General features: G+C 42.1%; 3 protein-coding genes across 4 annotated transcripts; 1 reads left to right on the plus strand and 2 right to left on the minus strand.

Moving 5' to 3' along the window:
• Positions 1-26430: 26430 nt before the first annotated feature.
• Positions 26431-136009, plus strand: TRAK1 (trafficking kinesin protein 1). 2 transcript variants are annotated; one of them, XM_068405354.1, is made up of 17 exons: positions 26431-26534; positions 49073-49365; positions 64865-65059; positions 93890-93966; positions 100413-100529; positions 105082-105182; positions 105972-106080; positions 107708-107786; positions 108217-108347; positions 108892-108966; positions 110091-110228; positions 111895-111971; positions 114027-114263; positions 115229-115554; positions 119406-119735; positions 128065-128167; positions 133034-136009. In XM_068405354.1, the coding sequence occupies exons 1-17, from the start codon at positions 26449-26451 to the stop codon at positions 133830-133832; spliced, it is 3273 nt and encodes a 1090-aa protein (XP_068261455.1). In that variant the 5' UTR covers positions 26431-26448; the 3' UTR covers positions 133833-136009. The 2 variants fall into 2 exon arrangements, with proteins under 2 accessions (XP_068261455.1, XP_068261456.1); XM_068405355.1 differs by having other exon boundaries at positions 119406-119621.
• Positions 136010-141380: 5371 nt separating this feature from the next.
• On the minus strand, positions 141381-147991 carry CCK (cholecystokinin). Its single transcript, XM_068405485.1, has 3 exons — positions 147938-147991; positions 146224-146481; positions 141381-141600 (listed from the first exon to the last, which is right to left on the minus strand). The coding sequence occupies exons 2-3, from the start codon at positions 146477-146479 to the stop codon at positions 141464-141466; spliced, it is 393 nt and encodes a 130-aa protein (XP_068261586.1). The 5' UTR covers positions 146480-146481; positions 147938-147991; the 3' UTR covers positions 141381-141463.
• Positions 147992-267947: 119956 nt separating this feature from the next.
• Positions 267948-276225, minus strand: EIF1B (eukaryotic translation initiation factor 1B). The gene is made up of 4 exons (XM_068405224.1): positions 275875-276225; positions 273456-273619; positions 272638-272739; positions 267948-272055 (listed from the first exon to the last, which is right to left on the minus strand). Exons 1-4 carry the CDS (start codon positions 275903-275905, stop codon positions 272011-272013), a joined length of 342 nt encoding a protein of 113 aa, XP_068261325.1. The 5' UTR covers positions 275906-276225; the 3' UTR covers positions 267948-272010.
• Between the last annotated feature and the right edge of the window lie 12133 nt (positions 276226-288358).

Consider the following 288358-nt stretch of genomic DNA (forward strand, 5'->3'; position numbering starts at 1 on the left):
CTCACTGCTGTTTTGGGCTGATGTTACACACTATAACAAGTGCCCAGCTACTGCGGAAGGCTCGATCCCTTGTTTGCAACCGCACAGTCTTGTTCCTTCTCTTGTGCAACTGCTGTCACTCATCTGACTCCATTGTTTGGTGTTTGAGGAATTAATCAGAAAACTGTTCTTTTTTAAAGCCTTCTGACTTAGCTGGCTCACTGGCTAACCCTGGGGTCACACAAGACCAGGCACAAAGGAAGCAATGGGAGGACTCAGCTGAGAGAGAGAAGTGGAAGGGACCAACCTTTTTTACTGATACCTAGGTGTTAGACTTCCTAGCAGTAACATGAATTTCCTATTTTAGGGAGGAGTTAGAGGAGACTACCGAGATGATTTGAGAGAGCAGAGTCACCAAAGGGATGGTCCTATTCCTCCCAGATGTATGGTTTCAACTTTCCTTTGTGCTCACTCCTGACACTTTTATGATCTTAGGGTGAATCGATTCAGTCCACTAATCTGGCAGAAAACTGACAAGGAAAAAAATATAATTAGTTCTCTGTCAGGTTAGTAAACTGAGTCACTCACTGAAGAATCCTAAGCACCAGAGCCAGCCCCTGGGAAACCCAGGAGTGCCTGGCTCCTCCACAGGAGAACTGGGGAGAGCAGCCTGCTCCTTTTGGCAGCAGCAAGCGGCGGGTCCCTCTGCGCCCCCAAACCGGCCCGGGTCGCTTCGCGTGGCCGCTACCGACCCAGCTACACCTTCCCCAAGCCGGGGAGCCGCCCGCTCACGTCCTGTGGGAGGCGGCCGTGTCGGGGCGGCGGGGGCCCGGCAGCCCTCAGCCCGGCTGCTCTGCAGAGAGGGCCCCGCGCAGCCTCAGCGCCGAAGGCCGGGGGGCGTTTGGCCCCGGGCAGCCCGGCACTGCTGCCCGCGGCAGCCTTCGCGCTGGTCCGCGCAGCGACAACGCCTCCCGCTGCGGAGAGCTCCGCTCCGCTCGCTCCGCCCGGCCCCGGCGCAGGGCAGCCCGTCCCGCCGGCCCGGGCCGCGGCAGGGGCCGGTTGCCGGGCGACGCGCGGCCCCGCCCCCGCGCAGGGCTGGGCTATGAGGTAATAGTCGCCGGGGGGCGGGAGCGCAGCGGCTGCCGAGCCGGTGGCCGCCGGCGGCACTCCCCTTCCTGCCGCCCCTCCGGCGGCGGGCGGTGCCGCAGCCCCCTTGGGTGTCCGCGCCGCCCCCGCCGCCCGAGGAGGCCGCGCGGCCCGGCCCGGGTAAAGGCGGGCGGAGGAGCCCACCGGCGGCTGCGGAGAGCGACCGGCAGCTGCTCCACGTGTGCCGCCGCCCGGCCGGCGGGAGGGGTTTGCAGCGGTCCCCGGTCGCCGTTTGAGAGCGCGGAGCTGAAGCGGCGGCGGCCCGCGCGGAGAGACCGGGGAGGAGGAGGGCACATGAGGCGCTGGCAGGAGGAGGGAGGAGCAGCAGCAGCAGCCGCCAGCCGGCCACAGCAGCCCCCGCGCTCTGCCCGCGCCGCCCGCCGCGGCCCCTCAGCGGCGCGGGCCGAGGGCGAGCCGTGAGGGGAGAAGCAGCCCGGAGGTGGCCGCAGCCGGCGGCGAGGCTCCCCCGGCCCGCGGGGGCGCCGCCGCCCGCGCCCCGCGGCCCTTGGCGGCGGGCGCGCCCGGGGGGCCCGGAGCGGGGTGAGTGCGCGGGGCGGGCAGAGGCGGCCGTGCGGCGGGTACCGGCGTGGCCGCGGAGGGGAGCGGGGGAGCGGCGTGGCTGCCTTTGCCCTCCCGCTCGCCGCTTGTCCTCAGGTGAGCGGGAGGCGCGGGTCTGGCGGCCGTGCCGTTCCGCGGGCGCGGCCTGCTTCGTTCGCCGGGGAGCGAAACGGGGGGGCGAGCAAGGTGCAGCGGCGGCTGCTCCTTCTCGGGCCCCCGCAGCCCTGAGGCGGCGGGGCGACCTTCACGGCCGGCTTGCTCGGGGGCGGGCGGAGCGCCGTGGGTTTGGTGCCCGTGCTCTTCTGTCCCTTCCGCGCCCTTAAAGGAAAGAGGCAACTGGGTGTAATTGTTTACCGAAGGTCAAGAACCGCTCGCTTGCAAAATTTGGCCTGTGAATTATTGACAGGTAAACTGCTGCTGTTGGTTGGAAGGACCCCCGCTTGTCGAGAGAGCTCTCATGGCCCCTGAGGAGGGACATCACGTATTAACTTGGCTTCTTCAACGTCAGGGATTAGGGATGGCTTTTGGAGGTGTTACCTCTGTTTCAAATGACTAAAATATTCCATTATCGTTTTTCTGCTAGCTTGAAATCCTAGTGTCTGCTTTGGTTTGCAGCTGACGATTTTGAACTTAATGTTTAGATGAGCTTATTTTCAGGTAAAATTGGGGAAGAGTAGGAAAAGTCAAAAAAAGGGAACATCTGTTAAAGGGTGGGAGCCCAGGCTCTTTTCCTCCCGTGCTCAGACTTGGGGAGAAGTCTCCCATGTGGACCCTCTTGTCTTGCCATCTGTAACCTTATTTGAACCTTTCAGTCCACCGAGATTAAATCGTGGGTGTAATGGTTTTTGCAATCAGGAAAGCAACAGCAAAAAATACTGAGCTAAAACCAAACCAAGCAACAGCTACGATGACCAGTTTGCCATGTGTGCGTGTGTTACTGCTGTGTGTTACACAGTTTCATGTGCTGTTAAGTCACGCCCCGGTTTCTGACTGTACTGGAGCTGAACTGTGTGTAAATGTGGCTGTTCCTAGTAGGGCTGGTCTGGAGTTCCCATAAGAAGCCTGGAGGAAGGGACGTTGTCCCCCAACCCGGGAACCATATTCACAAAGCCGTGCCTTCTCAGAGGCACTGTAACCTGTTTGGATTGAGCCAGAGCAAGTGATTATGACAACAGATAAGAAAATCATTTTGGAAGTACATAAGAAAATTATATTATGCCATGATTATAGCTATTATTTCTCTGTTTTTTGATGAGCATCCTTATAAGGGAGGAAAAACAGAAGGGTAAAAATCCTAATGGAAGGCAAGAGTTTTCAGCTTTTAATGTGAGCTAGCAAGTTAAGTGAAGACCACGCAGCTGTATGTGTGGATAGAACTTAAATTTCTGTGGAAGTGAAACAAAAGTTTGTCAGTTGCATGAATGAACTCCCACTTGCTAGTGGAGTTAACTGCATGGTGGATGACAGTAAGAGTCTCTCTGGATCTAGTGCAGCAAAAAAACCCAACCAAACAAAAATCTTGTAGTTCATAACTGAGCTTGGTGCCTGTTCTAGAGCAGTGGGTAGCACACCAGTATGCTAAAGAAGCACTAATGTGATTAGGCACATATATAAATGTCTGTGTTGTTCTGTGTTTGATGTATCTATGCATAACATCTCAGTGAAACCTGAAGTTGTTGCTGCAGCCTCTGAGCATCTGACTAGTTTAATCCAGAGTCCTGACTAATGAAGCAGTACCAGCATGTGATCTGCAAGTTTTGCCATGTATATTAATGGATGTTAACTTGGCACTCTGTCGGTTTGTGAAATGCGGGTGAGAGCTGGTGGTGGGAGTAGGTGAACTTGAATATATCAGAGAGCAAGATCAGGTGGAAACGATTTGCTTGGAACTGTTTGGAACTCCTGTTGTTCCTCTGGTGCTGCTCACACCTGAGCTCCTTGCTGCTTCACACATTCTGCCTCCTGTAACAGATTACCAGCTACTTTTGTAGAAGTAATTTGATCCTAACCTTTCCATGTCCTCTGAGCATTTTCTTTTGAGTTTTGAAATATTCTAGCCAGTCTCCTTTGGGATAGAAGAATGAGATTAGTTTTGTAGAAATTAGTGCAAGTTAAATATTTCTCTTTTAAATGTGCACTTGGTCGATACTATTGTTTCTTACTGTTGTCACTGTATAAATATGAAGTTAGTACTAGGAAAAATGCTGAAACTTCCCACTCTATCTGTAATGATAGAGAGTAAGCTGAATGCAAGATGTTTTTTGGTTTTTTTTCTAATAGCTCAGTAGAAAGAATTCTCAGAATGAGTGCTGTTGAGGCAGCATCTGCAATATTGAAAGGCAAGATGTTAAAAACAAACTGTTTATAAGAGGTGCATGAATTACTGTTCTTAATTTCTTACGTTATTTAAAATTCCCCTTGGGACATGGGAGATAATAAGCGGGAAGGCAGCGTATGAGTTACGTTTGTTTGAAATCTTGTTTCTTTTGAAAGTCCTTAAAATAATTTTCCTTCATTTCCAGAATTGGTGATTTAGTGCTCCTGCGAGTAGGATCAGAAGTAGTGTTTGTGGGACGTCGTTTGTTTTGTGTTGTCTGGATGTTGTACATTGTGAATGGTACCCAAGTCAAGGTTCGTGGAGTGTTTCTTGCTAGTTTGCAAAAAATAATGTGTTCTTTGTTTCAAATTTTGAAACAGATACCTCTCCTCCTGCCCCAATAACGACTGTTCTGTTTGCAAAAATGGGTGCCTCCTCTACTAAGTCTCCAGTATTAGGCCAGGTACTTCTTCATCGGTGTCACTTTTTGAATAACCCCATTTTAACTCTCACAAAACTGTCGCTTGATTTCACGTGCTGCTTATTTCACAATACTTCCGTATTAATGCAAGAACAGGCAGGCCAGTATGATGTGAGAAGTCCCAATAACTAGAATATGGAATTAGGAGCTGTGTTTTAGCCTGTCGGTCAGAGAACTCTTGTTGATCGGTAGGCTGTTACAACTGGTTCTGTATTCCTTCTGAACTACCCATGTCTCCAGATGTACATGGCAGTTCTGCCTCTGTAGGAAGCTTAGTGATGCCACCAAGATCAAGATTAAAGAGTGAATACACTTATATGGCATGTAAAATGACCAAAGGCATACTGGCATCTTCCTGTGTGATGGTCATATTGTTCCTTGTTTTGGCTGTGAATGAGACTGTCACCGTGTTGCATAAGGGCTATTAAAAGGAATAGATTCCGGTAGTGACCTCACACCACATGGCTTCCAGAGTTATCATAAAAATGTAGTAATGTCACTGAATGACAACTATTGCATCTCAGTTGTAGGCAGGTCACTTAGTGTATGCAGCTTTGTAATGCTGGAACTGTAAAACTGGTCTGTGATCTACAGTGCCCGTGCTGTGAAGGTGTGTTTCTAAGTCACTTTTGTATCATTAAAACTCCACGAGCGATGCCATTGCCTCCTTGGAATGCTGCACTTGTGTGGCGGGCTGAGTTTTGTGGATTCAGTTGTGGGATCGGTGCTACTGGGAGAGAGAAAAATCTTGAGAATTAACTTCCTGTTAAAGTAGTTTAAAGCTTTCCAAGATACCGGCTGGTGTCTGAGTCAAAGCCTTCCTGCTTACTCTGTGGTTTGACTGAGATAGCTGTGTGAGTTTACAGGCGCTCTTATTTTACTCTGTAGTGAATAACGTGATGTCTCCTAAATAAATTTCAGGAGTTCGCTGCTAATATTCTTTGTCTAAAACTGTCCTTTATTTGAACTTTGATTCATCAATATTTGCCTTTTTATTGGAGCCTATTGATCACAGTGCATAAAGTCATGCTATATAGTCATCCTGCTTATGGTTGTCCAGCTAAGAGGCTTATTGATAGCACAAACAGATTAGCCTAGAGATAATTCTTAGATTCAATTATGGTGGCAGATTTGCTTTGGTTAAGTCAGTTAGTGATTGTGCTGGAGGAGATTCTTTGCCTTACCGTCTCTCTGGACAGGATTGTCTAACCTTGGAGTCCCTTAGGTGCTGTAAACCCAAATGACGCTGCTACCCTTTAACTGTCATATTGCCTTGTGTGTGGTTTTTTTTTATTATTTTTAAGTATTCTGACGGGTTAATATATAGTAGAGCCCCGTTGGTTTTGTTTGAATTTATAGCAGAACTTCCGAACGCTGTAGCAGTCAGAGAAATAGAAGGAAGGAAATGTGAGAAGAGCTTGGTTTAAAAGCTCTTGCAAAGTTTCATTATTGGCTTGTTTTGACATAAGACCATGTTGCTGCCCAGCAGAGCAAATTTTTCCTGGGCTGTGGATTCCCTCTTCTATCCTCTCCCATATTATGGTGCTGGGCATCAACTCTGACTTAGCTGAGGACTGTTTTTAAGGTTAATTTTCAATCAGATTGTCCATCCTCTGAGCAGCTGTTAGCAGTGAGGCAAAGGAAGCAGTAGGGGTAAGTGGCTGAGGCTTTGGTGTCGGCAGGGAAAGTCTGCAGTGAGCATAAGCTGATTTTGAAACTGCTGCACTCTAAGCTCTGGTATAACCAGCACCAGTTGCATGTTGGTAGATGAGACGCTAATGCTGAGGCTGACAGTAACCTGCTACATATTTGTGTGCTTATGGAATAGTCTTGACTCCCAGCACTTGTATGAACAGAAGAGAGAAATACTGAGTAGTTGATGCTCTTAGGCTATACGCGTTTTCCTTTACGATACAGAATGAGAATATATTTAAGAATAAATTTGAATATTTTTATTTTGCTAACTTTCAGTTCGGTCTGCATTTCTGAGCGTTCTTAACTGAGCAAGATGCCCACAAATTATAGTCTCTAATGTAAATAATGCAATCCTCAAAACTTAATCTGTAAACCAGTATGACTTTAGATTTGTAAAGTAGTATGAACTAACCTCACAAAAAAAAAGACTGTCTTCCTTCTGCCTTCACTTACTTGTTCTTAGCAGGCTTCTTTTGGAAGGGCTTTGCCTCTTTAAAACTTATGCAAAATCAGCAGAGCTATTTGTTTCTTAGGTTTTGTAACATCAGCAGGTAAATGTTATTCTTCGTAGACCATAAGTAACAACTAGATGATGTAGTTTGATTATTAAAACTATGTGTTTATAATTGCTCTGGGGAAAAATTATCGAGGTGTTTTTCATTAAGCGTTGCTTTCCTAGTGAAATAGCCATGTGAAAATTGCTCATGGGTGGTAGTTGTTGTGTTTTGTTTGTTTTTTTTAAAAAAAAACCTTTTCTTATATGATATATTCTAAAGGGTTTGGAAACTAGAAGTGAGAGTATTAAGATAGTCACTTTTTTCCCCTACTGGTTTTAATTTGTGAATCTCTTGTAACTTTGCAGGAGGTCTGCAAATACCTTTAAGTCTTAAGTGTAGTAAAGCATGTAAAAGTTATTTCCTCATTTTCTTTTTGCAGACTATTTAGGGAAATCAGTGGACACCAGGATGAAAGTGACTGGTATAGAGAGAAAGTGCAAAGAAGAGAGATACAAAGTGATTAAGAGATTGTATTTCTGGCATTTTGCAGGCAATGTGTTGTAAAAGAACAAAGTCAACTGTATGGTCTTGTGTGAAGATAGGAGCTCTGTGGAAAGGGTGCCTCTTTGTGTTTGGTGGATCACAGCATGGTTGAGGTTGGAAGAGGTTTCTGGAGGTCATCTGGTCCAACCACCCTGCTCAAGCAGGGCCACCTACAGCCAATTGCCCAGGAGTGTGGCCAGACATCTGAATATCTCCAAGGACGGAGACTCCACCACCTCCCTGGGCAACCTGTGCCGGTGCTCAGTCACCCTCACAGTGAAGAACTGTTTCCTGATGTTCAGGGGAAACTTGCTGTGTTTCAGTTTGTGCCCTTTGCCCCTGGCCCTGTCACTGGGCACCACTGGAAAGAGCTTGGCTCTGTCCTCTGCGCCCTCCCTTCGGGTATTTATATGCATTGATAAGGTTCCCCCTGAGCCTCCCCTTCTCCAGGCTGAACAGTCCCAGCTATTTCAGCCTTTCCTTGTAGGAGGGATGCTCGGGTTTCCCTTCATTGTCTTAGTGGCCTTCACTGGACTCTCTCCAGTATGTCCATGTATCTCCTACGCTGGGGAGCCCAGAAGTGGACACAGTACACCAGATGTGGCCTCACCAGTGCTGGGCAGAGGGGAAGGATCGCCTTTCTCATCTAGTTTCCCACCTACCTTACAGCTGTTAAAGGAAAAATGTAAGAAAACCACCCCTCTGCCCTGCTATGCAATAATTCCAGCGCTCCAAACAAAACATGGAAAAACTGCTTATCATTTGTTTTCGGTAAAGTTTAAAATAACGCTGAGTTGACTTGTCCCATCTTCTAATGGAAACCGAAGGTTAGGAAAATGTTCATACAGTGGAAACATTTATAGCCTAGAGGGAAAGAATGAAAACTGTGGATACATTGAAATAGTTACATGCAGCCCTGAGGCAATTAGTTGATTACTGTAAATTGGAACCAATCAGTGCACTTCTGTGTTGTATGTTCACATAATTTATTCTCCTGTTTAAAGGCAAGTGCCGGTAATGTCGTATTGGACTTTAATTTCACGCAGTTCAGAACTCTGCATGAATTATGATCTGGCAGCAGCCATAATTTGATGTCCCAGAGAATGCTGGGCTGCATTTTTCTCTGAAGAGAGGGGTATTTTTTAAAAATTACATTGATGTCTGTTGCTTGTGGGAAATGGAGACTTTTACACTTATGGTCCTCTTCAGTGTTTGCGTAAGTGGAGCTTGTGTTAATAACAGTATTACCTGTCCCAGAAAGCCCAGTTTGACCATCAGATACTGCACACTTGCATGCTTTGCAAGGGGGCACCGTCCATTCCTCTGCAGTAAGCAGAAACCTTGCAGTTCAAATCAATGCAGATCTGTTGCCCCAGTGGTACCTGTAAAATGAACAGAACTGGAAGACACTGGAGCAATGTCAAGTTCCTTGGACTGTCCTTTGAACTTGTCTTGAATGGAATTTCTTTCTCTGCAGCTGTGACTGATGATAGTAGCTGTATTTCTGAGGAGATATGCACTGATGATGTAAGGTGATGAGGAGGAAATCAATCTTTCTGGTATTATGGTTTCTTATTATAGATCTTCTGCTGTAGTCACAAATTGCACTGCCTTCAGAAAGGAATGGTAGGCTTCTGTTTTGTTGTGGTAATACTACAGTAACGATAACTTCCAGGAACTTACGGAGGGGGTGGAGATGAGTGTTTACCAAAACCATTACCTTAGAGGCTTTGGTCCTATAATGGATTCTGCAAACCTGTGTGTGTGAAGGTCATAGCAAGATCAGCCTTTTATGGCTGTATTTCCTGGGGGTTATGTGATCTTGTCAGGTAAGCATGTTAAGTATGGTTTGACCCAGGGACTTGTGGCTGACCTGAGTACCATGAATTTCCAATATAAAGCAGTGTGGACTGAAAGTGCTGCTTCTGATTGTCTGAAATGCTTATAACCTTTGATTACTCTTGTATTGGTTGCCTAGAATTTTACTGCAATATGGCTTTCTCAAAAATCTTATTTTGTGAAGCATCTGATGCCGTTAGAATGAAGAGACTGAGAAAGGTTAGGTACCACACTTACCTGGCAGGGTACAGTCTTGTCCCGAAGTCCCAAGTGGTTTCTACTGTTGTGCTATTGGATGTATGTTATGCTGTCATTTTTCTGTAGAGAACATTGAGTTCTCCATGACGGTCACTTCTACTACTTTTATCTATTAAATGAAATTTAACATTTAGGAACTGTTGTACCTCAGGCAACTGCAGCTTTCTTAATACTTTACCCTTTTACATTGCAAAAGCTACAAAACATCCCATGTAAACTGATGAACTGAGTTTGTTTAAGCACTCCCGAGTCACAAAAATCAGCCTTCTCTCACTTTGCAAAGGATGAAGGGGGTCAGCAAGACCAAAATATTTGACTGAGGTAGTTCAGGAATTTGTGCCAGTACCAGAATTAAATCCAATTCTTGTCAATTTCTGTTATAAGCTTTTCAGTCTCTTGGGATCAGTGGATTGGCCCACTCTTTGTGGTATTAGCTGTTTAGGATGTGACAGGGTAGAGTATCTGAACCAGGCAGCCTCCTCGGTGGACATGGGTGCTACACCTGCACTTCTTTATTTACAGTGCTAAGGTTGCTGGTGTACATTACTAATCCTCCTACAACAGAAAAAACTCCAGGTGGGCCAGAAGGCTTTTCTCTGGAGGGTGTATGATATGCTCAAGTAATTTCAGTGCATTTTACATAAGTTTTAAATACATCTCTGGCAGACAGGTTGTTCAGGATAAGATGGTGCTGCGCTTTGGGTATGGCTGCTGAATATATCTCCTAAAACAGAGTGCATTTCTTAAATTCAGTATTCATGACTTTATTATGATCTTATTTCATTCGTTGAGGGATATTTTGTATCTTATTCCTGTTCCCAAATTGTTGTTGATGATACCTGATAGCATGAAACGTATCTTAATGATATGACCTTAAACGATATGCACAGAGAAGTTCTGGATGTGAACGCTGTCATTGGCAGTGTTCAAGGTCAGGTTGGACAGGGCTTTGAGCAACCTGATCTAGTGAAAGGTGTCCCTGCCCATGTGAGGGGGTTGGACTAGTTGATCTTTAAAGGTCCCTTCCAGCCCAAACCCTTTTATGGTTCTATGAAATGTGGCCTTAAATTTTTTTTTTGATCCAAAAGTAGCATGAATGCCGTATGTTGATCTATATGAATGTTTACAGTAAGCTTTAAGAACTGGAATAAATTTCACATATTGACTAATGTAAAACTGATGATTCCTTAAAAAAAAAAAAAATCACATTTAGACAGAAGTTGCAATTCAGGTGGACAAAACTATACTTTTAAATGGTCCTTGTTTTTCGTCATAATTTGTTTTTTCCTTTAAAAAAATCTTGGGATTAAAGCTGACTTTTCTTGCTTTCTACCAACTGGCTAAATGGATTATTCCTTCAATTTGTAGATCTAGCACAGCTGCTATTCCAGCAGGTATGAATTCAACAAGAATAAAAATGTCTCTTGGCTCTTCAGTTGCAAGTGAGTTTCTCAACTTCGGTTTCATGTGACTGTTAAATTGACCTGGGTAAATCGAAACTGAAACCTCATCTCTCTGTATCTCCAGAAGAGGCCATTGCTGTTAAGCCTTGGGTTAATGCTTGTGTAGGTTCTGTAAATTCTGGCTCTGGGCGCTCTCCTAGTGGGTTCCCTCAGTCCTGTGGTGTGATGGATAAGCACACACAGCAGTTAGTGGAAATATTGATGGTTTGAGTCCCACTAGCGATTGCTATTCTCCTGCCAGTGAAGCTTGGAAGATAGCATTGGAACACCAATATTTGAAAATCCTCAAAGCTGCAGATAAAAGTCGGGAAGTGGCTGCCTAAAAGCAGGTGACAAGTAAAGCCAACACAGTGCCTCGGTTTAGTGGTTTGACTCTTATGAAGAAAATGTGATTTCCTGACAAGCAACTGAAGCTGCAGAAGAGGGCAATCTTCCTTCCCCATCCTCACCCTTCCCTCATGCACTGCTGCTTCCGTGGGCATGCAGTGGCCCAGCTCAGAGAGCTGATCTAGCTGAAAACTGCTTTATGCCACCCTCTGTGTTCTCTCCTGTCCTGCCTCCCCCATCCCCTTGGCTTTGCCTTTCCACCAGGTTGTATTCCTGATCACATTGACCTGAAGTGGTACAAGCAGCAATGTCTCTATGGGGAAAAAGGAGTGACGGGAATATATGGCTTCAGGGTAAGTGTGTGGTAGGATGCGGGTGTGCTTTCAGGACAGCCTAGTATTGGCTAGAGATGACTGGGAACGCGTGTGCCTGAAGGCTGTGCTTTTGCAGCCCGATTACCCTGGTCTCATGGTTTGCCATCTCTGGTGGGAGTAGTCCTGCCTTGTCACCAGCTATGTGTTGTACTGCTTTGTCCACAGATCTTTCATGCTGACTGTTACTCTGTGGGAAAATAAAGCAGGGAGACAAATTGGAAAAACGTGTTTTGAAAAATTAATTTTATTTCTTTGGTTTTAGTTTTTTGCCAGTTTGTGTTTCTCGGGGAGTTAGATGAATGCTGGAGATGGCGTAAAGGCAAGGCAGGAGTGTGCAGGCAAGGCCAGCTAGTGTTTAGTTTGCTTTAGGTGTATAACACCACACCTTGTATTTAACGTGTGTGTATTAAGTTATATAGTTCTCTTTAAAAATGAGAGTTTATGTTACCAAAATTGTATCATTCACTAGTTGTGTGGGAGGTTTTTTTTGGTTTTGTTAATAAAAGAAAGCAGCAAACATCATTTTAGTAATCTTGGTTAGCAGAATTGCATGGGGAAGATCAAACACCCTGTCCCATTTCTGTTATCTGAGATGGTAAATTAGCCTTCTTGATGAGGGAAGTAGCGCTGAGAGGAAATTCCTAACTGCACCTAGCAGCAAGCCTATTGTTTTGATCCTATGACCAGCGGGGATGACTTGAAGATAAAGATGTGATATAATATTGTAGCGGGAGAAATGAGTAAGAGGAAATAGGAGGGGCTGCATAGTCAGGAAAATGATCAGCTTATAACATGACTTGTTGCAGCAGATGTAATGCTGTGTTCTCTTCTTTGTTCCTCAGACCTTTCTCTGGAAAAGATAAGATAAACAAGCAGTTGTTACAATGAGGGCAATAAAAGTTTTTTTTTTTTAATTGGTTTAGTGAACTCTTAGACTGAACAGCTGTACAATAGTTATTTCAAATTCCAGAAATCAGGAGGGTGTGAAATTACAGGGCTTCAGCCTGCTCTGGCTCTGATGTGAATCCTACAACAGGTAATTCATTTATCTTCTGAATGGGAATTGGTGGTTCCTCATTGCCCTGATTTCCAACTGGAAACTTGTTTGTTTTGTGATAGAAAACTTATAATGCAACTGTGTGGCAACTTGGAACTGACTATACGTGAAGCTAAAGAACAGACTTTGGGAGGGACTGTTTTGGACACTGCATTGTTGAATGGTATTGTCAGTTACCGCTGGAGAACTGAAAGGATTTTGAACACTTGGGATCTCAAAATATTAAGGCATTGGATGTTCTTAAAGGGCACTAAAGACATCTGCAAGCATCTCTTATGAATTCTGACATTCTGGCTAATCGTCTCTACTTGTTCTCCCTGTTTTTTTGTTTTTTTGTTTTTTTTTAAAAAAACCATACTGTTTCTCTGGCTTTGTTTTGTATGTCAGGTATTACAGATTTTCCTTCATCTCCTCAGTTAAGAGCTCAAAGAGAGAAATTTGCAATCTCCTTTTCTTTACAGCGAGTCAGTTAATGGTTTGTAAAGTTCTTGGTAGTGACTAGTTACACAGAGGCATTTGAAAGGGAGAAATTAACAAACAAGGTTAAATGGAACTGATAAAATGCAAGTGAAGGTCTTATTTAAGACTGAGCTCTTAAAAAAACAAAACAAAACAAAAAAAACACAAAAAAAAACCCAAACTCAAAACTGAAATAATTATTTTATAAATTTCTTTTCTAAATTCCTTTTCACAAAAGATACCGAGAAGTTGTTGTCTAGGAAGACATATGCAGTATGCTAGATTTTATGATAAACCCAGAGATGGCTGTGGTGGCCAAAAGGAGTTATGCTACCTAACTGTATTCCGTGTCTAACAAAACCTAAATAAGGTGACTGTTAAAGTGATCTGAAAAAAAAAAAGGCATTTCTGAACAAATGGAGTCACATACCTCTTGGAGAACAGATTTTAATAGGAACTCGAAACTGATATTTACAGATGTAAATGCCTGCCAATTATGAGAAGCAGAATATGGCCCTGTAACTCGGGAATGGTTCCTTGAGTAAAGTCCAAATTGGGAGGTTGTGGATTACTGATTTTAAATGGTTGGTTTGTTTGGTTTTTGTCTTGAGGCTTATCTTTGGTTTTTTTGGGGTTTTTTTGGAAATAATTGCAGGAGCCAACAAAATGAGTCTAGCTTCAACATAATTTACTGTTTACACTCTAGAACAGCAAAGCCAGACGTGAATCACAATGGTTAAACAGGTTGTTACTTTTTGTGTGAAGATCAACTTTAGTGAGGTGAAAAGGGTGGAGAAAGAGAAAGGAATATAGTGACAGGGTGAGTGAGTGTGTTTTGGGGGAGGGGGAGTAGAATTCGGAAGGATCCCGTACATTACAAGACATGATGTTTGGTCCAAAATGGCTGGTATTTTGTCATGGGAGCCCCTGTTGGCCTCTGGGCTTCTCTGCTTTTTGGTTTAAAAAAAAACAAAAAACCAAAAAAACTAATTACTACTGTTGGCTACAGTAGTGCACCTGGCTGAATATAGTTGGCCCTTGTAATACTTACGCACCGATGCTTCCACTTTTTCATTGTGCCCTGGGGTATACTTTGTGGTAAAGTACATGTGCAGCTTAGACGAGAAGAAGGCATGAAAAGGAGCAAATGTATTTCTTCGCAACAGTGACACTACCTGTGGACCAGTTCTCATTTGCACCTAGAAGGGTGGGTTTGCAGATGGGGGAGTTTGCTTGGGAGATGGTGTAAACAGGAGGGCAAAGTTAAATGAGTCTGTTAACCTGTCTCAGCTCCGTGCTGGTAAATGGAACTGAGCATAGTGATGCTGTCTTGGGTATTTTGTCCAAGCTTTGCCTCTTGTCTACAGAGCATGCCCAGCTCGGAAATCAGTCCGAAGTTGCAGTAGTATGGGTGTGCTATCCGCTTCTGTTAACTCTTGCTTTGGTATTTATTCGACGGGGATATCAAGTCGTACAAGATTCGGACATAGTGAAATAGCTGATTATTCCATGGTGTGTGCTTCTAGAGTTTGTTGCTCTTTGAGCTAAGCTTAGCCAAGTGACTCTCTCTGGAGCGTATCGCCTCTTTATATGAAGTGCTCAGCTGGTGTGAATCAAACTGTAACTCTGAATATTAAGGCTGTGCAAGGTAGGAGACTGTCTCACTAACCAAGTTTAATTCTGGTTCGGAAGGCCTCTAGGCTACTCTATAGCTGCATATATCTGTGATCTGATGTTATTTATGAGCTTTGTCATCAGTTTATAATGTCAAAACAGCTTCCCCATCTACCCCCAATCTTCTGCAGACTGTGTTGCAGCAGTACTGTCACAGACATGTTTCCGCAAAGATGGGAATCGGGCCAAGCAGGAATTCTTACAGGTTGTGGTAACTGTGTCTATCAATGACTGAGCTTTGCAGTTATACAATGTTTGCATTGTGTCTGTCTTTGTTGTCTGACGTACTCATTTGTCTTGCACCCCAGGCTGTCCTTTCCTGAATGGTAAAATACAAGTTCTGTCAGGACAGCTGCTTAATAAGGCACATGTTGAAATAGCCAGGAAGGGAAAAGTGTTTTCTGGATAAATTACAAATCACTGAGAGGAAGGACATAGCGTGCAGATGGGCTAGAAAGCACGCAGGTTAAGATTCCTGGCCTTTTCCCTATCAGTAGCTTGATCTTGTAAGTAGAGTAAGGCTGAGCAACTTGTAAATTGTACGCAGATATTGTTGTATTGAATGAAATAGTGCAACTGCAGTGTAGGTGGCTAGGGTCTGTCTCTTTGAAGTGTGGAAGTACTGACCCACTTAGAAGGACTCCTTGTCCCTACCTGCTTTCTGTTACATGGGACTTGGAGCTACAGCACGTGGCACCGCAGAGAAGGGGAAAAGGAGTTTGGGCCTGTAGCAAGTGAGGAAACAAAATCTGGAGTCAACAGTAGTTATGTGCCCTCTCCAAGCCAGCAGTTGTGAGCTGACTTACGCAGGAGAACTTTGTTAGTTCTGCAAATTGTTTGTGCCTCTGAGGCATTATGCTTGCTGTGTGAGCAGCGGTCCCTTCTGCCAAGCTGAAGGGCATCATGTGTCTTATTTGTAGTTACTGTATCTGTTACACAAGCAACAGCACAGCAACAGAAGACTTCTTTAATGTGTCTGATGTCAAATGTATTTTTAAAAAGCAGTGTAATTCATTGTTGGTGCCAGCCCAGATCTTTGCCACAGTCAACACTTGTGTCACAGCTGTTGCTGCCATTGCATAGTTAGCTCCCCAGCTGTAGTTTTAAGGTGGGTGTGAAGTGGGTTTGCCTTATTTGCACTGTCAGAAATCTACAGAATAACCACATACAACACAGCTGCATACAGAAGGCTGTACAATTTTTGGTATTGTTAAGAACTGATGATCAAACTGATGTTGTTTGAGGCTGTGTCTTCCTGTAGATGCTCTTCTGCTGCAGGTTTTTGCTTCTCCTTTGACGTAGTTCTTGCTAATGTTTAGATTTTGGTTGAAAAGATGGGACAGTTTGCCTAGTTTCTTAAAATACACTTTTTTCATAGTGAAGTCAGAAATAAGAGCATGTGTATAGTTTAATAGCCTAATTGTGAGACTTTAGGAAAAAATGCTACCTAAAATCTATCTTGACCTTACAGCTCTGAGAGAAGTTATGGATCAGATAGAGGGCAAGCAGAGGTAACTAACTGATGCATGACTGTAAGTATGTTTGTCACAGCCAAATTGATTACTGTAACTGGGCTGACCTTGTGTATTAGCCTTTCTCAGACTTCACTGCTTCTGTATAAAACTAAAAAGTAACTTGCTCTGTATTTTCTCTTCTTTTTCCCTTTGTTGTTCAGTGATGTGGTGCAAATTAAGAAAGATTATCTGCTAAATGGCTTTTACTTTAAAGGGGCCAACATTGTTGGAGAGTGTGGGAATTCATAAAGTGTTGTCTTTATCTGCTTTTGGGTTTTTGTCCCCTCTCTCTCCCTCATGGCTAATGAGAATGAAAACATTCTTTGATGAGGATGTTAGTGTCACATATTGGTGTTTTATAGTAGACTGATTAAATGGGTTGTTCTTGGAATATGGAGCTGGGTATTCAGTGTGTTGTTACTGTGGATACAGTGATTTGCTCAAGTAGCCACCCTTTCATGCTTTGCCAGTGACTACACTTGGCTGTGGAACGCTTGCCTCTCCTGTCCGTGCTAGAGACGGGCAGTTACCGGGTCAGGCCGAGCCCTCCGTGGGTGCACCTGCACACACTGTGGTAAATAATAAACTCAACTCGGGCCTGTTGGCTGCGGGAAGCTACCTGTGTGTTTGTGTAGATGGAGGAGTAAGGAGGACGGAGGGTGGACTGAAGTGCAATGAAAATCTGGGGCACCTCACCCCCACCCAAACACTGCTTTCTTTGTTCCCCCCTTCACAGAGTCCGTCATCCCGCTTTGCTAGCCACATCCTTCGGGAATGGGGAATCGCAGACGCTTCTCTACAACAGCAGTGTGACAAGTACCTGTTAGTGCCCGATGCTGATTCTGTCCGAGCTAAAACATAGTTCTATTTCCTCAGTTCCTTGCTCTTCTGCTGCTTTTCTTTTTTCTTTTTGAAATAAAGGTTTTCTCCTCTATAAAGCAGCTTTTGAACATGTTTAAAATAAAGCAGGTAGAAACATTTATTTGTAAGTAAACTACATGGACAGGAATAGAAGATAGTCCATGAGTTTAGCAGGGGAAAAAAACCCCAACGGATCTGTAATACAGTTAAACGCAGTTAAAGCATTTTATGTTTCTAACCCTGGATCACTGAGACTTGCAGTTATTTTCTTGAGTAGCTTTATTTTACAGAATAGGGAGTGCTCTGCTGAACTGGAATTTAATGAAGGGAGCGTGGGGAAATCCTATGGAAACAGTGACTGATGAACTACTTGAAATATAAGCATTTCGACTTGCTTTCTGCATTGGTTCTTTTGTGAAATGCAAATCGAGTTGAGAGTGAATGGATGTGCCCAACGTTTGAGTGTGTCTGCGCTTTGCCTGGGTTGGGGGCCAGAGTCAGGAGCGGTCACGGGAGCCTGTGCTGAGATCATTAGGCTGGGGACACCAGCTGTGCTATTATTAGGGGTTTTAAAGTCTGTGGCAGATGTTCTTGGGCTCTCTTCCAGCCCCTACATATGGTGCAGTGGAGTACATGGAAAAAGAAATGTCTGACACATTGTTTTTCCATGCAACAAACAGATTAATTTTTTTTTTCCCCGTGGAGCTGGGAGGATATTTTATGTTAACTTGCATGTATCAAAAACCATTTTGAAATATTTGAAACAGAAGAGTGAAAAAAGTGATCATGTTAGAATAAATACAAGTGCTTTGTCTGGAAAGTAGCAGGGCTAGCCAGGACTCCAGTCCGTAGGTGCACATGTTCTGCCATTCCTGTATTTTCTGTTTTCTTTGACACTGCTGTTTAGACAGGGCCCTTCCTGGATTACTTTTTGTGCGTGTATATAATGTAAAGCTGTTCCTGGAAAGATTTTGAATGTATGTGATAAGACTTAAGATGAAATGTAATACACACAGAGCAAAGAGGTATTAATAATGTGGTGATTAAAATCTGCGAACAGAACTACTGCTTGTTCTGTTACGGTGATACAACATATAGCGTGGAGAAAAGCATGGTTTTTTACTTCTTTTTGTCATAGTAGGAAAAGAGTATGTATGTCTTGTTTTGAATGTGTAATTTGTGTCCCCTCTGGAAGTCAGTTGAACAGTTTAAATATCCTTGAAATATAAATCACAAGCTGCTTAGTATTCTGTGGACTTCTGATGTGCTCGGTGTTGTACAAAATGCAACCAGGAAGGTGCAAGAGTGATTAAATGGCAAACCAAAGATCCATGAGGAAGTGAAGAATGGGAACTGTTTATAATAGGTAACAAGAATGTCTCAGGATTTCTTGTGTTACGGGTTTTTAACCATGTAAGCATGTTGTTGCTAAGCAGAACAACGAATGTTTAAACAATTCCCCATGCATCATTTTTTCCTTTCTGTCATTAAAGCATGTGGGGTTTTTTGAGCTAAACCAGCTGGGACGCTGCATGAGTTGCCCTGTGTTAAGCACAAAGGGAAGAAAATGCAACACTTGGTAAGTTTTTATTTTTATATGTCCATCTCTCAGCTTCTTAACTGCAATGAGATAGCTCTCTGGTACAGAGCTTGTTAGTGTGATTGAAGAGAACACTACCCAAAATAAATAATCTAACATGTAATTCCTGTGAGGGCTCTCATGCTTTTCCCATGCACTTTCTCTGTGCACATTCCTTTCTGGATGTTACAGGTACAGACCATACGATTGATCAGAAACTGAATGCTCATTCTCTGCATTGTTTTATCTGACACTGAAAAAACAATGTTCGTGACCTAAGGGGTTTTTTTTCTTTTGAAGTCAGTGAACTGGGATTTTAGTCAAGTGCTAAGATCCACTTGTAGGTGCATATTTCGGGCAAGAGATACATCTCTAGATCTAGTCTGAATGTGATTCCCTCTTTTGATCTCCCCATCCCCAAACTGTTAACTTTTTTACTTTCTAGTAATGGTGTTGATTTAAACCATTGGAGACCCAGATAGTTCTTCAGGCTGTTCCCACAACGCAGTGTAAAAGAACTAAGTGCCTCCATTTTCTGCAGTGTGGAGAGCCATGGGATGTTACAGCAGCAGTCTTTGGTGGCTTATGTAGATGAGTGCTGTTTTACAGCTTATACCCAGTCACTTGAGAGTACTGCTGTATGGCTGTACTCAAAGCAAGCTGGTCTGTGCCCTGAAACCTGGGTGTCGATTACGCAGGTTGATAGCAGAGAGGAATCAATTGCTACCTGAATAAGATTGTGGCAGTCCACAGAGTCACATAGCTCCTGTGAGAAGAACAGTTCCTCCTCTGTTACTGACATTACAGCGCAGCACTCGGTGAAAATTTAAGAGGATTAGTCATGGCACATTGCATTAAGCCTGACTGCATAATCAGAGGGATTTTTTCCTGAAGATTATTTTGTTGGTGAAACTGAGGAAATCGGGATCTTGATGAGGTCCAGGGGCTTGCTCTGAAGGCTTGGAGCAAGCGAAGTCCTAATGTGCTAACACAACTGGTTAGAACATGTTTTTCACAGGTAAGAGATGAACTGTTGTGTCTGCACAATGGGAGGAGACTGTGGTAAATGTCCTTGTGGTATTATACTTTCCTTATTATACTACTAGAATCCAGTGTTTATATATCTTCTTACAGTATCAGCAACTTTTTGACTGGAAAATAATTGCTTGGATTAAAGGGGTTGAGTCTTGCACTGAGAGTATTAAGCCCTGGTCATCTCCCTTCCCCCCCAGTTCTGAACTTTAGCAACCTGTCCAATTTTCTGTACATGAGGTGGGAGGAGAGGAGAAGAGGATTTGTTATAAACATGTTTCAGAAATGTATTTTCCCCTCACGAGGCTGTGCTAGAGGAAGCAGTTGTGCTTGTTAAATCTTAACTTCCAGGATTCTCTGCAGTTCCCGTGATGCCACCAGTGATGCTGGTTCACATAGGTCTTTTGGCAGAACACTCTTCCATGCAATGGGTTCAAGCTACACAGCTGCCAGTTACGTTTTAATTTCTCTGTAACTCTAGAATGCTTCAGACATGCAGATTCTCATGTGGGTGTGTATCTTTGTGGGTAGATGGATCAACCCTTGACAGATGAAAATCTCATCCTCTCACTGAACGTATGTTCTAAATCTCTCCTGTGTGAATGTACAGGAGCCTACTAGCCAATTTCACCCCCTCTTCAGCCTTAATCAATATATTGTAAATAGTGTGGGAACTGCCATGTTAGGGGCAGGTGTGTATTTGTTTTGTGAAGGTTCATTTTGCTTATTGACAAGTTGATATATTAATGCCCACTCCTGCTCCTTGCGTATATTAAGGATGGGCTGTGATTTTATGTGTTTTTTTTTAAATATCCCTGCCTTTCCCCCAAGCTTTACACTTCTTTTGGTTGATATCTTACAGTACTGAGCATGTTATTGCTTTGAGTCAGCAATAAAAAGAGAACTAACTTGTGTTGTGAGTGAAGCTCTGAAGAAGCAGATCTCCCACTCTCTCTCCCTCCTCCTAGTTTAAAATTAGATCTTCAGGTCCAACAGGAAGGGACTCACATTTCTTGCTCGTTTTCCAACTGTCAAGCAGAGCATGTGGTCAGGCTGAACAAAGCAGCAGCATTCCTGGATCCTTTTAATGATGTATTCAGAACGCCAGCGCCTCCTGATTTAATGAGTACAGTGAATGTATTCACAACTAACAACAGCATGCTCATTATACAGCAGTAAGTTAACTGTCCTATTCTCTTCTGGCAATCCAGTTCATAATTAAGTGGTGCCATATCTGAATACAACACTGGGCTGTCAGACGGAGAGGTTAGATGTTCTGTGGGTATGTGTGGTTAGATCGAATTGTTGGAGTATAAGTAATTTAGTTTAGCTTGCCTCACTGATAGGGCTACTTTTCTTGGTGGGGGCTTTGTGTTTACAAGTCACAACCAACTAAACAGTTTCAACTTAAGCAGTTGGCCAAAACGTTAATTTAAATTGTCTTTTAGTTCCTGGCTTTCAGTTTTATATTCTACTGTATTGTACTGTTACTGTTGTGTAAATCCAAAGTAGCACAGCTGTACTAACTGGAATTTAAATTTAGACTAGGCTGTAACTGAGGGCAGAACTGGACCTTTGGTTGACTTGACTGCTACGTAAACTCAGCCTTACAGTCCTGATGGTTAGGGGGTGACATTTGAAAAAACGAATAAATCGGTGTGGTGTTTTGGATTAGCAGGTGCAAGCTGAGCAAAGGGTTGTGCTGCCCAGAGGCATACAGGAGCTTGTTGGATTTGTCTTCAGTGATGTTAAAATACGAGTAGCAACTGAGTGCTCCTGTAAGTTATCTGTCCCCAAAAGCACACGTATCTCAACTTTTTGTGGAATTATGGGTGAAAGCATAAATATCAAATATTTATCCTTACTTTTAATCTAGTATCTATTCTGAAATGTTTTGGGTTTAATAGTTAGAAGCAGTATGTAGTAACAGATTTGGAAGCAGAGGGAGTTTGGGCCTGAGGGAGGGATAGCACATGTACTCTTTCTGCTTTTCTACTGACACTGTTTTGGGGGCTTCTAGCATAATCAGGATGACACCGAGCCAATTCTTATTTAAAACCAGCTGACAATCTATTCAGTTTGTGCTGTTTGTCTTTAAACTGATTTCAGAAAAAAGCCATGCAGTCCTTAGTACCTGTTTGCCATGTGGAACAGCAGGCTCGCGCCTGGGTGGAGGCAGAGGTACGGACAGCCCGATGCAGTCTTCTGCAGCTGCTGCCCCGTCCCGCAGGCTGGCTGTACCTGGCGCTGGTCTCTGTTCCTCAGCCAGCCCCTGCAGGTCCCTGGCATGGGTGCCTGTGTAAGTCTACCAAACATATGCTGAATTCTCTAATAAATAATCATTAAAGTTTCTTTCTTTCCTCTTTTCCTTAAGAGCCATTTTCATTCAGACACACTGAGTAAGCATCATTGCTTGTCTTCTACATCTGTCCTTCCACATTAATACTGAATGGTAATGTTCCTTTTAAATGTAAACTTAATGCATTGCTCATGCTGGTGTATGTTGTAAAACCTGAGCATGAGTTGGAAGAAAGCTTGCACACTTCAGAGTAAGAAAGAACTTGTTCTTTCCATCTTTAAATATGAAGAATGAGCCATAGTGGTTGATTCAAACTGGTAAGCACTTATTTACTTGAGGCATCATGTGGAGAGATACTTGCAGCTACTACTGTCTTGTGTAGTAAGCGCACTGTGTGTAAAGAAGGAGGACAGGTGGGGAGGAGGCTTCAGGGTTTCTTTGTTTGGTTTGGTTTGCTCCCAGTAAAACCTTCCCTGCTGGTGTCCGGAACAGGTGAATTCAGCTGCACGACCTTTTTGTGTAGCTTGTCAGTGCAGGTGAGACGGGTACTGTCATAGGGGTACCACACACAGCTGAGGCATGGGGTGATGTTTTGTTACCTGTTGCTTTCTACTTCTGGCCTGAGAGCTTTTTCTGTCTATATTCTGCAGACTGGTAAAAGGCATGAGTGTTTTTCCTCCGTGTGTGTGTTTGGGGGGTGGTTGCTGGTTTGTGGTGTAGGATTGTCAGGGCAGAAAAGGACTATCTGGGGAACAAGCTGCTTTTGTTTTATTCTTATTTCTGAGGTTGAATTGCTTTTAACTTTTTTTAATACTAGACCACAAATGTGCATTAGACAAGGAGGAAAGTGGAAACAGTTCCTGTGTTAGAATGCTCAATCCTATTTTTGCAAGTTCTTAAATCTTTCTAAATTAATTCTGAACTTTGTCTGTATTGTGGGTTATAGCTTCCTTATAGTAGACACATAACTTATTTTATGCTTTTAATATTAAGAGAGTCTACTACTCTCCCCCTTTGCTGAGAGAATAATCTGCTGTTTACTGACTGTGCCTGGGTATCTGAAAAGCTGAGACACATTCCAAATGTTCTAGTTCTGAATAATAATTTATCCTGCCTACATACAGTGTTTTCAGAGAAGTGGCAGGGGAAGGATTTTGGATTGAAGGCATATTTGCTTGGGTGGGTGTGAAAGGGCGGTGTAGGGGATATTCTTCACTGGAAAAATGATCCACACTTTTCTCTGTAAACTTTCTTGGCCTGTCACTTCAGTTTGGATCATTACACCCACTGTGCATAATAGCAGTTCTACAAAGGACAAATTTTTGTTAGCTTGCATTAATAAAACAACCCTAGTTATTAGCACAGACAGCTGTTCCCTTCCTCTAAGTTCTCTTTAGATTATTTTTAAAAAGACAGGACCTTTTCGTTCCTGACCACCAAGGTGAGATGGTAGTGAAAGTTATGTTACAAACTTACCAAATAAAATAGTTGAGTAACGTTGAGTTGGAATACATTGCAGGTAAAGGAAATCAATACGTTTTATGCTTTGCATGTACGCTTAGTTCTGAGGGGGGGTTTTGTTTGGTTGATTGTTTTTTTTTCCCATAGCAAATGAACTATCAAAGAATAGGTGTGCCAGACTGTAAACCTGAGTTACTTCACGTACCTCTGCAGTACCCCTGCGGAGCAGGCAGTGTTGAGGCTACGCCGTGTAAGTAGATGGATGATGGAGGTTGTGCAGTACTGGATTGTTCCTGCTGGGGTGGCATAAAGTTTTATGGTAGGCAGGAGACATCTAGTTAATGCCTTGAGGCTTTGGAGATCTTCTAGTATTGGAAAGGTGACTCTTCCTAAAAAAAATCTGTATGTAAACAGCACCAAGTAACTGTTTGCTTATAAAGGTCCTGTGTTGATATTTTTCAAAATCTGGGGTAACGCTCAGGTGTCCAAATCTGTCGTTTGCTGTTTTTCCTTTCATTGTTATCTTTTTGTCTTCCCGTCCGTCAGGAGCTGAGCTGATTGCACTTCTGTGAGAATTGAATCTCACGGCAAGTACTGCAAGTATCTTAAGTAAAACGTGCTTTGGGATTTATAAATGCCTCTTCTTTTTTGTTTAAAAAAAAAAAAAAGGAGGGGGGCATGATCATTCAGTAACATCTTACCCAGGTGCTGCTCAACAGAGTATCTTGATGGAAACTACTTTTCCCCACGTTAAAGTCAGATGAATGGTTGATGATTCCTTTATTTAACAACAAATCAATTATTTAAATGGGAATGGAGGAGAATGCCTTGAAAGTGTGAGTTCTATTGATCTGGTGATTCGCATCCACAGTTGCATACAAAGCAATGACTTGTGTTTCAGAATAAACTTTGCCAAATAATAAACCTAAGGAGATCTGTACAAGGTTTAGTAGCCAGTCAGCTGTAGAGTTAAATCCTAATTTATCTCACTGAATATTTAACAGTGATATAGTCTGGCAAAGGATAAATAAGCTTACTGTCAGTTCGTTGTTGATTATAGTGCCAGCAAATCTTCCTGCTGCTAAAGATGCATGGGCAAGACAGATGGAAGATGGCAATTACATGGACTCGTTGGAGATCTAAAAGAAAAATGTTGGTTGAAAAATTCTCAATTCTCAGAAAAAGTAAATTTTGTAACTGCAAAAATGAATGAAAACAAAGATGGATTTTCACAAGATACTCTGTCTGCTGTGATTTCAGGGAAACATCTGTGGAAGTCCCAACTTGTACACAAAGCATAGGAACAGGAAATCTTTCTTCTTAGTTCTGCATGTTGGTGAAAAAGGAACATTTTTCTCTGAAATTTCAGCCTTTAAAGGAGTAAATGCTGTATTTGCATATTGCTGGGAATGTTGGTTCTGGATTGTCTTTTAACAGATACTGATTGCTGAAGGCCTGCTGCTGTACTTCTTACCTCATCAAATCCACCGTTTACCGTATGGTGAATTTCAGTCTTCGGTAATCACAGCCTGATAGTCATAACAGTTCTTGCACTTGAGTATGTTAAAACTATGAGTCAGGACTGCTGTGAAGCAGGAGAACAGTGGTGTGAAAAAGCACTGGGAATATCTGCAGCTACACTGATAAAGGAAATGACAGGTTTTGTAGCTTAAAGGCTGGACATCATCCAGGCATACAGTTATGCTCACTCAGTCTTGAAGTGAAGAATGATGAGGTGATTGAATGCAAATCAATCTGAAAACATGCGTGAGTATAAAGGATTCATATAGGAAGAAGACAGTCCAAAATGAGGAATCTTCTTTTGATCAGAGTTGGGTTGTCAGCACCCAAAAGCTTCATGCAAGAGGAAGCCCTGTAAATAACCATCGATGTAGGTGTGAGCCTTTTGAATAATTACAGTTGAACTTTTTACAAATCTAGATAGACACGAGTAGGAAGGTAACTTCTAATAAGCAAGATCAGATGAGAAATGCTTAAAATTTCATTATCCTTTATTTTGACTGAAGGAACATCTGGTTTTGGAGAGGTTTTGCAGGGAGGGAGTTGCATTTCATATCTACCAAGATCAAAAAGTTTATCGTTGGTGCAGACTTACCCTTGGAAGACAATGTTTATGCATCCTTTGTTTTGACACTGAGAGTTGAATCGGTCCAGAAAGAGAATTGCTGCTGGGAGAAGGTGGCTACAATTGCAAACTTGTCCCAAATGTGAGGAGATAGGAGGCTGTGTGAGAAGGGCTGCTGTGATCTGTCTTGGAGGAGAAATTAAGAAGGGAAATTGCTCAACAGTTTTCTTGAGGAATGATAAATTATTTCCAAATTCTTAAAACTCAAAGCTTGCTGAGGTGAGAGCTCATGCACTATATAAAAATGCAGGTTTGAGGAGGGCAAAGTTTGTGACTGGCTTTGCTTTGGAGGATAGTTTCAGCAAAATGGGATTTAATTTGTGGAAGTACTTGTGTGATTGCAGGTGAGCTCATAGCTCTGTTCTCATCAGTGTTTCAAGACTCGCAGCAGAAAGGCTTAGTCTTTTGAAATGTATGCAGTTTTAAAGTGCTGCGCTAATTTTATTCTATAGATGAATCTTACTATTTTTGTGAAGACTCTGGAAACAATTTGTAGCGTTTTCATGATGGTATACGCTTCCCTGTTTATACTTTCTATGTGATGTTTAAGAGGAAGAGATGTGCTAACATCTTTTCTGTCCAGAAGGGGATGTTTGCATACAGTTGTCTATACTGCTCTGTGCTCAGACTGAAGATTTTGGATATGGTTAAGAATGTAGATATTGTAAAATACACTTGAAAGTTTTAAAGCAGCAGACTGAAGAGAGGAGTAGTCTAACCCTTTTTGACTCAGTTTGGTAGTTTGTGTAACTGCTCTGCCAAGAGAGGGCGAGGAAACTTGTGCGTGAGCCAAAGTTACAATTGCATTCAAATGACCTTACGGCATCAGGAACTGTTCGTGTGGGGAAACGCAAATAGAAGCGACACTTAAAGCGAGCCTGCTAGCCAAATGGTGAAATTCCGGAGGGGGAAAGGAGGCTCAAGAAAGGAAGAATGTTATGCAGATGATCACGAGCAAAAAGAGTTGAAAACCAGGTACAGCAGTGGCCGCTATGGAGCGGTAATCCCCTGACACTGTTTGTGTCTCTTAGAGCTTAGCTTTGAATGTAGCATGTATGTAGTGGGCGTGCGGAGGCATTGCTAGCCGTGTTTTAAATTAGCTCAGACAAAGGAAGGGAACATGGCAAATGCTGCTTTAGTACTTTTCAGATTCCCTTGCTCTGCAGTTTAGTTGAATGCTGTTTTTCAGCTGTTGCGCTCCCTAATGCTGCCTGGCCCCTTTCGCAGATAACGCTGAGCTGAGCTGCCGTGGCGTTGTCCGGTGCAGATTTCGTTCTGGTGGGGCAGGGGGAAAGGCTCATGCTTGGATGTGCAGAAGTCGGGCATGACAGTGTGCTGTGCTCGAATGGATCGAGGATCACTGTTCTCTGTGGCTGCTTTCTCCCTCACTACCTCAAGTCCTAGTCAAATGCCGTGTTATTTAAAATGCTGCCACCATAAGTTGTTTTTTTTGAGATAGCTAATATTTATAAGGTTACAGATGGAACTGCTTTGGGCATCAGGTATCTTAAGTCGTGATATTATTATTAAACAAGTGCTTTGGTGGGAGCAAGGCCAACTGGTGCAAGCTGAATTACTTGCACAGTTCTGCAGAGAACAGTTTGGCTGCAAAGAAATTGCAGTTACTTGGGATACTCATGTTGTCCTATATTCATAGGACAATTAATTTGTCATTGATTTTTCTATTGGCAATCCTGGAGCATCAGAGGCAGGAAATGTGTTAATATTTATATGCCATGTGTATTAATCTTTATATATGCTGATCGATACTTGGGTAACTTTAAGCCTACTTGCTGAAGTGTGCTATTAGTGATGCCTGTCTCACTGGTATCCTGGACTTCATTCTGTTGTTAAAATGGAAATTCCTACAATATAAGGAGCTTAGATGTGAGTGTTTCCTTTGGAACACAAGATAACTTGTGCTGGGGATGTCATCATTTTATTAAGATTATTTTCTGGATATGGTTTGAGTTTGCTTTTCTTATCTCTATTTAAATTTGAAACCAGAACTTTAAAACAGGAAAAAGCAAAATGGTTAAAAATTAATGCATGAATTGTGGATGGTATGAACTATTTTCTTCATAGAACTTTTTTTTAAGAATGATTTTTAAAAATCTTGATGGCTTTGAAATATTACAGTTACGTGCTTGTGTTCTGGTGGCTGGAAGGTGAGAAAGCTGTTTAGATCTACCCCCCAACATTGTTACTGAGAATTTGTTTGCTTACCAATGAATTTTAATGTAATAGTCTTCACTGCTATAATCAAATGAGGAACAACTCTTTATAATTTACTGATTCTTTTTACTACTCCATAACTTGGCTGTGTCTGAACTCTGTTAGAAGAATGAGTACATCTAGTGAATTTGTAAAAAAAAATTTGCAACTGTTTCTAATCAAGTTGAAACAAGAAATCAAGTTTAACTTTATTTTTCACATGCTCTTTGTTACAAAAGCCATTTCATCTCTGAGCCAAAGTAGTTTAAAGGGCCTTTCCATGGCTGGGAGCTTTTTAGCTTTGGAACAATGCCCATAGCTGTCCCTTGCTCTGTGATTGACTGACTTGAAGGAAGCTGACATTTCTTAATCAGAAGCTTTACATTTTAAAACTTTATAAAAATGCGTTGGACTGCCCCTACCTGCAATACCTGATATCCTTAACACTCAAATGTCAGTGATACAGCTGGTTTTAGACTATTGTAGGAAAGCAAAGGGAAGGAAATGAGACATTTTTGTAGAGTTGTTAGCATCTGTAACGTGACTTTGCAAATTATGGGAGTGTAACCGTAGTTGGAAAGAGATGGGGTTCATATCAGACAGAAAGAATACCCTTCTTGTTAGCTCTCTTTACTTTCCTCCTCCTCTGTCCCCACTAGTTCAGGTAGGATTACAATGTGACCAAAGGGCACTTAAGTTCTAGTAGGAGCCCTTGTCCACAGGGATTAGACTAAAAAAATCTAAAGTGTTCTTGAGTGAAATATATCTGATGGATTTTTCTTGTTCAGTTTCATATGGCCCACTTTTTCCTCTTGTAAATTCCTGTTTCACCACCTGGTAAAGAACATAAAGGTAGAGTGAATTCAAAGAGTTTGTATTCTCCTTGTTAGTTTAACTTACCCACACTTCTTGTTTCTTTCCATTGAGTCTGCTTCCAGTGAGGCGCTTATATTCATCACAGAGTGGTTCAGAATTTGTCCCCACTTTCTTTATTTGTCTCCAAAATATGGAGGAACACCTGCTTTGCACAGGTGTTGAGCAATTTTCAGTTCTTGTGGAGAAAGCCTTTTTGAAGGAACATGTTAAAATCAGAAATATTTTCAAGACTTTTATTTCTTCTTTACTCCTTCTAAGTGAAGGGAGCTTAGCTAAAAGCAAAGGGTAGGTCTGTACTAAAACTTGCAGTCTTTGCAGACTAGCCAGAAAACAGAATAACTTAATCTTAATTAAGACTTTAAACAGAACTGAAAATATTGGGACTAATTTATAATACATTTACTAGCCTTCCTAACTAGGATTTTGGTTGGAATTACTCTGAGACAACTCGTTTCAGATATGAAATTAAAGACTGAGTGGATATGTGACTTTTTAGAGCAGTACAGCTTGCCTTCACATCATTACTAGTCATCGTGGGCTGTACAGGAATTACTGGGAAAACCTGAGGATGAGAAGCAATAGGAGTGTATTTCACCTTGTGGTTTCCATGTTAGATTTTTAAATATTGAAACTATTTCCTCATCAACTGTGATGCTGTTCCCTTTGATCCCACCTCATTCTGAAATCCTTTTTCTCTAGAAGGGATGAAACGTGCTTCCTGTTGTCATTTGAGTTCATGCATGTAAGGTTTCATCAGGGAGCTGGAACTGAAGTTGAAAATCATAGCCGACAAAGGAACTTTCAATACAGGAGATGCAGAAAGAATAGCTGCCTAGTTAGGCTCTAAAAATCATGTGAACTTTAAGCCACTCAAGAGCTTAATTTAGTGGAAGACTGGCTGGAGAGGCTTTATATAGATAGCTCAGATATCATGTGGAAACTCTAATTTAGACGTGTGTTGATATAAGAGACTTTGCTTATTTTTATTTCTTCCTGGCCAGGTTGGTTTTTTGCTTGCCTCCCCTAACCCCACTCTGTTCTCGGGAAACGCAGTACCCTGGCAACTGTTACTGCACAACTACACCTGACTGTACCAGGGAGAGCGAAGGAAAATCAGCCTTCTGATACTTGTTCTGGTTTAGCCAGTTTTCAGTGGAGTCTTCAGTAAACTTATTTGGTATTGCTCCTGATAACTTTGACTGGGAGGGTGGAACAAGTAGTGGCTCTGGTCAGGATTTTCTTCAGCTTCATGAGAAGAGTTGGTGACTTTTGAACCTGGCTTTTCCTCTTCTTCCCTTAAGTGAAGTTTTTGAAGTGGTGAGAGAGACAATGAATGTGGTAGGGAAAATTTGTGTCTCTAAGTTGAGAGGAAGGCAGGTAAGTTAATTCAGACGCCTCACCCTTTCATTGCCCGCTTTCCAATGTAAAAGAAAACAAACTTCAGTTTAAGTGTTTGTCTTGAAATGGCTGAGGTTTTAGATCAGGGAAATTCTTCGATTTTCTCTGCCTCTTAAAGAAAGATGCAAGTTCACTGGGCTTTCTCATCTTTTTCCCTTTTTTTTTTTTTAAGTTATGCCTCAGTACTAGTTTACTTGCATGTTTCCCAATGCTGTAACTTCAAGTTGTAGCTATTACATCAACAGCACAGTAATTTTTAACTTGGTTCAGAAAACTTCTTGTTTCTGGTGTGGTCATTAACATAACATCAGGAGGGAGGTCATAGTGTAACTGAGGTGACTTGCCCTCTGACGAAAGTGTCATGGGAAAAACAAATGGACAAATGGATTCCCTGTATGTTTACAGTAGCCATGGAAAGTTCTGCTTTGCTAAGATCTACATTAAGCTTAGGAAAAACCCACACTATAAATCTACTTTAAAAAAATTGATGCTTTCAAGCATCACTTCAACTCTGCACAGGAATTTTTTTAGTGTAAAATCGTACTGTTGGTCTGGAAGCAGCTGGGGAGTTTAACTGTACAAGGGAAAAATGCTTGTGAAGCATGTGTTGAACGCCTGGAGTAGGTGGTGTTGATACCAGTCTGAGACTTGTTAAAATTACAGCCCTTAATGCAATCACAGTTTATGACATGTAACTGTGCTTATGGATCTATAACTTCATAACCAGAGGTTCAGTTTGGGAGGTATGATTATGAAAGCTACTGTTGTCTTCCACGCGAAGAATTAAAATACCTCAACATCCTTGCAAAAGCAGAGGTGGAGTAAATAGCACACCTTCCTGTTTAAAAACCTTTTATGTTGGTGAATGTTTCAGTACTTAAATTCTCTGTGAACAAAGCTGACTTCTATGAACCATATAGAATAAGGCTGAGAATACGAGTCAGACCAAGGCTCTTTGTCGTGTGTTCCAGAGTTTTTGCTGTCGTGACCCAAGAACTCTGTTGTTCCATCCAGTCTGAGTAGGTCACGGTATCGTCCTCTAGTAGCAGCGAGTGGTGATTGCAGAAGTTCGTGGTCTATACAGGGAGGACAGTTTTGTGTATGAAGTTTCGAAGTCTTGCTAACTTTTTCTGTGTCTTTCTGAGAGATGGCAACTTCCTTTTTAGTTAAAAAAAATCTCAAATATAGATGCTGTGGGTCAAGAAGGTTTTTTTAAGAAGTCTTGAAAAGTTTGGATGGCACTTAAGCATAGTTATACAGTGCAGAACACCGTTTTATGCAACGTCTGAAGATGACCTACTTGTCATGTCTCTGTTACATTTGCATTTACCATAATTTAAAAGTAATTAGAATCTATTGATTAGCATAAAACTACCTTTTTGAAGGGGGAAGGAGGAAAGTATTTATATTTTGTCTTTATTGAACAATATTGCATTGCTACTGACAAGAAACTGCCATGTCAAGTTTTTGAGTGAACATCTATGCAAAGGACAGCCTCAATCTCTGACTCATTTGTATCAGAAGTAGGTTTTGTTACAGCTACCTCCCAAGATGCAAACCACGTGTTTTTATGTACAATTTTTTGAACATCAATCCCTTATTCCATTAAATTCTAGCTGTTGAAGTAGAGAACTTGGTTCTAGAGATAGAAAGGAACAAGCAAGTAGGTATTTTTGGTGTTAAAACATTTCATGAAGTGCTATCAAAATTGTTCTCCCTTCTCAAGGCTTGATGGAAACATGCCTTGTGTACCTTTTTGAGACTCTGACTGACCTTTAATTCTGTAGCTCCAAACTTTGGGTAGTGGAGGGTCTCACGTGCATTTTTCCTGTAGTGATCATAGCATGCAGGGAAGCAACAGAACCCACAACACAGGTATCCGTACAGAAGTGACCTGAGCAAGCCTTTTAATCCCTCTGTTTTATTACTGGTTTATAGTGAGAAAAATAACTTTGAGTGTTGAGAGCGTTGCACTTGCCTAGAAAATGTCACATACGTTATCACATGTTGCTTATAAATTCCTCCAGAGAAACAATCGTGGAAGATTGCTGAATTGCAAACTAATATATATTTAAGTGTACTTCAGATTATTAATGTGTTTGTAGCATATTCAGATTTTACAGTCAGCGTTACTTATAATGCAAAAAAGAATTTCAGTACAATTTTTTGAGATTGCCTGTAAAGTATCTATCACGTGGAGAAAAAGAAATGTTCTGTCTGTGATGGGCATGGACGGGCATGCAGTAAAGGCCTCCCTGACTTGACAAACCGCTCTTTAGTCTGCCTCTTCAGTCTCTCATGTCATCAGACCGAGCTGTGGGGCTGTTACTAGGTCTGCAGAAATGTTTTCCGCTGATAATGTACATGTCTTGTAGTTGAGAAGCTATTTTTAGCAGTCTGGTTAGACTCTTAGAGTCACTGGGGGACAGAGTCCTGGCAGCTGTAAAAGGGAGCTGCCAATGGTTTGCAATGGGAAGGGGGGAAAAAAGTACCTTTCATTCCCATCCGTTTTGTCTATTTTTGACTATGTTGTTATTTCCTGGTAACTTGCAGAGAAAAGGCACATTTCTTAGGTTTGTTTGCTTGCATTCAGCTGGAATAACCTCTGTGTTACCGAGGGAAATGGGTAGAATTGTATGGGGGAAACTTCCTTTTTCCTTGTGATGATGTTCAAAGGCTGCCTGGCTCTGAGCATCTTGACACCTTTTAAGTAGAGTGAATCTGAGAAGTGCTGCTCTTCACTGTGTTAGCGGAAGGGCTCTCACCTGAGGCAGTTTGGAATATAGAATCACAGAATGGTTTGTGTTGGAAGGGACCTTAAAGATCATCTAGTTCCAACCCCCTACCACGGGCAGGGACACCTTCCACTAGACCAGGTTGCTCCAAGCCCCATCCAACCTGGCCTTGAACACTGCCAGGGAGGGGGCAGCCACAGCTTCTCTGGGCAACCTGGGCCAGTGTCTCACCACCCTCATAGGAAAGAATTTCTTCATGGTATGTGATCTAAATCTACCCTCTTTCTGTTTAAAGCTGTTCCCCATCGTCCTGTCACTCCATGCCCTTGTAAAACGTCCCTCTCCTGCTTTCCTGTAGGCCCTTCAGGTACTGGAAGGCTGCTGTAGTGGGATATAGGATGATTTGTACACCGCATTTGCTTATATGCAAGACTTTTTTCCTGATTGTACAGTAACCAGGGAAGGGCGATGCAGACAACAATGCCACTGGAAAAGGAAATTGTTATAAATTGTGGAACCTTTAATTTGACCATGATACTCAGCTACAGGCAGCTTTTTAATATTTAAAATTTGCTATTTAAAAAAAACTCGTGAGCTTCGTTTTGATCTATTTTATTCACAGAACGATTACACAAAAAGACAACTGAGGTAGAAAAATTGCACAAAGCACAAGAGGGCCCACCAGTTCAGAAGTTTATGGGCTGCATTATGAACTCAAGGCAGGAAAGCTGCTGTTTTTTCCTGGTGACAGAATAGCTAGTGAGACTCTCCTAAATACACTGCTATACTTTTCCCCTTCCTCCTTTCCAACTTTTTCTTATTTTTAATGTGGTGTTTGTTTTAGTGCTAAAGTCAAAAGTAATTCACAGTGTTTCAGTCTCCATGTGCATGGCTGAGTGAATGTGTTTTTCTTCACTTTCATGTTTATCTTTGCAAATGAAATCTGCAGGTAGAGAATTTAAAATGGAATTCAAAGCTGTTTGATACTTCTCTAAATGACATACCTGGGAACGCTGCCACATAGCAGAAACATTTCAGTGATGTGCATTTCATTGCTGTGGGGACACCAAAGATAAGGTAGGCTGTGTCAGTTGCTCCAGTGTTTCATAAAATAATATTCTATGCAATCGAAGGTTTGTGGCCATGCTGAAGTGAAAGATTAGCCATCTCTGAAAGATTAGCCATCTCTGAAAGATTAGCCATCTCTCTTTTTGCTGTTTATTGTTAGGTTTTATGTGTTCCAACTACTATCTCTTCATACCAGGGTAGTGTCATCTACCTGATATGGAAAAAACTTTCTTTTTTTTCTTTTCTCTCAGTTGAAAATAACTTCCAAAATGATTGTCTTTCCTCTGGCCAGTCAGAATGGGTTCATGCTGAATGTCATCTATCTTCGTTTTGACTGGTGGCCATTGGTCCTGCTGAGACTGTTGTATGTGGCTGACTTTTGTGCTCCATGTGCAGTCTTGTGGACTTTGGGCTTAATCTGGTGCAGCGTTGCCTGTGTAGGATGTTTATAGGAAAATTTTGCATATAACACTTCAGTTTTGTCAGGTCAGGCGTTTTCTGCCCACTGTCATATGTGTCGTGTAGAACATGTAATGTATTCTGGGTAGTTTGCAAACTTACTAAGCTGAAGTTCAGTTTTATTTTTACAGCTGTTTGTAGTTCATCTGAAGAACATAGACCACAGGGGTTAAAACCTCGTGGCTGCCGTGGCACCCCTTGTCTTGCAGCAAGGGGAACTGAAAAGGAATGCAGACTGTACCATGGTAGCTAACCATTTAGTGTTTGGCTTTAAAACTGATGGCAGATCTCTGTCACTGAGCCTTGTGGCTGTCCTGGGGTACGTAAGAACGATGTGGCCAGTGTCCTCCCTAGTTGCCTTTTACTTTGCACTGTGACTGAGTGGGCAGCACTGTGCAGCTGTAAGTCTGCGTGTATGTTTGGAGCAAGGATGGAGCATGCTCAAATTCCCTTCCTGTCTTCATCTGTAGGAATACACTCTACTACTGTGCACTAGTGTGCATCTACATTACTTTAACCAGAAGTGTAAAAAAAAAAAAATTAAAAAATTCCAAGAACGGAGCAGGACAGATGCATATATCTTCAGTGACATAACTCTGATGCATGACTGCAAAAACAAACTTCTTATAAGAATAAACTTGTGCAAGGGGAAAGAGGAAAAAAAATTGTCTGAACTTGGAAACCCGCTGCTGCAGCTACACACCATGCCAGTAAATCATATATGCACTCTAGTAGCAAGAAAATATTCTTCTTTGTGCTAGCTATATGTTTGGGTTTTGTGTGGCTTCTTAATTGCACTCTAGATTGGTATCTCTACATAAAGGTCTGAAAAAAATGGAAAGATTGAGGAAGAGTGGAAACCTATGGAATTACATTGTTATGCAGAAGTTAGAAGGTGAAAACTTGCAAAAATCGCCCCAAGATGTAGTGCCAGTTGTTAAGTGATCTGTTGTCTGCTGCTGAACATGTTTACCTTGCCTTTTTCTGACCTCACTGTAGGTTTAGCATGGATTATCTGAAATCAGTGGGAGCTGTAAAACGCCCTTCAGTTCCATATCAGCATGGCTGTATGAGCAGTCGTTGGGCGGTAGGGTTCTGCGGGAGACCGTGTAGGTGTGTGCTGTATTGTTTCCGTGCAGTTTCATGATATGTGCTGGGAAAACAGGTCTCTTACCTGGCCCTTGTGGCATACTGTGCAGCTGATCTTAGCCTAGAAAGTCATGGATCCAAGTCAAGTTGCCGACCTTTTCCTCCTGCTTATTAATAAACCTTTGTGTTTCTACTGCAGTCAGTGTAAGTAGAGTGAGACGGAGGAGGAGAGTGTTTCAGCACTGGCTCATCCTGCTGAGAAAGCGGCAGCGTGCCTTACTCGGGTTGCACAGAGGTCATCTGGGCTGCGAGCAGGGGCTGTGCAGGCAGCTGGTGGGGGTTTTGGTGGCTGTGGAGTCCTTACTGAACAGCAGCTTTGGAGCAAGGGCAGGAGCGGTGAAACTGCAGACCTACGATGAAAACCTGTGGATCTGTTAAAAGAAAGAGAGCTCTAGGAAGGTTCTGGTGCAGCTTGCCACTACCAAGACATTCACCCCAGCAGGGCTGTGCTAGACTTGCTGCTGCTTAAAAGCTGACTGCCTTTGTAAACCAAAGGACAGCGGCTTATTTTGGCCTTGGCATGTCAGTTGCTGGTGCTGATGATGATGATGGAAGTTTACAAGGGAATTATTACAAGGGAATTATTGCTAGGCCTGAGTCACAGGAAACTTACTGTGCTTCCTGTTTTGGCCATGGAGGTTCCAGCCTAATGATGAATATCAGTAGGGTATTTTGATTTTGAATTTTTATTTAATAATAGAAATGAGATCTGTGCATACTGTTTTTTCTTCCTTTTCTGTTTCCATGGTGAGGAACGAGTGTGTGAAAACTGGGCATCGATGCTGTGGGCCATGGGACCTTACAGAGACATAAGAATGCATGGAAGAAGAATGGAATATTGTAAAGCAACAACTTCAGAGTGATGGCAGAATATTTTACTGAGGAGAACAGAAAATGGTTCTTAATAGAAATTGGGGGTCGTGTCTTTGCTGAACCCTGCAGTTAATACAGATGAATAAGCAGCATGTTTCTGAAAACTGAGTCTGGATCTAGAACAGCAAGGGAAGTGAGGGTGGTCTGGTGTAGCCACGTCCCTACTCTGCAGTAGGAGTAACTGCAATGTTTAATCCCCTGCATCCTGGTAGGGGAAACACTGTAGTTTTCTCTGTGGGATACAGTCTTGTCTTTTGCTTGAACTGTTGCATGAACTGTTTGGGCTGCTATGTTCTTCTGACCAAAAAGATGACCAAGAATTTGTTAAAGCCAAAACTGTTATTTGTACATGGCAAGTGATGGCCTAGAGATCTCTGCTGCTATTGAACGTGCTTTTTAATGTTCCAGCATTTGTTGCTGAAAATTCTGTTGGACCCCAAACCCTCAAGCAGATACACTGTAATATGTCACCTTTCTTGTGCTTAAAGCATGACTAGATTTAAATGAAAAGCTTTTCTACATGAACCGTAGGAGTTAAATAGGTTGACTTCATTTCAGGGAAGTCGGTGCCTATGTAGAATATAGAAGTATTTTTCTAAAAATTCTCTCTTTTAATGATGTGATGTGCAGCCCCTTCCAAGCAAGTTCATTTTTCCCTGTCTGCCACACTAAGTTGTAAGCAAATGGCCCCCAGCTGCTCTTTAATAGCAAGGAGAGTTTCATATTCTCTCTTGACAGTAAAAGAGATGTTGATAAAGCTTTGAGGTCTGATGCTAGAACATATTGGACAGAGAACCTGAAATTAATGAAGGCTAAATAATGAAATTGAGGGTGTGCAGTCTCAAAGCACTTTTTAATGTTGTTGGCTTCGGCTGTCAAATCTTGGTTTCTTTTTACCTGTCCCAGCTCAGATAAGAGTTTGTGTGTCAAATGAGCAATCTACGTGGGGATTTTACAGAGTAGGTAGAGAGGTCTGTTCCTTTCAGGAAATCCTGTGTTTATATTCAGGATTGAACTTGTAGGCCCTGCTTTCCGTTGTGCTTGTTGATCTAAAAATCTGAATCTTCCACAACTCCCTTGACAGAAGCTTGCTGCTTCACGCACAAGCAAAAAATGTGAGCCTTTAAACCAGCCAGACAATGACTTTGGCTTTAGTGATACTTTCCTGTGGCGTCAGGGTTTATCATCTTCTTCAAATCTAACTGAGTACTGAAAGTCCAGAAGATGTTCCAGTCTTAAATCTGAGTAAATACTATCGTTATTTTAAGGCAGCTGAATATTGGGAATGATAACTTTGTTTGTGATGGAGTATGTGCATGAGTCGAGGAAAATGAATCCTAACTGTGGTTCTGAGGCTGATAGGACCGTTGCTCTGCCAAATTTAGGTCATGAAAAAGCTGTTTGAAGGAAGAAATTTCTCAGCATGATAATATGCTTGTATTGGGAGATGCTTTTTTTTAAACTGGGGGCCCGGAACATTAGTGACTTTATTTTGTTCAGTTGAATGAAGAAGTGCTTCCAATGCTGTTTTCCAGCCTTGTAAACCTACACGTTGTTCTGTGTGCTCTCACCTTTACCGTGCCTCTGTAACACTCTACCAAACTTGTCCGGTTCCTCGTATTGCCTGAGCAGGGGTTGCTTTTGATACTGTAGTGAAAAACTTCACTTTCAGAGAAAGTTTTCAGAGCAATTTCAGCCTACCAGTTAAGTTGTAGAGTACACACAGGAAAAAATCCTTGACATACAGGAATAAGGTTCGTCAAAGAACCGTTTCCCCTCCCTGAAAGCTGGCTTGGTGGCTTGCCTGGGGCTGTTGGTACACTCAGAATGCTTTCTGTCGGGGTGCTAAGGTATGAATGCGTCATAAGGCGTGCTGATAAGTGGGGAACTGAAGTGACTGACTGGTAAGAGGTCGGCTTGCCCGGTCCTCTTACAGTAGTTTGAGGTCTCCATCAACAGGGATTTACAATAGAGCAGGAGCTGGCAGGGGGCAGTTCGGTCAAGGGCTTTCTTACTGCCTGTGCCACCAATCTGGTGAGTGAAGTTCAATGTCCAGTGGTATCTGTTGTGCGTTTTGGAGAACATGTACGTGCATACAGGACTTTATTCGAGGACAACTTGAAGAAGCACAATCTTTAAGGGTTCTTGCAATTATTTTCCAAAATCAATTTCCAAGTTGTTTGGAACCATTTGATCTATCTGTATTGAGGAACTTCAGATTTTTATCTTTGTGGCCCTTCAGGGAAGGCCACAATGATGGATTTCAACTTCATTGTGTAATTAAGTAAGACAGTTTAGTCTGCCAATGAAGCAAAAACACAGCATGTATTATATTTAATTTGCATTTTTATCCCTTAACTTGTGCTCCTGTGTAGTTCTCCCTTTTTTGTTTTCTTTTGTTTAAAGACTGTATCACAGTGTTGCTCTTGCCATGTTCATGTTCATGCCCCTGGAATTTTCTAAAAACTCTGTTCCAAAATCTTTGCTAGTGTGACTTTGACTTTAATGGCACTAAGCCACAGATAATTGGCTCAGTTTCCTAAAATTCCACAGCCTGTTGTTAAGATAAACATTTCTAGGTTCCCAAGAACACAGACACATGTATATGGTAATATACTGTGTATACAGAGCAACCTCTAAATGGCAAATTCTTATTTTCCTATTTTATTCTTCATGTTTACACGCAAACTTCATAAGCAGAAAAACGACATGGCAGAATAATTGTGCCAGTTTTTAAACTACATTGTAGCAACTTGAGAAGGACTCAGGTTTCTCTCTTGTTGTAGTCATTAACTTCTATGGAAGCCGAAGGGAAGCAGTCCTGCGTTGGAATGGTATGTGTTGAGGTGCAGCCTGGTTAGGCAGCAGCTCGTGTCTCAGTTAGTGGGAAGTCCATGTGACCAAGGCTTTGGTATAAGGCCCAGAACTGCTGGTGGTTTAGGAATTTGTAGTCTTGTTGTGTCACTCCTCAACCCTGGCACCTAAAGTGACTTGCAGGGCCTGGGTACCCACAAGTGTTGGATGCCTGGCTTTCTCTTTGTGAAAAGGGCTATGATCTGCATTCCCCCGAGCCCAGAGCTTTAGAGAGGGGCAATAATTACAGAGTTTGTGACAGAGCTGGGTTCAGTTCACTCACGTCCTCTCAAACATAACAGTGTATGGTTGACAGCATTTTCCCCATACATAACTACTGAAAGATGACAGAAGAAAATGGATGTGAGGCCCAGGGGTACTAACAGCCAGTTAAGAAATTGTGGGATAGGTTCTGAGGAACTCTGTGCACCTCTAGGGTTGTAAGACAACCTCAGAGCCTGCGGGGGGTTCTCACTGGGTCGCGCCGGTTGCTGGAGCACGCGGGGAGGCTTGCTGCCAGGGGGCGAGGGCCAACGGTGCAAGTGAGCCAAAGCAGATCTTGGCATCGTACTCAGAGCAGGAGTTGGTGGTCTGACTGTCCCTGGAGGTAAGCTTCCTAACAGCCATCTTTAGAACTGCTTCTAGCAGCAATAGGAAACTTTAAGTTGTTTCTGCAAAAAAATGGGATGTTCTTACTCAACAGATTGGGTTTTGATTTGTTTGGGTTTTTTTCCCCTTTTTCATTATTGTCTTTTTATGTGATTATTCGACTTAGTCCAAAGCAGTAAACTCAGTCTGAAAGTAAGTGGATCAGGACACAGCAGGTATGGTGTGGGGGGGTTTTGGAGGTTTTGGGGGTGTGGTTGTTTTTGGTTGTGGTTTTTTTTTTTTCAGGGCAGTTTGCAAGGAATTTTGTTCCTTTTTTCTAGCAGCTGGTTCCTCACCCCTGCTCTCACTGTTGCTGTGCAATATGAAACAGTAAAGAAAAGGAGCATTCTTAGTTCTGTTATGTGATATTTTGTGTAAATGTTTTCAGAAGGGCAGCTATTAAAATTTGAAATAATGACACTTATTCAGTCCTGTAAAACAGCATTTTAAAAAATTTAAATTATACCAACTCTATGTAGACTCTTCAAAGTCATTGTGGAGGGTGAGAAATTAAAAAAAATCCTCCTGTAATAGGAGAAAAACAATAGTAATGCAAAACAAGATTAAAATCCACCCCTTGGTTTTAAATCATGATAAATATCTGGTTTGAGTCAGTCTGTTCTTTGTTTAGGGTTACTTGACTAAAACTCTTGACCCTAATTTGTTGGCAGTTACATTAATTGTATCTTTGTTTAAACAGAAGTGGTGGGGGGGGGAACCACCATTCTAGCATGGTCTTCGAGCTGTTTTCACTGCTTTCCCTTGCTCTTTAGTGTTGTCCCAAGGAAGCAAGGTATGGCTTGGCTGGCTGCTCAGGGTTTTGGCTTGGAGTAGTAACGCATTTTAATTTGAATATCTTTGCCTACTGCATGCTGTCTTAGGCCCAGACACTGTTCAGGAGGGTCATTGGGGTTTTTTTGTTTTGTTTTCCACTTTGCTTGTAGCTAGTTCAGGTGTATCTGGTGCATTTGTGCTTCTCTGTTCTGCCTGTGGTCAAGTGCTCTCGCTGGTCCTTCTTGTGGATAGGAAACGAGCTTGGGAGCAGACACAGCGGTGTTACCTCCTCTCCTGCATTTCAGAGACCTTGTGGTCATCCCACAGCTTTTCCCAACTAGTGAAAAAGCCGTACCGAATACGTACTTAGCTTTTGAAAGTCTTTGAGGCTTATGGAGAAGTGAGGAGTTTCATGCTCTTGTGGTGTACAAACAAGCAACACTCAGGTTTCTGTTATCCCAGTTCCCATCCATACTATCTGAGGACCTGGTTTGCTGCTGGTGTAATGGTTTCGCCCATACATGAACTGTTTGACAAATCTTTGATACCTTCTCTTTTTGTTAGTGGTACGAGGAGAAAACTGGTAGGCAGCGTATGTGTTAACGTACTGAAGCTGACCTTCGTGTAGTTTAGCTTGTGTGTTGACTGTGTATGAGGCAGAAGTTCATACGTGCTAAATACAACCGCAGCCTAATCCCAAATGATTTGGTGGCTTGTTTGTTTGTTTTTTGTTGTGGTTTTTTTTTAAGTCATTAGATCCTTGTGTTCTCTTCAGCAAGTGTTGGACCATGCCCCTTGGACCCATCTTGTATTGATCTACCTCAGTGAGCACCTTGCATGCGCATGGGCTTGAACAGAAAGTACATATTTGAGGTGTTTACAGTTTGCGTTGCTGTACCTGTGAGCTTTGTGTTGTTACCTGGGGAATTCCTTCTTTGGCTGCACATGCAGTTCTCATACACTCTGTACCAGTGGTGGTGGTCAAACAGCTTTCCTTTTCTGAGGCAGTTACACAGCGTGTCTAGCTAAGATCTCCCACCCAGTAGCGTGATGCATTGCAGGAAGGGAGTGCACTAATTTTTAACTGTTTTCAGTTTTATTTGTTCACCGGGGAAGGGGGGCAAGTTTGGCCTACATTAAATGAGAGGGAGCTGTAAAAAGCTCCCAGTGTAACGTGAGCCTTGCACAAGGAAGAACTATTTATAGAACCCTGTAATATTTGCTCAAGGAACTTCAGAGCAGCGAGGGGCAGTGTTATGTTACGTAAAGCCGGCTGAGAGCACACTTGTGCACTCACAGCTGCGAAGGTCAAACCCAGGGCTTGTCCTACAGTGTGCTTCCACTGTCCCGTGGCCTGAGGGGGGAAGAGGCTGATGAGCTCCTGTTGAAGGCCAAATCCTAATGGTGAGAAACTTTGGTTTGTGGAGAACAGTGGGGTGTGGGGTTTTTTTTTTCTTTTCTTCATGGGGCTTTTTATTTGTGATGTTTTGACTTGCATTAATGTTTGAGAAAATGTGACTCTGTCTTGATTGATGACTTAATGGTCAAATAAGGCCGAACAAGGTCACAGCAGCGGCTTTGGGGACCTTGAGATTAAGGTTTTGTGCTTTACGTGTTGATACTGTTCTTTAAGCATCTTTTTGGTTATTGCTGCTGCTATTCTGGCTTTTCTTCTCCAAGCAGTGACTTTTATTCTAAATGACATTGCCATGCCGCTGGCAGTTAGCCAGGTATTGTTCTGGTTTTGGATGCCTTCATCTGCTCAATACTTGTTGGTTATGAGGCTTTATAAAAAGTGTTTCTAGAAAGCCTTCAAATCTTTAGCTTGAAAACATTCTTCAATGGTTTCATAGGTGGAAGAGCCCCGTTTTTGGGAGGCATATACCTGAGAAGACCCTTCATAGCACATGACATAACCAATGGGTGTTGATACTTCTCTGAAGGGATTACATTTGGCTAGGTCAGAGTTCCTAACCCCTCTATGAAAAAAAAATAAAAGCATGGAATAGAGTTTAAACGTAATATAAGGCTTGAGTACGAGGGTCTGTGTGATGCTGGGGTCGCAGATGGCTTTGGTGTGACTGCCCGGGTCACTGGACACACAGACCCTGTTAAGAGAGCGAGGCAGTGTTTCCTCCAGGGTAATCCAGAAAAGATGTTTTATTAAAAGGTTCTTAAATGGCTTTAAAACTTTGGATAAGGATGTAGTCTAGAGTTGTCCAAGATTCTCGTCCTTTTAATTTGCTGTAAAAATAATGGATCTCTTCTAACATAAGAAATGCAGTTCTTGTTTTTGTGTAAAGTGTTTGAAGGTAAATAAACTGACTTGTCACGTTCTGTCATTTGTCTATGACACTTTGACTGTTTATGTCCCTCTGGTTAGAGGTTTAACTAAGCAGTCACCATTCTGCATATTTAAAAGTTAGCTCCTGAGTGGAAAATAAAACCCCATGGTTTATAAGAGTATATAATACAGGACAAGATTAAAACAACTCAGTAAATTATTTGGGATCAAATTCAGTCTTTATATGTAATCACTAGTTAATTTTTGCATATATATATATATATGTGTGTGTGTGTGTAAAAGCCAGACTTGCTGCAAATAGTTGTTTCTTTATGGTCTGACAAAGTGTGTTTAAATGGATGTAGGCACTTTGGCTTTTGAGCCCACCCACTCAGTGAAGAAATTGTTTTTAAACTTAAAAAAATGCAACTTTTGTAGATGCAAGATGTGAATTAGTAAAGAAATTAGCAAATTGAATGCTTGAAGCAAGTCTTAAGTTGGTTTGGTCAGTTCAGTGGTTATTTTCCAAAACACAGACTGAAGACTGTATTCTGAATTACTGAGGACAGGCCAGCATGTTAATCTATTTTACAGATTAGACAGACATATAAACTTGCTTCGATTTGCTCCAGTGTCTACATGGGGCATTTTGCATCTGAAGAAAGTTTTTTCATGTAAATAGAAGCTTGAGGGTTCTTTTTAAAGAACTTAGTACAACTTGGAAGACTTAGTAAAATAGAGGTGTTTAGTGGATTTACAAAGTGATGTACAAAACAGGGAAGAATATTGCTGGTGGGACTCTTGCAAGGACATTAAAGGGAGGAATTTGCACACCCTGAAACCCTCTGAAGTTTTTAACCATCAGTTAGTAGCTAGTAAATGAGAATTAGTAAATGAGAATACAGGATCAGAGCTCTGTAGCTCTAGGCAGATGCTAAGAGTGGAAAGCTCTGTCAGTGGCTTGGTACCCTGGGGTTCTGTCCAAATTAGCTAATACCTGGGTCAGTAGGGATGGATGGGTAGGTCAAAGTTGTTGGCACTGAAGCTTCTTAAGTCTTCGTTACTGGTTTGGTTGGGTTACTTTAGATTAGATTTAGCTTGGCACCTTGGGCTGAATGTCCCACTTCCCTGTGCAGTTTGAAGCTTTCTGAAGGAGAAAAATGTCGTGGGTACATGCAAGAGGACCTTGCAGTGATGTAGTCCACGGGGTTATTTGAAGTCTCACGTCCCTGTTTGACTGCAGGTTGTGTTTGAAGTGCATCTTGGAGCAGAGTTTTCAGGTTCTCTCACTCAAAAAGGAATTGATTGTTAATGTGCACCAAAGTTGTTCTGAAAAACCGGCTAGCTCACAAAGTGGTTTTGCTTCAGAGCTGTGCTACTGCTGTAAACCAGACAGTTAAATTAAGTATGAGAGGATGCATGGCAAAAGGATGACCTGGAAGAAAGGCGAAGATTTTCGTTGGGAGCACTAGAAAGGTATTTTTCCCCTCTTTCAAGGAAGCGTTTCTTTAAATTTGCAGATGTTTGCAGTGGTCAAGCTGCTATTTTTGACTAATGAATAAAAGTACTGTTTGAAGCACAAAATCTGAGCCAGATAGATAACTAAAAATTGTTCAAAGCTTAATAATCACCGTAGGGTGCAGTGTGTGGCTCTTCCATAGCACGTTATTTGTGGGAGTTCCAGAGGTTTTGTGACCACAGTAAACTGCTGCAATGCAAGATGGTGATGAGAACGGCGTTACAAGGTTACGAATGATGCATTTGTGGGCAGTGATGGGCTCTGGGTAGGCACATGGCTGAACAGCTCCATGTCTTTCACTGCTTTTGAGGGAGGGAGGAGGACTACTTTCACTCATTTGTGTCTTTAGATTCAGAGTTAAGTTGTGTTTAATCGTGAATGCAGAAAAAGTTATCTCAAACGGCTGTGAAACAGCAAGTGGCTTATTTTATTTGCATTTGTATGAAATATGTGGTGTATGAAACTTAACCCCCTCCCCCCAAAACACACTGCAAAGAATGAACTTTTTTTTTTTAATGGCCAGAACCCAGAAATGGCTGACTGATGTGGACTCTTTTTTTTTATTTATTTCAAAACCCTCAAATCTTGGCTGTTGTCTGATGTAAACGTGTCTGTTAAGTTTGAAATGCTTTGCCTGGGTACTTAGAGCTGGATAACTTTGGTTTTTTTAAAGTGGAGTGCGGTGCTGGCTAACCACAACTCAGTTTTGACTTGGCTTTTGTAATCTGGGCTGCCACAGGTACACTCCAGTCAGTACCCAGTGTACTTCTTGATTGAGTCTTAGTCATAGTCCAAGCTATTGTGTAGATGTACTACTAAATGACAGTGGTGTTTGGTGTACATAGAATTTAAGCTCTTCATATAGTAATCATGCAAACACTGTATTTTAAGCATTTAGTGGATTAGACCAAAATCTGGGTATTGTACGGAGGAGCCGTGCAGGAGCAAGTCTTTGTGCTTGTGTCGTTGATCTTACGAAGTGCAAGTTTTGAATGAGTGCCTTTAACAAACAGCTTGCAAATAAGTTTTCTTTGGTTCTTTTTTTCCCCCAGAGTAAAATGACCTGGTTAAAAACATTTAGACAGTAAGGGAATTGTGCTTTTTCTGCGAACAGTTTTACACTGGAAAATTAAGTTCAACCATTCCAGTTTAAATATTTCTTTAGACCCAAGTCTGTTTGTTGGCCCCAAACTGTCATTGTATTTAGATCGGTAGAAATGGTGCAATACAGCCCCTGAGGCAAAAGCTAAGTTATGTCATATTAGGTAGAAGAGTTATTGAAGTGCTGTGTGCAGGCTGCTGTTACATACACAGTAGAAAGAACGAAATGCATTGGATTTTCATCAAGAAAAGTCATAATCTGACTTATAAATTGTGTACTCATTTGGATGTCAGAAGGAGTAAACATGAAACACTGCAGCAGTAGTTTGTATCATCTTGTTATCAATACCGTATATGCAGGTGAGTGACTAAAGAGTAATACTGTTTCGTATTTCATGGATGTAGTAGCTACAATGTCTGTTTCTCTTCATGGATATAGTAGCTACAATGTCTGTTTCTCTTCATGGCTGTTTTGGCAATCTGGTAAACACTGCCTAGCTGTAGTTTGTTTCCCTTTTCTGCAACAGGAAGATTTAGATGACAGTTTAAAGGAAAAGCGTGTGCCCTTGGATTAGGTGGAAATATTTGCCTTGCAAGAGAGGCCGTGCAAACAGTGCCCCTATGGATTTGATAGGTAGGGTTGGAACAACATTTTTCCACTGTGTTTATTGAAAGCGAGGATATTAAATAAGTCTGAAAAGGAGCACGATGCACATTTATACCCGCTTCGTTCCCTTTGTGATACCAGATTTAAACACCAAGGCAAATCCTCTTCCTTAATCCAGAACTTGACTTTCTTATGTAGATTTTACATGGGTTTCTGCAGCAGACCAGGCAGTCTGACTTGTGGGGTTTTGGGGAGGGATGATTTTTGTTGCTTGTTTGCTTTTTTCAAGCTCTGTTTGTTTATGGTTTCCATAAGTGCCAACAGTAAAACAACTCGTGTGGAGGGAGAGCAGGGATGGATTTCTGTTTCTGAATGTGTCTCTCTCTCTATTTACTTATTACAGTGTAGGAGGCAGAAGTGTTAGAGTGCAGCTTACGAAGGGCAGAACTGCTTCCGTGGTACCCCACTGGGGTGAATGTTAAGCCGGGTGAAGGGGGAGAGGTGAAACTCATTCAACAGAAACCGCTGATGCAACTTGCAATGTTACGTCCTGGCCAACAGTATGTTTGGTGAGGAGTGTGTGGGAGATGAAGTGGTGACTGAGTAAAGGTGATCAGGTGTGTCAGACGCTGAACGTCACTGTGTCCACAAAAGTTACCGGAGATTCACAAAACTCGCTTGAGGACTTTTACACACGAATCACACCTTGGTTATCAGCGTTACTTGGTGTGGTAGCGTTGTTACGTTGCCGGCTTCCTGTAGTTGCTAAGGGGAGGTGTGGAGAGGAGGGCAGAGAGAGCTGGAGAGTCCTGGTAGTGCTTTCAGTTACTTACTCCCAGACATGCCCTTGTTCATAACAGACTTATCTAACAGTTTCCCAAAACAAATGTGACTCACAGATGTGTGGTAGCAACTATGACAAAATGGAGCGCTTTTAGTCCGTCAGTCTGTGCATTTCCAGTATATTTTCTTGTTTATAGCTTAAGCTGTTTCTGTCTTCAGTGCAGAGGGGAAAACAAAGATTTGCGTTTTGATTCCAACTTCATTTGAACAAGTAATTTCTAATATCAGTAATCTCCCTCTTCTTATTCCTGAAGAGCCACTTGAAAGGGGACCATCTTAAAAATAATCAGCACAAGTGACCCCATTGTTCTTTTCAGTATGTACCGTGATAGCGCAGGAATAATGGATGCTCTACAGGGGAACCGTAAGATTTCTGTTAGAGCGCTCGAGTGAAGCAGTAGAGTGCTGTTTGTATGAGACTGTGCTATCATAAACTTATCATTTGAGTTAATTACAAAATACAGGTTTTGAGCCTCTCAGTATGACAACTGTTTCCAGGTTAAGTGATACCAAGCAGAAACAGAAATGTAGGGGATTGAGGAGAACTTGAGGGTGTATGAGGGTGTTTTTTTTCCCAGAGTTAATATTACCCATCCATTTTCCAGTTGTGGTGTTTTGATTTCAGTGTAAACAAGTCCTTGTTGAGACCCTCGGGGAGGGGTGGGCTGAGAATTTTGCTTTGTTCTTATGCCTGTAGTGAAAGGGAAAAATAGGTTGAGAAAAGATGATGCTTGTACAGTGTTATAACTTTGTTGCAAAGTTTCTCTGAAGTTTACTCCCAGAAGGTCTAGAAGGTGTAATCTGTATCTTGACAGTTTAGAGACAGAGGCTTGAGTCTTGCAATGAGTTTCTAGAAATACTGTCATGCTTCGGTGAAGCAATACTGTTAGTTACTAGAAATGCCAGAAAATAAGATGCCAAAATACTGAGTATAACTTTAACAGCAAAATAAGATTATCTGGACATGTTCCTAAAGATTAAAGAGAACCTTTTCATAGGATTCTCCAGAAAACTTTTATTTCTGGTTCTCAAGGAAGTACTGAACATAGCATTTTCTGTTGCTGCACTTGCATATTGAGTTGCATCCACACCTGCTTGCACAGCAGTGCATTTGTGTCTTCTTGCTGGCTGTCTTTCTGACTTTCCCCTGTAGTCTGGGTGTTCTCATGTGGCCTGTTCCTCAGCTGCTGCTTCTGCCTTGTAACTCTGTATAAAGTGTTTTTTTTCCTGCCTTACAAGTCCTTTCCCAAGTCTGGTTTTCTGCAATCCTGTGACTGCATTTTCCTTTCCTAGCAGGAATGAGCATTCGCATCTTTTATCACACTGCTGATAACCAAAAGCAGTACCATAAACCAATTATTGCAGTGCCTTTAGCCCCTTATCCAGAAGGTTCGGTGAGGTGTTTGGATAGGAGGTGCTGCTCTTCATTCCTTCTCTGGCCAATTTAATCTTGCTGGGGGCACTGGTATCTGTCTTTGAGGGACTTTGTTCCCTGTTTGCTGCTCCCCAGTGCTTCACCCTCAGTAAGTGGACACCCCCTTAACCCTGTGCACCTTGATTTCTGTTTGCTCTGCACTCTGTAAAGTGAGCAAAGATACCGGCTGGCAGTCTGGCAGTGCAGGTGGCCCAGTGGAGAGGACAAGCGTAGCAGCGTTATAGTGTAAGCTCCTAATCATTGCTGTGTTGTTTGGCATCAGTCAATTTCAAATGATGATGGTACCATCATCACTAAATCAAGCAGCGCTGTGCAGCCTGGCTGCACGGTGTCGCTCATGCAGCAAGCTGGGTTACGGAGGGCTTTCCCTTGGCTGATGTGAGAGAAAGGTCGTTGGTGAATGAGCCAAGGTGCTTACCCCAAGTTGGGTTAGGCAAAAATCTGGATGTTTAATCAGCTGTTAGTAAATAACACTGTACAAGGAACAGCACTTTCCTGCTTGACATGAGTGTGCAAAGGGCAAAGATAGGCAGCAGCTCCGTGAGGCTGTTTGGTGTTTTAGTATTTGCTGGATTTGTCAGGTTAAACTAACGTTTAAGGGAAAGAAAATGATCTGTTCTGATTTATGCTGTTTGGAACGGCTTGAACTGAACATGTGTTTCTTTTGTGTTTTGCAGACTTCCTGAAGCCGACTGTAGCGAAGAGAGAGAGTTCTGTTGCTGCCAGCCAGACCCAGTCTCCGGTGCTGGTCCCCCTGATGGCAGTTTGTACAGCCCTGTGACACCTGCCAAGCTGGACGCCACAGCTTTGCACGGCTGCGCTTTGGCCGCCACCGTGCCTCCTTCGGAGCTGTTGAGTCCTGCAGTCCCAGCCTGTGACACGGGCGTTCATGAAGAGCACTATGTGAGTGAAGCAGTGGAAGATGAAGTGCCAGACTGCAGAGAGTACAGAGATGCCTGCACCATTACTGGTAAGCAGTCGAGTCTTTTATCTCGGAAAGGAGATGGAAATGTGTAGTTAAGCTTCTGTTCTTAAGCTCTTGGTGAGATATCTGATGCGTGGACAATGCTGCTGCTGTTCTGTGTGTGTTTTTCTTGTTTAAGAACTGATTTCACAAGCATGTGGATTTTCAATGAAAGCACTTTTTAAGGTTAAGGCCCTTGCAGATAGGCTTGACCAAACTAGGATGCTATACTTACGTGCTTGGGAAGTTGAACCATTTGAAGTTTGTTTGCAAAATAAAGTAAAAGTCAGGAATGAGGGGAAGGAAATATAATGCAGCTTTAAAATTATGGAATGGTTGTCCTAATGTTCAAGAAAGTTTAGATTTTTATGTTGATACGAAAATTCCTTTGTGGGAGAAGGGGATGGGAGAAACAGTATGTAACATCATGTTTTGACTGTACTTCTTTTTGCTTTTCAAAACCATTCCATTTTTGTCACGTTAGTTCTGGAACTGTAGAAGTTAATTTATAAGGAACAGCTGCTTCTGCATGCTTGTATGAGAGGTTAAATGCCTTTTTATCATGGAGTTCATACAAATAAATGGAATATGTGTTTAAGTGTGGTATTTTAAATAGAATTAGATTTTTAGTGATGTGGTCAGCTGATAATTTTTTGGGGTTTGAGTAATTACTGTAACTTAGTTTAGTCATGGATATGGCCATGAAATGACAGGCAGTTTCCGTTCCCAATGCATGGTGTGTTGGCTGAGCTGTGAGGCTGCTTTTAGTTTAAAGTGACCTTGTGAGTTCCAGGGCGTTTTGGGAATGTTTGAGGAGTCAGCTGCGTTTTTGGGAGGGACAAATGAGAGGGCTGAGAAAAGTAGAAATAAGACTGGAGCCCTTCTAATTGACTGCCAGGTACCTTTATCCTGAATTACTTTGAGCCATTTCTAGGTTTGTCTGTAGGTCAGAGAATCAGTTAATGGTGACCATCAACAGATACTTTTGTAGTATGCCTTAACTTAGCTCAGCCCAACTGTTGTGTAGTTGCTAAGGGCTGATATTCTGAAAAAAGAAAATAGAAAGAAGGGGATAGATGCTGTAAAGGTCCATCCCTAGTCCCTTGAGAAGACAAGCATCAGGATTAACACTGATGTCAAGTATGCTTCTACATAAAATGAATGTTTTGTTAACAGAAACTAACTCTCCATCCCTCCTCCCTTGTATTCATGGGTTTAGAGCTCGTTTATAAAAGGGTCACCTTTTTGACTGACCTCTAGGCATTTGCTTGGTAGGTAGACTAGAAACTCTACACACTGCATAGGTGCATTCCTGCTAGCATAACTGTTTTCCAGGCCCCTTGTAGAAGGACCTTTCTTGTGCTTTGTTCTGTTGGCTGTGTCCTGTCTCCCCTTCCCTCCCTCCCCTGTTAACAGAAAGACGTTAACTTCGTTGTCTGGGCTTGTTGTCAGAAATGGAAAAACAAACTTCTTTCATGAATCAGATGCCTTCTTGATTATGGTTCCTTGGAAGGCAGGACAAACTCTGTCTTTTTTAATTTTTAAAAGTAGTTTTTGTTAAAGGGAGGTCAGTGCATGTCTTCCTGACTCACACTCTTTCAAGCCTGATGTAGCTTCTGAATCTCTTTCTTCTTGCGTAGTTGTCAGCCAAGCGTGGTTTACTGATTGATCTTATAATGCTTTTTTTATTAATTAGCTGTTCTGCAGCAGCAAATTTGTACTGTTTGTGACCTGGAGACAACATGGTAAGACTTGCAGCAGAAATAGTGGTGGTTTTGTTGGTAGGCTGGGTTTGGTTTTCTTTTTTTTTTCTTTTTGAACGGATTTTTCTGAGTTTCAGCTCTTTGCTGTGCTTTTTAAAGCTGTCAAAGGGCATAAACGGGGAGTTAGGAACTGGTCTCGTACTTCCTCTGTAAAATCTCTGCTTTGTCAGTAGTACATGCTGTTACGCAGCGTATACTCTTGAAACAAGCAGAAAGAGAAGTACTTGCAGAGGAATAAGGACTATCAGAGGCTTTAACATGAAGACTTTGTGTAGACCTGACTGACAGGTTAGCACTATTTACACTTTTGAACTATTTAGTGAGAAAGAAATTGCTCATATCAGGTCTGCGTATACCATAATTTTTCTTCTGATGACAAGCCTTGACTCCTCCTAGAGCAGGCATGTTCCAATTCAGCAGTCAGGGTGGTCTGTTTTCTTTTAGTCTAAGACTAACACCTGGAGCCTACTGTAAAAGTCATCTGCAAAAATTCTTGCAAATAAAGGCTTGAGCAGTTAAGAAAAATCTGGGAAACTGAGTCACAGTGCGGTGTGGTGATGCTTCCTGAAACATAACCAGCTAATGGCAACGTAATTGAAGTTGACTCTGGTACAACTGAAGCCTAAGAATGAATTACATGCCGTGCACATTTTGCTGTTTAACTTTCAAGAATGCCATTGGTGCTCAAAGAATTTTAACTGCTTGCTGCTGCTTTTTTTTTTTCTTTTCCCTGTTGTGTTTGCTGGCAGTAGAGGGGCACTCGGGCACTCGCTGTCGGCAGCACAGTCTTTCCTGCCTGGGACCTGGGAGCAGGTGTAACGTAGCTGGGGGTGCGTTACACGTTCTGATTGTGCTGAGCATGTTCTCTTGGATACAGGGTTGGCTTAAACGTTTCCTGTCCCCAAACCACCCCAGAACTGTGCTTGAGCAGATTTCTGTGGGAGTGCAACCGGAGGTATTTTGGGCAGCTAGTCTGGATAGAATCTCTCCCCTGCTTTTGTGGCAGAGGGGTGAGGAGGATTCCTTTTTAGCTAGGTCACACCTCTGATCTCTTCTACTGTGCGGCCTAAAAGCAGTTATGTTGGCATAACCGAGGGAACGAGCGCTGCAGGGGTGGGCCTGGGTGACAAAAACCAGTGAGATGAAAAGTTTCCTTCAGCCTGTGTTACCTCTGAGTGGGGGACAGCACCCTAAGAGACTTCTTTCCCACTGAATTCGATAGTAAAACGATCGAAAACTGATAGTTGCTCTAACTGCAGTGTTATGCCTGTGCAAGTAGATGCTGCTGAATCTGTGCTAATTTGAGCATAGAAGGGCAAATGAAATAGGACAATTGATCCATTTTAAAAAAAATCTTGTTTGTGAATGTTTTAAGAGTTGTTATTAAAAAAATGTTACTGGTGGAGTATGTATTTTCTGAACACTAATAATATTAAACCTGAAAATGGGTTCAGCAGCTGCAGTAGTAATTTTTTTTTTTTGTAATTATTACTTCATTTTGGTTTTTGTTAGCAAGATTTCAGAGAAAAGTTCAACGTAGGCTGACTTGCAGAGTTTTTACTGCTATCATTTGTGGAGCTCCTACAGGTAAATGGGCAGAAGGAGACTCGGGTCCCGAGGCTGGTGGACAGTGGGGCAGCACTGTATGACGTGGAAGTGGCAGGCTGCTACTACGTGTGTGAGGCACCTACCTTGTCCCAGGTGTTTTTTCCTTTGAACTTTTCTTTTTCTTGCTGGTGCCTTTCATCTGAGACCGTGAAGACAGGAATATGGACGTAGCACCATCTAGTGTCCCTTTTGCCAGAAAGGGAACCGAAGTGCTTTTGGAGATGTCTGTGTCTTTCCTGTAATTGCAGCGCAGACCTGGCTACTTCCAGTCAGGTGGTGATGGAAACATTAACTGGGGTTGAGGGCTTCTTTCTCTGTCTAACACCTGCTGTCCCATTTTTTGTAAAGCAGGAAGGGCTGTAATCTTGACATGATAAAGCAGAGTATCACTAAGTTGCTCAATAGTCCAATTTTGTGAATGATAAAAGCCTCTTGCTCTGATTGCCTTTTCCCTTGTCCGTCAGCTGCTGTCAGACAAATGGAGAAGTGGAAATGGAGACTACAGTGGGGATGGAAGTCTGAAATACCACCAGAGAATAGGTTTACTGTTGTGACGGATATCTGGCTGCCAAAATTTGGGTTTTTTTCCTTTGTTTCTCTTAAAATATGCGTAACAGTATTGTTAGCCATTTTGAGTAAGTTAGCTTTCAGTCTGCTTTCTCATGTCTGAGGACTTGCTATTTGCTGTGATTTTGGCATGATATACTTCGTAATTCAAGAGCTAGCTGCTTAGTATGCCATGGAGGTTTCCTTCATCCTTCTCTGAAAAAGGAGAGAATGAATGGACTATGATTTAAATTGCCTAGCGCCTTCATTAGTTTGCATGATTCATTTGTTCATTGTACTAATTACTCTTTCTGAATGTATGTAAGAGCGTTCCCTGGCTGTCATGTTCTGGGCAACTCCCCAAGGGTTCTTGGGAAATTCTTTGTGGTGATAACCTGTTCCGTGTCTTGTTTTGTTCGTAATTAACACAAGTTGTTGGTTTGTTTTTTTTTTTTAATATAAATGGAGTTACATCACTGGATGGGTCAAACCATGAAATCCCTTTTTCTCTCAGCTGGGAAATATCTCTCAGAAGAGCTGGTATTGTTTGACCTTGGAGGTAGTGTAACTTCTCCCTTACTGCACTGACTACAATGATGGGTAGTCATAACAGCCAGAGAAATGGACCTTTTTCGTGCTCTCAAGCCTCATGCAATCTCCTGGCAACAAAGGCATTTGGGTGCAGAAAGTTTTCTCTGAATTTTTGTACTGCCTCTATCCTTATTCAGGCTTTAATCATGTTCTCATATGAAACAGAGCTTCTGTTCTCTTGCATCAAATGTTACCACTCTTCATGGCAACATCAGCCAGTTTTTATGACTGACTGATCCTACAGATAACCAGCGTAATTCTGACCACTTTTTCTGTCGTTGCTTCATTTTAAAGGGTGTGCCTAGGGCCTCGTAGAATTTCTATTCCAGTTCGCCCACCCAAAGGTTCATGGTTTTGTTTGAAAGGCTGAGTTTCTGTTCTTTCTGTTCTAAGTCTGACAAAGCATGACTGCCCCAAGATAACTCCTTAAGGATTTTGGTAATAGAGGTTGTTACTAAATGCTTTACTCCTGTTATGCGGGAGATGGGAAAACACCAAATCTGTGACTGTCCTGTTTGGGTGCGTGAGACACCGCCAGACCGTGCATGCTTGGTGTGCTGAGGATATTGAACAGACTGCTCTGGTTGTGTTTGGAGCCTGTTACAGGCTGAGTGGTTGCCCTCTAAGCATTGAATGGTTACGAAAGTATTGATAATTATTAACAGCTTTGAATTGCTCCGCTCTGAGTTCTGTTGTGGTTACCTTTCTCTTTTAGTGGTTTTTCCCTGCGCAGCATAAACTTGCTCTAGCACTTCCTCCTTTTTCAGGTCCTGTTTTGGGGTACTTCTTCCATGTTTTTCTCAGTTTTGTTGATATGAGAGAAGAGGTGTAAGATATTGCTTGGTGGAGCTGGAACTCAAATGAAGAATATAAGAAATGCTCTCCTGGGTCAGACCAACTGGCTCAGGACTGTGTTTCTGACTCTGGCAACCGCAGAGGTTGGGCATGGAGGGCACGAGTGCACCACTCTTAGTAGTTTACTCTCAGCATAAGTACACCCATCGTGCAGAACTGTTGTACTGGAGATACAGAGAGTATGTCCCTGCCTCATTCTTTTAGTGTCTACTTAACGTTGGACCCTGTCTGTGACTTTGTGTAAAACCTTTCTGAACCTGCTGATTGTGTTACCATGCGACTCCATGGTTTTTACTGGGTGTGTGCAGGGGTACTTAAACCAGTCTCTCACTGGTTTCTGCCAGTATTTGTTTTTCTAGTTATGCAGCCTTGGTGAATATCAGATCTTCATTCCCCTTGTGATTTCATCTTCATGATTTTGAAAAACCTCCGTCAGTTCACACCCTGGCCTTCTCCTCTCCCAGCTTTCTTAGTCTCTCCTTTAAAACTTTTAGAACGTGGGCTCTTAGCTCAGTCTGACACTGCTATTGCTCTCATCAGTCTAATCCTGTAAGCTTCATCTCGTTATGGTCTCTTCTGGCTCTTCTGCCACTTCCTGTAAGCAGCTATTGCTAAATACTGGGCACTCTTTCTTTCTCTAAAGCATGCCAGAAACGCTAGTCCTATAACATGAGGTAGCTCCCTCAGCATGACGAACTGTTCTGTGAGTCTGACTTTAGTTTTGTCTGGCATACTCGAACAAAATGATCTTATTCTCTGCGCCTGCTGCATCATTGCCTCTGAATTTTCTGGCTGGCTTTTGGAGGATTCTCAGGCAACTTCACACAGCTTCTCCTTCCCTCCTTCCCCCTCTGCTTCCCTTCAGTTGTTTTCCAGCTCTTACCCTTTGCCAATAACTTAGTGTTTTTCCTGATTCCTCTCCTGTGACAGGTTGTTATGCTACCTCTTACTCCATATCCCAGGCATACTTTTTTTTTCTTTCAAGGATTATCTTTTTGTGGTTTGGTGGTTTTTTATTTGTTACTGGGGGTTTTTTTTATGTTCCCCCCCCCAGCAGAATTCTGCTACTGCTATGCTCCTTATCCAGCCCTCTTGCTTACTTCTAACATACTAGGAAGAGGAGTATATGGTTTTTAGTGTAAACCTGTCAAATCTAGAGTCACTGTGAAAGCAACTGCAGGAATTACTGAAGTCCAGTGTGACATTTTCAAACTTTGTTCCTAGATTTCCCTTGTTTTGGGAAACACTTGTCAGTCTTAAATGTCTGCTTTATTTGGGGTAGGGAAAAGCGAGAGCAGTAAGTATTCATTGGTGCTCTGTGTTTATTCTTTGGAGAAAGAACTCCTGAAGGCAAGTGCCTGGTGGATTTTTTGGGGATTTTTTTTGGTTTGTGTTTTTTTGTTTTCCTGTTGAAATGCACTTGAGTAGTACTGGAAGACTAAAAAGCTATGTTTGATTATTGGTGTATTTAAATATGTGGAAATACTTTTATTCCTTAATTTACCTCCGTAACATGCTACCTGAGTGCAGCTTTACCTTTCTCCCTCAATGTATGTGTATGTGTCCATGTTGAAAGGACAAATTTTTCTTTTAAAGTCAACATCTGTAAAGAGCAAGCTGCATAAGAGTTACTTTTCATGTTTTGCTTGTGATGCTAAAGCTTCATTGACAGCCATTGTTCAGGGGCTGGCACACTTTGTAGCTGGGCTGGACAACAAGCAGAAGCAGGACAATTGCTTTTCAGAGTTTTCTGTACTCAGTGATCTGTCAGTGGGTTTTTGAGACACTCTCAGTCTGTCTTGGCAGCTGGAAGATCCTGATGGTTAATCAATGTGTTTATTCTTACTGCTGCTGAACAGAGCGTTGCCAGCATGCCTTGGATACATGAATAGCTTTTGTACTTGCTCTAAAAGAATAGCCATGCTGGTGGAGTTGCCTTTTATTTTCTGTTTAATGGCAAAATAAAACCATGATATGGCTGCATTTGTCTACAGGGAGAAACATTTCCATACCGAGTGGACATTTATGACATAATGTACAGTAGGGACCTAATCATTTAATGGCCACTTATCATCACTAAGATCTGTCTCACCTTTTTATACTCAGCAGGAATGTGTGTGTAGGATGAAACCAAAGCAGGAAGACTTTAACCTAATAAACAATGACATTCCTCACATTGGAACTACAGTTTCCAGCAGTTTCCAGCCGTTTTATCTTTGTTAGCTTTGACATTCCCAGCTTTGTCCCAGTCTTTATTTGGTGTGTTTGGCTAAGCCAAGCTTTCTTCAAGCTTACTTCTTCAATATGCTTTCAATTGCCACGTTAAAGTAGAATTTCCTACCAAGAAAGGTAACATGCTGGAAACATTAGTGCTTTATGTACCCAAAAATGCAGATATGGGCTGAACCCAGTGGCCTGTGTGGGAAGACAATTCTGTTGCTTGTCCACTCCACAGACAAACTTGGCCAGTGCCTGGTGTGGCAGCACTGAAGGAACAGCATTTTTTTCTTCCACTTCAACTGGCAGCCTGGTCAATGGAATGATTTTTCCTGCAGAGCATTATTCGTTAATTCTCGTTTGTAGCAAAGGAAGAATTGTGATTATGTTTGTGCAGCTTCCCTACCCTGCACAAATCCTTTAAAACTTCTGGGGAGAAAGGACTTCTTTCCCAGTGATGAAGCTGGATTTGTTTAGGGGAAAGAGGGTGGGAGAGGAGAAGAAAACCAAACCCTTGAAGTCTTTCTCCTTTCTGCTTCTGTCCTTGCTCTTATAAGTGCATGTTTGTATGAATTAAAATATGAAGTGACAGACAACTGAAGTGACACATGGTATTATATAAAGATGATGAGAATCCCTGTTTGGGTGCTTCATTCTCCACGGTCTGGACTTCTCATCCAGAATTCCTTTTCCATAATTGACTGTGCCCACCTGGCTACCATAAATACCGCCTGCCTTTCCCATGGTGCCCCACCTACACAAGGTGGGAAGTCCAGTTGAGATCTATGTGTGCAAGAGAGAAAGTGCTGTGGGTGGTACTGTTACAGGCCAGCTGAAGCCTTGCTGTGGCAGCCCAGAATGTCCGAGGTTGGCGTGGAGTCTTTTCTTTTCCCATGGAAGACTGGATTGTGTGCAGTATTTTCCATGTTTAGAGGCAGAAGAACCTCTGCTTAAATAGGTTTGGTTAAAGGTGTAGCAGGACTTGCAATTCCGAAATCCTGTCATGCCAGTGAAGTTACAGAAGCTGCCATGGCTGTTTGGGGAGTCTGAGTTTTAAAGGTATGAGACAGCTTTCCTGTTGGAGAGGTTTTCTTCCAGCGGTTTGGCTTTGCAGCCAGTGATGAGACTTGTGATGTGTAGGATCCTAAGGCCATCTTTCCCTTTGGGCAAGTCAGTGAGTTGAGAGGACTGACAAGCAGCCAGGAAATATCTGCTGGAAAAGCATGTAGAGAAAGACCATCTTTCTTGCTTCCATCCCTGGAATATGATTAGGCTTTAGTTTTGTGCTCTGCTGAGGAAGAAGAATGTAGTCATGGCCTCTTGGTTGGTTTTTGAGCTAGATTAGGGGCCTTTCTCGGAAGGAGTCTCCAGAATTTTCTTGGCCCAATGGAATGGGATGACTTTTCACGTTATGGAGTTGCGTATTTCTTCACCCTTTTAAAAAAAGGGGGGGGATACTGAATACACTGAGAATTTTAAACAGGTAACGTCCTACTTAAATAGTAGAAAATGTAATGCTGTCTTGTGTGAAGGTACACGTACTGTAGATTTTTATGTCATTTTACATGCAGGGATACAAAAGTTGCCAAGTGCTTACTGATCCTTGGCTTCTGAGAAGGGACACAGACTTCCAGTTTGGGTTCTCTGTGTGTATATGCATTACATGAAGCAAAAGCAGCAGTCAAGATTCACTAGTGTTTAGCATGAGATAGCCTCAAGGTGATGAACTTTAATTTCGTGCATTACATGTGGCTGGACTTTAGCCTCCATGCAGTAGCCCTGTTCTGCGAGAACATTCCTTTTACTTAACTAGTAGGAGCCAGCGCTGGAATTGACCATTTTCAGGTATTTTGTGCTTTTTAAAAAAACAGTTTGCTTTTTATTGACCAGCCATTTTCAAAGAATTTTTAAGTTTCTCTGTTTTAAATTTTAGTGAGCTAAGTATCAAGGGGAAGTGTAATGTGTGTGTGGGGAAGTGGGACAGGACGGGAAGCCAGGGAGAGGAATAGGTGGCTCCATACTAGACTGAAGGTCATCTTGCTTTCTCCAGAGGGTTTCCTTGTTTTCTCTCATCTTGTTTTTCTTCCTGTGCTCTTATCTACTTCCCTTTCCCCAACTGCCTCAAAAGGTTGCTACAAGTTATGAAGTTTTAAATCTGTTGTGAGAAATGAAAGAATTTGCCTGCAAGTGATTACTGAGACTTTTGGCCTTTTTCTTCTTTTTTGCTGGGCCTTTTCTAAATTTTTTTAAGAAGGAGAGGGTATTTAGACTGCCTCTTCCTGGCTGTGCCTGACTACCAGCTGCTGGGTGGTGATACAGTGGAGTCCCCTGGAAGATGTTCAGGGTGGGTGGGTGACACAACCTGATGACCGAAGTTTGTGTTCTGAAAGTTGCCAAGCAGCCCAGCGCTTCCCCAAGGTCACACGTAGAGTGTTGCTGTTCTGCTGGACACACCACTTCTGTGCAGCAGTTGTTTCCCTTTGCTCAGAGGAGGCACTTCAGGGTAGCACAGCTGCTTTGAGCTGTTTGCAAGGTGTTGGCCTCCATCAGGACCACAGCTCTGGAGCATGGTTCTCTGGGAATGATACAGCCTCTGGGTAGTTTTCTTACGGTCTCCTTTCTCTTGACTTGTGTGTTCTGGCCTGTCCCTTCTTGAGCACAGCCCTGGCCCTAGCACGGGTCATGGCAGGGTTGGGTTTATGAGAATTTGGTTTGCTCCAGTTACAGCGATAGGCTGTAAATGAGAAGCTGGCTGACAAAGTGTCGTTTGTGGTTTAGGGGTTCGGGTAATGAGGTACTACTTAACAGCAGGTGGCAGTATCCACTGCCAGCAGGTTCTGTAGAGACCTGGAAGTCCTTTCAACCTTGAAAGGCGAGCCTCTGCTTGAAAACAAACCAATAAAACCATAAAGTTTGAGGATGGTTCGGACCAGAATTCAGATAGACCGAAACTAAGTATTTTATGTTCCATGCAATGACTGTACTGATCAGCTGTGTTGTATTGTGTTTCTAAAAACTCCTGTAGATACCAGGCTTTGAGAGTTGTAGAGTTTTTCTCTGTGTATGTATTTTGTGTATGTTTTGGGGCTTTTTTTTTGTTTGTCATGCCCCCCTCCCTGTCCCTTTTCCCTTCTCTTCATTTTAGGTTCTTTTCTCTGAATTTATCACTGCTTTTATGTGAAGTTGATGCTGAAATAGGTGCTCGTTGTTTATCAGTCAAGCTAGGTTTCATTTCTACAGTAATGTATGACTGTTCAGTCATGGCTGTAAACAGGTGAAACCCAAAAGCCTGGTGGGGAATGGAGTTTGACAGGTGAGCAGCTTTAGGTGACCATGTTGTTTGGAATGAGATCTTCACATCTGTCTATGTGTGGTTCATGTTGAACTTAGCCTGGGTTGAAGTTGGCTCAACTGAGGTTGAATTGCTTGGTCATGAGGTGCTGGCGTAGTTCCTCCTGTCCAAATAACACTGACAGCTAAATATATGTTCAACGCTGTGTGGGAAGTGACGCAGTGTATTGCATGGCTACGTGAGTGCAGGGTGAAAATGGCAGTGGGTGACAGCACCCTGCACAATGTCTCATGATCTGGGTGATGTTATGTGCCCAGAGGAGGAGTGGCAGTCCGTGTGGTGCTGTGCCCCTTCGACACAGTCAGCTCCCGTTGTTTTAGACCTCTCACTCTGTTTGATCAGCTCCTTGCTCACTTGTCAGCAGGAGGGGTGTAAGTGTACATCCCGAAATAACCAAGTGTATGTAGTCTCATCCTCGCTTGGTTGACCTAAAAATTATGCCTCTTTCTTACCCAGATAATTTACAAACGAACAAGCCACCCTCATTTCAATCTCCACAAAGAAAAATTAACTTACTGTGCTTTTTAAATGGATAGAAGTGTTGGCTAGAAGAGAGGGAACAGATTAAATGGATGGAATAGTCAAAGGTATTCCAGATCAGCAAGTCTAATAAAATATCTCTAAGGAAATGTCGACAAGCTGAAACAACCAGTAAACCTTTAGCGTCTGTCTGAAGTTGGGGAGGAGGTGGTAGAGAGGTTTGAGATGCTCAGGGGGGAATACACCAGTCAGTCAAATGCCAATGTATGAAAAGATATGGAACAAGCTAACAAGTAATCCATTAATAATTACCCAAGAAGTACTGAAGTAGGAAGAAAAAATGCAGAAGAGAGCTCAATGGGAGTGTTCTGCCCAGTTTTGTATCTTGCTTATTGAAAGAGTGGATTAGAAAATGAAACAACAAAATCATCAGAGGAAAAATCTCTGACAGAATTTGGCTTATTCTCATTTAGAACACATACGGAGGAATAATGTCAAAAACTCCTGTAAAGCAGACTGAGGAACTTCATCCTCTGAGGAACAGGGCATGGAAGAATATATTTTGCACCAAAAAGAAGTGAGGGCGTTTGTACGTGTGCCACATTTAAGCTACGAAGATAGCAAAGCACTGGAATGCATTGCTTGCAAAAATAGGGTGGAAAAGAATTAACAAATTTCCTTTGTTTATATATAACTATTTCTAAAAAGTGCTGAAAGCTGCAGACTTCTACAGTACACAAGAGCCTTAGAAAATCTTTCTTAACTCTTCTTTCAAAAGCAGAACCTGGAATGACCCACACTTTAGTAAGAATCATGAGTTCATAATTCATTTAGCTATTTAAGTTTTTATAATTTGCTTGTAGAAGTTCGTTTTCCAAGGATGTCCAGAAAACTACAGGTTTAAAATTGCTTAGACAAAACCCAAAATCTGTAACAGAGCAACTTATGAGGACGTAGTTCAACTGTATTTTGTTGTATCATTTTTATTAATGATCAGTTAACTGTCTTAGGCTTATGGTGTTATATTTAACTCAGTAAAATGAAGGTACCATTTAGGGCAAGAGGAGGTGCAACAGTTTTATGCCTGCTGGACTTCAGTTAACTTAATCATAAAACATAAATGATGTCTCAGTTGTTCTGAGAACTTATTTAACTTTAATCAGTTTAATCAGAAATATTAATAAAAACTATCTGGAAGCACAATCGGGGTCCTCTGTAAAACGTAACTGGTGCTCCAGGGTGGGGGATGGCATTAGTCGGCGCACCTTCTCGTGACACGTGCCTGCACCTCCGACAAGGGAGGGGAGGAAGAGCGAAGGGGAAGACTGTGTAATTGTAGCGCTGAGAATATTGCTCTGATTTAAACGGTGAACTAATGTTTAGTCATACACAAGTGTAATTGCAGTGTCCTGTTTTTCTAAATAGGCAATTACATCCGAGCCTGCCTCTGTTTCCTGCTGGTATACAGGTCTTAAAATCACAGTGAAGTTAATGATAATAGCATCAAAATAAGTTGTCTTTCCCGTTACTCGTTAATATCTTTTCCAGTTGCTAGGCCTTTTCAATTGCTCAGAAACACTCAAGATTTGTTATATGACAGAGCAGAAAAATTGTCTTGGTTGACTTGTGTTCCACTATAATTCTTACTTATTTACAGTCTGTCCTTCAGGTTCTGGTAGATTTCTTTTCCACAATAAAACTGTATGGGTTTCTTTTGTGTATGTATACGTGTGGGTTTGGTTTTTTGGTGTTTGTTTTTTTTTCTATGTGTATGTGTGGGGTTTGGTTTTTTGGTGTTTTTTTTTATCCTAAATTTTATTGGTGACTTCTTTGCATTCCATTTTCTGCTATTTTTTATGACAGAGCAAACCATTTTACTTTTCTGCGCAGAATTGTTTGCCTGAAACTTTCTCTTTTCATCGATGAAGTCAGTCCATCTCTTTTGAATTACTAATTAAAAGCGGAAAGACACTAAAGGTTTGAATTTTGCAAACATTTTTATTTCCTTGTTCCCAAGAAGACCACCTCAGTCAGGCTGTGTAGACTCTTACATTCTTCACAAGAGGTGAACTAACATTTCAGCCAAAAAAAACCCCCTCAAAACCAACCCAAACAAAAACCTGAACTCCATATTCTTGACAGTGAGAGCAATTAGGTAATCCAAAGAAATGTATCTGTGTGTCTCTGTATATGCAGATATAGATAAAAGAATCTTTATGTGTATGCATGTACACACACACGTATGTTTGAATGTGTAGTTGACATCAACAGGTTTTTTAGAAGATCAGCTGGCTTTTCTGAACTCGGATCGTTGCAGGCACTAAGGTGGATGTTGTCGACAATTAAGAAGGTAGCCAGGGAAGAAGAAGGGTTTGTAGTTACAGGTTAGCTCTCAGTTTTGGAAACATGGGAAACAGGTCTTGTTTCTCTGTGTAAGTTAGTCCTCTGAGAGGGCTGCAAGGACCTATTAAAATGATGCATGCAGGCTGACTCTCACATCGCTCCATAAAAATAGCATTGCTACACATGTGGGAACCTAATCCTACCAATTTTTGCACATCCACATGGTGCAGTGAGGTGTGGAGCACACTTACGTGTGTACAACAGTTAGCAGAACAGCCTGGACGAAAGCAGAGTAGGACACCTCCTGGTAGACAATAGCAGACTCCTTGAACCACAAGGTACGATGCGACTTTCCCAAGTGGATTTTAATTTTAATCAATAGGATACTGTAAAGGATATAGGCAGGAGATTAACAGTGTGAGTTCATCTTTGTATCCTCTTCCCTGTTGTCTGATAGAGTAGTAACGTTCTTGCTGTCTGTAGTGCTCGGGATGATGCTTATGACAATGCAATTTCTGGATTAGAAAGATAAAAAAAAGAGGTGATTGCTGGTCTATAGGAGAGTATGTGTTACTTCCCCATTTCCCCCCTCCCTCCCCTCCCCTGACAGAGGTTAGTTCACCAGCTTGCAGTGGCATAGAAATGGGAATGCAGATTGATGCACTACATATTTATGGAAAACATACCAGGGGTTGCTCTGTTTGTTAATAATTTAGCAAGATATTGTAGTTAATTGTATATGGTAAGTAAAATCTATGTATTTAAAATGATCATGCCTGGTTTGGGCATTCACACGTGCACATACACAAAAAATTTAATATAGGTTGGAAGGTACCTCTGGAGGTCATCTGTTATGACTTCTACTCAAAGCAGGTCTTTTAAAGTGAGTGCTCGTGGCCTTATTTAGTCAAGTTGTCAATCTTTCAAAAAATGGGAGATTTTCCAGCCTCTTTACCCCTGTTCCCATGCTTGATCATCCTTATGGTGAAAAAGTTTTTATGTTGAATTGAAACTTTGTGTGCTAAAACTTCCCAGCTCCCTCTTCTCCTAAATTTAAATCTCCAGTTTTAATTGCAACATTTTTGCAGTTGTTGATGGCTGTCGGTATCACTTTTTAAAACTGTGTGCTGACTTGAGGTATTTGTGAAGGAGGGACTGACACCACAGAATGCAGGTCGAGGTAGTGTCAAAAGATTCCCTGAAAGTTCTTGCAGCCAACTCCACCAGTGCATCTTAGGTGAGAACTGTGACACTGTTTGCTGTTGCAATCCTGGATTTCTTTTTCCTGAGAAAAATCTGCCAGCAGCAAAGGCAGAAAATATAGTGGTACTGAACCGTGGTCAAAGACCAAGTTCAGGAGATATGTGAAGCTTGCAAGCTAAAAAAATCCGTCAAGTAGAACATCAAAAGTGTGAATTCCTGCATGCATTAACCCAGGTTGTAACTCCCCGTCCTGGTCAATGCTCACTTGCTCTCTATTCCCCTCCACCTTCAGTAGATGACTCCCTGCTTCTAGAGGTTGAGCTTTCTGTTCCGAAGAGCATGCCCTTCTGTTTTCTGCTAGTAATTACGCTACTTGGGGATCATTTGTGCTAGTCATGTCTTCTAAACTGATCTAAACCGTATCTAGCTGTTTTCTACACGCAGAAGAATCTTGCTGATGCCAAAAGAAGCTGACATCTTTGCTAGCTTGTATGTGTAGTGCTCAGTTTAAAGTAACTAACGTAGATTGTCCTCTTTTTCTTACCAGATGTGTGCAATAGTACCAATCTTCCTGAAGTTGAAATCATCAGCCTACTGGAAGAGCAGCTGCCTCATTATAAGCTAAGAGCAGATACAATCTATGGTTATGACCATGACGACTGGCTTCATACACCTCTCATTTCCCCTGATGCAAATATTGACCTAACAACTGAGCAAATAGAAGAGACCCTGAAATACTTCCGTAAGTCAAAAATTCAGAAATTATAATAATTTAACATATTACAATAAATTATATAAATATATAATTATATTAATATATATTTTATAATCATATAAAATATATTATGATAATATTTTAATGTAAGAAATAAATAAAATAGTGCCTTTTTTTTTTTTAACCTTCTCTGAAGTATCTGCAATTCTATTATAACTGTGGAAAGCAAGAGAACTGTTTGATTTATTGCTTTGGTCTTCAAGTTTGTGGTAGATAGAAAACAAAGGAAACAATTAATCAAAAACAGCAGTTGCATTTGTACTCTGTGCATGCATCTCTCTCCACATTATCAAATATTGGTGAAACTGAAATACTTCTTTTTGCTTGTGATCCCTCTGGTAAGAGACTGAAATTTCTGTACATATACAATGTAGAAAGCTTAGACCTGTTTCCATATTTGCTTTTTTTGAACACGTTCTCCGACACATTGCCCTGTTGTCTGATGGCACTGAGTGCCAGCATCACAACGTGACATCAAATCATTTTTCTGCAGCTTCGCTTCTAGGAGAGACTTGTGAAAACTGAGCATTTGGTTGAGGTTGTTTGTCCCTTCTTTCTTTTGTTCATGTTCATACTGTTGGACAAAAGGGTCCCTTTTGTGCCTGGAGGGAAATTGTGTAGTGTTCTGAGCTTCTTGGTTTTTCATTCTTTTTTTTGAGCCAGTAGATGCTTTTATCATGGTGAATGGATTCACGCCTCTCTGGGTTCTGCCCCTGGGGGTGTTGACTTGGCAGTGCAAGTAGAGAAGACTTCTGTGATTCATCCTGTAGTTATTACTTCATTGAGTAATGTATGATTAAATGATTTTTTTCCCCTTCCATGGTTTCACATAAAGGTGCAGTTTTGTTGCACTTCTGCTTGTGTTGCATGTTAAAATAGTCTGCAGAGTATCAAGCTAATAGGTTATTTGCTAAAGCTATAGTAGTTAGACTTACATAGTAGTGGATTTACATAGATTGTAGTAGTAGATAGATTTAGGTAGACTTACTGAGGCACTGTGGAGCTCAGATGAGTTACAGGGCTCAACACAAACCTGTGCAAATATGGCTTCATTGCACTTTGAAGCACCTGGAGAATTCCCTTGGTAAGGAGTGAGTTTGGTAAAGAAAAGCACTAAGAATATGAAGAACTGAGTTCCTGACTATAATGCTTCAACAGAAGGCATTAAGTATTTTAGTAAATAGCTTACATATGCTCTCCACCTCCCCCCAGTCAGACAAAAACAGTGGGAAGGAGGAAAGGCGAGCTGAAGCTGATCTATGGAATCAGTTGTACAACTCCTTGTTGTGTATCGGTCCATTAGTGGTATTACAATGGTGGCAGAACTTGGCTTAAAGAAGTGTTTTGAAATGTCAGGTTTCCAAAGCCTTTAGTAACCACATTAGTCCTGTCTCATGAATAAGATTGTCTGTGCGGGTGGACTGTTGCAATAACCATGGGAAAGATGTTTCACTAGTGGGGCAGGGAAGGCAAAAGACGCCCATGGAAGCACGCTAACTGCCAGCTGAGGCGCTGGCGGGGCCTGTCACTTGCAGTGGTGCATGACTGTTGGGGATGGACACAAATGAAGCTACGTACAGCAGAGCTGCCTGTAACTGTGAGTACTTAAACAATTTTATCCAGCTTTTAGCTTACAAGCATGACTGCAACTTTACCATGTTGCTGTGATTAAGGTTTCATCCAATCAAATGGCTTGAATAAAAACATTTCATGAGTGTGATCCCTGCCCCAACGTATGTTTTCTGCGTTCATTGGGAAATAACTGCTTAAAGAAGAGGAACTGAGCAAGGAGAACTTCCATGAAGAAAAGTTTATTCCGTACTGCTTATATACAGAGACTTGTGTATAGACAGTAGTTCAAGAAGTTTAAGCAAATTAGGATTGAGCCTTAGACTGATATTCTGGAAGCCGAGATCTCTGACTTTACCCTCATTCAGTTACAGTGAACAAGTCATATACTGCCTCTATACGCGAGAGTGCAAGACCATAAAACTTTCGCATGTTTGGAAATTATGGCATTGATTGTAAACATTGGTTTATGGAAAAATTAACTATGGATATGAAAATGTTATTTTAAGTTGGCAGAACAGTCCCGTGAATTGTACCATCATCACTTTGGAGAGTGTTTTCCAGGGTGTTGCTGCTTGCACAATGATTCATTTTCAGTGCTGCAATTCAGGCACTCCTCCTGTACCTGTTCAGTTTGTTTTAAAAACCTTGACGAGGGGCTCAGCAAATACTGTGACTTGTCAGTTGGAAAGTTTTAGTATAATCTTACAAATTTCTGCTGTTTTCAAAACAGTATCCTTGTGGTCTAAGAATTCTAGGGATGTGGTTAAATTTAATAAATAAAAAAAAAAAGAAATTTCATAATCTGTCAAAGCTTTCCTTAACCGAAGGAAGAATTCATTGATTTTGCTGCAACAGAAAAGGTTTTGCTGCAAAATAAATACTTTTATCAGAATTAAAATGCATGACACGCACAGATCGTTGCTTTACCTTCTTCAAGCTTCTTGGAGACGTGCAAAGATAATTCAAATTAATATTAGAACTTTTAGGTGTGGAATTAAGTCTCTTGATTGCTTGTGGTTCCTGGGATGTTGCAGTGTCGATCAGCTTCAAAGCCAGGGTGTAACAGGGAGGAAGGGACTTGTGGCTTTATTCAGGAAATGTTCGCAGACCGAGAAATACTGGACAATGGGGGATGTTTGTGCATGTTTTAATGTATGTAAATATTGTGCATTATTAATATATGTAAGTATGTCTTTTGTAAGGCTTCCTGACGTTTAGGGAGAGAGCTTATCAGGAAGAGCAAGGTTTTATAACCTCTCACCACACCAGTTAAGGTGTAACTGCTTGGGTTGGCAATAGCCTGAGTGGTAACACAATAGTGACAGTCTCGCACTGTAAGTCATTGTTCTGATGATGTTCAGGTACCAACTGTGAACAGCTGGAATCAGGGAAGGGGAACACATTTGTTTTTCCACCAGTTATAATGGCATTCCCACCCCCCCCAAGAGCAGTGGAGGTTGATTTTTGTGGGGGGGGTGGTAATTGAGAGCAGCTTTTTTCCTTCCTTCAGCTGTAGGTTTTGAACAAATTCATGGCCAGTCACCATACTCAGTGACTCTTTAACCTCTGTTTTGATTGTGGCCCATATCTCCAGCTCTGTCCTGACTCATTTTATAAGTTTTGAACAAGATAGATGTCTGAACCTTTGAACCTCAGTAGTGGTTTACTTAAAAATATTTCAAGGCCCACAGAAGTAGGAAAGTAGGGTGTTCTAAATATATACACATTAAAAAAAGCATGTGTAGATACGCATATGTAATGAATATATATAGTATATGTGTATCAATGTACAATTGGATTTGTAGTTATCCTTTTGAAAGAATTTTAAAATACAGTGACCAAATTTTAAACCTCTACTCAAAATAATTCCTCAAATGCATTTTTGGTTAAGTCTTATGAAGTGCCCTGAAGTTGATTAAAAAGTGTGGCTATCTTAAGCCTAGTAATTAAACTGATTCTGAAAATAAATGCCTTTTAAACTGTACTATCGTCTTCATTTGTTTCCACTTTAGAGTGGCAACATGAAAGGGAGAAAGCTGATTTGTCAAAAAGGTTGTGTAAAAAGCTCTAATTGATTTGCAACCCCAAACCGAAATTTTAAGCTGCACTCTGAAAACAGTGCTCTGATTCCCCATGGACTGTCTCTCTCCGAGAACTGTACTTCCAAAGAATTTATTTGCTGTTTAAAATGACATTTGTGTATGAATTATAGTACACGATTGCTGTATTAGGCACATAAACCTCCATGTTCACACATACCCATTGCGCATTTTTAATTGTTCTCGTTGTCCATCTAGTATTCTCCTTTTCTATAAACCAGGCTTCTTAACAGGGAACTTGTCACACTGCATACCTGTTTGCCTGTGATTTTTAGTGTCTGAATAATACATTTAATAGGAGAGGCTCTGTGGTGGTTTGGATAGATTCAGGTGTCTCCAAAGACCATTATCTGTGAAAGAATCTAAATCACTTGCAGTGACAGTATTCTTTAGTTTGAGTTCATCGGTGTTTGCGTTTGCTCCCAGGAGAGAATCCATGAGCAGTATCACTTCCAGGAGTGATTCAGCACGTGAGGTAACAGGCAGCTGCATTGCTGTCCTTCAAAGTAGGAGCACTGAAATGATGGAGTTTTCTGAAGGGCTGATGGGTGTCCCAAGTCGTGTATTGTCAAGCTTTTAAAGTATACGGATGCATTTTCATTCAGTTAAAAAGTAGATTAGTAGCTATTAGTGCTCACACGTGCTTGTTTTACTGTGACTGACCAGGTGCTGTTTCAAGGGACAGGGAGGGCTGGGTTTCCCTTTTACCATAGGAAGCATATCACAAGGGAACACTTGAATTTAGGAAAATATTCAGTCATTTTTGAGTGAAAAGATAAATTCTCTTCTCTGGATTGCCAAATGAAGAGAGTGTAAATGCTTTTAACAGGGCCACTGTCTTAATGGACATCTCCGTTTTGGTTCCTGATTTTTTTTGTTAATTGCTTCTTTGGGGCGCCTTGGGTTTGTGTATCCATCTTTAATAGAGCATAGTGACATATTAGACCCTACTGTAAAGGGTGCATGGAGTACAACTGTAAAGGGTGCATGGAGTACAACTGTTATCAAAAGTAACGTGATAGTCACAAAATGCCATTTGTTCTTGTATTCTATTATTTCTCCTTAAAATATGAAAAGAAGCATTGAACATGTACTAGAAGTTAAGCACAAGTGTGGCTGGAGGAAGAGAGAGCTTCAATGTGAAGACAGAGTAGGGAAGCCACTGTGGTCTGGGAAGGTTTTCGGTAAAATGAGGTATCTTCTGCAGCCTGTGTATAGTGAGGAACTGTAAATGGAACTCGTTTGCTTACTGAGTTCCCGACTAGCAAGACTTGTCACATAAAAGTCTGTACAGGGCAAGTATTTATGCTGTGCTCATTTCTTGGGTGCCAGGGTGCTGTATGCCAGTGATGTGCACTTTAATACTGACTCTCGTCTGGTTCTCCAGTCTACTGAACTCGTTCTGCTTAATTTTCCAGCTGTCTCTAGTGGTTACAACTGAGTCAAGGAGTGACCTATTAAAATCAAAAAGCAATGAGACTGTTGAGGGGGGTGGATGTGTGTGTGCATATGGTGAGTTCAGTAACTACTGAAAACCTAGGTTCTCTGTTGAGCATATCTCTGTTCTCTGCCAGTAAACCAAATTTACAAACTAGTTTTTCTTCGTATTCAGATGTTATATTTTTGCTCACTAGTACTGTTCTCGTAGGCTTATTTAAATGTTGTGTAAGTTGTAATACAAGATAAATCAAGGATAATAATGCTACAGATTTATAAAATGAGCTAAAATAACTTCTGCAGTGCCACCTTCAGATTTCTCAAATTCATTGTGATACTTGGATGATATTTTAATCTTTACAATTGCAAAATGTTGATTTCTGAAAAAAACTTTCATTGTTGCTTTCTTGGTATGTTGCAGTAACAAGGACTGTTCTTCTGTCCTTATTATGAGAATCCTGGGTACCCCTGTATGCTTTTCGCTGTGGAAGGCAAACTTTTATTTAAGTAAAAATGCCTCTCAAACACTGCAACCTTATCATGCTGAGGCTAGGAATGTTCTGCCGTTTCCAGCAAGGTTTTATACTGCCTAAATTCCTTTTAATAGCGTGGAAGATGTATGTGGCAAGATCCTGTAACAGGAGCGGTGGTCTTGCCTAGTGTAAATTGAGTCGATTTCTCCGTAGTGGAGAAGAAAACTATGTAACCAAGGGAATTTTTGGATCCTTTGTCTTAAATCTCCCTCCACAACCTACATCAAAACTTTTTAGGCAAAATACTGATTGCAGTTGGCTTTTTCATTCCTACGGGACTCCTTTTATACAACTCCCTGGTTTTGGTTGGAATTCAGGTGAGCTGACAACAAGAGTTACGCTTGGAATTTTAAAATCTTGCTTTTGACTTTTGATAGTATTCTGTCCAGCTTCGCAAGGCTTGCACCCCGAGTGTTGTCATTGGGACTCTTCTGCGTGAAGATGGGAGGTTTGAAATCTGAGCACTTAAGCAAGAAGGGCATTTGATTTCTGAACGACTTATGAAAACTGTCCTTGCAGTTTTTGCACTACATGCTGAGGTTGATGCTGGTTTATGGCCTGCTGGTGGAAATGCGGTGAGCTTCCCTCTGTATTGATCCATACAGGGAAGAGTCAGCAGTGACCCTTAGCTCTGCTGCTGTGGCTTGTTAGAGCACAGTTTTCTGCCTTCCTGTGGCTTTTTGGTTTTGAGATCTTCAGTCCCATCCCCAACCACAAAGGCTGGCAGTCACAGAATCTGCTGGGCAGCATCACTCAAAAGAACGGTCGCAAGGCTACTTAGCCTTCCTTTTGAATTAATTTTTGAAGATATTGGTAGAAAGATGAATATTTAAATATCCAAGCATTTTAATTTATTAGCAGCTTTTTGGGGAGACTTAAGCTATAGCTCAGGATAGGTGATGCAGAGAATTAATTCTTAAAATTTAGTTGGCAATTAGGAAATGTAGTCTTCGCACTTGGGTGAAGATAACTTTTGGGAGGAACTGAAGAGCGTATTAGGGCTGCAGCTATTCTTTTAAATTTCAAAACTCCAAAGCATATCTTTGTCATTATTTTCTTCATATGCTTCAGACTGAAGACTGAGCCAGTCCCTAGCAAATGAACAAAATAAAACTGATCAGGCCCTAAAGCGTAATCAAATAAATCAGATGTCATCTCGCCAGCCTCATTAAACTCTTGAGGCAGAGTGCCTTTTAAGCCAGTCTAAAATGTGCTGCGTGAGTGTATGATACAGCAAAGTGACATTCCATCTCCCTGCCTCCAGATTAGGGAATGTGGAGCACCCTTTAGGCTGGTGGCTGGGGAGAGGTGTATGTAAGAGCCAGGCCTAGAGCACAGCTCTCGGAGCGCAGCTACCAGAGGCAGTGAACAGACGCGGCACTTTGCGCGAGAGTCTGGTTTCTGCCTTGGGAGCTTCTGGGGACAGGGACCAGGATCATCTGGGAACCCTCTGAGAAACTTGAGGGTGTCTGCTGCTGCCAGGTAAGGGCAAGGGAAGGGGAGCCACAGGGATGTGGGCCTGAGGAAGCTCTAGTGGCTTCTGAGCAGCTGTCAGCTGCCCTTGATCCAAGCGTGCTTGGAGCCTTCATTGCAGCTGCTGCTGATTAGGGATGTTTGAGCATGTTTTTAGCTGGTGCTTGGGAGACCCCTGAGTAACAGCCAGGTCTGGAGCACAGCTCCCAGAGACAGCCAACAGATGCAGCAGTTTGTGTGGAAGGGTGCAAAGAAGAGGTCCTCATCTGAGTTCAGAACAGCCTAAACCTTCAGGTATGGTGGTGATGTGCCACAGGGTGCATTCATCAGGTTTTGGAGCACCTGTCCTTGCCAGGGCAGAGGCTTCAACCCAGACAGAGCTTCAGATGGTGGTCACAGCCCTGCAAGTCCCAGGCTGCCGGGAGTGCGTAGGGTCCTCTCCCTGAGGTAGGGAGAGGTGGCCTTCTTTTGTGCAGGAGGTCTGCTGCTGTTGAAGAGCTGTCGCCAAGTGGAGAAGTTGAGAGAAGTCAGCAGGCTGCACAGCATCAGGGAGGATGAGAGACACAGACAGGATCTGTGAGGAGTCGCTGAGACACCAGAGGATTGCGCTCCCATTCAGAGGGACCTTGACAGGCTGGAGAAATGAGTCAAGAAGAGCCTTGGGCACCTGAGCCGAGGGAAGTGCAAAGTCCTGCATCTGGGGAGGAACAACCCCATGCACCAGTACGTGCTGGGGTCTGACTGGCTGGAAGGCAGCCTTGCAGAAAAGGACCTGGGAGGCCCTGGTGGACACCAAGTTGAATGTGAGCCAGCAATGTGCCCCTGCTGCAAGAAAGGCTAATGGTGTCCTGGGCTGTATTAGGAGGAGTGTTGCCAGCAGGTCAAGGGAGGTGATCCTTCCTCTCTACTCAGCACTGATATGGCCACACCTGGAGTGCTGGGTCCAGTTCTGGGATCCCTGATTCTATATTCCTTCAGTGTGATGCGACTTGCATTCCTTTCCTCTCCCAGGAAGCTGCAGTCATGACTGTCAGTGGCTTTTTTCTTTCCTTGTTAGAAGAGCACGTCATAACCATGCTACTGTAATTTTTTGTGTCTCCGGTCAAGCATGATGTTAAGTTCAGCTTCATTTTACAAATGTTTTTGTTGTCTCCAGGAAAAATACAACCACAAAAGAACAGAGATTGTAGTTTACATTATTTCCAGGTGGTGAACAGTTTACAAAATCTAACTCTTTAAAGCTTTATTCTTCTTTCCTTTATGCTGGATAGGGGTGTATACTCTTAAATGTCCATCCTTGCTGTCATGGTCTCATTTACAGTGTCTAAGTATGGCCGGTGATACCTTGATTAAACCATGCAGCTGGTTTTGCAGGTGGATTGCTGAAGACCACAGCGGTTTTGATTGTATACAAATGCAAATCTAGTACTCTCCAGTAATAATTTGGGAGAAGGGAGAAATAATCCTTTCATGTGGAGAATAGTTTTTTGTCCTTAAGTAATTTAATTTCATCTGTCTGCCCCTGTCTCACGTTAAAGCATTTTGTTTCAGTGGGAGAACAGTTAGGCTCTTCTCTGCATCACAGGAGTCTTTTGTCTGTGCCAGGTGAGGTCAGTGTGCCCTTGTGGTGTTCAGGAGGGACCAGCTCTTTCCCATCTGTGGGAAGTACCGGTACCATTTTGAAGCTCTGCATAGTAATCCCATTTTGATGAAGGAGAGTCAATCACCTGTTTTTCTAAATACCAATTCTGAAAGCTGCTGATACAACGCTTTCACTGCTCTGGTTCCGCTCTTTTCAGGTTAAGCAAGCCACAGTGACTTCGTGCTGAACAAAATACTGCACTGGAAGAGACCTCTGTCCTAAGTTGCAGAGTTGTTTACTCTTACTGAATGTGCAGTCACGGGATGACTCCTGTTCAGTGTTCTTTTAGAAGGTGAAACACCAGTAACTCTTCACTTCAGTAAATGAGATCCCAATTTAGAAATAACAGTATGCCAGCCTGTCCTTGAAAATCAGTTGGGCTTCTAAATATGCTTGCTTTCCTTTTTAATGCTCTTTAATAACTTTATTTTTTTAAAGTCAGTTAAAAAATGTCAGTTTGCAAAGTAAGTATTGTGCCACCACCTGACTAGTAACAATATGCATTGTGTAGTGGTGGACTGTACAGCTGCTCCTCTAATAACAAGGACTCCAGACAATGTTAATGGGTTGGCAATTTTACTCTGAGTGGTGGCGACTGCGTTGGTGACTGTAGAAAATAATGAAAGGATATAGTGTTTAATTATCTGAACACGTCCTGATGTGATGCTGTAGTCAAGAGAAGAAATGTGACCCTGAGTTAACCAAATGGGAGGTAATACACGGTTGCAGCTGCTATGGAAATACTCCGTGCAGCTCCAGTGTTCACTCTCAAAGGATCCTCCTGGAGTTGGAAAAGGTTTGGAGAAGAAAGCTGAGAATGACTAAGCATGGGAACACAGGATTTATAGTGACATACTTTATAATGACGTTCTTTGCATACTTTATTTGCCAGCAGAGGTGACTTGCTGCTGGTTTGCACTCTAGCAACATGGTTCACTGCATTCTTGAGTGTCCTGCTGCAACTTTCTTGGAGAGGCCATGTTTATAAATGGGGTAGTTGAAGTTATCTTTATCAAAAATTCCCTTCAAACAAGGAAAAGGGTTTGTGTGATTTTATAACCTGGTTAATTTTGGCAGGCTAGTTTAGTGTTGACCTATGGCGTGGATTTATTGCAGCAAAAGGGAAGGAGGAGAGGGCTTGTGAGCTTTTCAAGCCATTTTTTCTGCCTAATAAAACCCGTTTGTAACTTCAAACTTAAGGAGCGCCCAGTCTAGCTGATCAGAGTTGGCTACTCTGTAGAGTTCTTTATTAGTCTGTGTATTTTGCTCTGTGGCGAACAAATAAAAGTTTTTTTGTTTGTTTTAAAACTAAACATAGAAAAATAGAACAAAATCCAGCAGCTGGAAGGGAATGCCAAATGACTGTGATTAATTGTATTTAGCTTTGGAATAGGAAAAAGTAAGTTCCTTATAGTCACAGACCTATTACCTGAAATATTTCTTAATCTCAAGTTTGATAGGAACTTTTAGGCAAGTAACACAGGAACAGCCCAGTCAAATACAGTGTTATAGTGTGGAGATCTGAATACACAGAGGTTTAGTGTTTGTAGGAGCAGCCCACCAGAAACACGTACTGTTCTGGTAAGTTGTACGTAAGTGGAGTCCGGTATACAGCTGTAGGAGGAAAAGTAGAGCTGCAGAGGTTGAAAGAGGGCTCTGCAAGTATGCAGCTGCTTTGTTGGCCCAGGCAGACTTGCCCGTCCAACTTGACACCCCTTCCAGCCCTCGCTTCATAAAGCTACAATTGCTCATGTAATGAAGGGATGCTTGAGTGTGGATACCTCGATATATAGTATTCTGTCTGTCCAGTTTCAGTCTTCATGCTGGGGAGGTCATACACTTATCCCATCTTCCCAGGTCTTCTGAGGAGTTCTGAAATCACTTGACCACACAATGATTTTCTCCACAGAAAGTTAATGCCTTTCTGGATTACACCAATGTGTTTACAATCAGCTCTGTAGAAAAATATCAATAAAACAAACAAAACCCCCCAAACTCCTGCCTTGAACTGTTTTTATCCTGTCTCATTGCAGTGGGGTGAGAGGGTAGTGGTGTGCAGGGGGGAGGACAGTGAGAAGAAAATTCTAGCATGTTGAAGTCTTCCTTTGTTTTAAATGTCGGGAAATACAAAGGAGAGAGTTCCTGCAGCGGTTTCAGCTGGTAGGCCATGTTCATTCTTTATATTTTAAATGCTTGTTTAATAGCATTAGCAGACCGAAATTACCTTTTGGACAAAGATAATACAAGTGGAACAAATAGCTTATATGCAGAGCAATTGAGTTAGTGTTGCCATAGGAACCTTTATATTTCTCTGACAGTATTTTAACAGTGTAGCCTTAATTGCATTTAATAGCATGGGCAGTTTTTGCCTTGTGAGTATGCGTAACTGAAATTCTGCAAGACTGAGCTAGGACTGGAGTGCCTTGTCACATTCCTGTTTAGAGATGGCACAGGGTGAGGGCAGAATGATCACATTTGGCAAAAATGCTCGCAGTATTAAAATTACAATTTTTTTTTTTTTGGAAGATAATTGTATGACCCTTGCACGTCCGAAGGCTTTTAGTGGCTTTTATATAAAATCCTTTGTGATTTACAAAGCTGAAGTTCATGTACACATTGTATTGCTTTCACATAAATATTAAGCATGTGTGGAATTCCTTGCAAGAAGATGTACATGGGCTCAAGAATAGACAGAATAAGTCCTTCAAGACTTGCTAAAAGTAGAAACTGCCTCTGTCTCAGCCTGTCTCTGAAGCAGGAAAAAACTGGAGGTTGTGAGGGCAGTTGAGGGGAGTATTGGCTAGTTGTCCCTTACCTGCTTGTGGCTGTTCTTGCAGATGGAGTCTTTGGCTAGACAGACACCCCCTTGGTCAGACCCAGTATAGCCTCCTACCTTGTGTTATTAACATATATTGCGACTTTATACCGGTGTTTCTACTGGTGTTTGCAAAGAAATAGTTTCCTAAACAAGGGGGAGAAGGGAGTGAGGAGTACGTGGCGGTTATGAACAAAATGGGTGTCAGTCCCTTTGGTAACTGCACCTGCACAGGTTCAGACATGCTTTTTGAATTGCTGTGCTTGATGATGATGATGATGATTTAATGCCATCTGTTCCTCAGACGGGTTATCTCCTGACAGCTTAAACACGGTTTTATTCGGTGCTGCAAAAGTAAAGTCTTTTCTTTCATTTCCAGAACAGTGAACATGAATATTAAGCTATTCTGTGTGAAGACCTTAGGCATTTTTAGGAATAATGAAAGTTTGTCCTAACCCCTTGGTTTTGGCTGCAAAACTTAATTTAAAAAAAAAAAAAGTGTCAGTGGTTCATGGAGAAGGCAAACAGCAGAAGTAGATTAGCTTTATTGCAAGGGGAAATGTACGGCTGTCCTGATTTTTCTGATTCTTTCATTTTTTGTTTGCCACTTACAGGATGCATAAAGGATTCTGTTCTATCAGGCCAGAATAATGTAACAAAGCCGTAATGTAGTTTCATTTTTCCATGGGGAAGGCAAGCTTTTATCAAACCCTGTGCAGGAGAGTAGTAATGGACTAGATTTTCATTATTAATGTGCTGCATGTACCCGGTGCGTTGCGATGGCATGATGCTGCTGTTCTGGGAGCAGTCAGCAGAGAGTTGTACCATCTTTCTGAGCAAGGATTTTCATTTCCAGTATGGAGGGGTACTTCCAGTCTGCAAAGCCAGGAACAGCCAAGTGCATTTTCTTCATCTCTGCATCGGTTTTGGAGCCAGCTCATCTCCATGGCAACATGTTAGACTGGAAGAGATGTGGCGGCTAGGGAGGAGAGGAGCGAGCTGGAACCAGCCAGGCAGTGGTGTGTGTCCCCCGCGTCAGCCTTGTGATAGGATGCTTCCGTTAACGCCCACCCGAGGCTCCTGTGCAGAGCTGCTTTATTAGAGCAGCTGCCAGGGCATCTGCTTCTCCCTTCTGCATCCTTTTTTCTATTTTTTTTCTAATTTTATATTTTTTCCCCAAATACACCCTCCACACCCCCCTTTTATTGTAATTGCAGCCTCACTGAAGATGTGCAGCTCGTTTTCAGCCTTCTGTGAGCTTCCTTGCGGTGCGGTGTTTTGCGAGGGCAGGGAGGCATGGCTGCACTTCACTTGACCTTAGCAGCGAAGTGAAATCTCGTCGATGTTGCTGAAGGATACTGACTATGCAGAAATTTATTGAAGCAGATTATTATGAACTGGACTGGTATTATGAAGAATGCACAGATGGTAAATATTTCTTTCTAGTCTCTTGTTGCAGGATTTAGAGCTTATAAGACTGGAGCATCGTTATTCAATGGTTTTAAAAATGAAGTACCTTGAAAAAGGCAGCACCCTGGTGTGGCGGAGGTGCCTGCATGCCCGTTGCATCTCAACATCTCTTGTGAGCACGCTACAGGAGACTCTCCTGGATAGCTTTTTCTTTTTCAAAGGGAGTGGCAGAGGAGCATATGCACTGTGTGAGCAATCTTTGGGCAGGAGGAGAAATATTTGAAACGCTAACTGTATATGTAATAATTCAGCTGAATTTAAATACACTTACTGTAAGATTCTGTATTGGTTTGAATTTTAAGTATTTGTGTTTTTTCTGCGTTACCAATGTGCTGTAATATGTATATTTTTTAATGTGTTAATAGGCAGTACATGTTTTCTCTCTGGTTACTTGTCTGTGAAAGACACTTAAAACTGTAGCTTCTTAGAAGTAAGCAGGTTCACTTTTTGAATTGGAAAGATTACAAACCGGCGAGCACTAGCTTCTGGGCCTCTTGCGATTTTTCTAATGTTTGCTTGGGTGATTATTTCTTTATCAGAGCACTGAATGTTTTCATCAGACTTCTGACAGAAGGCACACGAGGAAGGATAAGCAATGGCTAAAACTGTACTCTCAGCAGAGTGGAAAAATCAAGATTGGCCCTCAGTGGTAACCTCCAAAACAAAATGCAGCCTCTGGTAAAGCAGTAGTTGTATATGTATTTTATTCTGGTTGGAGAGCTTATCTTAAATGAGTCAACTCCAAGATCACAGTGAAGCAAAGAACAGAGAGGAGTAAGGAGTGTAGGCCCAGGGGATGTTGTATGTATGTAGTACACAAAGATATTTCATAGTGTTTTGATAACAATAGCAGAGGGATCATGGAGAGTACAGATATGTGTGAACAAAATGTGAATGGGTTCTTATGGTCTCTTGAGTGGCATGTGCCTCCATTGGTGCCATAGATTTTGGAATGAAGTGCAATGTTAGAAGCTTGTTAAACTTGAACTTCTCTTACGTTTAATTGATTATTCCTGTCCAGGTGTTCAAGAGGAAAGGTGCATATTTATTTGAAAGATCTGACCACTTTAAGTTGGACTGAATCCATTATGTAATCTTTATCTTCTAGGTTTAACCCTGGTAAATACTGTAGCATCTGATTAATCCGTCTGATGTAACAGGCTGAGTTGCCCTGGTTTTAGAAGCTTAAAAAATAGAACGGTTGTACTGCAATTAAAGGCTGTAGCTGATTTTTTTTTTTTCCCCAGGTTAAATAGATAGCCTTCTCTTTATTGTTATTTTTTATGGTCCTTTCTCTGGTCAAAGTGTCATTATGCAGAAGCATGCCATGCCCGAGTGTCTGACCTAAGAGCTCGTCTGCTCCTCAGTTTTGTCTTAAGGTGTGTACTGCACTGGAGAAGCTACGGGAGTTCCACCGTCATGGAACAAGCAACAAGTGTTGGGCAAGCATTTAAATACTGTGTGGGATCAGGGCCTTGGGAGCACTGCAGTGGTTGGTCTGATTCTGGGCTTACAAGTTTTCTTGTGAGTGCTGAGCCCCGGCCTAGCATGCTGCTTCCATGAGCTGAGATCTACAGAGAGTCAGCTCGAGTCTGTGCTGGCTGCCTGAAGTGTTTGGGGAGTTCTCCCCTGAGACAAAGCAGGATTTAAAGTCGGGAAAGCAGAGTTTAAAGTTTAATAGGGAAAATTTCTCCTGTAGGTAAGGCACAATGTTTTTAAAATTTCTTTATTTATTTAAAATATTACTTTTTACATGAGGGAAGGATAGTGCTGTCAGTCTCGTCTTGGCCTCTCAGGTAAAGGGTAGTCTCATAGGGTTTAGTGGAACTTTATGGGGTTTAGCTTTCTGTTGCTTCTCCCAGTTGAAGTGTGCAGGAAAGAGGGATGGATTTGAGGGGTGCGGTGGGAGTCATAGTCATAGTCTTTGGCCTTTGATACTGGCATATTAATTTGGGTTTAAAATAGTATTGACATTTCCTGTTGATGGGGAAAGGTATTCTGATTGTAGTGGGAGACAAAAGGCATCTTCAAAATACAGTAGAAAATTGAGCTCTTTCAAAAAAGCAGATGGTGTGTTATAAGAGATGTCTGTCTCTTGATTGATGTTTGATTTTTCTACCATGTATTTGTCAATACCAGAGTCATTTGCCTGAGCTGCTTTTTGTATTCAGTAGAGTGATAGGCAGTCGCAGCTCAGCTGAGCTGTTTTCAATATCCATTTTAAGACAAGATGAAGCGTAGTTACAGAGCTTATTTCTCTGCTATGCGTGGACTCTCTGGGACTCAGATGTGTGTGTGCATTCAGTTGTGAATCCTGCCCAGTTCACCCTTTTTGGTAAATCCAACATTGGCGGAGAGTTGGTGGTACATTGAAGCTAATAGAAAACCTCACAAGATTTTATCCCGGAGAATGATTTTTCTGATTGAATCATTCATACATTCTTTGTCAAAGCTGCTGGGACTCAAGATTTCCATTTAAAAGGTGTGGCTTTGTTTGGTCTACTTTTTAATGATTACTTTTGCAGTGTATGGTTTCTTGTTCTTCAAGGGAAAAAGCACTCCAAAATAACACCAGGATATAAGGTTTTAATGCTGTTATTTAACTTAATAGGTAAAGAAGCAACTCTCACTTTTACCTCAGATTTAATGAACTTTCTGTATGGACCGACATTGAAATGACGTCTTCAACTTGCATTTGGTGGTGACAATTTTAATACCTTGCAAAAGCGAATGAACAAATGCTCAAAACTTAAAATGTACAAATCTTTACAAAGACTTTCTAGGGTTGAAATAATGAGTTAATCCCTTTACATCAAGTCCTTCACAGAGTTTATCTTTGGTAGGAGTGGATTGAATTAGACAATAAAATGTCACACTCTGTTTATCTGAAGATTGAATCACTGGTGTTAACTAACATTACAATAAATTGAAATGTCTATAAATAAGAACTATTACACTGTGCTTTGTAGATACATTTTCAAGTATAATACTTTGTAATATGAGTGACACTTATCACTTTATTTGATATTAATGAAATATATTGTGTAGGTGGAATGGGGAGGGGGAAAGAACTGGGTGTGTACTTGAGTAGGAAAGTAGTTATTTTCATAGCAGATTTTGAGATTGACAGAACCAATGATAAAAGAGGTAAAGATAAAACTTTTGCAGACTTTTTTTGCAGAAAGATAACAGTATAAAAGTCTAGGTTCATCTGTTTGTTGGTTTTTTGTTTGTTTTTGTTTTTTTAGAGAAAAACAAATAGATTCTTAAAAAAACACAAACAATGCACCTTGGGTGAAAAAACTAATGCAAAAAACCCCACAAACTCCCAAGCAGCTACATAAACAGATAAGTATCATCGAATCATAGAATGGTTTGGCTTGGAAGGGACCTTAAAGATCATTTAGTTCCAACCCCCTGCCATGGGCAGGGACACCTTCCACTGGCTCAGGTTGCTCACGTAGCTACCCCCAGAAATCTTTATGAATAGCCTTCTCTCCCTGACTCTTTTTTTAGGCCAGTATTTTTCATCCTCTCAATGAACAATGCTTTCTAGAGAAATCCAGGTTGGCTTTGGCTCAAATTACTTTTCTTGTGGTTTCGTCCATTACTCGTTTATTTCTAGCTGAACAACTCCGTGTTAATGCCTGAAAGTTCATTGCCTACGATTCCAGATGACTTTGTGTATGTGCAATTGACTCTTTTGTCCTCCTGTTGTTGGCCATGAGTTTCAGCAATTTCTTGTGGAAAAAAGAACATATTTTCTTTTTTTTCCTCCACCAGTCACACTGCCTCACACGTGTCGAAGCTTCTAACCTCTCTTGTGTTTGCCTGACCAGCTCTATCTCACTCTATTGGTCGTTCCAGCACCCCTTCTCCTGCTTTCGCTCATCTCTGTAACTTTCAACTCCTACCTCTATTTTCCTCCTGCTCACATTGAAATGTTCTCATCTCGTGTTCTGGTTGCAGTTGGGAGCTCCTCTCCTCTGTTCTATTTTCCACTCCACTGAAATGATTATCAGCAAGCTCCCTAACTTTCTTTTTAGCTGAACAATGATTAACAACGTTAATGCCTGTTCTCTTTGATTTCTCAGCCACTTTAAGCATGATTACTTATCTTTGCCTTGCTTATTTTAGCGTGCCTTTGCAGATGTGAGACTGTGTCCTCGTTCTCTTTCTTTTTTTTCCTTTTTTTCGATCACTCCTTTAAGGTAGCATTAGAAGAACATTTCACATTCCCTGCTGCAGCTCTTTGAGAGTTCTTGGTTCTCCATGTTCGTTTTCTGTGCACCTTAGTTACAGGTAACCTCACAAACATACATCTGCCAGTTCTGTGCGTGGCTCACTCAACCTTTTTACTTAAAATATGCTTCCCTTGACACCTTCTCCCTTACAGCAGGAGCTTGGCTGGTGGTTGGGCATTTATGATGGGTCATCATCTCTCTCATACATTAGCCCCTTTTGTCTCCATCCCTGTGGACAGAGTAACCCTGGTGTTACTCTGGATGTTGAGTGGATGCTGACTGTGGGCATGCCATCTAAATCTCTGAGAGTCTTACGAATGCCTGTGGCATGCAGTCTCTGAAACAGCCCTTACTCTGTAGGTATGGAGCTAAAATTCTCATTCAGGTTGTTCTTGTTTTGCTCCTATGTCCTTTCTCTCTATACTTGATAAGTATGGTTGAACCTTGCTTATATTTATGTAACCATTGATACCATTTTCCTAGTTTTCTACTTTTTGCCATGTCACTTCTTTTTCATTATTCCTCCACTGACTCTCTATTCTTTATCCAGTCAGACCTAAGCTACTTCTACTTGTATGTTGCCTTTATGTGTCTTATTTTTCAGTATAGAGGTATTTTTCCTCTTTATTCTGCTCAGCTGCTACATTTCCAGGTAAGTGTTTTCCCACTTCGTCCCATTTCATTCCCTTTCTGCAAAAGTAACGTGCTGTCCTTTTGGTTGAGTGATAGAAGATAATTTGGGTGGGATTTTGAAAGAGTGGGAAATGTGCAAAACCTGTAAACATTTGATCTAATTTTCAAAAATAATTCTCAAAAATAATTTTCAAAATAATTCAAAAATCTAATTCTGTTTGACTGTACATCTTAATGGACAGCACATGTTCGATGACCAATTTATCCCCCCTCCCTGAAAAGCCCACCTCAAAACACCCACATTTCTTCATCAACGTATTTTAAATCTGGGTGCTGCTGTTTCAGCTGCTGTTTTTAGGACTTGTTTGCTTACAGAGAATCTCTTTGTTCTAAATGCAGCATTGTTATTATTAGTTAACTGAGGTAAAAATCAATGTGGTTAATTGTGCAGGAGTCTAGATATTTTTATTGATATGGGAAGGTTAAAATAGTTTGAATGCATTGGAGTTCCTTGGAAATAATGAGTCAGGGTAGGAGGGTTGGTTTGTATTGTGTCCAGCCTCACCCTTCTTCAACCTAGCCACCGGTTTGTGTTTCCTGCTGGATTGCAAAGTTGCTGAAGGCAGTCTGTGCCTTAGCGCAGGCATCGCACGGGGAACGTGCATCTGCGTGCTTCAAGCATTGCACGTCACTTAAAGCTTCCTGAAAGGAGTTAAATGTCTTTAGCCGCTAATTCGGGGTGGTGGTTGTAGCAAACACGCCAAATTTACTTTGCAGTGGCAACCCATAAAAAGGGATGTTCATTCTGGTATATTCTTTAAGTCCCTGAGTATGTGTTTACGGGAAATATTAAAAACCTCTTTTGAATCTTTCCTGATTAGAATGTGTATTTTCAGAACCATAGACAATTTAGCTTTTTTTTTTTTTCCTCCATAGCTGCGTGTTGTTTGGTATCTGTTGGAAACCTGGCTCTTAATCTTGAGCAAGTAAATATTGCTGTACTGCTAAAAGGCCTCAATGCAGAACAGCACTAAAAATGAGCTGATAGTGTGAGGGTGTGGTACACATTCCTTCTCCACCCATTATGAATTTGCATCAGCATTTATCTCATGCTGGTATCGAAATAGGCATTGCAACACTTACCTTTCTCTCAGCTTTAGAATGTCAGAGTCCTTCTGTGTGGCATGAGTTGACATGAGTCACAGGTCAGAAGTCAGCTTGTGGGAATAGTCACTTACTCTCCTTCTATTGTCGTGTATATTGGGCAGCAACATGCATGTTTCCAGCGTGTCACCCACTGCCCTGCTCTCCTTTATGAGCTGGTTGGTTAGCTACAGTCTAACGCTTGTCAGCAATATTAAAACCATAGTACGTCAGCAGGGTTGGTCAGGGTGGACTTTTCTGTCCCTAAGCTTTAAAAGAGGTTTCTTGCATTCTTTTAAAATGACTTCTTGTTCTGGTTACTTTCTGAATTTCCATTCTCTAACTATTACTGAAATGTGGTAAACTGAGACTGGATGGCAAGTAGGTACTTAAAACTCTTACTGTCTGATTTTTAATTTTTTTAAAGAGTTTTGATTCATTGTTACAGGGGAGGAATGAAGACACGGAGAAGCTCTAAGGAATCAGAAACTAGAAGTAATCCCCTTTACATTATTATTAAACTTACTTCTTTAATGTCATGATATGGGGAGAAAGGGACAATCCTGGTTTTTCCCCTGAGTTCTTGACGCAGTTGCTGCTGATGAATATTGCAGTAAATTTTGGCAGTCAGTGGTCAAGATGGTAAGTTTGAGTAGTAAGATCTTTGTTTATTCAGAAAGGAGTGTTCCTTTCCCCAGCAAGCACTTATGTGGATTTCATATCCTTTGGCTGTTCTTTATATAAACATTGTTGCATTGTTTGTATATAAATATCAAGAGTTTAAAACTTAAAACAGAATAATTCATCATGATCATATAGAATTAGTTCCTTCCCCTCTCGCACTACCTCATACTTTCACACCACTAGAGAGATGGCAATAGAGAAATTGTTCCCACATGACCCGAACTGTTACGTTCTTCTGGCTGGTGGTGTTGGTCTGTCTCCCTCCCTAGCAGTTATTGTCCCCTCAAAGGGTGTTGAGCTGCCTTTGCCTTTCAGTGCCCCGACTTTCCCTGGAACTGCTCTGCCTTGTGAGGCACATAGGAATGCTTTGTGCAACCAGCAAAGGGCACCCATTTGCCATGGAAAGTAAGGGAGGCAGCTTGGCAAACATTAGGTATCTATAGCTACAAAAAGTTAAATAAGAACGTTAACCTGCCCTGTGTGTGTAGTGAAGTTTAGCAAACACAACCTGTTGGAAACCAAGAGGTCTGAGCACAAGTTTTGTTTATTGTTGAACAGAGAAGAGATCCATATGCCCTTGAAAATGCCCTGGGGTGCCATACGTGGACCTGAGGTGTGTTGTTTCCCACAGCAGACAGAAGAGTACAGGTGACTGCAGAACACGCGGCATTTGACAGCTGATGTGATATGTCAGTTAATGCTTCATACAAGCGTAATCTTTTTTGTAAAAGCCATAACAACCCCAAGCAAACACCCACTCTCTTCCCCCAGCCCAGTTCTTCACGCAGTGGTTTCGGTGAGCGGTGGATGCTGCGCTCGGACCACACTGTACAACAGCCGCGACTTCCGAGAGCTCCCGGCTGGGTGGGATGAGCGTGCGTGTGTGCAGGCTTCGGCTGCTCGCTGCTCCCCTGAAATCTGTCCTTGCAGCATTAGGCAACCTGAGAGGTGCCTTAGCTCCGTGGAGGTGCACACCCTCCAGGTGTGACGGTCGGAGGCTGGGTCGGACTTCCGTGTTGCTGGGACACTTGAGGGAAGCTACCACTTCACTTGGAGGAGCGGGGCAGAGGAGGGAGAACCTTGTTGATGTGAGGAGGGCCGGGGAGGGGGCTTTCAGCCCGCTTGCTGTGTCTGAAACGTGCTAGTGGAGCTGGTGAGCGAAAACTGGCTACCCTCAGAGCTGGTATGAGGAACAACATAAATCTTGTAGTAATTATTAGACAGATGGTCTCTTCCCTCCTCCGCCCCATCTGTACAACACAGAGCTGTTGTGCTAAGGACAAACACTCAGCCGCCGAGGAGCTGGCAGAGCATGTGAGTGAGGAAAGATGGTGTCCTGCTTTGTGGAGACCTTGCCTTGCTCTCCCCAAAAATACAGCCTCTGCGGGAAGGACTTCCCATCTCCTGTGAGACTAAGGCATCGTATCGTCTCTCTCTGGGATAACTTCAGCAATGTCAGTAAACGAAGAGGAAAGCTTTGAATATGACTATGAAAAGGAAAATAAGAGAGAATGCAGGTGTAACAGGCAGAGCCTTGATATCCTGGAAGAAGGTACTTCTCAGTTTTTGGTTTTAAATGTCTATGGTATAGCACAGGGCAACATATAAGTGATTTGAGTGATGTGTGTGGATTTAAATTGCTAAATTTTACAATTTTTTTAATGTGTAGCCAGTATATTCAGGTGAAATATGAAGAAAATACTCTTATGAATAGGATTAATCTTAATTTATCTACGCTTCTTTAAAGAAAAAATACATGATCAACAGATGTAGGCTCTGCACTATGTTTTTCTATAATGAAACTGGATTTGGGAAACTAACTTTCTTTGCAAATGTAGTGCATTTTTATATGTACAGCTTGTATGTATGTTATGAGACGGTGTCTGTTAGGTTATCATTCCCCACAGGTGCTTCTAAAAATGAGCAAAAGAACAGGTTTTGTGCTTATCCATGAACTTGAGCACATAGATAGAAATAATCCGAGTTGTGAGGTTTGTGACTTAACCTTTCAACAACACAAATGACCCCAAAATCTTGTCATACTTTTTGGAAATAATGGGCATCTGCAGTGTTGCAGGCAACTGGCCTGTTAGCGTGGGAATGTGGATCTATGTACGTTGAAAATCCTCCTCTGCACCCGCTGTACAGGGAGTGTACCCAGTCAGGGGCTGCTGCCAGCCAGCCTGGCAATTTTTTTCGGGGCTTCAGGTACCAAAAGCCAAATGCACCATTTCTGTTATTTCATGCGCTGTAAATTTAACTCTGAAATAGTGGTTCTGTGGTAGAGAACTGGCACTTCCAAACGTGCTATCATAAAGCTGGTGTAAGGATGCTTTGAAAGATAGCACAGAGAATGTGACCTGCTGTGAATTTACACCCGCATTCACCACATGGGAAATAGTTCCTGTGTTCAAAGCCTCAGCGGGTGTAACGTGCTCTTTGAATCCCCTTGCATAGGACTTTCCTGTAAAGAATTTTTCAGAGTCAAATATTCCCCCTGGATTTCATTCATACTCAGGCAATAAACTATCCATCTCTCCTGTTGTGGGTCTCTGAAGGAAGCTGAGATAACTTGTGTGTCTGTGCAAAATAGAAAGGTGCTTGAGCGAATACTGGTGAAAGGAAACTTTAAAACTGGGATTGGGGGGGAGGAAACTTACCGAGAGAGCCCAGCCGGCATTGTTTTATGTTTGATTTTTTAGGTTTGTTGTTTTTTTTTTGGTTTTGTTTTTTTTTTTTAGTTATTAAATGGTTGCTGAAACACACATCATGCTGTTCTTATTCTTCCTGCTGACTTTACCTTTCATGCAGATCTAAGTACAGTCTGAAGCTGTTCTTTTTGACTTCAAGAGTAAAAAAAAATGCTGAGTTCCCTCTGGGATAAATTTAGCCCTGTCTTACTGCAGTACCTTCCCCTCAAAAGCTCACTTGAAATGCCTTTTAAGATGCCTTCTCTCCTCCACCTACACATTCAGGTCACCTACACACTCAATGTAGTTGTGATACAGATGTACAAAAATGATATATGGTATTTCTATGTAGGTGTGTAGACATGCTTATAAACAATAGTATTTCTCTTGGGGATGAGTCAATCCATTCTATGAGTAAAGCAGGTGGAAACACCAGCATTTTCACGCTGAACAAAAGAAACATTTTAGCCATATCTGGCTATAAATTTGGTATCAGAAATGGAAAGTCTTGAGAGTATGATTCACTTTAACCACTTAGAGTTATTGAAAAGAAGGGGGTAAAAATTGTGTGATTAAGGCTCCTTAACTGTGTTTGGCCTATTCCATGAGCAGAATGTGTACTTGCTAGTTGTCCGTTATTTCCATGGTCATTTTGATCTAGTGAGGTTTTTCCCTGTCCCGACGTTTAGATCCTGTGACCGCCCTCAGTCCTGTTTCTAGAGCATCTGTCACAGAACTAGCGTTACACTTGGCAGCGTTACAGAATTGGGTCTCTTCATGAGTATGGGAAGCACCTTCATAAAGGTCTAGGCAGAGCAGTCCTAGAGAAAATGAAACATACCTGGTTTGTCTTACAAAGACATTGACTAGAATGGAGGCTGTACAGGGCTCTGGGATCTTTAAATACTAAAGCAAAGAAAACGGAGACGAGTAATTCTTGAAAGCTTTGGCCCAGCCAGTCCCTCCCAGAGTCAGAATACGAAAAGATCCCATATTTAAGAGAGGGAGACAGCTGACAATGCATGACTTTTAATACAGGCTTGTAACTTCATTTTAGGACTTTTGAAAGATTTACAGTCCAGATCCTGGTTTAAGCCCTACACTCATTTATTAGTTGCAAGGGCTGCAGTCCAGACATTTCTTGACAAGAAATGGATGGAGGAGATTGTCAAGACAGTAATTCAGTGGCTGGTAATTGAAAACCCTGCAAGGGAAGTTTTACTTTTACTAGAAGAGCTATGCTGAGCTGTATCAGTAAATGCTGTATGCACGATGATGATGGTGAATCGTGGGGTCCAAACATGGAGACAATAACAGGTAAAGCCTTTAGTTCTCTCCAGGTGTCTTTCCTTATCTCCTTAGTTTTGCTTTGTGGTTGTGTTTTCCAAGTTACCACATTTGATCTGTGTGTATTATGCTAATAGAAGGAATAAGCGTATGACTTTCTTGTTGAAATTTCCTTTAACTTGATTCTTCATTCACCACAAGAAAAGTCATTGCAGTTCATGCCCTGCTTAGAGAAAGTGCTTTGAAATGGCTGCCAACCCCAGTGTTTGGGCATTAGCCTTCAGAGAAGAAATAACAGCAGAGTTTTTTCCCAAACCTGAGATTAAGTAATAGCATAGGGTTTTATGTGAGCCTTTAATATTGGATTTACTAAGCTATCTGAATACTGTATGAGAGAAATGGCAGTAAACAAACACCCTTCAAACCATAGCTTAAACGGCAAGATAAAACCTCTTCTTCTAGAAGAATCAGTAGCTGCACCTTAATATTAAATGATTAATTCACAAACTGCACCACTGAACTCGCAGGAAGCTAGGCTGTAACAGTTTAAAAGAGGGGAAAAAAAAAATCTATTGGTGTTGATGCCTTTCAGAAATTAAACCAACGTGAGCTGAGGAGTCCGAGCCTGCCAGGGTCTCTGATTGCTGATGTTTGCCCGGTGGTATCGGGCAGTAAGGAGTGTGGCTGGTCACTGTTACTGCATCTGTGCTGTACATCTCAATGCACAACATTTAGGATACAAAGAACCCGAGGTTGTATCTTTGGTGTTTGGAGAGGGCTCTGAGCAGAGGGGAGGGAGACAGAAGCTATTAGTAAGGCAAGGCTGCTCATGACTGATTGAGAACATAGTAGGCCTTGCCATAGTTGAAGGCTTTGGTCAGGGAACTGTTAGGAAAAAAAAAAGCAATAAGCTTGTCCCCTGCTACCACCTTGCCAAGAAGAAGCATCAGTGTTAATATCACCGGAGATCTGTGCTCCCTGAACGGTGTTCCCTTGTCCTGATGTCATTTCTGAGGAAATAAGTTTTGGTAGTGAGGAAATGCCCATGCACTAGGGCCTTCCCTGTTAGACTCTATAATTGTGCAGGTCAGTATTATCTGCCCAGGGAGTGAAATTTTCCTGTAACGTCTTGCCCCCTTCTGTTTCCCAGAAGTTGGAAACAGATGGGAAGAGGAGCAGTGGGAGCTGGGATTTCCTCTTCAGCCATGGCTGCTTTCTTTTAGTTCTTTACTTTCTCCCTGGTTGATTGGTCTCAAAAATGAGGAGGGGGTATGCCTCAAGAAGGGATGCAGGGAGCGGGGGCTGAGGACACCTGAGGCTGCTGGCTCCTGTGATATTTTTTTCTTTTTTCTTTTTTTCCCCCCACCTGAACCCCCTGTTAGCGGCTCATTGCAGCAGCTCCCAATAGTGGTAGTTCTTGCTCTGCTTCCCTTCCATGGCTGTTTCCTGTTCCTGGAAACATATTTTTCCCCTAAGCAGCATGCTAGATGGCTCTGTGACTTCCAGGGAGCAATCCAGGAAGGTACGTACTTTCCTCCCTTCTCCCTGAGCATCTTCAGCTTGGGAATAAGTGCTTTAGTCAGTGCAGAGCTCAGAGCCTGAAAGAAGCTTCCAGTCAGATGCTGCATTAAATAGATGACGAGAAATAAATGCAGAGTACATCCTTTCAGCTGTATTCACATTGGGAAACACACGAATGTGGGTACCCATAAATTTGCAAGTTTTAAGAGACTGTGAAGATAGTGCTTGGGTGCTTGAAGGCAGAGGAAATGCTTGATCTGTGTAGCATTTGTCCATTTGTGTGTTTGACTCTAAAAAGACCGGAATACTTTGAGCTGCAAATATGTCCTCAGTAGCAGTTATTTAATGCTGTCATGGAAATAATGCGAGAGATGCTTTCTCTGTTCTTTGTTTCCTGTTTTGGATCTGTGACGTTCATTTCAAAGCAGTTACCAAAATGCATTTTCTGACTCTGTTTCTGACATTCTATGATTCCTTCACTTGCTGAAGACACATATATATGTATATATTATTCTTTCTTTATTAACAGCCTTCCTCATAAACTGAGAGGTGCAAAGTGTATTTTGATTTTGATGTTTGCATGCATGCATTTAGACACTGCACTTCCAACCCCTTCAAACAAAAATACTACTGATTTGCAAGTGAGCAAAAAGAGGTCAGTAAATTGGCACAGTGGGTTTTGTATTTCAGAGCGTTGTCCTTCCTTTACTCTTGTTTTATCTTTACTGTTACCAGGCTCTCATATTCATCAGAAACTCCAGCAAGCTAGAAGCAGAATCCATTAGAGTTGTGGAGTTTGTGGGTTTTGGTTTGCTTTGGTTTTTGTTGGTTCTTCCCTCTTCCCCAATTCACTGATCAGAGCTCAAAATGATTATTCAAGGTAGTGTCTTTTTCACTTGGTAGTCTCTTTGGACACCAAGGAATTCAAAATCACTGCACTAGCAATCGGCCAAATGTTATCTTGCAGTCTGTGGAGGGTGACTAATTACATACTTGGTCGCTGTTTCGAGTTTTTTAAATGCTGCTTCTGAATTGCTTTCTCTCCCCTCTCTTTTCACCTTCTCTTCCCCACAAACCTTGGTTTCTGAGGGATGGAGAACAACACCTCTTTGCAAGTTTGCCCTCCTTCCAAAAGGAAAACCTCCTTTTAGTTAGTAGCTCTGTGCTTCTGCTGTGTTGCGTGTTGAGTGCCAGTAGGAGATGGTTGGCTGGAGGAGTCGCTTTGTTATGTGCAGTCTGTTGAGGTTTGTTCCACTTGGACATTGAAGAGCATGCATAAGATACCACTTCTGCTGTGAAACCCTTCTACGTTGGCAGAACAGTACATGAAGACCTCTGTTTTAACAGTGACCAAACGAAGTTTGATGGAAGTTTTGAGATATAAAAGCTATTGATGACCAGGTCGTTACTTCTTTGCTAATAATAAGTCTGTTGTGATAAGGCTGTGGTGTTACCCTGCCGCGTTAGAGATGAAATGGCAAGTTCTAAAGGAGCAGCCGAGCGAGCAGCCACACAAATCAAGCTTTATCACTCCTCCTTCCAGCTGAGTGACTTTATTGTGTCTGTGGGAGCACCGTCCTTGTATCAGCTTGGATGTTAGGAAGGTTATACATTCACCTGAATTAGGATGGTTTGAGGTCGCCATAGTCATAATCAGTGGTGATTAGTAGTTCTAGGTACAGAGTTAAGACAAGCTTGCTGGTGACAATCTCAAACATTATTTTATAGTAGCAAGGGAATGTTGTAACCAAGGGAACTATTTAGTGTACAGTTGTTTTGGAAAACAAACTGCTGGTGTCAGGGTTTTCTGATAGACATTTTATTGCATGTGTTATGAACTTACTATGTTTAAAAAAATTTGGTTTATGGTGATGTTAATTTTTTTATGGTGAATAGTCTTCTGGACATGACATCATCTGTCTTTATGTGAAGTTTTTATTAAGTCTTTTATTTAGTCCCTCTGTTTACTGTAGCTGATGTTCTCTGCAAGTTACTTCAACTTTTTTCTGTGGAATCCTGATTAGTCTGCTTTTGACTAACATCGCTTGTATTTTACAGACGCACTGTGTTTTTCCTTGTGCAGTGGTATAGTTATTCTTTATATTGCTGTGTAATTTTTGTCACATTACTACTTTGAAGAGTAAACTCTTTACTGTTACCGCTTTCAGACAATTATTTGGATAAGTGTAAGTATCGTATGAATACTTTTGAATGACATTCTTTGGAGTTCGCTGGCACTACCGATGTCACTGAATATTGTAAATGTTTTTAGGATTTGCTCCTCAAAAATAGGATTTGAAAAACAGGAAAATAAACAGAAACAAATTGTACTTCTTGCTGTAGTTTAAGCAACTTTCTGATGTTTATGTGGAACCCTCCAACATTTCAACAGATACCTAAGTACTGTTGTGCTTGGTATATTAATGTGCCTTAGTGGTGATCCGCTGTACATCTATGTATATGTAGACTGTATCCTTATAGATTGGGTAGTGTTGTTTCCTTAGGTGAAAGCTGTCAACGTTACTGTACTCAATACACTTTTTAAAATTTAAATCTTATTAGGCCATATCTGTCTCTCCCACCCGCCTTAATGCTGGAGCGGCATTAGCCAGTCTGTCAGACTGAGCTTTAACTGACATTGTCACGGGTAAATCCCCTGAAGACCAACTTGTGCTAGAGCAGCCTGATAATCAATAGTCCATGTGGTCAGCTCAACTTCATTAACAACGGCTTTCTTCCAGAATTACACAGTTTGAGGAATAGGTGTAGCTGAAAATAAAAAGAATATAACAGTAGAGCAGAGAGTGCAGTTATTTCCTCTGATTATTGGTGGATTTTTAGAAAACTTGCAGACTTCTAGATAAGTCAGTGTAGCTCCTTAAAGGATCACCTATAGGGGCAGACTAAACTTCCGCGTACTTTCTTCAGTCTAACAAAACTCCTGGTTCCACCTTAGTGATTAATCATCTCATCCAGTCTGAGTAAATATTTTTATGAGTGATACTGTGGCCACCGTGGTGTAGTCTGGGTATTATAAGAATAGTTTATTATTTTACATGTATTTCGTATTTACCTTGCTGTCTCATACCATAGAACCCAGCTCTTATCAAGTTAATATGACATAGTAACTTTATGTTGAACAGTGTTACTAACAGTATTGGAGTTGCTTATTCATGGAGTAATTCTGCTACATGTAATACAATGACTAGGTGACATGATACAATCCTAATTACGTATCTAAGAATGTCTATTTTCACTTCTTGATTTTTTTTTTTTAATAAAACTCAAACTCTTCAGAGAAGAAAGTTTTAACATTTTAATGGTTTGTTCTGCCACTGACAAAAGCAAACACTCATTGCAAAGGAGAAACACTTGTATTCTCAGTTTAACTTGAAGCTTTTTTTTTAATATTTTTTAACTTTTGATAAAATTACCCGAAAGTTTACATAAGTAGTTTTAAGATGAAAACTTATGCAAACCTAAACTCTTTAAAGGATATTTCCCCCCTAATACTATTGACAATATGATTAATGTTCTATTTTATTTCCTTACAGTTTTATGTGCTGAAAGAGTGGGCCAGATGACTAAAACATACAATGACATAGACGCTGTTACACGTCTTCTTGAAGAGGCAAGTATTCCATCTCTTTAAGGAACCATACAAAGTATCAGAAAGTAGTACAGGAATTATATGGTACCACTACTACAGACTGTTGGTAGACTGTCCTCAAATGAGGAGGAATAAGTGCTTTGAGTGTATGTACACTTTATCTCATTGGTAAGGTAAATATTCTTTCTAACTAAAGGTCACTTGTCTACCTCAGTCATGTGGATTCACTACTTGTGCTTATTTTTCAGTTGAGGCCATTCCACTGCATTTAACTTGCTCTTGGCCAAATATTTGCCATAACGAATGGGGAGGGGGGATAATCTGAAAACGACACATGTTTTTACAGTACATGTAAAGCTAACAGTATCATTATTGATGGATTTACTATCTTTTAAAATTAAAAAAAAAAAGTTCACAAATAGTCTTGTATTCATAATTATTATCTCAGATAATGTCTTTCCAGGGAAGTGCATAGACACAAAATTAGAAAATACCTAATACTCCATTTGTCTCCAAGCCTTTTCTTCTTTGCCTTTTGTTTGGTTGGTATGGGTCTTGTTTTTTTTTTTAATACCATTATTATGTAAATTGTAATTACTGTAATCCTTGGCACGCAAGAAATGGCAAAAAACAATTGTCAAGCTACAATGCTATGTTCAATAAATATCATGATGAAATGTTTGACTGAAATTAGCTGCTTTTCTGCAGTGAGCTTGAGCAACGATTTTCCAAATGTTTATGAAGAATTCTTTAGGTGAAAACTGTTACAATTGAATTTGTTCATGGCTGAGTGTAATTTAATCCTTCATATTTATTTGCTTGCTTATTGCCATAGCAATGTCAAAAATGGGGGCTGTATAACCGAGATACATTCGGTGATCTGCAAGGAAACAAGCATGGGAATGCTCCCATCTCCCACCTATGCTTGATACATCTGATCTCGGTACAAAGTCCTGCATTTTGTGCTTTGAGCTGAACTCTTCACACAACTTCCTATGAAATATCAGTTAAAACTGATGCTTTACCTAAAATACTTGTCCTGGAATAACCCATTAACTTGTAGTGACAGCCTGTTACCTGTCCTGTTCCCTTTGCCTTGTTTGGCTGAGGTTTACTTGCATTTGTTTCCGTGGCTCCTTCTAGTAACGACGCAGCATTCTGCCAAGCTGTTTCCTCCCCTGAGTCCATGGAGCCAAATGTCTGTAGATCCAGAAATCACGCTCACGGGAGCAGTGCTAGAAGGACTTGCTGAGGCAGTGTTTTAAAGCTTCTGGTGTACTCCCCTGTCTGGATGATAGCAAAGGAAAAATGGGGGAACATGAAATAGGTGATCCTCTAGTAAAACAAATACTTTCAGTGAGCTTTTTTGTTTTCTTTGGCCATCATGTCTGATTGAATCACTCTATTCCTAGGCAAACGTGCACTTAGAGCTCCTTTCTCTGTCCTCTAAATGATGGTTATCACAAGAGATTATATCTGTTTGCAGAAGTTAAGGTGTAACTCCTTCTGCTATCTTCACACACACAAGCGAAAAACCACCCCAAAAGTTACCCCTTGTCTGTCCTCCTTGTTGGCGAGCTTCAAATGACTGTATTACAAAGTCGGCAGGGTGAAAGGTGCAGCATTTTGGAGCAGGAGAAAGGAAAGAGAAGATCTCAAAACAACATGCATGCAGATATTTTGAAAATCTGTGCCTCTTGCCCTGAAACTAAGCGAAGTGAGTGACACCAGGCCTGCCTGGGTATGTGGTGAGAATAGGAGCAGATTCCTCTGTGAACCTGCTTTCTCATCCCTTTCCAATAATGGTGTAAAAGTGTCTGGCTTCAGTATTTTCTTACATACTGCTGTAATAAATCAGTTCTTTATCACTGTGAGTAAGAGGCCTGAACCCAAACTGAGATTTAGAGCTGAATTGCTAAAAATTGTGTAGGAAGTCTAGGGAGGTTAATTAAAGAGCCTGGAAATACACTTACATGCCTCAGCTTTGAGGTTAGAAACCTTGCTGCTGGGTAACTCTTCCCCTGTAGAGTCAAAGCTGCAGCAATATTTTTTTCCACTTTGTGTTTATGAAGTGAGCCAATTACTGAACAATAAGCTGGCTCAATACATAAGCTAAACATTTTTTGGATAACTTTGTGGGACCTATTGTTCTGAAAGATTGTACATAAGATTATAGAAAGATGTTATGGCTAGATAATGCAGTAGCTTTCAATGCAAATATAAGCCTGACCTTCAGAAGCCATTTGGAAAATGCTATTTGTAGATACGGCAGTGATCAATAACCTGTCTTTTTATCCACTAATTATGTAACTTGCTTTTTTCCACTACGAAAGCCTCTTCATTCAAATTCATTGACTTCAAATCCATGTGATCAGTATCTGTAGGTTTTGTCATTAATGTATAAGCTTGTAGTCATAAAATCTGGATGGCCGTCAGGGGCGGTAAATAAACCCCAAACAGTATTTTCAGTGACAGGGAGAAAACTCTTCCTCAGATGGTGTTGAACTAAAGGTAAGTGGGGAGTTAACCTTAGTGCCATTTTCCCACTATTTTAAAGACCTAGTAACTGAATACGAAAATAAGAAATAGAAATGCTTAATGAACAGCACAAAGTTTTACGCAGTTTATCATCCTCTCCAAGGCGGATTACAACCACATGTCTCAACTTTGCAGAAGCTGAGACACATATAGGTACCTGTCATCAACAGGATAACCTTCTAGTTTTTACTGGTACGTATGGTGAACTATCTAGATGGGTTATTTCCAATTCTGTGCACATAGAGGAGGGGGAAGTAGAGGCCAAGCATGGCGTAAGAGTAACCACTTAATACAGATTTGGGCATCTGCAAAGAAGGAGAGGGTTAGGATTTGGTTTTATACGAAAGCACTGATGGATGTACATATATGAAGAAGACAGGAGCTGAACCTTCATGTGATGGCATTAGCTTCTGCTCCTGCACAGCTTACTGCCTTTTATTTCAAGGTGGAGCAAGTGGAAACTGAAGAATGCTTTGAAAGAACAATGGTCTCCACCTGGCGGAAGAAGATCAAAATGGATGTGGGAATCCAGACAGAGCTCCCACGGAAGGAGGCGATGGTGCAGGTCGCAGGCTGCAGGGAATGCTACACCGTCTCTGTGGGGACAGGGGGCTGTGTGCGCTGTGAGCAGGTAGATGATCTGCTCGGCCGAACGGCACAGCTGCAAAGCCAGGTTGAAAGGCTTCAAGCCGAAGTGGAAAGGCTTCAAGCTGAAGTAGAAAGGCTTAGGAGCATTCGGGAGGCTGAAATGGAGATAGACCAGTGGAGCCAGGCTCTGCCTTCCCTGCAACACAAATGGGAGCACCTGCCGGAGAGCTCCCAGGGTCGAGGGACAACTGTACTCTGCCCCTCTCAGGTGGAAAACAATAACCTAGAGGAGAGGAGTGAGTGGAGGCAAGTCTATGGCCGAGGCAAAAGGCGAGTGCCCTCCTTGCCCACCTCGCCTCCACAGGTGCCTCTGAGAAATAAATATGAAACCCTAGTGGAATACCGCCGGTCCAATGGGGATGTGGTGGAGAGGCAACCTATATCAGAGGTCCCACCACAGTCAGAAAAACCTGACGGGCGTATAGCTACCTCCTCCACAAGGAACAAGAGTTTTAGTGGTTGGAGACTCCTTCCTAAAGGGAACTGAGGGCCCAATATGCAGAGCTGACCCCCATCACAGGGAGGTCTGCAGTCTGCCTGGAGCCCGAATCAGGGATATCACCAGGAAACTCCCCAACCTGGTGAAGGCCACAGACTACTACCCGCTGCTGATCTTCCAGACAGGTGGGGAGAAGCTGCATCCCGTAGTCTGAGGGGGATGAAGAAAGACTACAAGGCCCTAGGACGGTTGGTGAAAGAGTCTGGGGCACAAGTTGTTTTCTCCTCCCTCCTTCCATTTTCGGGTGATGACGTGGGATGGAATAGTAGGATTCTCTCCATAAATGCCTGGCTACGAGACTGGTGCTACAGGCAGGGCTTTGGGTTCTTTGATAATGGCTGGTTTTATAAGGCACCAGGCGTGACCGTAATACATGGGAAAGGTTTATGTCGTAGGGGCAAGAGGGTTCTGGGACAGGAATTAGCAGGGCTCATTCGGAGAGCTTTAAACTAGATTCGAAGGGGGATGGGGTAGTAGCTGGGCTTGCACCACTGGGGCAACGCTCTAGTGTTGAGGTAGCCCAGGAGGCCCCCCATCCCCCTGGGGTGAAATCGGTGTGCTCAGCTCGCTCCCTGAAATGCCTGTACACCGATGCACGCAGCATGGGGAATAAACAGGAGGAGTTGGAAATCCGTGTTCGGTCGGGGGGCTGTGATCTAGTGGCAATTACAGAGACTTGGTGGGACGCCTCGCATGACTGGAATGTGGTCATGGATGGCTATGTCCTGTTCAGGAAAGACAGGCCACTAAGGAGAGGTGGTGGAGTTGCTCTTTATGTGAGTGAGCAGCTAGAATGTATTGAGTTCTGTCCAGGGGCGGATCAGGAGCGAGTTGAGAGTTTGTGGGTGCGAATTAAGGGGCAGGCTGGCAGGGGTGATACTGTTGTGGGTGTCTATTACAGGCCACCGGATCAGGATGAGGAGGGTGATGAGGCCTTTACAGGCAGCTGAGAGCAGTCTCTCAATTACAGGGCCTGGTTGTTGTGGGGGATTTCAACTACCCTGATATTTGCTGGGAGGCCTACTCAGCCAGCCATCCTCAGTCCAGGAGGTTCCTCCAGTGCATTGATGATAACTTTCTGATGCAAATGGTGGATGAGCCAACTAGGAGAGGAGCGCTGCTGGATCTTGTTCTTGCTAACAAGGAGGGTCTGGTTGAAACGGTGAAGGTTGAGGGCAGCCTTGGTTGTAGTGACCATGAGATGGTAGAGTTCAGGATCTCGTGTGGCAGGAACAGAATAGCTAGCAGAATCACAACCCTGGACTTCAGGAGGGCCAACTTTGGCCTTTTCAAGCAATTGCTAGGGGAAATCCCATGGGACAGGGTACTAGAAGGTAAGGGGGCCCAAGATAGTTGGTTAGCATTCAAGGACTGCTTCTTCTGAGCTGAAGATCAGAGCATCCCAGCATGTAGGAAGTCAAGGAAGGGTACCAGGAGACCTGCATGGTTAAACAGGGAACTGCTGGGCAAACTCAGGTGGAAGAAGAGGGTGTACAGATCGTGGAAGGAGGGGCTGGCCACTTGGGAGGAATATAAGTCAACAGGATGTAGGGAGGCAACTAGGAAAGCTAAGGCCTCCTTGGAATTAAACCTTGCAAGAGAGGTCAAGGACAACAGAAAGGGCTTCTTCAAATACATTGCAGGTAAAGCCAACACTAGAGGCAATGTAGGCCCACTGATGAATGAGGTGGGGGCCCTGGAGACAGAGGATAAAAAGAAGGTGGAGTTACTGAATGCTGCCTTTGCCTCTGTCTATACTGCTGGAGGCTGTCCTGAGGAGCCCCGGACCCCTGAGGCCCCAGAAGAAGTCAGGATAGAGGAGGAATCTGTCTTGGTAGATGAGGGCTGGGTCAGGGACCAATTAAGCAATCTGGACGTCCATAAATCCATGGGCCCTGATGGGATGCACCCGCGGGTGCTGAGGGAGCTGGTGGAAGTCATTGCTAGGCCACTCTCCATCATCTTTGCTAAGTCGTGGGCAACGGGAGACTGAGGGGTGACCTCAGTAATGTTTATAAATATGTAAAGGGCAAGTGTCAAGAGGATGGAGCCAGGCTCTTCTCAGTGACATCCCTTGACAGGACAAGGGGCAATGGGTGCAAGCTGGAACACAGGAGGTTCCGCATAAATATGAGGAAAAACTTCTTTACGGGGAGGGTGACCGAACACTGGCACAGGCTGCCCAGAGAGGGTGTGGAGTCTCCTTCTCTGGAGACATTCAAAACCCGCCTGGACGCGTTCCTGTGTGATATGGTCTAGGTGATCCTGCTCCGGCAGGGAGTTGGACTAGATGATCTTTCGAGGTCCCTTCCAATCCCTGACATTCTGTGATTCTGTGAAATGCCCAAGTTCTTTCATATCTTTACTGTGCTTCTGAATTCTTTAAAATGCAACCTCTGAAGCTCTTTGGTTGCATTCTGCAAATGGTGTAACAAGGTGATGGAATAGTTTCCCTCAGTAGTTTCTCAAACACAGATGTAATAGAGAACTGGATCTGGTTTCACGTACGTTGTTTTACTGTAGACCTTGAAGCTGTGCTTTTATGTGTGTAGTTCAATAACTCTGTATGGATCAATCTTTTCGGAATAATGTGGGTGTAACATAAGCAGGAATAGAAAAAGAAAACTAGCAAAGAACCAACCAACCAAACCTTAACAGAAGGAAAAGGTCTTTTTATTGTTGAAGTACTTGTTCCTTCCCTTTTATGCCAATTTTAGCCTCTCTCTGATCCTTTGGTGAATAAAAAATTTGAAATTACCTTTCTTTTCTTAATGCTTCACAGAAAGAACGGGACTTAGAATTAGCTGCTCGGATTGGCCAGTCGCTGTTAAAGAAGAATAAATCACTGACAGAGAGAAATGAGTTCTTGGAGGAGCAAGTAGAACACATCAGGGAAGAGGTAAGATTTTTATGCCTGAGTGTTGTTATCTGCAGTGATGGGGAGAACTTTCCTTCTAGCTTCACTTTGTCCATACTTAATTTTCTTGGGCATCCTGTCCATAGCAGATCAGTCTGTGCTGCAGCAGTTTGGTCAGCCATTTTTATAGCCTGTACGCGTTTAGAATATGGCCAAAAAAGTAATTTGACCTGTTGGCTCAAATCAGGTGATTTGAGGGGAAAAAAAAAAATCCGCTCAAGCCATTGAATTTTGCTCTGCCTCAGATTTCATTTTCCTCTGAAACCAGCTACTCTTTTAATTTTGAGTCACTATTCCCACTGTTTTCTTCTGCCTGTTTTGTCCTTGTTCCCCTGCTTTATGCATAATTCCCCTCTGTTTTCATTATCTCACTCATCGCTCTTTCCCTTCTCCTACCTGCCTTTGTGTGCAGCTCTTTTTTTCTTCTTGTTTCTCCCCTGAATCTTTCTCAGTCCTCACTTGTTTCTTTCTCGCCGACTGATGTTTAATTGCTTTTTCCCAAATGCTTTTCTATTCATACCTGAGTTGAATTTTGACTCCTAGGACATAACATTTGAATGCTGGGAGTGCTTCCCTTTTCTTCTCAAACTGAATATAATATATCACATACAAGGTAAATCACTTCCAGTATTTATGGAGGTTTCAGGAGTGCATGCTCACTGACATCATGTGCGTTCTGCCTTTTCCAAGCTGGGCCAACTTCATAGACTTGTGTTAAGCTTCCCTTGTTCAGGTGCATCAGGATAGATTTTAATGATTGGTAATTTTTATTCAACGTGCTCTGTGTGTATGAACTTGTCAATGTTAGGAAGCATTGGGTTATGTTGGGAAGCAAGTGGTTATAGGCTGAGGCTTGCTACCTTCTATCTAGATTACTAAGATCTTACAGCTACTTGTGATTTTGCTGTATCTCTTTCCGGGGAACTGTGATAGAAGCTGTTGAAGCATGGGTCGGTAGCCTGCTGCAGTACCTACATTTGGCTGAGTTTGACTGCAGTGATCATGTTTTAGACATTTGATTAGCACGTTTAGAATATGTGATGGTGCATGCGTTTTCTGAATTGTTGTGCTCTATAAAACATTGTTGCATTGTTTCAAGTAACACCTTCTGTCTCCCACATACCATTGCATTTTTAATCAAGTATTTATACAGTTGCTATTTCTTACTGTATTGCTCTGAATTGGGAGTTGGATGCTATAGGTACTGGCACATTCTTGATGGATGTATCTTGGGTGGAACTGTACAGGATGTTTTAAAAGATCTCTTTATCTGTACTGCAAGTGTCACTAAACTGCTGACTTACTAACTGAGCTGGAGGCAAATGTTGTTTCTCGTATTCTGGGACAGTGACCTTGGTTTGTGAATCCAGTCCATATGTAGCTTTGAGCAAGAGGGAGAGAAATCTCACAGTTGTAGGGCGAGCAGGAGAACAATGAACCACAGTGGATTAAAAACTTTTAAAAAGGCTGTTAATAAAACTGCTCAGGGGTGTGGGGTGGTGAATTATATCTGAGATGGACTGATGAATAAAGCATGGATGGAGGGATCCCAGTTATGCGATAAATGGTGGTGGAGCGCACACATAGAAATAATAGCCTTTGGTGTGGCCTGCCCTTTTTGGCAAGGAAAATGTCATTCTGCTATGTCCCAGGGGAGCGCTCTTGTTTGCTGCCCAAGTCCCATCATGTGACAGACCAATTTATTTGTGCTTGGTCGATATGGCATTTACTAGGCACGTGCACACTGACTAGGCAGGGCAGCAGATTCAGACCATACATCCAGAATGAAAGATTTGGTTGAGGAAGGTGGGGGACAGGGATGGGCTGCCTCTGCCAGGTCTGTTTTCATTTAGAGGGACTCAGGAGAGGCATTAGGAAAAGGGCCACCAGAAATAGCCGTCTTACCAGGTGGCTTGATATGTTGGGCCATATGTTCCTTCAGAAATGGATGCTTTTGAGGCAGAGCTCATCAGGCTTTAAGGTCATGACACTTTTGTATGTTGAAAATCTTTAGTAGGTTTCAGATCTTCCATTAGTGCTGAATTTTGAATATTGGAATAGAATGGTAACTAAGACAACTGTCTCTAAGGGCAAGGGCTAAGAGAAGATAATTGAACTGGTACTTTTAAAATTCTGTAAAAACTGCCTAAAAATGGTTTGTCTGGGGGATCTGTGCTTTCTGTAATACATAGACAAGTATTTTCTGATGTGCAGTATAATGTTAAGGTTTTCTTGGTATATGTGTCACGATGTGAATGATTTAGCTTTAGGTCTCTCTGATCTACCAGACTTGTCCTGACAAAACTTTCTGACCGTCCCATTAAGTAGCTCGTTTTTCCTGTGTCCTTGTAACACGCCACATTCGTAGGTACATGAGAAAGTAATATAAGCAATGTAAGCTATCACAATGTGAGCTGCGTTTGAAATGGAGGAGGTCATTAGGTTTTAGCTTCTCCTAATCTTTCTAAATTTCCCAGTTTACGCTGCTTTTTCCTCTTCAGATTTTGTCATGTGTTTCTGAAGCTAAAAAGGCAGCGCTTCAAACGTAGTGTCAGTCCTCAAATAACACCACCTCAAACCTGAAGTAACATCTGAGTAATACATCCCTCTAGTCCTGTGGTTCTAGTTCCAGGTCACATATCAGAATTTGCATTTTGGTGATAACTGGTTTTAAAGTCTTTTCCAGATTTGATTCTGTTCTGTGTAAAGTGAGAGGAAAGGAAAAGCTGAATTATAATCTGGAATGGTGTCTTAAAAAAGAGAACACTGGTTTTGGTCTTTTAGAGGAGAAGGCATTGTTGGAAAGATAGAAATGCTCTTTAGCTTGGTACATGCAGGAATGTTATTTACAAACAGTGTAACTGGGTGTCTTTATTTTAAGTGAATAATTCCTACCTGTTAAGCATGTAGCTGCTGTCAGTCACGAAAACTATCAACTGGGCTCTTGAAACAGTTGTTCCTGGTTCAGTAAGGATTGTTCCTGCAGGCTGGGTCCCGTGTCTCTAAACTGTTATGCTGTACGTGAAGATCCTTTTATCTTTTACCTTAAATTATTTCTAAGATAGGTGCAGCTATTTCATGACAGTTCTGAAGCTGAGTGATGCTTTCAGGGTGATGGAGTGAATTAAAAGCCTGAACAGATGAAGTCTTGGGAACCAAGCATGGTGACAGCTCATGGGCCTTGTCCCTTGTGGGCAATAGGGACCAAGCCCTTGAGAGTCCCACAGGGAATGGGGGATTTTTGTGATTTTTTTTTTTTCCCCCTTGCATTTTAGAACCAGTGTCTCAGGAGAACCTGATGCCTTAGCGCTTCTGATTACACAAAAGAGCCTTAGTAAAGTAAATGACCTTGTTTGCTTAAAATTCTACACAGCTTAAGTTCTTTATTGCATTGAGTCTGCTTTTTTGCTTCATGAAAATGCAGCTTAAATCTATTTTATTGATATTCTTTGGGGTTTTTTGCCAGTGATAACTACAAATATAAATATGCCTACAATACAAAAAGCAGAAGTCTAATAAAAACAAATGTGCTCTGCAATTTGTGCTTTGGAAAGTGAAAACTGAGGGCCGAGTCTTGCAGTGCAAGTAGAAGGGAACAGATCTGTCTGATCAGTGATGCTACTTCCTGTGCAAGGAAAATAAAAATTAATCTCTTGCCACTGAGGTCTTCAATTGCATCTGTGAAGTGATGTAAGTGCTACTGTGTAATTGGGCTTTTAACCCTTTTCTTGGAGAATCACAATATGAATTAACCAAGGTTAAGTTTGTGGAGCTGACAATAACAGGGTATCTTAACCACCCAATTTTGATGTTTTTGTTCCTTTTTGATACATGTATGTACTAAGTGTGGGACTCCCACATACAACTGAACTAGACTCATGTTTCAGAGTCATCAAAAGCCCAGACTACACCCAGAAACTGGCTGCAGCCTCTACCATTGCAGCAACCTCAGAATGGCAGCCTGCCCCTGTGCAGTGGTCTTCTGCAGCTCAACAGGCAACTGAGTCCCAAATGTAACCTTACTACACAAGCACTGTAGTAATTTTGTCTAAAGTCTCTCGGAGAGGAAGAAATGTCTGTATCTGAGGTGTGCAAGGTCCGTACCCAAGTCAGATGGTGTCAGTCATCACATAAAATGGATAAGAAAGTGATGTTTGTCTTGATCGTGCCACATTAATTCCTTGCAGTATCATTGCAATGTATCCATCTCTGTGGATGTGAATCTAGACTAATGCAGTAGTGAATCAGGATTGCTCATCTTAGACATGTTTCTGTTTCACCTTCTTTAATAGTGTTGGATAATTGCATTTTTGAATTTCTGAAAAAAGAACATTTAATGGCTAATTTAAAAGGTGCCCTTTTCCTTCTTTCTAAGAGATAAAGTAACTGGTTTTGGTCTGTTCCGGTTTTGGCCTCTTGATGTAGTCTGAAGATGACGCTTGGAGGATGAATAACTAACTAATTTATAGTGGGTTTACTTAAGAACGTGCATAGAAAAGCAACTTACTGATCTGCAAGCTCTTTCTTTGTGCAGGTTTCTCAGTTGCGGCATGAGCTCTCCATGAAAGATGAGCTGCTCCAGTTCTATACCAGTGCTGCTGAAGAAAGTGAGCCAGAGTCTGTCTGCTCCACCCCGTAAGTTACTGATCTACAGCACTGGACCTTCATCTGGTACTAAGCAGGAGTAGTTCGGACAGTTTGATAGCTTTGAAAAGTAGTAAAATGATTCTGTATTGGCTGGAACTGTAAATGGGACTCTGAACTTGGTGCGTGGCACCAGCTGGAAGGACTTGCATTGGAGCAGCTGGCTGTACAGGTGCCCACAGGAGTCGGGAGGGGAGGGTGCAGAGGGAGGCTGCTGATGCAGCGCTGTAGCTTCCACAGGAACCTGGGCCACTGTGGTGCTGATACAGACACGGTACCCAATGACACCACGTACCTTTGCACGCTGTGGCAGAATATACTACGTGTGTGACCTTTGCGTTTGAAGGACGTGAGGGCATTGTGGAAGAGTTCCAAGCAGAGGGAAGGAAATAAAGCATGGCTTAGAGCATGGGCTCCAGGCAATTAGCTGGCTGAGCAGCATCACAGGCTCGGAGGAGCTGTCTGCCCTTGCTTGCAAAGTGATTGCTGCGTTCTGGTGAAGCGTGTGCAGCATTTATGGGGAAGCTATTGGGTTGATCCCTGTAGTAAGGTGGTTTCCTTTCTCATCGCCTTGGCTGAATAACTTTTCCATAGGAAGTGCGGGAAATAAATAAATATTATCTTTTAAGAAATACATTGCTGCCCCAACATACTGTCATGAACAAAGCTGTATTTCGTGTGGCTCTGACTGGTTTTGAGACCTCTGTTCAGTCTGTTCTCCTGTGAGATTTGGCCATAATACAGGTAATAATGAGTTAAAATGGTTGTTTTCGTTCCAAGGCTGAAGAGGAATGAATTTTCCTCCTCCGTCCAGAACTACTTTCATTTGGATTCTCTTCAAAAGAAACTCAAGGACCTTGAAGAGGAGAATGTTGTGCTTAGATCTGAGGTGAAATTGCTCCCTTTGTGTTTTGCTTAATACAGTTGTTAATTTAAATACCAGAACACAGGTATTGAGAAGTGTGTATTGAAAGTTGAGAGTGTCTAATTAAGAGTATAGAATTCCACAAGTGACACAGATGTCTTTGTAGTTGTTTAATCACCATCCTTTATACTTCTAAATGAAGGAGGGGTTGGAACATGGAACGTGCAAAGCAGTTTCCTTGCCAAAAGAACGTTCAGGAGCACGGTCAGGTTTTGGAGTAGAGCACTGCACTTTGAAACAGGTCTTAAAGGGCTGACCTGGTAGAAATGGGTAACGTTAGCTGCAGATCTGAAGTTTGCAGGCTGGCATGGTTTCTCTGGTCCAAATTCAGTGTTTGTCAAAATAAAAATTGCTGGTCTAAGTTTGCATTAAAATCGTCAATTTGTGTTTTAAGTCAGGCCGTTAATATTTTAAGTTGAATGCTTTTTTCTTGCATATTTCTGACAATATTCCCTTTGTTTCACAGACAACAGAGTTTTTAAAAGTTTATTTACTGTTCCCCATCTGTCAGAGATAACACTTCATAACTTAATATCCTATGAATAATTTTATATTAATTTTCAACGCAACTTTTAATCTTTGGGACCGTGTTACCATTTTGCAAACATCTAGCAGAGTGTAGCAGAAGAAACAGCTAAGAATGAACGTCTGAAAACAGATTATCGTTACCACTTCATACAGCAAATGCAGGGCCCGTTGCAAACAGGTAGAGTCACATCTTTGGACAGGACGCTGTGTAACGGAGAGGGCTGTACGCTTCACGGAGAAGTCGTGCAAGGAGGATGAGCAATAGATGGTTTGAGAGTGATGAAGGTGGGGTTAGAACTGAGAGGGCCACTGCGTCAGGAACCGATAGGAGAACCCCACGTACCGCTGACTTCCCTTCCAGGGAGATGCGGTCTGTGCCAGCCAGGCACAGGACGGAGCCAGACCTGAAACCTCCAAGCTACGCATCTCTCCGCAGATGCAGGCAGAGGGTGTCTGCGCCTGCCCCCAGCATTGGGAATAGATTGCAGACCCACCGAGGTGGTGCCAGACAGAACCAGCCGGGTGTAGCCACGCTCCCCTTGGCACTCCTAGAATCAGAGCAGGAAACACAAAGCGGGGAAAGGAGGTAGCACTAGGGTTTTGTGTGAGGGAGACGGTTAAAGTGCCAGAACTTTTCAAATACTATCTGAATGTTTTCTAAATACTTGAATGTTTAATTCAGTTATTTAAACCAAGCATTTGATTAGTTTGTGATGATACCTAGCTTTGTTCACGTGCCCAGATCAAGCTCTGCATACTGGTCTTTTGCATGTTCAGGGCTTTTTTTTTTTTTTCATTTTAAATACACAATACACAAGTGACATCTAGTGGGGATATGGTGATAACCATGCAAGTTTCTCCATGCAGTATTGTCTGCTGAATGTTCACCTGGCCCCTTTGTCCAGAACATGAGGGAGGGCAGTAAAAATATGTAGTTTCTTGTTGTCTTCCTGGAGGAGTGATTAGAAAAGCTTGTCTTTCTGAAGCAGATGGAAATGCACCAGCAGACAGGCAAAGAGCAAGCGTGCTAATGCACCATATTTGATGTGCATTTCTTGAACAGGCCTGTCAGCTGAAGACTGAAACAATTACTTACGAAGAGAAAGAACAGCAGCTTGTCAATGACTGTGTAAAAGAGCTAAGTACGTCCTTATTTCTTTTCCCTTCTCATTTGAGATTGTTCAGTAAAAAAAAACAAAACAAAACAAAACTGAATCAGATCAGTCAGTCATGTTTTTCTGTGGTACTTATTTTCCTTATAGAAATGGTCGTGGAGAGAAAATTTCTGGCTGAAATTTTACAGCAGAAAATTCTGGCTGTGAGCTAAATCTTTCTCAGTGGCAAAATAGTTTTGCATAGAAAATGTTATTGTTAAGGGAAAGTACAGTCTCCTTTGCTGCATGAGCACTTTGTGTCTTTCTGGTTTTGTGTCCTACTGCTGTTTTACAAAAATACTTCGCTGTCTATTGGGGAAGGATTCTGCTGAATCAAGTGATGTTGCAAAAGAACATCTTTCTGCTTACTTTTCTGCTTTTGGGTTCGTAATGATAATTGTAATCGCTTACCTTAAAGGGGATGCAAACATCCAGATTGCCAATATCTCCGAAGAGTTAGCAAAGAAAACTGAAGATGCTGCCCGGCAGCAAGAAGAAATCACCCATCTTCTCTCTCAGATAGTCGATCTGCAGAAAAAGGCAAAAGCTGTAAGGAACCTAGTTGCAAGACTACTGTTGTGATTTGCTACTATTGTAGCTGGAAGACAAGTTAAAATCCTCTGTATAGTAGTGCCTAAAGGAAATCTTCCACCTTCCTTATCTGGGTGACCTTGTTTGATGTTTAATATCTAGCATACTTGACTAGAAAGCATCAATTTATTAAAAGTGCATATATGATATATCAAATACAATAGTTAAATTTATTTTAAATATTAGATGTGAAATTCTGCACTAAACTTCATGACTTTGGTAAGAGAAGAATATCAGTAGAAGTATTTCAGTGGGCACATACTCATTAGTTTTTGGGTCTTGGACGTTAATTTAGCAGGGCACAGATTGATGCTGGGTGTTCTTGTGTTAACATTTTGACGTGTTGTTTAAATGTTTTTAAACTAACATGTGTGGACTAACATTGCTGTAGAGAGGGCCTTGAGAAAAGGTAGAATTTTCCTAGTTACCCGTAGTATAGGATACAAACATCATCACAGGACAAAACGTCACAGTATTTCTAACATTTTTTGGTGTGTTTTAGTGTGCAGTTGAAAATGAAGAACTTGTCCAGCATTTGGGAGCAGCTAAAGATGCCCAGAGACAGCTCACAGCAGAGGTGAGTGCATTACTCAGTATTACAATAATTAAGCAGTAGGGCAATGGCTGTTCACTTTACCGTGGGAGTTTTAGTCTAAGCTGGATCAGAAGTATTGAATAATTTTGCCTATGTATATGGAATGAAGGAACGCTTATGTTCCTGGTAGAGTTCAAAACCTTTTCCTTCCTGTTGTCTTCAGCTGGCACACATTTTGAAAAACTGGGGCTTATGGGCTATATAGGAACCCCTTTAGAAGTTGACTTCTGCAGGCTGGTAGTTTAAGACTATTTTGAATAGTGAGATAACTTGAAAGAGCTCATTCGTATGTATTTGTTCAGCAAATAAACCGAAGACAGTCCAAGGTTGCTGACTGTCTTCTGGGTGCTACGTTCACATGAACAAAATGGACGAAATAGAATGAATAAAGCTTGATCCCCTTTTTGTATCTGTGGTGCTGCACAAAGATTGAACTCCTGCTTCTCCATCCCTTTCTCGGGAAAGACATTATCAGGATCGCTGCTTCTAAGTCAAGGAGCTTATTTTTATGAAACTTGTAGGAATGTGGTATTTCAGACTTCTACCCCTTTGCCAGACTTGGTTGAAATGGCTGATGAACTCAAAAAGCATTGAGGATACAGAGACATCTATAGACAGAGTGATTACACAAGATGTATTTCCTGAGAAAGTCAAGCTAAAAATAAGGCGAGGTCTTAGGCTGTTGGAGGTTTTATGTATACGTATGTATGTAAGTCTTGGTTTTAAAATTCCTAAGTCTTTTGGGGCACTGTGAAATGCCTTGTCCTTTTCCCATGCTGTTTGCTGCTGTGGTCATCGTGGCAGTAATTAGGCACTATACCTGATCAGACTAAAGATACTTTTAGCTCTGTATCTTCTCCTTGACAGTGGCTTCATGTAGATATGTACGATAGGAAACGGAGCAAGCAGTTCCTCCCTGCTGGCCCTTCCTGTTACTAATCCATGTTATTTATAATTTCCAATTATATTCACTCTTTGGAGTTCTCTTCTTTGAAAGTGAGATATTCTTCCCTACACCGTTATCCTTTACCTTGACAAGAATTTGCAGGCTTTTTGTGATGATATGGCAGCCTGTAAGGTCTTGGACTGTTTTCTGTATGTTGCAGTTGCGGGAGCTGGAAGACAAGTATGCAGAGTGCATGGAAATGCTTCATGAGGCACAAGAAGAGCTGAAAAACCTTAGGAACAAGACTATGCCAAATGCCATATCACGTCGGTACCACTCTCTTGGTCTCTTCCCTATGGTAAGCAGATTTAAGAAAAAAAACCTGCACAAACCAGAAAACAACCAACCAAAGGAAATGTGTTTGCATCTGACTTAGAGCTTCAGGGATGGGTTGCTAGGCTGGACATGAATGTGGGTAAAATGTATATTTGTATAGTGTTAAAGGATACCTGAGTGATCAGTTTTGCATACCTGGTTCTGAAACAGTGGTGCTGTGCAGTTGCTTGGTTTTGCTGCAGTATTTATATACACACTGCAGCTGGCTGTGCTTATGCTGTGAATAATGAGTATCATTAATAGGTTGTTACACGGTTCTATACATCTTTATGCATCCTCGTGTACTGTGGTGGCTGATTTTCAGTAGGAGCTTCCTATTTCTCTTCAATATCCCTGGAGATGCCACTTCCTGATAATATAACTAATGGTTTCCAGACATGACATCCTTCTAGTCACTTATGATATACATTCTGGTTCTTCAATACTTGACTAGATTACACATATATTCTTATTTTAGGGTCACTGAAAATTCAGTGGTTCATTAAAAGAATATTTGTTGCTAATATGTATTACGGCAACATCAATTATGGCAGTGTCACTGGTGTTATCAACTTCGTTTATCTAGTTTCATTTGATTATGACATTGTACATTTAAGGCATGGGGAATATGCAGTGCCCTCAAACAAATGAGGGGAAAAAGAGAGCGAATAAAAATGTCTATGTAAGTTCAGTGCCTGTGTATCTCTAGAATAATTCCATTGCTGCTGAGGGCAATATTATCAGTGAAGTTTCTTTTGAGTTACATTAATGTAATCAAGCAGTAGAGTCTGGCCCTCCTTGTCTTTAGCCGTGTCTCATCTTAACTGCTGAGGAAGAACACAGGTTATATTTGTGCTCACAAGAAGTAAACTGTCGTCAAAGGCTTAGCTTGCCTTTTTGTGTTCCCTTCTGAGACTGAACACAGGCCAATTTAAAGTGCAGACATTTAATAATGCAAGTTGTACTTGCACAAATGCAGTTGAAAGCTGTGAAAAGTATCCTTGTGCTGAGGTAGGTTTATGTGTTTTGTATAAAAATGATTTTAAAATGTTGAATCATGGGACCAAAGATCATAGAGATTTGTGAATGTCTGACACTTAGACCCTGCACTTAACTACGTTTAGGCAGTGAAACTTACTGACCAGCAGTGGGAAACTGATAGCCTTTAAACCTGTGGGGGAAGTATATAATGCTTTATGCCAAGAACCATGTCTTTTTTCTGAGTGGGTGGGTAATGTCGTGAAAGGGAAGACTGTTTTCTGGTTTTGTTTTTTTTTTTTTTTTAAATGAAAACAAATTAAGCAAAACTTTGCACATGAGAGGTGGGTGCTACTCAGTAGGGAATTTAGCCTGGGAAGTTGGCCCACCTGAATTCTGTTGTTGCCTCTGATGGTTTTTTAGGATCTTTGACAGATGTGATAGTCTTCAGATCCTAAGTACTGTAGAAGTATGGAGCTAAGCCGTAATTTGTCAGTGATTTAGATATTCATTAGTCTTCCAGCTTTCCAGTCAATTTTAATTTTTAAACTTTTTTTCTGGAAACACCTTATTAGTTATTAATTATTTTATATGAGTAATTAATTATTTTCTGCAATGACAACCTACTAATACTATGATATTTGTTTTTCTTTTGTGCTTATTTTTAACAGGACTCTTTGGCAGCAGAGATAGAAGGGTCAATGAGGAAAGAACTGCATTTAGATGAACCTGACTCTCCTGACTTGGCGTACGACTGAAAAGAATTTGTTACTAATCAATTGATTATATCTGAAGTTAATTATTATTTGATGAGAAAGGAAAAGACAGGAAATAGTTGAGCTAGGGATTTAGAAAGAAATATTTCTGGCAGAGTGTGAATGATAGAGAGAAAGGAAAATAAATTGACTTGTTATTGGGGTGGTTATATTTTCTGCTAAAGCTACCAAAAGAAAAAGCCTATGTATAGGTTTTGCTTTGTCTTATGAACTTCTTGTCCTCATTCCTGAGTGCTGAGAATGAGAAAAGGTTTGTTTTCTTGTGTGTTACTGTGCTAGGTTTCTTCAGTTAATGATTAGGGGATGAGTTCAATTCCTCGGGTTCTCTCTTCAGGTGTTATAACAGAAGTTACGAGGTAATTATTGATCTAATCCAGGTTTTACAGGGAGAACATCAGTGCAGGAAGGGATTCAGAGTGGTTGGGTACTTACAGTGTGATGCCCATTACACGTGTGCTAAAGTTCTCTTGAATTAAACAAGAGAGTGGTTTGAAACAAGTTAAGTACTTGTGACAGTCCAAAAGCTGTAGATAGATACAGCTTGGCAGAACTGGCCTTACTGACACCAGCTGCACACGTCCTCCAATAGGTTTATCTCACCTGTTTGTACAAAGCATGGCCTGGTTAACTTGAAACAATTTAATCCTATTTAGAGGGTCTGTTAGAGAAACAGAGTTTACAAAGAAAGGACAGTCAGAGAAGGTACAGTGGCCACTTTCCAGAAACCTTCTAAATATATTTACAAAAAGCTTGACACAAACCTTCTCTGAGCATGAGCCAAGAATTGTAAATGAGGCTTTGGCAGAGTGAAATATGGATTAGAACAATGTAAGATCAGAAAGACGTGAGCATGCTCAAACACCATAGGATCCTTTTGTCCTTCCAGAGTGATCTAACTTAAGGATAGTTTAACTTCTTTAGAATGTCTTTTATATTGCTATGCACGTACCAAAAGAGGATACCTTGGTGTTTTTGTTTTTTTTTATTTCATGGCTTGGCTTGTCTTGGTTTTATTGGTTTGCTCAGCAGTAGAAACTGTAACCTCTGTGGGACCGTTTATTGATAGATGCTCTTAGATTCAGCCTCTTAAAGATACCCAACTATAGACTTGGAGCCTACACACAAAGATTGCAACTTTTGAGCACTCATGGGCAGAAGAAAAGAAATTTGAATGACATTAAATAGCGTAAGGCATGCTGTCGTCGTTATACCCTGGCAGCGTTACCTTTAAGCTGGAAGGGATGTGCTGTTCCTGTGTTCAGCCATTGCTGAACTGTAAAACAAAGCAGAAATGGCACTTCTCTAGCATGATGTAGGGCAAGTTTATTTTGACAAGAAACTTCTGCTGAAGTGTCATCTGATCTTAATCTTGAAGCAGATGAACAACGTTTGTCATGATATCAGGACAGTGGTGATAAAGAATGAACTCTAGAAGTAGGTCAAAAAATCAGGTTTCCAGCCTTGACAGCCTCTCTCGCTAGACTCTTGGTCCATTATATTTCTGACTTTTTTGGCTTTTTTTTTAATGCTATTTAAGGGGGTTGGAAATTGGTTTCAAAAATAAAAAATACAAGACTTGCTTGCATAGAGATACTCAGTAGAGTAAATTCAAGTTATCTTTTAAAATGGATTAGCCAGTTCATAGTTAAGAATTGAACGGAGATCAATTTTGTTTTTTAAAAACTCATTTCCACACAATGGCTTTAAGGCATTTTTAGCTGATGTACTGAAATGTTCTTTCACTTAATTATTATTAATATTTGAGAGGGTCCATGCACATAATTCTCAAATGTTCTGTCTAAAGTATTCTAGGATGATGGAAATATTGTGTTGATGGATTGAATGTAATGGCCAGAGTGTAGTGAGTATGGGACCTTATGCATACTACTTTACAGAAAGTGTAAAGACAAGGTAGTTGGTGGAGCTGTGGATAGGAAGGGTCATTAACAAGCTGTTACCTGTTTTTCTGTTCCTTCGTAAGGTAAGAAGGCACTGTGTGATTATTAACTGTGTGTATGTCTTACCAGTCATCAGAAGCGGGTCTTTGAGACGGTGAGGAATGTTAACCAAGTTGTCAAGCAGAGATCCATGACTCCGTCACCAATGAATATCCCAGGCTCTAACCAGTCCTCTGCTATGAACTCAGTCATTTCTAGCTGTGTCAGCACTCCACGTTCCAGTTTCTATGGGGGAGACATCTCTAACGTTATGGTGGACAACAAGACCAATAGCATCATCCTAGAGACAGAATCCTCTGACAATGGGTCAGTACTGTAGCACTGGGCTTTGCTTTTGCTTTGTTTCTAACATAAAGTCAAAGCGTTTCTGTTTTCCTCTTTTTGTCTTACATTGTGCAGTTAACACAGTGACGTACAGCTTCAAAAGTGACTTTATTTTGTGCTTGTAGTTCTTGAGCGCTCAAGTTTATTTAAAAAGGAAAGCTTTTTGAAAGTACTGTGTGTCAGTGTCTGCAAGTTGCACCTGTTCTGAGATGCAGCAGCACCAGATGATGTAAAATCACCCTTTGGCTTTGCAACTGTGGGTCAACACTGAAAACTAATTATATTTTCACTATTTTACATTAATGCCAGGGAGTTCTGATCTAAGTTGCGGCTACAGCTAACTCTTACTTATTTATTTTTAGGATCAAAAAGTGTGTGTGTGTGTGTAGGTTACCTGATAGGAAAATTTCTGAATGAAACCAGTCAGAACTTTGCTCTTCCCGCAGTACAGCTCCACACTGTGCTGTGCATACTTTCCAGTAAAAACTACTTAATATCTCAAAGCAATGAATATTTGTCAGCATAATGCACTCTTGTAACTCATTATCGTGTTCTTGCAGCATTGACCCTGTAAGATGTGGACTGCTTACTTAGGTTTGTATAACCATAAGAGACCCACAACAAGTAGGCATCTCTCATTGCGTAGGAGGAAGCTCTTAAGTAAAGCACAGCTTATCCAACCAGGAGCTTCCAGGCAGAAACTAGGATTCAAAATGGTTTTAGTATGAAAGAGAAAGAAAATATTAATGTTTGCCTTTGAACTCTTTGGATGAGTAGCAAGTTGTTCCCAGACAGAGTGATTTAAAGGTATTGGTGAATGTCTCAAAACTGTCCTGTGGAAGTTTTAAGCATCTCTAAGAATTTTTTTTCTCCCCCCCCCCCCCCCCCCCCCCCCCCCCCCCCCTTTTCTTTTTTTTTGTGTGTGTGTCTCTCCTATCATGTTTTAGAAATGAAGACAGGATGAAGAAGCCTGGAACTCCAGGGACTCCAGGCTCCAGTGACCTAGAGACTGCCCTTCGCAGGCTGTCCCTCAGGCGGGAGAATTACCTCTCGGAGCGGAAGTTCTTTGAAGAAGAGCAGGAAAGGAAGCTGCGGGAACTGGCAGAAAAGGGTGAACTCCATAGTGGTTCCGTTACCCCCACAGAGAGCATCATGTCACTGGGAACTCACTCCAGATTTTCAGAATTCACTGGATATTCAGGATATTCAGGAATGTCGATCAGCAGTCGCTCCTACCTGCCAGAAAAGCTTCAGATTGTGAAACCACTAGAAGGTGATAACAAAGGGCCTCGGCCTTTATCTGTTCTTCTTAGTGACTCTTTGTGGTCTCTTATCCATCACCAGAAAGCAGGAAATCTTTGCAATACGTATTCTTTTTACTTTAGAGACAGTAATCCACGCTGTTGGTTTGAAATCTTCTAACTACTACATTTTTCCTCAAGCCTTAAAAGTGTTAGGAAACAATTCGAGCCACGGCAGTAAAATAAATGTTACAGGCTCCACATGCATCAGCAGTACAGCCTTACATCTAACCTAAATCCCAGTGTTGCCACTTCACACTTAGAAAAGGATGGTGCTTGAGTATCTGAAATCTAAACAACAAGAGTATTAGTTCATCAAATCATAGTTCTGCAAATCAGCGTCTGGAAAGACCTTTACCTACTTCAAATTGTCCAGTTGGTCAGTAGGACTATTTTTGTGATTAAAAATGAACTCTGGACTTTAATTGGCTGTTTGAGTGGCCACACATGAGTCTCTATGGCTTTGGTTTCATGTGTGACATGAGGTGGGTTTTTTAAAATCAAATGTCCTCCATATATTGTCTCAGAAGAAGGCAAGATCTAGGTAGGTGGTAGTCAGGGCTACAGCTTTATTTCAGAGTTAAGTGCATTTCTGTAGTCTGTCTAACAGAGCTGAGAGAGCACATATCCTGTAGTCTGCCTGGCTTTTTTCAGTCCTTTCATGTTGTTGCAGGAAATTAAAGTTCAGTAAACTCCTTCAGGTTTTAAACAAAATTAAGCTGATTTCCTATAGTGCTTCACAGATATGCTGGTTACATAATTTAGCTTTGGTTTCTCTCTCTCTCTTTCTTTTAACAGAACTCTGGTGTTACATTACATTGTCTATGTGTGTGTTAATGGCAAAAGTTCCCTTTTTCATCTTTTTAGAACAAACATTTCATCTATAAGGAGCATTTAGCATGACACATATTCAGAAGCAAAACCAGCTCTTCTTGTGTTCTGAAGAAAGTGATGTGCTGTATCTACCTATTCAAATGAAACTATAGCCATAGCACCCAAGTCCATACTGTTTAGCAGATTTTAGTAGTTTGTTTCCATGACTGGTTCTAAATATTCTTGTACCACATGAGGGAAGGGATGATCCAGCTTTGTTTCAGTTACTGGTTGCTACCACTGTAATAGATTTCTGTCGCCATCCCATTATATCTGTTTTTTTCTTCCAATAAACTCTTAAACTCTTATCATCTTTCTACCTGTCTGTCTTTTTTTTTTCCTGGTTTTGTTCATTGTTCTTACTGGATCATTTTTTTCCTTAAAATTATTGCACCTTTTAAAGTACTTCTTACGGTTTTACATCTCGTTTGTAGTAAGTTTGTGTCTGCCTGTTTCATAAGTTTAGTGTTTGTTATCTTTTATTAAATACATCTTTATGATTCTGTTCCTCGCTTCAGCTTAGGTTCTTTCATGAGTATTTTTCATAAGATTTAACTTTTTTCTCAACTTTGTGGATACTTTCAAACTACCGGGGCAAAGCTGTACCTGCAGACTGTTATCAGTAGTTGTGCTTTTGGTTTTTATTACTGTTTTCCTAAGGGTGCTTATGCCATAAAATGGGTAAAGAAAAAAATCAGTTCTATTATACCTTTCAGGTAGTTTGTTCCTTTAAAAAGCAATTCAAGTAGTCTGATCCTTTAAAAGCAATCTTTTAAATTCCACAGTAAAATAAATAGGGTGATAGAAGCACTAAGAAATGAATCTTCTTCTTTTGCACCTTTAAGAAAAAAAAACCCAAATGCTTACTTTTAGTGAAATGATTGCTTGATTTGACTTGCTTTAGTTAGTCTGCTGGGTTTTTTGGTTTGTTTTTTGTTTAAACTGTGCATCTGCAGCTTGTTGTACCATAAGCAAGAAATAGCACTCCTCGTGTCCTGTAGGGACAGTTTCCAAAAGAAACTAACAACATGTAGTGTCACAGAAATGTTAAAGCTCAAAAAATGCAGATGTTCTGGTGAATATATTTCCATAGGAAAGACACAAAACGTTATCAACTTAATGCTTATGCTCTGCAGAGTTTTTCCGAGTACAAATTTTGGTGAGCTTTAAGGTGAAAAGGATTACATCTTCAGAGCTTGCATATAGAAGTTAATTAGCAACAGGATTTTGTACTTGCATACTGTGCAAGTGTTTTTCTGTAACTTTTGAGGGTATTGTCATACTGCAAAGATCTGCTCTTTGCCTAAGACTGGACAATATCTGGCACTTCACTATGTTCTGGAATGTTTCTTTTATGTAGAAGCAAAAAAACTTGACCTTCGTGACAATTCGGGAATAAATACAAAAGTTATAGGGATGTTTTCTTCATTAGTTATTTATTTTGGGGTTGTAATCATTTCTACTTCTTGAGTCTTAAGAGTACCAATCAGTCTAAATCCTCTTTAGTCCCTCAAGAATTATTTAAAAAAAAAAATAGCACCGTTATCCAAAGTAATCTAGCAGATCCAATTATTCTGAGCTGAAAACTACAAGTTTTTGGAAAGTGAGATAGACTTAATTAAGATGCTACTCACTGTCCCCAGTCACTCTACAGAAGGACGTTTTCCCTGTTCACTTCCTGTTTACGATGAGCTCCCTGTAATGCAATATCCTTATTGTGAAATGAGAGGTTTTTCTCATTCCATAGGATTTCTCAGATGCAAAATAATGTGTATAAGAGCCATCCCTTCCTTAGTTATTACAGTGGTTTGGATTTTTACATATACCATGCAACGTACTGAACGTTCTCGGTCTTTGGGTAGCGGTGAGACGTTTGTATGCCAGCTCGTTGACTGCGTCAGTATCCTGCTTTGGGGAGAGGGGACAGGAACAAGGCACCAAAACTGCTCCGATGTGAGCTGGGAGAGATGAAAATAAAGATGTTTTCTTTGTGTCGTAAGACTTGGATAGGTCGCACGTTACAGCACGGTGATTGACTGGTGGACCCATAGGAAAACTTAGGCCCTCGTGAGCAGTGTTTACTCACTACTTGAGTCGTCAGATCAATCCTCCCGATTTCACTGGGCCCATCTCAGTGTGGATATCAATTTAATCTGATACATTGCTGTTTCTGACTCATTGTCTCCTATTGAACGCTGAATATTGAATGCTTTTCTCTGTAAAATGCACCTCTTTCCTCACTCAAAACATTTTTCTGCCGAGGATGAAGCTACAGGTACAGTAGCCTTTAGTCATGTAGTAGCTGCCTTCCTGTAGCACAGGGGCTCAGCTAAGGGCTGTGCGAGTATTTAGACTTGATGTGTAGGCCAGGGTATTATCTGCTGACACGTGCCTGGAGTTGATGTGGCTTTCTGACATATGGTAGAAAGCTGAAATTGCTGTGTAATCTGTGTGACTGCTGTCCTCCTGTTAGCCACCCGTAGTAAATTCTAGCATGTTTCTAGCACCTTTCTTAGTGTGAGCTTAATGTGGGAGTATGTGGTATATGTTTCTGTTAGAGCTTTCTGTGATGGTGCTCAGATGAACTGTTAAATGTTAATTCCTTCTACTCTTAATCCTGTGGATTTAGGGGACAAGAATATAAACGGAGAGGGGATGTGCGTGTGCACAACTATGCCACATCTTACCACCAGACTTTACCTATCTAAGTGCTTATGTGATCAATTTATTTCATATTGATCTGGAAATTATGAAGAGTAGGTGAAGTAGTTTTGCCTTGTAGTTTGTCTTGCAAGAAATATTAAAGCCTAGAAATATTAAACCCTGAAATATTAAAGGTTTGGAGCTCCCAAACCTCTGGTCTTCTGGATAAATGAAGTGGGATTTTCTGCCTTTTAGATCCTGGATTGATTACTGATTTATTTTGGTTGTCTTTGTGTTCCCTTTCAAGGTTCTGCCACTTTGCACCACTGGCAGCAGCTGGCTCAGCCTCACCTGGGTGGGATCCTGGACCCGAGGCCCGGGGTTGTCACTAAGGGCTTCAGGACACTGGACCTGGACCTGGATGAAGTGTACTGCCTTAATGACTATGAGGAAGATGAGACAGGTGACATTTCTTACAAGGGCCTAACTACCTCGACGCCAGTTCAGCACACAGAGACCTCAGGTGAGAGGTCACAAGCACAAGTGACTGTTTCAGACAACAAGAATAACCCCCGCCAGTCTCAGGCTTTCACAGAGGAGATGCAGGAGTCCGCGGCTGACGATGATGAGGGGTCTGGTGAGGGAAACTCATTAAGTCCAATAAAACTGACATCTTTACAGGATTTTGATTACTGGGCCATTCTCGCATCTCTCCAGAACAGCATCCATAGTATTGCTCTGTGTGTAGCATCTGCACGTTAGTGCGTGCGGCAGTTAGAACATAACCATTCTAACACTGGCTCAAAAATCCTTTCTTTAACAATCTTTTAATTTGACTTTTTTTTGCAGTAACAGCATCTGTGGTCGATATTTTGATAAGAGAAGGCTGCTAAAAGGAAGTGGTTCATTCACAAACCTTTGTGTGGCACGTATGCAACTTGTATGTGTATTTAGTGCACGCTCTTCAGTGTATATAATGTATAGATGATATATAATTTGTATGCCTATAGTGCAGGTATTCTTCTGTACATAAGAGATGATGCCGTACTTTGGGAAAAAAAACAGAGTCTAAACAATGACAAAAGGTGCATCTAAGTTGCCTTTGCTGAAACAAATGGAAGTGCCTTGAAAATCAAGCAAAGAAATTCTGCAAATTTAATTCAGTTACCTCAGATACAGTTACCTGGTTTTAAATGCCCTTTGAGATAAAGAATCAAGAGGATGTTTTTATGCAGAGAATAATGACATTTCCCTCATTCCCTTTCCACCACACTATTAAATTCTATCCTTCCTATTTATACCACATTAAGACTTTTAATTTTTACAATTTTTTAATTTTAAGACTTTTAATTTTTAACATTTTTAAGTGACGCAGTACTGCATGAGTTATACTCTGAACTGACATTTGCGGCCTATTATTGCACAAGGCTACAGGTTCTCAGACTACAGATGTGTTTCGAGTTTGTGTGGTTTCTTTTTTTGTTGTTTTTTTTTTTTTGTGGAGGGTTTCATTTGTTTTTCTTTTAATAAACTATATAGGAGTGTTAGTCTTTGTTAAGATTTGCCACTGGTAAAGAATTACATTTAGTCCAGAATCAGAAAACTACCAGAACTCCTTTTTCTTCAGACATCTTGTTTTTACATAGCTACTTCAAATGAGGACACGTCCTTCCCCCTCCTTTTTATGGAATCAATCATAATTTATTATTTGACTGGTCTTTGGAAGATTAGATTGTCTCAGGGCTAGACAATAGTATTTCTGTTATTTCCATGAAGTGCGGGGTATCCTCGGGTCTCACCGAAATGGCAGTTCAGTGCTTTCACCTATTGAATATAAGCTACTTTTTGCAGTCAGTTGTATTAAGCTTAAACTTAGAATCGTAGAATCGTTTCGTTTGGAAGAGACCCTTAAGATCATTGAGTCCAACCATTAACCTAACGCTGCCAAGTCTGCCACTAAACCACGTCCCTCAGCACCACACCTACACATCTTTTAAGTACCTCCAGGGATGGTGACTCAGCCACTTCCCTGGGCAGCCTGTTCCAGTGCTTGAACATTCAAACCCTTCAACTTCCCTTTTCATTGGCAAAAATTGTCCTCGTTCTATGAGATCTGTTGCCTAGGAATAATGATTATGTTAACTTTTTATACTATGGAAATAAATATTGCCTTCACAGGAGTTGTGTACCATTTTGGATGTTATTCAGGTGTTTATCATTTTGAAGAGTCTAAATAACAACAGCAAGAAAAGTTGGAGATCTAGGAAATGTGGACTGAAATAATCAAAGACTGAAATAACTGGCACTTTTTAGGATCTATGGAATAAAAGATTCAAAAAAAGATATGATTCATCTTAAAATGTGTTGCTGCAGAGAGGAAGGGAACAAGCAGTTCTTCATGTACTCAGGATACAATAATTGTGCAAAAAAAAAAAAGCTATTCAGGTTACACTTTGGGTGAAGAGTTTTCAAACTGTAAGAATATTCAACACAGGAACATGTCAAATTTGGAAACCTTATTGTCATGGACTATATGTAGACAGGGATATAGATGTAGTTTAGGTTTTTTGGTTGGTTTTTTTTTTAAGAACGGATTAGTAAAACATTTGTGGGTAATAATTTGGAAGAGGTCTTTGTTTGGAGTAGAAAAATAAATGCAGACCTGCACTATGATTCCAGACTGGCAAGAAAGACTAGTATTTCCCTCCATTTCCCTGCTCCATTACAGTTTGAATACAGGTCACTGTTATGAACAGGTTATTCCCTAGTTACTGCTGATTTTGCCTGGGAGAAATCTAGTTATCTCAGACAAGGTTTTTAAGTATGTTCCCTACCTTATAAATTGGCAAGTAACAAAATCTATGAAATTGCCCTAGAAATCTTATTTCATCGTGAATTGTTTGCTGAGTAATTTTTATACGTTACAGAAATAGAGAAATTGGTCAATATGAATAACTTTGATGTGCAGGTAGGGGTGTGTATGTCCTCACATGCGTTTCCTCAGAGTGCTGTCACAAACACAAAGTTACGACCTCGTTGTTTGCATGATTCCAGGGGAGATTCCAGGCAGCAACGTACAGAACGAGCTCTTGCTAGAGAATGTGGGAGTAAAATAAAAAGGGAAGGAGAGAAATGTCTTGGGTACAATCTTTAGTGATAGTGCTTTTGCTTGTAATCCAAGATAGCTCCATTGTGGAAAAATCTAGCTTGAGAGGTTCATAAAAGCCAGAAAGTATCTCCCTGCAGTTGCCGTTGGCAGGCCACAGAGTGTGCCAGTCTAGAGCTCTACTGGTCCAACCTGGGAACAAAACGCTTCTGGAAAGCCAGTGCCCACAAGGACCATGCGCAGCAGGTGTAATCATCTTAGTCTTTTGGGTGGGTGTCCGCTTCATTTCATATGTGTGCTTTGAGGGTTGTATCCCACCATTTTTTCACTCGAGATGTTCTGTGGCAGAGCACTATGAGGTTCTATTTTTACTGCCATTTTGTGGGTGTGTAGAGTGCTGCTCGAGCGAGCCCTAAGAGAAGTCATTTTAACATCCAGGCACAGGAGAACAAACATTGCTGGTAGTGCCAAAAATGTCTTGTAGACAAAATAAATATATTCAGAACAGAGTATCAGTTGTTTGTTGTTGAGTGATGGATAGAGTCAGACATCATTCTGACTAAATAAGAAGTTATGATCCTTGAATTTTCCTGTCCCTATGTTGAGACCTGTAGTATCCATTGTTATGTAAATAACTTCCTCACCGTATATGCAGATTATATCCCAATTATGACACTGAACATTTCAGAAGAAATTAACACACATGTAATTTATGACCTGCAGTCGGTCTGGCAGAGCTACATACTGGGTGTGGGCTCAGTAATTTTATGGAGGATTGTAAATTCCAGAATCGCAGTTCAAGCCTAATAACTCAGGAATAGTTTGAAATTTGTGTATCGCTTGAGTAGACTCTCAGCATAATTGGAATGGTAAAGAAGTTATAGGACATGGCATTGGTAATACCATCTAGGACAAGTAATTTTTGCAGCACAGATTTTTAGTAACCTCTATATTTTTTTTATTCTTTGAAAGAAAACTGTAGTATATTTTAAAACTGTACAGAGTCTGTTTTTTTGGGGGGGTGTGGGCTGTCCTGGTTTTCTTGTTTTGTTTTGGTTTGGTTTTTTAATTCATTGCCTTTTGAGTTTCCCTTAAAAAAAAAAAAACCTCAAGCCATTCAAAGCACTTCAAAATGAGAACATTCACAACATTATTAAGTTGGAAGGGCTACACTTGATTCAGCCTGTGCTTAATTGCATGCTAGTTTTAGGTGCATGAACTGGTCTTCAGTACTTGTGTTTGTTATTTTCACTGACTGATTGCTTTGAACAGACATGTGCACAGCATCATGGGATCAGCCCTCTTGTACTTTGTGTTTAGACCTTAACAGTGACATGGAGATCTTTCCAAATAGATGCCTAAAATCACAAAAACACATAATGAATGTCTTATGAGTTGTTTTTAGCATGATTACTATATGTGCATCTAAGAGGTTACCATTGTACACAAAAGCAATAAATTTTGTAACTCTTCTTAGAACTAAGGTATTGATGCATATTTAAATACACTTTATTTTCAAATGGCATGAATATTTCACAGTAATTATTTCTTTAAGAAAAATCTGTCAGCATTTGCTATCTGTGCTGTTAAAATGCTAGAATTTTAATTTGGAATCCTGGCCTACATAAAATCATGTTGAAGCCACATTAAATACAGCTAAGAACATACTGTCCAAAGAATACCTGCCTTAGTTCAGTTTTTCATCTCTTGATGTTTCCAAAGGCAAAATAAATGGAAAGTTTGGAAATGCAGATATTCAGAAAATAATTTTATTGTCAATTGTTAAAGAAACTTAATAGGAGTAATGCTCCTGGCATAGATGTGTGGATTCTTGGAGGTTTTGAGCATTCACGGCTACCCTTGAAACCAATGTTCTCTGAAAGACGTTACAGCGGTGTGTTCTGAAGGACATCTGAAGGCACCTAAACACCTTTAGGAGAGCACCATGCTCACATTTTACAGCTGTTGTGTTTATCACCCATCTCCATGTTGTTTTGGTAGTTAACCCAGGCATCAGCTCCAGCATAGCCTGTATTCTTCCTGTTCTGTCAGCCAGGAGTTTCCAGTGCAGGTAGCACCGGGCATCAGAGCTGTCACCTTCAGTCACCTGGAGGGGATGAACTCTGCTGAATTGAGAGAGTAGATGAAACAGCTGTCTTGTCCTGTGGATCCTGATAGGGTTTTGTGACCTAGTTTTCAGGAATTCCAGCTTACCAAAGAAGGGAGCTGGTGGCATAGACTGGCAAAAGCAAAGTCCGTAGCTTGTATCCCAAATGATGACACTGGAGGAAAAAAGTGCCTCTTCATGGTCCTTAGTTATCCTTTTCCAAAGCAGGCACAGCTTTATTTTCTCTTCAGCAATAAAATAAACTTCTGATGCTTTAAAACACCTTCTGTTGCTCTGAGGACTCCCCGACCTGATTGTCATTCCACCCCTGTCTCACCAGCCTGTGCTAGAGATGCCCAAATTCCACTGCACTCTCTGCTGAAAGAGCAGGGAACCAGGTTTCCTCCTTTTGTTAAACATGCCAAAGAAATGATGAGCAGAGTGGCTTGCTTCAGAGCTGGGCTAAAGCTTTACTTTTGTGCCCGTCGGGATCAAGCCATGTTCTGAAGATTTCTGATTTTATTTTTTTTTTAAAAGCTCATTTTTACATAAATCTGTATTTGCTGGAATAGATGTTTTTATAAAATGCAGAGACTTAGTGTACGTTGTGAGCTCTCTGCCTCCTCACTGTTCCTCTAGCACAGCAGCGAAGTTGAGTTTGGAACCAGTGGGACAAAAGCGAATGGTGTTTTAGTATAGCTGCCTCTTACGAATCTTCCTCAGACGCAGTTTGTCTTGATGCATTTTGTGGATGGGGCAGGCCACTAGTTTACCTACTGTAATTTTGTACCTTTCTCTGCGTGAGCTGGTTGAAAGTCCAGGTTAAACAGTGTTTTGATGGTTCCCTGAGCAGAAGATCGTGTCCTAAATGCATCTGGTTTGCTGTTTGCACTTAGCGGAATGGTCCGTAAGCCGAGTTCTGAAGCTGGATGTGAAACAGCTCTGAGCGATATAAAATCAGCTTCATGTTTTGAGGGGGCAAGGCTCTGCTTTACCAGGAGATGGAGCTCTCTGCAGTCACTTTGACTAGTACCTGCCTTTTTTTTTTTACTTAAAAGATGTTTTTACAAGTGTTTGTGTTTACAGGAGGGTTGCTTTCAGCTATAATGTTTTGCCTTTTTCCCAAAATGCCTAAGAGTTGCTTGGGAGAGCTTAATAAGGTAAAGAATCATTAATTCCTGAGAGATAAAACGTGATCCAGCAGCAGTTTAAGGTTTAGCTTGAATTTTAATTTAGGGCAAAAATGCACATATAGTTTAGTTTATGGTTTCCTGATGGATAAAATTACATGATGTTTCTGTAAAGTTTGTTAAACGCTGAATTATGTACAGGTTCTTTTTCATACAGATATGAAGCCTCATTGTTAATCATCTACTACTTTGAAAAAGAGGGTATAAATAAAACATTTGACTTCAGCCACAGTCACATGGAGCAGAAGTTTATATTTAAAATAATGCTTTGGTGTATGTACATATGAAGATAGTCTCTCTTATTGTAAACTTATATGTTATTTCCTCACATATTTATACCAACTCAGGAGATGGCCATTCTTATGTAAAATTACGAGGTTAGGAATGAATCATTTTGTTTCTATTTTATAAACTTTGTTCATTTACAGCAACAGGTTCTGACTCTTTGTATTGTGTCCAAAGGATGGAAAATGCTACAGCAATATGATACGCCCCATTGTTGACTGATGGAGGATGAAGCTGGTACAGGACTTTCTTAGTGGTATTTGAGGGTGGAATACATCCTTGGAAAGGCATTGGGGTTTTATATATAATTTCAATTTGTTTCCTCTTATTAGAGTCGGTGATTTCTCTACTTTTAGCAGCCTTCTCCTATCTCTGACTCATTAATAGCAATGAGTCTCGCTTTTGCTAATGCAGCTATGTATCTTCAGTGTGCCTGTTTCCAATCTGAGGGGATGCCCAGTGGATATTGCAGATGGGGAAAATGCACTTCTTGTATTACAGCTATGTGCTTTGGGTTGAGCTTGCAATCTTAAACCGGCATTGCTTTATTCTGTTCTCTATTCATCATCCAGGGATAATTGCCTTGTTTCTACTTGATTCATGTTGAAGTCCTTTGTTTTCTCTAAATAACCAATTTTTTCATGTCCGGTTATTTGAGCTCTTTCTCCAGATTTTCTTTTAACTCTCTACAATATGGAGAGAATCATGATTGCTAGGCTGTGCTCCCTTGTAATAGCTTTTATAGCGCTCACACTAATCTCTAAAGCAACTGGATTCCTGAAGCATCATAATTACCGTCTCTGGAGGTGAAGTAGAGCTTGTTGTTATGTTATGCTGTGCTAACATTTGAGTGTGTTAACGTGACGCTCCAGGGGGTTTTTAGAAATATCCTTCTTTAATGTACAGCAGTACATTCCAGCACGAACGAGAAGGTACCTCGAGTCACCCATTGTATGCTTAGCCACTTCTGCTTCCACTGTTCACACTCCCCATGCTCTACCCTTCACACACTGCTTATATGTGTTCTTAAAGGACTACCTAACTGCACACGCTGTTTGGGAGCTGTGATACTTCATATGTGAAAAGGGAACACAGCCACAATTAAGACTTGCCTTGCTTCTGCTAAGCATCTCTGGAAGTTCAGAATGGTGTCTGGTCTATTGGTCGATCTGTCTGTCCTTTGCAATGTGTTGAGTAGCTGTGTACTGTGGTATTAAAGTGTGGCTTAATCAGGGAACGGCTCAGAGGGTTGGGTAGGACTGAGGGGGAGGGAGCTGCACACAGTTTTATTGTGCATGTCTTTTGGCCACTGCTAAGTTTGGTTACTAAGTCAGAGAACCTATGCAATCATGATATCTTTGATGTAATATTTAACTCCAGGAGTTTTTAACCAGCTTTTCAGATGCATGGCTCTTAAATTTCGTAGTTATTTTGCAATGGTCACAGCTGCGTGATACAGCAGGTTAGTATATCCACAGAAGTAGGTCTACTAAGAAGAAAGAAATTGGCCGAAGTCCTTAATTTTTAAACTGAGCTGTATTACTTCATTCCCAAATTACTGATACACTGACAGAGTGGCATCGTTACAGCCGCATTTGTGGGGAAATTATTTACTGAACTGTTTACAAATATTCAAAAACTGCTATGTTGTGCAGCTGAGGACATACATTCTGAAAGAACCTAAACACACGCACAAGAGAAATGTCACAGATGTACAGTAGTGGATCCAAAAAAACTACCACTTTCCTTACTGTGGGTGTGAAAAGTCAGAGACAGAGAAACAGGAATGTGTCTGTCCCCTCCCTGCCCCAACAACCTATGTTCCTGTAGCATTAGCAAGCTGGATCCATTACTGAGAAGTAGTGGGGATACCTTTTTGTGGGTCAATCTAAAAGCTGAAATGCACGAGTGCTCCTGAGCTGGTACTAGAAAATGCTGCTTGTGATTTCCACTGATGCAAGTTACTACTTTAGATGATGACAAGCATTTCAAGCACTGCCTTGCCTGAATCTGGTTTGAGCAAGACTTATCTGTGGTGTTAGTGATCATGGGGAAGTTTCAGCAGACCCTTTTAGCGCTGGCCTTGGAGTGCTAGATGTGTTTGTTTTGGAGAACAAGTGTCTGTTAGACACCGTAGTACTTGTGTGTATTTCACTTTTCTTGCATTGATCCCATCCGAGGTACCTCATACTTTTTGCATCTGTCTTATCAGCACACAGAAGTTTGGTTTTCCCCTTTTCTGTGTAAAATGCAAAGAATTTGCTTTTTTTTAATTTAGTACCTCATCCTGGGAAGTGCATGTCACAAACCAACTCCACCTTCACCTTCACCACCTGCCGCATTCTGCACCCTTCCGATGAACTCACACGAGTCACGCCAAGGTAAGGGTTTCCTGTGATGGCAAAGCCTTTTGCTCTGAGTTTTCCCTGTAAGGAAATGCAAAGTAATGGCATAAGAAAAAGCATGAGCTGCACTGGTGAAACTACAACATGCCCCCGAATTATTCTTCCCATTTTGAGTTACCTCAACCTGACTTTATTTGAGAGGCATGTGTAATGTTTTAGAAAGCCAAACAAAATATCTTAAGTTCTGTTGTCTCTAGTTAAAATATTGCAGGATCAGACATAACTAAGCTGGCTTCCAGGATCCAAACCTGACTACCCTTGATCTGAATCTAGTTGCAGTCTTCACGCGTGAATGTGCAAAATGTGGTCTTTCACAAAAAATATGAGAGAGATTTTTCCGGGGAGGAAAAATAGAAATATTTGGCACAGCAGAAAAAGGGATGTGCAGGTAAAGAAATCCAGGAAGAACATGAGGAATGGAGGAGGAAATGTACCTTAATCAAAAACAGGGAGCCGTCGACTTTGTTCTTGGTGTAATTGTTGGAAACGAGTTCATAGTAGCCAGACCAAAACTAATGAGCTGGCTTAATAATAGCAAGTGGCATGTACAGGCAATCCATGCTGGTACAAGGCAATTCTGTAGCCTTATAGAAGGGGAAGACCTGAGAAGCAGAGAGGGTGAGTGAACTTCCTACCTAAAGAGGGATCTTTCCTTCCTTAGCAAATCAGTATTTAAAGAATGTTTTTTCTGTTCAGGAGAATGCCTCCTCGCTTTCTCTGCCCCTCCCAGCTCCTGTGTGGGAGCGTACCATTGTGTAGGTCCCCGTTTGGAGATGATGTGTCTAGACACATCATCTCAGGTACTTTTCATGCGTACCTGAGGAACGCATGAAAAGTAAGGGTGTTAAATATGAAAACCTGTGAGGTGGAATGGAAATGGATGGTGATTAAATGTAACTTTTCTGCTCCCCTTTCTGAACTAAGCTAGTTAATCATGGCCTGGATGGTTTTTCTTTACTCTTTTCTGTCTTCCTCTCCCCTCAACACTGTTACTGAAGAGATCATTTTATATGGCTGCAGTTCTATTTTAATTTTCTTATTATTGTTGAATTGCTTTAATTGTGGTCCTCATAAACTCCTTTATTACATTGGTTACTAAATCTAACAAGCCAGCCATAACCGACAGCTAAATTCAGTACATTTTCAGGTGCCTTAGGCCAAAGTTCATCATTCATTCAAGAGGAAAAAGAGCAAAATTAAACGCTATGATGTTTTCAGCAGACATGTTTAAGGAGCTCCTCCTTACCAACTGTAAACAATTCTTCACAGGTCATGTGAGGAGGACGAGGAAACTGCATTATGTCTCGTTATGCTGAGAGGAGGTATAGGGCAGACACTATGACCCAGCGTGGCAGGGGGTGAGCAACACTGCCAGCACCATCTGTGTTGGCAGGGTCATGTACAAGGAATGCTAGTGTGTGTGGCACCAGCTAACCCGGGGAGTTTTGGTATTTACCTACCTGGTTGCGTTTTAACCCAGCCTCTAACCCAGGTGACGCTCTAACCTGACTAAATTTCATCTAGCTACATGAAGTGCTCTTTTATTTGTTTCTTTTCTCAATCTAACACTGAAACTGTCACTGGGCTGAGTTGCTGAGGCCAGTTTGAGTCTGTTTCTGTGGTTGTGTCCAGGCTGCTCTGCAGTGGTGGTCAGTTTGATGTGGAAAATATTTCCCTGTTAAAGCAATACCGAAATGGTCAAACAAACAAAAAAAGCAACACTTACATAACAACTGCTTTCTTGCAGGGGTGTCTTTTTTTTTTTTTTTTGAATTGCACTGTAGTGTGTACCTGTGCTGACAAATTAGTAGAAATACTAATCTAAATATCTGTGCAACTGAAATCTGGAGCTGGAAAGAATGAAGCTGTTGGGAGTTAATAAGCCACGAGTTTTCATCTCGTGACTAGGACATCTTAGAAGCCTGGTAATTAACCCCTATGTCTGGGTTTCCAAAAGGTACTTGGTCGTACCCTGTAGAAAGTCAGTTCACACAGTAAGTTCTCTTTCTCTTTCTTTTCCCTCCCTTGTGCTTTTCAAGACGACTTCTGTACTTCTGCGTTTAGCGAGTGTGGGAGATGCATCACAGTGGCTGTCACTGCTCTTTAGTTCCACCATGGACTGGAATCAGAGCTATGAAGGTCCAGCTTTAATCAATGTTTAAGAGAAGACTTGTGAACTAACTTCTCCTTTCCACTCAGCCTTGCCTTCAGAGTGCGTGTGTGCTGCTGCAGCAGGCGTGTGTGGCCTCCTTAGCTCTGCTGCGAGGGGTCCTGCTCCCCAGCCGCTGATTCAGTCCAGGCAGAGCGAAGAGGACAACAGGAGAGCTTGGCTTAGCACATCTGCCACGTGCACTGACAGCCACACCACGCAGGGGGGTGCAAGAAGACCAATTCCAGAGCCACTTAGCAAGGCTGCTTTTCAAGTTATACCACTCTTAATACTAGTTTTCTCAAACATGTGCTTCACTGCAGTTTACAAGTAGGAATACGTGGGATTCCTCTTGTTGAATTGCAACTGCAGGGTAAAAATCCTTTGGCAGTTTCACTTGCTTATGGTAGAAGTTGGTACAGTTCCAAATCACTGCAGAGATCATGTTGATCAGATCCTATTTAATCATGGAGAGGAGGCATGACTTGTGACTTCATATGATATCAGGCTAATATTCCTTTAATTAAGGAGTGCCTTAAAGATGCTAAAGTACTCCTGACTTTTAGATGGTGACTGGACTAGGGGTTGTAGTGTTATATTAACTCATGTCAGCTGGTCGCTGTATACTGTTAGACGTAGTACTAAGCTCATCAGAAGCTGTGGCTCAGAATAAAACATTCCAGGACATCTAACCTGACATTCACAGTAGTGTTGGCTACCCAGGGTTCATTAACGTAAAGTGAAATGAGATTGCAAATTCCAGTCAAGACATCATCTAGGCCCTTTTGTCCATATGGGCGAAAAGGGTGCAATTCATTCATTGGCCTGAGGCTTCTCTACACCTGGAGATCCAACCAGATGGTCTCGGTGTGGCTGTTTGATGCATTTCTCGTACAGAGAACCCAGCGTAAGTTAAAGTTGTGTGTTATGGCTGAGCTGATCCAACAGGGTGGCCCTGGGGAAGGTCCCACTCTTTCCCCTGTTCCTTCCCCTCCCAGCAGCTTAGTCTTCCCACTCTCTTGCACTGGCTGTGGTTTTTGTCTGACTCTTTGCTGAGTGTCTTCTGCTTGCTAACCTGGCAAGGCAAAGGCGAAGATTTCCTTCTTTGAACACTGATGAGCTCTCAGGTCAGTGAATTCCCTGTTAGTATAAAGTGTCGCATTGTTCAAGACCCTTTAAATGCCATTAGAGGGGATGAATCCATGCCTAAGAAATATTGCTGTGGAATTTACTATTTTACACGTGTATATGTGGCAAAAAAACATCATTTGAGCATAGTTAGAAATAGTTGGAAGCTTTTTTTTTTAAAGGTGCATGGAATCTTTGGGATTCTCCCAAATAGACATGAATTTGGAGTGTCATGGATGTCCCACATGTCTTGTTTCTGGAATAACTGAGTACACCATGACTTAATGGATGGTGTACCTTGGACTGCATAAATTTTGAGTGGGGATTATCCACAGGTAAACATGTTGTGGCTAACCTGATCTATAAGGATCAAGTTTTTTAAGGATGTCAGTGTAGTGCCAGAAACACTCAAACATCAGTGTCCATGAGATCTCATACTGTGGCACAAAGGATTTGGAATATCTCGTTTGTGTTGATAATTCTTTGGAAATAGACGCTGCATTGAGTGTGTGTTCACTCGGATGGTCAGCTTATGGGGAGGGGACAGTCTGCCGGAATGAATGCTATTTGATATGCCTCAGGAAATCCCAACCCCTGATAACTAGCAGTAGTGTGCTTCAGAAAACAAAATGCAGTAAGATAGCGCTAAACTGAAGTATGTGATGTCTGTCACTTGTTCTAAATGTGCAGATTATTGCCTATTTAATATTTTCCTGTCCACTGCCTGTACATAGTTTATTTTGAGAAGAAAGAACTGGAACTGGGGAGCAATTTAGCCAGGTTTCAAACTATAGAAATTAATGTTTTACCAGATTGACAGTAGAATGGCTCTTTGTCATGCTTGGTTTGGTGCTGAGTTATCAGTTATTCGCTGGCCAATTGACAACAAGAGCTTGATGGTATTTCTCTCATCGCTTTTGATGATTATTCACACCAGTGTGCTTCTCCATCAAAAGTCAGATCCCTTATCCCTTTTCCCATAAATGAAAGCAAATTCAACGTCAGAAGGGTTTGACCTTACAGAAGTGCATCTTGATGACAATGCAGCTTCCCAGCAGCTTTGCTCCAAATGCTTCTGTAGCAAATACGTTCCCTTCCTCGCTTGCCGCTGTCTCTGCTATGACCCAGCAGTACCAGCAGTTCTGTGTGCTCAGAAGTGACACTAAAAAGTAAATCTGTCTTGCTTACACCATTGGTCAAGTCCCCCCGTTTCCCTGTCTCATGGAAGCAACTGGGGGTTGTGACAGCCAGTAGATCAGGAAGGTAAACGGCAGGTGTTGATCGTAAACCTGTCAATTTAATAGTTTATCAGAAGAAGTGTGGTGGTGTTGGGGAATGCAGTAATCCCAGGAGACTGGGTGGTGAAGTATGCAAAGTGGAGAGATGCGTTTCGTAAGAGGTGATGCTTTTGCACTTGTCGTCACATTTGCGAGGAGCTGGGAACTGTCAGTTTCCCCTGCGCTCTCAAAGTGGATAAAAGGCCCTGTTCAGGGCTGAAAATCTTGCTTGCAGTAAGTTTTAATTCCCTAGCGGAGAGAATAATTTTCCTGCTCCTTTGCTTGCAGCCTTAACGCAGCACCTACTCCAGCTTGTGGCAGCATTAGCAATTTGAAAGGCACCCCGGTGGCTACTCCCTGTACTCCTCGGCGTCTGAGTTTGGCCGAATCCTTCACGAACCTCCGGGAATCCACGACGACGATGAGCACGTCTCTGGGGCTGGTGTGGCTGCTGAAGGAAAGGGGCATCTCGGCAGCAGTGTACAATCCGCAGAGCTGGGACAGAGCCAGCAAAGGCACCCTCCTGAACACATACCCCCCTAAAATGGCGATCATTCCTTCCACTCCACCAAACTCACCTATGCAGACACCCTCTTCTTCCCCTCCATCCTTTGAGTTCAAGTGCACCAGCCCACCTTACGACAACTTCTTGGCTTCGAAGCCTGCTAGTTCAATCTTGAAGGAGGTGAGGAATAAAAAGAACATCAGGAACAGTGAGAGTCAGACTGATGTGTCTGTTTCCAACCTTAATCTTGTGGACAAAGTCAAGAGGTTTGGTATTGCCAAAGTTGTGAGTTCAGGGCAAATGTCAGCTCCTCCTTTAAATGATGACCAAGGACCTCTTCTGTGTGGAGCACAAGGACCAGTGAGAGCCCTTGTTCCTGGAGGCCTGGCACCAGACGGTCTCCCATTGGGCTGCCCTGCCGTGACCAGTGCCATCGGGGGCATCCAGCTGAACACTGGCATCCGAAGGAATCGGAGCTTCCCCACCATGGTGGGTTCCAGTATGCAGATGAAAGGCCCGACATCTCTCACTTCGGGGATCCTCATGGGAACCAAGCTCCCGAAGCAAACTAGCTTACGATGAAGGACTTTATTTTTACAGCTAGTCTTTTTAAGTAAAAATATTCAGATTCTTTCTCTGATCCTCTCTTCCTTTCCCCGTCACCCCTTCATTGCCTCTTGAGTTTGACAAATCAACTTCGTGCCTAATGGGAGAAATGTGTAAACTTTGTATAAAATGTGTAAATATGTACCAGATCTATTGTAACTAATTGGATTATTTTACCTTTCAGTTGAGTGCAAAAGGCTCTACGTTATGATTGCTGTATCAAGGTTAACTCGCTAACCTTTTGAAAAGGTTTTTTTTTTAAGATGCACTGAAAAAAAAACAAAGGAACAAAACCAACAAAAAATAACTTGACTAGGAAAACATGAATTCTGTAGCTAGCCTAACTTGAGTTGAAGGTGCATGGGAAACTATCGAATGTGTTTTGTGAGACCTCGCGTTGCATCACTTGAAGCATGGGAACATTTGTGCTTCGATAAATGCTGAAAAAAGCACTCGGTTAACGTGGTAATTTTAATTTTGCTTCTGTAGATGAGTTGAGCTGAGTTATTGGAGTGCCTGGCTATTATGCCTGAATGGATGAATTTTTTTTTTTTTTTCTTTTTCTGTTCTGTATTCTCCTCCTCCTGGAGATGATAAACTTGAACTAATGCTGTGTTGAGGTCAGCAGGCCTACTGGGTACCTGGAATATTGACATATTCCTGCCACCGCTGTTTCATTTGGCACGCTTACGCTCTGTGCGACTTCTTTTTCGTGTCTTGTTTTGTTTTTCAATGCTGCACTGGATTGTGGAAGGGAAAATGCTTTACTGTGTGTTGCTGCCACTGAAACACGCTTTGTCCGTGCCCCCAAAGAAAACAGTTTTCACAACTCATGAGGTAAATAAACGTGGCAGTGACTTCCTAGAAGTCAAAGTTGCGGAACAGATGACAGATAAGAATGTTATAAAAGAACACGTAGCAAAACCAGTATTAGGAAAAGGTGCGTCCTTGAAACCTCAGCAGAGAACCACAAAAAACATTTAGTGACGGAATGGTACAGGCTGGAAAGAGCAGCTTGCAGTCCTCATGCTGAGCTTCAGGTTTCATGCATGTTGAGGACCGTGGCCTTGTAAGCAGGGTGACAATATTCCACACCTATTTTCTGTTTTCTTTTTCAGAGAAACCTTTTTCATCTAAAGTTGGACCTTAGCAGAGGTAAAAATATGGGAAACGCTTTATTCCACAGTGTTTTAAAACTGAAAAAAAATCTCCTAGTACCAAGCATATAACCCCACTTTTTCAGAAAAGAAGCAAAAGACCTCACACAACCTTCACTTACAGCCAGGCAATCCTACTTTATATTGCAATTTTTTTTTTCTCTGTTTCTCCCAAACTTCTGCTGAGTGCTTGTAGAAAGAATTGAAATATCCTGGAACTGGAACAGACGGGAGGAGCTTGTTTCTAGAGCTGAGCTGAGCGCTGTATTTTTTTGGGAGGGGAGATGGACAGGAACGAAGGGGGGAAGAGTTAAACATCTGCTTTCTTTTCCTTGCACTTCTCGTGGTATCTAAATCAAGCTCCTGGTTTGTTACCATAATCACACTACATGTAATTGCCGTGAATTGCTGTTTGTACCAGACTGTTACTAAATCATTAGCACTGATAATTTCTTGTATAAATGAAACTGTCTTTTAGTCTTTGTGACGAGAGATAGGTGGGTGGTTTGTTTTTTTTTTTTTCCTGAATGAAGTAGTTGTTGCGGTAGTGCTATGGACACTAAGGATATTTTTTGAGAAAGAAAAAACACATCGGTCAGTTACTGCATGTGTTGGAAGACTTCTATTTATTCTATGAACTTACAGTGGTTTAGTAAAATGCCATCAGCTCTCTTTGCTGTTGTATGTGTGCACTTATTGCAAGTAAATTTAAGTATCTTTTTATTTGAATGTATCTTAAAACAGTAGATAGAATAACAGTTGATTCTGAAAAAAAATCATGGACTTAATGGACCATTTTATATACCCAGAGGAAGAAAGCAATACCGTATGAGAACTTAAAGTGTAGAAGTTAATCATGCAATTGGGAAGTATTATTTAGCCTTTAAATAAGCAGCCGGAGCTGTCCACCCACTGGAGAAAGTAATTGTAACACATCAGAAAGATGAAATTTAAATTTTTCTTCACTAATATCAATAAAATAACAGAAAAGTTGCACTGTTGTGTATCATTCAGCTTTTTTCCTGTTCTTTTAGGGTGCTAAACCTTCCAACTTGCTCCCTTGCTTTCATCTCTCAGTCAAAGCAAAATAAGAGGCCATCACCAGGTTTGGTTTTTAAATTCTTAGACACAGAAGGGGTTGAAAAGTTTTGAGATTTTAAGATTGGTGGAACTGGTGAAACTTAGGTCAAAACACAAAATATGGATGTGAATGCAGTTGTTTATTTTTATTTGAGTTCCAAGAAAGAAGAGTTGGATGTTTCGTGGTTAAACATTGTAAGCGGGAGAGGGGTGTGAACTCTCCTGCCTGATGTGATGTGAAAACTGTAGTGATAAAATGTGAAAATACCAGAGTAAGGAGGAAACTGCCTGTGCTTCCTGAGACAGAAGTGAGGTCTGCTGTTAGCTAGTATCTTTGTTACTGAGCGAGGCAACGGGCCACGGATTAAACACCAGGTAATGAGAAACTCAACAAATCCTGCACGCAGGGAGAGCTACATAGTGATAAAAGAGCTCCCTGGAGGAGGGGGTAGTCGGGCAATAAATCGTAGATTTATAGACAGTCTTATACATTCAAGAGAGGATTGTATGTGAGGCTGGGTGGGAAATAATACCATCTATATCACATACTTGCTACAGCGAGAAAACTGGAGAGCAATAATGCCAAAACAAACTTGTGGAGGGCTTGCGTTCGTGTGATGCAGTGTCACAGGACAACCGTGGGAGAGGCTGATGCCGTGCTGCCCTGGGCACGTCCAGGTACGGTGTCAGTGGGCACAGAGACTCGTCCCTCCTGTCTGCCCGGCTCCCAGCCTGGGGGAGGCTCGTGATCAGAAAGTTAATGGTTAACGGGAGGGATCCCAGGAGGACGAGCACAGTGCATCCCTGCCGGAGGACAGGCTGAGATGAACAAATGCCACGCAAGGAAAGAAGGGAAGCTGCGGCTGGTCCACAGGGTGCCTATGGCTTTACGATGAGCAGGATTTGGGATTTGCGTGCTTCGCTGAGAGAGGAACGCACGTGCTCAGGTGAAACACACCGTCGGTCCCCAGCCTGGGGATCCAAGGATCAGCCCTGATCTGCGGCGCTGTGTGAGCTCCAGCCTGTGTTTCTGTGCTGTTACAAGGCTTTGACCCAGGAGGCCGACAAATGCCCCTGTGACGCTGCCAGCATTGCAGTTCTGCAAAGCTCTGCTCACCTCTTGCTCTGTTCTCGCCCTGTCTGCGTGCAGCCCTGGCCTGGGTTCGCCTCCCCGGCACACCAGGACGCTGGCTGTCGTTTGCACAGCCCCCTCAGCTGCTGTCCCTTCTGGCTGAGCTGCACCGGGTGCTGTGGCACTGTGGTGACGCTCAGGGTCCCAGGTGAGTTTTGTATAACACAGGAAGCATCTTTTTTGGGTATCCCCTTTTACACCTTTTCTCCTTCCAAAGTGAATAGCTTTTTTTATTTCCCCCCTAACCTGTCCTTGCTGGTGTGCATGAACGCTCCTACAGTGATCTAAATCTTTGGCTTTGGAAAGAATAAATACCTGGGGCTTGTTGTTCGTGCTGTATTGTTATTTTTTAAAAAGTATCCAGAAGGATGCATGTAATGCTGGGTTTGTTCACTTCTTTGGAGACATGCATCTTCTGTGCCAGAAGATAAGATTTAATAAGCAAGTGCACGTGGATATACTTACTTTCAGGCTATCGCATCTCTGAAGGTGAGTTATAAACCCAGCTTTCCCAAAGGCCTGGAACTCTAGGGAAACTTGGCTTTAAACAACCATGAAAATCTGAAGGTTTAGTATTCACTGAAGGCCCTACAGAAGAGCTGGGCTTCAAGGTTGTGTTCCTGGGAAAGGAAAACTGATAAAATACCCACGTTGACAAAGGCAACAAAGGGAAACCAAAGAGGGAGTAAGTGCAGCCCACTGAGGTCAAGGGCAATGAAAGCTGAGTCAGGCCAAACTCCTCAAGGTACAAAAGGAGCAACTGGAGATCGTGCAAGGGTAGGAGGTCTACCAGGGTACAGGATCATTCTTCTCTGTGAGAGGCTTCAGCCTGGAGAATTCAGTGGATTTTGGAGGAAACACCCAGTTTCTGCTTCTGGAAACAACGCTGGTATTTGGAGAGTGTCTTAGTTTCTCCTTCCGGACAGTAAATTATGCCACAGGGTAACAAAGACTGCATGAACTACCTGGAAACTCAGCCGATGTATTTAATGCACTCGGACGATTTCAAGCAGAAGAGAACTACTGCATAAACTAACCCTCAGAAAGCCAAAGGGCTGATGAATTGGTGCATCTGCTCTGAAATGGTCCTTCATCCTTGCAATATCCAAGTATCTCAGAAACTTTACTGGATGCATCTTCACCATACTACAGCAAGGAACGTGGTCATCCACCTCTGAAAGCTGGGTTGCAGGTGAGAGGAGGGTGAGGTGCAGAGAACTGTGTGTCTAAGACTGGGCTGTGGGGACACACAGGATGTTCTCTGGAGAGCCAAGACTGGTATTTCAGCCTTTTGAGACTCTTCCCCCTCTTCCTTTTGCATGTCTCCAAAGCACTGGATGGCCCCACAACATAATGCTGTAGCGGACAGAGGTTTAACCGTTGCTCCCAACTTTCTGAACACATTTGTTGGCAGCTCCCCGCATTGAATTGAAAAGTCCAGCAATGTCGGTGAGATGTGTCCTGCCTTGCTCTGGTACCGACAGGATCTGCTGCTTGTAGCTCGTATCCACACTGAAGAATTAGCCGTGTTCAGCTGTGCTATGGCATCGTGCTGGGCGCCATTCAGGCCTGCTTTAACTCAGTTAACAAGCCAATCGAGACCACAGAATAGCAAGAAAAATAATAAAAGGGCTGAAAGTTATTGGTGTTTAGCAATGCCCTTAGCTGTAATGTAGGCAGTGGGCTTTCATGTGAGAATGGCATATACTCAAGAAGTCAATAATGTTTGTATTTAATATAGAGATTTTTTCCTGCCGAAAGAGGCTTCACGCTGTGCTGAATCCAGTAGCTGTTCAATTGACACGGGCACTTAGGAAGGATTAAAGCTCTAACAAGCCTACAGCCAGATTTTTTTCGTTCTTTAAGAGAATTTTAATGAACTCAAGGGATACAAAAATCAAACGTACAGAAGAGCCTTTCACGGCTCTGCTAGGACATTATACCATTTTGTCTGACTTGCAAATTCCCCCGCTCAGGCCATGGGGAGGGACCGCCTGGTCTGCGCTCGGGGCGCTGGAGCTCGCTGAAACGCGCAGAGCTGGGCTGCAGCTGGGAACATCTGGCTGCAGCACGTCCCCTGCACGGCTGCTGCCCCGCGTCCGGCGAGGACGGAGGGGCCGGTGATGCAGCAAAGCGTGGGGGAGCAGAGCCGGATCCACACGCGTTCCTCTACGAAATACCAGGGCAGAGGATACTGCTCCGGACCAGGGGCGCTGGCGGAGATGAGGTTTCTCTTAACACGCTGCCCCAGCTCTCGGGGGCTGCCTGGGGGGAACAGGGGGGCCATGCACTTTCGTAAGTATCTTCAGAGACCTTCAGAAGGGAGAGGAATGGGGTGAAACATCCTTGTCCCTCCATTCCCCTGCCTGGAGGAAATGACAGAGAAAAAAAAAAAAAAGTGTTTTTTTCTAATGACAACATTCCCCAGCAATAAGGCTGGATTTGTAACATCACCCACTCCCAGACCCCCAGCAATATTACAGTATTACATCCCTCAATAAATAAGCCAGGGATAGAAACATTTTTAAATGTTGTTTGAATGTTCCTGTCATTAAAAGACAGTAAAGTAGAAACTTAGTTTTCTCCCAACTTATTTTTACAAAGTATCACTTTGGTGGGAAATGTGTGTATTTTTAGATTAATTTGTATTTTCCTCAGCTTAAAAAAAAAAAAAAAAAGATTAATTGGCTGAAAGTTTTGGGGAAAATGGGCATTTTGGACTGTTTTCCTGTGGGCGATAGTCAAAACTAAGAGGAGAATTTGAGTGTTTAGAGACTCATGATGTTTGGAAAGGAACCGAGAAAAGCCAGACTAGGTGTCTTGGGAACTGGTTTACTGGAAGGAGCTCGAGAGGAAGAAAAGTTCACGCAGAAAAGCAGTTCCACGTTTTCAAGATGAGATCCACAAAGTGAGAGGTTTGGTGTTACTAGAGAAGAGAATTCCCCGTTACCATTTGCTGAAGTCTCCCTTTCCTTGCAGGTTTCTGCGGTGCTGTCTGCTCTCCCAGCTGCTGTTGGGAACAACTCCTCAAAATGTTTGTGTGTTCAGCCCTTGGCGTAACCATTTTGTTTTGTTTCCCAGTCTTCTTGATTTTTGGTAGAATTTTGGGGGTTTTTCTGTGTATTATTTTCTATGCCTTGTTTTTATCTATTAACTGCTGTAGAAATTGCTACAGAGATATTCGCCTCCTCTTTCCTTTGGCAAACACCTGCTTCTCAGCATGTGAAAAACGCATTCCTCTTCTTATTAATGCGCACATTCAGGAGAAATTCTGTGAATTATGCAGTGCAAAATCACCTCCTCCTTCAGTTTAGGGAATTCCTGAGGTGTGAGAACCAGCTGCTGCAGCAGAGCCAGGAGCCGCAGGAGGAGTTACCTGGGGCGAAGGAGGAGAGTGCAAGTAAAACACCTTTTGCAGCCTGCCCACTGGCACGCAGGGATGACTGCGAGGGGACTCCCTGGACAGGGTCCCCAGGGAGCCGGTGTCGCACAGGCAGGGATCGCTGCCTGGCTGTGAGCATGGGGCTCGCTGCCTGGCTTTGTGCCAGGTAAGGGCTGGGCACAATCCCCCTCCTTCTCCCTAGGCCGGTGGGCGATATCTAACTTGGGCTGCCTCTGCGATACTCGGGAGCAACAAGTTTCCTTTTAGCACACTGTCACTAGACTGCTCTGATGCCTCCTCCCCCTCGTGATCATCGTCTGCTCCGTTCAGGGAACCTTCCTTGCCCCCTCCCCGATGCACGCCTGGCTCACTGCACGGCCGGGAACGCTCTCTTTATTCCTTGATGCGCAGCCGTCCCCAGAACTCTCACATTTAGTTCACGATATAAAATAAGTAAGCCAGGAAGGCGAAACATGTTGGTGTTGCTATTTCTGTGTCGTTCCATTTGTCTGACTACTCAGCACGTGGAATATATTTACATCGCAGAACGAAGGCCTTTTCCTGCCTCTCTTTACAGTAGGACACCCAGCAACACGCGGCGACAGGACAAGAAGGGGTAAGTGAAATCATTTTAATATAATATCAGTGTATGAGAAACCACAAAAGAAAGGAAACATTTTCTGGAAAATTCTGCATATGTAGATATTGCATTGTATAATCTTACAGACAAATTTACATCAAATACATGATACATTTTAAAACACTGATTCGAAGAGGACAACAAATTAATTTTTCTCTTTCTGTACAGACATGGGAGTGTGATTTTCTTTTTTCTGTTGCTAGAGTTTGCTGTTCTTTAGGAGGAGTATTCGTATTCTTCAGCACTGCGGCGTCCAAAATCCATCCAGCCCATGTAGTCTCTGTCGTTTATCCTGTGCATAGGATCAATGCTCTGTACCCTGTTTCCCATAACTGAGAGCCTTCCAGTGGGACCTGAATAAAAAGCATTTGGGAGAGAAGAGAGTAAGTGGACACATTTTTCAGGCTGATCCATTTTCCGATCTGTTTTGTACTCACTAGCAGATGTATGCAATAGTTGAAACTGTTTGACTTAATACAGACCATGTAACACCGTGTCATGTCATTGGGGAAAACGTAACAGAAACGTTATGGGTAATGTCCTGAAAGTGGCTTGGGTTTTTATCGTAAAACAAAGAGATAATTTACTCCCTCTTGGCTGTCGGGAGGGAATATGGGTGCATTTCTCCTTTTTCCTTCCTATTTCATTAGAGAGAGAGAAATAAAGTCCAGGCCATTTCTCTCTCTTCCTATAAACCACACCCTTGCTTGCTGGTATTGGGAGAGTTCCTTTAGAGGCAAAATGACTCTGCTGGAGAGCAGACTCAGGCCTGAGACAGGACTCCACCACAGTGCCGTGTTGCTTGAAGAGCCATAAATGTAAATACAGGAGCTCTTCCAGTGCAAATTCAGTAACAAGCTGGGTAGAGTTATGAATCCCAGGTTTTGCAGGGAAGTGGGAATAGTCCTGAAATTGAGAAAGTTGTGTCTGGAATTTATAGCTAGAGATGTCTATTGCTGGAATTATACAGGGCTTATTACTACACCAGTGGTGTTTGCATTGCTTAGCCAAAGCTGTCGTAACTCCTTTCTCGGCAGGGCTGGATGCTGAGCTCCGCTCTTGCCTTAGCCTTTCTTGCTCAGGGTATCAAACAGACACAAACTATTTGCAAGGAGGATTTATGCTTTTAAAAAAGGGCTGTAATCCCCTGTTTTGATAACATCACATTATGTAACTAAAAATGCAAGGAACGGTAGATTACCTCTCTCTGTATTCCCTGAAAACAGCCAAGATTTACATATGCCAATAATTAGATTGAGCTTAAGCCTTGAGTGAGGAAGGAAGAGATTCAATATATTTGAATATTTAATTAATTTGAATATTTAATATAATTTCAATATTTAGTATGCAATGCAGACTGAGGCTTGAGGAACACTTGAACTGATTGAAAAGGAAAAGAAGCCCAAACCAAACCCCACAAATCCACATCTACACGATTGCCTTGCTTATGGTTTCTTGTGTTTTGAAGGAACCCTTGGTGACTCTGTGCTTTTATATTTCAAGGTTTTTGTCTTGTAATGCTTTATAATGAACATGATCCATTAAAAACAAAAAGTGCATTGTTTTGTTAGTGGTTGCAGAAGGATAAGAGAGTTAAAGGTACCAGAAAAAGAAACCAGCCATGGTTTAGACATTTACCTAAAACAAAATGGCAAAAATTTTAGTTCTCTCTAGAAAAGAATGTCTACCATTAAACGCTCAAAACCCACGAAATTCACATTCATAATTCAAAATACATAATTAAGTTGATGAGAATGGCTTCTTGGCACTGTAATCAGGCAGGGCTAAGACAGTGCAGAACCATCACACAGACGTTTAGGAGACTTCTGAGCCCGCAGTGGCCTGTGGGCTGTAATGGCTCCCCTGGTGCCATTATGGTCTGGCCTGGCAAGGGCTCCTTAGAGGACGGTAAATGTGCGTGCCACTGACTTGACAGCTACAACATCTCTTCTAAGTGGTGCCAGGTTCATGCTGAAAGCCTGCAGATGAAGTTAATTGAAAGCTAGGGGTCACAAACAGCAAAATGAATTTCTTAACAACGCCTTAATCACCTTTCCTCAAACCACTGGAGATGTCCTGTGGATACTGCAGAATCAATGCACAGCAAACATATTCAAAATTGTAGCACTTAGGCTACGAGGCTGCCATCTAGCCTTAACCTCTCGAGAGAATTTAATTCTCTCTCTGTTTTAACTGGAAATATTGTCCAAAATCAGCCTTTCTATTCATCACAAGGGCAAATGCCATCAGTGATGACTGCTAACCATCCAGACTCTCCTTCCCCCTAGATGGAATTTTCTAGTGAGTCTTATGGTTTAGACAGGTTAAAAGTGACTAATACAGTAGATGTGAGTGTTCTGCAGAGATTTCTGAAGTGCTGCCCAGAACTTTTATGTTAAATAAGAATATAGTGATGGGAACGCTGTATGTATTGTTATATATTAAGTAAATACTGTTTTGTCCATGTGAATCTTCTCTTCTGTAACTAGCAAGTACATCTACAAACCAGAGCCCAACTAGCCTAGTCATGTCACGAGAATCTGCTAACAGTCACTTTGTAGAGTTAATTCTATATGTCAATTAACATGTGTGCAGGAAATTCTCCCTCACATTAATACTTACCAAAAAGATGTCTTAAATCCAAAGTGTTTTTTTTTTTACTTCATCTGGTTAAGCTATTTGGAAATGTCAGCCAGATATTTAAGAGAATATAATGGCTACATAAACTAGAATGGGGAATTTGGTTTCCACGTAGGTGGGTGACAATAACTACACTAGGGAAAGGTAACGAGGATTCTGCTTTGTGGACTCCTGCGATAAGATTCTTATTCAGTAACAGCTTTAACTGTAGTGCTGAATTGTGGAATTTCATAGCTGAATTCTCTTTCCATTAGATTATGTGAACCGCCAAAAGAAGTTCCTTAATGGATATTGTGCAAATTGGTAACATGAGATGAAGTCTCTCAGACTATATTAAACGTGGTCCTTTTTTCTGTTGGTTCTGATTTGGCCCTGTTCTCTGTACACAGATGAACGTGTACGGCTGCATATGTAATGCATAAAACACATGTGGCATCTCTTAACTGCAGACCGCCATCAAAACCAAGCGCAGGATTCTGCCTAGCATGGAGGTCAGCAGTGAGGCTCTCAGGAGGGGAGGATTAAATTACCTGCATACGGTTGGGTGGAGAACCAGGAGAGGAGAAAGCCCTTACTTACATAAAGTGAATTTTATCCTAAACACAGTCTGGGGCTGGGAGTGAATTAATTTCTCAATGTCTGTACGTCCAGGTAACCCTCATTACTGCCTTCCCCTCGAGCCCTCTTTGCTTCTCAGATGTCCTCCTTCCCTGCAGTACAGTGTATAGACTGGAGTGAAGCTATCACATGTAAACAAGATTCATGCAGTGGCTTTTGTTGAGGTTGGCGGTCAGAAGGCCACAGCAATTAGGCTGCCACGGTGTTACTATATTGAGATACAAAGTGATAAGAGATGAGACAGTGCAAAAAGAAAAAATATTTTCTTGGGGGGAAATTCCAGGTCAATGATTCTGATCCTTCATTTTTACTGGTAGCACAGATGGCATGCTTTTGTGTCTACGTAAAAAAAGACTGTAAGATGTCAACGGGGACAGCTTTACTTTTTCTCTTGCTAGCTCACGATGATTGTAATACAATTGTTTCCTCAAGTGACTAATAAATCACATCATAAGAATGAAGCCCTTTAATACCACTACTCTACCGGTGCTTCATGCCCTTGTTACAAATGCAGTGCCATGGAGGTTTTAAGTAACTGCAAGATTGTGTTCCAAGGCTGTCTGGGACCGAAAACCTAACAGGAATTCATAGAACTGTAGAATCATAGAATTGTTTTGGTTGGAAAAGACCTTTAAGATCATCAAGTTCAACCATTAACCTACCACTGCCAAGTCCACCACTACACCATGTCCCTCAGCACCACATCTACAGCTCTTTTCAATGCCTCCAGGGATGGTGACTCCACCACTTCCCTGGGCAGCCTGTTCCAACACTTGACAACCCTTGCAGGGAAGAAATTTCTCCTGATCTCCAATCTAAACCTCCCCTGGCGCAACTTGAGGCCGTTTCCTCTTGTCCTATTCCTTGTTCCTTGGGAGAAGAGACTAACACCCACCTCGCTACACCCTCCTTTCAGGTAGTTGTAGACAGCAATAAGGTCTCCCTTGAGCCTCCTTTTGTCCAGACTAAGCAACCCCAGTTCCCTCAACTGTTCCATGTAAGACTTGTGCTCTAGATCATTCACCAGCTTTGTTGCTCTTTGGACATGCTCCAGCACCTCAATTGACATGTTTTGAAGCAAATGTGCTTCTACTTATCACTGGTTTTAGTTATTGTGTTCATAAATGTGAGTTCTCATTTTTCAAAAGCTTTCACACTTTTGTAACTTCCTCTGGGAACAAATACGTGGAAAATCCAATACTTGGAAGATTTCCCTGGTACGGGTATTTCTGGCTGAGGTGAGGTTAGCCATTTGGTCTGTATTTAGACTTCAGACTTCAGAAAAGCTTTCCTGCTAACTTAAAAAAGGGAAGGAGGAGGTTAACTAAATGAAAGTATTTGAAGAAAATGCAATTACTGTATTTTGTCTGAGATAACAACATGCTGAAAATAATAGCAAAATAATTGTAAGGTGATGAAAATAGTAAGTTAAAAATAAAAGCTGAAGTATGACCTGACAGGTAAGTTACATTCTCCTCAATTACTTGTCTGCAGCTCTCAGTCAGTGGCTGCTATGTACAAATCTTTTTTTTTGGAGGAGTTTTGCAGCAAATGAGAGAACGCTCTGTACTTCAGGAATAACCATAAAAATCTATGTCCTATCATCTCTAGGAATTCATGCTAGATGATGACAGGGTTATCTTAACATCTCGATCCCTGTAGGAAATTCCACTGACACAGCAGCATCAGTAGCACAGTCACTAAGCTGTAACCAGTACCTTTTCTGGCTTGCTGGAGATACTTGGCCAACAAAGCGCCGATGTTAGCTCTCTGCTCCACGCTTCCATCCAGCCGTGGCACAGATTTCAGCGGGCCAGCAGACGAAGGGGCGCGGACGTGCCGGTGATGGTCTGTCAAGCTCTGCTCAAGCTCGGCAGGCAGTGGATTCCCATTGTGCGAGTCCCCAGTTTGCTGTCCGAAAGAGCTCGCTGAGAGCACAGCGAGGAACACACAGACGCATATACCGCTGTACATTGCTGGAGAGAAAAGGAACGGCAGGCTGTTAAAATGACCAGGTTTACTACATTCTGTGTTCTCCTTACCCCCATCTTCCATTGGGGGTGCAGTTTCTGAGCAAATAGGTGCAGTTTCTGAGCAAATAGGGTTCTGTTGTGGTTTTTTTTTTTAATGCAGGCAACTGTGGGATCTGTCTTCAATGGAAAACATGTATGTGAATAGTTAAATATCCCTCGATAAGAGGAAGATACACAGGAAGGAGTAAAATTAATTCACTGTAGTATGTGCTCCATCTCCCTGATCTACTCAATTCTTATTTGCTTTTCTTTTTTTTGGAAGCCGTGTTTCATTAAACTTAAGGGAGATGCATCCAGCTCTGTGAAAAATCTCAGAATTCAAACACTACGGTATTTTTCTGTTGTACTAAAAGCTGCCGTTATTACAAATACTCAGTTTTGACAAGTTCTGTGAAGAGCCTTTACTGTATCAACCCTTCACCGGTTTGAACTTCAGTGTTCAAGAGGTTTCACCTTGTCATACACAGAAAGAAAAAACAAAAACTTGTCCCAAGGAAAGGAAAAACAGAATCTAACACCCTACCCCAAGCTTTTGGTCTAAAAGTTCACGTGGTAAAAGCTGGTTCGTTAAAAGCTATAAGAAATAATGTGCAACTTAACAATATTCTCCTTCATATAAAACAGAGAATTCAAGTGTAATAATTTTTTTACTGCTTTCTGAAACAAGTATTTGTTTTACTAGATTGTTTGATCGTATAAGCTGAAATAGTGTTTTTCTGGAAACAGAGAAATTACTCTCAGTTATTAGGAAAAACAAGATACCTGGTACTTAATGCTATAGGGGTAATTTCCATTTATAAATATACATGAATTATCTCATCTATAGGAGAATTGTTTAATCGTTTTTGAACAGTACACTGAACACAATCTTTTAATTTTAAAACAGGAGCAAATTACGTTTATTTGCCCACCGCATACACTTACAACGAAAACATTCGCAATGCATAAAACATGTTCTTTTGGTATCGTTAGGAGACGAATGAAAAATGTGTGTCGCTCCAGCACGGTTATTAGTGATGTACCCGGTGCGCTGCAGCCTTGCCACAGAGGCATCTCTTCAACCGCCCCGATCCCTCTACCTTTTACGCGTACACAGTAACGACCCCAGCACACAGCCTCATCCCAGCTGCACCGTTTCTTCCCCCGCTCGCTCGCCCCGCAGCACCGCTCGCCCTGCCCGGAGCGCAGCGGGCAGCTCGCCGCCGGCCACCACCGCTCCCCGCGCCGCCTCGCCCCGCGCCGGCCGGCAGCCCGCCTGGGTTCCTCTCCCCCGCCGGACCCGGGTGCGTTTCCTCCGGCAACCGGCGGGTGCCTCCGGAGCCCCGCACAGGTAAGCGCCAACACCCCCGTTTCGCTCGCCCCCCCACCCCGCAGCGGAGGGGTGACGGGCCCTTCCTACCTTTCCGTTGCGCTTTCCCGAGGTCGGAGCCGAGGAGGGAGCGAGGCCCGTGTGTGCCCAGGCTGGGAACTTAGGGGCGACTCCGCCTCGGCCCTTTAAATAGCGGCGGGCGCCGCGGCGGTGTTTGCACAGCTCTGACGCAGCCCGGGGCCGCCGCCCGCTCGGGCCCCCGCTCCCGCCGCCCCCCGCCGCCGGGGCCGGGGTGTGCGTGGGGCTGCGCTTCACGAGGGGAGCGCGGCTCCGGCCCGCCCGGCCGCCGCCGCGGCGCTGGGGGGGGCAGCGGGGGCGCGGTGTGGGGCTCGCCCTGCCCGACGGGCCGGCCCCCGCCGCGCCCTCTCGGCTCCCTCGGGAAGGGGGAAGCGCTCGCCCTGGGCACGGACAAGCTGGAAGCCCGGGCTGGCTTGCGTGTAATTTAAAAAGTGCTCCTGGTCGGGGCGGGCATCCACCCACCGACCCCCTCCCAAATACCGCGGCGGAGGCTTCTGGTGGGGCTCCCGCCTGCAGCAGCGGCACCGGCCGGCCGGAGCCGCCCTCGGGCTGCGGCAGGCGGGGCGGGCTCTCCCCGGCCGCGCTTGTTGGCGGTGGGAAGTGTGGGGTCTGCGGGTTTGGGTTCCTCCCGCTGCAGCCTCCTGAGACCTGAGCCCGGGGGGCACAAGCGCCTCCAGCCTCCCCTCCCGCTTTCCACGCCCGGGAGGGCCCGCTGGGGTAGCCCAGCCTGCAGCCGGCAGGTACCGCCCGTACCTTTCCTGCAGCGCAGTCCGCCGAGCAGCTTCGGGACCCAGCGCTGGGCTCCGGCGTGCCCGCGCCGAGTTTATATCTTCATTTTTAAGTTTACAACTGGAAGGCAAAGCGAGCCCCGCAGGCTTCCCTTCCCCGGGAAGGCGGCCGGGCAGCCCGGCTTTCTCTTACCGGGCACCGAGGCTCCCCTGGGAGCCCCGTGTGCTGTGCGGGACATGCGGAGGATAAGGGACCGCCGGGCGCGGCTGGGGCCGGGGCAGTGCCGAAACGGCAGCTGAAGGGGGCTGCCTCCCGCGGGCAGGCGGTGCTCCGCCGCACGTCGCCCCTTGTGCACCCCGCCGAGGCTGCGGCCCCGGCCCGGGCTGGGCACCGCCGGCCGGGGCGGGCCGGGGCTCCCGCTGCTGTTCCCGCCTCAGCCTCGCGCCGGGCGCCCGCCTCAGCCTCGCGCCGGGCTGCTGTTCCCGCCTCAGCCTCGCGCCGGGCTGCTGTTCCCGCCTCAGCCTCGCGCCGGGCGCCCGCCTCAGCCTCGCGCCGGGCGCCCGCCTCAGCCTCGCGCCGGGCGCCCGCCTCAGCCTCGCGCCGGGCGCCCGCCTCAGCCTCGCGCCGGGCGCCCGCCTCAGCCTCGCGCCGGGCGCCCGCCTCAGCCTCGCGCCGGGCGGCTTCACGAGAGAAATGCACTCACCGAAAGGTCACCACGGCAGGAGGGTGCCGTGGGAGCGGGCAAACACCCAGCCCGCCAGCACCTCCTCAGCGCGGGGGAGCTGTGGCCCCGGGGCTGCCGGGCTGCGGGCCCGCGCGTGGGGAAGGCCGCACCACACGCGCAGCGGCCTGAGGGGTGTTGTGGCCGGCCGCGCCGCGCTGCCTTGGTGGGGCGAGGCTGGGAGGCGGCAGGGGTGGCGATACGCGAGCTCTCTCAGCGCCTTTCAGCTGCTGAGCGGGGTGTTTGTCGCTGAGCGGGGTTCGCTGGCTGAACTGCGGGCTGCTTCTCGTCGCCCACATTGGCGCCGACATCAGGCAAAGTTGCCATCCTGAGGTAGTTCAAAAAAAACAAAGTAAAATCAAAACCTACTTTGAAAACAGAAAAGGAAGGTGGAGTGGATTGACGGGGAAAGAACAACACTGAAATTGCTCCAGCAGTACCCGTCCAAGCTCTAGTTTAATGGTTCTGTCTCTGGAAAAAAAAAAACAGTAATATTCCTGATAATTCAATTTCACTATTTTGGCATGGTGGGGAAAATGCTCACTGCTATTAGACAATTAAATAGTCAACACTGAATTGAACTATAGGTGTCCAGGAAAAGTATCACAGTCTTTCTGGGAAGGTACAATGCAATAACAGTTCTGGTAGAGTCGTATCAAGCCCATGTGAAACTCACTGTAGATAATGAGTTCCCAAGGGACCAGCCCAAAGCTTAATAGAAGAGAAAGACAGAGAGCTTACTAATATATGCATATGCATAATTCATATCACAGAGGTATAAAATAAATGCAGGCATTTAAGGCCGATATATTTTCCTGGTTGAACAAATACACACTATAGGAGTTCATTTATATTGAGCTGATTTGGAATATCAGTTCGCTTATACCCAGGGCTGCACAAACGGAGTGAGAGAGCGTGTGTGTGCGCGCGTGCGAGCACGTGTGGCAGCCAAACTTACTGTTTGTGTCCGTGAACATACAGGAAGGCAATGACATACAAAATTGACTAGAGAAGACAGGAATGTTTGCTGGACAGTTGCATGCACATATGTCTGTGGGATCTTTGTGCTTTTATAAGATCATATAGTAGCTTTTTCACTGTACCGCTGAATTGGTCAAATCACTGTGTTTGCAGTGAGAGGGTCAGGCACTCAACACTGCAAGGACAGCATGAAGTTTTCTGCCTCATTCTACTTACACGATCTCAGACTGACTGCAAATCCCTGTTCGTTTTCCCTGTTTAGACATCGTAGCGTATGAAGGAAGTTTGTGAGGCTACAGCATGTTGTCAGGTTGTTAAAGTCGGCAGTACTGCACCATCTATAACTTTGGTTATAGGCTTTTGAACACTGGATTTTCCTCACTGAATTCCTTAATACTAGTATATGCACTCCTTGGAGATCATTTTCTGGCTTAGTGACATTTTCTTTGGTGAAAGTTTGAAGTTGTGTGGAAGTTCCAGTCCTTGGTAAATGTATGTTAATTAATGGCATTTTAGAATTGTTTTGGGCAGAGATAAAAGACCCGAAAGCCTGTTCAGCTTGAGCAATATGCTAGCAGGACTCTCAGGCGAGTTGACTGTGGAAACTTAGGCTGCATATTACTGACTGATGTGGCACGGAGAGGAAAGAATCCGGATTGGATTTGCAGTGACCTGTTAGGTTCCAGGACCGGTGTTTTCATCAGTTGCTGAGCCTAGGCGTGCACCATGGGTGTGTAGAGTGCTAACCACAGGAGGGCCTTGTGCCACCATCACAGGTGAGGTGAGACAGACGCTGCTCTAATGCATCACTTCAGCCTTAGTTCAGCAGGAAGGAAAGTGCTTTGACTGCACCAGAGCTTGAGCGATATTGCAAGACTCCAAGTAGGGATGCAAAACAAATTTAAACCTAAAATGAACCCTGCAATGCAGTAAATGCTAATATAAACGCATCCCTAAGGTAGCAGCTGGATGATACCATTAGTTTAGAGGCTACAGGCTTTTCAAATTGGTTTTCTGGCAAGTGTCTGTTAAAGATTTGTGCTTCTCTAACCTTTTTCCCATGACGATAAAGATCTCTCCATCCTCAACGGCGTTCTCTATTTATCTGCCAAAGGTTTGCTCCTGTGCAGCAGAGGTGGCAAAGGAGAATGTATGGCTGCGCATACATTTTGTGCTGTTCCAGCACAAAGCTTGGAGATGGGCTTGGAGCAAGAAGGCAGCGTGAGAGCGGAGGGATGGAGATATTTTCTGATGTCTGTTCTGCAATGGAGGAGGCTGGTGCCAATAGTTAGAGTACAGCAGGGCACTGTGCTGACATCTCAGTCTCCCTCTGCTGTGAGATGGGGCAGAGCTTGTCTGTGAGCGTCAGCTCGGCAATGCCCTGCTCTTTCCTACAGCGTAAGCGTGCAAGTGCTGTGCAATACTTCATCTCTGTCCCTGTGCTTGTGACTTTGTCTCTACAGTATGTATTTTTCTTGGCCATATCACGTGCGGTTTGCAATGGCGTCATTGTCACGTGATGCCTGTGTTTGATGCCTTTTTAGCCAAAAATAAAACATACGGCTGTTACTCAGCGTTACTGCATGGCTTTGGATCCCAAGACATTTAGGCTGAATACGACATACAGAGCAGTGTACTGCCAAGTGTACATATGCTGGGATTTCAGACCAAGAAGGGTAAAGCCAGGTGGCTGTCCTGTGGGACGAGGGGGCCTTGTGTCCAGGAGAGTAACAAGAAATACATTCTTTTGTTTCTGAGTGTTATATCCTCTTCTGATTATCACTACGCAGGGTTTTTTTGCTTTCTTCTGGACCCTGATACTTACAGGTAATGTTCTTTGCTATGTTGGGGCAAATTAATGTTTTTTTCTGTGAAACTGATGGAGTGGCAGTGTGGAGGATTACAATGAAGTAGGAATAATTGGCAGAGGATAACAGGGAAGGGAATGGTATAGTTTTCTGGAACTGATGGACAAATCAGTGAATATATTATTTGGACCAACTGCATGGTTTGTAGATGTAAAACAGAGTCTTGAATATATTTTGAGACAGCACCTTGTTCTGCTGCTATTTCTGGGGGTGTTGATTCAGACTTCAAATTTTTGGTATTTTGTTTTTTCAAGTATTTTGAACTTTAATTCAGTAATTTCTTTCAAATGACCTAAATGCTTTCACCCTAGTCTCTTTTCACTGAATTTACATCCCACTTGACAGGAAGATAAACTGTGCTTGGAGCCAACCCAGAAACTGAGGGAGAAATTTTGGTTCTGGGCAAGTTCTGCCATTCAGACTTGAAGTACCTGCCTCATCAGGTACTCTTTTGAGAAAGCAGCTGGAGTAGCACTCTTGTCTATGAAACTAAAATACATATTCACAAGTACTGTGATACATTTTAAATGATTGTATTTTATTCCATAATTAATATTTCCTTTTATGTGGGAGAAACCAGTCCAACACACTTCAATGTAGGTATTAATTCATTTATTATAAAAATAGCCTAGCACAGAAAGAAAAGACATTGTAGCTTTCAAAATACTTTGTACTTTTCAGATGTGCTCTCCACCTCACTGCCTGGATCCAGATGAAAAGTGTCTGTTTCACTGTGTGGCAATAACAGATTTCTGCAGGAGATACTGTTTGCTCCACAGTCCTCTCCTGTGAAAGGAGAATGTCTCACTAATCAACATTTGTCAGACAATTTAAAATCCCCCAATAAAGGAAGTTCTATAAATGACAAGTACGATGTATTAGCCTGTTGTGCTCCAAACATTTGCATGTTTTCATCTATGCTAAAACCAGAATCAGAATTTAAAAATAGCAAAGTAATTTGACACTAGACAGACTGGACAACCAAATAAGGGTTTTTTTAGTGTCCTTCAGAAGAGATGGGGGCTTTCTGTTTGAGACATCAGTGGATAGGACAGCTGGAGTCTCGTTATTTCACTTCTACTGTTAAATTATACTTCGTAATATGGAAGGAAATTGAATTAACCTGGGTGCAAAATATGAATTGTTATTCTGACAATTCTTATTTAAATGGAAGTGCCAGAAATGTCCGTGGGAGGTGTAGATGCTACATAGCTGTTTTGAATGGCTAGAAAGGAATGAAAATAATGTTAATCTTTGTCCAACAACTCTGACTGCATTGCAGTGAGCTGAGGGAAGGAATTTGGTATGAGAGTGTTGTAAAGAAGGTACTTGGGGGTCCTAGGGTTGCTCACTGGATGAGGTCAATATTCCCCACTTTTTGACAAGGCTGCTCCTTTACTGATTGCTCAGCAGTATCTCTTGGATGTGCTGGAGGAGGGTTACCTGGAAAAAAGCATTAGCCAGGAGGCTCCGTGGTCTAACCCTTAACTTTTTGTGGCCTGGTATTTCCACGCTCAGAAACACCTACCTCCGTGACCACCATAACTGAATTACAGCCTCCAGGAGGTCAAATGGATCCAACCTGTTCAACTTATTCAAAAGCTGAGGAAAAAGAGACAGTTAACTCAGAGCTCTACTTTAAATACCTCTCAGCTGTCCCTTAGTGGGTGAGCCTTCCCTTAAAACAGCAGAAGGAAGACTTCTAAATTAGGATATTTTACTGAATTATTAGGTATAAATGCATTTTGGAAGCACTGGGAACTAAGAACACACATGATAGAAAAGAATTATCACCCAGACAGAATAATTAAATCTAGGGGGAATCATTCTTTGGAAGCAGACGAACCATGATACACGCTGCTCACTTTTTATTGTTTCTAGCTGTCTGTCTCTAAATTAGGATTTTCTAAATAAAAAAGATTTACTGTATTCAGAGTAGTGTCTGGAATTACTTAAAATCAGCTGTTCTACACAGTGCTGTGTGGCATGAAAGACACAGCTTTATGAGGCATTTAAATAAGTATGTTTTCAGGTTGACTTCCTAAAATTAACAAAGACTAATCAGTGGGATTGTTCTGCATGGTAATGATATCTTAGGTTCACTGTTTGATAATACAAATGTATATGTTGTTTAACACCTTACCAATGTTGTATTTTATTTAGCATGCTCTTAGGCCAAATAAATGAGCTCTATCAAAAGATTCCTCGGGGTAAGAGTTAGCCCAAGGTCCTGGCTGTACCTCCCTAGAATCATAGTCATAGAGTGTCTCAAGTTGGAAGTGTGTAAAATGGAGGGGAACTACAGGGACTGCATTTTCTTTTCCTTTGTGTATTTCTACTCAAAGTATTATTATGGAAATGCACACTGCTTCTTTTTGTTTTCTTGTGATTTCCCTCCTCCCAGTCAATAAAATAGCTCTGTCACTGAGTCAGTGGGTGATGCTGTCGGTATAACCTGGGCCAGGGAGGAGGCCAAGGAAAGCGTGGGCTGGGAGGGCCTGGTGAGAAGTTCCAGCTCAAAGCTTAAGGGTGAAGGAGTGGTGAGACTGGAGAGGTAGCTCCAGGGAAAAGGTAAGCGCTGTGGGGAGCAGGCTGCTGGAGGTAGACTGAGCTAAGAGCATTAGGAACCTGCTGTTGTGTGTTTAAGAGAAGCAGGCTGGGTGTCCTGTAGCCTAGCCATACCACCTGCGTCCCCACCTGACTGATGGTGGTCGTTGCCTGCATGGTGACGTACGTTCAGCACTTCATTTTTTGGGATTCAGTGATGTGCCCCACACATAGCTGTTCACAAGGATGCTGGGGTTCCCAGTGTGACCCATGTGCAGGGGCAGTCATACAAGCATGTTCTTTGGGAGATAATGGCAGTGGGAGGACAGCAAAAAACATTATAACTCAACTTTATAAGAGCTGTACACATTGTCCTCTTGTTCTGGCAATATAATAGAGCATCCATTGTTTGGACATACGTAGGCTCTGCTAAGTGGTTGTTGTCTACTTGATCAGGACAATCCATACCTGAAATGTTCATCAGTGTCCATGTAGTGTTGGATCTGATGATGCTCTTATTGAACCACTGCTTTCAACAGATGGGTCGGCGTTCTGTGACATCCTCCCCATAGAAAAGTTCAGGTAAAGAACAACATACTCTCAACTCCTTATTTGCATCCAGGAAAACTGTGTTAAATCTCTTCAGGTTTGGTGAGGGGCAAAGATTTCAAGTTGGCTACTAGTATACCAGAAAACATGCTATCGTCTCCAGCCATAAATAATATGATGATAAACTGTTTGGTCAAAACATTTTGAAGTGGAATCAGCCACCATATCCTAGGACACCACTGAACATAAGGTCCACACTTCAGATTAATCAATATCTTATACTTAAGGCATATTTTACCATAAAAAAAGAGATGAATTCGGGTTAGTTTGTTGGTTTTGTCTTAAAAACTCTTCCCTTTTATTAGTTTGAATCACTATCTTGAATTTATTCAAGGCCAATCCTTTCATATTTTTAAATAATGCTATTAAGGTAATTACTAGAAGTGCACATTTAAATTGAAATGTAGATCTTAATGTATTTATTTTTTGTATTTGTGAGAGAGAATAACTCCTGAATATTCATTTATCTGGCGAATATTCACCTCTTTATATTTTCATTACTAACCAAAACAAAATGCAAGGAACCTTTCATACGACTGAAAGAAATTCAAGTGATCATGGTTCATTAGAATCACATTATCTTGCTAGAAATACAAAATTAAGATTTTTTGGTACAAATTAATTATTTTTTACCTTGATTTTCATTATTTTCCCATTGCTTTCCTTGATTATGATATGCCTGATTTGTTACTCTTATTCAACAGTGAACAGTGTTCAGCCCAAGCTCCCAAGCATGGTTCAAACATTCTACAGTACTTCAGCAATGCTGTAGTTTGGGTGAGTTATACTTCTGCTTTCCTCTGTGGAATGTGACATTTTTTGAACTCCCTTGATGGCCTCTCTCCTTGGAGAGAAAAAGTGGTTCATCATATATATCCCAGCTGTGTTTTGTCCTAGGTGAGGACTCCGAAGCTCACAAGGAGAGTGTAAATATGAAAAAATTGAACTACAGATTTAGAGAGAGCATTATTTGCTCATTATATGCTCTGTGAATATGAGTATTTCTGAATTGAAAGACCTTCACTTTTGGCTGAACTAAATTGTTTTTCAGACATTTGTGTGTTTGGCCAGACTTACCTAGTTCAGCAGCTTTTTTAATGCCTGTGGTGTATCAGTTAGCAGTAGTGGGACAATGTGCCAGTCATTGTGGGTAATATTCAGGAGCTTCTTTGATAAAGGAAACAACGCCTGAGTGCAGAGAGGCAAGATTTGTGCCTGAAGATGGAAGCAGATTGCATTTCTCTGATTTTAGAAGCACGAGGAGCAGCTTTCCACCAAGAGAGGAAGGAGAGACTGGCAACAGTCTGTGTGGTGTTCCTCAGCGGAGTTGATGGCTAAGGAGAGTGTCTGATGCCTTCTGTACTACCTGTCTTGTGAGTATAGCAGCAACCACAGTATTACAGATCCTTCCAAACTGCTCTGTGGAGTATCCAAACTACATACCATTTTATGCTAGCTTTTTTTTTTTTCCATATTTCTAACATAATTTGCATATGAGATTTGAGCATACTTTGATTAAGGGCCAAATCTGCTTCTTTAGATTTCTGGCAAATGGATATTTGCATGAAGGCTACGCAACGGTGTGCACATACGTGTGGGTGTGCAGGAAGGTGGTAACTGAGGTTTCCTTGGCACCATGTTTTCTTTCCAGTCCATGAGAGTGCTCATGGGGCTGATTCTCTCCTCATCCTTTTCTTTTTTCATCTTAAGCAGAACATTTGTATATATGTGTTTTCTATGCCAAAATGGATTTTCATTTATACAGAGAGTACAAGATACTTCACATTAAAATGCACTGGAGAGGTTTATAGAAATGAGCGCTTTGCATGCAGGTTGCTATTTTACAGACTTTGCAGTGTTTGGTATTAAATATTTAGTTCAAAACAAAAGGAAAGGAAAAATCCTCAACCAGACTTCATTGCTATTAATATTTTGTTTTGTTGAGACCTGCTACTATGTGGCTAGAGTAAGTTATTTTTAAGAATGCCCCCAGTGAATTAGGGGCGTACAAGCCATTTACTGCAGTGATGTGGACATGGAGCTTTGATGCTGGTGGTTAAGTGAAGATGGATCCGAGGCTTCTGAATCTTCAGGTTCTTGAACATTTTTGCCTGATTTGGCTTATTGTACTGTTAAAAATTACAAATAGGTCTAATCTAAACCCCTACCTCTGTAGGTTAAATGCTGGCAAGGTTCCAACATGCTTTATGAGAGGCTGCACACAAACCTTGCGTATGAATAACAGATATTCCAAAAGGGAATACGATTTTTGCAGCATGTCTACATTGTCTCTGAAGTGGTTTACACAGTGGAATAATAGTTTTAGTGTTGAAAATAGTGAAAAAGAGGTGTTGGCTCTGCTTTATGCCTTAGCCAGAAAGCCACAATACCAGAAGTAGTGTAGGACATTAATAACCTTGTTGTATACTGATGTTAGAGGTAATATTGCAGTTCAGCATTGTGTGCTATTGTGAAAGTTTTGCTGGGCTTTTGGCTGTGTCTGTTCTTCCATACCCCTGAGGACACTTGCTGTTAAGATGGATTTAGGATGTTTTTTTCCAATTACAAAACTGTACAAGAAAAACAAACACTCAATATTCAAAAGACAGAACTATAGACACAAGAAACTGAAAAACATTCTCCTAACAGTAATAATTCCTTGAGAAGATAGATACAGTGTAAGTAGTATCATGCATTATGCATTTTGTGTAATGTACTGCTCAATAATGAGGTAGGAAATCGATAGGGTGTTTCATTGTGCCATTTTAGGAACAAACTTAAGCATATGTCCTGGTCAACTAGTTATCTGTAAGACCTTACAGTGCAAGACGTATCCATTCATATGCGTTCCTCATAAGGCCACTAAACGCTGTAGATGTTGCAGGTGTCCTTGGAAAGTTTTGAGCACCTCTGAATATGGGCGTCATGAGTCATGGGAGAAAAATCTCAATGTCTCTAAATTCTCTGTGCTCACAGTGGCTTTGGTGCGTTTTCCACAGCTGATTGTTGCAGAGCTCTCATTTTCCCCTTGCTTTTGTAATAACTCTGGTGTTACCACTAAACCTTTTCTGAAGTCGAATGTCATGTTTTTCTCCATTCTTTGACTTGATAGTTAACTTTATTAAGAGCAGGGTAATTAGAGGGAAAATGACAAATAGTTTGATATCATTACCTAACACAGTGAAATGTACTAAGTGGGAGAGAAATGGGAGGAAGATCTTCATAGATCGGTTTGATTTTTCTTGCTAGCCCAAGGACGATGAAGCCAGCTAGGACCCATCTTTTTCTCCCAGAAAAGCACTAAATTATCTTCTTTTAGTCTTTAGTTATTTTCTGTCAATGAATAGTATTTTGCTTTGTCCCTGGTATAGGCTACAAAAGTAACACTTGACTCTGCTCTCCATCCGTAGCTTAATGCATCTGGAATTATTTGCTAGTAAAAGTTTAAGAAGAATGGGTATCACTGCCACATCCAGACTATATACAACCTCTGCACATACAAATTTGTACAGCCTCTGTCATTGACATTTATCCCTTCCGCTGTGCTTCAAAATATGAACATTGCTTCATGGCTTTGAGATGAAGTCCCTACACAGGAGCGGGTTCAGGGCTCTAGATCCCAAGCTACAGAAGACATCTGAGAAGCAGAAGATTTAAAAGGCATCCTTGTCCTTTTGTATTGCATTGTTTATGTGCTCAGAACAACGCAATGCTGACTTCAGATGGCTTTCTCCACTTTCTGGTTGCTGCAGACTGCTTTCTTTGCAAGCTCTGTACGGAAGATAGTTGTCTCACTGAGCATTTTAGGTTCTGCTCCAGGAGCCAGTAACCTTTTAGTTAAACAATAGTCTGAAGCATAATCTTTAGTTACTCGAGTCAGTTATTACTGGGTCAAGCCCACTATACTAGGCTGGAGTCAAGCGATGATGCCAGGGCAAGTTTGAAGTTCAGCTAATACAAGATTTGTTGCTCTCCCATCCACACAGATATTTTGCATTGTTTAATTTGTGATAATGCCTGGACTAGATAGTAAAAATACATTTTTTTTTTTCTGTAATAGGATATGAATGACTGGACATGATAAATAATGGAATCTCTTGTAATTGTATCTACATGAATATTTCATATTCTTAGAGCTGTGAATTTATCCCATATCTGAGAATGCTCTGAAGTATCTGACAGAGCTTAATTGTTTGCTTTTGCTGCATCCCTCTCATACTGATGACACAAGTCCATGGCCACTTAAGATCACGCCGTTTTTCAGAAGTTCAGTGTGCCTACAGGTGCATGGAAAACCAAGGGGCAAACTGTGAATCTTCACCCTTCTGTTGCAAAGGCTGTGACAGTGGAAGTGGAAGGAAGCAAGTTAAATTGGTCTTGTCTTTCTCTTTGAAAGTCTACTTTCCTCTTGTACAGTATAGATACAGGGATTGGCTGCAACAGTTAATACAAGTTTCAAAGAGCTCTCAGAAGCTAAGTACGAGTGCAAGATGTCAAGCAACGTGCAAGGAGTTTCTCGGTGTACTCTGAGAGCGAGAGGTAAGCTGTTTGTTATTACTAAGTATGTTTCAAAACCAAATCGGGTGTAAGTATTTTGTTCAGCAGTTACTTTTTGAGTAACTGGAAATTAACACATACGTCACATGTATGGATTTGCTCATGAAATGACAGTATTTCTCATCCTCTAGGAGGGGACAAAGGAGAAACAGGAAAACTGAAACAGTGATGTTTGAGAAGGTAGATTTCAGTAGTCTTCGAGAGTTCATGGGATGTTTTGTGAGAGTCAGATCTGAAGGAAAAAAAGAGATGAAGATAGATGACAACTCTTTGATGAAATAGTATTAAGGGTACAGCAGAAAGACAAGCGTAGAAAGAAGCCAGTTTGCCTAAATCTTAAGTTCTTCATTGACCTTTAACACAAGGAAGAAGAATACAGAAGTTGGAGTGCAGATCAGGGAGCTGGGGCAAGTCTCAAAGTGCAACATGGGTAGGCAGAGAAAAAAATCAGAAGAGTCAGTGAACAATATGAGATGCAGTTAGTGAGGGACATCAAAAGTAACTGGAAAATCACTTGAAAAGTACATTAGTGATAAGACAAAGAACAAGAAAAGTTTGTCCACTGAGGATAAATATGTTAAAAGGTGTTTCTTTTGTATCAGTCTTCACTTAAAGCTCAATGGCAATCTTTCACAATTAATACTAATGACAAGTGAAGACAATCTCAGCCTTTAGGGGGGTACACCAGGCTAAACAGTACTTAGATGTATCTGATATTTTAAGATTGATGACAACTTCTGTCTCTGTTGAACAACTGACCAAAGCTATTCAAGTTATCTTGAGGATTCATGAATGTCAGAGGACATACCAAAAGACTGAAATAAAACTAAATGTAGTGCTGCTCTTGTTGGAGGACAAGAAGAGTTGTGGATTTATAGCATAATTTTAATCCCCGGAACAAGTACTGATTCTGATAAAATTTTGTAAAAACCTGCACAGTAATGAGATGAGTAAAAGCCTCTCCCCTCTTGCCATCCCCTTGCCTCCCTGCAAATGCAAGAAAAATGAGTGTAATTTAAAGTGGCAAGAGAGGATCTGACTCTGCACAAGTCAGTATTTAGTCGTAGCAACCCATGTAATTCAGCTTTCTAGCACTGCTCCCCATATGCATCAGGAAAAGTTCCTGTAGTTACAAGTGTAGAAATTACTGTCATATTAGCCAACAAGAATACCCATCTGGCACTTTAAACAAGCTTTCTGGACTGTCTTGGGAAGGACCAAGGTATTAGGTTCTCACTAGAGCATTTCTTCCTTTCTTTGATTTTGTGTCTGTTTCATATTAAGTGTTGCCAGCTTGGTTTCGCCAGCCACATTCAGTCGCACACATTCAGTCTTCCCTGGTGGTGGGGGTCTAAAGAATACTGAAGTGTATATAAAGGGGAAATCTGCATTCACATATTATCTGATATTGAACAGAGGCTGTGCCACCAAGCCTGTCATTATTAAAGGAAGGAATAAATATTGCGTGACCTTCCAGTCCTAGATCTAGCTGTCTCATTCTATTTAATAAGCAGAGGAGGTTTGCAGTGTTTGCCCACCCATTTCCCAAGATACACTGTTTTTTTACTAGGTTTTGTCACGATGTGACTTTGTCGCTTCTTTCTGTGTTAAGGTCCTGCATTGTCTTGTCTGTTCTCTGACTGAGACACATTTGTCAGAAGATCAACTGCTATGAATCGGACCTCCAGTGAAACTGTTGCAGCAACACTGATTTACAACAGCGGAATATTGGCTCTTATTCTTCACAAATTGCCAATGTCATTAACTATTTAGAAGCCAAGTTTAAAAAAATGTATCCAGCACAGACCAGAAAACCGCAATAATTCCATTTCATAGAAAATGTAAAAAAAATAAATGTTTAGCATGAAACGGAGCCAAGACATATAAATGGAGAGAAGCCGATTATCCTGGGAGAGTGAGTATTCTGAATGATAAGAATAGTGAACAATGCCGTGATTTGGTCATCTGCCTGAGGTTTGAGAGACCTGTGTTTTTCAGACTGTGCTTCAAATCCAGTACAATGGGGACTGGAACCTACTTTCCACCCATTCTCACTGAATTACCTAGCTGCTTTGTCCCACTCCAGATTCCATCCCGGATCTGATGCGTTTTAATTAAAATCAATGTTTCTGGAAATGTCATTTTTTTGCATTCATTTTTAACAGAACAGGGCTCTTCAGTGGGAGGTAATTATCTCTACAGTATAGTAATTATTTTTTGTGTGAGCTCTAATTGTATCCACATTACAGCTGGCGTGAGAATGGTTGCTTTTGCACGTAACTTTTCAAAGCGAGCCAGCTTGGTATCACTTCAGAAGAAGAAAGGAAAAAGGGTTTTAACAAATGTGGATCCAAGGAACATAATACAGACAGTGTGCTAATGGTCATCCGAGGGAGATGCTCTTCTCCTAGGGATTTGTAACTATACAGTTCCTTTACAATTTGCTCATATAGTTCTTGATGAATGCATTGAAGTCTCTAAATACTATTATGGCCTCATAAAACCTAATTCACATGCAATTTCATCTGCACTGCATTGCAGCAATTGCTTAAACACTTTAGAAAGTTTTCATACTAAGAGCATTCTGGCCTGATGGTGATTGTTCAAATCACTTGGTTGAATGGAATGAAAATGCACTCATGTTTCATGGAAAAAGGGAAAAAAAAAGAACAAACTTAACACATACAAAGAATAAACAACCAGTGAAAACTGTACACAATAGAATCCCATTATTAGATGCCATTGAATTTCTAACAAGTCATATGCAATTGTTATTGTTAGGCAATAACCAATTAGCAGCAGATCATTTATATGACTATTCAGCTCCATAGAAATTGTCTTTAAACTGAAGATAGAATAATACTATGGAAATGCAGTGGAGGAAGGTCTCATTTAAACTAAAGATGGAACATTGTGGAACTGCAGCCAAGAAAGATCATATTTTACCCTTTTTCTCCTGTGTGGCTCTTATCTTCGTTCATGTTAATTTTCCCACTCTTTTGTCTTTTTTTTATCATTTATGTATTCTTGTCACTTAACAATTGCTAAGCATGCTTCATATTTCAGCCAAAGCTGAGCGCTGTGGTTTACGCTCAGAAGGATGCCTGTACGTCTGTGCTAGTAGAATTTTAAGGCAATCTGTTCCCTGTTGTGAATCTGAACGAGCGTACTGTGCTGCAGTGCAACGGCATTCCTCATTACACGAGTCACAGGGGGCATGTGGCAGTCTTTCAGGTTGGAGAGCCACCATCTTCTCAATACGAGAAGATATTTGTCAAGGTTGGTACAGGGGCGTGGGGATACAGAAAAGGGAGCCAATGTCACACGCACACCTGGGACTATGTGACTGTGTTCTTGCTATATTAATTTATGTGAAATTGGTACTTCATGATCCACGTGAAGTATGTGGAGAGAGAGAGAGAGGGTTCTCGTCAGGTATGAATTTGAAGCTATGGCTAGGAAGGGCTGACTTTACACATAAAGAAAAACATGGATAGAATTTTAATTCTAATTAAAATTATTTTTCATGATTTTATGTGCACATTTATACACTTTAAAAAATACGTTAATTTTAGCTTTTGCATCAGGTATCAGAGTTCTGTGTAGCAGCTGAATGGTGTTCCTCGAGCACTTCAGTAATCTGAGACTTTTCAAGACTGCTGGAGTGTGGTTTCTACCTCCTCTAAATTCAACTGAGGTGAGACTGGAAGGGTATGGGGTTTTGAGTTTTCCAGCTGTTGTTTCTTATGTATATATTTATATAACATATATTTTTATGTATTTATATAAAAATTATATAATAGTTATATTTGTGTAAGATTTACATTTATATAAGAATACTATCATGTTTTATACATCAGAAGTATCCCCAAGTTTCAGCAGTTTGCCCAGACAGTCATGCAGTCTGATCATGAGCAGATTGCTGTTTGAGAACACAGCGTTAACCCTACTGGAGTGAATAAACCATTTATTAAAATGAAAATTACAAAAATTATTTGTATCTCTATCTCTGTAGAAGGTCTTTGTCCTTACTACAATTTGCTGATAATGCAGTGCTTTTCACAAGAGCATGAGGTAGTTCTTTCTCCCAACAAACAGATAATCATCAGTTATCGTTACTCCACTACAGATTCAGAGAAACAAGTAATGATACGGTATGAATATCCCATAGGCAAATCAGCTTATACCTTGAAAAGTGTTTTTAGATAGAACTCAGTGATTGTTCTTTGAAAGAGTAGGTTAAACTCATGTAAATCTGGTTTGTGGTAGTATATTTTTGCCCCAAAGCAAGGGAGGATCATTCACACAAATCACTAAAACCCCTCGTTAGTCTCCAGTCTCTTACGCAAATATCAAGATTAATTTTAAACGGTTTGATTATATCTTTGTGCACTGAACACTTTTCATCTGCCACTGAAATGTAAAGCAAGATTTGTATCCTTCCTGCTTTCATATGAATGCAGATCTTTCCCTAGCCTAGTTTAATAAATCTACCCGTGTAAAGAAGTTTTCAAGGACAAAATAAATCTTTCTAGTTTGTGTCTCAACTCAGTAATATTCTTCCCTCTTTTTTGCGAGTGAAACTAATGGTAACTTGAAAATTTATGTCACATTTCATTGGTAGGTGAGAAGATGCCATTTGGGTACCAGATAAGTGAATGACAACGGGAAGGAGGCATCTGATGTTCTCTAATGGCTGTGATTTGTGGGCACTTTCCACGGGACTGCTGTTGTGCAGAAATGGGAGTGCGTTCCCATTACCTGTAACGAGAGGTAAGTGGAACTTGCTTTCTCAATCTCTTATCGACAGAGGGAAGCTGCTTAGCTTATCACTCCTATCTAAAGTACCAGGCTTTGCCTGTTGTGTTCATTTTTTGTTTGCTCTTCAGTTCATTCACTATCAAGATGAAAGCCAGGATTAGACAAAATGCAGACCTGTCCTTGTCACAGGTTTCTGATTGTTTTTAATCTGCTGCATTGCCACACACTTTTAGTCTTTCTTTCATGGAGAAGTTATAAATTGGTTCCTGTCTAGGTAGATAATCAAGAAAAGCATCTCTGTTTGTTTTTTTTTTGTTGTTGTTTTTGTTTGGTTTGGGTTTTTTAATAAAGACATTATAAATTGGGGTATTTAGCAGAAAAATCAGTGTCATGCAGAAGAGACCTCCCTTTCTCAGCTAATAATAAAATGCTTCTGGATCTTATGTTGCTGGTACATGTTTTAGGGTTGAATGTGGAACCAATATGTTTGTTAGCGAGAACATATACATGCCCATACAGGACTTCATTTGAAATGGAATGAGATGATGAAGGTGGAGAAGTTGGGAAGCTCACAGACAAGGGGTTCATAGCTGGGCCTTTTTGAAGAGGGGAATGAACAAAGGACAATTGTTTTAAAAATAGTTAAAGTGGATCAGAAAGTGAAAACAAATCTATGGACAGTGAAAACAAATCTCTTAAGACCATAAAAGGAGAGCTGGAGAAAAAGAAAATAACCTTGTTAACTCAAACTCTGCCTTTAGCCATAACTGCAAATACCTGAGTGCTTCTCTTTTCCCCACCACTTCTCTGCCCCTGTGATAGTGGTGACCATGTTAGTCTAAAGACCTGCACTGAAAACCAGGCTAATGCAAGAACGATGCAGGATTGTTTCAGTCTCTTAAGACAAGGCACAAGGTATAAACAGAGTTCCTGACAAAACTCCTGCTGGGCAGTTTCTGTTCTCATTGCTGTTTCTTTTACTTCTCCATCTTGGAGAAATGACAAAGTGACAAATTTGCTGCCGTTGAAAGGGATCACTATATGTATTATGGTGCTGACTGTCCTCACATGCTAGTCTGTGGATATTGTTATTTTACCTCATTTCAACACTAATACTCTACTGTGCTGTAGATTGCAGACCACAATGGGACAGTTTGTGAGTAATTTTGAAAGCTAAATATTTTCTTGGAGAAGAGGATCTACCTTACAGGTATCTGCATCATGCTGCTCTGTCGGAGTGATTTTCTCAGAGAGGCTGAATCAAGCCAGCACACTGTCTGCCAACACTCTGAAATGTTATTGAGCCATACAGAAGTAGTGAAAGATGAATTGGCAGTAACTATGATGAGATAAAGAAGAAAACAATATTCAGTAAAGTAAAGCTAGTTTACCATCATTGTAAGTGTAATCCAGAACAGAAAGCAAGTTGGCTAATCCTCAGCAGCTTTTTTTTATAAGGGTACCTAGCCAGCTTTTTAAGCAGGTGGATCACAATATAGTTCTTTCCAGAATTCCAGGAATTCTGTAGCTAGAGATCTTCAAAGTCATTAGTGGTATGGAAAAAATAACTAGAGAACAAACTATTAACTGTTTTTTCCACTATAAAAATTCAAGACGTGACTGAAAGTATCACACTGCCTGTTTGAAAGCCAAAGCCAAAGTGGCTCTTTACCACCATGACATGTAGCTGCACTATGGAACTTCTTGCCACAGGATGTTGTGGGTGCTGAGAGTTTACTTGGGTTTAAAGAGCAAATGGACAAGTCTGCAGAAGAAATATCTGTGCAGGTCTATTAAATACAGAGACTCCACGCTGACTGGAAATCCCTGATTCCCCAATTATTTCGGACTGGGAGACATAGCACAAACATGTTTGCCCTGTCCTTCTTGTGTCACAGATACAATATTATTAGATATAGAGTACTAGACTGGGTGGACCTTTGTTTTGACACAGAAAAATGCGTCAGTTCTAATGTTGGCTGATCCTGGATTTTTGCTTAATACTATGTACTAGTTGTATCCTGTTCCTTTCTGTTTCTTTCTTTCTGTATTTGACAAGTAGCCAGGTACCAACACTGGGTCTGTTTTGGAAAGATTGTCTACCAGTGTAGGGCAGATAAGGCAGTGTCTTTCTTGCTGTACAATTCTAATTTTAAAATTGTATTTTTAGAAAATATCAATGTTGTCACATGAACTCGATTATTGGATATCCCAAACTTGACACCAGATCTACTTCAAATTGCTATCTAAGAGTAGTAGGTAGAATCATAAGAAACTCTTCTACTAATTGTGAGCCAAAGCCCAAGTCTTTCTTTTGGCTGACTTTAGTTCTGTATCAGGACGTTCCTGGGTTTTGCTTTGTAGGATTATCGCAGTTTACCAACTAAGAGTGTAATTTACTGCAGCACTAATCCTGCTGTCACCATTTCTGGAACACTGGAGTAGCTCTGTTCTTGAAATCGTTCAGAGTATGATTAATTCCATTATGTGGTAAGTATACTTTAGTTACTGTGTACCATACTGCACCAAAGAAAGATACAAAAGTGCTTTTGAAATGTAGCATACATAAAATGGAGAACACAAAATTGTTATTTATCATGTTTTCTTCATAAGCTACACTGTATGTTTGATGTACTTAATTCTGTACTCTAAGTATAAAGGCATGCAAGTAAACCAGATGCTGATTTCTGTATCCATAACCTGATCCAGCACCTCTTAGGATAAGCAGAAGGATAGTTTTCATTGCATCTTTGAAACAGATTCTTTCTTTTGTACCTTATTTCTGAGTTCAGAACAAGGATTGGTAAGGTTCCTTCTTTGGGGCGTTGTTGATCCTCTTACAAGTTGTCCCAGGTGATCTCCCCCATCACCATCCTGGCTTCTCTTTTGTTTCTGTGTAATCTCTGGGAGGAGAAAAAAATTCTTCATGAATATTCTCAGTGAGGAATAAACAGGAAGAGACAATAACCTCTAATATTTTATAAAGGTTCGTATAATAGCTGCATTAAAGAACAATGGAAGGAATGTCTGCCTTGACAGAGAACTGTGTAGCTGTACAGTTTGCCATTATTTAACAGCTCCTAACACTAACTGCATTAAATCAGCTTTTAAAGTAGCAAACAGTTGAGTGCATTTTGAAGTTGAACTTTTATCACTGGATCTTGGCTCTATTCCCAGCAAAGAAACACATAAAAGAACTTGTTTATGGGCTCTGAAAAAATTCAGGTTTGCTTTCTGATGCTTGGTTTCTACTAGGGGAAAAATAATAGTTCCTCAAGCCATCACTTTCATTCTGAGATTAAATGGAATAAAGAGCCTGAGAATGAGCCAAATGACCACTCCCAGAATTGCACATTGATGCAGAGGAGATGCTACTTGGGTGAGGGGACAGGACTGCTGGCTTCCTTTGGCTTCCTTTAACTCTCCCATCGGTCATTTATGGCTGCATGCATGTCAGAAAGCACTTGACTCTGAGTCCTCTCTGGGCCTGATGGGATGCTTCTATGGCCTTACTGTTCCTTGTTTTCTTCAGATTGTGTGTATATGGGAGGTCTGGGCTGCAGCCCTCACAGCGGTGCCACTTGCTCTGGCATGGGGTCCTCCACGGGCTCAGGTGGATATCTGCTCCACCATGGACCTCCATGGGCTGCAGGGGGACAGCCTGCCTCACCATGGTCTTGTCCATACCAGCTAAATTCTCTTTCCCCTCCTGAACGCAGCGGCTTCATCTGTGCTGCGCACTGGGAGCAATCTCTGGCATATGCTCCCTTCTGAGAGATCGGAGTGGCTGCTAGCTGGCCTGGGCCAAAACCGTGCCTGGCAGCGTCCTGACAAGCTGGACTGTATCACTGACTGTGGGACTGTGCCTGAGCCTATGGTCAGTGTATGTTTGGGTTGCTAATAAAAATATAGTCTGTCAATCAAACCTATTCCCCATGTTCCAGCCATGCTAGAGGAAATGAGCATAGTTACTGAGAGATTTTTAGGTGCAGGTTTCTTCCCTCTGCTTTTGTTCTTCATTCACAGATATTAAAAGCATCCTGCCTTGCCTCACAGCTCTCCTGGCTCCCCCCCATAGCCTGGGCTTCCTGGTGTTTTCCTGATCCTGTCCAGGGGTTTTGCCTGTGCTTTCACAAATTGTTACTCGGCTCAAGGGATTCTTCTGGAAGGTTGGTGCTGAGGCATCTGCTTTCCTTTCCTTAACAGGTAGCTGAGGCTCTGTAGCACTGCCCTGGGACTTACTAGCTGGTTTCTGCTGTGTGGGGAATTGATTGCAAAGGCGTGAAGCAAGTCAATTACATTCCTAATGGGTGGCCCAGTACAGACTCTAAGGCTGGCACAGCTTCCCAGCTGCTGACTCGACTGCAGGGAGAAGGTAGGAGAGAAATTCAGGAAGAGAAAGGCAATGGAAAGAAACCACAGAAAATCAAGATAAATGCAAAACCAGGAGGAGCGCAAGAAAGAATAAAAAGAAGAAAGAAATACTCTAGAAAGAAAATAGTGCTAGAAAGAAGCCTAGAGCTAGCAGAGGGGAGAAAGGAAACAGAAGAATGTGGTAGAATAAACATGTAAAACGGAAAATAGAAGGAACAAGGAAAACATATTCTTTACGTTCTTTCTTTGCATTCTTTTTCCTACTAACGCGTGCTCTAAGCACCGTGAGCCAGCTACATCCCTAGATTTGTGTTTTGCGCTAGTTCTGCTACACACATTCGATAGCTTTCAACAGCATTCTAGCTGAAGCAGGAGGAGTTTGTAGCATTTTTCTTCCTTTCTGTCCCCCAGCGCCCTCTCAACATTTCCTACATTCTGCTGACTGTAGGCAGAGGGTTATTTGGCACCATTCGCCCACTAGATTGAGTGCAAATGCATCTTGGCAGTGATGCCTGGTAAACTGCGTATGCTTTGCACATGGCCCCTTCCCTGTAAGGTTTTGGGTAATATTCCACCAGTTATGTCTCTCATTTATGTGTCCTTTCCCTGTGTAGCCAGACCGTGTGAGAATGAGCACTGGTATAGTACTTACCTTTTGCTAGTTTACTGTATGTTTGAAGCTCCCCCACACCGAGGTATGTTTTTGCCTCCCTCTTTGCCTCATCTGTAGAATTTTTTTTCCTGTGTTACCTGCAAATAGGATAGAAGCTTCTGTACAAGGCAATGTGTTTTACCAAGCACCAACAAGGCACTGAGAAAATGACAGTAATGCTTATTGAGTGTACAAATTCTGCAGTACTTTCACCCGGGCTGTGTACCCTTTTCTTCATTTTTGAAGACTGTGCAAGGTTCTGTTTCTTCGAAGAAAGGAGAAAACAAGGAGACAATGGATTTACTTACAGTTCCAAACCTCTCACTCGGCCTGTGTTGTCCAAAAGCTCTTTTCTCAGTGCTGATCCAGGCTATTTCTGGAGCTTGCTTTCCGGTCTGTTTTTGTGGTATCCCCTTCTTTCTCTCTTGTTTGCTGCTTACTGGGTTGAAGAACAATCAGCTCAACCCCTTTACCCACATAGTTCAAATCTGGAGGATCCATACGTAAGTAGTGCCTTCAGAGAACATCTTCCTTGTATCATTTCAAACACTGTTACAGTGGTGAAAAACTGCTACTTAAAAGCTGCGAAGTGGTGAGCTTTGGTGATGAGAGATGTAGGCATGGCATTCTGACTGATATCCTCTGTCCCTTAAACAAGCAGTTCTTCTCTGCATATCTCACTTTTAGTACAAAGATTTTAACAGTCTGTTTTGATAAGGTGCTTCGCTTTTACACCTTTATTGTTCGTTTGAATTTTATTTGAGTGGTACAGCGGCCTAAAAAATCATTAAAGCTTCCCACTTCCCAAGGCAGCTATTCTTTATGTAACTTTTAAGAGTAATGAATGAATATCTGGTAGCTCATAATATTTTAGCTTTTGTTGAAGGAAGGAGACTATTTCCTTACTCATCTAGCTCTAAGATTTGTTGCTGACATTGTTAAACCAGAACTTTTGCATAGTTAAGGTACGTCTTCTGTATGCTGTAATGTTGTTCTTCCTGAAGGGTCTTCAGTCACCTAACTGGATTATTTTTTCTATGCATGCTTGTTTGAACGGGTTGCCGACTGTCCTGGAAATGCAGTTCCCTCGCGTGCAGTGATCAGCAATGCACAGGTTTCTACTGTTTTCCTGTCCTGGTTTTGTTAATTAGGTAAATGTAACAAGAGTGTGGAAGTGCAGGAAGTCTGTGTCACCAGCCTGAGCTGCAAAGGTGCTCGTGTTGGCGTGGCCTGAAAGTATGCAAGGGACAAAATTCGTGTGTTCATAGTTCTTTTTGTCCAAGTAGTTTTAAGGGAACGAACTGGCCACGCCACCTCTGGTCTTACTTGTGTGGCTGTAGACACCATGGCCCATCCTACTCGTGTAGCCAAGGGCAATGTGGGAGTGACTTGGCATACAAGAGCACACTCCAGACCTGCTGCAAGAGATGCTGGGATGTAGTTAGTGAGTCACAGATGCCACAGAGTACATTTGTTTGGGTTTTACTTGTCTCTGGAGAAAATTATATTATTGGTTTTGTTACAATAAATTACACAATGGAAGAATATATGTATTTGAAGTGAAAATGACTCGAAGTAACAAGAATATTATGGTTTCTTTTTTTGGTGTTTGTATTTACTTTCACAGCATTAACAATATAGGGACATGACTGAATAATTCATTTATGTTTTACTGAGGCATTCTCCCAAGCAACCAAAAGCTTTCCTAATGGTTTGCCTAGATGACGATTCCAGTCTCTGCTTGGAGTGTTTGATTTGCAGTTTGATTCGCACTCCTCTTTCACAACTTGAAAGCAGCTGTGAGAGAGGAGTGTGAAAAATGGAAGAGAAACAGCCCTGCAGCACTAAGGTCAGAGAAAGAGAGGGAGAAGGTGCTCCAGATGCCAGAGCAGAAATTTCCCTACAGCCCATGGAATAGACCATGGTGAAGCAGGTTGTCCCCCTGTAGTCCACGGAGTGGGTGGATGTGCTCTGAAGGAAGCCACAGCCCATGGAGAGCCCACACTGGAGCAGTCTCCCAGCAGGAACTGCAGCCTGGGGAGAGGAGCTCATGCAGGAGCAGGTTTTCTGGCAGGACTTGTGGCCCATGGGGTCCCACACTGGAGCACTCTGTTCCTGAAGGACTGCACTCCAAGGGAAGGACCCATGACGGAGCTGTTCTTGAAGAACTGGAGCCCATGAGAAGGACCCACTTTGGAGCAGTTAGTGAAGGACTGTATCCCATGGGAGGAATCCCATGCTGGAGCAGGGGAACAGCGTGAGGAGGAAACGGTGGCAGAGATGAAACATTATGAACTGACCACAACTCCCATTCCCCATCCCACTGCACTGCTCAAGGCAGCGGGAGGAGGTGGAAGAGTCAGGAGTGAAGTTGAGCCTGGGAAGACGGGGTGGGAGGAGGGTGTTTTTAGTTTTGCGGGGTATTTTTTGAGTTTGTTTCTCACTATCCTACTCTATTTTTAATTGGCAATTAATTAAATTAATCTTCCCCAAGCCAAGTCTGTTTTGCCTACGATGGTAACTGATGAGTGATCTCCCTGTCCTTATCTCAACCCCTGAGCTTTTTCATCTTATTTTCTCCTCCTGTCATGCTGAGGGGGAGTGAGAGAGTGGTTTGGTGGGCACCTGACAGCCAAGCAAGGTTACCCCATCACACTTACCTAATATGGTCCCTCGTGGTCTTTTAGGCAGACCGTATTTATGGATTTACTTTACTGAGTATTTGCCAAGAATTGTAATTGGCTGTCAAGGGAAGACGAATACTTTCTCACTCCCTTGTTTGTACTCTGTGTTGGAATGCGCAGGAAAGATGAACAGAAACTCACGGGCTCAGGGACCTGAGCTGAGCTTGCGTAAAATCTGAAAATCCCCTCCTAACTTCCAGCTGTTCTGTGGTCCTGTCTACTTCTGAGCAACAAGCAGAAAAACCTGCCTGTGGAAGGGTTTGTTCCTAGAGCATTTGTATCTATTTCAGCCAGAAGTCTACCTTGGCAACACTGGAACTGATTATCTGGGCTGAAATCTCTACTTATTCTGGTACATCTTTTAAATCCCCCATCTCAGGCACTCAGTGAATGCTGTCCTTTTCACTTTCTTTGAAATTCTCTTGCAGGGCAATGAGCAGTATTATTGTGATGTTTGCTGACACATTAACTGCTAATGTTAACATCAGTCTACTTTCAGCTGAGACAGCCATGTAATTTCTTAGATGAGATGAAAACATCCTTAAAAGGGGTCGCTCTTCACAGTACGCTATGTTTGCTTGCAGCAAAGGCAGTGTGCCAAAATATTGTATGAAACAAAAATACTCTGGTGTTGGTTGGTGGGGGAGAGGAGGTATTCCAGGCAAACAAATTGCTTATGCTGAGTATCTGAATCTCAGGCTTTTCCTGCTGAAAAATAAGTTTTGCAGATGTGTGTAACTAATGAAACCTGCAAGGTCTGCTTCTTCCCTTGCACGTCTCGGAATGGAATGGGAGAATATCCACTGCCTTTCTCATATTCCCATCAGCTCAAACTAGACTGAGGGTCTGTAAAGCTAAAAGTCTCTCCATCTGCCACCCAAATTACAGAGCAAGGGATTCCATCCAGTGGACAGGCTGAGCTGCAGGGGCAAAGAAATCTGGGTGCGTACATCCTTCTTTTGGTGTGAATACTCAAGTCCCTCGTAAAGGCTGAGCCAAGCAGTGATTCAGATGGAAAGAGCTAAAACTCAAGCTCAGATGAATCTGCAGAGCAGGTCTGCACCTGGCTTACAGATCCTCTCCCTCTCAGTGGAAGCCAGTCCCTCAACGATATGTCCATGGTCTTTAAACACTACTGGGGCACAATGAGGTGCCCTAGATGGCACCACTGCTTGCTGTGACGTGATTCACCCTACCTGGCCGTTGCCTATTGCCAAATGCTGAAAACAGAGGCTCCTTTTTGGAATGGAACAACCTTATCCTTGTTTACCAGCAAGTATCTCTGTCTCTGGACAGAAAGCTGCTGATGAATGGAGTGTGAGCACATGGCAGGTGAAGCAGTTTGTTTCAGGGTTCTGCCTGATTTACTTCCACAAGTACAAGCAAGAATGAGGCCTTAAACCTGAGGCTCTAAAATCATCAGAGAACTGCCACTTGTGATGTCTGTGTGAGATAATGGCTTCAATCACTTGAAACTGAGCTCAGCTTGATGGCAAGGGAAGGAATGAGGGGAAGGTAAAGTGAGCCTTCTTGCATGAAAGCACTAATATGCTCCAGAAGTCATAGTGGAGACTTTTAAATCTCCAGTTCACTCCCAAATGACTTGATTTTAATACTCTGTCCAAACCCATTTGACATTCCTTTCAAGTCCTTTAGGCTATTCAGATTCCACAAGCATTTGTTATGTTACCTAATTAATTTGAAAGACTGTGCTTAATCTCAAGAATAAATTGATGAGGTTTTACAAAGGTTGATCTTTGATAACAAAGCGCAGGTGCTTCAAATAAAGCAAGTATAGAAAGTCACAAATACATTACTTTTCTAAGAGAATCAGTTCAAAAGAAATAAGCTGTGTAGTGCACTTGGGATTGTCCGAGGCAGTGCTCAGTGACCTTTTATATTACATCAGACTCTTGTTTATAGTAGAAGCTGTTTGAGTTTATTCGTTCTGAATATAGTGCAGCCACTGGCCTCCTATCTTACTCTCTCAGGCAAATGTTCCAGAGGAGTAAGAGAGCTGTATTCCCTTTCCCAATTACTACTACTCCATGCAGCATGGGAAAGCTCCCCACACCCCTTTCTGTCTCATCCAGCATATATTTTATCTTCAGTTGTGTCTGGAGCCTTTCCTCTAGACAGCTGTTTGGGCATTTTACTAACTCAATTGGCTTTGGGCATTCACAGTGAGCTGTCTCAGTGGTCCTACCTCAGCTGTGGAGCGGGTATGTGCCATGGTATGTAACAGGTCCATCTGTCTCCAGTCCTGTCTCTGGCCTTGCTTCCTTGAGGGATCTTGGATCAGTATTTTAGGTAGCTTGTCCCTAGTTCTTTCTCTTGGATGGACCCATATTGCAGCATTATCTCCAGCCTTGTCTCTGGTCTCATCTCCTGTGTGGGTCCCCAGACTGGACTCTGGACCTGGTTCGTTACCTTGCTTTGTCTGGGACTGTCGATGGACCCTGTTGTCACCACCATGCTGCCTGCCATGTTCAGACTGTCTGAGAGTGTGCCCTGGTGAGTGAGGGCACTTCCAGTGTTGTGGTCAGCTTTGGTTCCTGGCTTGTTATCCCTGGTGGAGCTGCTCTGCTCTTGCTGCTTTCCTACAGGTAAAATGAAACTGGAGAGCTGTCAGTTATCTTCTCTCTTCTTTTCATGAATACAAAGTTCAAACAAACTGGGATCTCCTTTTATATAAAAAGGACAAGAAAATCTACAGTGAATCTAAAGAAAGAATAAAGGATAATATTAAAGGAGATGAATAATAGTTCCAATTGTTAAGCATTTACCACTCTGAATCTGATCTAGCTTTTATGCGCCTGTGCAGATTGTCTTTGGCAGTAAGTTTTTGACAGCACTGTGTACTCCAACAATCCCTTTCAAACACTGTGCTTTCTCTTGTTATTCTCCTCAGCTGTGAATATTTCCCACAAGGAGTATTTCTTAGAAGGTCCGCAGCTATGGTGAGGAGTCCAGAGGGAAAAAAAAAGGCCCTGCAAGAATAAACTAAGTGATGAGATACTTCAGTCTACTTCTGTGAAAGGTAATGACATTTATAATAAAAAGAAATTGTACTATATGGGAGGAGTTTTGTTTGGTTTTTTTTTAAAAAAAAAGGCTAAAGGTGGTCATTCCTGCAAGGTAAGGAGGATGAGCCTGTGGTATGTGGTCACAGGGAAGGCTTCACTCACAGCAAGTCGTACTGTGAACACACTACACCCCTCTCTTTTTTTTTGTTCGAGGTATTCCTTTTATTGCAGATCTGTACGAAGCTGGGAGCTGGGTGATATTCCACAAAACTAGCTCAACTTTAGCACAGAATCACCACACATTTATAGAGAGTAATTAACATAGTTTTCCATATACTCTTTCTTATTGGTAATATTTAAATTATTTTCCCTCCTGACTGGCTTCTTCCTTTCTCACTTCAGTTTAAAGGCACCATAGTCTCACATCCCACTGCACGTGCCCTAGAGAAGGTGGGGGTCTAGTAGACTTTGTTCCCAATTAGGTCGGTCGTCTCAATCTCTGCCTACCAGTTTTACCTTTACTCTAGTTACTTCTTCTTTTGTGTTTCTTGGCAATCTTCCCCCTCTGCAAGGACCAAATGTTTCCTTATTTCATTGCTCACAAAAGCCATTCACATCTACACAATAGTTAACCAATCTTCCCTGACAACCCCTACACTTAGTAGCTCTAGTTTAGATTATTATCAACCTACGCCATCTATCTTCCTAGACCTCTCAGTCTTAAGATTAGTCCCCAAAGTTAGTAAAAATATGTCTGCCTCTGATTTTGCTAACAGTTGGGCCTGGTGATCTTCCAGCCTCAGCCATGCTCTGACTCTGCAAGTCTGTTCTCTAAATCGGTTCTCTACGTTTGAACATTTTAAAGCCTTTTGGGAAGTACCTGGTTAAAATACAATGAACACAAAGACAAAAAAGCTTATCAACATGAATGGGAGCTTTCCTGCTGAATGAATACATTTATTTCCTGCATTAATAACATCATACTTAAATTATAGATCAACAAATGATAACATCCAGTCCTGCTAGGGAATGGAAAATGATTCAGGAAATGGATATTGTCCTGTTCTTATGAATCCTTTATTCACCTAGGTGATTTTGTGAGGGATAGGCCCATTAAATTGCTTATGAGCAAAACTGATACAGTGAAGTCAATGTCTGCAGAATCTGGGCCTTAGTAAACACATTCCTGTCTTTGATTTGTTCATCAACCTGCCTTTGGCTTAGCAAAGGTGCCATTTCAGTCACGATTTTCTGACCAATAGTACAGTTCAAGGGATATATTGGACAAATTGATGACATCATACAGCAGTAATCCAAAGGAGGATACAGGTTCAGTCGTTTGTTGGGTGGTGTCCCTGACTGCACAGAAAATATTTCAAGCTTGGCATTTAGTGATTTCAGGAAACCAAGGAACATTTTCTTTCTTTCTTTCAAAAAAAAGAGGTTCCTAAGTTAACACAAGGGAAGAGATTGCTAGGTTCCTTAAATTTTCAGGCTAAGGAGGACACTAAAGCATCTGTTTGACTGAGAGTGCTCTGAGGAGAGTCCCGTATCACAGGCATTGCTGATACCAAAGTCAAATTGATGTGATCTGAGGTTGATGCCGTACGGAACACCATGCACAGCCTTAGCTTAGTGCTACCCTTGTCCTTATGGCATCTCATACTTGCAGTGCTCAGGTGAGTGGCTTCCCAACTGCATCACTGGAAGATTTTTTTTTTAATATGAAGGTAAGGAGCAGCTGTCTTTTGTCACTGTGTTTATTGGTGTCACATTCTTTTGAAGGAGCTAAGTGTGATTTAATAAATTGTCTGCCCTGAATAAATTGCATGCTTGAACTGTGCTCTCCCTTTGAACAAATAATGAATGCAACAAAAATTCTTCTTTGCCATGTTAAGGTACCGGTAGTATTACAGTTTTCACTGAAGCATGAAGAGCTTTTTCGGTTCTTCTCTCTTCTGAATAATAAAGTGGCAATTAAAACATGAGAATATTTATATGGAGAGGCCCAGATTAAGACAGCTGAACATTCTTTCCAATTGACTGGAGCAGTAAGAGGTGGATGAAATGAAAGTGCTAAAAGAGAACAGTTAGCAGGAATTGTAAGAGAAATATGAAGCATAGCATGAGTGTACTTCGCTGACAGCATACCTATGGGTGGGATACCAGTGTCAAAAATCAGTCATATTTCCGTTGGTTTAAAGGCCTCAGCTCAGCACGTCTGGAGTCTGCTCACAGTACTCCAGTATAGCCCAAGTGTCTCAGCAGCAGCACTGAGCACTGCCCAGGAGCTTAGTACCTTGCTCTAAGGCCAGGTTGCTCTGCTTCTGGTACCCCACCCAGGAAGCATCTCCCTGAGGCCTCTTCTGTTTTCACTAAGAGATTATTAAGCATAGGGAGACCACCTCTTCTGGTAGAGCCCCTTGAGCAGTCTCCTTCTCTGTGTAGGTGGCACTCAGCTCTATCAACACAGGTGTCGTAGAAACGTTCTGCACCTGATGTTCCTCGTGATCCTCCTGTTATGGTTTGAATAGTCTTGCTTTGGTTCCATGTATCACTATTCCTCCCCACTCTGTGCCACCTCCCCACCCCCCAAAAAAAGGGCCATTCCTTTCTTAAGTGGGAAGATCACATGGAGGGATGGAAACTGCAAGTTGATTTTGATTTCTTTCTTGCCTTGTTCTGTCGGGGATTTGTATTGCCAAATGCTGAATACTTTGAGCTATACTAGAACTAGCCTTTGAAACACTAGGCTGTCTTCTGGCTCCACAGGGCACCTAAAGCCCTTCATCAGCCTGGCTGTGACACAGCGAATTCCAAAGACTTTCCTTCTTTATACTGCTTTAGCACACCCTTGCCTTGGTGGAACAGTTGATTCAGGGTGTGAAAGAAGGAGCAGGAGAAATTTCACATGGAGCCAATCTCTGTTGCCTTCTTTGAAAGGGTCCCTATGTGGAAGGCAGGATGCTACAGATTTTACCACTTTTGGCCAACCTTTTCCACCTTGACTGGCAAATTTCCAGTGGTAGCAGTAGATATGTTCAGTTCAATTTTATGTTGGCTAAGGAATCAAAGCTGAACTCAGATAAACAAGGAGGATTCACTTTTTTGGTGGGAGAAGGATGAGAATTTTCTGTTAAGGGACTGATCTGCACCACATTTATGAACATCAAGGAACTGCTGAAAATACAAGAATTAAGAGTGATGCCACGGTGGATTAAACTGTAGGTTTCAGTGGGACAGCTCAGATGAGAGCATCACTGACAAAAGGAAGGACAAGCAAATTTTAAATGAGTCCAGTATACTCTGGGCCCTAAAGTTTGTGTGATTGATTTGAGCAGAGTCGAATTGATTGGGCTTTTTTAGTTTCTTCTTTAACTGTTCACCTCTCTACAGGTCCTGCTTTAATATTTTACAACTAGAAGTGCACATAGCGTGAATAAATGAGTTCTGATTTACAGTCTGTATGTCTGTTGTTGCTTAAGAATCCTGATGAGCTTTAGCAAGCCAGCTTTAGACGGATGGCAGTGAAAAAGAACTAAATAGCAAGATAGATAAATTCTTTAGCAAAATTAGTGGCAATTAAAATTCACCTCCAGCAGGGATCTTTAGGTTTGTTTCTTTATATGAAAAGAGAAACATTAAGATTCTTCAAAAAACAAATATTTCAGCAGAGTTGTTTCTGATTAACTCCAGGGACTTCTTTTCTGGATATAATTTGCAAGCTTCCTATAATGATTATTAAAACTCCTAAAAAATTCTGACAGAAACATGAAAAAAAAAGTCAAATTTCTCGGCTCTGCCTTTTTTTTCTATCCAGTAGCAAAAAAAGACTTTCAGTTTAAAATTACATATTTTAGATTAAATAGAGCTGGAAGAAATGCCGAAGCTGTTTTTTTCCAGGAGAAGGCATAAAGCACATCATCTTTGAATGTGGGTGCAGCTATGCTGAGAATGCAAATGCTTGTAAAATATTGCTTAGTGATATTTAAAAAAAAAATCGAGTGCCAATAGATAGAGTGCACTATTGCCAGAGCTATGCACCCCAGATGGTAAACATGGCAGATTAGAACTGAGAAGTAGGACTTATCCTTTGAATGTGAACAGCTTTCGATGAGGTTCACTGTAAATAACGTTCCTATGGAAGTATGCTATGGACAAATTCTGCACTAAGTTTCTTACCAGTGTCTCATTCAGTGTGAATGTGCTAGCAAACTCTTCTTCAGTGCTGGCAATTCATGTGGGTTGCTCCTTTTTTTGGAGTTGATTATGAGAATTCAAAATTCGTATTTTATGCCTGTGCGCAAAGTGGTTACATGAGAAAGTTGGACATATTAATTAAAAAATATTTGTTAGTTCCTGCAATCCTGCAAGTTAATGATGAGTTTGAAACAACCCATTCTGCACATTTCTAGGTGCCTCAGAATTGATTGATCCTTCAAAAAAGCAAAAAATCTGATTTATGAGCAGAAAGTAGTTTCTTCTAAACAAAATTTGTAATGTCTGTCTCTCCCCCTCCCTTCCCCGCAAGCTGAGCTGTGCAGAGCCAACTGCACAGCGCAGCAAACAGCTCTGCGTTCAGGAGTGCTGGTTCTGCTCTCAGCTGCCACCTACATGTGTCTGTTCTTCGTGCCATAAACTCACTATGGCAACCCAGAGTGTGTGAAGTGCTTCTGGATCTAGAATAATGAATTTATTGGTATCATCACAATTACTGCCCCATCAGGTTGGAAGTAAAGATTGCTAGAAGCTAAAAGCGTATCAAAGAGAAATGCTTGCCATATTTTTGTATGTTTCCCTAAGCATCCTGTTGTAGCTGCTGACAACGAGAGGTTACTGAAATAGATACGCAGGTGTATGACTCCAGTACAGTTGTTCTTCAGAAAGATTAAGTTCAGGAAACAATCTGGAAAAGCTGTGTGCCATGTTCCTCAACCTGGATGTCAAGAGAGCAGACTTAGATCACGATATCTCTTTGGTTCCTGGCCCTTTTGCCAGCGTAAGTTGTGGTTTTGATTTCCATAGCGAGTGCCATGGAGAGGACAAAGAGGGATCTGTTATTTACGACCTTCTCCGGTAAAAGAACTAGAGGAGCATCAAATGAAAATAATAGGTGCTGGGTTCAAAGTGAAAGGAGGTGATTCTTTATCCAATGTGAAGCTAAGCTGTGGAACTGGGAGACTGGAGAAGTCCATTGAGGAAAAAAACCGCTGCGAAGCTGAATACTTAAAAAACACCTCTGGCTCAAGAAGTATTCAAGCTACAGGCTGTGGGTTGGGGAAATTATTCTGAAGTGTAGCAATGTGCTTGTCCTGTTCTTATATTCTTTAGGCATCAAATTTTGTCCACTGTCAGGATGCTAAGAAGATACTGAGCTAGTTTTTGGCTGGAGTGGTTCTTAGGACTGTGAGTAAAATTTCTGGCAATATATACAAGAGTCCCTCAATGGCAAAGGTGTCCATAACACCTAGATTGCTTAAAAAAAAAAAAAAAAGCATAGGAAAATGAAGGTGTATTTATGTAGATACATGTGTTTGTATCATATGTGGTTTATATAATTCATTATTGGTACATATATACCTTTAAAACTGTGCATTGCCAGTAACATATCCAGTATGTCACACTTCCCCTTAAGATTCCCAAATACTCGGTTTACATGAATATCACCCAAAGATAAGAATGGCAGCTATGAAGTCCAGCCAATATTCCCGGAGACTGATCTCTGTTAAAGATCCAGTGTTGTTCTATTAAAACCTACCTAACTTTGATGTACTAATTTATGAATCAATGGTTCCATGCTTTCCAGATGTGCAGCTTTTTGTCAAAGCTCTGTTTAGCCCCTGTATAGGTGACAGCTTGTGGCTTGATGTGAGAGTTGCTGGATTTTGAGGATTCTGTGATCCCCACCATATGTGGTGGACAGATTTGGCAGAGGGGATGGTGACACGACACTGAGCATGCAGTGCAGAGGACTAGAGCAAGGGGAACTGATGTCTTTCCAGACATCCATCTGGATGAAGCCAATTCAATAACGGCCATTGGCTTTCACAACACTCTTGGACTATTTCGCTAAAGAAACTTTTAAGGAGAAAAGGCTGATGCTCCCGACCTTGAGAGGTAACACCTTCACACAAAGTTACAGGCGTGGCAAAATCTCTGTAGGGTGTTTGAAGTGTTACTGTTATGCAAGATTTAGTCACAGTGTTTGACCTAATGTTAAGCTATGAGTTTTTTAAGAGTATTCACTTTAAGAGTATTCAGCTCCTGTAGGACGTCAATCTTAAGCATTTTAATGTTACTTTAATATCAATCTAATTTTGCTGCAGCATGAATGAGAGATGCAAAAAATGTGCTACAAGAATATTGAAGTAATTTTTTTAAAATTAGACCCCATTTACTACATTAGTTTAATCTGTTTTCTGTGGTTGACTTATTGTCCCACTTAAAGACGGATGTGAGCATGGAGCTGACATCCACCTGCATTCCAACCCAGAAATACTCAGCGTCTCACAAAGGAATTTTCAAAGCCATGTGTTAAAGAACTACAATGAAGGCTGGAAATCAACGGTTGTTTCATCAAAATTGTAGAGGAGTTGATAAGAATTATCAGAGACAATAATCCTCAGGCATTTAAAGCAACTGAACAAGAACATAAATATATTTTTCATTTGATTTCCAATAGAAATCTCTCATTTTTATATTTTTGGATATTGCTATTTCCTCCTTGCCATCTCCCCTTTTTGATTTTTTGGTCCCCCTCAGGGAAAGGGACAAATTCTTATTTAATTTAAGAAATACTCTTGGGCTTTTTTCCTCCCAACTTTTTTATTTTGGAGGTGGGAAATTAGGGGAAAATAAAGCAGGAAAGGAAAAAAATGAACTTTGAATCTCAAAAGCATCTCAAGAACAGATTTGGGTTTTGAGATTCTTGTATGCTCCAGTACACTACAGTTAAACAGAAAATCTGGTAGCCCCAGTCGTGTTTAGTCATGGATGTTTTGAACCATTTGTGAAGCGGTACATGTGGTAAATAGATGTAGACTATATTTTGCTGTTCTCTGCTCCTTCAGGGAGCGCACACATGATCTGTGTGTGTTTCACTTGTGTGTGTATGCATGCACAGCCTTATGAAGCAGTGCCTTCTTTGCTCTACTTTTGCAAATTTCTTTATAATACTTTTAACAGAGTATCTTTTTCCAAGGGCATGTAGTGACAGGATGAGGGGTAATGGTTTTAAACTGAAAGAGGGGAGATTGAGATTAGATATTAGGAAGAAAATATTTACTGTGAGGGTGGTGAGACCCTGGCCCAGGTTGCCCAGAGAAGCTGTGGCTGCCCCCTCCCTGGCAGTGTTCAAGGCCAGGCTGGATGGGGCTGGGAGCAACCTGGTCCAGTGGAAGTGTCCCTGCCTGTGGCAGGGGGGTTGGAACTAGATGGTCTTTAAGGTCCCTTCCAACCCAAACCATTCTGTGATTCTATCTTACCTTCCAGGTAGCATTCCAGCAATGGGAAAAGGGAATCTCAAACTAGCCCGTAAGTTACTTCTGTATTTAATATAAGTTTGAGGTTTAAAATTGCTTTATAAGGAAAGCAATTATACTTGTGGCAAATAAAGGAAAGGATCAATGTTCTAAACACCTCACTGCAGAGTGTGAGTGGGCAGTTACACACTTACTGAACTGTCAGTGTCTCTGACTTGTCAGAACAGCCTAAAGATCATTCTAAGAGGAAAACCTGACAACTTTGCAAATTAAACTGTGTCTCAATAGATAAGCACTACACTAAGTGCTTGTCTTAGCTGTCGTGTTAGTGTAAAAAGAAATGTCTGATATCCTGCCTTGTTTATTTGATAACAGGGAGCAATTATTTGTTTTCTGTAATTATAACTGCCAGGAAAACATTCTTTTAATCTAAAGTGGTATTCTCAGTTGTTAGTGTGCTCTAAGTGGTAAGAAATCTCATACTTACCCATAAAAGGCTCTGATAGGATCCATGACTGTATCTTCAACTTGGTTTCAAGAACTTCAGAAATGTGGCATTTGGAAACTTTGCAAAGCACTGTTGCTGAAATTTGGATGCCCAGACTGAGTCCTTAGGTTTCAGTGCTGCACACTGTGCATCTGTCAGAGTTGTGAGGGACATTCAGCACCTCACAGCATGGAGTTCTGGGATTGTGGGGACACAGTATGTAACTATATAGAGCACCTGAAGTGAGAGATGGTGTGTTTGGTTCGTAAAAGCACAATCCTCAGCAGGGAAAATGCAGCAGAGTCACAGTCTGCTGCAGCCTTTTGCATGACTGCCTTTTTGAAGGGTGTTTTCCTGCCTTGAGCCCAAATGTCCTCTTCCATTAATGAGGAGAAGCTTACAGCTTCCCGTGACTGTCCTCATCCAGTCTTGCACAAGAGGACAAGAAAGCTGCAACATTTTTCTCCTTTTCTGTTCTCTTCCTCGTAGCAAGAGACAGGCAGCTTATTCCTCTGCCAGATTAAGACTTACTGCAGCTATAAGGAGTTAGAGATGAGGCTGTATATCCTTGTACAAGCAAATAAGGGCCGTGACAATCTTATCCATTGGTATTTTAATCTTTGAAACGGTTCTTCTCTCTGTAAAGAAGAATGTGAAGCATTCAAGGTGAGATGGGACCATTAGATTATTTATTCTAACCTCTTGAGTATATTAGTGCATAAATCGTCACCAGTTGAACTGAGTTGAAGAACTTAGCAATAGTGTATCCTCCAAACGGCACCTAATTTTTGTCAAAATGACTTCTGAAATATAGCATCTGACTCCTTCTTTAGTTTATTCCAGATGTTACTACTCTTCACAGATACAAATTCAGGCCTTAAGCTTCATTTTGTAGTCATTAGTTTCTGTCAGAGCCAACCACAGTATTGTAGACAAAATGTATACTATAGGTCTTACACTGCCCTCAACTTATGAATGAATTTCTGAGATTATTCTATGATTTTATTATCTTCTATGTCCTAAAAAAAAAAAAAAAAGGAAAAGAACACAATACTGCAGGGCTAATCACCTAACTGATACTGTACACAAAGATAACACAGTCGCCTGGATCCCAGAGTGACCCTTACTGGTCATATTCGCCCTCTGCACCAACCGAGGTAAAAGCTCTGGTCAGTCACTTGTCTGAGTCTCTTCACAATACAGCCCACCACTGTACAGAACTCTTGTTAACCTTTGTCATCTACACAGTTTTAGCAGATGTGCTTTTCAGATCTGTAGTAAAGACTCAGTCTGATCCTCACAAAGTCCTACAGGACAGTATCTCCCGTGGAGGCTGGCTTCCCACTGATTTCTGCTTGTTGATGTTTCTCCATTAACCAGTTCACTCTACATATAATATGGGCTTTGTGTTGCTGTTTTTTTAAAAATGAGGCTGTTGTACAATACTACAAATGCTTCACAATGGCGATTGTATCTGTGTAGCAACTTTTATAATCTGGTCTTGTTATTTGTGAGTAATAATAACTAATCAAGTCAAGCTGGACCAAAACCCCAGATCAAAGTGTCAGTATTACATTCTTTCTATGATAAGGAAGTTAATGGGAGTAAACTTATCATGGCTATCATAAAAAATGCAGAACTGCCAACTGTTTTAACTTGTACGTGAGCACTAGTTTCCCAGTGGGAGCTGTGCCTGCACATGCACTGTCAGAATTAATCTCGTGTTTAAGAGGAGCATTGTATGGCAACAGGTGATGGTGTTATGGGCTTTTACTTTGTTACGGATTTCCACATATGTAAAAGTAATAAGGAACAGATTGAGCAAGGAAAAATACAAGTTTCTCTCTTAATGGTTTTTAAGATTTGCAGGACAGAAAGTGAATAAATTCTCATTGAAAACCAAAATGCTGCAATCTGTTTATCAGTTGTAGGTATAGCAGAACAAATCTATAACAAAGCTACAGGCTTTCTGGACTTTAAAAATCTAAGAATTGATTAGTCATTAAATTGTGTATTAAACATTTATGAATCCTTTTAAAGTATTTATAAGGAGGACATAAATATGAAGCCAGTTTCCTCTTTACTATACTGTAGCACTGCGTGGCTGTGGTAGAAGGCATATTGATTTAATGAATTATTTATTCTTCCAATACGTTCAGTGAACCTGATATGATGCACTTTCTGAAGTGGCAGCATAGTGGTATGATGTGATCTTGATACAAAGTACTGATGTAAAGTTCCTTTAAATCTGAGGATGTTTAAGTCTAGAGTCAGATACAGATAAGCCTTTGGCAAGCACAGGTGGAATGAAACTCAGTTCTGACATGGCAGCAATGCTGGCAGTCAAGCCCAATTCTTTCCCACAGTGAAGCAGAGAGAGTGGAAAATTATTCTGTGTACATCTTCCTGGAGGTGTATATGACTTTTCAGGCTCATTTGTAGAGACTCTTTTTGTCCCAGAACAAAACCTACTTGATCCACAGGCAGGCACTGACCTCAGCATAGATGGAAAAGGAGACATATATACAGCAGCAGTAGTACTTGGTGATGACAAGGCTGCAGTGTATCCCCATTACAGTAAATTTCTGTCGAACAAACATAATCACTACCATTAAAATATAAATAACACCTGTCATCGTTTGAGTCCTAAACACGTCATTAGAAATTTCAAACATAAATGCTGCTTACTGGCAAGAGTTCAAATGCAGAGACAAATCCTAAAAAGCAGAGGACCTGCCATATTTTGACGTGGAGGGACGTTTGGTTGCATAGCTTTACCAAAGTAGGAAAAAAGTTAAAAACAAAAGCCTTAGACTGTAGCTAATTTAATGTAGGGCAGATGCTTTGTACTTTGGCAATTGCCCTGTAATGGGGAGGAGATAGGCTTTGTCATTAGAATGTGCTGGTTTTCTAAATAGAAAATAGCACCAGTAATGGCCACTCAGCACCAGCCCAACTAGTGTGGTGCACAGCAGTTGCACACCTGTTTGCTGTATCATCTCTTCCTCTTTATCTCGGCTATCTGTGGGCATTCTGGAGATATCAGTCTGTCCTTCCCTGCTGTTTTGACTGGTTTCCTGTCTCACCTAGCCAATTTGATAATGGAAAGAGGGTGCTATGTGTTTCTAAGACCTGGGGTCCCTCATAAACAGAGTGGGAGAAGCTGCTACAGCAGGCAGGCTTCTTGACCACAAAAAAAAAGAGAGATGTCTAAGAGATGTTTTTGTAATAAATGAAGTCCTGATGCCCTGACCTTTTGTAGAGCAGAGCGTGCTATGAAACAGCTGGTCAAAATGGAGCTTGCCAGAAGAATGCAACTAAGGAACTTTTGTGCTGTTCCTATCATAAAATGCTCCCTCCTGGTCCTAGGAATGTAAGAGTTGACGATTGAAACATCCTTCATTACGCTGAAAGGAGCAGCAGGGGAGAGAAGGCACCTTTGCCCTGCCAGGTTACCAGTGTCAGCCTTCTTTTATAGGTCTGACTGTGTGCAAACTAGGTCGACAGTGATATTACCTAAAGGGGAACGCAGTACATGCTGCAGAGCCTTTTCTTAGTCAAAAGAGACAGCTTCCCAGTGTGAGATTTTGTAGAATCTCTTTATGAAGCTGCACATGAATGAACACTATTGAATGTGTTTAATGGTCCTAGTTTTTCTGTGTGAATTTGAACAAAAAGAGACTAGAATCTGCCCTATTAAAAGATAAGAAAAAGCCTCCAGGAAGCCATTTGCTGCTGCTGTAATAAACATTCACTATCGACACTACTTTGTGAACTAAGAACAAAGCTATTTTGCTGGTAGCAGGTAGACCTGCTGTGTGTAGCTCTGAAGCACATTAGTGACATGCTGCAGCAAGTATTGATATTCAGCAAGAAGGTCTTTGCTACTCCTTCAAATTTACCCTTGTTAGCAATAGAAATAATAACTTTTTACATTATTTGTTTGAAGATGCTGAGTGAGTTATTTGGCCCAGTAAGAGCACTACAAACAGTGTTTTATTGCCTGTCCAGTTCAGACCGCCTTATGGCCCCAAGCAGGTTTCTTTAGTATCTTTGTAGCAGCCCAGTGAGAATACCGATATACTTAATAGAACTGCTCAATAGATAACATATGGGTGTCAAGGGCATCGTGAACAGTCAAACCTGTTTGTAAAGGACTTCATCTGTTTATGTGAATCATTTTACTGCTATGTGAGTTCACATCGGTTTGCATTAGTCCCCACTGAGCCCCTCCTGTAGGTCTGGAAAGTGCATTCATTTGATGCTGGAGACTCAGGAGGTGAGAACATGCTCTCTGAGTCTCTGTGGGCAGTTAACACTGGATTCTTCTGTAATTTACCTGGAAAACGTCAACAAAATAGCCATCTTACTGGCACTTCCATTGCAGCATTACTGACTATGTAATGGATAAATCAAGTAGTGGGCTCCAAACCAGACAAGCAGTTTTGTGAGCAGGGGAATGAAGGAAATCTGGTTTCTTGTGGATGTGTCATCTATGTGGGGGTATAGACTATGTGTCTGAGGTTAGATTCTCAGATGTCTAATAAAAAGAGAACCCATGCTACCTTCTTTCTTGTGTTTAAAAAGAGGATCTTGTGTTTAAAAAGAGGAAGTTTAGAGGATGATCTGTGTAGCTCCGGAATGCAAATTTGGCTAAGTGCAGATGCATCTCTTTGTGTCTTTGCAAGGGTGAGGTCAATGCTGGTTAGGAAACCAGAGTGAGACTGAACATCACCTCTGTTAAGGACTTCATTTATTCTAGTGCTGTAATATATTCCTATCACTCATTTGTCATAGCCATTGCCAACTTCAAAAGCAAAGTGTAATACAACTGTTTATGTTCTTGGATGCAACTTTCTTTCACAAAGGAAGAGCTTGTATAAAACAGATTAAACTCTTGAAGGCAAAATGTAGGCCTATGGAATACCAAATCACTGTGTCTTCAGTGAAACCAGCATTAGACATAGGTTTCACCAGATGACAGTTCTGACAGCTCTTTAGGTGTGGGTCTGTGTGAGACACTGTCTGCAACTTGTAATAGTGATAGTGTCATGCTCTCTTCTGTATGAAATACCCATCTTTTCAGTGTTACAGCTATACAAATTGGGTCAAACTGCATTTATTTCCTTTATTGTGCCTGCTTTGTACTCCCTTGACAGTCAACATAAAACACTTCTTTTTAATCGTCTGGATATAGTGTCATAAAAAGAGTTGTTTAGAGTTGTCATTGGAAACAGATGTTAAAATGAATTGTCAGTGGTTAATCCATTTCTTATGGTGATTAAACTGCTGGTGACACTGCAACCAAGACTGAAGGGTGTGATATTGAGGAGTAGTATATCCTTCACTGTCTCTGTTAATGACCTAAATCCTGATCTGATATCACACTTGATTTAGGAAGACAACGTATCACTGAATCACAGAATGCTTGAGGATGAAAGGGACCTCTAGAGGTCATCTGGTCCAACCCCACTGCTCAAGTAGGGCCACCAAGAGCCAGTTGCTAAGGACCATGTCCAGACTGGCTTATGAATGTCTCTAAGGAAGGAGATCTCACCACCTCTCTGGGCAACCTGTGCCAGTGCTCAGTCACCCTCACAATAAAAAAGTGTTTCCTGGTGTTCAGGGGGAACCTCCTGTGTTTCAGTTTGTGCCTGTTGCCTCTTGTCCTGTCACTGCACCCCGCTGTAAAGAGCCTGCTTCTGTCTTCTTTGCACCCTCCCTTCATGTATTTATACACACTGAGAAGATCCCCCTGAGCCTTCTCTTCTCCAAGCTGAACAGTCCTTGCTCTCTCAGCCTTTCTTCATAGGAGAGATGCTCCAGTCTCCCTTAATCCTTAATCTCCCTTAATAACAGTGGCCCTTTGCTGGACTGTCTCCAGTGTGTCCATCTCTCTCTTGTACTGAGGAGCCCAGAACTGGACCCAGCACTCCAGGTGTGGCCTCACCAGTGCTGAGTAGAGGGGATCACTTCCCTTGACCTGCTGGCAATACTTTACCTAATGCAGCCCAGGATACTATTTGCTGCCTTTGCAGCAAGGGCACTTTGCTGGCTTATGTTCAGCCTGGTGTCTGCCAGAACCCCACGTCCTTTTCTGCAAAGCTGCATCTGAAGGAAGAAAAAGGTCATCTGTATTTGAATTGTGTTTTGCTGTTGTTCTCTCTTATTGCTTTGATGTGAGCCTGTCAGGTATAATTTCTGGGGCCTTGTTTTGATTAGTAAAGAAAATAGTGTCCTTTTTTATCTCTCAGTCATTACATGAGCTACCTCAAAAGAAAAAGCCCAGTTGAAAGGCCAGCACTATATCCATTCTATGGAAGGAGATAGCATAAGACTTCCTTGGTGGATAAACTTAGGTGCTTTGGCTTCTCTGTGTTTACCTTGTGTCCATTGGTCATCCTGTGATTAGAGCATGTTCTTTTGCAATGAACAAAGACCTGGCCGTAGTCTTGGCCTCTCTTTCAATGGTAACCTTAAAGGCAAAAAAGACCTCTTTGTAGCCATTGGCCTGCGTACCCACGGTCCTGCTGGAATAAATGTTTTTCTTTAGTAATCGACGTGGCAGGAGGTCGATAGCAGCACTCTATGTCACGGTGACTTACTAAAGATACTGACATTTTAAAAAATTCTTTATCATAATTGGTTGCAGAAATGGTTCAGGTTTTCTTATAAATATAAAACATAACCTGCCCTAAAATTAAAAATGAAAGCTCTAAGAGAGCAATTGTACATTTTGATTTTTCTGTGTCACAGTGTGTGGTTGTTAGCATTTGCATTCCTATTGAGTCAGGATGATGGAAGACCTATAAAGCACTATAAAACAAAAAGTATAACTAAGTTAAAATGCCCTTCTTCGGAGTAGCTACCTTATATTTTCAAATGCTTCAACGGGGGCAAGGTCTTACCAGGGCAAGAACACTACGTGAATAAATGTTGCGAAATCCTCATGTTGTTTGCTAGCCCGAGGAAGTCTCTAGGAAGAAAAAAACCAAATTGTTAAGCAGAAGCATAGCTGCCATGCTGTTTGATATCATCAGCCCTCACCTGATTTCTCTCAGTAATGCTTTGGCTATTGAGAAAAAAATTGTTGTATCTGTCTCCTATTGCTCCGGTGGCTCTGGGAAAAAAAGCACCTTGTTTCACAGATGGTATCTGAGCAGAGGATAACCCACGAATAACCCCTGGATGTCCACTTTGGAACAGTGGACATCCACACCTTCTTGCAATCCTTGCCATTTTTTTCCAGTATCCAAAACTGAGGTGAGATCTGCTATTCAGTGTTTGGTTTTATTTTTAAACAGTATTTGCCTAAATAACTTTGAAGTCATGACAGTGAAAAGAAAGGAGAAAAAGCCCAATAATGCACAGCCCTGAAGTAAATCAAGTTATCTTTAGCTTATTCCTGGAGTTCCTTTTTCAGCAGTTTTTCTGGGATACTGTCTTTGCCTTTTAAACTCTATGTAATTTCATTTGTTGTTCAAAAAATTCAAATCTTGTAGAATGTTTGTAGGATCAAACTCAGGCTCTGTGTGTGTGTGTGTAGAGAGAAAAGATAATAGTGGATAGAATGGGCCCAGTTCTCATTTATTGCAAAGAAAGAAGCCTCAGGGTAGAAATAAGGTCAATTTACATTGGCTTTAAGGTCCCATTAAGACTAAGAGTGGAGTAAAATGATAATGGTGAGCAGTATGAAGCTGGCTGATAGAGTAAATGAGGCCATGGCACCAGGAGGTTTGACCGTATAAAAAGACACTCTTTTAGCTAACGGAAGTGAAATGCATGGCTCTCCATGTCAATGTATGTGTGGGCTACGCTTTGGTAAATCACTTTTAGAATAGGTTGAAATTAGTTTCTTTAGAAACAGGAAAGAAGCCATACAGAATACATATATAGACCTTGAAGGAATATGAAATAGCGTTGTGCTGTCCCAGTGTATTACCAGAAAGGCATTATTGGCTTTATGTGAAATTGCGTGAGAGTCAGCCTAGGACAGCTGCAAAGAAAGTTACAGGTTTTTGGAGGGGTGCTGGGAGAGGCTGCACAAACTTCATGCTCTTAGCATTACGCATCACTTCATGAGAACCCTTGTGAAAGTCCTCATGGATTGAGGTGCTGCCTACAGCAGCAGGCAACTGTATGACAGTGTAGTTATTTGTCTGTAGCAACAGAAATAGCAACATCGCAAGAGAAACCTTACTGTGTGCAGTAAAGAAAAACTCAGCTCAGCTTGTAGCCCCAGGAGTCAGAATTTGGACATGTCCTGCACAGAACCTCCATCTTATGTACCATCTTGTGATTATTTCATATAGATGAATGGTATCTGATGGATCATTGATGCTTGTGCCAGTCAAATAATGATCAGAGAGGTATTGAAATTTACGCTGGGTAAGAGCTTTTGGCTGATTTTCATTAGAGATTTCAAATGACCTGATGTTTTTCTGTCTTGTTAAGCATAAATACTAGAGCAATCCATCTCCTAATCTTGCACTTGAAAAAACTATTATGTACTGCACATACAAATAAAAATAGATTTTTTACGTCTTTTTAATAAGGATACTCTACTGCTGCTCATATTCATACTGTTTGTTGAGAAACATTCACCTCAGAAATTATGCACTGCATCAGAGAGAATGTTGTGCTATAGCCCTATCATATACTTGTGTGTACTGCTTTAGCTTCCTGTAAAGTAATGTTGTTTTCTGTGAGTGAGCAGTGCAAATGCTAATCTGATGTAATGACAGAAGAGGCACCTGCAATGTTATGATATGATCTGTAATGGACACGAAGGGTTCCTGGCACTAACAGTATCTGTGGGACTTCAAATTCAGCTTAAACTATTTGAGAACATATATTAATCTAAAGTTTTAGTCATTTGTATCTATAAGCCAGGCTATTATCTTCTATAGTTTGCTCTACTGGTGCCATCAGAAAACCCGATCCTATTGAAATCAGCAGGAGTTTGCAATTAACTTGGACAGAGTCAGAGGACAGGCAGCACACTGAATCTTTTCACTTCTGATTTTCCCCGAGTTTCAAACTCTGTTTGATCAAGAGACGTTTCAGTATGTCCTGTTGTATTTCATCTGCTTTCCATTTCTCTTCAGCTGTAAAATCTAAAACTCCTTTGACTACTGTTCTTGGCGTGGATATCAATTGAGCAAGCAAATGGTTCATCCCCTATGTAGCCTATTTGTGTCTGGAAAGTCCTAGCTGGCAGGGCTTTCCCTGGCCTGCTATGATGCTTTTCTAGTAACGGCCCAGCACGTCTCATTAAGAAACATTGAGGGTTTCTTAAACCTGTATGAGGTGGAGGTGCTGTGATTCATTAATCTAGGTCCTCTCTGACTGCCATGGATTTATCCGATCACAGTATGAACTGTAATTGCCTGGCTTGTTTTTATGTAAGTCGTTCATTTTTCATTTGCTTGGAATATGTCTTTGAAACACACACACACAAATACACAAATACACAAACATATACACACAGAATTGCTCATTGGCCAAAGTCATCTTCATCTCAGTTGGAAGACTAAGACAAAGGCAAAGTTCTGTCACAGGTGTACCAGTAAAGATCTGTCTCAGTTCTGGTAAAAGTGAGCTGTCAAAGCCAAAAAACAGTGAAGAAATACAGCTGACTGCTGTCAGCTTCTGGTACAGTACCAGTGGGCTTTGTCTCACGAGAGGATTAAAGGCTGTTTGGTAATGATGTAGTGATGAGTTTCAGAAGAAAACAGAGTAAATACTTCTGGCAGCTGATCAATAGTACTGACTGGAAGATACTAAGTGAGCTGCATGGAGCAGGCACATCGTGAATAATTGGCACATCATCGTATACAAATTTGTCTTTGCAATTTAAAAACCATGAGTAACTTAAGATGCCTTTGCTTTGACATGAAGTGAGAGTACTTTTGACCTGTTTGTCTATTTTGACCTAATTTGTCTGTTGATGGTGCAGGAGAACTGACAAAGTTTCATGTCAGTCTGGAAAAGGCTTTGGTAGAAACACATTCAAAAGCTAGAACATGCCAATGGTATGTTTAGTACAAAGAGGAGAAAGTGCCACGCTTCCTTTCCAACCCTTCTCTTGGTAAGGACCAAAGCGGGCCAAAAGTTTTGATAATGTTGTAATTCCTTTAACTGGGAACCTGAACAGGGAAGTGACCAAGAAAAACTGCTTAAGGCAGTCCCTATACAACACTCTTTAGATGTAGCATGCCTCCAAACCAGGTCCCCAGGAACCAGCTGTGTGAAAGGCACTTGCTGGATTTAGGGTGAATACCTGCATTTACTATAAATTGAGACCACACCTACATGAATTGCTTATGTGGTAATATCAAATATAAAGAAAACAAATAAAGGCTCTTTGCACAGCAGGATATCTGTTTGTTATGTCTGTGCTTGTTAATGGAAAGCTACATTTACAGCCAGCCTCTGTTAAGTGTTTTACATAAAGCCCTCATGCTGACTTTATGAGACTTGCACGACATGTTTGCCAATAAACAGCATGAGCAGATGTAACTATAATATGTTTTTTTTCCAGGGAACAATAGTTAAATTATTGATTAGAGAGCTAGTGATGAGTTAAAAGGCAAAAGCACTGTACAGGAGACAAAATGTAAATGCAAGACTATCTATATCTGGGAAGTTACTTTAATGTCCCATTAGATGGCAGGGATACCACTAGTGTGTTTGTGCACTTCCAAATCTTTGCATATTGAAAGAACAGCTGATTGATACTTGGTAGTGGTGAGAAATCTGAATTTCCATGTGTTTATCTCATTTGTTAGAGCCTTTTGTTGATTTTAGATCAAGACACTCATAATTTCTGCAACATTTGCCCTGTGTTTGTGTTCATATGTCTAATGTCTACGAAGAAATTTAATCTTTACCTTTTCTACTGTTGTGGATCTTGATGTGACAGAATTCATGTCATATATCATGACCTTGTAAGCATAATTTTCTAGATTATACCCTCACCCTGAACCAAATATGAAATGTCTCCGTGTTTTATCAGAAATACCCACACAACCATTTGCTAGGAGTCTCTAGGTTTACCTCTACTCCTGGAGTTACCTGGTAACAACAGAAGTTTGTTACCTCTAGCAAGAGATGAACTATACTTTTTCTTTGTACAGGAGAGGACTACTGAAACTGAGGAATCTTGTATCCTGTTCTGACTACCCGAGGAGTGTGTGCCCCTATGGCCTCAAACCTTGTTGTTAATTGCCCATACGTTAAGCCTCTTTTCCCATGTTCTCTTCTGGTGTGGTCTGTCCCCTACCCTTGTCTCCTTCTTCTAGTCCCCTCCTCTTTGCTTACATAGTTCAGACTTTGTTCATTAAACTTCCCATGCTAGATTAATTCTCATAGTCCAATCACTTAATGTTTTCCTCTCAGAGGGCTTCTGAGGTTAATTTCCATCACCCTGTTTTCAACTCACTTGTTCAGCTCATTGTAGTCTGCTTCTCCACTTTTGTTCCTTATCTCATCTTTTTTACTTTCTTTGATCTCATAGTTTCTTGCAAGGACTCCCAGAGCTGTTCTCACTACCTGACCTCTCATTTGTTCTCAGTCTCCCCTCCTCTGAAGCCTGATGCAGGACCTTTTGACCATATAGTCCAGGATCAATATTTCTTCTGCTTCTGTTTCTCATGTCTTCTGTCTCCCTGTATTTCTGTTCTCTCCTTTTCCACAGGTCTCTTTTCAGGCAGTCCTCCTCACCTGTTCCTTCCCCATTTCCCTCCTTCCCTGTTCTCTTAGATCACTGAAAAGGGGAAGAGTTGTATGTTAGAACAAAAGACCTCAGGGTGGTGAAAATAGATGGAGTGGAAGAGGCAGAAGAAGGGTTCCAGAAGATGGACCAATACTGGACTCACTGTTTGACTTCAGATACCATCTGTGTATGTCCTAAGCATGTTTACTGCACTGTTAGTATTTACTAAACAGTCTGAACCAGAACTGCTTTACTTCTGGAATTTGGAGGGTCTCATAGTGTGAATCAGTGATGAAGCTCAGGATCAGACAGAGATTATGGCAGTGTGTGTTGGTTTAGGTGGGAGATCTTTCTGCAGCTTTTCTGGGAACAAAGGAGGTGACTGCTGTGGTTCTTCCCAAAGACGTTCTGTGTGTTTGTGTCCATACTGTAGATTCTGTGTTTTCTTAAAGGAACTGTAGCTATAATGCTTGGGGGATGGAGAGCTGAACAGCAAGGGCATAGCAGTGAAAAATGGGACAGAAATGTCCATAGCTGCTGAGAACATACTGGGAGTACATGCAGGTTGTGACAGACATAGAGGGAAAAATGAGAGACAGAGGCCTGGAAATTTACCCTTCTTTTGGGTTTTCACAGTGCAAATCCAATCTCCAGAAGCTAATGGCTGCAGGCTAATCATTACTAATGCTTACATCTTTCCAGAATAGTACTGCCCCTTGGCAACTGCTGCTTCTTTTCTTCCTTTGGGGTTGCTTCCTCTGTCCCATTTCCTCTGCTCCTTGCTGTTCCAAATTACTCCAGTCTTTCCTTTGTCCTTGCAATCTGTGGGAGTGTCAAATGGTTTGGGATGAAATCCAGGGTGGAAAGAATAAGGGAAATAGTAGTGACAGTAGGATCTCTGAGGTTATGGAACTGTGTGCCCATAAAAAGGAGGGAATGCCTGTCATGAGAGCATGAGAAGTCACCATAGAGGAAAATGCTACAGGGAATAGTACTGCACCGCCATCAGAATAGATTAGATCAGGACCAGCAATAACAATAATTTCAGATACTATTTTTCTTTCCCGTACTAGAAGTGTGGATGCCTGTAGAATATCATCAAGAGATGTTGCTTACCAGAGTCAAGACACAGCTTGCCAACTGGGAACTTCTGTCTCTCCCAGGTGCCTCTTACAGGCTGATGTGGCACCCAGTACAGAGTTTTGTGAGCTTAGATTGATGCAAAGGAAATCTCATCTCACAGAGGTGCTGAGAGTTTGCTTCTCCCATTCACTCACTATTTATGAGGCTCACAAAATCCCAGGGAACTGTCAGGAATTTGGTTGATTGCTGGGTGCCGTTACCCCCAAAGCTTTCCCTCTAACCAACTCAAGAACCACTACACAATTGCTTTCTATCCGCACTCCTGGAATAGAGCATTGCTAAGAGCTGCAACGTGAGGGGAGCAGCAGCTCTAGCTCAGTTTGTCGTTTCCTTTATGATACGGTGCTGCACTTGTTGGCTTGTTCTTAAGGGACGTTCAGAAGTAGTAAAAGGAAATTTTTTACGTCTCCATTACTAAAGGGATTATTAACTGAATAGTCTTTCATAGTGTTCTCCCTCAGCTTATTTGATCATACAACAGCCAGTGATATTTCTCTTTTGGATTATAATCTTTGAATGAGCCTAATGGGAAAGAGAAAAGTGTTCTCCAAAGTAAACGCTTTAATGGCCCAAGGAACTGCCAACAACTATATTTAAATCTGCATATATTGATTACAGACAGTTCCAAAACGCCCTTCCACCTCCACTAACAAACATTTGTCCTTTTCCATTCACAGAATCACACAGAATCACAGAATTCATTCAGCTCTGTTCATGATGCGTGTATCTTCTCCTTGCAGTTACAGCGGGTGCAACATGAATAATTTTATTCTCCACTGCACAAGACAAGAAATATTCAAGTTTTCACTCCTCTTTGATAGTCTCCACTGGTCTGTTCATGAGTGATCAAATGAGCAAATTGAAAGATTTCTTCTTTGCAAAGCCAGTAGCCCAAATTAATGTAGGATCTATGGAAGCTCAGACCTTTGCTCATTGCCACTAGTGTCCTCTGCATTCCTTATGTTATCTGTGTGTCCTGTTGTACGTGACCATACAATAGAATAGGAATGATCTTTGAAGAATTGCCCCTGTATGAAAAACAATCCTTTCGTGGTTACCAGATTGCACATTTTAATTATGTGGAGAGTAGTAGTCTTTGAAGCTGAATCAAAATGAGGAGACTACTGCAAGGACAGTATTTCTTTAATTATATTTTATTTGCTTTTCTGTTTTAAATGAATTTTCTCTTCTGATTAACACTATGTTTTTCATAAACTCCAAGGCTGGTATACTCTCTGGAAATTGAATTGTCCGTTAACTCAGTCATTCTTATGGCCAGCAGATAGGTTGAGAGAAAAAGCAGCAAATGACAATGTTATTAAGTACTTGTTCTGTGAGAGCACCTAGAAAAGATGTTCTCAAATTCAAGGTCACAAAACCAGACTCAGAAGTGATGTCATGACACCATGCATTAGGAGAAGATAGCCCTTCCCTCAACACTGCAAGGTTTTCAAGCTAGTCAAAATCACAGTGGCAGACTAATGCAGAAACTGCTGGGAATGATCTCATATAGTTGCCTGGTTCTTGTATTTCTCCCTGGATTTTCAAAGTTGGCTGGTGTTGGGGAACAGTGTATCAGGCTCAGGCTTTGAACAAATCTGAAGTGGCTGTTCTTGCATTCTTTTCTTCTGGACAATTATTTTGCTGTGTGGTCAATCATTCAGGTTACTTATAAAGTTCCCTTTGGCCTTTAAGTCTCCGAGTCCTATGGTGCTGACGCACATGTCATCCCTGGTGAAGAGAGCAATTCTATCAACTGTCATGTTACTGTTTGGATGTTTATGAATAAGAGCTTGTATATAGAAGGTGAATTAGAGCTGAAGCTAGCTGAGTAAGATGTCAGAGAGACCGTCAGTAAGAAATGACAGTTTGCAATGAGAGACAGATAAAAATGTCAATTAATAATCCAAACATAAATGAGACTTTTTACCTCATGAAGCATTCATGAAGGAGGCTGAAGGCAGATGCCCACAACTTAGGTAGAGTTTGCAAATATGGTGGCAGAAGGTGGTAACCCTCTATAGAATATCAGGCACAGAATAGAGATGATGGTCAAGAGATATGAACATATGAAGACTGAACTGCTCTAAGTAGGAATTGTTCCATGAATTGCAGAAGATGGAAAAGATGAAAGGATATCTTTTGCAGATCTATTTAATGTCTTTTTTGAAGTATAAAATAGCTAGTGTTCTGCAACTGTGAAGAAACTTACATAAGAGTTTTTTAAGAAGAGAGAGAAATGATCCAAGAGGTTGTACAGTGAAGAAGTTAGTTTTACGGTTGGAAAAATAGTAACAACAGAAATTAGGCATAGAATTTGGAGTTAAAAAAGGTGGTGATTCTTTCAAACTTCTGGACTCAGTGTCTGATAATTTACAGGCTTCACTCCCTACACTTTCAAACCAGCAGAACTGTCTAAGCTCCCGTCCTCTGTTAATCATCCATCAGGGCAACATGAAACTTTGGCAGAGTCCAGCCCTGTGGTGTCCAGCTGATGCTGTGAATCAGCCCTGTGGTGGTACTGCTAGTGGCAGGGCGAAGGTAATTCATACATTTCCTGCAGTCCTGAGTCTCGGGCTGGCTCCTTGTAAGGCTTGTTTCTCTCATCCCTATGTCTGGCCGTTTGGACATCAACTGTCCAAATGAGTGTGGGAGGCGCTCACTTTCTTTCTTACTCTTCCCAAATTTTTCTTGATTTATATAACCACTGTGCCCAGTAGCTAAATACATTCCTTTGTTTGGCCTGCCTGGAGACAAATCTTGTCGTGACAGTGGTAAACACACGTGTTTTTTAACAGATGCATAACTCCGTAACTTTTATCATTTTGTAAGAGCTGCTTAGATTTAAGGATGGCAAGCACAGGCAAGAAGAGACCTGAGGCTGGGAGGATGCCTTAACTGTGTAATAGTCATTACACTTTGATTTAGGGGAGCCCTTTGGGAGATACTATCAGAGCCATGTAATGAATTTCCTTCATGATTTCCCTTGCTGCTTTTTCTCTGATGAGGATCTCAGCTCCCCTATGAGATCACAGCACTGTCATCTAGAATAATAGTGCATTGGGTTCTTTTTTGCTTAAAGTGACTTGCTTGTTCATTTATCTGCTTCTTTTAGGAGTGGCCCTGATTGGTTTTATTTGTTTTAAATTCATGTCTTTGGGAATGAGTCATTTTGGCTTCTACGATGCTTAGGTTGTTTGTTTAGGAAAATAATTTGTTTCCCTCCTTAGTTGACTTGTTTTGTTAACATGAATAATTCATTTAATCTTATGACCTGCTGGAGGATGCCATCAAACTAAAAGGTTACACTCTTAGATAGTAATGATCTTTTAATATTGCATTATAGATAGTGTAAGTGATTATTCCATTTGATTAGCAGTGCAGAGTTCTGCTCCATTACCACAGGGACCACCTTTATTTTGCCTAAGGAGTTCAAGGAGGGGCAAAGCAGGCAGAAGAAAGTGACAAGAAAAACTTAAAAAGAAATATACAACATTCAGATGGGATTCTCCTGCCTGAATGAAATTAATTTCTAAATAAGATTTTTTTGTAACCAGTGGCAATTAAAACCAATGACTCAGTGCTTGCCTTGATGTTCAGTAGAGTATGGTAATTCAGCTGTAACCCACTTGGATGGTAACGGGAAGAGAGGAGAGAAGGAGATGAGAAAATACAGCAGTATTTTGCTGCTACTGGCACAGCAAGGCTAGAAAGCAAATACTTGCAATTGCTTTGGAACTAGAAGTTAGAAGAGTTGCTGAAAAACTTTCCTAAGTGAAATGTCATGAAGTGATACCGCATGTGGCAAGTAAAAGAAACAGCCCAGCAGGAAAATGATATAAAGGAGGACTGAAAAGAACCTGATTTTAAAAGTAGCTGTTCGGCTTGTAAAACAAGAACCCACCGCAGATTCCATCCTGTTCTTTCTTCTTGCTTTGTGCAATACCTACAGGTGTTTTACAGCTCAGTCAAGGGGAAAGAATCCTAAAATCCGCTCATTTTGTGGGATTGAAAGGCCTGGGCATTTTGAGTGCCGGTAGACTCAGTTAACAAATTGGAAGAATACTTTATAGTAGGTTAGAGGGAAGTGGTAAGATAAAGGGGCTATATTTTTAAAGCTGTAAACATGTTGAACACATTTGATAGGAACAAGTCAAATAGTTGTAATGTTTATGCATCCTGTTTATTTCTGAATTTCTCCCCTACAATTTTCACACCAGTATCCATTACAACAAGATAGTTGTATTAATGTTACTGGGAACTCTATGGAAGTTTTTGGACACGTGAACTTAAAACCTGCCTTCTGCAGTTGCCTAGAGCTATGAAATTTGGCTTCATGTATCACATCAGGAAAGTGAAAAGTAGAGTAGCTCTGTGGCTGTTTAGAGAAGTTTGAGCTGATGACTCTTAACACCACTTAGGTGAAATCCAGTGTGGTTCAATCAAGTTTAATATTCTTCAAGCTGGTGTTTCTTGGTGAGGGGGAAGTAGAATACACATCTTCACCACCTTTGAATGGGGCTCTAACCTGTCCCTGGAACAATCAATAGAAATGGGAGCATGTCCATTGATTTTCCTAGGAGCTAAATCAGGCCTTGCAGCAAGACTGCTGAACTTAGCAAAACCTGAGCATAAGGAGGCATCAGCAAAATGCCTCCTCCCTCCCCCTGCTTCTGGAAGAGGAGGAAAAACTTACCTGTAACCAGGCAAAATCATAATAAAATAGCAACAAACTGAGTTGTGATTTTTGCAGACATTTTTAGAAAGACAAAATGGTAAACTCTCTGTCATGACACTGTCAATGTGGAATGCAAATCAAAATTCAATGCCCTTTACGGCAGGACAGTGTGACCTGGCAAACCATTAGGCTGGTATTCAATTTCAATAAGGTACAGATGAGGAAAAATAAAGGAAATGCTATTTCAGGTAGGAATCCAACCAGTATGTTTCAGTTAGCATCCTCAAGGCCTACAAAACCACGTCTATGTTGGTGAAAAACGGCCTGCCAATTTACTGACGCTGTTAATCATAGTTCTGTTAAATATAACATGACCCAAAAAGAAAGTTTTCAGCTGCCAATGTCATCAAGTGGTGTAACTTCCCCTCGATGTACTTTTTAAAGTGTAATGAAGAGAAACTGGACTTCTGCCACAATTTCAGCTCCTTCTTCTGGACCTGTGTGCACATGCAGATCACCTCTGGATGGGACTGCTGGTGAGGGAAAGGCAGCCCGTGTTCCCATTGTTGCAGCAGGGAAACCGTGCTCAGCTGGGGAGTCTTCATGCTCTTTTTCTGCCCTCTCTCTAATGAACTGCTACCCAGTGCATCACTGGAACAGTAGCATAACGTGGGTATGAGGTAGACACTGTAGGCAAGAAAAAACAAGGGGAGACACAGATAAAGATATACGTGTCTTTTTTTCAGGCAGAACATGCCGATATCCTTGTGGCTTGTTCATTCTTCACATTGACCAAGGTAACTACAGAAATTGGTTTGGGATGGGGGATAAGTTGCTAACAACACCAAATGAAAAAGTAAAGGCAAACATAATTAAAGTGGATTTACAAATCTTTAGAGGCATTTTCTAATATTTATTAAGAGGACTGATGGATGTGAGAAAGAAAAGTTTTTTTTTTCTCCTTCCTTTATAAATATTAGAAAATGCCTCTACAGATTTGCTCAGTCAGCTAAACAGCAGGTTATATAAACTAGTAAAACTAGTTCTGGTACTACTGGGGTTCTCTAGTGTGTCTACCAACAGCAATGCAGCTGCTAAGATGAAATGCAAGTTGAAATTGAAACAATTTGGGGTTTGTTTGTTTGTTTTTTTATTCCAAGCTTTACTTTACGGCTATTTCAAATGTTTCTGTTCATTCATAGTAGTGATTCCAAAGTTAATCATTAGTGATCAAGTGATTTGGAGAGAACAGAAGTATTTGCTTTCTAAATCCCAGTGGTCAAAGTAGTCTTGGTTCTCCATCAGAGTAGTTGTTCAGGCTGGAGGGGGTCAGTGCACTGTGGTATGGTGTGATACTGAACATAATGAAGAGCTATGCAAAGTGTAGCACTGATTCAGACTTACCACATTAAAACAGCTGTCCATTGCTTATCTTCAAGCCTTTTTCTTCATCCTCATCTCTTTTATCGTGAAATCTTTTTATTCTATCCACAGAGAAAAACAGAAGACTCCTTCCAGGCAGAGGGAACAGCAAGCAATTTTTATGCTGTTTGCCTCCTCTCAGAGATTGTTTGGAGAAGGTGGCTTCAAGTTCTGCAGGAGGCTGTCATAATATGAACGTTGCTGAGCATAGCCAGTAAGGGTGCGCATGGTGAAGCTGCAAAATGGCCTGGGCCTCAGGCTTCATATTTACTGAGGAGCCAAGAATGAAGCATGTGCATGAAAAATCACTGCATTCCCAGGCACTCTCACGGTGATTGTGTCCTTGACTTAGGCAGCAGTACTCAGTGTGCCGGTGCCCTGTATGGCCTGCTGAGCAGGGAACATTGCGAGTTGATAATGCTGCACTTGTGTCCAGAAGAGTTTCCACCACTTGAACATGTCTGCATTATCTGCAGAGTTTTTCAAGTAGCCATCTACCAAAATAAATTCAGATCTTGCTGCCTTAGCTGAAACAAGTTGCAGATATTTTGGCCTCTTCATTCTCAGACTAATCACCATGACAAGTCTTCATTAGCAGAGGGATCAGACTTGTTTTATTGTCTGCAGTAAATGACTGGATGGTTATTAAGATTTGTATGACATTGTTTAGAATTCAACAGTCTCTGCTGGTGTCAACAGGTGAAGGACCATGAGTGTCCACTTATAGCAGCCACATTCGGACTAAGTATCTTAAAGGCAAGGCAGTGCTTAGTAGTTCTCATATTCACAAAGGTTTATATGTTAGTGAGCTCTGAAAATGGGGTGTTCTCTAGAAAAGAGCAGCAAAATTGTGTCTCCCTCTGAAAGACAAGTGAAAAAGTTCCATTCAATCTATTTATGCACTTTATCAAAACTAATTTTTAATTAATTTCATTGGGAATTGTACCTCTGTAGGCTAGAACCCATGGGGAAAGGCATGTAGGAGGCATTTATTTGGAGCAATGAAATCAGACATATGATGATGATTCTGAGACTTTACCTATGAATTAATGACCAAAGAGAAGGCTTCTGTTTTTTATCATGGAGGAGAGATGAACGGCCCAGTTGCCTGCACTACAGAACACATTGGTTCTTGTACCCTCTTCTCTTTGACACCTAATATTCCAGGCTCCGTTGTGAGGCATGCGTTTGTGTACAATACAGGCAAGTGAGGGGTGCAAGGTCACTTTGCTGACTCTCCCTGCACTGCTCAGTTGCAGGGCAATAAGCCAGGGGGTTACTTTTTTTCAGATGGCTGAGTGCAGGAGTTTGTCTGTCCCTCTGCTCACCAGGACTGAATTAAAAGCACCTCTTAGGAATGTACACTTAAATGTGTGACTGAACATTTGCAGAACGAGACCTTCCTGACTTCTCTCTCCTCAAGGTACAGATGTTCTTTCCTTAAGTTGGAGTTACCCTTTAACAACTTCTTCATCTTGCTATTCAGCTGCCTGCTCCATGGCTCCTGTAGCTGCTGCTTCAGATCAAGTGGCGATGTGAGAGGAGAGCCTGTTAGCATCTCAGTGAACACTGCTCTTCCTCCTGCCTCGGAACCCTGCTTCTATTGTGCTTCTGCCTGAGGAATTTTTCTTTGCTTTTTAGTGGTAGGAAGAAATAGATATTTTTACAGAGGGCGTGGGATTTGGACACTCAGGCACAGACTTTGGGAAGTAGTTTGCTAGCTCCTGGGATTTTCAGAACTGGAACTGGCAGGTCTCTTCTTCCCAGTCCCCTTAGGACATAAGCTGTGGAGAAAGGGCAGCTTGGAGGCAAGATGTTACTAGAGCTATCTGACAATGCAAGGTGAGGTGCAGAGGTGCTAAATGATCAGTTTTGTGTGCTTAGTGATGATAGTTCTCCCTTGGCTTGTGCAATGATTAGGCTTTTACTAGCGAGCTGTGGAAGAACCCCATTTTGTAGCCGTCAGACCTCTCTCTCCCCGCTCTTGGTGCAGCTGGTTTTTGCGTGGGTGCTGTGATGCCCCGCTGCCTACTGACAATACTGCTGCAGTGAGTTCTGGCCGGTGTCAGGCCTGAGGTGTCCTCAGAAGAAGGCTGGTGGGATTGGGTCCCCTTGGCAAGGTGGGCATTGCCCCCTCCTACCCTTAACTAGTGCATAATGATTTGAGGCCTCTGAAGGTTCACTTTGCCTCGGGGTTTCTGGGACTTCAGCCAGAGCTGCTGGTTTTGGAGCAATTCATTAGCTATAGAGTGGCAACATTTATTAGGTTTGTAATACGAGTGGTGTCTGTGTTGTGAACTTGGCCACCTACCTGCGCTTAAATCTCTTTGAAAGCTAGCCTTTCACTCTTTTTTTTTTAAATGGGTTTGGAATTCCAACTTAATTTTGTTTCAGAAAAATTCAGTGACAGTTTTACAGGTCATTTACCAAAATCCATCTGCTCATCGGGCCACCCATCATACTTGTTAAATGTAATTAAAAGTTGACCTGCAAGCGGGGACTTCTGCTCCAGACAACTGTCTTCTGTATAAAATTGCTGGGAAATCAATGATGCAGGTTCCTGTAAACAGTATTAATAATAAAATACATTCAAGTCATCTAAAATGTTAATAAAACCCCCAAGATTTTTCTCAGTCGGTAATTTGAGGAATGAGTGGAAGCAGGACCTACATAAAAGGCTTGACTAGACAATGTTAGCAGCCCTCTAGAACTATCCAAGTAATATAAATAAAATAATAATGTAAATAACCATAATGTAAAGTAAAAGTTGTAAAATAAAGGAAAATAAATAAATAAATAGGAACTAAGCCTTTCTAGTGCTACTAGTGCTGCTTCTTACATGGATAAACATGAGGAAGAGGCTGGGATACATGAAAGCACAGTGCTTCAGGAAAATGGGCTAAGAGGGAATCTAATCTTTGCAGCAGAGAATTTAAGGAGTGCATGGAAAATAAATAACAGCCATCAACTTTGTACTTTGGGCAGGCTCCTCAGAGGACAGTGACATGTTTACAGTGCCGGCCAAATCTTTGCTGGCTCCCAAAGCAATTAAAAAAAATCTCAAAGTCCAAAACATTAGCCTGCCTAATTAAGATAGCATCATTAAATCAGTCGATATATTCTGATTTGCTGTAGTTCGGGGTCTGGCCCTACGTGTTGTCTTGCATGCCAAAACCAGGCTTTAGTTTCCTTTATGGAAGCACAGAGATGGTGACACGGGAGCAATGCACAGCCAAGGTGCAGCTGTGCTCTCCCTGTTGTGGCCTCAGGAAACTCTTTGGATGCGATGACAGGCCATTTTCCCTGAGGAATTGTGTTCTCTTTAATTGATTTGTTATTTAAACAAAAATCAGATTCCTTGATATGAATACTGCTCAATTTTAAATTGAGATATCACCTAGTATGTGTTTATTTTAAAATGATCTTTCTTTTGAACTCATTTCACAGATCTCCTACTTGCCAGCCAAAGAATTAAATATTAAAAAAATGTTTTACAGAAAACAAATGGCCATATATTGAAGCTTGACTCAAGTCTCTCTGTGGTAGTTAGTACAAAGGTAGCAGGGGGCCCTCAGGACTTCTGCACTTCCTCATGCATGGTACCAATTTCAGGATTTTCCTATATAGCAGACCTAATAAAATAAAAAAGGGCAGGGAGGGGAGTAAACTCACCTTTTACAAAAGTATTATTAAATCAACTCAATCTGTACTCCTCCATTTCATATTTCGTGTTTCGTCATTTATGATTCACAACTACTGAAGTGGAAAAATAATTCTTTTCTGATCTGTTGCTCTGCAGAGCTAAAAAGTAAATAAGTGATTGTACTTTCACTTTATAATTACACAAAACACAGCTAACAGGTGACATCTCTAGGCACACGGAGTGAGTCAGTGGCAGAGCTTAGAAAAGATCCCACAGCATCCGAGATTGCTGGCCTAGATTGAATCATGTCATTTCACAGCCTCGTTTGTCGTGGATATGAGGCATCATTAGTTGATTGGAGTGTAAATTACGAGGTTTCATTATTTTCATTTTCCCTTTGCCTTACTGCAGCACCTAAAAGCAACATCCTGAGTAAGAATCTATTACACTAGAGATTGGCTAAGTCGTTAATAGAAAGGCAGTTTTTACTTAGAACTTGCAAGTCAGCAGTTTCTTACCCTGCATCAGGTGATATGCTCTTTCATAAAGAATATGGAGTAAAAAAACTCTGTGAAATTTTGGTCTGATTTTGCATATAAGGCCAAAACTCAGCTTCACAGAACAGCTGTTCCCAAGGCTCTCTAGAGCTGTGATGCATTTTATGGGGAAGCAAATTCTTGTAAAACCTACCTTAATCTTCCCTCAACAGACAAAAAAACTGGCCTCCATGACCACAAAACTTTATTGATTTGCCATTAAATTCTGCATCATTGAAGCATATAAACACATCTTGAAAATACTAACACATGCATGAAAATAGTGTTTCTGTAATCCAGACTATCTGATCTAGGGACTTATTCCACTGGCCGTGCTGATGTGCACATCCAGTGGGTTTCTCCTAGATGTTTGTCAGTCTGACCTGTTCATTTAGGGGACACCTTAGCCCTCTGCAATGCTATATTCTTTATTCTGATTTTGTAAGGTAGCTTTGGATTGGTTTGCCTAGGTGTAAGAAAAAATATTGTCTGCTTTTAACATTCTGTAGTCTCAGATTCATCATTTAGCAGAAAAACTGTATGAAAACATTACATTTTTCTCCTTTGTGAGCTGCTGCCTCAGAGAGCGAGACAGGTCAGCTACCCAGGGAAACGTTATGGTCGAAGCTATTGCTTTAGAGCTAGCTAAATTGTTGGCAGCCCTTCTGCTTTCATTCATGACCGCTGTTTCTGTAGTATTTTTAGCTTATCTAATTTCTGTATTTAGATATGTTTGTGAAAATGGAGATTTAACGTGATAAACCTTAGAAGCTGTATCGTCATCTGCCTGATACAAATCTGTCTCTAGGGAGTTTCAAATCTGTTACTGACCTTCAGTCTAATTGCAGCTGTCAGGCTTCCGATCCTTGGAAAGTGCTTGCAGGAGGAATTTAACTCTATTATGTTTTTTCCTTCTGTGCTCAGTTTTGTCCACAAAAAATGGATAAAAACGCTATGGAATGCTTGGAGCTCCACAAAAATGCTATGAAAGTAGAAACTGGGGACCTGATTTGGGGTTTGGATATTATGGGAGCCAATAGTGGTGAAGAAAACCAGTGTCTTCTGTGATTTCTTAAATCTCTGGTGACTAGGCTTTTTGAGCCAGCAAAAGCCTTACATACTCTTGAAGAGGCACCTGAAGGCCAAACAATGCAACTTTGGAAAGTGGGCAGAGTGTGACCTGCTGGTTAGACTGCAAAGTTTTGTTTGTCAACATCTATACACAGAGAATGGGTGACCTCCTTCCACCTTTTCCTGGCTCTGAGGATGTCATGAAACATTAGGACTAATGACCTCCAAATCTGAAACTTGTGCAGGATGAAGAATGTGAGCAACCCTCTGCGCTCAGCCACCAGCTCCTCTTCAGTCTGTAGTGCGTCTGTTAGAAAGACAGCTGGACACAGCTTAAGGAAATCCCCAGATCCCTAAGTAAATGAATCCAATGGATAATTACCATCACAGCTCCTAATTACCAATTCACTTCTGCTCTGATGTGACATCAATTTGCAACCAGTAGATCTTGTTTTATCTTTTTTTTTCCCTGACACTGATCTACATTTAAAAAATCTCTTCTATGGGTAGGTAGCTTAGACCATGATAGCATCATCTTTTTATGTTCCAATTGAGATTTTAAAGCTTTCTGTGGTTTTCTGGACTCCTTAATTGCCAATCAGTTTTCCACCACCTGCACAGCTAATGTTGGACCTTTGGAAATATTAACACTAATGATATTTCACACTTTTAAATTAAAAAAGCCAAGTGCATAAAAAACACTTAGACTAGCTATCCAATTGCTTTTCAACTATCTCTAAGCCAGCAAATTGCAAAAAGATTGAGAAAGAATAATATCTACTCCATCTGGTTCTGTTCCCAGATCTTTCAAGTAAGAGTAAAGTTCCCGGGAAGGTGCTTTACTGCAAATTGCACAAGTTATCCTTCATGCTGTGCTGTCTACTTCTAATTGTGCTGCTTGCATCTTGCTTTCTCTTTGCCTGACTCCCTACTTACATGGTGCCACTGTGAAATAGAAGTTTGTTTTATTTGCCTCAGACTTTCACAGATCACAGTGAATTCTGCACAAGCTAGGGAAATGACAAGAAGGATCAGTTTGACCCAGGAATAAAATTATAATCTGATTCCTCTCGCTTTTCCCCCCCCTCTTAATTTTAGGAATGGTTCAAAGTCTTTCACTTTACAGATGCAAAAGATCCTGCTTCTTATTGATACTGCAGTAAGAGTTAATTAAGCTAATGCAGAGTTAGCAAGCTTTTATTTTGTTTGGTTTGAAGTGTGCAGTATGCAGCACTCCTCAGAACCGTGCATGATCACAGAACGAGGCAGCAGTCAGGGACTCGGGGATGAAGAGCCTTAGAGTGTTCCCAGGCTGATCACACGCCTGTCACAAACACAGCAAGACCGGAGGCAGTTGGGCTCGTGGGTGCAGGAGTCAGTGGTGACTCTGTCCCGTGCACTGCACGAATGGGTGGTACAGAATACTTAGGGGGACACACTAACAAAAGCAACAGTGTGGGACTAGGCACAGAGGGTGCTCTGACAAGGCAGAAAACGGCGGTTGGAAGAAGATGAACTCTATGGCTGTGATTCACTTATCTTAGCTCTAGCTGTTTTAAAGGATGAGGCATATAATTTCTCTCTGTGTCAGATAGATCTCAGCTTAACAATTAAAGGTGATTGATTTTTCCATGCAGTCAGGGCTATAATGTGTCAGATTAATAGGGAATTGATCATAACTAGAAAATATCAGTTCAAAGATTAGCATTAGCTGCTAATAGATGTAAGCAATTTAGAAGTGTATTACACTGACAGTGAGGAAGGCTGGCTGGTCAGCCAGCAGTTCGTTCGGGAACTGTGCTAATTGGTACCACCACAAAGATTTGGCTCAAGATACTTAAACTGTCAGTAGAAGCACCCAGCTCTCCAGCATGTCTGATTTATCAGTGTGTAAGATCTATCAAAAATTATTAAAAAAAAAAATACTTTTGGAGCTGTCTGCTCATACTAAAATGAGAAGTTGGCTTCTCTTGACCAGAACTTTAGAGAAATGCCCATCATCCGATCTTAGAAATCAAGAGGCACAGTAGCTGAGATGAAAATAGTAAAAGAGTACAACAATGTATATGAGGGAGAGAGGTAGAACCCACGTGAGACTGAGTCTTGCCGATAGCCTAATATCCGGGGGACGCACAGGCGATGTCATGCTGGATGTGCCTCTCCTACAGCAAGCTTAAGACGAAACGGCTGGAGGGTGCTCTTTTATCATAGCCTATCAGAAGGGCTGTGGCTATAGCAGCGTGTCAAATATGACTTTCTGGAAAAGGCAATGTTGTATTCCTGTTCAGCGAAGACCTGTTTCTCTTCAATGATGCGTGTTAAAGGAAGAGCAAAACTGAGTGGTACATTTAATGCACAGTCTCTTGCACTCATATTGTTTATGGTTCGGCTGTCCTACAGCTGACACTGTTGCTGGTAGATGGTGTTAGAGATTTAAATATCCTCTGGCCCATGGATCCAATAGTCCTTTCTGACCACAGATCTCTATAGCTACAAGAGGATATGGTGATGGTGAATGTTTCCCAAGGCCTTAGCTAAGTGACCCGAAAGCACGCATTGAAGCTATCTCTGCCTGTTCTCACTCTCCCACCCCCAAGCACTTTTAGGTACCATACAACAACCAGACAACCAGAAGGGTAACAAAATAGTTAGATAATTGAGCTAAAACAGTAGTAGTTAATGGGTGATACTCTACTTGGTGGCTGGGAACAAGTGAACTGCTGTATTGAGACATTTCCCCTTTAACAGTGTCAATGACCCAAAGAAGGCAAGTCAAGTGTGCAGATGACACCAAGCTGGGGGGACCAATCATACTGTGAACAACAGGGCTGCCGTCTAGAGGGTCCTAGACAGGCTCGGGGATTGGGCAGACAAACTTTATGAAATTCAACAAGGCCAAACACAAAATCTGGAACCCGGGTAGGAATAATCCCTTGCAGCAATACAAGAAAGGAACTGACTGGCTGAGGAACAGCTCTGCTGAAAAGGCTGCAGGGTCTCGTTAGGCAGTGAGCTGAGCATAAGCCCGCAGTGTGACCTGGCAGTGAAGGTGGCCAACAGCATCCTGGGCTATATGAACAGTGGGACAGCCCGTAGGTTGACAGAAGGGATTATCCTCTTCTACACACAATTTGTAGTCCATATCTAGAACATTGTGTCCAGTTTTGGGTCCCCCAGTACAATGATAAACTGGAGCGAGTTCAGTGAAGGGCCACCAAGATGGCTGGGGGTGAAAGCACAGGCCCTCTGAGGAGAGGCTGAGGCAACTACATTTCTTCAGCCTGGAGAAGAGATGGCTTTGGCAGAACCTGACAGCAGCTTGCCATTACTGACAAGTAATTTAAAGGAGTTTATCCACAAGATGGAGCTAGGCCCTTCACAGTGGCTGCATGGTGGGAGACAAGGACATAAGTTGAAATGAGAGGTTAGTGCTGTGTATAGGGCAAAAATTTCCGTGTAAGGACAGAGGCTGTGCACTCTCCCTCTCCCTTCTTGGCAGTTTACAAGACCTAGCTGGATAAAGCACTAAGTATCCTGCCCTGACCTCTGGCTGACCTGACTTTGAGGAGGAGGTTGGACTAGACGACCTACTGAGGTCCCTCCTTCTTGTCTCTTCGGCATCTCAAAGGACATTGGATAATCTGACTGAAAAGACTGAGACTTTGAGAAACACATTTATTCACAATTTGGTGCCAACATGTCTTTTAAAAACAAGAGGCTCAGGAGGATCAGCTGCCATATAACATGTAGTAACAGGCTTCCGGATGTTGTTCAGACCATTGTCAATTTATCTTTAGGTTTGGTCTACTCAGACTATACCTGAGTAGAATACTTAGAGAATACAGTCTGCTACGTAAATGGCAGTTCTCCAGAAAAAGGACTGTATTTTCTCCAGGTGACCAATGTAATGGGGCCTCCATCCCAACTGGCCATAGTAAATAATAGTAGTAGTAGTAGTAATAATAACAATAATTCCCAGTGCCATTAGGATATTCACCTAATCTAATTTCCTTCATTTTTTTTTTAGCCTAACTCATTGTGATGTTTTCAGATTTTAAGAATTAATTGGCAAAGTTTGCAGGTTCCTAAACAACAAGTGCAGAGGTCTCACTTCAGTTCACCGGGAGCTAGGTTCCTAATTGTCTGTGTGGCCTTCAAAGTTTGTGATCCTTCTTGACTGCTCTGTGCAAGTAGTGACTGTACCATGTGAACATTTATTCCACGACACTCTTTCACACTCTCTTTGGAACTGAAATAGAAGAAATTAAGGTGCAGGATATATATTTTGAGCAACTAGAATAGTCCTAGGGGACTGCATCCTTGTGTCACAAGGAGTGTTCTCAGCACGTGGCACAGTCAGCAGGGGCAAGACAGAAGGATGAAACTCTTTGCCTCTCCCCCAGTAACAAGACAACCAGTCTTTCCATCCGTGGTGTAACTGATGCTTGATTGCTCCAACATATGCACTAGTTGCCAGTGTTGCTATAAAAATCATGCAGTACCTGGGGGCTGCTGCAATAGAAATCCTGGGGCTCAGCTTATTCCTGCCAGGATTTTGCCCACAAGTGGGTAATAGAAGGAAGATCTTCATCCTTTTTTACCATTGTAGTTTAGAGGGAACAAAAGGCTGGCCATTTATTCAGAATGCTGGAAAAAGAGTTATGAGGGCTGTCGGGGAGGATAAGCTCTTCTCTGTCTCAATAACTTCCAAATCTAATTGGTGGGAATTTAGTAGCGTGGCTTATGGCACACAGGAAAAAATATAATCATAACAATTGTGATAGTAATAAAACTGATCCTAAGATGTAGACAGTGGGAGTGCAAGCAGATTGTAAACCACTTCAAAGGGCTGTTGATTTATATGCTGCAATGCAGTTGTATAAAGAATGCAGGGCAGATGGGCCAGTGGCCTGAAGCAAGCGTGCATTTGCTCAACTGCTTCATGAAAAATTGCACTTGCATTGAGCCTTCACATAACCTGTTTGAATGAATGCAAGTAGCAAAGGCAGGACCATGACAGCTAGTGAGTTTGCTAGAAGGAACATAGGGAACACTATTTATTTTATCCCCAGGCAGAGAACCCATTGTTCTTTCCTCTGACTGGCTGGCTGTGCTGCCAACTGAAGCCCATTGATTTCAGGGTCTTGGGTTTGAACATTTTCTGCTGTCTGTGTGATCTCACAATAAAAAAAAAAGGAGGCAGGGTGATTCTGAGTGTGTGGGTGGGCACCACATACAATACACAGGCTCAGGGTAGAAAGCTGACAAAAAATGTGCTATTCAATTGCCTGGAGATCTCTGCCACGATTATCAGGGAAAGCTACTATCTGAAAAGCCCTCTTAGCATATTCCTGCTGTCGCTACCTTCCTGAAGGCAAGAGACAGCGTGTGATATCAGCATTGCAGCCATCAATGCAGATCTGGTGAGGATTTTTGTGATGGTTTGTGATGGGAAAGTCCTCCCTGACAGAAGTTCCTTCCTATGACATTTCCAATGGAAAAGGGCCATCAGTCAGCCCTTAAGGTACTTCCTGGTTGCATTACTTTGTTCTGAGGAGACCATCTCCTGTCATACCTGAACTGGATAAGTCTAAGCTAGTAAAGATGAAAACCAAACAAAAGCAGCTCTAGAAATGTTCTGAATAAGCAGCTGTGAAAAAACTGACCAACAAACCAACCAACCAACACCAAAATCCGTGTAATCCCAGAGTATTTGAAGGCTGTGGTGGGCTGGCCTGAGCTGGCAGCCAAACTCCCATCCAGCCACTCACTCAGTCCTTTCAGCCAGGTCACAAGCCATGAAAGGGGGAGTGTTGGTTACAGTCAGTACATAGCAATTTCTCTCTGCTGTTTCTTTCTTCTCACACTTTTCCTCTGCTTCCAGCACGGGCTCTCCACAGGACACAGTTCCTTCAGGAATATCCATCTGTACAGGTCATCCATGGGCTGCATGGCAATACCTGCTCCTCCATGGAGCACCTTCTCCTCCTCTGACCTTGGTGTTCCCTCTGCTGTTTCTCACTCTTTTTTGCTTCCTCCTCTGCCTGTCTGGAATTTTCTGCCCTTTCTTAAATATGTTTCCACAGAGGTGCCCCCAGCTTCACTGATGGGGTCAGCTGTGTCCTGTGATGAGTCCATTGGGTCTGGCTAGAAATGGCTGTGCCCAGCATGAGGCGCCTCCTGGGCTCTTCTCAAAGAGGCCACCCCTACAGCTGCCTGCTGCCAGTGCCTGGCCACCTACAACCAATACATAGGCAACAACAAAGAAAAAAATCAAAAAGGCCTCAAATCCAGTGCCTGGATAGATATTTGTCAGGCCTCATTGTGATAGCAGGTTTACTACTGAAAAGTCACCTTTACGTCACTGGAACTTCTCACAGTAGTAAACAGCATGTAGTTCTGTTTGTACCTTTGGGCCCCGGGTTATTCTAATTTGTGCATCCTCTTAACCAAGACAGCAGAATGCTAAAATCAAAAAATCTTAATTGTAGAGCACGCTGTTAATCCTTGTTTTATGTTCTCCCTTTGCAGTGTAAACTCATAATGTGCATCTGTTCTGTTGCCCCAAGACAGAATTTGTTTGTGATATAAAAAATGTACATTCAATTACATTCAACTATGGGTAGTGCAGGAAGCTCCATCCTCAAGCTGGCTGTTAGCTACAGAGGTTGCCTTTGGCCTTTCATTCTTCAGGATTTTGTGGCAGAGTGCATGGGGAGAAGGGAAATAACAGTTGTGATGTATCAGGCTACTTTGCCAGAGTGTTTGGCAGAATATTTAGCTAAGAAACATTTACCACCTGTTTAGCTTTGGAAGGAAGATGGAGAAAAATAACCTCCTGAAGGTTTTGCCCGTGTAAATATTTTAAAGCGCCCTTCAAACAGTCTTCACCCAACCATATACTAAGTGTCTAGCTGATACCAGCTACCCAATAGTATCAAGGACAGATGGTAAGCACTCTGTGTCCTCTCAGCTCTTGTAGCAGTTCGGATGCTTACCATATATACCCTTCTGAAGTGTCATTCTGGAATGGGGTTGATGCCTTTGTTTCGCCAATTTGAACTGCTTTGCCAAATGGTCTTCTTTTGGGGTCCAGTTGTCCATCAGAGAACGCTCTGTTGCAGTTATGAACAGTCTCTTCTAAGGGATTCGGTGTCTCTTGAGCTTTGACTCCTCTTCTTTTTCCAATTTTTTCTCCAGTTCCAGGTCTGTGTGTCCGGTTAAAATGCTGAACCTTTCTAATATCTTTCATAGTTATTTCTGTCTGGGTGAGTTAACTGAATATCCCAGATGTAGCTGCTGTTAAAAATACGGCTAAATTCCAATTTTCTTCCTTTTAGGTGGTTTATCCCCTTGATTACAGATAGAAATAAAATGCAGTTTACACCTTTTGCAGTTATATTTAATTTGGGGAGTTTTAAACTGACCCATCTGTCGTCTTCCATTTTATTGCTGTTACTGTGTGCTGCTCAGCAATCCATCAGCTGTCAGCCAGAGAACTGCTTCAGTTTCTCTTTTTTTTCCCTTAGAGCTATGCAAAGCAACAAGAGCTTCTCCGTGTCAAACTTGAGCAGCTTGAAAATTCATCTCAGCTATATTTACCCACAGATTAGGTAGTAGTAGTAGCATTGTGCAGAAGGCAATTCCTTAGAAATCTTTTTAATGATAGGAGAAATCACTCGTTAGAGGTGCTCATTTCTCATCTATGGATTTCTAAATTTCAAATGGATTTCTAAAAGTATCATCAGCTACAGAATCAGCTCTTCAATACCTGAAGTTCGGTGAAATGAATCCCACACTTGGGAAATTTCTCTCTTCTCACCTTTGAGAAGCTGAATCCAAAAGGGGACACGCTACAATTGCACAGCAGGTTGGACAGCAGAATCTGAAGGGAGAAACAGTGAAGGCAGGAATGAGGGAGAGGCAGGTTGGGGTAAAGAAGTGAAAAGCTATAATGGGAGCACAGGGAGAAAGAAAACAAATCAAAACTGAAGGTGATTTTGTGCTATATTTAGGAAAATAGAAAAAAGGGGGAAAATTATAAGAACATAATTGGATTTGTTCTGGAAACTTCTGAGCTGCAGTAATGCTTCCAAACTGCAGCACTTGGAGGAAAAAAAAATTAAAACTACAGAGTCTTAGAAACTTGGCTCTTAACTTGCAGAGTGGCTGCTTTACAGGGACTTGTTCTTTAATATAATTCAATCTAATGAGATTGCACCAAGTGTAACTTGAAGTAGAACTTGGTTTATTATTTCCCTAGTTATTGGCTAAGAAAATTGAATGTGGGGAAAGAATCACATCTACTATTATTCTTGTGACTTAGTTCGCAAATTGCCAATTAAAAGAGTGGCAGGGGAGCAAAACATGTTTCCTTTCATTCCCAAACATGTCCGTTCCACTTATGTTCAGAGACTCAAATTAAACAATACAAGGCAATTTCTTCTTGGTGGCGCTGCACAGGATGTAAGTCAATATGGAATTTGGCTTTTACTAATCTTCAGCTTCTGTCACAGGCTGTAGCTACTGTGCATGCATCCAGCATGGCTTAAAAGTAGCTGGCTTGGCACAGACAGCTGTGGAGTTGTGACAGCACAAGGTTCTGCACAGCCTAACCACACAAGTATTTACTCATCTTCTCTGATGACATTTGCAGTCTGCGAGCTTTGTGCTGCTGCTGTTGCACTGCTAACGGTACTCCAAGCAAAACCTAATTCATGTGTGAGATGAAGTCACAGCAATGACAAGTCACTGCTGGCATCCACTACGGCAAGGCAGAGAAAGGATCTGGTTAAAAGAGCAGTGGAGAAACAAATAGTGATTTGACTTCAAAGCCTCCCTTGTAAAGTTCAGTAACACTGTTGCTTTCAAGACGAAGCATATTCTTTAATCAGCTAAAATCCAGACTGATTGTGTATTTACCTCCTTTGTGTAGTATCTGACCCCTCACACTGATGAACGTTTTTTCCTCCTATCTCTCTCTGTATTTAGCTTAGTACTAGTATTCCTGTACTAAATATGGGAAAATGGAGCAGAGAGGGACTGTTTCTCAGGCCACGTGAGGAAGAGGAATACCTTATTTAATTCAGCTTTCCCCAGAGAGTGACCCAGGACAGAAACCCACGTTCATGTGGTGTTTGTTAGAAATATAAAAGGCAGCATGGAGTTTCTCAACAAGAATATAAGTCAGAAAACATTTGGGTTTTATCACCTGGACTCACGGAGAGCTAACTTGAGTATCTTCATCTTGAACAGTATAAAAATAAACCTTGGTGACTCCAATCACCAGACAGTTTTTCCACGTTAAAAGAGTAGCCTGACTTAAAAGTCCTTTTATCTGGACATCATTTTCCCTTTAGAGTGACAAGCCATTTTTCATTTCTTTTTTATGTGAACCACTATTGTAGTTTAAAAGAGGCAACAGCTGTTTAACCAGGATTCTTCCTCTCTTTCCAGACAGATGGTAGGACCCAATTCCCACAGGGTCCAAGGACATCACCTATTCCACAGGACCTTTTCTGTGCAATAACGGCATATCTTAGTTTACCATAGAGCTCCCCTCTTGTCAAGACCTCTTGATAAGGTGTCTTCAGCCCTACAGAAACAGGAGAAGTAGCAGATAAGATGATTGTAATCCTTGTTCTCTCTCAGGACTATCCTGTTTGCCAAGTAGTCAGTTTACAGGTTGCAACATTAACACTGAAAATGTGGAAGTCCCTTTTTTGTACGTACCAGAAGACATATGGCTTGAAGTCTATCAGGTTCAGCCTTGGTTTGCACCAGAAATACTTAGCCCTCTACCCCACAACAAAAATCTTTTCTTTCTCAAATGCCTGCAGAAGAGATCAGCAAAAGGGGATCTCTACCTGTCAGTTCTTTCTTTCTATCCAGATTTAAGTGACATCAAAACCTGACCAATATTTTGTGTTATAATGTGTCTGCACTGCTAGTCTTTAAAAGCTGTATTTTGGATTTTGGTCCACTACCTTAAGGCCTATAATTCTGTATCTGTTCCATACACAGGTAAGAACGACTTTTCTAATTTCTAATCAAACCTCTCCCCCACAAAAATAATATATCTGTATATATCATTATCCAGAGAGAGATGAGCCTCACAGCTGAAGAGGCACAAGAGGATTGCTTATACCTTTGAGTTTGTGAAATAAATTATATTCAGTAAAATGATTTCTCATACATCTGTTGCAGAGAGTAATAGAGTGCAGCCAGAATTCATTTAAAATTGTGCTCTCTTGCTCAAACCATTCTGTTTGCTGGAGTGCTGTTGTTATCCTTGTAGAAGAGATAGGGGCAGGAGAGCCTTGCTTTTCAGAAACAGTCTGACTGTGGTAGTTAATAATCCCTTTGCTGTATAGATTATTACAAGTTATTTTAGATCAGCAGCTGAGAACAAAGGTAAGGCTGGCCAAGTTGAAGAGCATTCAAAGAGAGTGTGCATGCTCTGTTCTTCTAAATGCTTCTAAATGTGCACTGTGAAAGAGTGCTCTGTTCAGGAGGTTTGTCAGGGATGCTGTCAGGTGTCTTTTTCCTTGTTTTTCAGAGCCAGCCTCATAAATTTGAGACCTTGGCACTCTCAAGTTTGGTGGGGTAAATCAGCACATCAACAGATTTATCCTCTTTTAATCCTGCATGCTCCATGCATTCTGGTGCGCTGCTTTTCTGAACAGATTTTACTGGTTCACGCTGTGAAAACAGGAAGACTTGATTGTATGTCTCTGTGGCACTGACTTCATTAGGTTTGCTGTAGATCTGTGCTGGGGCAAGGAAAAGCACAACAGCCTCACCAAGCCTCATGAATGGGATTGTCTGTGCACTCATCATCTTGTATTTCCAAGTTCCTGTCCAGAAAACCAGACGACTTGTGAGCTGCTGATGCTTAGGTTGTTTCACTCTTCAGCACTTTGTAATTTTCAGGCTCCAAGAGTGAATTGAAAGGAGCAAATTCTTTGCTGCATCCAGGCTTGACTGAATGTAGCTGACAGAGGAGCTGTCTTGAAGTCAGTTACTGCGTCCTGATCCTGGCCCTGATCCTGTTATTGCCTCTTCTCTTTTTCATGCTCATGATGGAGGAGGCCACATTCGTAACCTGAGTGCTGATTCCTACTGGGCAAGTTTCTGAAGGCATCTCCTGATCTCTAGAACTTACAGGGGCAAGAGGCTGTTTTTTGAAAAACCTTTCCTGAGTACCTAAAAGCCTTGCTTAGTATGTTCAAGAGAGGCAGGTTGAAAAAAGCGGATATTGAGAGAAAGGTCAATAAGAAAATTATTTTGGACTAAATCTAACTGACGTGGAAGCCTTCTTGTGTTTCCAAACTAGGCAAGAGAAACCAATCAACAACCAGCCACCACAGGATTTTCCTAAACATTTTTGTGCTTAAGCACACTGCCTCTGTGTGTATATTACACAGCTTATCTCCTGTGTAAGTGATCTTCTAGTGCTATTAGCAACTTAATAATTTGTGTAGGGTCATGAAATCTGCTAATGCCATTTTTCAATATATGCTACTACAGCAATGGCTACTATCCGTGACCTGTAGCCTCTGGAGGCTTGTGGACAACTTCTAAATTGTGACTACTATTCATTTCAATTGTGGACTAATCCACACCGACTTCAAGGCCTTTTTCTGAGACCACATAGCCAATTTAGAGTCCACCCATGTGTGCATATCACTGAGGTTTCTTTTTAAATTATTTTAGTTTGCTGAGGGATCACCAGCCACGCAGAATCATGAGCTACTCTTCTGCAGTCAGTTTCACTATCCTGGATAATTTTGTCTCAGTACTAAATGATTCTGTCTCACTATTTACTCCAGGACTACTTAATAATATGTTGAACATCACGGATCAAAGCATGGGTGCCATTGACGACCTCCTTAATTTTGCAAATTGTTCGTGTATTTTTATCCTTTCTCAAAGATTATGATTATTGTTTAATAAACTCTTACTCTAGGGAGGACTATCTTATTTACCCCATGACAACAGTGTTTTTAAGAGCATGCAGTGAGGGAACTTCTCAAGGCACTATAGAAGTGCTGCTAAACCATATGAACCAAACCATCGTTATTTAGAAGCATGCTGACTTCTTCACAGAGCTCTAGTTACTTCAGATATAAAGCTACATTCCATAAAGGATTTTGCTTTTCCCCAATGCGTCACCTTTGTGTCTACTGAACTGATTCTTTATTATCATTTTCATCAACTTGGCTAATGTGGAAGTCAGATTTCCTGGATGGACTGGTTTCCCAGATCACACACCAAGCTCTTTTTCAAGATGGTTGTCCATCTGTGAATAGCTCCTTCCCTTTCAGTTAATTAAACTGGTTCATGGTTCAAAAAGTGTGGTTAATCTTATCCATGAATCAGTTTATCTTGTCTCCTAATGAGCAGTGTACAGGGAAACAAGAGCTTGGCAGGCTGATCAGCATTAGAGGAGGAACTTAAAATTATAATATATTCTGGTTCAGTTCTATAGTCTTGTCATATTTCCCCTTGGAATAAATCAGAAGTGTATGCAGCCGCTTTTGCCCAGATGCTGCCCTTTGTTATTAATTTATTTTGCAATCTGTTTTTCATTATTTTGGCAGAGATAACATGCTGTTCTCAGCTGCCTATTTAGGAATTCTTCATGCAAACTCTTAACAAGTCTCTGGTGCGTTTTTCTTTTTCCCTGCCTCCTTATTGATCCCTCAGCTCTTCCGCTGTTACAATGGATCATGCTTTTTTGTGTCTGTATTCCCAGAGATGGAAAAATGCAGGTAATGCCTGAGAATATAAGTATCCCCTTTGCTGTCTTCTCTGCTCTTGTTCGTTTAGACCAAGGAACAGCTTGAAAATGAATACATTTGAGAGTCACTACCAGTCTCTAAGACTCAAACTACTAAAATGGGCCCAAAGCAAAAATTCAGGCTAGAACTTCAAAGCTGTTTGTCATTGGGCCAAAATACATCTGCAACCTAAACTTAACACAGATATGATGAAGTTAAGGTAGAGATTTTCATGTTTAGGGTTTATACTTGCAGGTTCAAAGCAAGGTGCAGTGTGTTACTGTGCTCTTCCAGATGGCTAACATCTCACAGTCATTGGTTTCCTCCAAGTTTCCCTTATACCTGAGTAAGTTTAGTTGGTTTGTTCTTCTCCTGTTGTGCTCATGGCAAGTCTACTAGTTGTGAGTTGGAAGTATCCATCTCCTTTCTGTGATTCTGTGTGCCAACTGGTCAGTGCAAGGAAGTCAGGGTCCTTGCTGCCAGTTTCAATGCACTACCCATTTGCCTATGGCTAAATGAGTTAGCAAATGGCTAAGTAAAACATCTCTGAGCATCTGATGGAAATCAGCACCCTGCAAAAAAGAGCACATGTGAGAGACTGTCTGTAATAACCCTGTTCATTTCTTTGCAGAAGTTATTAATTCCAACGTAGACTGCCAGGGCTTTCAGTGGCCTGAGCTCATCTGGAGGCAGGAAGCTGTGCGTGTTCCGCCCCACCAACTGAGCCATGGGAGTGAAACCCTCAGCTGGGAATGCTCAGGGGGCTGGGCACCTGCCAAAGGTACTAATGGCATCAGCTGGATCAAGGGCATGTCTAGCTCTGCCATCAGATACACACTGTTCAAAGCTGAGGGCTTGTCTCTGCTCTCACTTGCACCCATATGAACTGGCAGAGCTTTCACTAAAGCTAGTGCAAAACTGGGGCAGCCATATGAGAGCCAGGCCCTGAGAAAATGTGCACTGTACAGCAGCTGCCAAGGAGAACCAATCCTCTCTAGTCTGTCTCAGTCCAACAACAGCGAGCTTAATAAGCAGAAAAAATCTGTATAAAATGTATAAAATAAATGTTATTATAAAGTCTAAAGTTTTTACGTTGCTTTAAAAACCGCATGCACTGGTGTAAAACTCCATTTCCCCTATGCATTAGTGCTATTTTATGTCTGTAACAATACAGCTTTCATGGCAGCAGTTCATCTCTTTTGTGCAAGAAACTGTCCTTCTGATGTGATGCAATCAGAACTAGTTACCTTTCCATGGCATACAATCAATATTGGCAAGTCAGTACTGTTACACCATTCCTCCCACAAATGGTAATGGGGAAGCAGATCATAAAATAGAGAATCCTTCCTCAAGAGAAAATAAAGCTTTGTGAAAAACAGAACATTTTCTTCTGGTCTGTAGTGAATTATAATCTTGAGGTGAAGAAAGACTGCAGGCTGGGCCACTTCAGGCTTTAGATACATTCCTGGAGAATCGATGCATTTCAAGTAACATCCTGTTTCTGGAAGGCAAGACATTATAAACTATTTAAAACACGCCAGCACCTCTGAAAATCATGTATCACTTGTGAATACATATGGCCTTGTTTTTAAACTTTGGAAAAAAAACCCCAGCAACAGAGGAATCTGCAGAGTTGTTTACCAGAAAGATTGTTCAAAGACTAATGCATACAGCACATCCCTAGTCACTGGGCAGCCTTTTGCCAGAAGCACCTAAAGACCTCTAAGAAGGGAGGACTCTGCCTACCGTGCTCCAGTGAGCTTCCCCTCAAGCCTCTCTCGCACCCTGCAAGTGCATCCATGCACAGAACGAAAATCTCTTCCCTGACATTTATCTTCTTGGGAAACAACTAGAGGTACACTGCAGAGAGGAGACCTTAGGAGCACTGATTTTCAGTAATGTCTTAAAAGAAAATGAAAGTCTGTAATACAGCTCGTGGTAGGTATAGCACAGATAAAATTGCCCATTGTTTGAGAGACTGAAACCTGCTTCAGTGTGGGCAGTCACATTACACCTTGTACCTTCTGTCTCACGGAGAGCGAGGCCTTACTCTGTACCAGCTAAGAGAGACTCTCCTCTAGGTTCAGGGAACAGATGCCATAGTCACTTGACTAATACTCTGAGCTCTATTACCAGTGAAAATCTAAATGGAACCAGTAAAGGGTCCTTAGTTCTTTCTAATGTTATAAAGGGCTATAGGAAGATTATAAGGCATTACTACATACAGCACAGTTTATTGTAAGATGCATCCTCTCTCCATTTCCCTTTTGAAAAAGAGATGCTTTTCTGTAGAAACCTTTCAATTCAATCACTAAATTGTTTCAAATAGCATATCTTAATCCTGCAGTGGTTATAATAAATCGGAAAGTATAGAGAAAACAAAGTCGTACCAGCCTGCTTAAAAAAATGTACCAGTGACAATATTGAAAGAAGTATTTGATTGAATCCTGACCTTCCCGTATCAATAGGGCCAGCTACAATGCAGTACCATTGATCAACCTGTAATCCAGAATGAGGAAGAAATTTACTACATGGCCTTCTCTTCCCGGCCCATTGCTTTCACAAACTGTCATCAACTGTTTATGGCAGCCTAATGTCAACATGCAACTTGTGCGAGACAACAAAGCAAATGGTCAAATATCAGTGAAGATCAGGGCAAGAACATGCACTGCTGAGTGTTTACAAACATCTCATCGAGACATCTTTGAAAAAAACAGCCAACCCCCACGTTTTCAAAGAAGACACCAATACAGACATACACAGCATCATGGCTCGTGATGTCAGTGATCCCTTCACAATATAAAAACTCAACTTTAAACACCTCATTAAAAACAAACAGTGTCATTCAGGGGAGTTGAAGAGGATTGAGCCAAACTGCTCAAAGCCATTAAGCAATAAATGCTGGCATATATTGTCTTTCCTTTTCAGATGCTAAGATCTACATACTAAATCATTTATTTTTGCATTAGCCTTTAGCTTTCATATCTTCAAATCCACCTGTGTAAAAGGGGACTGGATTTTCTATGGATTTTCTAGTCTTCTATTTGGTCCTGACTATTTTAGATAAAGCTGTTTAGAGATAAGCCAGAAAAAAAAAAAGACTTCTCTGCAGAACAGTTCTTTAGGTGTATTATCATGACAAAGAGCTTGCTATAAATCTAGGCAGTGACCTGGCTAGAGTGTGTCTGTGTGTGTGTTGGTGTGCAAGTGTGCACAAGATGTCATTATTATACAGAACTTACTGTGAAATTGAGGCCTAAGGTCCAACTTCTCCTGTCTGATACGTCCTACATTTGTACTCAATTAATGAGCATGTGTAGGCATAAATAAGGATAGAAGTCAGGCAAGTATTATTATATTTAAAATGAAAAATGTTTAAAAGAGGAGCAGTGGTTCTTTCAGTGGAGAAAAGTATTGGAGAAATTTAAAGCATACACAGTAGCAAGCTATCCCCAAGGAAGAAAGTTTCTTGACAAATTCTGTAGCAGTTCTTTTTAATCTTTGTAACTTGTGGTCCTCTAAACACTTTGTAGAAGTGGTGTAGGTTTCTTTACATTTCCTATGTGTAACTTACTTTAGAAAACCTGGGAGTTTGCTTTTCTTTTCTCTTCATGACTTACCTTTGGTCATCTTCCTCTGCCATATCTGTAATTCTCTATTTTTCTACTGAATCTTTTTTTGTGAGTGGGGTAATCAAAATTATGTAATGTATTAAAATATGGGGACAGCACAGATTTACACTGTGGTATGTAATGCTGTTTTCTGTTTTCTTCTTGGTTCACTTCTAATAATTCCTCATATTCTACTTGCTTTTTGAACACCAAAGAGAGTGCTTAAGAACATTAGTGTTTTTCACCATTTCTTCAAAAGAGCTAGAGTTCATCCAGTGGAATTATAAAAGCAGGAAATTTAAAACAAATCAGAGGAATAAGTTTTTAATATATTAAGTAGTTACACTGTGTAACTTGGTGTTCCAAGTTGTCAGATAAGCTCTAAATACAAACATTCTCACAGAGCACAAAACTGTGGTGATTACTGAAGAATATAGGATGCGAATTTGTCTCAGAAAGTTCCTGAATTCTTTTTGCTGGAAACTGGGAAAGTTTTACAGGTGAAAGACTTGTACTTATTCCTAAGCAGCTGCTACCAGCCACGATCAGAGAAAGAATATGGAACTCACCAGATCTGTGGCCCAATCTAGTGTACCCAGTGTTACAGACAGCACATTAGACAATTTTCAAGGATTTGTTGTTGTTGTTTGTGAGTTTTTTTTGTAATTGGGAATTTGAGATAATTAAACAGTTCAAGGCAATGGAAATGGGGAGACAATGCCCTTAACTGTGCAACGTGGTATAAATCTTCTAGGGGTGTGTTAAGCAATTTAAATAAATACAATAGTAACATATTAAAATGTACGCAGGTAATTGAAAGTCAGGACGTAAAATTTTGCTCCATTGTTTTGGACAGAGTTTGTAACAATTGAAGAATGGAACCTGCATTTGCTTAGAGGTAAAAGGCTACGGGATGCTCCCAAGGGAGAAAGCACTGACACCGTGACGTTTCCTTCTGTCCATGAGGGAGGGAGAAGCTGCAGTTCTGACTGGATAATTGCTGAATCTTCTTGTTGGCATCTCTTGTGCACTGTGCTGAGTATGTGCGTGGGGGTAGGGGGAAAAGGGCCTTCTCTGCATCGTGCCAGACATGACCTAGAAATTGGTCACACACTCACAGAATGGCTGAGGCTGACAGAGACCTCTGGAAATCACCTAGTCTAACAGCCCTGCTCAAACCAGGGTCAAGTAGAGCAGGTTGCTCAGAGCCATAGCCAGTCAGGTTTTGAATATCTCAAAGGATGGATACTCTACAACTTTTGTGGGCAACCTGTGACAGGGTTTGATGACTCTCACACCACAGAAGTTTTTTCTTATGTTTAAGTTGAATTTCCTGTCCATTTCGATGAGATGGGAGCCTCACTGGGCTGATTTGTTGCTAAAGTTACAGGTTCCTGGCCAGTATAAAAGGCCAAGGTAATAATACCTGCCTATCAAATGACAAATTCTGTCTGAGATGGTGTAGCAAAGGGAAAAGCCATTTTTTCTCAAGGGTGCATGCTGTCATGACAGGCTTGACAAATATAAATATTTTATAATAAATGAGCTGTCCATATCCATTCAATTGAATGCTATGTGACACTTGTGAATGTAATCATTTTTACGTGGTATTTAGTGGTTTTCACCTTGTGGAAGATCTAATGTCACTGTGCTGTTGTTGAAATCATGCTGTAAACAAAGCAAATTAGGCACTGTACAATAACTGTTGTGCTCTAAGATGGACATGGGTCTCTAAATGGCATATGAATTGAAAGGTTTAGAGTCAGATGAATTTTCAATGGTTTGTAAATAACTAAGGAAACTGACTTAGTCAGTTCTCTGAGCCTATGGATGCTATCTTTGTGAATTAATTATCTTATCCTTACTAGCAATTGATCAACATTTGATTTCTCAGTGATCAGTTTCACTTGACATCTTCCTAAGTAGTACTGTTTTACACAGAAGGAGATGAAAGTCTAGCTGTCATTTCTGGTAGCAGAAGTAAGGAAAGATTTAAAATATCATTAGTAACTGATTTTTTTTCCTTATTCATAATTTTTGTTATGAGCTTCCAGCTTTATTGCTTATGATTTGGGTTTTGTTTTTTTTTCCATTTGCTTCTCTGCCTTGTTAAATCTAATTTCTTAAACTACAGTTCCATGTTTTCTGTGGTCTAGGGCTGAGTTAATGCAATTGCAATATTTTGACATTTTCTGATTTTATTTCTTTTTCAGATTGGACAGAAAAAAAAAATGGGTAATGTACTACTAGTAAACACTAGCTTAAAGTGGCCCAGCTGATCAAATATGTTTGTTAAACCATTGAGACCGAATTAACTGGATCTTAGCAGCTACTTTCTCTTAACAGGTGCAAAATGTCAGAGTTTCGATCAGGGAAAAGAGCATGTATGGCTTTCCATGAAGTGATGAATCTGGGAATCTCCAGAGTATGGCAGTTGATAAAAATCTTGTCCAAACTTCCTGTAGTCTTAGAAGTGGGACCTGAGATGTGACTAGGGACCAAGTTCCAGTGCTGGCACTTCTTGACACGTTACCACGAACCTCACAAGAGCTCATATTTTGTCTTAGCTGAGAAATTAATTCAGCATTCATTTAAAACACTTTAAAGATTTCTAAGCTCTGAGACGGTGGAGAAATGTGGGTGGCATAATGACATCCTGAAAGCTCAGGGGCACAATGCAAATAAACTTCACAACAGCACAGATGAGTATGTGCTGGTTTGGGTTTCAGTTGTGTCATTATTTTGTCTCAGGCCTGATACACATTTTTTTTTAATGACTGCATTGTCAATAGCACTATCTCTTGCAATGTTTCTAGCATTTTTCCATACCAGAGGAGTCCAGCTTTGGGATTGCATCCCATTCCCATTTTAGACTCCCTGTGGACCTCAGTGGGCATTGAATCAAATCCTTTCCTTCAAAATCCAGAAAGCGGGTGGGGAAAGAGTCCAGGCCTGCCAGCCGTGTTATAGCTAGCCCTCAACTGATATCAATGGAACTGAATGCAGACATACCACGTTTTGTATCAATAGACACATCATTGAAGAAAGAAGGATATTTCTGTCTCACTTTTGTTTTTTGTCGCTGGGCAATTCAGGGTGCACGTTAATTTACTCAAACTTTTTTTGGTTCTTACAGTTCGGAATTTGGAATTGGCCTTGCCATGAAAAATGGTGGAGTGGCATTGTCCCGTGGAAGCAGGAGTAGCTGTGCTGTCTCTGCTCTCCTGGGTACGCAGCGAAGGCAAACAGCGTTCCCTCATTGTCCTGGCCTATGGCTGCAAGGCAGCAGAGGCAGAACTCTTCCTTCTTCAGGTTCTCCTCAGGCACTCTTAAGAATGCCTTTCTTAAAAGTCTCATCCAGAACTGATGCTGTTGCACACTGCTTAAGGGAAGAGAAGGCTGCACATGCCTACTTAGAGTGTACACATAATAACTTACTGCATTTTTTAATCCTCAGTATCTTTGAACAACACAGCTGCTACAAGTAAAATATGATAATTACATTTTACATTTCCACATCGAGGTCTTTTGCTAGGTAATCAAGCTAAATAACTCTGAACTAGAGTAAAATCTGCTCAGTTCTGTTTGGTAATAGTAACAAGGGATTGTGGTCAATGAAAAGATCAGCAATCCCGGCTAGAAACCTATCTTGCAAATGGTCTGGCCCTTTTCTTTATGTAGCTTGTGCTGCCATCCTTAAAATGATTCCAGATCAGTCCTGGAAACGTGGTAGCTCTTTGTTTTAAATGTAACTGTTTGCTAAGACACTGGGCCTGAATGACCAAAGAGGAAACCAGGACAACTCATTTGCAGTCCCTGGCTGCGGTCAGTCCTAGCACGTGGAAAGCCACAAGACTGGGAGTGCGTTGTGTGAAAGCAGTACATCCACACAAACACTTCACTGGTGGGAATAGTGTAAGACAGAATGAAGGGAGGAGAACAAACCAAGCTCTCATAAAGCTGCACCCTTTGGTCATTTGTAGAGCTATTGTACTGTACGCCCTGTGCAATATCTTTCTGCCCAGCACTGAGCAATCATTTACCCTTTGAATGTATCGAGTAACTGTCCGTGCTTTGTAATGCTATTAGGGTAATTGCCTGCCTATGCAACAGTTTATTGAACATCTACCTAGTGATATTTTATTGACTAGTTGCTTGACAGATGTATTGTTTCACTCGATAGTTGGTTATTTTGCTTGACATTTTCTAGAACCGTTTCTAGGTCTGGATGGGGAAAGCTTTCTCAGGAGTGGGCAGTCTCTCAGGTCAGATTTCTTCAGGTTTGCTCATTTGTTCTTGCAGAGACTTCTTTATCCCAAAGTAAACTGCATGGCCCCGCTTCTGACACAACTGCTATTGTATTTTTCTTTGAGGTCTGAATATTTTTCATGATTCTTCCCCCATTCACCTAAACAGGCTGGGACTGCTTTTTCAGTGAACATTCTGTGGTTACAAAGAGATTGCCCTCATCAGGAAGGAGTTCATTGTTTTAGCACCTGCACTCCTGACTTTTCAGTCCAGAGCACTGACCGCACGTACAACTGATGTGTTTTGTCACTAGAACTGAGGAAAATCCAGAGCTTTTTCCATCATGCTTCAGGTCTGTGGCAGGTAGCATACCATGAAGCTTAGCAAGCATTGCTGCTGGGGTAGGGACATCATTCATCACTTCCCATTGATTTAAGGCAGGGAACATTTCAAAAGGCAAAGTGAGTTATAGAAAATATGTTTTTCAACATTACCTTTTGAAAAAGCTCAGTCTTTTCTAAAATATGCTATCACCCATGCAGCCCCATATTGCTAAGTCCTCCTTACTGTTCTTTTCTTATTCTTAGCATATCAGCCAGTGAAACTGATTCATCAGTATGTCAAGCCTTGCTCTGCAAGACCAGAATGCAAAGAAACTCTACAAGACTACTATTCAGAATTGTTAAAACCAGCTAGATATGATACAAGGCAACAGTGAACTGGGCTGGCAATTTTGTATTTGGGATCAGCAGTTCAGATATAGGGTTTGCTTGTTCTCTGAGCACTGAACAAGAGACTGGGGAGTAAAGGCAAGAGCTGGATGACTCTTGCTCATCCAGTGAAGTCAAATGTTGGGTGTTTAACAGGTCTGTATCCTCAGTGCTCTGAATAAAACCCAGCTTGGTCTGTTCATGTGTTATTTGCCTAGACAAATGCCCTCTTCAGTTTCAGTTGCATATATTCCTCTTTGTTGCTCCCTCTCTTTTCTGATTCAATTCAGGGATAGCTCTGTTTAAGTGGTGAGAAATAACTACACAGAGATGCTTATATATTTCTGGCAAAATAAGGGCTGTAATAAACAGCACCGTGCTAAAGAGAAAATGGCTAATAATGTATTATGAGTGATGATGAAGATAAGGAGGCTGTCTGCTGTCTGAAAGGTTATGTGCAGAAGTGTCCTATGTTAAACCTGTTGTAAGGTTGGAGCACATGCTGTTCCAAACCTGAACGGATATATGGCGCAGAAAGAACTAAGTCCCTGACTTGTTTGGGGTTGTTGGTTATCCTCTGCTCTTCAGGGAGAAGAGCTGATGCTGTCTCTTGTGCAGAAGGTCTAAGCAGGACCAATTTCACCTCGATGAGTCTTCTTAAGAGCTGTAGGTCCACTGTTGCTATGGTGACACTGCAAATATTTTACTTGGCCCAAGGCTTGGTGGCCCGAAGGGTACGATGATGAAGGAGAGTTGGGGCAAGCCCTCAAGGCTGGCTGGACAGGGCTGTACCTCTTCCCTTGCTTAAAGGCAGTCATAATATGTACTGCTTTGTCTGTGTCCTACACTATTGAGGAGGGACATAACCATTAAAAATAATTACACAAACTCCCTTTGTGGCAGAAAGTAGCCAGAATACCTATAAAAAAAATCTATAGATACATACACCTATAGCAGCCAGGTAACCTAAAGGAAACTGATATGCTGTGAACCAGATACACTGATTTATCCCAGGAATAGCATAGCTAAAGGCAGGGGTCAGTTCTTCTGTGAACTGAAATGGTTTATTTTATCTCTAGTGGAATCAAGAAAACAAGCAGGGATGGCATGGACAGAATTCCAAAAGTACTGAAGGTCTGACGGCAGAAAAAGGAGATGAAGCACAAGTCACATACATTTCCTGGGAGGCAGTGCCAGACAATTCTATCTTTCTTTCTCACCTGGAAAAACCTCTTCAATTAATGTTTTTAAAGTACCACTAAAGCTCTACTGAATATTTTAGTAGGTGCGGTGATTCTCTTATATGTTTTCCTGGTAAATATTTTATTTTGCTCACATGGATTCATCAAGTGAGAGAGGTTCCTAGTTTTCTTGCACAGTTTTAGTGCTTGTATAAGCTGCCCCAGCTTTAGCTGTCCTGTCAGCAGTGTGAGGGAGTAAATTCTCCAGAGCTCCTCTTCACAGCACCATTGAAATGAGAGCTGGGAAACTCCACCAGACCACTAAGTCTTGTTCCTCCAAATATCAGCTTTAGAAACATCTCTGTTGATGAGACTTCAGCCACTGCCCATGGAATATTACTGCCAACATAGCCTAGTCCTTTATCCTGACCTTATCGGGAAGGGAAGGAATCAACAGCATATCAGAAAGTCCCTCTGAAAAAATAACATTGTGTCTTTTCAGGTGAAATCCAACTTGTTTCTCCCAGAAAGTTTCAATTAACTTCTATAGATTCTATTTAATCTAAGATATTTAAACTGGGTCTCCAGTGAGCAGATCTAGACACAAACTAAAGAGCCTAATGCTGGTGATGTCTCCTGGTCCTGTTTTCCTGTGCCTGCCTAACAGTTCTCACTTTGGGAGAGCTTTGAGGCAGTTGCTAGTTGCCATGTGGAGGTTGCTCTGATCTTGACCATGCATGTCCGTACAGCACTTTGTTTCTGCATCCCTCCTTTTATGTTGATAGATTTTCCCCAGTAACAGCTGTCCCTACGACGTGGTGGAAGTATTGCAGTGCTCAGTGTTTAAGTATTAGGTGACTGCTGCCTACACGAATCCACAGACGCAAGGCAGTCCCTTGAGTGCTCCTATTTCACGTGGGGAAGATTAGGTACAAAAAAGGGCAGTCTGCTTAAGCTGCTAAATGTGCCATCTGACCTACCCACTGGTGAGAGGAGTATGGCTTAAGGCCCACCTTTTTGAGCAAAATAGTCACCATTCCAGGGTCCTGGTGGAATTAAGAAACCTGAGGGAGGTGCCTAAGGACTTCAGGCAGTGTCAGACTTCAGAATGGGATCCTAAACAGGCAGCTGAGGAGCAAATGAGGAGCAAAACCAAGCACAAACTTCCTATTCCTCTCCCCTAAACATCTGTTTGGGCTTTAAGGAGGACCTGTTCAGCCAGTCTGGATACCTGTCTCTGAACCCTCTGCTATAGCTTGGACCCCCACTATGTACAGTACTCATGCAGGAGGGGACCCAGATGAGTTTCTTAGGATTCAAGCCCACATTTCTCACCTTGCCTGGGTGACCCTTGGCACATGTTCAGGTCTTTCTGCATAGTCTGTGCTGTCCCGGCAAAACCCCCCGTAAAACCCACGAAAACAAAAGCAAAAACCCTGAAAGATTTACTCAGCCAGAAGACAAAACAACAGGATTCTTTTGACCTAAGACTACCTCCCTGTTTTACCTTGCAACTGCTTCATGTTAAAAAACTGCTCTTGTTATAAAAGGAGGCAAGGACTCCCTTTACTTCGTTTGAGTATAGACTGATGCTTCCTCTTCCACACACTACACAGAGCACTGTTGGTGAGGCAACTGCAAAGATGCTGATAAATGCAATAATATATACAGTTTGTCCAAGTCTAATGCCCAGTTATTTTTTAATGGTGTAAGCTAAGTTTCTCTCTCAGTCTGAGAAGTCCCAAATGAAGAAAAAATAGTTTTAGAGTTTGTGGTTTTAAAAAAGTGTTTATTTTTGAAAATATTTTCATTGTCATAACAAATGCACTTTTGGACAATTTTTTAATACTTTTTTTTTATTCAGAACTGCAGAAAAAAATGAAACCATCATGTTGATATTTTTTTTTCCCCCACCAGGTCCCTGGAGGAAAATAATATCAAAAATGTTGAGTTTACTCTATTGATTATGTTGTATTGTAGTGTTAAATGTCATTTAGAGGAAGGTGAAAAAAGCCCTTCTGCTGTCTGCCACTTATCTCTATGACAAGATTCACCACATTCATTTATTATTTAGATTGCATTTATTCAGAAAATATAAATATGGTTAAATAAAATTTCAAAATAGTTATGTACAGAATCTATGAAAAATAAGCCCAACTGTAAGACTTTTTCCCTTTTTACAGCAGGATCAATTAATAGAAATTACTCCAATTTCTGCTTGATTGGCTGAGCTCCACACAGTAAATGCTACAGTGCAAAAGGTTAATTCCTCCAAGTTCTCATAAGAATAATGCCAGCAGATTCCTTTTCTTCTTTCTATCTTTTAAACAGGGATTAAAACAGACAATTGGTGCATCATCTTAGACTGTTTATGCATTAGTTCCTTTGCTTTCCTTACCTCATACTCTGATGGTCTCTGATGGATAAATGTGCAGTGTTTCAGATCCGTTTGTTCACACCTTTCCTAGCAGCATGTTTCAAATCTTCCCTTATGTTTTAAAAACCATATGCCAAGTAATGTCATAAATGGAGCTTGTGACAAAGAAACCATCCAATCCAACAACATATTTTTTTATGGTGGTGTTGGGCTAAGGGGTCATTTTTGTGTCACTTGTAAAAGTTGCTTCCTCCAGGTTCCCACCCTCAAATATCCTGATTGTGAAGCTTATGATGCCAGTGAAGGTTTAGTGAAGAATGGATCAGAAGCAGAGCATGGCAAGAAATGGCTCAGCAACATTTATATCCTTCGTTTGGGAAAGAAGAGTATTGGAATCGTTAAGTAAAAATTAAAGCTTTAGTGTAAAAAGATGTCAGAAAACAACAAAGATAAATTTTCTGGTGCTCCTGAAGCTAATATGAAGTGCTGAAATATTCCATCTCCTTGACGTCTCAGGTTTGTTGCACAAAACTGTACAGAAGAGAGCTACCAGAGCTGTAACGTTGCATACAGAGTTACCATTTAAAAACCAAATTTTAAAATGTGAGTGAATGCAAGTTCCTTTATCTATACGAAAACAGATAGAAATATATTCAGTGCATTTATGGCATATGAAAGGTTATATTTAATGTTATCTGGTCTTGACCTTTAGACTGAAATTTGCATTTGATTTTCAATGCCTCTGTGAATGTTATACTTCCTGCTCGAAACCCTTTCTAAACTGTGAAGGCTGCACACCTTATTGCAATATTGATCATTGATGCTGGTAACTTTTCATGGCTTTATAAAGTTAACTATTGTTTTGAAGTGAAATTCTGAATTTTGGATCCAGTGGGATTACACTGGGAATAGACTTGTTCAAAGCTGAGACAATCCTTGTGCTTTAATCTATCTGCAGAAAGTGTGACTGCTCTTTGAGAAGGTTTATCATTATGTCCTGGCTTCGCTTGAGTTCACACCAAGACATGGCCTAAAAAATAAAGGCTTACACTAAGACATAGCCTTAGACTATGATAGCATGCTTGAAGTTTCATTTTATAATCCCTTTTATAAAGTGAGTCACTTAGACTTAAGAATGCTGTTTCTGTCACACTGCATTTCCCTGTGCCATGAATGTCTGTGCCCAATTTCATATTTCACAAGTAATCATTCATTCATTCATTCATTCATTCATTTTTTTCTCTTCCCCCAACCCCACCCTGTTCTCTCTCTCGCTCCTGTAGAGTATAATAAACTTATTACCACCTTCATCTTAAAACCACCACCTCACTCAACTGGTCTAACATATTCAGAACAATCATTCTCTACTCTTATTTAGCATTAAACCCAGCAAACTCTACTTCAGATCTGAAGAAAGGCTTGTACTTCTTAAAGCTTGTCTGCTTTTTTTTCCCAGTCATATCAGTAGCAATATCTTTTTATAAAAGATATTCTCTCCGTTATTAATTGTTGGCATTAAGAAGTGACACTTGAAGATGAGAATTATACGACACACATTTTTTTAAAGAGTTTTGAAGTGTCTTTTCCTATTCAGCTGTGAGCAAGATACGCCACTCAATTAAATAATGATCCTCTATCCACTTTAGAATTAGCAATTTGATGACCAGTGTCATTAGCACAATGAGGTTAGTGGGCTGCTGCATTAGACAATAGACTGCATCATCTACAATTACACTTGGTTTCACTTGCAGCTCATGAAAGGCTTGTGTGGAGGTGTTAGTTCAGATCAGATCTCAGTTCAGAATGCATCAGAAATTAAAAAATAATGTTATATCAAAATATTTGAAATGAGATATTGTGCTGACAAGCTCCACAGAGTAGTGTCCAGACAAATGCATAATGACTAATGCAGGTCAAGCAACAAGGGGAAATGACCTGTATTTAATAAATTTAATTTGTGGTTACACAATATTGATAGCCCTAATTGAATAACTTATTCAATACGTGTTCCTAGTATTCATCAGATTTATTCTCTCAGGAATACTAGCAGTGTAGAGCTTATATATTAAATCCAGAAAAGCTATTTACAATATGTATTACTTGTCAGGGCAGTCATATTTGCTGAGTAATGCAACTATAATACAACATAATAATATAACTATCTTAAGCAGGAAAAAGCAATCTGGTTGAAAAAATTACACCACCTTTATTTCGAGGCATAGTAACATGCAGACTTGTCAATAATGTCATCAACAGAAACCTGGCCGAGAAGTCAGGTTTAAATTGCAGTGTTTAAGGCTCCCACTTTGCCACTGCAGTTCCAAGACTGCCCCATGGAACGATGACATCATGCAGTGCTAGTTACAAAACAAGACCCAGGGGTTTTTCTCATTTCGGAAATTGTTTCCTACCCCGTCTTTTACTTAGAATAACTATAAGAGACCTGACCTGAAAGGCATGACAGTGATCAGCATTGCAGGAACCAGGAATCAGTTCCTGTCAGTGTCAGGGGCAGGATTAACAAAGCTGAGCTAGCTGTTGAAGTTCCCTGCCTGGGGAAGACGCAGGTGTTGGGATGTTCTTTATAACACATGGTGCACAAATATGCTGGCGTGGCCGCAAAAACAAATCAGAAAAAAATGAGGAAAAGGTGTGTCATGTGGTGGGACACCTGCTTTTTACATTACCCCCACCCCAGGTTAGAGCACTTTCGCAGGAAGCAAGGAAGATGGGTTCCCATCCTGCTTTGGCCAGGGAGGTTTTGGCTGAACAGTCTCCAAGGAAGTGCCCAACCTACAGGATTATTGGTATTGAGCTGAACTGGGCTAACAGGGCCAAAGCAGAAGGGGTAGCAGGTCATGGCAGTGTCCCTCAAATGGATGGGAGTAGATCTGGGGTGTCCCTGGATTATTTTTTGGTTGTATCTTATGGCTGCCTCATACAGAAACAGATCAGGGAACTGAACAGACCCCAGTGCATCTCCTTTCTAGTAGATATGTCATTGTTCCAGCCATGTCTACTGTTTTGCTCCAGTCTAACATGAGAACCTGGCATGGAGTGGCTGCTCACCTTGTATGTCCCATTTATGTTTTACTTTCAACTGAGCCAGCCTCCTTTTGAGACTCTGCCTTCCCTAGACAGTGCCTCCTCTAGTAAGTGCAGCTGTAACAAGCTCCCTAAAAATCTTCTGCACTGCACCAGTCTGAAAGGACCCTGTACCTTCCTCACCCACAACCCAACACAACCACAACTCCCTGCCAAATCCCCAAACATCGCTGCTTTTCCTCGGAGCCCTTCAGCACCCCACTTCACTTCTGATTGTTCCAGTGGAGCATCTTTCTGCACTCAGATGAAGAATTATCAGGCGTTGTCTTCCCTCCTCCCTCATGGTTTGCATCCCTTCTCCTGGCAGGCAGTGCTATATTCTGGGCCCCACATTCTCCAGGAATTGACCTGCGAGTTCCTCCTTTTCTGGTGTGAATGTTCTCATGTCTGTTCTGCCTTCTGCTCTCTGTCACAGTTGTTTTTATTTTTTTTTTTTTTTTTTTGCTTATCCCTGTTTCTGCTTAGCTTTCTATCCTCTGCTAGCTCTTCTTTCCACTGTCGAGCTATTTTCAACTACTGCTTTGGGGTTAATGATCTCTCACATCTTCTGCGCAATCTCTGTTACCACTTCTTTTCTTTGGATCTCTGCTGCTTTGCTGCAACATTTTTTATTTGTTGCTTTTGTGCTACAGAAAAACAAAACCCAAACTAATCAAAAAAACCCAATCCACCTCCCATGAAAATTCCTACTTGCAGCCCTCTGTTCACTGCCTTCCTTTCACTGAGCTTCAGCATATAGACACCACTGACATGACTTTTTATTGCCACTGACTGCACACTTGCCTGACTCCGTGTATCTGGTCTCTCTGACATGCCCTTCCTTGCCCACAGATGCTACAGGCTCTGTAACATCAAACATAAATTAGCAGGGGGAAAGTGTTATTGTTTCAATATCTACTGATCCTTTTTCTGCTGTTCAGTCTATGGCAAAATAACAGCTCCTGCAGAATAGTGTGCTGCTGGTGCTGGTTACTGACCTGGGAGACTACTCATTTTAACTCTCTCTCTTCTGCTGTTTGAAAAGCAGCAATGTTACTGTTGGATGAGACTGTGCTATCGTTTGCAGAGGTTTGTCTGCATTAGAACCAGGCCCACCTGTAGCCTAGTGTGGGGGGAAAATTGCTTGATATGAGTGAAAAAATCCCAAATGATCCCCCCTCCCCAAACTAGCACATTTTTTTCCTATTAAAGCTTAGAAGAGCTCTTCTAGTTGTGGCACTATTTCACAAAATAAGGTAGCCTTAATGAATAACCTGACTGGGATAAGCAGATGATCGCAACCCAATACTAATGTTTAATTCCCCAAAAGGAATTGAGGCTAATTTATAACTACGGAGCATATGCATCCTTCCAAAAGTAGGGAATTGTGATACCCATCTCTGACAATAGGAAGCATTTTCACAGGCTGAAAGTTCTTATAAGAAAAAGACCTAAAGAAATTCAGTACATGTTGCAATGAGAGACAGGATACTGTTAAAAATGTGTGCCTCATTCACTTCAGTTGTCCCTCATTTAGAGTCACTGCAGAATAGACAACTGGCTAGTGACTCACTTGCAGGGGGAGGTGTGGTTAGTTTAGCTAACATTATATTCAGGAGAAGATGAGTGAATCGATCATCTGAATTATTTTCATGTGCTCATTTGATCTCTTCCCAACTTTCCTCTCCCTCAGGAATCTGACTGCTACAAATACTTTAAAACTGCGTGGATGTTTTTTCTAATGACAGCAAAGTACAGGCTTTGCCATTGCTGATCCATGCACTGTAGCAGAGCATCCCTTACAGAGAAGAAAACCACAGCAGTAATAAAAGGCCAATTTAATTGTCTTCACATTTTCTCCTTATTAGTTTAATTTTCTTTTCCCCTGCTTCATTCCTTCCTTCTTTCTTTTTATGTTGATGTAGTGTGTTTATTGATAAAGTACTTCAGAGCCAAAATGAATCCAAAGATGAATGGATCTTGGTCACCAAAGATGGGCTTTTCTACAGCCCCTCAGTTTTTAAAGGGGTCATTGTTAGGACTGCGTGGCTCTTTTCCCTATTATATCACCGAAAGCACATAACCTCTTGAAAACTGGTCATTAACTGCTACTCTGACTACTGGAGAGAAAGCAGGAAGCATGTTTTCTAGATCTTGAAGCCCATTGTTTGAGATAAGAAAGAGCAGAGTCATCCAAGGTGGTATATGGAGCAGAATGGTGAATGTCTTCCAGGAGACCTGGGCTTTCCGTAATAATCTCATACTGTGGAGAGAGTGGGCTGTGTCTGCGCTTGTTTAGCCAGTCAGGATGGCTGTTAATCAAGAAACCCATCATCCTTTCCCTGTCAATGAATTGAGGTAAATCCCTGCTTCCTCACATACTGTCTTATTTTCATAACATTGGAGTGAATATGTAGTAAAAATACATTCACCTGGGTACAGGAAAACTCAGCATGAAAAAGGCACTTAGGGCATTGCCTGCACAGCATGGGATACAGACAGAGTGTCAAGGATCAGAATTTCTGATTTTCGTGTTGAATTGAGTCTAAATGCTGCCGTCACTCTTTCAGAAGCGTCTGCATTAGTCAGGACTATAAAACCTACAGAGATTCATGAGTCTCTATGACAAAGTCCATTTCTGCTGCAACCTGTTAACATCTGCAGTACCGCAGCACTGCTGCGTTGTCAAGGGGTGGATTTATGCAGGCACTCTGTTATTTAAGAATGGTGGGCTTATTTCCTAAGCTCTGAAAAGCAGAGCCAGCATTGCTTATTCACCTTCCTTCACCTCGCTACCTCTCTGAATTCATATCCCTGCTTTTGGGGAAAACACTTGCTGGAGAGCCTCCTTCTTTCTAACCATTGCAAAGTAGGTGGCAACATCTGGGTCTTGCTCAGAGGCAGATGGCAGCTAATGCCCTGCTGGAAGGGGCCCAAGCAGTGGAGGCTGCTGCCAACATGACCAGAACCATGTTTGTGCTGGCAGCAGTCACGGTGCCATTTGCTAGTGCCTAGTGTCTCTGGCTGATTCCCAACACAAATGTGACAGCAGTTCGTCCTCATATGTGAGCCAGGCCTGTTGGAACAGGGCTTCCCTGCTCTCTCCTACCTTCATCTGCTGAGATCTGCTTTGAAGAACCCGTGTGATTGCTGTGATTGCAGCAGTAAGTTTTGAAAGGTCTCCTTAAAAGCACGTGGCCTGTAGGAGCCATAATTATTGCCCTGAAGACATATTAGAAATGGGGATATATCAATGGGAAACTGCTCAGGTCAGTCAAAGTAGATGCAGCCAGTCCTTCTGTGCCATATATACTTATAAATTCTCCCTTCATAGTGGCTTGTAAACGTGCAGAAATCGTGGGGAATTCTGGCACTGTAGTTTGAATTTTGCATCTTGCAATACCATGATTTTACCAGTTGGCTTATATAGCTGAAATGGCTCACGGCTGCACCTGAACTTTCAGATTTCCCAGTGCTGTCTCCATTGCTGGTCCTTGTTGCAGAATTTGGAAGATTTCCTTCTTCCCAGTCCTGGTGGGGACTGCGACCTACAGCACTTGGAGTATGTTGCCAAGGGTTTCCTCTTACTGAGCAGACCACAAACCATCTGTCAAGGCCTTTTCAATCGCTAATGTAAAGGACAGATTGGTCACCACTAAAATAGCCCCAGCTAATTGAACTTGTCAAATAAAACTGTCCAAACACTACCAGGCCTTGCTTGAAAATATGCTTTAACCAATTCCTGAAAAAAATAGTCTTTGAAATAGCTGGGATGTTTAAAAACAAATAAAAGCCATCCCATGTGAAATCGGAGAATGCAAGACTCCTCTCCACAAATTTCAGGTAAAACTATTCTGTTGGTCTTGGAGACCTCACACACTGTAAAAAAGGAATGCTTGTGAATCTGAATTGATGATGCCTTGCTCATATCCTGACATCCAGGAAGGAATTGTTCTCTGATATCCAAATGAGATGTTTCCTGCAGAGTCCAAGCACACCGTGAAGGAAATGGCAATTAGGTACTGAAACCCACAACAGCAACAGCTGCATGTGAAAGTTAGTCAGGCAGCTGCAGTGAGGATTGTTTACGTATTAAATTTTAAAATATGACCTTAGCATTACTGTTACCATAATCTTATAAATATTTAACAAAACTTCATTTGCTGTAAATTGCTTTAGTTCAGTTGGTCTGTGTGGAACAACAGTGATTTATATATGTGTAAGTATGTGTATGTCATCATCGCTATCCCTGTGTCATCATGGTCAGACGTACCTGGGGATGTATCGGAGGTTCTCTTTTGTCAGTCTGCCTGGTTTACAAATAATATAATGGAAACCGAATCAGAAGAGTTATGGGAATCAGTTACTCGTGAGAGTATACGTACTTCAAGTCCCACTCTCTTAAATAGATCACTTCCTACTCTATGTCCTTTGACGACTAATTGCAGAGGGCAGCTCTGAGTTAAATCACCTACAGGGCAAGAATTATTTATAAAAGATTACACACATAGGACTTAGATAAATTTTTTCATGCTGTAGAGACAAGAACACTGAACCCTGGAGGAGACTCTTGCATTTGTAATTGCAGCTTGCAGTGCATTTACTGTAACAGGTGAAACCATGTATCAGAAATACCAAATATGCAATATTCCTTTTGTACTTGGCTGAAACTAATGAAATCTTTAAAATGCTGTGAGGTGTATCCGTGTAGAAATACGTTTGCCCTGAAACTGCAAGTCTGTAGAGCTTTCATACGCACGTCTCATGTCAAGTCCTTCTGTCATGAAAAGCGAGTACCAGCATCTGTGCGTAAGCATAAGCGAGTGTGTGTGTGCAGATGCTGGAGGGAAACGTCAGTTCAGACTTTTTCTTAGTTTTCATATGACTGAGACAAACTCTCATGATCTCCTGCTGCTTCCTGTTAGTAGACTGTCAGAGGAAAGGTATTGATTCAGTGCCAAATAGAATTTCACTTTTATGTCTTAAGGATGTGTTTGTTGTTAAATTTAAGGAGGAGTTTTATCATCCACCAGAGCTAGAATTTTAGCTAGTATAAATGAGCTTAGAGCTTCTGAGATCTGTGGAGATGTAGTGCAACAGATCCTTAGCTCTTCTGTGTGTGAATGCAATGATGGAAAACTTACATTACATGGTATAAAAAAAGAAAGAGCAAGAGAGGGGGAGAGCGAAGAGTGAGAGAGAGGAGGTTTTTCCCTGAGAGGCAAAAATTAATTTCTCCAATGATCAAGATTTTGGGGCAATAAGGAAATATTTGCATAATACTGACTGCCTGATAAAAAAAAATAGTTGAGGGAACCCATTCTCATTCAGTAACTGACTGAGAAGAGCAGAGGCACAGCATCTGGAGCTGGTAACTGAGAGGGCAGTTCTGGGAAGCTTCCCTTCAGAGTAGCCAGAGCGGAAACAGCTCAGTCTCCAGCCACACCATCAGCTGTGAGGTTTGTTAGGATCCCTCCCACACTGCACAGCCTGTCACTCAGAAACCAGAGAAAGGCAAGGTTTATTAGAGGGCACACAGGTAGGCACCACGTCTGCTTCACTGAAGTTGAGTATTCCTCTGGCTTACCTGAAATCCGATTTTCAGGCGAATCTAAACAAATTTAGATGTTTTAGAAGAGTTATACAAAACTCAGAGTTTAATGTTGCTTCCTCTTAAAACTAGGCACTTGTGATGAATCCTGCTTTGAGATTGTAAGCAGAGCTAAGAAATGTTTTATGATATTTTATTTGGAAGGGCCAATCTGTAGTAACCAAAACCTACTATAAGGAGGCATCAACTGAAATAAATTTCCCATTAAAGTTTCAAAAACAAATGAGATTCATCACCCTTTAATGTTGCATTGCGTCATTGCTAAAATGTAAAACTTGCTGGTTTTCCAAATCAAAAAGTTTTCATCTTGAAATGTAGGGTACTTAAAAAAGTGGCTAGAACTTGAAACTTGCGAAATTAGTATTTTTTCAGTTGCCCTATGCTGTCATTTTATGTGGGTTTTAAGTTCATTAAAAACTTCTAAGAGTTGTAAGCTTCACCTGATGTGTGTCAGGATCATTTTTGTTCCCGTAGAAGCTTGTGCAGAATGGGTTTACTTCTTCCTCTGTGGCTGTAATGATTGGCTCATCTGTTCAGATGGACCTTGGGGCTTGCCTCGTCAACTGGAAATGTATGACTTGACAAAACTCTCCTCATGCTTCTTACGCATCTATCTTCCCTTCCAGTGGATTAAAGGGAGAAGGCTCCATTATAAATACAACTCGTCTCCTAAGCATTGAAGAAAAGCAGCAAAATTCAGCGTTGTGGGGCTGGTTTCACTCCGAGCTTACCCTCTCAGCTCTGTCTATTGGCAAGTCCCCTGAGTAGCAGGTGGCACTGGTGAAATGTGCTCTCCATGTGTTTGCCTGTAAACTGGGCCCAGCAGACTGATAGTTACATTTCTGAGCGTTCAGCCTTGACCTGTCCCACATCCATTCCCACTTATATAATTTCATAGGTAATTGAAAGGGGACGGTATTTAGCCTTGAGTTTATTTTAGATGAAGCAGCCTCCCTGTTCCTGTGATGAGGTTTCCATGTTTATGTGGCCAGTGTTCGTACGCACGGTTTGAAGCAATTGCCTTGTTACCATGTCCTGATGAGCCTTTCCTGTTGCCATTGTAGCCTTGAAAGCTGGAAATTGCCAATGCTGCAGGGTTTGATTAATCCAAATTCCATTTTCGCATTATTGAAAAAGGATGGGGCAAAAGGAATGCTCTGCAGCTGTGTCAAAAATAGTTAGAAATATTGCAGCTATGGGGATGAAGATATGGGTCGTGCAGTAATTATTTTGAGCCAGAAATATATTGTGAGACCATAGCAGAAATTTGTCAGAGAGCATTCTTTAACTCATGGTTATTTAAGAGCTCAGTGAGAAAGCCAGACTGCAAGAGAAGTGGCTTTTTGTCCATTGTCATATTAAAAATGTGATTTTTTTACCAAATCTATTCTGGGCTACAGGCTGGTAACACAATACATAGGGCTGACAGAAATTGGGTGCACAGCTCTGTATTGGAAGAGCATGCAGTCTTCATGCAAACAGGAAAACACTCAGCTGCTGGCCATGAAGTACAGCCTTGGAGTGAAAATAATAATAATACCCAGAAATAATGATGACCTTCAGAAATAACAGTGGCAGCTTCATCGCTTTCCTTATTCCCATTTCCTACAGATTCACTGGTGTTTGGGTTTTTGGTTTGTGTTTCTTTGCTACGTCAGTTTAATCCTAGATTTAATATTCTTCTAGATCCTTCTCTGTTGCCGGTATCATAGCCTCACGCTTCCTCGCTGCACTCACAAGAAGTGAGGAGGTTTTGTTGGTGCCGTCTCACAGGTGGCTGTGAGGAGGGCGTGCTGCTGTTTCAAGAGGGAGCAAGATATTAAATGCATAAGTGAAACAGAGAACAGGATTTTAGTTCTCTGATGTATAAATTCCATTAATTTCCTCGTTTCCATGGATAGGAAGAAAACGGTAGAAATAAACTCCAGACAACTATGTTTGTTTCCACACTTTTCTGTCCAGAAATTGATGGGACTGAAATCCTGTTACCAAAACGCTTCAGTTCAGTCTTAAAACTCACATATTTGCTGTGAAAACACGTGTATATTTGGGACCTGTAGCATTGGTCCAGAACTTTGTCTAACTGTTGGAGCCTCAGAATTGTTTTAGAATGCGCTCTTTTATAAAAACTTCTTCCATTTACCATCCATTTACCATTAATTCTCTGAGCATAAACAGACCAATATGTAATTCTTCTTGCAAACTCATACCAAGGCATGCAAACAAGAGACTGCCAAGTGTCCTGCACTGGCAGAGCAGCTCTTCAAAGAGATTGCCGTTTGACACAGTACTGAGAAGCGCTGCTGAAGTCAAGCACAAGCCAGGTTAGTGTAACCTCAGTTGCCAAGTCTGCATGCCCTGGATGGGTGTTTTGGCCTGTTCCAAGCAGGGTCTTGCAGAAAATGGAAGTGCGAGGGGCAGGGCATGATGTGTTTGTGGGGCTGTTCCCAGAGATCTGCCTGGGGCAGGCCACCCCCTTTCGGGGTGGGGATGGGGCTGGCGTCATGGGCGTGAGCCCTGCTGTGCCTCAGGGCCAGAAGACAGGCCACAGCTCGTTTTGCACACTAGGTGAGACCCGGCTGGTGCCACCTTACCCCTCATGGCCAGTGCTGTGATTCTTCCTGTGGCATTTTTCTCGCGATGAACAAGTAGATTAAACAAGTAAATTGTGCAAGTAAACACAAAGAGGCTTGGGAATGCTGGGCAACTTCAGGCTTCATCACAGCAGTGGAGAGAGTGGAAGAAGCTGTTTTTCAGGGTTGTTTTCTCTGGGTTGGCCTGGGCCTCCTTGTGTTTCCTGGCAGTACGCTTGGCAAAGGCACCACACACTACTAATTGGCTCCTCTTCTCTAAGCTGCCCAGCTTCCGATAACAGATTCCCTTCGTGCCCGTGCATTACGACGCTACCATCTGCATTGACTGGGGCACGGAATGGCACTGGTTGGGTACAGTTATTTCCTTTAGGGTTTATATTCAGTTGCAGCTGCCCATCAAGTCAGGCATCAGCTTGTGCGCTTGTGTGTAATCACAGCGCAGATCAGCAGCCAGCTCGTGTCTCTTTTACAGTATGATTTTGAAGCAGCTTTTGTTGTTGGTAGCTCCGTTTACCATTAATTGGTTTTACAGGCACATATTTGCTTGGATCTGTACTGCAAAAAGGAGAATGAAGAGGCTTTTAATAGGCACTGCTATGCTTACTGTGTAGTGTGTTTTATGGACGTGCAACCCCGTCCTCTCATTCTTCAGCCTAGACTCAGTATTAAAGCAGCCGCATATGTAGGGCAGGAGTGCTGCAGAGTGATCGCCAGCAGGCAGAACATTCAAACTCCTGTTGCTGTGCACGTGCACAGAAAGATCGTGCCACACTTCTGCAGACTGACATAAGGTCAGTATTTCTAGTCGTCTGCACGTACATCTTAGCGACCTTAATGTTCCTCTAATACAGGATTTATTTGCTGCCTTTTTACTCCCCAGCTGTGGAACTTCCTCACGTCTTTAAAACAAAGCCCAAAGCTATGTGAGGACAGCAAGCACACACCTGCATCCAGGAGTGCTCAAGAGCACTCAGGCTCCCTGTGCCTAGGCCAGCAGGACATCACGCCTATCCGTCCTGGCCACCGTCACTGCCCCAGCGCATCCCTTCCTCGGGGATTTGCCGGGTCTGCGCTGCTCCCTTTCCAGCCAAACAGCTCCTTGTTACCTGTCGGTGTTGGGTGGCTTCCAGCGAGCCCAGTGAGTCAGGGTGTGATCACACGAACTGTTACTGGCAGGGAGGGTGGGATAAGCAGGCTGAGGAGGGCGGGGGGTGATCTCTTACTGGGTACAGTTGTAACTGAAAGAGGGAGTTAAATCAGACCTTGGGCAGTAGGTGTCAAGGAATAAACCAGGGCTCTTCCTTCATAAACATGGACATATATCAAAGGGGACTCCTGCCCACCTTCACGCACAGATATGGAAGGAGGGCAGGAATCAGTGAACGATGAGTGCACTCCTCAGGCTACACACCTGCTGTGTTAAAAGGTAATATCTCCACTCCCCTGTCTTGTAGAAGCTGATAGAAGCCTGGAAGAGTACTGTGAGAGCTCCCATTCAGTGGAATTTTCCACTCAGTTTATATACATATGCATGCTGTGTGCTGCTGGGCTGCTGGCAGGATGGTGCAGGTACTACAGAACAAGTGACTTCCTTGATGCTTTAAAATACAGTGAAAAAAACAAGGGGACAATGATAAGAAATGGCTTATAAAACCTGGCTATGGAAAGTGCTGTAAAATAGCATTTAGTCTGGGAGTGAATGGCAGGCTTTCACAAAAGACTGCTTATCTGAGACCCCACACGTCACGTTGAAATGGTGACTTTTTTAATATTTCTATTTATTTCAAATTTTGCAGTCATTAGACTCGATATAATATTATTTAAAAAAAACACCCGACATTTCTGACACTGTCAGCAGAGTGGCACTTGAATCTTTCATTTTTCTCTGTGCCAACCATCTGCAGATCTTTAACCTAGGGCAAGAGAAGGCACCTGTAGCTATCTGAATATACTGGGGCACGATGTGCACTGTGGGGGGGACTGATCCCAGGTTCCCCACTAACTTAGCTGAACTGTCTCGCCTGAAACTCAGGGCTGCTAAAGAAAAAATGTTTTCGTTGCATTTTATGACTGAGAACTGATTTTAGGTTCCTGCCACCATGAAAGTGTTAAGAGCTGTGACACCCAGCTAGTCAAGTATCTCCTTGCAGGTGAATGCACATATACACCAGACGGGAGCAGACAGACAGTACAGTCCCTGTCCAGCTCCCTGATTAACTTGCTGCCTCTGATAATCTCCATTTAAATTTTTTCTCAGGCATTGTATGGCAAATCTGGGCCCACAACCTGGAACATAAATTCCACTGGGCAGATGATAGGCACACCTTGGAGTGTTGCAGCAGCTCTATCATTTCTCCAGGCCTAGCACTTACGGAGTAAGAAGGTAAGCTGGAATGAATGAAGAAACCTTTTTTATGAACTTGTGGTGCACGTACCTCTTTGCGCTTTCTTCCAGGTCCATGCAAGGATACCCACATATCTGCTGCATCATTAGGGTCTCACATACAGAGCCTCACTGTTACACAGCTGGATAACTATTTAGGAGGAGCATTCAGGCTCCCCTAGGACCCTGCTTACGGCCTGCTCTGTGAGCCAGTGTCCGGTTTGACTCTAGTCATAGCCTTGCTTGATAATCTGAGCAGCAGTAATAAAAAGGTGATACTTGTGAAATGATGCATCTGCTTTCTTGTGTCCAAAATCTGGCACAGGAAGGCAATTTAAAACTTGAGTTTCTTAAGAGAAGCCTCTAAAGGTACCTTACACACATAAAAGAAAGCTGACAGAAGGGAGCTCAACCCTCCTATCTCCTATTGATATCAACTTCATGCCTAAAGAAAGCTTTACCTTCCTTCCAAAGGTCAGATTAACTAGGAAAAGTGAAGTTTTAGGTTCTTAAATGAAGCTTCCTAGCAGGGTGCTTCGACCAGTATATTTTCTGTTCTAGTCTGTGTCTCTGAGCCCCAGCTCCCCCTTCCCCTTTGCTATAGATACAAAAAGCTTGTTATGCTTTTTCCTCACTGTTATCAGCATTATAATGCTTCCTTTGAGTTCATTTTTCCTGGGTTCCTTGCTAAAAGCTGAAGAGATGACACATTGTAAACAACAAAGTCTCTGCTGCTAAGAGCCAGTTTTGCATACTGAGTTTTGTATGTGCAAAGATTTAATAAAAAATGTGAGATTGCTGTACAGATTATAAGATATGGAAAGGAAAAGAAGGAAACTTCATTCTTTTATTTGTTTTCCATTTCCTCGTTTTTATTTTTTGTGGACAGAGAAAGAGTGTTTGGGTTCTTTTCCTGACCTCAGGGGCCAGGAATATTTTTAATAAGAAAACTGAAATATTAATACAATTCTCAGACACCAAAATAGGCTTTAATTAATATCTATATCTACACATGGTTTTGCGAGATTTTTGTATAATTATATAGCTATCACACACGATACAGAGACATATTTTGTTATGCAGCTATCTATATATGTATAGCATAAGACAGGCTGTGAAAATGCTACGAATTGGCAACGCTTGATATTCGTGCTGTGCTTAGAAATGTAAACCAAAAAAAACCCCTCAGATATTGTTCTGGTCTACCAGAATCAGTCTGGTTTTGTTTTTGTTTGGTGGTTGTTGTTGTTAATGCAGGACTCCCTACATTCAGTCATTTTGAAGAGGCTCTTAAGCCATTTCTTTCAGCAGTTCTTTAATTAATCCCTTTGTATAATGAATGGCAATAGAGCCTTCAGCCCTGCTACGAAGGGCCTGTAATTCTGATGCCACTTTCAAGGTCTACAACTTAGACAGTTAATGTGTGTTAGACAAGTATAATATACAACAGTACAGCTATGTAAGTAAATCTGCAGGTATTTTGGAAGCACAGATGAGCCACAGGAAGATTAATGGAATTTGACAACGTGACGGAAATGCCACCACACAAGTACGTCCACCTCTGGGCTTTTTGTTATGTATTACTGTGAGGGAAACAATCAGTGGAGTAAAATACCCCTTTGATGAGTGTAATTTGGTAACAATTTGTAAACATGATAATGTGCCTGCTTAATTCAAAGGCATTTGACAGAGATATCTTGACATTTTCATTACAGGAGCTGTCAGGAACAATCTGGAAGAGGAGAAGGGTCTTATTGGAAATAAGTGCCTACTTCGGTAATCTAATAACCTATAGTAGTAGGGTCAAGGAATTTTTTTATGATGTAGCCTTTAATCATCTATCAGTTCCTCCTTTTAATTACAGCTGAGCTGCTGAGATGTATAGAGATCTTCCTGGGACAACGTGAACAGCTGTAGCTCTGCTCTGAATAGTGCGCTATTGCCAACGAGACAGCAATTCCCCTTCTCCACCACCACCTTCCTGTGAATGAACTGGCTGTAAAAAAAAAAAGGTGCTGAGCCCATTACACGTAATGCCAAAGAGCTGGTTACGTCATAGCACGTATCCGTGACAAACTGAATGAAGATTTACCTGCCCTGGATTGGTCCTGCTCTGGCAGGGGGTTGGACTCGATGACCTCCAGAGGTCCCTTCCAACCCCTCACATTCCATGATTCTATGATACAACAGAAGTTTTTGTGGCTTTTTCTAATTTACAGCTACTTGACTTTGCCAGTCAACATTTCTACCTGGTTAGCTACACCAACAGCTGTGGATACACTTTCTAGATAATTGTGAACAGCTATATTGGCCAGGATTTTTTAAAATATCAATCACTGACACTGTTTGAGTCTCTGCCTGCCCCTGGGAGCCCATGAAGGTCTGCTCAGAGCAGGGCGATCCCAGTGCTGCACATTACCCCCCTCAGCACCACAGTCCAGACTGTCACGTGCATATTGATGACTCGGGCTGTTTTAGGCAGATAAATAAAGGTACACAATGGTAATACCTCAAAGTAAAAGTTCCATGGCCCACCAGCCACCCCGAAAAGCTACAGTTCTCCCTTGATTTCATGCAACAAATTTTGCTGTGTTCCCTGAAGGCCACCGTGTCTTGTTGCTCCTTGGTGGCTTCTGTTTTTCTGTGGCCGGGGTGGTTTCAGAGGGCTTGGTTGTTCATAGCGCAGCGATGGATGTCCTGATTCTGCAGGCCAGTACTGCAAGAGTCCAGCTGTTTACAACAAGCAAGTAAATCAAAACCCAGTGGACTTCACACCAAATGAAAAGCTTTTTTTTTTTTTACCCCTTTCTCTGTGTGTGGGACGCTTCAGTCTAAAACAAATACAATGACCCTGCAAATCAGATCAGTGTAATTCAGAGAATGAAATTAATCTGTCAAGCCCTTGGCTTTGTTTGTCACTTAGAATCACTGTAGTTTCTGTTCATCTTCAGTTCTTGCTCCCCTTCATTATTTGCTATAAAGAGTTTTATTTAGAGGAAGAAATAGAAAGAGGAGTTTATGCATCCATTATTTAACGATGGGCTTTTATCCCAGGGGAAATGGGCAAGAAGGATTCTGATGGCAGAGTGAAGCGAATTAAAGATCAAAAAATTTGCTAAATTTGGCTGAGAGTTTATGACCTAATTTGCATAACTCTGGGTTTCATATCAGTGACTTCTTTCCTGCTCCATTGTTGGGAGGTTTTTTTTCTTTTCAAATTTAATTGCTTGTGTATTAATTTTCATAATTCTGGAGCGAGCATCCCTGTGAGATCTAATTTAAGGCCTGTATTTCCTCTTTGGAAAATAAGAGACTATTTCACAAAGAGAAAGAAAAATCAAGAAAAATGGCATCTTTGAAATAACATATTTCTTTTCAGAACAGCATTTCTTTTCTACGGCTTCTTAGGAGGGGGTATTGTCTTTACGGGAGATTTGCCTGAATATAATTTTCGGACTCTCACCAAGCAGCACAAAAGGCCAGAAGAGGCACCACAGCATTGCTCAGACTGGCCTAAGTGGCCTGATGTACAAGGGGCACCACTGCGCTTAGGCTGGGCAGAGGCATTTCACCCCGCTCCACCGCCTCGCTGGCTGGTGTTCCGTGGAAGGAGCGGGACAGCCTGCACATAGCTCTGTTGTAGGAGCAACTAAATTACGTGATCAGAGATGTCGTAATATATTGCATTTTGATTTGACACCACTTCCAAGATACCTCGCAACAATGCCCGTCCAACCTTCCTCCTTATTTCTCCCCAGTTTTACTACTAAAATTGTGCCAAACTCCCCTCCTAAATGACTCCTGTGTACCTGTCTTCATTTTCTTGCCTTCTTTCCTATCATTACAGCTTCCAGCCTTCCTTCCCTCTTCTGGAAAAAATAAAAGACAAAAATCACATCAAACTTCCAAAAACAAGTATTTTAAAAAGCCTTATTGCTATAGAATGAAGCACAGGGTAGGACAAACACAGAATTGTAGGAAATGCACATTGCTGCCTAAAGGTGCCTTTAATGAAAAGACAGGGCAGCTTATGGATGCTGCACACCCCAAGGACAGGGCGTTTGCACAGCCTGTCGCACCTAGGGAAACCCTGCGAGTACAGAAAGAGCGGAACAGGCCCCAGGACCTGAAGGCATAAAATATGTTGCACCTGAGTCAAAGCAGCAAAAAAAAAATCCTGATTCATGGTTCTAATCTTGACTAGTGGGGCCTCTTCTGCTCTGCTCAGAAGAAGCCTCAGAGAAAGCTCTTCTCTGTACCATTTGAAATTAAATTAATGAACAAAAGTATGTTTCTGATAAGTGAAGACACAGCGTCTCTGGAAAGAGAATGAAAGCAAATGACCTTTCAGTCATTTGGCCTCTGTGGCACTTAGAGGAGCTCCTGCTCTACCCTGTAAAAATGTCCCTGGGTGATTGTGGATTAAGGCTACTCCTTAATCCAGACAGGAAAATATTATTTTGTCAAAATACTAGAGAAACTCCCTCCGGAGTCAGCTACTCACAACAAGGGCTTTCTGGCAATCAGCAGAGCTACAAAGGCTTTTCTGAGCTTCATGGACACATTAGACTTCGGATGCTGCTACTTCCATTTCTACCTCTGTTTAGTCCTGCTGGCTGGCCTAAAAGCCCTGGGGGTCTTGGCTCTGCCATGTCACAGCTCTCCGTGCAGTATCATAAACCCCAGCAAGATGTAGGAGACTGCAGACCATATGTGCGAACGGGGATAGGCTGAGAGATGACTTATTTTAAGGCTAATGCATTATTTTCTGACAGTAGCTGAGAAGACATTCACGCTCAAAAGTTATTCTTGAAAGGATGATTTTTGCAGAGCTGGGAACACTGACTCACTCCTGCCATCCTCTCAGTCTCCAGCGCATGATGCAGAGGTGAGGTGGGAGAAGGGAGTGATGTCTTGCTTTTGCTGTGATAGAAATAAAGGCTGGTTTGTGACTTGGCTCTTTTCCTGAAAATTTCCAGCATGAGATGGGAGACTGCAAACAGCGAATCACAGGTAGCTGGCTTCTGGTGCCTCGAACAGAAAGGCAATGTTTTCATTCCTCATACTTTCAGACAATCTCCTAGAATCCATTGAGACTATACAGACCCCAAGGAAGAGACAGACAGACGACATCAGCTGGCTTTCACATGGTCTTGTCATACCAAATCTAGCAGAGAGTTACAAACGTCACCATGAGGCAAGTTTAGTCAAGACACATATCCAAAGATACACCTGCTCCAAAGAAGAGCTCTTTTTCTCTCTTTAACTTTCCTGTAAATGCCGTATCTCAGCTCTGCTGCCAAATGAGTGCGTTTGCTGGTGGAAACGCTCCCAATTTTCTCCTCCTGCCTCATAGTGCAAGTGCTGTCCCATCGTTGGGTTGTACCACGCTGAAGTAACGCAGCTGAAATTAATGCAGTTACACTGGGATGCAGCTGTGGTTACAGCAATGAAAATGTGAGGCACTGCATTATGCAGGCAATGGTGGAAGGAAAAGCGAGTTAAAAGAGCTATTTGCAATGGTTGATGCTTTTCTCTTGCTTAGATAAATTATTATTTTTACATCTACATACCAAAAAGGCAATTTTAATCTGTCTATGACTACAAGAAGACAATTTGCTGGTGATATTTGGAAATACTGTAGATAGATAATATTGGACACAGCGAAAGAGCATTCTAACACAGATGGAAAAGGTGTCAAGTGTAACGGTAATGAATTCCTCAAAAATACCCTCACTAATGCCTTGTAAATGAAAACTGGGTTTCTCTGGAAATTCTTCTTCGAAAAGTTTGGTTTAAAGCACAATCCAATAATTCACAAAGGTTATTATGCAGTGCAAAGTTTTCATAAAGTGTATTCTGTCAAAGTTTATGACCTCGCATCGAAAAACAAAACCCAACTGCAATGTACTTTTGTGTATTTTTCTGAAAACAAAGAAGTTGCATCTGGAAACATGATCCCTGGTAGATGTACATTTAAGGCCACAAATTCCATTTTGTGTCCTGAGTTGGGTTACATCACCAGACTAAATCTGACATTTAGACTCCCCCAAGAGATAAGCTGGGAATGCAGGGAAGCTTAACAAACCTGCCCCAGAAAAAAAACAAGTGCAATGTTCCAAGGTTGTAATCATTTTCATTAGAAATTAAACGAGTTGTAAGCTTGTAAGTAAATGATGAATAGAGCAACACAAGAAATGCTCCACAAAGACAAGTGATTGTGTCTCCCAGTACTTCACATCAAAAACTCAACAAAAGGCCACCTCTGCCTTTACTGAAGGGTCACCAGCCTAGCTAGACTTCTCCAGTTTCTAAAGGCAAGCTTCAAAAAAGATTTGGGTGCACCTCCAGATGGGACCCTCAGTGTAAACAAGCACTTGTTTCTCCAAACGCTTGGAGCGAAGGCAACACAGTTGTTGCCTGTTACAGCATTGTTACATCTAGGCAGTAAAATATTGCTCAGTGTAGAAAAAATACAAGATAATACATTTCAGGGGGAAAAATGCCAGCTATAATCCAATGGGAGGGAAAAACACTAAAAGCAAGTGATATTAGAAATAAATCAAGTGTAAACTGTGTGGTTGTGGACTTCAGGGAAAGAAAATAATACACATGAGGAACTCGGTTTTTCTGCTGCTGCAAGGCTCTAGGTTTTGTGGACATTTCACTAGTTTCAGCTCCTAAACCCTAGCTTGGAGTGGCTGACAAAGAGTACAACGGACTGGTGATGATGATGATGGGTAAGAAGTCAGAAGACATGAGGGCTGAACTCTTATCTGAGAAATTGTAAAAACAAACAAACAATCAGTGGCAGACCTGTGGAGAAAATGGTGATAACCTCGGGATTGCCCCTTTGCTAGCAGATACCGCCAAGTAGGCAAAGGTCTCCCAACCTGTTCACAGTGCTAGTAAATCATCTCAGCCCCTACAGCTGCAGGAGTCCTGGGCAGCTGGTGCAAGGGTTGCTCTGGCTGTTTCACTGGGCTGTGGAGCAGACCCTTGTTGCCTCCTGAAAAAAAAAAAACACTTTTTTTTTTTTTTTTTTTTAATTGTATTGCAACACCTTCACCTTCACACCATACATTCTTGAGCTCAGCTCAACCATGGTCTGGCTACGTCTCATTTGTCCAAAGAGTATTTAAAGAGAAGAGAGGTTTCAAAATGCCAACAGAATTTAATAAACCCTAATATCACAGTAGTGAAAGGACGCTCTTGAAAGGCATTTCAATGGCATGGCCTAAAAAGGGGTTGAACCCCATGGTCAGTGTGGATATACTGTGAAAAATACAACCCGCATCATGCATTTAATATCAGATGTTGATAATGTGCTGTATGATACAGTCCTGAGTGCGAAAAGAAGTAAGAGCCGTCACTCTCTCACAGTGCCAAGCTGTCCACTGCCACAGTAGGATAAAGTGAGAAATAGATGTAAAAGAAACAGAGAAAACACATTCAGGCAGCTTTCCTGTCAGTGCTGTACAGGCTTTCCAAAACGTCTGAGCAAATGGCTTGAATGAAATTAATACTCAGTCTTGATCAGAGGGCGTTGCTGTATTGTCTATTTGTTTACGTATTTGTGCACACCCACAGCCAGCAACAGGGTAATAGTCAATGTGTTTATTCTTAATGTGGCTTATTTTTTCCAGGTTATGAAAGGCAGGTTAATATTTGATCTTATATCAATAAATCTCCCTATACTAAACATATAAAGGTTATTCTGGAAAACACATCCTGGCACGGCCATGAACTTACTGTGATAGCTTGTAGGAGGAGTTCACTGGGCATCTGAAGAATTTCACTGCAATTATGTGAATATACTGATGCCAATCCCTGTTACAGTTATTGTCATAGGTGATGTTACGGACCGGTATTTGAAATATGTGATTTATGAATTTAATATGATCTCTTATGGACTCTGTTTCACCATCACAGTAGCTGGATGGCATCGATTTCTTCCATCTCCCCCTGCTTATCTCAAGCTCTTTCATTTTGCTTGTCTTATTGATTTTCCTGTTCACTTCATACATTATCTCACCGGAAGCTGGTAATGAATCGATGTGGCCTCCTAAATATATGTCCTGTTATAACCCTTTGGAAAGAGCCGCTCACAGCTATCTATATCACAATGCAGAGTACCTGTTGTACACCTCTAAACAAGAGCAGACATCTTTGTCTCAACCCTGCTCCTGGATGGAAGGCCTGTACAGTCTTTCTATTGAGTGCATGTATTTTTAAACGCCTGCCATGATAATATGGACTTAAAAGGAAAACACTGGAGCAAGCTAGAGACCTCAGTGGGAGTTCCATTGAGTAGTTCCATTTTTAGCGGCTCATTTCCCAACCTTCTGCCTTCCTCTCAACCCCTTCTTTTCCTATACCCAATAAGACTGGAAGCCCTTCAGAGCAGGGACTAGCTCTTATGCTCTGCTTACACTGCCCATAATGCACAGTTGTTATCAGAAAGGGTCCCATCAGCCCAAAAGGGACACCTGAAGTGTAGAAAACAGTCATGCTAAGTATTCAAAACAATGCCAGCACAGCTATGATGACAAATTGTCATTATTTCTGCTTCCTGCTGTTCTTACATCTTTAGGTAACATTAAAATACAATGGTTAGTTCATTCCCATGGATGTACTCTTGTTTACCCTGGCTGGCCTGCTGCAGCACATAAGGGTATCGTAGAGCCTTCTGCTGTACAGGGACGGCGCTAGCTGAGAAGGGAAGACTTGTACTTGAAACTGCTGCTTGAAACTAGTCGGGGTAATAACACAGGAATCTGATTTCTGCTTGAAGGTGTGTTAAATGGGTACTTGAGGGAAACATAATAACATCACAAACACTTTAATTAACCAGCACCTCAGTGACGACACAAAACAGCGTTTTAAATTCAGGGATTTCTCCTAAGAGATTTCACGTGAGTTAAAAATCTGCTCAGTTGCTGAACAGAGGATGCCTCTCTCTGCTTGTGCTCTTTATCAGCAACTGCTGTCCTAAACGTGGACAAACAGATTAAAATTCGTGCAGAAGTATACCAAAAACGAACTGCCAGAGCTGAGTGAACACACGGAACCTGTATGCAAACCCTTTGGAAAGAGAGCTGTGTAATCCTTCTGCCAGGGGATGTTTTGGGCAGTGAAAAGGGTTCCGTGATGTGAGGTGCCTCTAAACTTCCCAACCCCTACAACAAACCTTAAATTAGCCTGCACTGAGATCCTCATCAGGCACTTGGGAGACTAGATTACGTTGGCTGGGCTGAGCAAAACCTCCCCACTCACAAGAACCGCCTAGAAGCCCTTGCCCGACTGGACCTCTCAGATGAGCTCTTGGGCACGGAATTTAAATTCATTCAAGAATTCATTCATTCAAGCAGAAGGATTAAACCATTTATTTCAAAGCAAAAAAAACAGGTAAACAAAAGAATCAAAAAATCATCTCCTATACTCGTTTGCCTTTACAAGCTGTTTTGACTTTAAAAGAAAAGAAAAACCACAAAACACCAAAAAACCCCAAGAGGCACCACAAGGCTTACCAGCATTGCAATTAAACGGTGAGTTGACAGCTTTTGGGTTTGTTAGCTCTGCTGTGGCTAAGTGAACAAATGGCTTAGATGATATTAAAAGATTTTTTTTATCTGCTCAGAAGCCTTTCCCCATTTACAAGGCAGAGCATGTGATGCATTTGCTCTCCTCTTGTTTGAGTGTTTCTGTTTTTCAAAGTCTCAGTAAAGCTTCAACCAGTGGGCCCCACAGGAATGTCTCTGGACCAGCTATCATCATCCTTCACAACTATGAGAGGAATTCAACAAGCATCTCTCTTATACAGTGCTACAGGGAAATTTCAAAGCCCTTACAGCTCCAGAGGTGCCTGCACCAGGAACCCTGCCATGTGAAGGCTGAGGACATTCACAAGCTACACCTTGCATCTGCAGCAAATTACCACCAGCAGTCAGTGACTACTTTAAAATACCCTCACAGGTCTTCCACGCATCTACGAGAGGCCGAATTAAAATGATCTTGGTTGAGGAATTAGGCTGCGAAGGTCTCAGGTCATTCCTTTGGTGTGCTTACAATTTCCAGTTGTACAGGGTGCTTTGCGGTGACCTGTGAGCAGTGGCAGGTCTGTGAGATAATGCCTCCTCCCAAAACAGGTCCCCCCCTCACTGTGCCCTGAATGAGCCTCTGAAAAGCGTAGTTTTTACTGCCATCTAATGTCTACCCAGACTGCACACTCTCCTGCTGGTACGGTATAGTACACTAATGCCATTAGATCTTTTCATTCTCATGGAACTACGTACCCGCAGCAGGACACCTGGTTCACCACAAGTTGCCTGCCCCTTCGCAGGACCTTCCCAGCTAAATCCCCCTCGGCTTTTCACAGCGTCACCCTACAGCCCACAGGTCCCACAAACGCCGGTGTCGCGTGTGACCACCAGCTAGCACACCCAGGGCAATCGCACCCACTGCATTCGCTGAGGCACCTGAGTGGGGGGGTCATTTTTGGTGCTTTCTGGATCCAGCAGCTGATGTTTCTTGCAGCACCGAGGAGCATCCAGGAGAAGGGCTGGGAGAGGCTCAGCTCTAGGCTGGTGTGTGGGTGGCTGTTTTGGGGAGTCCAGCTGGAAGTAGCACCTCCTGCCGACCCTGCTGCCCTGTCCCAGCCCCTGGGGGAGGTCTCATGCCTGAAGATCCCATGGGAGGAGGTTGGGGGGTATCCCCACGGCCGTGTGGCACCCACCCCTTGCTGGCCTGGGGGCTGCGGGTTACACAATCCACGGTGTAACAACGGGGAGAGACCCCAGCCTCTGCTCACCAGGCAGATTTGGAGGGGCAGAAGGAAATTTCATCTGGTACAGCCACCAAGGGCGGCGGGCAACAAAACCCTCAGCTTTGGCAAAGAGGAGACATGGGCTCAGGTACCCCACGTCTTGGCAAACGGCAGGGAAGGCACACGCCTGGATCTCGCATGTGCTGAATTCACACTGCCTGGATGGGGCTGCACAGGCACGGCAGTGTCCTTTAACTAGAGCCTCCAAGTGCTTACTCCAGCATTGTTTTCTACCATAACAGATTTGCATGGCACTTAATCTCATTCTAATCGACCAGAACTGCTGATTGTGTTATAATTAAATTGCTGTCTAATTTTACTTAGCTATAACTGATAGAGCTACAGAAGTTACAGCTACACAAAGCTACAGAAGTTAAACCATGACAAAAGGAAACTGCACTAAACACTGGCATGAATATTAGGCCAGAATTAGGCTGAAGAAATGTGGCAGCAGACCACCGACACAGCCACCCCTATTTATAGAAATAAATATTAAGGGACCAAGGGAACGTAAAATAGCTTTTTAATGTGGTTTTTTTTTTCTACATCCATCATTCTAAAATAGAATATGAATTTCAGTCAAATGGACAAAAGCTGAGACTGTTGGATGACTGTCATTGTGGGCTCGGCTTTTCCAGACATGTTGACTGGATACTTACTGTTGGGTTTACTGGTGGGGCTGAAGCTTATGCCTCTAATGCCCATTTTTCTACTGCCATATTTCTTCCCTCTTGCCAGACCAACTACTTTATTTAGTGTGTTGCAAAAAAATCAGCTCATTGTGCAGACAAAAGATCAAAGGTGTTCATTGTGCAAGCCCTAGAACGAGGTCGTTCAGTTCCCTTTCCAGATTTAATCTTCTCTCTCTTTTATATTAATGAACCTGCATTGGAGCTGGCTTTTAACATTCTTTGGACATCGAAATGAAAGCTGCAATCACCTCAGCCCATGCAAAAGCATGATAAAAAGCTCTGTTTAATGCTAGAGAGCAAATTCCTGGAGTCCCAGTTGTCATGCCATGCTCTCTGTAGAGCCTACACTTTACTAAAATAATTGTGCATGCGTATTTCCAAAAGCTACTTTTCACGGGGAGCTGAAAAATTGTATCAGCCTCTCTCCATACGTAACAAGGACCACAGACCGCACCAGCAGTGTTAACGCTGGGGAATACTCCCTGTACATCCCTCCTTTCTGCCTTCTCCCCCACTGGCCAGTAAATCCAAGCCTACGTGGAGGTGTAAACTTTAACACTCGCCAATGCCCGCTATCATTCTCCTTGTGGCGCTGCAGTGGTGACGAGGCTTTTACCTGGAAATAACCCCATGAGGGCAACTTCATCAGCTTCAGCCATTGCTGAGTTGATCTCGTGGTAAAAGTGTACACCTCTGGTCTCCTCTGGGATTTTGTTTCTAAGGGTGGGTAGCTCGCAAGTGCTTGTTTTCCCATTGATAAAACCGTATCACTTTCAACAACGAAGCTAAAATCCCAGGTGTGCAGTGACCTACGTGGCTAGGCCTCCTCAGGAGAGCTAAAAACTAGAGCGATGCTTTATTGCCTAGAGAGAAAAACCACTGGGAAGAGCCTGGTTTGGTCATTAGGCTGCCAGGCTTAGCACTGTTCCTGCAACAGCCAGGCTATGGCAGGAGTGACTTCAGCCCGAGAGCTGAGAGCTGCAGGCCCGTGCCATGAGGTATTTTCTCTTTTCACTAACCAAGCCACATGAGGTTAATGTGCAGAGAGCTATTAATCCTCCGACAAACAGATCATTTTTTCAGTTCATTAAACATTATTGCTAAACTACCAGTAGCTCTTCCTCAATTACTCACCTCTGAGAAAAGTGCCTCACAACTAAGTAGGAGCAGAAATAGATATTAAACTGTTTATTCCAATGAAATGTAATGCTGTGCAGGATAATTTCTGTTATTATTTGGTTTCTTTGGTGGGGATGGACAGAAGAACTGGGTTTGTCCACACAGAAGTATTTTGTTGATGCTGAAGAGACATGTATTTATTCAACCCAGCAAGCATTCCTTTTATGTTTCCAGAATTTGTATGATGGGCAGAGCTGACCACCCTCTTCCCTCCAACCCCTTCCATCCCCTTGCTTGACTCTCTCCATCCAGCAATATAAAAATGCCAACCCCGCACCTTTTCACGCAGCTCCGCGGTTCCTTAGGAGAGGTCTCTTGCAGACATGCAGGGCCATCCCTTTGCCTGAAGCCACAAGTCTGAATTTCAGACCCTGGCACAGCACTGTGCCACTAGCAGGAGGTCACTTCTGCACTCTGCTTTTGCTGCTGGAGAGGGGCTGGAGGGACGGGATCAAGGTTCGAAGGAGGCAGCAAGGAAGGCGGCGACCAGGTGAATACTGTATTTCAGCAGATCCTTTCCAACCCTGCCTCTAAAGGAAGGGGGAAAAAATCCCCAATGAGGCTGCTGTTTGTGGTAAGAGGAGAGGACATTGGGAACAAGGTGGGGAGGGGTGTCTGGTGCTGGTTAAGAAAGGACAGGAACCTTAGAAATTTGATAAAATGTAAAGCTACCTTTGAAATCATTTTAGGCCTTGCCAGTCTGGGTTATTAAACACATCTGGTTTCACTTGTAAAAGGTATTTGCTCAAAAATCTCATCAATTTATGACCTTCAGATCCAGCCCATGGATACAGCCCCCAGCAGAACTCCATTCATGCCTCCAGAACAGCTATCCGTGTCAGGAAACCTCAGTTTTTCATCCAAACCAACAACTGCCAGACCTAATTTCTTTACTTACAAAAGAGCTGATCAAGGAATTAATTTCCAGCTAGGTCTCAATCATCCATACTTATTTAAACACAACGCCACAGTCCTCAGAACAACCCTTCTGTTACACAATACAAATCGGTCCAGTTCTTCAGCTGGGAGCAAAGTGCTTTAGTGCTACTTTTTCCCCAGCTGTCAACATTGTGGTATGACTGCCATTTTGGGGAGAGGAGTAACATTGATCTAGATTTGTGTTCCTAACTGTGGATCCAGTTTTGAAACCCTTACTCTGTATTCTGCATTCCAGAGGGATGACTGTAAAATGATGCATAAACAGCATCTTCCTGAATTTAACGGATAAGACTCCAAAAGACCAACTGATCCTGGTTACAGCTTTTCCTAAAGGACAGACTCCTTTTCAGGGTACCTGGTTCACCAGGTCTGCTGGTGTCATGCAACAGTAAGTTCCTGACCTCAGGAGAGCTGCAGAGCCCAAATTACAGTTGGTCTCTTTGGTGGGGATCTCTGTTAGCTAAGTTGAAACCAGCCAGATCTTACCCAGCAGGTAAGAGATCCACACTTCCAGTGAGTGACCACACTCACCTGTTTTAGGAAGCATTAAAGTACCAACCTGTCTTCAGCAATGAGAGTGGGAGCTTACACAAAATGTTTAAATTGCTAAATGAGCTGAAATTGAGCCCACCCAACACTTAACGTGGCAGTACTTCCATTAAACTGACCCAAGCGAACCTATATAAATGTAAATCCAAATGCTTTTCTTACTGGTATCTAGACTGATGGGCTCGGTCCCTAAGTCTTGTAAGAAGTCCTTGCTTGCAGGAGTGTGCAATGCTCAAGTTCTATTTACAGCTTTAATCTAGACCAGGAATGAAATGGGTAAGGATTACACTCTAATCTACCTGACCTACAAACTATTTGGCTTGGGATTCTGTACCTTGTAATCAATAAATTCCAGAATTAAGTGCCATGTCTGCATGTCCTCGCTTCCTAGGGAACCTTTATGCTTCCCAAACAAACACGCCAGTTCCAGTCCTTTGATTTCCTGAAAGGGAAGGCAAGGAGACGATTAGGAGAGCTTTGGGTCAAGTAGAGAAATACATTTAGGCGCCCACAGTCCCACAGCAATCAATAGGCACTCGGGCACCGAAGCGACTCGCTGGAGCCTGCCCTTAAGCGATACTGGCAGTTTCCAGAAGGTGGTCTAGCAGCACCTGGCTGGCCATACGGGCTGCATCCACTTCTGTGTGCACAGCCACCAGTGAGGTCCGTGGGAGAGGGCTCACTCCTGAATCAGGACTTTGCCACCTCTTAATTCACACTTGGAGGCAGCTGGGGACCATTTAAGGCCAATGCCATCAAACCTGGGGGTTCTGAAATTCTGTTCCTGAACCCACATGCAATGCCTACTTTCAAGCTATTTGGAGGTCAGGCACTATCTCGTGATGTTGTATGGTGTCTAGTACCATGGGTTCCTGGTCTGTGGGTGACTCCTAGTATTGTAATAGTATGTTCATCCTCAGTAAAAGTGACTCAGTTTTATTTCAGTGGCACCATCTCATTAGTAGATCTCTCTCTGTCACAAAATCATAGCTTCAGTTTCCTTGCTTTATCAATAGACCACCTTTTTTCTCTCTGAGGTAGCACAACCAGACTCTTCCTCACATGTACATCTTTGTGGGGAACAGCTAAACCTAAAGCTTTTGCTTCATGTCTTTCATTACATGAAATTAGAAAACCCATCTAGGCTTCATTCGAGCTCCTTTTTAGCACCTTGCACCAGAGAGATCAGTGCTCCTGCCCCAGGAAAAACTAGCTGCTGCCTGCTGGCCATGCTGAGGCAGCTGTCGTCATTCTGCAGAACGAAGTGTCCATGGTGTAACAGTGCACAGTAGGCTACGATTACCATGTCCAAGAGTGACGTTACCCAGCATGACCTGAACCACTGTACGAGCTCACCAGCCCCAAAAGAAGGAAGAGGCAATAAGACATCCCAACCAGACAGCAGGGAGGCCGCCAGACCCAAGCTATTTATGCCCGCTGGCTGCAGTTTGAGATCTTACCAACGGTGAGATCAGTCAGGGCCTTAGGCAGGAAGCTTAGGGTTGAAGCAACCAAGTTTTTCTGGCAGGTGCTGGAGAACGGCCAATTTGTTTCCTTCCGTCACCGGTCCTGGGTTACACTCTTGTGTACCAGCCTCAGCAAAAAGAGGAAACACGTCTGAGCCTCTTCAGGGTCTCCCTCGAAGTGCCTCAGCCCAAAGCAGGGGCCAAGTCAGAAAAGGTGCGTCAGAGAGAGAGGTGTGATGAACTTCACGTTGAGCTGGTCCGATGGTCGGCACCAAAAGCCGTGGCTGCTTGCCCGAGGAATAGGCAGTGAAGAGCCTAGTCCCTTCCTGCGTGTCATGGACTCCAAAACACAGGCAGGGTCTCTGTATCAGCCCCGAGGGGCTTAACCTCTGCCCACACTCCCAAACCCTGTCTCCCACTGATGCCATTGCAGCTGTATCTGTTTGGTTTTGTTAAACAGCGAGGCTGGCTGAAATGAGCTACAAAATCATGGTGCATCCCACCACCAGCCCCAGGAGCATCAAACACTGACACCAACAGCGCCTGCTGAGAGTGCACCAGCATCTAAAATTTCCAGGCGGAGGGGTCAGCATCCCTGCTTTGACCAGAAAGACATACACACGTTACTTTAGGAAAACAGGTTTTAAATTACCAACACATTTCTCTGGAGCTGTATCATGGCACATGTCCCTGCTATCTTCCAGCATGGCACTGATTGCAATCAAATGCCCATGAACTAGGCTCTCACTTGATGCAAGTCATCTGCCCATGGGATATAACTGGCTCCAGGGTTTCAGAGACTCGGATCTCGTGGACACAGCGTGCTTTCTAACCTTGTGATCTCGTAAGCCATTGTACTGTTGCTGATGCTTCACTCTTGGAACAAAAGGAAGATTAATCTACAAAACAGAGGTCTCAGTTTCACAAAGCTCCCTTTATTCACCTGAATCCTGCTAAGGTCAAGAGAAAGACTGCTACTGACTCATAACAGCATTTGAATCAAGTGCTGAATTAGAAATTATGCTTTGTACAATTTCAGCTCAGGAAAGAACTAGCTTCCTGACAGATCACATGGTGACAACTTTCATCCTTTGTTAGCAAAAGTCCTAGAAGGACTTTCCAACACTTACTCACCAAATCAGAGCATTTTTGCCTTCTATGACAGTTTTAATAAAAGCTAGTTATAGTTTTCATCCTATAGATGTTACAAATGCGTTTCAGCCTCCTCTTATGAACAAAATACCCACTGAAATCCAAAGTGGTGTGTGTTCAAGGAGCTCATCTCTAATGGGCTGCTTCCAACTCTTACAGCCTTGGAAAAGGAATGGGCCCCCAGGCATTATCCACATGCAAATGTACCCAGATACCCTTACGGGCCCAGCCAGTCTGGGGTGGCACTGGAGAGGACCATCAGCCATACAAAATTCTGATCCCTAAAGGGGCCTCTTCTGACTCCTGCCATGGTTTTGAACAGTTTCTTCAACACCGGTTCCTTACAACCCTTTCCCACAGGTAGGTGGGTCTGGCATGCAGTCACTCCCATTGCCCCCAGGCAGACACACCCCAAGCTCCTTTCCTCCACCTTGCTCCTGTAGACCCAACACCAGCACTGCTCTAAGCCTGCAAACTCAGAGAACTAAGTGGACAAGAAGCAACTCCTTAACCCCGCAAAGCAAGTGATGTCCTGCTAATTCACCTCCAGAACTGACTCACTGTCCGAGGAGGGGCAGCGCTGGTCAGTGGAAACTCTGGAGATGCACATAGGCAGGTCTGCCTCTTCCCCTGGCACCTTGCCATTAGCTGACTTTTGCCTGGTAGGAAGCCATAGCTGTTGTCTCCTGCCTCTCCCAGTAGCTTTCTTTCTTCTCTCTGAAGGGGTACACCAGGACTCCCTTCCTCACACCTCTTGCACAGGGCTCTGCGGTGAGCATGCACTGAGCTACGAGTCGTTGCTGATGTGCAGCTGCCATAGGGAAGGGGCACACCTAAGGACAGATTTCAGATCCTCTCCCTCTCAGGCTGAGGAAATTTGGGGTACAGTTTCACATGGATTATATTGGCAAGCACCTGGGAATTGTACCAAATTTTCTGCTCCGCATTCCCCCACCTAAGCTTTAGTCATTGTTCCTGGCTTCAGTGTCCCTATTTTCTGTCTTCCAGTGACACCTAGGGATACAGACTGGAAACAGCAAGCTGGCCATTTACATAAGCATTGTTTAAAACATATTTCAAGCTGATAAAACTCGTTTGTTTGATAGAGACCGATTATTTAATTGCTTTTGGAAAAAAAGGCCAGGAGTCCCCTCTCTCCCCCCAAGAAACTTAAAAATTTCTCATGGCAGCATTTGTATTTTTAAAAATCTTTTGTTGTAATCTCCTGGTAACTATTTGTAAAACTTCAATCACACAATGGACACAAACCTATAGATCTTAAATAAGCAATGGCTGAAGGGACAATTGCAATTAAGATCGGGGAAAAGCATCTCACATGTTTTGCGGGATCGATGCATCATACTCCCCACGGCCCGTTCCTCAGCTCATGTGCGTTAACATTAATTTCATAGAGTGATAACAGAGACATGGCACTGATTGACGTAACATTTCACTCTGGTACAAAGAACGCAAGATGAAGACATTTCATTACTGAAAACAAAGCACATGACAAGGGAAAATGTCATCAGGACAGAAACACTTTAGAGTCAAAAGAACAAGCAAGTTGGTTTGTGTAGCTGTGTATCTGCTATTTACCCATTGCTACACTCACTGCCTGTCAGTTCTCTGGTCACGACTCACCACTGGGCTTGGTGTTTCACCTACACAGGAGAAGGACATGGGCCCTGACCCAGAGATCTTACCTGCAGGGCAGGACACAACTGGTGGATGCAGGCAGTGGAACAGAGGGAACGGTGGCTCCATCTAGACTCTGCAGCCTGGCTTGATGTCAGACGTGAGTCCGCAGTGTGGAACAGCTCGTTCCTGCAGGAACAGAGCCGAGGCAGCAGCAAGTCTTCCCGCTGTCCCTTCGTTTCTTCACTGGAATGGCAGGCAGGCTTCCTCCAGAGCACAGCCAGGAACAGACAAACACGATTAGATAGGAAATGCACTATGTGCCTGCGTAATATATCACAGCAAAGATGCAGAAACGCATAGGCTAGCTCTTTTTAAACAGACCTTGTATGACTGTACAACCTACATCTGCTCTGGATTTCCCCCTGTAAATTTAGACTTCCTAATTCTTCATGATCCACTAGAACAAAAGAATCCTGTGCCAATTCATGCCTGGACACCCAAAAATACCACATCTCTTTGATGGCAGGAGGAAACAGGAAACATTCTCAGAAGGAGAAGACATCAAGAGAAGCATGTCTACCAGGGACTTGTATGTCCAAAACCATTTAAATTTGCTCACATGGAAAAAGTGTGGAGAGGGTGGGGAGAGAGGCAAACTGGTGGTTTTTCAAGATCTTTTGGTCTGATCAGATGGAGCTGTGCCAGCAGGAAAAACTCTGTCCAAAAGTAAACTTTTGAAAGTCAGTAGATGCTTTGCCAGCATCAGCACTACAAGATGTGATCCTGAAAATACGGTTTATCCAATTCTATTAACTTCAGAGCAATTTCTCTTGACACATACCTGCGAAAGAACTAGAAAGAAGTCCATCCCTTTGCTCCCAGCAGCCTCTTTGCCAGATCGCTAAACCACAACAGAAAGCAGACATCACAAGCCAAGCCTTTTGTTCCCGTTTCTGCCACCTCTGCTGTTTCCACCACCCAGCAGCGCTCCTCAGCAGCCGGAGCTGGCAGCCCGTCCTGGGGCAGGGACACACAGCTCGCACGCTGCTGGCACTCACGAGAGCGGCCCCAGCTGCAGCAGGGATTCCCAAAGCTCACACAGCCCGTGCTGTGCCTTCAGCACAGGGACCTGGGAGAAAACACTGCTTCGGGGCTGATTTAAGGCACCGAAATAAGCACGGCAAGAACTCTTCTGGGCAGGAAAGGTAACATGAGAGGCTTCAACTTTAATAGCTTCTTTGCAGAAATATAACACCTACATCATGCACTTGGAAGATTCTTACACTACTGCCTTATATTCTGTTGTTTCAGCTAAGCTTTACTTTTAAAGCATTCCTAATGCCTTCCTCCTGAAAACATACCTTAACAACGTGACTATTAGGAGCCTGAAATCAAACTGAGACAGCTAATAAGATACTAGAAACTAACAGGATTAGAGATCTCCTATAATCGAGGTGATTGGGGAGAGGGGTACACTCAGTAAACTGAGCTCAGAACACAGCCCAGACACCAAAGTTTCCAAGTAACACACCACCACCTTCTTGGTGTAACAGCCTGTAGAGTCTCGAGGCAGCTACATAAGGGGCATGACCACGTTTCCTTTGCATTCCTACTGCCTGTAGCCTCATCCAGCCACATGCAGCTGCTAGCAACAGGGTGCTTTTGCTCTCCTATATAAAATGGTGCCCTCAGATGATCGTTTGTCATCTTCTGAATGTTGGCCTTGATTTCTAGAACTTTACAGGTTTGGGTTTTTTTTTTTTACCTGTAAATCTCCACAGTGGAGAACTGGCAATTTCCCCTGTTTGGAGGGTATTGCCCTGAGGTTGTCAAGATACTACTTTTACCAGACAAAGAGTAATTAAAGGACTGTAGGGACAGACCCACAGTAGATGTCCATTTCTGTGTGGTCAGATCATGTCCATGACCAAAGTGCTCTGGCACTTTGAATTTATTGCTAGACCCAGCTGTGTATCAGGCTGAACTGCTACGAGGACCAGCCAATACGTGGACATTGCACGGCTGCTCCTGTGCGGTGCGAACCACAAGGCAGCAGATGCTGCGTGTTCAGACTGGCTTCAGGTGGAGGCAACTGAAAGGGCTCTGCATTGCTCTACTTGGAAGCAAGATGCAGATACCCTCCTTGCCTCTCATCCTCTGCAGAAACCCTTTTTATCTTCCATAAAGTTACTGAAGGATGATCTAGTTTCAGCATGACTTAAGCCAGCACTGGAATTGACTTCTACTACCAGGAGAAATGAAACAACTTGATGACCCCAGGTCCCTTCCCCCTGGTGCCCTTTCAAAACAGCTTAGCATGCAAAGCAAGTGAGGCAGCGATGGGCGAGGACCCCAGGCCCAGCTACTTTCAAGCAGAGCGCTGTTCACAATATTTTTTGTGAAGTAAAACCACTAGTGGACATCAGAAAGTCTCTCCATGCCACTGCAAAATCTTACCTAAAGGAAAGGTAGGTGAGGAAGGAAAATACTCTTCTTTCAATATTCCCTATAGTCACCTTTTTCATACTGAATTCTCACTTATATAAATCACCTTGAACAATGCATGGGTTAATTTACAGGTCACTATTTACCAAAGGAACCTGGACAGTGGTTTTGTTCTGTATCTTCAAGTCCTAATCCAGATCTCAGCTTTGAGTTACAGGTGTAACTCAGATACTGACAGGACCAGATACTGACAAGTATTGTTCATACACTGACACGTATCAGTTTGGAGGGCCATCTTTTTCACCAGTTACCAGATGTGTTGATACCACTGATGTCTGTTCTGGCATTTACTGAGGTGTAACCCATCATTCATCAGGAGACACCGCCATCACATGAGTATCTAACTTTGCTGGAGAGCAGCTAAAGGCTGCTTCCTCTACAACAGGGGCTGCCCTTCAGCAGATTTTTCCACCAGGACTCTTGTGAACAGACCATTTTTAACCGTTCTTACCCCAGTACTATTCTCTGATTACACATCAATGCATTTGTCATTTGCTGGATCTAGCTAAAAGAGCAACATTCTAGATCATCTGCAGGACAGGCTACCAAAACTACTGCAGCGCCACTTCTTCCACAGGGGTAGGTGACCCATGGTGGTACCTGGGGCTCGTCCATCTGTGCTGTAGGAACAGCGCCATTCCCCTCTCCAGTTGCGAGAGGGACCACACACAGCTGACAGCTAAATCCTGTCTTTGAGAGGCACGACCAGTCTACTTGCAACCACACCTGCAGAATTCAGCTACTCCTAACTTGGAGAACTGAGTCTGGATCATGGGGGTTTTTTTGCTGCACAATTATAGCAAAGATGGCTTAAAATGGAAAAAAAGGCATTTATTATACACACAAGCACTTTCAATCAGACTCCAAATTAGAGAAACGTGGTGTCACCTTTCACAGATGCAACACACTCTAAAATAGCCAAGACCAAACTTGAGCACACGTTACTGACTTCATCCTAAAACACTGTGCATTTTGCTCATTCAAGAAATCAGATGATCCTCTTCTACCTAAAATTTTAGGCCTCAAGCCAATACCATCATCTTGTTTTAGAGCTACAATATCCCAGTACAAGTCACAATATTTTTAAGTTGGTTAGTACAGACTATGGTAGAAATTCAAAAGAGGAAATATAATATTTCTTGAAGAAATCAAAGCTGATTACAGGAGGATCACATACATCACTATTAAATTACACTACTTCTATCTTTCACAAAAAGAATCCTCCTTAATAACAGCACAAAATTCCATTAGTTTTAGAAAAGCATACATAAAATAACATTGGTACATTTCATTTCAAAAGTCTTTGTTGTCTCAGCTCTCTAGCAACACTCCAATACAGGTCAAGACTTGCTCATGAAGAGTTCGATCACAGGCACGTAGCAAACATTCAAAAGGCATGCCAAATGCAAATCCCTTTTTGAGATTTTTTTTTTTTTTAATGTAAACTGGAAACAGTAGGCATGAAGCATCTATACAGCAAACACAAACCAACTATGTCATTTTTCCCTTATTCATCAAGAGCTTTTGATCTCGCAACTGGAAAGTAACCATGTTGCCATGCATGGGGTACACATTCCTAACTAAATTGAGTACAGATGTATGGAGAGTTTTAGGAGGAAAGCAGGTTCTTCAATACACATGACCCTCTAAGACCACTTCCATTTCTCTAGTGGCAGTAGCACACTAATTAGAGGAACACTCAGTGACACTAATCAACACTGAACACACCAAAAGCCACAGTAACCCCTACTATGTCCCAAAGTAATCTATAAAAAGGCCTCCCCTGTTCTTTAGCTGGCTACATACCAATCTTGCACGTACTTTCACACAGCAAGAGGGACTACTGAGCCACTTTAAACAAGGGTGTAACATATGGATCCTGTACACTAGAGCTTTCCAGAAGGATTAAGGAAAAGATAATTGCTGACTGGAGCTCAAGGTACATCTGTCCGTATGCATCTTTAGGGCAACCCCAAACTGATTGTAAGCAGGATGGCAGAACAGGACAAAATGCAGAGCTCTCCATTATTATTTTTTCAAATATTTAAAACTTAAAACTGTGAAGAGTTGTTGAAGCTTAAGTTTTATAATGGCTTTAGATATATTTAGAATCTTAAATGCCAAGCTTTCAAGGAAGTTTAATTAGGATTTTTAAAGACACAGAAACAGAATAGATGTTATAGAGGTCTTGCAGTCCAGGTGAATCTAAGCTAATGAAAACACACTTAAGATAAACTTATTTCCTAAGGTGTGTTTTTTGGTGGGGTTCCCTCCTCCCTCTCCAAAAATGTTCTCCAGAACAAAATGCTTTTCATTTAGGCTGTGCAAGAACGTAGTGCAGGAAGTAAGGTTTAAGCAGAGCCACTGAACCAATGAACAGCATGCACACACAATCCAGGCACTATTCTTTTCAAAGGTTCTTTCACTTGAGAAAATTATCGCTCATCTGCCCACAGCTGTGCTCTTCACACTCATCTCCGAAGCACATGGTCAGATGTAGCAGACCACAGGTGAAGGTCAAGGGTCTGATAATTCACACAAGAGGCAGCTTACAGACTTAAAATTACTAAATCTCATCTTCTACAAATAAGGACTGCTACAAAGGTCAAAACACAGGCAGCTCCACTAGAGCACAAAACACAAGCCACCTATCAACTGCAAGATTCCTCCTATTAGAACGGACTTTTAAATGAAGAGGAAGAAAACAAAGGTTTTTCTTATTTATTCCAAGCAGAATGAGTAAGGAGAGATGACTCAAGCTTAGGTAGTAAAAGTTAATGCCATTTGAAATGAAGACTGACTCAGTAACACATGAGACTTGCTAATCATTTGTTAATCTCCAACTCAAAAACCCACTAGAAACACTCATGTAACACCAGTGAAATAGGAGAAGATACTGCTTGGTTTTCCTCTTGGGCAGGAGAACAAGCTTTAAATGACAATGTCAGGTTTTTTCTGGCATTTGATACAATGAAAATCACTACGTGCTATGTACCCCCAAAGGATTAATTACTTTAGCATCTATGAATCAGGGCTAGGTAAACTTGCTGTACAATGATATTATTCTACTAAGGTGCAAGACTTGCCTAAGACCTGTTCTTTGGATTTTCGTTCTACGTGCTGGTATTTCATGTTTTGCAGCAGGCTTTCCCTCCTCCTGAACACATTATACCTGAACAGTATACCATCTTCTGGAACATCCTTTTTCTGGAACAGTTAAGACCTGTAACACCAGGCAGAATTCATGGAGATTGAGAGACTGGACACTGGATTCTTACAGGTGGAATTGTCTAGACCAGACAGAGAAAGAGATTGTCATAAGAATGCTCTATAATGCTCCCCTAATTGTTGTTAGTGCCATAAAGGCTCATATCTGAATTCAGAAGTCTTAAAAAAAACACAGTTCAAGTGAGTTAAAATTGAGCATTTCTGTTTAGAAAGGCAAGTTTGAACAGGAAACAAAGTATAGGCACAGGTGAAATTAAGTAATATAGTTTTGCCTATTCTTGATGTTTACATAGGTAGTCCTCAGTTCTTTTTTTTTCTGAATAAGTTATTAATAAGTCTTAGCAGTAATGTCTCTCTCTTACTTTCCAGAGAATACATGATATTACAAGAAGTTTTAACTTTTCCCACTATTCTTATGGCTTCCCAGCTCAGCATGTTCTGAATTGTTTCAGAGAAAATTTCCACGTCTATCTCACAAGATCAGATCTGCGTGTTTCACCAAATGATGTCATTGCATTCTGTAAAGGGACATGCCTTAAAAGCAGAACACTAAATGCCTACAGCTAACTAAAACTAGATGGTGGAACAAACGCCTTATAACTTCAGATAACACTGAATGACTTGCCTGCTAGAAAAGCAGGCTAAATCAGCTTTCTGTAGTAACACCCAAACCCCACTACAAACCCCCCGTATTAATCACAGCAAAACTCTTCACACCAGAAAAAAAAGGTTAGTGTAGAGCCTGTTCCCTTCCTCACTTCTGCAGCTAACACACCAGCTGATTAAAGCACTCTGCTTTGCCAACACTAAATGCACAGTCATGGCAGAAGCCAACTCCGTATCTTTTGCCTTCACTCAGTGACAGAAGAGATACAAAATTTCACGCACTTCCTTCAAATGCTCTGGGAGTACTATGTAAGACCTGGATGTTTAACATGTTCTCAGTAACAGCAGCCTTAAGGAGTTAAGCTTATCTTAGTCCTACTACGCTTAACACTAACATTTCATAGTCACTGCAGTGAATTTTAGAGAAGATCCAGTTACTTCTCAGCAAACAATTTATGTCTTACCATGCTGCTACTAAAATACACCTACAGAAAATACTTTAAAGCTCTAGTTTTACAGCTACAGGATAAAATCACATCAAGCTAATCTATTAATTAACTAATACTTCATCATGTGGATTTTCCAATTTATGCAATGAGCAGTGAGCTACACTTGCCACAAAACAGTTTAGCCATTCTTTAGTAAGGCTGCTGTGCTACTTTAAAACTTAAGCTAAAGCATGTCAGATATCCCAGAAAATATATGAATAAACTTTTATTTTTAAGCAATAACACACACTATTTTAATGCAACCCACACATTTAAGCCAGGTGGAGAGTAAACTGAACAAGCATCGCTAAAACATTTCCATTGGAAGTGCGTTAAAGTTCACAAGTGTCTTCATTACCACCTCACTGAAGTTTTCTTATGTGTTTCTAGTCTACACAGCACATGTTTCAGGCAGTCAAGCAAATATGAATCAAATTTTAAATGTTCAGGTAACAGGGAAGTCCATTCACTGCAAAGATTCATTTTTCACAGAAGAGCCAGGCTAGGTAAGACCAAATACTGAAGGGGTTCTTCATGAAAGTACATGTATTTTAGAAACCATGAACTTTCAGTTGTTCTTCCTTGACAATGCCAATCTAAAGGAGAAAAGCAACATATTTCAGTAAAGCTTACACATTTAGGAGATTACAGTGATATCAAGTTACCATAATCTTATACTTTGATTAAAGAAACTGCAACACTGTATATACACCATAAAGCAGTTTTCTAGTTTCCAGAACATTTCTGGGCCAAGCAGAAGAACTGGCTATACAAAAAAATAAAATCTTATCATACATCTGACTTGTTCTATAGTCCTGGCACTTATTCTTTGACAGTGTAACATCATGATTTGCATCAGTAAGCTAGTAGCGATAGTCTCCTTCCTCTATAGTTTTTTCAGTCTCAAAATCATGGTTTGTATCAAACACTTGATTTTACACATGAAGAACTCAAGTTGCACTGCCAGAGAACAACTGGTATGCTGTACCAGGGTAAATGCATTTACAACGCTTTGATTCTTACCAGAGAGTTTACTCTCATTCTGCAAGTGCCATTTTACTTTTTGGCTGAAAATACAAAGGAACTATAGGGGACATCTTTAGCTGGCTACTGAACACCAGTGCCACCTGTCACTCTTGCTTCCAGAGAGGTTTAGATATTTATCTGCAGTCCCTCACCTCCAAGAGGAATTGGCAAATGTTCTTCCTCTGGTCACCTTGAAGCTGGATAACTTCACCATATTCAGGATGTTCAATCACAGTACCATTACACGCAAATTTCTAGAGAGAAACATTCATATTATAAGACATCTGATGCACATTATGATTTTGCTTAGTAAGTCTTTTCAGCAGAATTTTGTCACAGAAGCTGCTTACTAAATTCTGATGCCAAGCAAGGCAAAGGCTAAATCTATTTTACACTGGTTGTCAGAGCAAATGGAATGCCTCTGCTGATGCACACAGACACAAACTAAGCTGCTGATGGTAAATTCAAGCAAAGACAGGATTAGCTACTGTGCAGAAGGAACTGGCCAACACTCATCACAAGAATGAAAAACAAAGCCATAAGACACAGCCTTTCAACTCCATGCTATTTATTTAAAATAAATATTTTCATCCTGGTGAAACTCAAGATCTCTGTTTTCACCAGCAACCCAGCTACGACAGAAGCAGGAATGTAAAAACAGTTCTACTTTAAACTGATTTTATTCTTCACATCAACAAAGCCGGGTATCTGTGAAATGTCAATGAAACATTCAGAATATATTTTACTTACGTCTTTATAGGAAAGAAACATTTAACTTTTTAGCAAAAATCACTGTCACTTAGACACTGACAGGAGTTTTGCAAAAGACAGGGAAAGGGATCAACCTGAATATGAAAGTGATGTGCACTGGCAAGAATGAAATAAAACAAATATTCTGTTACTTAGTGTTAAAATCTATCATACTCCTTTATATAATATCTTTATTATCAAATCAAATCAGCAACTTCACCTTTTTGAAAGCTTTCACAAGTTTCTTCTTGTCATAATCATCTGCAATTCCCTGAACAGTTGTTAGCGTCTTTCTTCCGTTTCGCTGCTGGATCCTTATATGAATGTAATCCTCAGTCCCCGCCGGGAGTAAGTCGTCACCCTTTGTTGCATCAGCAAAGGGGTCTGGCAGGAGGAAGAAGATTCATGTCATTCCCACAAAGGAAAACACCCAAGCTCAAAACTAACAGGTAAGTTTCTCGCTTCACAAAGAGCTTTATTTAGGGGATAATATTGCCATTTTCTCCCTTTTTAAAAATACACTGTTAAAATCAGAGTACTTTTTTCTACTGCTGTATTAAGTCTCACCAGCCTAACAACTGAGCATAGCGTTCTCAGCTGTCACACATCCAGTTTCTTCAATGCCTTCCAGGATACAAACAATTTTCAGCTACAGTATCAATTTATTTCACTATTTCTCGCAAACTGTAAATCCCAAAGCCTTGAACCTGAAAACATGGTTCTGAGAGAACGTCAAGTGCACGTAAGTTTTAGTGAGCCACATGCATTTTAAGTGAAATATGGAAGTCATATCTTATCAGATCAAGTGATAAGTAGAGACAAATAAAAAAGCTCCTTCTCAGGTCCAGAACAGAAGTCTCATACCATGACAGCTACCACACCACCAGCATTTTAAGGCATGGATGTAATTCTTGGCTACTAATGTAAATGGAACACAACAGACACTAACAGATATCAGAGGCTGGCTGCAAGCCAGCACCCCTCTGCCAGACTGTAGTTTTAGGCAAGAATTGTAACAAAATTCATTTAGGCTTTGACTATAGAAAGGTCATTTCTCAAATTCTTCCAAGCCTAAATTTATCTAGCACAGGTGAAACATGAAGGCATTTAGGACGAAGGAGGGTTTCTGGGTTATACTACTTATTCTCTGTTCTCCACAAAAACATATTTAACACTCAGTCTATTAAGAAATTTGATAGCCCTACTAAGTTTCCTAATCAGTAGCTCCAAATAAATCTTGAAGCATGAAGTATTATTTTTTTAAAATGAATCACAAGTAATTTTTTGATACTAATCGGAATCATGTTGAAGAGTCTGATCTTCAGAAAGGGTACGTTCGACAGCCATGCAAGCTACAGTTTCCCAAATTTCCTTCCAAAACTCAAACCTAAAAACATTGATCAAGTTTTGCCACCCACTCGAAACAAATGCCACAAAAGAGTAAAACTTCACCAGAAACAGAAAAAGAAGTAGTTCAGCTGCAGATAGACTGACCTTTGCAGAAACAAGAATGACAAGAGCATTAAAGGCACTGAAAGCATCATGAGGATGCAAGCACCACAGGAAAGAAGTACTGCACTGGGAAGCTTGACCGGCTTAATTTCTACTAAGGCATTTGTTAAAACATGCTGAATTTCACTGTGCCCCACAGCTTACGGGGCAAACACTAATAGAAAATTTCAGTCAAAGAAAAGGTGACAGAAAAAGGGGACTCGGGCATGAAGATCACTTGGCAGAGCTTAGGATTCAAGGCTGGAGGTAAGCCAGCGCTGTAGGTGTTAAGACTGAATTACTTCAAACAAATCCTTTGGACAGCACCTTCCTAGGCACAGGATGAGCTCCCAAATCGTGCTTAACACAACTTTCTCATATGGCTTATATGTGCAGAAGATTAGAGACAAAACTGAGACCAAAAGCCTGACAACATTATCATATAAAGTGTTTACTTGCTCACTTCTGTTGCCTATGGATAAGGAAGGTGGAGAACTACGGCCCAGCACGGTAAATACAAGAGAAATAATACATGAGAAATAACCTACCATCTGTATAGCTCGATCTATAGAAACAACATACTTTGCAGGGCGTATATCAGGTTTTGGGACATTGGTAAGGGTAAGACGAGGCCGCTTTGCAGCAAATCAACTAGCAATTGGAACTGAGGTAGCGAGGAGATACTGCCCTTAGCCGAGGGTACCAACCCCACACTCCCTCTGCCCACGAAGATGACAACTTTGGGACCGCAGAGCTGACGAAGAGCCCAGTCTGGGGTGCTACCAGACACTCAGGCACACAGTGCAGCATCTCCCACGGGAGCGGGGAGGGAGCAGAGATGGAGACGAGCCCCCCCGCGCCCGCCGCCCCTCCGCCGCACACGCAGCGCAGGTCCCGAGGCCGGCGCCACGGCAGGACAGGGCCGAGCAGCCAGAGCTGCCGCTGCGGAGTAACGCGGGCAGCGCCGGGGACGGCACCACCCGCTCAGCAACGGCTTCGGTGCCAGCGCTGGGGACAGCGGGGGCAGGACGATGGCGGGGACGGGCGCGGGCAGCGGGCCGAGCACGGGATGGCGCGGGCAGCCACAGCCCCGGGGCGGGTCTGACTGGGGGGCTCCCCGCGGCACAAGGGGTGGCGGCGGCTCTTACCGAAGGATTGGAGGTTCTGGATAGATGACATGCGACTCTGCGGCGAGAGGCTGGAGCAGCGGGGAAAAGGCCGCGGCTGGCTCCGCTCGGGTCACGTCTCCGCAGTGCCGGAGGGGGCGGGGAGCGGGGCGGGGAAGGGAGGGGACGGGGAGGGAGGGGAGGAAGCGAGGGGAGGGGTAACAAAAGCAGAGAGAGGGGGGCGAATCTGAGAGGGAGGGAAGAGAGAAAGGGGTGAAAGGAGGAGAAAGCGCAAAGGGAAATAACAAGGGGTGGGAGCCCCCCGCACGCCGCCCCGCACGACCGACAACGGGCAGCGGCGCCCCGTTTCCCTCCTAAAATGGCGGCTGGCCCGCGCCGCGCCGGGCACGTGACGGCGCCGCCGCCCGCGCTGCCTCACGGGAAGGAGAGTCCCCCCCGCCCCGCGGCCCAGGGCCTGGCGCGCCGCCGCGGCCCCAAGGACTGCAGTGCCCAGCGCGCGCCGCGGCCGGCGGGGCGGGGGCGCTCAGGGCCGGGCGGTGTGTTCACCGCCTTCCCCGAGGTGTTAACGGGCGGCTGGAAATCACCCGCTCAGGGCCCAGTTCCCCACAGGAGCGGCCCCGAGGGCAGTGCTGGCGGGGCGCTGAAGCCCCTGGTTCTCCAGGCTGCCCGTCTGGCGTGGCTGCCTGCCCCGGCCCTCAGGGACAGCGCAGGCCGCGGTGGGGTGGCACCCCACTCGTGTGCCTGTGGGCCGGGTGATGCCGTTTCCTGGTGTCCCGGCGTGTTCCCAAGCTAATCAGAATTCCAAGCTAACTCCCAAGAAATCAGGAGAGTGCTTCCCCCTTCCCCACTCAAACACATTGGAAAAAAAAAACCCCTCCCTCAGGCCTGCCTTGCTGAACGAAACGCAGCTCAACACACACGAATACGTTGGGGGAGCCAGCTAGCATCCCAATAACCGCCCCTGTGTCCCCCCTTCATGCCAGGTTCACGTTGTTACCGGAAAATAGTAACGAAGAAAACTCTCCAAACCGAATGATAGTTTAGAAAGCCGACATTGGTTTATTGCAGCACTGGGTGCATGGGGGATCTCTTCTCCCAGCATGCACACCTAAGAACAAAAGCTTGCTCCTTATATACATAATCCTGAGAAAAGCCCACGCATTCAAAAAAAAAACTTATGCGTAACACGTTATGTAATGCATTACGTAAAGTCTTTACGCATGCGTACTAAATTGGGGAAGGGGTCTGGGGTGGTCTCTGGGGATTGCTGGTGGTCGCAATCCCCCTTTAATCGTGCTTGTGCGCAAGCGTGGTCGAGGCCTTCTTGTTTACATGTGTTCCCAAGAAGAAGATATCGTTTTGAACTTATCTCTCCTCTGACACAAGAGTTTATGAATCAAGTTAATTTAGACATCACAAAGTTGTTCTTTACAGTTTTGTTTTGTCTTTTGACCTTATATAATTAGCAGAGACCTTTGTTTTTCTAGGACTAAGCGTAAACAGCATGAATCTTTGTTTACTAGAACCTTGTTATCAATCCCATAAACAAACTTTATCTACAAAACATGTAGTTTACTTCAGAATCTATTATTATTCTCTATTTTTCTAGCTAAAAGGAAAATTATTGACAGGAAAGTTTGTTCTGTATAAAGGTAACACAGAGCAGGCCTTTAGAGCCTACTCTGAGGCCTACTCTTGCTAAACTGTTGCTAACTCTGAGGCCTACTCTTGCTAAACCGTTGTTAAATTGAACCGTCTGGTATCAATTCCCCCCTTTGGAAGTAGTTAGATTTATTATCTCACTACTTCCATATATTTTTCTCAATGATTCTTTTAACCTACGCAGATCCCTATAATAACTATAATAACAACTACATAAACTATTCCCTCTAATAATGCGGCTAACCATCCTTTTAGAGACAATCCACCTAATTCTTGCAGGATTTTGTTGAGCCAACTATTTTCTGATGCATCCCTGATTGCCCTGCTGTCTTCTGGCACCGCCTGCCGACGCTGCATGCTGAACAACAACGCTTAGGCACTTTCTTTTTCCCTGCCTCTACAGCCAATACCTCACCTTCGCTTACAATCAAACCACATTTTCCTTACACACATCATAATCATCCCGTAATGCAAAGAACAAATTCACATACGGCATCTCATCCCACTTTCTCTCTCGTCTACAGAACAGCATTAATTGCAGAATTGTGTTGTAATTTATACTCCCGTTCTTTGGATTTTTCTCCTTATCATTTAGGATATACAAAGACCACCAGTGATTACAATATTCTATAAGCTGCCTCTGGGTGAGAGTGTCTCCCCCCCCACACCTTTTTCCAATGTTTCAATGTACATCCTAGAGGAGATTTTTCAGAATCCCCCTTCCACCAAGGGGTTGTTACCCATTGCAAAATAATATCAGAACACAGAAGCAGCGTTAAAACACAGAGACACAAAAGCAACGACTTAACACAGACACAAAACCAACGACTTAACACAGACAGACACAAAACCAGCGACTTAACACAAAATAACAAGATGCTGGGGACTCAAACCCCTTATACCATTTTCAGGTGACTCAAATCCCTTATACCACTTTCAGTGGGACTCTAATCCACCCCTTCAGTAGACTGATTGTTTCCCATTTTACAAAGCTTCAAAATTAACATGAATACTCGAACAAAGTTATACAAGTACCACAATTACCACAATTACAAATAAATCTATCACAGTTCAAAGCCGGACTGGCTGTTAAACTGATAGCAAACAGTAAACGGCAAAACGCCGCTCACCCCCCCCTTTTCTCCTTTCCCTCCCCCGAAAGGGGAAGGAACGGAGAACACAGAGAGAAACTTGCAAGCCGAAAGTCAAAAGCAGTTTCGCTAAGCAGCAATGAATATACAAATATATACAAATATATATACAAACCCAATATTCAACCCAAAATCCGGACTCTGGGCGTCCCCGTAGTAGTGTACGGATTATCACAATTGTGCACACCAAAACAATAGCTTAACAACGCGCACTCCATTCAGGTACGACTTATTTGTAAGCAACCAAAACCAATAGCTTAACAACGCACACTTAATTCAGGTACGACTTATTTGTAAGCAACCAAACAACCAAGTAACCAAATTAAAATACCCGTACCAATACTCACAACCAATGTCGTTAATATCCCAGATAGCTGTTGCGGTCTCAGAAACTCACCCGACCAGGGAATCGGAGGCTTCCCCGAAAATACTCCGGTGCGCGCTGGAGTCCTCACGATTCCTCTGGTCTGTGGAGATTCCGGAGAGCTTGTCCCATCTGGGTTGCCAAATTCTGTTACTGGAAAATAGTAACCAAGAAAACTCTCCAAACCAAATGATAGTTTAGAAAGCCGACATTGGTTTATTGCAGCGCTGGGTGCATGGGGGATCTCTCCTCCTAGCATGCACACCTAAGAACAAAAGCTTGCTCCTTATATACATAATTCCAAGAAAAGCCCACGCATTCAAAAAAAAAAACTTATGCGTAACACGTTATGTAACGCATTACGTAATGTCTTTACGCATGCGTACTAAATTGGGGAAGGGGTCTGGGGTGGTCTCTGGGGGTCGCTGGTGGTTGCAATTCCCCTTTAATCGTGCTTGTGCGCAAGCGTGGTCGAGGCCTTCTTGTTTACAAGTACATGTGTACCCAAGAAGAAGATATCGTTTTGAACTTATCTCTCCTCTGACACAAGAGTTTATGAATCAAGTTAATTTAGACATCACAAAGTTGTTCTTTACAGTTTTGTTTTGTCTTTTGGCCTTATATAATTAGCAGAGACCTTTGTTTTTCTAGGACTAAGCGTAAACAGCATGAATCTTTGTTTCCTAGAACCTTGTTATCAATCCCATAAACAAACTTTATCTACAAAACATGTAGTTTACTTCAGAATCTATTATTATTCTCTATTATTCTAGATAAAAGGAAAATTATTGACAGGAAAGTTTGTTCTGTATAAAGGTAACACAGAGCAGGCCTTTAGAGCCTACTCTGAGGCCTACTCTTGCTAAACTGTTGCTAACTCTGAGGCCTACTCTTGCTAAACCGTTGCTAAATTGAACCGTCTGGTATCAACGTGCTCACCCGTCCTTTCAGGCAGGCGCTGCCAGCGAGGCAGAGCTGCTGCATTCCCCATGCCCCAGGTACCACCATTCCTGGCCGGCTGCCTGGCCCCCACAGGACTCCCTGTTCAACAGCTGCCCACTGGCTGACTGGTGACCATTTGTGTGTGGGGAGGACATAAGTGGTGGTGGGGCTGCACTGGTAAAGGTTTGCCTTTAAAAAGGTGTGCTTGTGTTACAAAGTTTGCCAGTCCTTGGGAGGTGATTAACAGCTTTGCAGATGTACAATAACCTAGTTGCAACGGCACAACTGCCAGAACCTATATTTCTTCCTTTTTTTTTTTTTTTTTTTTTTTGGCTTTTATACTAAGCTTCAGTCCTCTTAAATCAAAAGGTTATATCTCTTCTGTGATCCCAGGCCTGGATCAGCACTGCAGTAGTTTTATGAATGTCAGCGTGCATTGGTCTAAGAATGTTTCTGGTCCTGGCACTTTGCAAGGAAGCTTTTCTTTTTCCCTTGGGGAAAGCAAGGCCATTTGCCATGGTACAAAACATTTGCTTACCCTTTGCTACCATCGCTCGTGAAGCCTTTCACTGCAGTATGGGCTGTAGAGAAGGATTGTCTAACTCTTTCCCAAGCAGCTGCAAAAGGCACTGTTGGGAAGTAACAGGAGAATGGGGAGATGCTAATTACAGAGCTTGAGGCACTCGCTTCAGTCACAGACACATGCCATGGTTTGGACAATGTCTGTGGATTAAGGATGCAGAGCTGGACACTGAGAGACCTTCTGGGCAGGTTGAGCAAGCTCAGGACACCCATCCTCAGAGACATGTTCCCAGGGTGTCTCCAGCACTTCTTTCAGAGAACTTACATCACTACTAATATGGGGAATTTTGGCTCTGATGCATTTTTGCAAACTTGACATCTCTGTGCAAAATTTTATTGTATCTTTTGCTCTCCCATTGTCATCCCATGAAACTTTTTTTCCCGGCAGCAAAGCAGGCCTGTCATCCCTTTTTTCATCCCAGCCACTGGTTTTTGTTACCTCGGCTGGTCCAGTGCCACTGTGTGTGGGGCATTGTGATAAACTATAGCAGCAAACTGGTTTGAGTTAAAAAACTCAAAGGTTAAAACCTCAGATTCACTCTGCTTGCATAATCCTGCAGCAGTTGTGCTGGGACAACCGAAGAGGACAGAGGCTGGGGACAGGCCTGGCCACGGATGAGAGAACAGTGGGTCTTCAGACACAAAACCCAAGTCTGAGTCTGCAGGTTTAGGCGAGTGCTCTGCTCACTGTGGCGGTTCTTGTGCTTATTTTGAATCCTCATGCATTTGAAATAATTTTGTACTTCTAGTTCTTACTGCAGGGTAACCTGGGCCTATGGGCTCATTGGGCATCTGTGGGATTCATTGTACAGTTTATGGACAAATGAGATTTGGTGTCTGGGAAACAACAAAGCTCCTTTATAAGCCAAGAAGATGTGACTTTTTCGTCCTTAAAATGAAACCACAATGAACAATTTTTAAGTGCAAACCTTGACAACTGCAGAGGGAGCAGAAACAAATCCTATTTGCACAGCTTGGCAAGCACTGGGCAAGCACCGCCACCACAAAGGCGGCGGCCAGCATGCTTATTGTTCCCTTGGCAGCCTGCTGCAATGGCCACATGCATTGGCGTGGGGTCTCTGCAGGGCTGTGTCAGTGCAAAGAGCTCTCCCTCTGCTGTCCTCCTCAGAGGGAGCTGCAGGTTTCTGTGTCATCTCTGTCACTTAGGTCTGAAACAAACATAGTCTGTGCCAGCACCTTGCACAAAACTTTGGTCACTGTGGGCAGAGACAGGCGGCATCTTGCTGGAGATGTCCTTCTCCCGCTTTTGCCCCTTGACAGCTGCCCTGAGGTCCTTTGTCCTGACTGAGCCCTTCCCCTTGCTCTTGAGCAGCAACTCGTGGCAATAGACCTGTGAAAGTCCTGGTCGTGAGGGCTTTCAGCCGCACCAGACTGCGGAAAGGTGAGCCAAGCAGACATGGCACAGCAGCAAACAAATAAGGTAGAAGCAGTTAAAATAGGTTTAAAACCTCAGTGGAAGCAAGAGGTGTTGTTGCTTAGGCTGTTAATTTTCAGATTACAGCTAATCGTCCTAGAGGCGAGGCTGGGGTTAATCTCATTCGCTAATATCTATTAGACATCTGGGTTTAAGCAATGGATTGAGAATGAGACTCTTGCCTTTCCATGACTAATATATAACATGGGAACTATTATGCCAGACAAGAAGAACATCATCTTTAATTATCTTGATCATGGCTTCAAGCTATTTAAGTGTAATAGTTGCAAGACCTGGTTGTGAATAGCAATTAGAGATCCCCTTGCTTGCCTTTTACTGTATTTCAGTTCATCTGTCAAGCTGTATGTGAATCATTAGAGGTTATTTATGACTAGATAAACTGCAGGGATTAAAACCAGGGGCTCACTGGCATGCAGATGAAAAACAGGACATACCAAAGCCACAAAGTACACTTTTGTAAAAATTGTCTTCCTAGTGCAGAACCACACCTGCACTGGGTACCCTCAGAAGTACTTTGGCTGCTTTTTAGGAGCAATGAGTAACTCAGACCAGCGGGACAAACTTTGCTCTTCCAGAGAATTGCTGTGTTGGAAACGTGGGCTGGGAATGCCACGAGAAAGCCTTGCATCAGGAAAAAGACGTGTCTTCCACATGGTAGGGGCTAAAGCTCTGCTTTAATTTAGGACTCTGTATGACATCTGTCTTTGCATGTGTGCACGCACAAGGCTGCCGTTACCTTTAGCTGCCTTCAATCCCCTCTGTAATAACTGGGGAAAACATTGTTTTTTCATTTCCTACAGACATGGTTCTAACATATACTACTATTATTTTCATGTGCAGCACCCTAATATTTTAAGTTTTATTCCTTAAGAGGTTTTATAAAGCTAAAATGTCTGTTAATTTAATTAAGGATTGCTCCTGGAGGCAGATCCCCCATACCTGGTCCTGCAGTCTGCTGTACCAGAAAATGGCAGGCTCGCATGCTGATCTGTCCTCTGCAACCCAGACAATTACTGCTTGAAGCACGCGGTGTTCAAAGAGCAGTTTAAGTTGCCTGAGAAAGTGATTGTGCATGAAATGTGCAAATGGCACGTAGCAGCCCTAATTTCCGTCCTGTATTCCAGCAATGCAACTACTCTATACACGAATTCTGCGCCACTCCTGTGCCAGAAGCATGCCTTTGCTGGCCTAGTGTTGGCATCCTGAAAATAACGTCCAAGTGCTGGAATTAAGTACTGGATGCTTGAGAGACAGGCAGAAATATTTCCATCCTTGATTTTTTTTCTCAAACTGTGTTCTTTCTCGCTCCTGGTATGTGAATCTACCTGCACTATCCAGCTGCGTTTGGAAGCTACGCATCCTGAACTGCTGTGCAGAAGGCTGTCCTGTGGCTGTCATGTGGCTTTCAGAAGTTTCAGAAGACATCTTCCCTCTTCTGCACTGCCAGCAGAATCATTTTGGCGGTGGCTGTAAGCATGCCAAGCCTGACTCGTATTTTTTTGTCCAGGCTCTAACTCTGGTGCAAAGCCTCCACAGTGTGCTGAGGAAGGGCTTGGGGAGACTGGCTGATGTTGATACCAGATGGTTTGGTTCAGCAACCGTTTAGCAAGAGTAGGCCTCAGAGTAGGCTCTAAAGGCCTGCTCTGTGTTACCTTTACACAGAACTAGCTTTCCTGTCAGTAATTTTCCTTTTAGCTAGAATAATAGAGAATAACAATAGGTTCTGAAGCAAACTACGTGTTTTGTAGATAGAGTCTGTTTATGGGATTGATAACAAGGTTCTAGTAAACAAAGATTCATGCTGTTTACGCTTAGTCCTAGAAAAACAAAGGTCTCTGCTAATTATATAAGGCCAAAAGACAAAACAAAACTGTAAAGAACAACTTTGTGATGTCTAAATTAACTTGATTCATAAAGTCTTGTGTCAGAGGAGAGATAAGTCCAAAACGATATCTTCTTCTTGGGAACACATGTACTTGTAAACAAGAAGGCCTCGACCACGCTTGCGCACAAACACGATTAAAGGGGGATTGCGACCACCAGCAACCCCCAGAGACCACCCCAGACCCCTTCCCCAATTTAGTACGCATGCGTAAAGACATTACGTAATGCATTACATAACGTGTTATGCATAAGTTTTTTTTTTTGAATGCGTGGGCTTTTCTTGTGATTATGTATATAAGGAGCAAGATTTTGTTCTTAGGTGTGCATGCTGGGAGGAGAGATCCCCCATGCACCCAGCGCTGCAATAAACCAATGTTGGCTTCTAAACTATCATTTGGTTTGGAGAGTTTTCTTGGTTACTATTTTTCGGTAACAATGTCTTGAGCTGTAGCCCATGCCTGAGCTGCCCAACCGCTAACATGTTGTTCCAGTAAGCGTGTCTTAACTGGGAGAACTGGGCAAACGTGGAACTGTGCTGCTGGTAAACACTGGGTATCCAGTCTAACTTACCAAAATCTGGGTTATATGTAGTTTAGTTTAGCTTCACTACATGATCAGATTTCAAGATACATGTGCTTTCGTTTGAAACCGCTGGGGGTTCATTCCTTACTCAACAATGATTGTAAGCAAGAAGATAATTTCTGTGTTAACCACTAGATGGTCCTGTTTCTCAAAGAAAAAAATAATTCCAAAATAAAGCCAGTCCTGGCTTTGCGCTGAACATGAATGTTAGTAGAAAACAGCTTCAGTGTAAAGCTACATGTAATTAATAGTCTTGTCTAGTTGCTTGAATTGACATGGTTTTCTGAATAGATTTGAATAAAACTTTTCATCAATCCTCCAAACTCAATTAGTGCAACTGGATCTCTTACCAGTCATTGAGAAAACATTTCCTAGTTAATACCAGTTAAGAATTCACAGCTGCAGACAGCACAAATGTCAGTGTCATCACTCCCTCTTGTTCAAGGACAGGCAAAACCAGAATGGCAGTGTTTATTTCATTTCACACACAGAAGTCATGCTCTACCCCAGTACAGTAGGCTGGGCAGAGTCACAGCTCAGGCAGAGGTTCAGCACCATGGCACTTGCAAACTAATCACATGCTGGTATGTGAAACAATGAGAGTGGTGGGCTGGAAAGAATATATTTTAGATTTCTCCATCCAACTGCATCAAATGCCTTTGCTTTGGTGTTTTTTCACCTTCTGTTTGCGGAAGGCTCCTACCAGCAAAAGAAATCCAGGAAAAAGAAGTTGCGGATTAGTTCTTTGAGCAGACTAGGTGGTAGAATTTGACATCAAAACTATAGTTCACTGTTGGTCTCTAGTGCTGTCTTCCCAAAGAATATTCCTCTGTGGCAGGCTCCCTAGATCTCGTCCCCTTGGGTCACTCCAACCTGCAGGAGGTACCTTCCAATTGCCACCATTCATCCTCCACACCATTTCCTGCCAGGAACCCGACCTCTCCTTAGCCTTGGGAAGTTCTTTCCTTTCCACAGCCCTTCACACCTGTGTATCTGCTGCCTTTCTAAGAAGTTGCATCCTACAGTACCTCCCTGGTCAGCCATCCCACCGAGACACTGAGACACTCCAGCTAAAAGCAGGCTCAAGCCCCCTCCTGGTTCCTATAACCTATGCAGGAATCTTATATGCAGGAGTCCTTGGTCATGTGTGGGGCAGAGAAGTGATGGATGCCTGAGACCTTCTTATGGGCTGTCTACAAAGAAGAGACCATGCTCCCAGCCTCTCGCTCAGACACAGAAAAAGGATGAAGGTTTTAACACGCAGACCTCTGCCCCTTCGCCACAGACCAAGCTGTCCTCTAAATTGTCTTACCAGTTCACTCTTTCATGACCCTCCTTTCCCCTGACAGCTCTCTTGCAGTTCCTCCCAAGTCTGAGTGGCTTTCATGTGTCTGTGTTGCGTGAGTTGACTTGCTTTCCTCAGCCAAAGCATAAGCCCTCTTATGAACGGGATAACAAAATAAAATAAAATCACAACTGCCTGAAAAGACCCTGAGAAGTCAGGATGATTTCTGTGGAGCTTCTGGGTACTATACGTAGCACTGTGGTAGTTCAGTTGCAGTCTGGTGGAAAGAAATGATAACTTACAGTCAATGAGGATGAAGTAAAATAGTACTTTGGTAAGAGAAATGCCTGATGAGTCTCATTTAAACAGACTGTCACAGAGTTTATTAGTCTTCATTGCTTAGAGCATTTTATAGCAGCCTTTCATGAAGGCAGAATGACTGAGAGTAAAAATGAAAAGAAGTACTTGAAACTGGCAAGTGGTGTGTCCAAAACAGACACACAGACATGATCCTCCTTGCAGCAGGGAGAGAGCTGTGAAGTCCTTGGCACGTGATTTTGTGGATGCTGAGAATTTACATGGGTTCAAGAAGCAACTTGAAGGAAGAAGGAATCCATTAAGGGCTTCCTACAGCAAAGATACATTTGGCTTAGGAAGCCTCTGCACCACAAATCTCGGGGGCCTGGGAGAATATTCTTGTGGGGAATGTCAAAATATGCTGCCCTGTTTTTACTCTTCCTTAGATGTTCTCTGCTGGCCACCATCAAAACTAAGATACTGCAGTAGACAGACCTCGGGCCCGAATGGAGGCAGCTGATCATATTAGAGCATTTTAAATGCTAGCTCTCCTAATAATGATTTTTCTTTGTATGGCATATTATTTTGCAGACAGCATTTACCAATAAGCAAACCGTGTTAACGTGAAGACATTGCACAGTTTTATTTTATACAGTAACTTCCCTGTAGGTGTCAATTGGTGAAAATGATCTGTGCTATTGAAAGGCTCACATTGCAGTGCCAGCAAGACTAGAAAGGGTAAATGGGATGAAAATGGCTTTTGCTTCTGTTTTAAGATGATAGGATCACACAGCAAAACAAGACAGGGTCCTACATATCCTGGAGAGAAAAAGCCCTCACTCCAGCCGTTGCCCACTGGAGATCAAGAAGGGATACCCACATTTTCTGGTCAAAATCAATGTGGAGAGCAGTAAGGGAAAAGATCTATGATGCAAAACTGTGAAGGGTTTTACTTACTAAGAAGCTACCCTCTCCACACATGCACACAAAATTAGCGCAGCGGAAGCACGGCCATCGCCTGGTTCTCGGATGCAGATCGATTTTTAGGTAGGGAGCGTTTGCAAGGTTCAAAGGGAACACGCTAAAAGGACATTGCTGAAGAAAGCATGTATATACATTATTGATTGTGTTAGCTGTAGAAAGACTTTTTGTGCTATCATGGACTCAAAGTGCTCTCAATATTTTGCAATTGTAATCCTGAGTAGTCTGAGTAAACTCTTGAAAACTTGGATGAGGAAGACACTTCTTTTAGCTGTCACTAGGTGGAAATTGGAGAATGGAAGAGTATTTCTGAGGCTTCTTTACCATTTGTGTTCATACACGTGCCCATAGAGCAAACTATTACACATAATTGAGAAATTTATTTTAATCCCCACAATAAGCGATCATATTCCCCCTCCTGCCCCGTAGTGGTGGTGAGGTCATCTACTCGATGCCTGGATACTAAGGGCAGGGCCAGGCAAAATTTCAGTTGTGCTTCCTTGTACAAGTACCTCACAAATTGCCCCTAGGAAAAAAAAGTCTAAATTCTTTTGGGAGGTGGTTGCAGTGAAATAGTGTCATTTTGTACTTTGAGGTTTTCTCAGCTGGAAGCACCTTTATAGAAAACTAAACAACAGATTTGCTATTGAACTTCCACTTCATCCTAATGGGATTGCAGCATTTCCTTATCCAGTCTCAGCTTACAGACTGGGTCATGCCTCAGAGCCCTGATTACTAAGCACAGGTTTAAAAATTGTTTCTTCAGGTAATCAGTCTCACCAGGAGCAGAGCACAGCCCTGCATCTGCAAAGATCTCTGCACGAGAGCCTGCTGTCCCCGGGCAGCCCAGTAATGCTTCACATCTCAGCCCCTCTGCAGGATGGTGCCAAAGGAGTGAAACACCTGCTAGTTCAACTGCTGCTGCTCCACAAACCTTCACGATAAACACGGTCTTAGCTATTAAAGCAACGAGATCTGTAACAGCAAGACTGTGATGAGACATCAGTAAGGAGAGAGTGCTAAAGGAGCTGCACAGAAGAGATGATTATTTTAGAAATACAATATTGGTCGAGATACTAGACTCATGCAGATGAAATTTTCTCTGCCACAAAACCAGTAAGCACTTGCTGGAGCACTGAATCACAACTGATTTCATCAGCTACTTGAGTGCTGTGTTGCAGTATGGCCTAAAACTTACATGTGGGTGAGTTGACTCGAGCCATGGGTTAGGGGCTTAATGGGATGAGAGCTGCAGTCAAGTAAGATCCGGAGCAAAAAGCAGAGGCAGGAAAACAGCAAGAGGAGCAAGGGCTGGGAAT

This window comes from Nyctibius grandis, chromosome 7, assembly GCF_013368605.1.
Source record: "Nyctibius grandis isolate bNycGra1 chromosome 7, bNycGra1.pri, whole genome shotgun sequence".
Taxonomy (NCBI): Eukaryota; Metazoa; Chordata; class Aves; order Nyctibiiformes; family Nyctibiidae; genus Nyctibius; species Nyctibius grandis.

Bases quoted from the DNA above. Each gene is read 5' to 3' on its own strand.
- EIF1B (XM_068405224.1), bottom strand. From the start codon at position 275,905: ATGTCATCTATCCAGAACCTCCAATCCTTCG. The intron at 272,740-273,455 runs GTGAAGTTGCTG...GTTTCTCTCTAG, and splicing joins TTGTGAAAGCTTTCAAAAAG to AAATTTGCGTGTAATGGTAC. The intron at 272,056-272,637 runs GTGAGGGACTGC...TTTCTCCTTTAG, and splicing joins TTTGCCAATTCCTCTTGGAG to ATTGGCATTGTCAAGGAAGA.
- TRAK1 (XM_068405354.1), top strand. From the start codon at position 26,449: ATGGTGAAATTCCGGAGGGGGAAAGGAGGCTCAAGAAAGGAAGAATGT. The intron at 107,787-108,216 runs GTACGTCCTTAT...CTTACCTTAAAG, and splicing joins TGACTGTGTAAAAGAGCTAA to GGGATGCAAACATCCAGATT. The intron at 114,264-115,228 runs GTCAGTACTGTA...ATCATGTTTTAG, and splicing joins ACAGAATCCTCTGACAATGG to AAATGAAGACAGGATGAAGA.
- CCK (XM_068405485.1), bottom strand. From the start codon at position 146,479: ATGTACAGCGGTATATGCGTCTGTGTGTTCCTCGCTGTGCTCTCAGCG. The intron at 141,601-146,223 runs GTACTGGTTACA...CTTTTTATTCAG, and splicing joins TCTCCAGCAAGCCAGAAAAG to GTCCCACTGGAAGGCTCTCA.